The sequence below is a fragment of the Cavia porcellus genome, unplaced genomic scaffold (genome assembly GCF_034190915.1).
Source record: "Cavia porcellus strain 051 isolate PalLab524CR breed Dunkin Hartley unplaced genomic scaffold, mCavPor4.1 scaffold_28, whole genome shotgun sequence".
Lineage (NCBI taxonomy): Eukaryota > Metazoa > Chordata > Mammalia > Rodentia > Caviidae > Cavia > Cavia porcellus.
Window position 1 is genome coordinate 51470302 of NW_026947511.1, and position 249648 is coordinate 51719949.

The following is a 249648-nucleotide window of genomic DNA, read 5'->3' on the forward strand; positions in this document are numbered from 1 at the left end:
CAAACATGTTCAACTTTATTTCTTGAGAACAGGCCCCAAAACATCCCTCCTGGCACTAGAATATCCATTCATCTCTCGCCTTCCCTTTCTGTGTTAGGGCTCGAGACACCAGACCCCCTGACTAACCCTTTTTCAGGAACTGGTAACATTTTCCCCATCGGCCGGCCGTGGGTGCAGCCAAGAGCCGACTCTCAGTCATCTTCTGCATTCGCGGTGCTGAGCGCAGCCTCCACCTCCTCCGCCTCCCTCCCACTCGCTCCCCCACCTGTGCAGAGCGGCTTCTGCGCCTCTGTTACACGGAAACGGTTTTCTCAAAATTTGTAATCGTCTTGTTTTTAAACTGAAAGGTCCTTTCCAACCTTCACCTCTCAGACCTTTTTTTTTTCACTACTGGGAAATGGAACCCAGAGAGGGCCCAGTTACTGTGCTAGCTTCTCCCTCCTTTTTGAGCCAGAGTCTCCTTAAGTTGGCCAGGTGGGCTTCAGGCTTGCAGTCTCCTGCCTCAGCCTCCCGAGGAGCTGGGCTGAGAGCCTGCTGAGCTCCAGTGGTGCTGGCTGAAAACTTCCCTGTGTCGGGCTCCACCTCCAGCTCAGCAGGCCGCCCTGAACCACTCTCCCAGGTGCAAGGTGCAGCTCCTCCGCTGTGGACCGTCGTTACTCAGATTTGTTTTGGTTGTGTGTGTGTGCACGTACGTGCGTGTGCGAGCTCTAAGACGGGCCCCCTCATTTATGCCTGCCGTCTCTCGGGGCGCTGCTCCTCACAGGTGCTTAGTCACCGTGCACCCCTCTCCTCAGGCCTCCCCTCTTAGTTCAGGCCTCACGCTCTGTCCAGCTCCCAAGTGTTTAGGAGGCATCTGAGATTCCTCTTGCTCTGTCCCAGTGTTTCAGGCAGCTGAGTTGGTGAGAAATATTATAGACAGTGAGACAGTTAACCATAGTGATACAGGGGAGTGAAACTCCCAGCCCCCTGTGTGTCCAGTGCGAGTTTGTGTTCTCTAAAATGGAAGAACGAATTTTAGGGACAACAGAGGTTAAGAGCAGGATATAAATATTGAGAAAAAGAAAGCTTCGGTCTGAGGGACAGCAGGGGTCCCGAGCGGGTTAGTCTTGGTCTCTTCCCCTGGGGGGTTGGGATGGTGACTCCTGACTTCCTCGGGGTGACAGGGACCTATTTAGAGTATCAGTCCTTAGGATGTAGGTGCATTTGTCTATTGTCCTGAGACCTGGCCCTCAGAGTTGCAAGGTGTCTGGGCTTCTGCTCCGGCTCCTTGGAGGACCCAGCACTGGCTCACTGCCTACAGTATTTCTAACTAACTCCGTTGCCTGCTACATCCTGCCTCTGAAGAAGTTCCCTGGATTGCTGTGACCCATCTGGCTCTTTCAGGCTGAAGGGGGAAGTAGTTGTTAAAAGGCAGTCAGAGCTAACTTCTGCAGAGATTTTATCTAGGGGCCTCACAGATGTCGGGCATCTTTATCTTTTTTTTTTTTTTTTTTTTTTTTGATACCAAGGCTGGAAGTCATGATCTTGCGCCTGCCAGGCAGGTGCTTATGCTGCTAAGCGAAACCCCTGGCCCTGGGCATCTTTAAATCTTGGGTAGATACACAGTTTTAAGTCTGGAGGGGAAAAAAAGCAAAGAAACAACTAAGTATGCATCGGCCAAATAGTAGAATTATTAGGATAATTGTGAGCACAAAGATTTCCACCTAGAGGAGCTAGTGATGGCTTCCCATAAGGAGTAAAAAGACAAGACCCAGGGGGATTTTAGAGTCTGATGTGTTGTTAATTTGTTGTCTAATGTTTTGAAAGCTACTGAGATATTAGCAGAAGAATCAGGAATGTATACACAGCACTCAGTTTTTACAGTTGCACAAGTGACCCCTGTGCTGCTGTCAGGATGTCTGATACCATCAGATTTTAGAGGACAGCCTGTCTCATTAATTTTATTTTTTATCTAAAAGAAAGAGATCAGTTGCAGTGTCATTTAAGACTCATTGGGTACAGTCAAGGCCTCAATATCTATATCACATAACTCTCTGGACAGCATCTGGTGATCCCAGTAGGAAGAATCTGAAAGGAATCTAGCATATTATTGGTTTCATCTACATGATGCTTTGAGGTTTGGCATCTTTCGGCAACAACAATTTTAATCAAAGCTTGTAGAATCAAAGTTAGTCTAAAAGGTATAAATAATCAAAGCATGAGCAGTAGGGCTGATAGTTAAGTTTAGAATCTGTTTCTAAGTTACAGCAATTGTAACTCATTGGTTCTTGGGTCCTTTTATTGATGGAGGCTGACATTTTGTCACAAATTCTTCTAGCTTTAGCTATAATTATCTCTAAATTTTTGATAATGTAGGATTATTTATTTTGAAAAATGAAACTCTTTTAAATTTTTATATATGAACAACAATGTGCACTATGTTCGTAAAAACCAGTCTCAGCATCATTTGATTAGTTGGTAACTTGGATATACATTGCAGCACAAAACCTCTCCAGCACTGCAGTCGGGCTTTTAGGCATAACTAAAACAGTCAGTGAAGAGAAAGTCATCCACTCACAGCTTAAGCAGCCTGTATTTTGGTGGCTGCGTTGAGGTACAGTGCCTGGAAGGAAGGCCAGAGCTGAGAAGGACAGGCCTGTGCCACGTTCAGCAACCGGCTGACTTTTTAACCTCTCGTCAGGGTTACTGGGGGCCCCTCTGGGAGGGGACAGGCAGAGATGACAAGTCTGGCCAGAGAGGAGACAAGTGCCCCGAGATCCTTAGTCCTGCTGGATCAGCTGATAGGACAGGCCAGGATGGGTCTGAACTCCGGGGCCTTGGCCTCAGAGGGCAGGCAGTCTGACCTTCAGTGGTCCCCTGTGCAGTGGGGCATGGCATGGGTGCTTTTTAAGGCAGTCCCTCCCAAAGTGGCCTGGCTTGTGGCAGCGATAGCAGGTGGGTGTCATCATCCAGTTCTTCGTGAAACCCTGAGAATCAGACTTAAGATCTGTGGGTTCTTTTTCTTTTTCTTTTTCTGTTTTTGGTCCTAGGGATTGAACTCATGACCTGGCACTTGCCCGGCAGGCACTTTACCGCTCAGCTAAACCCCGGGCCCGAGGTCCATATTTTTTAAGGCCACAATAAAGGCAGCCATTCCGTTTTCTCTCTCTGGTTTTCTCCCAGTCCTGATTACAGAGTACTAAGGAAGCTGTTTTTACTAAGTATCAAGTGAACTGTCTGGAGCAAAGGCCATCTTTCATAGCTTTTTCTAATATCTGTAGTTCACTGAGTAATAAACATATCTTTAAGCAAAATCTGTCCCTCTATGGAATCAGGATCTATTGACATACATTTTATTATTGCCTCTGATAAATGATCTAAGAAGTCAGAGGGGTTTTCACTTTTTTCCAGAGAAATAGCTGACAACCTAAAATAACCAGAAGCCTTGGTTTCTGTCCTTCTTAGACCTTCAAAAATACATACTTGAAAAAGTCTCCTGCTCCAATCTCCTGTATTGTTGTCCGGCCCCTGGGGTCTTGGGTGGGGACTGCTTGTGCCCCAGTGGGAACTGGTGGTTCCCGGCTGTCTATCTTCTAGCCTTCTAAAAGTAACAGATGATATTTAATATCCAAAGGCAATAGCAGCTTGTAAGCCTGCCTCCTTCTCACTAGAAGTAAATATCTGATTTAAGAGCAACATTATATCTTTCCAGCCTGGCTCCTAGGTCTGAGTAAATCTTTTAAAGACGTCAATGTACTTGTCTGGGTCATCTGAAAATTTTCCTAGTTCTAGCTTAATTTGCTGTAAGTCACTGGAGAGAGACCTGTGAACCGGAGTGGTCTCATAAGGATTATCATTATACCTGGAGCATAGATAAGAATTACCTTTTAACGTGAAGAAAATTTTAACATACTGCAGTTGTAACCATTTTTCCTCTTTCTTGCAATATGATTTCAGTTGTAAAAGAACATCATAACTAATACTTCCTTCTGCGTTCCTCTAGGGGGTAGGTAGGCCACACACACCTGCAGAGAAATGCTAACCGCCCTTTATGAACGTGGAAGGGTCGGACACCTTCCAGTGCTTAAGAGCCCATTCCAAAGGACTGAGGGGCTCAGGCATGGAGCTGCCCAGGGCTGTAATGTAAATAAAAGCAAGGCATACGCGTATGAAACCTTTTTTCAGGACCAGGAACCGAACTCAGGAACTTTCCTGAGCTCTGTCCCTAGCCCTGTAGTACATGAAACTTTGAAATCAAGCTATGTGACTATGCAAAAAGCAGACAAGTGGGGCGTCCCTTATTGTTCCTATTTGATAAATGTCCTCAGGCGCCCCTGGGGTTGATTCTGCTCCAGGGCAGGTGGATGTTCTCTGGAGAGAGTGGAAGATAAATTCATCCACCCTGACCTGGCGGCCTGCTGGCCCGGTGAGCAATCTTATCTTCCCAGGTAGCTTGTGAACTTTGTTTCCCTAAGAATGCTTAAAGAAGGCAGCATAACTTTTTGCTTATTGTACAAAGGTGAGGTAAAACATTTCTTGTTTTGTGAAGGAGATTCCCTGGGAAATAGAGACAACAAATAAACTTGAGGAACTCTACCCGAGGCCTTCAGGCACGTTTTTCAAGGCATCTGTGTCCTCTAATTATCTAGGGACTCTTTTCCAGTAGAGGGACATGGCTATACTTTTTAAAATTCTTATAACTTTGAAGTTCACAGATTAAACTTATAAACTATCATCTAGCAATCACATTTTATCAGTCTTCTAGGCACACAGAAAAGGCTATTTACTCAATATATATAAGGCAAAAATGCAAAGCATTCTCTGCTAGTTTCTTTTGAAATTTAAAAAGCCTCAGCCTAATTTTTGAGATAGTCGAACTGCCTGAAAAGTTTGGGGAACGCCTTTAGTTTACTAGCAGAAAGACCTAAGTGGATAGGTAAGGGGAGGTTTTTGCGGTTGGGGAGCCAAGGCCACAGAGGAAAGCTTGGGCATCTGGGCCTCAGTTGTTCTCAGTTTGCTCTGGCCCACACAACCAGAGATCAGTCTCCAGAAAGGACCGCAGCTGTCCGTCTGGTCGATACTCCGTGACTCCACTGCCCACTGGCTTCAGTGGGGCTTCACCAAACAGACGCTGGGGAATCTGTCCTCTGCTTTTAGGAGCGACAGCTGTCACAGTGATTAGCTGGCAGAGTAACCACCATGTGTCAAAGTTCTGTAAAGCGCAGCTAAAAGCCTGAGCAAGGTCCTTACTTAGTGCTTTGTGAATTTACAATAAAGGTTTAAAGTCCACAGCTTGAAAGTTTGGAGAGCCTCAGCATTCTAACTGTGTGTGGGAGCCGTCCGTGTGCTGCTTCTGCTGTCACTTGGAAGCCGGTTCTCCCCACCGTGTCTCAGCTTCCATCTCTCAAAGAGATGTTTCCCAGAACAGTAAGCCGAGACCTGGCTTTTAAGTGCGTTCTCCCAGACGGGCACAATCCCGAGGTCTCATCCGACCCACAGATGGGGTGCATGACCCTTGTTTCAGATGACTTCCCTGTCTTCAGGGTTAGCAAACGCTCACTTCTATGGGCTTAACTAAGAGGGATGTTGGGAGCCGCGTCTGTGATAGCTCGCCTTGCGCGGCGGACGTGCGGCCTGTGGTAAAGAGCAAAGCCTGAGGTAGATTACCCCTCCCATCGAATATGTTAGTTTCCTGCTTACCGCGTAAACAACCCGCTCAACAATATAGTCTGCCTGGCAACTGATGATGTTAGCCAATCAGCTTGCCTTGCTTACTTTAACATGATTGGACACTGTACCCGTATATATACCGGTGCCACCCCTGGGTGGAAGAAGAAGCCAGGTAGAAGCCCAGAAGTAAAAGCCCAAAAGGAGCCGCGGAGAGCGGACCGGTAGAGGCTTTGGGGCAGACTGAAGCACAAAAGGAGCCGCGGGGAGCGGACCAGAGGAGGCTTCAGCTGGGAGAACCCAGGGCAGGCTGTACGGAGAAGGAAAATAAAAAGAAAAGGTTGTCCACTACCAGACTTTGTCGTGTGTCCTTCCTGCCGGCCGGGAGCGGACATCGACATTTGGTGGCCCGTACGGGGACTGATCACCCCCGAGACGTGGAAGTGGACAACGCTCCAGTACAGAGCTGCGAGACAGGTGAGTTGGGGATAAGCCTGGGCTCTGGGTGGCGCGCACCTACAGGGCTTTTAGACTCCCCTCAGGCTCACGCGTAAGTGGCGGATTCCTTGGGCCTCACGCGGTGAGTAACATATTAAAAGATGGGAAACATGTTAGGTAGCAACACTAAGAGCGAGGGTGGTTGTGGAGAAAGCTCTCAAGAGCTTACAAAAGTACGCAGGGTATCTGAGCAGGCCCAGTCAGGGAGCTCCCGAGAGGGGTCCGTCAAGGGGAACAAGGATGCTAAGGAGGAGGACGGGGCTCTAGCCTCGGAGTCGTCTGACTCCGAGGACGAGGGAAAGTTGAATGGCAAGGAGGCCAAAGAGACCAGCTGTCAGGAGCCTAAATCGCTCAATAAGGAGTCGCAGGGTTCTTTTCCAGCGTTGCCCCGCGAATTGCGCTCTGCTCAACCTGGTCTGCGGAGGAGTAGAGAGCTCCTGAGCGCTCCCCGGCGCGAGAGGGAGGCGAAGCCTTCCGCCCCACCTTGGGGGCCGTTTCCGGAGGCGATTCCTCGCCACGAGGCGGCCGCCTGGGAGCTCTCTCCCCTTTCGCCAGAACAGGAAGTGATGCACGGGCCCCCATTTTCCGCCCAATCACGGCCGCTGTCTTATGCTCCGCCGCCGGCGGGTCGGTATTTTTACAGGCGGCTTTGGCAGGGGGGACGCTTGTCTCATGAGGTACATCCACCTGGGATAGATAGTGGCCCCTACGGGATATTTCCTGTACAAGTAGCTATGGGCCAGGGACGCAATGTATGGGAGCCTTTTGAGATAAAGCAGATTAGAGAACTTAAAAATGCAGTTACAACCTTTGGGCCGACTGCGCCTTACACCATTGCCATGCTGGAGAATCTGTCTTCTGGGCCCCTCACCCCCGCGGACTGGATTCAGCTGGCAAAGGCGTGTCTGCCCTCGGGTAGTTACCTGGATTGGCGAGCCTGGTACGCAGAGTTCTCTGCCGAGCAGGCTGAGAAAAACGCCGGTCGAGGAAATGGGGGCTGGGGATTTAGCTCAGCAGCATAAGCACCTGCCTTGCAAGCAGGCAGTCGTGAGTTTGATCCCCAGTACCGACAAAAAAAAAAAAAAAAAAAAAAACGAAAAAGATAAAAATAAAAAATAAAAAATAAAAAACAAAAAGGGGGAGTAAGCCAAGGCCTGCCTCCAAAGGCGCGGTTATCTATGGCATGACAATGGATGGGCCTGGATCCGGTAATCAGCTGGAACCGAGGCGCGGTTTGTGTTTTCCCACAGGAACCGGGACGAGAACCACTGTGGATACCGGAGAGACTGACACGGGCAACAAAGCCCTCGACTGAAGATCAGACCTGCCCTACTGGAGATCCATCACAGACCAACCAATAAGATGAATAGAAATAGCGGTAGCCCGAAATGGACAAGAAGATCCTCAGGCATATGCATGGCTTGCTCAATTGGCCCACGACCGAGTCTAGATATGGCGGGCATCCCTCATTCTCCTCCATAAGGTGACAATACACAGCAGGGTAGGTGAGTCAATGACGGGTAAGAGCGTGCCTCCCCAGCACGACTCGACCTAAGCCAGGCCCTACCCCATCCTGCACGTAAGCCGCTGGACTGTTAGATGCTGCCCAGGTCTAAATTTCTCTCCGAGGGGATTTCTTTACGGAGAGGAAATGAGTGCAAGCTTGTGTGCATCCAGGTTCCGTCCAGTTTGTGCCTGGCCCTAGAAAAAGGACGAGGGCCTCAGGGCCTTGGCAGACCATGGCATGGCCAACCAGGGTCTAAGCCAAGGACCTACGGTGGACCTACACATAGGGCATAAGCCTCTGCACCCAGTCCAGGAAGGGCTACGATGCGCACATTCATAAAAAATAAAATAGGGGGAGATGTTGGGAGCCGCGTCTGTGATAGCTCGCCTTGCGCGGCGGACGTGCGGCCTGTGGTAAAGAGCAAAGCCTGAGGTAGATTACCCCTCCCATCGAATATGTTAGTTTCCTGCTTACCGCGTAAACAACCCGCTCAACAATATAGTCTGCCTGGCAACTGATGATGTTAGCCAATCAGCTTGCCTTGCTTACTTTAACATGATTGGACACTGTACCCGTATATATACCGGTGCCACCCCTGGGCGGAAGAAGAAGCCAGGTAGAAGCCCAGAAGTAAAAGCCCAAAAGGAGCCGCGGAGAGCGGACCGGTAGAGGCTTTGGGGCAGACTGAAGCACAAAAGGAGCCGCGGGGAGCGGACCAGAGGAGGCTTCAGCTGGGAGAACCCAGGGCAGGCTGTACGGAGAAGGAAAATAAAAAGAAAAGGTTGTCCACTACCAGACTTTGTCGTGTGTCCTTCCTGCCGGCCGGGAGCGGACATCGACAGAGGGAGAAGATTGGAAGAATCTATTTTTTCTGAATTTTACATGCCTCTGTAAGGAAAGTACAAAGTGGGGAAATGAGTAGAAATAAAGCCAAAGAAAGAAACTGAAGCAGAACAGGCCTGACCCCGCCTCTAGAGCAGAGGCGGATCGGAGCTGCTGTCTCCGCGAAGCCTGTCCTCCAGGCCGTGAGAGTGGCCACAGCCGAGCGCTGTTCATCGGTGCAAGGAGTCCCTGTTTCACTGTAGACACATGTGTTTTCTAAGTCTCAGCTAGATTTCATTTACAAAGACCCATTTTACAGAAGTTTATATTAAAGTCTGTTAAGGATAGTCTGACATTCTCTCTCTAGTGCTATTGTCCAAATATAGTCAAGCAAGGAGTACCAGTAACTTTAGCAACTAATTTAAATTTAACATGTACAAGGACAAAATAATAAAAATGTCCCATTAAAGAAATATCATAACCTTATAATTTTCCCATGTTTTAACTTAGATTTACCATTATTTTAACAAAGCTATGTAAGAGACAAAGCAATTATAAACAATGGCAAAATACAAAGCAAAACATAAATAAATAAATAAATAAATAAATAAATAAAAGCAAAATTTGAAGCATGAAAATTTGCTGCCTAAATGAGCTCCAGGCCAGAGTCTATGGAACAAAGGCAAGCTCTCACCTCTGTCCGTCCGATAGTCTCGGTGGGAGATCTGCAAATGATACGGGAAATGAAACTCCCAGCCCACTGCATGTCAGATACCAATGTGTGTTCTCTAAAATGGAAGAATGAATTTTAGGAATTATGGAGGTTAAGAGCAGAATATACTTACTGGGAGAAAGAAAGCTTCTGTCTTAGGGACGGAAGGGATCCCAAGTGGGTTGCCAAGGGTCTGTCTTTTCTAGGGACTTTTATAGAGTAAAACCATGAGGGTGACATGGGTTCAAGATGGGGAAAAAGGGAACTCAAGAGGTGGACATAATGTAGGGCAGAACTGTGTTTAACAAAAAGATTCATTGCTCAGGTAAAATTGATCAAATCTGGAACGAATGGGGAAGCAGTCACCTAGAAAGCGGGCATTCTCAGGGAGCAGTGACTCTTCCCCTGGGGGACTGGGGTGGTGACTCCTGGCTTCCTTGGGGTGATAGGACCTATTTAGAGTATCAGTCCTTAGGATGTAGGTGTATTTGTTTGATCTTTTGTCCTGGCCATGCAGGAGGTGTCTGTGTCCCCCACAGTTGTAAGGAATCTGGGCTTCTGCACTGGCTCCTTGGAGGACCCAGCCGGGCGGGCTCACTGCCTACAGTATTTCTAACTCAGCTGCCTGTAACAATAGTTCTGTGCCACCTTATGCCCTTTTTTTTATGGGTTCCCTTTTTCTCTACCTTGAACCTGTCTTACCCATGGTTTTACTCTATAAAAATCCCTAGAAAAAACAAAGTCCTTGGCAACCTGCTCGGGACCCCTTCTGTCTCTCAGACGCTTTCTTTCTCTCAATAAATATATTCTGCTCTTAACCTCCGTTGTTCCTAAAGTTCGTTCATTCTTCTATTTTGGAGAGTGTGAACTTGGCCCTGACGTGTAGTGGGCTGAGAGCTTCATTCCCCTGTATCAGGATCTCCTATCACACGCTGTGACTTTGTGTCTCCTCCAGGTCGGTAATCTGTTTGCTTCTTGGTCAACACTGAAGTCTTGAGTAGAAAGTGTGTGAGCTGGAGTCAGATGAGTTTACGTAATGCCACTCCTTTTTTCGAGACAGGGTCTCACTACTTAGCTCAGGTTGGCCTTGAACTTACTACGTAGCTAACCCTGGACTCGTGGTGATCTTCCTGCCTGTCTCCAAAGTGCCGGGATTGCAGGCACGCACCACCACACTCAGTCTTCCAAGCCCATTTTTGTCTTTATTTTTTAAAATTTGAGACAGAGTTTTGCTACATGGCCCAGGCTGGACTTGAACACATGCCTCCTCCCTCCTTCTCCTGAGTAGCTGGAATTACAGGTGTGCACCATCATACCCAAAAGCTATTTTTATGCTTAGATGATGAAGAATGAACAGATGTGGAGATGTAATTAGAGGAAAAGGGTATCAGCTAAGGATGGACACAGCCTCGGTGGGAAAACTCAGCAAGGCCCATTTGGTGTCTTCTCGGTGTGGCACCCCTTCCCCTTGGTACAGGGCAGGACCCCCCGCAACTAGGGTTTGCTGACCTGCTTGCTGGCCAAGAATTATCTCACGGCCAGCTTTCACATGGAAAGGCAGCAGGAAAGCTAGAGTACTTCTAGGTTTTATGTCTGGCTTCGTGAAAGGATAGTTCTACTTTCCAGGGCTTTGGGGAAGAGGAGTCTGGTGTTTATGACTTGCTTGGAGGGGAATAAGGTTGAGGAAGACAGGAGGGCAGAGACGGTCAGGGAGACACTTTCTGTCGGCCCCTTTCGGCTCCTTCCTTCAGCCCTCAGCAGGCCAAGGTGCAGGGTGCACGGTCCTGAGCCCCCACAGCAGGATGCCTGAGTGCAGACAAAGGGCCACTAGCACATTGTGGGCATCTAAAGTTGACTGTGACTTCTTCCCTCTAGGACTGGACTCTCCTGTCCTTCCTCTGCAGATGTCCCCAGGGCCAATAACGCCCAAATCCCTGACCTCTGCCTTCACCTCAGGTCCTCTCACCGGGTGCCTGCCCCACCAGGGCTCAGCTTCCCAGGCATACACGGTGTTTTCTGACCTCTACCTTGGCACACAGGGCTCCTGCCTGTTGGCCCACCCTGCAGGGAGGCACCCCTGGAGCCTCCTTTTCTGTATCCAGTGAGTCTTTCTGGAAGGCTGCTGGCCGGTCCTGCAGGGCATCATGTGCTTAAAATGGAGTCTGAATCTATCCTTGGGCCGTGATGCCTCACTAACTTGCACCTAACAGAATCCCTCTTGGATCCTTTTCCGATCCTAATTGGACCTGAATGTTTCCTCACCAAGTCCCCAGACCCACCCTCTTCCCAACCCCACCTGCCTCTTCCCAATTCCATTTCTCAAACTGAACCCCAATGCACTGTCCATGGAGCCCCAGCCTTGGTCCCTGCTCAAGGGACCAGAGATTGCACACTTCCACCTCCCCAGTGCTTCACTGTGGGCCCTGAGTCAGCCCTGGGGATCCCGAGCCTGGCCCAGCCCCCACGGTGGTGGACAGGATGCCTGCTGCCTGGTACCAGAGGGTCAGAGGAAGCCAAGGCCTCTAGGGCTCAGTATTTTTATCAGCCTAGGAAACAAGAGACACAGAAGCGGAAACTGTGTGGTCAGAGAAAGTGAGCAGCCTTTATCTCAGGGGAACCCCCATCGGGGCTGGGGGCCAGACACCAGGGAGGACGTTGAGAAGACGGAGGTCTGGGGGCCCAGGCACCAAGGCCTCACTTACTTTGGTTTTATATAACTCTTGCAGAATGGGAAATTATGTAACCAAGACCTAGGAGAGCCTGGGTGGAGGAGTGAGCTGGGGACCCGTTTTCTGCCACTTACTTCTCACTCAACCCCCACCTGGCTCAGGGATCTGAACCCTAACCCCCTAGTGTGCCACGCCGGGGCTCTTTGCATGCCACTTCCGAAATCTCCCGCCTGCTAGAGGAACCGGATGGACTGGGCTGCTCACAGTGTGAAGCGTCTTCTCTGAATCACAGCAGCTTCCTCTCACAGGCCCTTTTCCCCAGCGCCCCCATGCTCCTGTCTGCCTGGTCCCCTCCTTAACTACAGGCTGCCCTTCCTGTCCCTCATCAGTTGCCCCCGCAGGGTGGCCTGCTCTGGCCCGAGCGTGGTGACTACGGGGCTCCTCTGACCTGAGGCACAGCACCTGCCCCTCAGCCTGCTCTGAGCCCTGCTGTACCCAGGGGAACAGCAGCAGGGCTATGTCTACAGTCTCCGAGCTGCTTCCAGGTCTGAGCCGCATGCTTCCTCCTCCCTTCCACGGAACCCCAGGCCTTCAGTCCCAGTTCCTGGGAAAGGCGATGTCTGTCTCAGAGCTGAGTCTGGGCTGCCCTGAGGGGAGGCCCCATTCAGGATGGCAGGGGTGGTGGAGGAGCTGGGGCCTGGCCGGTGGCACCATGGAGGTGGAGGCGGGCTGAGCAGCCCCACGAGGGTGCGGACCTCTGGTTGCCTAAGACCAGATAACCCGGGTTACATAATCTGGCCTTTTCCTCCTCCTTCCCCATGCTAATTTTAGCCACTGAAATTCTGCTCCCCGAAGGGCTCTTCCTCCATCCCTGCCACTTCTATCCTGTCCTCCGCAGCCTTATGATCCCCCCGGACACCAGCGGCCCCCCAACTTGGCTCATTCAGTGACTCAGCAAAGGGGAAGCCCTGTGTTGGGGGACCGGGTGTTAGGCGGGGAGGAGGATGTGGTTCTGCTTGGGCAGCGAGGGGTGGGCGGGAAATTGGTTCTGTTCCCCTTTTGCCTCTGTTCCCACCTCTCACTCCTGCGGCTGCAGACTGTGGGGTGGGCAGGACCCCCACCCAGCAGGGCAGAGCAGGGCAGGGCGAGGCGGAGCCCACCCAGGCCCAGGGCCCACGGGGCTGGCCCTGTGCATGACATCCCAGACCGGTGTGTAGGAGCTGCGGCTTTCGGCAGGAGGGTGGGGAAGGCGATGTCATGGGCGGTGAAAACCATAGCAGTGGAAACAGGCAGAGGAGCCGGGAGCGAGGCTGCTCCGAGCGGTCTCACTTGGAAACGGCGGAGTTGCGTGGCAGGCAGAGGCCCACGCAGCTGCACCGCCACCGCTGCAGTTCCGCCCCACCCGCGGCACTGCCTGTCCCTCTCCGGCCCCATCCCCGACCTGGCGTCCTTGCTGCACCCCCGGGGTCACTTGAGGGCCTCGGCGTGGCGATTCAGTGCCTGAGACAGCGCCGTCACGGCCCCCATCACGCGGCCCAGCTCCTGGGTCTCGATCTGGCTCCGGAATCGCTGCAGGAAGCGGTCGGGGTGCCAGCGGACCTGCTGGACCCGCAGGTACCGTCGCAGGGCGCCCCGCTCCTCCGAGGGGGGGCCCCTGGCCACCAGCGCTGCGGCCATGGCCTCCGGGTCGCCCCCGCCGGGGCAGGGCCAGGGCACGTCCCCAAAGCGCCACAGGCTGCTCCGCTGCACGCCTCCTAGCCCGGCCCGCTCCGGGCCTCGTCCTTGATCCCCGCCGGCCTCCCGCGCCCTTCTGGCCCGGCTCAGGCGCAGCTCGGCCTCCTTGGCCCGGGCCCGCTCTTGGAAAAGGCGCTGCTCCTCCTCGACCTGGCGCCAGGTGTGCCTGGCGCCCTCGGCCCGCGGGGGCCTGCAGGGCGGCGCTGCCCGCTGCTGCTGCTGCTTCCGGGCGTGTTCCCGCGCCAGGCGATCCGACCAGGCTGAGAAGGACTCAGGGTCCCGGGGGTCCCAGGAAGCATCATCTGCAGGGAGGCCGAGGTGGGGGAGGTGGGCTGTGAGCATGGGAGGCGGGACGTGCATAGGTGCCCGGCGTGGGGAGCCATGCAGTGGGCACGGGCAGGTGTCCTCACCTTCAAACCTCCCGATGACCTCCTGCCACTCGTCCTCCAGCTCGCCCTGCAACTTCTGCCTCCATTCCTGCTCCTTGGACGCTTCCTCCTCTTCCTCCTCTTCCTCAGAGTCCCAGGGAGGCCCCCAGCCCAGAAGTTGTCCAGGGGTCTCCCCATCCTTGTTCTTTATTCCCATGGCAGAGGGACAGCGACTCAGCAGTGGCAGGAAGAAGGCTGTGTAGGCTGTCGGGAGAACGGAAAGAGGTGAACTTCCTGCGACTCGGGCTTGGCGCCCGGCTGCCTGCCGTCCTGAGCTCCTTGGTCTCCCCTGACAGGGAGGGAAGCCCGGCTACTCCAGAGGATGAGCAGGGAGAGCCTGCAAGGCCTTTCGGGTAACTTAGCGAGATCTCATCTCAGAACAGAAAATAAGAAGAGATGTAGCCTTAGGTTCAATCTGCAGTATCAAAAAAGGGGGGCCCGCATAGCATAGACAATAATCCCCCGGACAAATATTTCCCAATAGTTCATGCGCACCATGAGTCTGTGGTTCTTTGAAACCTTCTGGCTCGTACCCTCAACAACTGGTATGCTCTGCGCTCTGCTGTGTAAAAGGACATTTTCTGGCCCTGACTCCAGCCACCTAGGACAATGTCAAAATCCTGTGTCTTCCACTCCTGGGTTGAAAATATTGTCACTAACATCCCTTACTGAATTTTTCACCCAAGACTATACATCAGACGAGCAAAAGATCGGAATCGTCCACCTTGTACCCATTCACGTATACAAGAATATTCCCTGTCACTTCCGATCAGTTGGGTAAGACACCTGTTTGCAGGGCAAGGTTCCTACCCCCGGCTTACACAAGGGACGCTGGGGACCAGCAGTGAGTCTGAGCCTCGGAAATGGGGCCGACAGCAGAGCAAGCTCTCTGCAAAGACTGCTCACTGAGGAGGGCTGAGGGCCGGTGGCGGCCTCTCCTGGGGGCTGGGAGCAATTAGGAATGGGAGCACCCTTCTCCCTGAACTCGGACCCTGTCCAGTGTCTGGTCAAACTGACCTAGCGTCATCGCCGAGCCCAGGCTCACCACTGTGGCCAACTGCCTCCTTCAGCCGGGGACAGAGGAGGCAGGGGAGGTGGCCCGCCTTCCTGTAGACCTACTTTCTGTCCCCGGGTGGGAGGAAATGGGCTGCAGCCGTGAAGCCTTCGGTTGGTAGTGCTGGAAAGTTTAAGGGATGGCATGGGGAAGGGCTGCTCCGTCACTGCCAGGAAGGCAGGAAGACAGAGCGCCCCAGCCTGGGCTACTGAGGTTCCCCCACCCCAGCATGGTGAGGCAAGAGCACCCCACTCCGCAGTGCTGCTGCTGCAACCAGTCACAAGTCCTCCTAACTCGTTCCACCCAGAGAGCGCCTGTCCTGTCTTCAACTGCTTAGTCCCACTGGGCTCGAGAAGGGAGGGGTGCCCAGGCTTGCAGGGGGGTCTCACTCAGGTAAGAAGGAGAAGGCTTCTGCCTAGAAAGAATGGTAAGCAAAGCATGGTACAGAACACTAAATGGCCACTACAAATGATGTGTGCGTGTGAAAAATCTGGCTGCAGGGCTGTTTATAAGATGTGATCACAACAGTCCAAGTGAAGAGATCCAGCCTGGGGTGCCCCTACAGCACAGGCTGTTCAGAAAGCTGAGGTAGGAGGGGCGATTGAGCCCAGGAGCAGAGGACCTCCTGAACAACATAGGAAAACCCATCTGAAAAACAAAAATTAAATAAAAAAGTTAAAAAAGAAAGAAAAGAAAAAGAAAAACACCAAATCCAGTGTTTGAAAAAAAACGAGAGTGGAAAAATTCTAGTTTTTAGGTGCTGGGGTGGTAGGTGTCTTTTTCATTTCAGTTTTATTTAATTGCTATTTTAATGTGACAGTGACATAACTAAGATGGGTTTCCTTTCCTTTTTAAGGAATAACTGCTCAGGATGAACAGACTGCTGCGGCCATCCCAGTCGTGTCTTGGCACACACAAACGCACACAGAAGACCAACAGACGCAGACACGCGGTCGTCCGCTGCTGCCCGCACCGCCTGGTCTCACTTTTCGTGTTCAACACCCCGTGTATATTTTCCACGAGAATATACGGCCTACTTCATTCTTCATGATGACTGTGTAGGGTTCCACTGCGCAAAACAAACAACTCTCCCCACTCCTCACTGACAAATTTTGTTTCCAAAGCCTTCGGTTTCACACATATATCTTTGTGGACTTGTTAGAGTTTTCTTTTCGTGTGGGGTAGATTTTCAGAAGCGGAATTTCTGAGTCAAACATATACCAAAAAAATAAAAGAAAAGAAAAAAGCAACAAAACAAAACAAACCCAAAACAAAACCACCCAGGGCAGCACGTGTCTGTGTCTAATCCCTGCACTCTGAGAGGTTGAGGCCAAGAGGCCAACTTGGGCAATTTAGAGCCTCAGCAAGATCCTGCCTCGGGATAAAAATAAATTCTCAAAAAAAGGGGGATTGATGGTGGCTCACGCCTGTAATCCCAGCACTGGGGAGGCTGAGGCAAGAGGATCGTTGTGAGTTTGAGACCAGCCTGGGCTACAAAGTGAGCTCAAGGCCAGCCTGAAACTGCATAGAGACCCTGTCTCAAAAAGACAAAAAAAAGTGTGTGGGGGGGATTGAGATGTAGCTCAGTGCAGAGGCCTTGGGTTCAATCCCTAGTGCTGGAAACAAATATGTAAGTCCCACCCCCTGCCAGGGGACTGAACCCCGGGCCCAGGCAGTGGGCTCCAACCTAAGTGCTGGAATGACAGGCGTGTGCCACCAAGTCCATCTGACATCACTTAAAAAAAGAAATAGAACCACCCACAGCCTTCTGGGCTCAAGTAATCCTCCTGCCCCGGCCTCCTGAGTGGCTGGCAGTACAGGGTATGTGCTGCCACACCCAGCTTTGGAAATTACATTTTGAGTCAGGCGTGAGGCAGAGCTCTTTTTTTCTCTACATGAGCCAAGTGTTCCATCATGTATTACATATCTCATCACTCTCTAGTATTTGAAATGTTAGTATCAATTTAGCAGTAAAGATCAACTTTTCTCAATGTTCATTAATTACTATATTTCATACAGGAAAAAATAAAAATGAAAAAATTTTGTGGAAGGAAGAAAAGTTTACTTTGTCTTTGTGAGGGAAGTACTGCCTTCCCCTAATGCATAAGACAGGAATTCTACTTCCAGGGCACTGGCACATTAATTGGAAAAAGGACACACTCTTCACCTTTCCTTGTAGTGCTGAGGATTGAATCTATATTCTCTTCGTGCTAGGCTAGAAACACCTCAACCCCAAACACACTTTCAAAAAGGTCAGTGTTGGAGCCGGGTGTGCTGGCGCATGCCAGTCATTCCCTCACTCAGGAAGCTGAGGCAGGAGGATCTCTGCAAGTTTGAGGCCAGCCGGGGCTACACAGCAAGACCTTGTCTCAAAAAAGCAAAAAGCTGTGCTGGGCTGGAAGGGACCCTAACACTAAGCAAAGTGAAAATCAGATAAAAGGAAGGCAAGGGGCCAGGAAGGAGTCAGCCTGCCAGGAAGGATGATGTGCCGAGGGTCATGGAAGACAGCGCCTCCTCCGGCTGCAGTCACGGGGTCCTGTGTGCAGCAGGACCCAGGGCTGGAAAGGGGAGTGGGACCCACCTGGACGCTACGGCAGCTCAAAGTGGGCAGCGGGTGGGAAATGCCTGGTACAGAACTGCAGCGCAGTGAGGGTCATGTCAGCAAAAGAAAAGCAGAACAAAACAGAATAGGCTGGCGCTGGCTTTTACTGCTTTTACCAAGAGTGTGAAAAAATGACCTCATTTTGCAATGCCAACTCTCGGTCTGTGGAGAGAACAGTTACCGCCTGCCCAGGGTGTGTTTGTTCAGGGTCTCTGCTGGCTAAGGACACTTACCAGGAGGTGCCAACTTTTAAAAAGGAGTCACCAGAAGTCCAGCAGTTGAGTGCCTTTTACTAGAGTTTTACGGGGTGTGAAATCTGGCCCGGCCTCTCCAGCGGGCCTGGCACTTCCTCTAGACCCACCAAGGGAAGCTGGGAAACCGGCTGGCAAAGACCCTGGTCACAATTCAAGGAAGGTGTTTTCATTTCACCGCGGTGGGCAGTGGAATAAAGGCGCCGGCAGCGGAGGAGGCTTCTGGACTCCGGACTTAGGAGGCCCCCTGGTGGCAGGAGTGGGGAGAGGCCGGAGAGGACAGCGGGTCCAGAGAGGGGGCCAGAGGCAAGCTTCCCTCCGGGACAAGTTCCTGAACCTGCTGGCATTCTTTCTTGGGGTGCTCTGCTTTATCCTAGCTAACATTCTGCAGCCAGTCTGATACCTGTACTCGGTAAACTTCCTCTTTGCTTTTAAGTTAAAAAAAATGCAAGTACACTGGGCATTTCACACGTCAACAGAGTAAGGAGTTGTAAGCCAGGCATGGTGGGACACACCTGTCATCCCAGCACCCAGGAGGCTGAGGCAAGAGGATCGTGGCGAGTTCCAGACCAGCCAGGCCTACAAAGTGAGCCCAAGATGAGCCTGAACTGCAGAGTGAGAGCCTGTCTCAAAAGACTAAAAAACTTCTGACCTTAGCAGGGGCGTTGCGGAGGAGGGGCTGCCTGTATACAGGTGTGGAGGGTGGACAAGCGGCAAATCAGACCGAGTCCGTGCTGCTCCTCACACCTTGGGCTGTGTCCTCGTGTCCCTCCATGAGGAGCCCTCTACTCTAGGTGGGAAAAGGCTTTCACCTTTGCGCATGTAAGAAGGGCCACACCTCTCCCCAGAGCTGCTTCCGCTGTGTTATCAGCGGTCCCACAGTCTGGGTCCCTCAAGGCAGCCCCAGGAAGCAAACTCTTGGAATAGTTTTGGTCTGAAATGCCTGAATATTGGCATCAGTAAGATAAAAACAAATCATAGAGAGTCTCACTTCAGCTCTTCAGGTCAGGTTAGGTTTCTGTCACTACATGAGTTTTTTAGAGACTTTGTTTTTTTGGTACTTGGGATCGAACTCACGACCGCACGCTTGCAAGGCAAGTACTTATGCTTCTGAGCTAAATCCCCAGCCCCTACTATGTGAATTTTGGTGTCAGACTGATGAAAACTGATTCCCAGAGTGGTTTTAAGTTTTGAAACTGTGCGTAAGGGGGTTTAGACTGCTGATAAGGACTGGAACGACAATCAATAGCCTCCATGGAGTGCTCGCTGTATTCAAGCCTTCCAATCATGTCCTGTCACCTGGTCTCAAAATATACTTGTCAGAGCAGGGGTACTTTGGACATGTGTAAATCTACAATGTTAACACAGACAATGAAGTTACAGTCTGCAGAAGGAGCACAGACACGCTTGGAGGCGAGGCTGCCTGGGACAGGGTCCCTTTCGTATCCTTAAACAGCTGGGTGACTTTAGCAGATGACTTGACTTCTCTGTGCCCAGCTCCTCCCTGGGATGGGGTCAATGTCAGTGACTCCCTCACAGGGCTGTTAGGAGGATCGGATGAGTCACTTGATAAAAAGTGCCAGGCACACAGCAAGCACTGTTGTTACATTAATCTTACACATGGGCAAAGTAAACCTCAGGAAAGTTCAACAACTTAATACACAGCTATGAAGTGTGGAACTGGGGCTGGGTGTGGTGGTGCACACCTGTGATCCCAGCACTTGAGAGGCAAGAAAGAAAAAGAGTTGGAGCTGGGATTTGAACCTGGGCAATCCAATCACCGAGCCTACCTTCTAGGATGTGTGTTGTGCTATAGGCCAGTAATGAATCAAGAAGCAAAGTAGTTATCAATGTAGCAAGAGATGAAATTTAAAGACTGTTGCCTCAGTAACATCAGACCCTGCTCTCCACTGGCGAAGGTGGTCAGGGCCCTGATGAGAAGCAGCTGCAGGCAGTTGAGTTAGGAACTAAGATACAGTCAGAGAGAGTCTGGCCTCTCAAGGAAGGCAGCACAAAAATCAAGACATCAGAAGTGAGGCTGGAGGCGCATCTCTGAGGGAGGCCAGGCCTGCACGCCTAGGAGAGGAGCAGCAGCTTGGGTTAGACTGTCACTAGCACCACTTGGTCCAGAAAATCAGGACAGGCAATGAACGCCCAGGTGGGCGAGCAAAGTGTCCGGTCTGTGTCTTGTCTCTTCCCGAAAATACCTCTGTTCTTTCCACCTATCATCACTGTGTGCCTCCTTTCCCTATTGGATCCGCTCCCCTTGTACTTATGATCCTACAGGTCGAAGGAGTCTGACCCCTGTCGTGTGCGCAGGCGCACTGCATTGTGACTTTGCTCGATAAATTACCCCGCTGAAGAGCCTCCTTTCTGGTAGCATTTGGGACCCCTTCTGGAAATCTAGGAGCTGTTCTTCCCTCCTTATTTCCGACAAACTATCCTAATTTCTCCTTTGGTTCACACTGTTCCTTTATGCGGCAGGCCCACGATCCTGGCACCTCTGACATCTCCCAGGTGGACGCTACAGTTCCCCTGTACCCCAGGCACCACGACAGCCGCAGCCGAGGGTCAGGAAGCTCCCTAGGTCCCACGACCCTCTCTGCCTTCCGACCAACCGGCCGGAGGCGCAGGACGCCGCCCCTCCCCGCGGCACTCACCGTCCGGGCCCTGGCGCGCGGCGGCATGCAGCGCGGTGTCGCCGCGCCGGTCCTGGTGGGCCGGGTCGGCCCCGAGGCGCAGCAGCAGGCACAGGGCGGGCGCGTCGTGGCGGGCGCAGGCCCGGTGCAGGGGCGGAGGCTGCCCGGCGTCCACGTCCAGGCCGGGGTGCCGCTGCAGGAGGGCCTGGGCCCGGGCCAGGCGGCCGGCGGACAAGTAGCGGCGGAAGCGGCGCTCGCGGCGGTGGCGGCGGGAGGCGGCCGAGGCCATGGCGCGCGCGGGCTGAGGAGCGGGAGAGAGGAGGCGGCGGTCAGGGCCCGGGGCCTGGGGGCCGCTCCCCTGCTTTATTCCCGCGTCTCCTGCTCGGGATCCGCATGCTGACCCTCGCCAGATGCGGGGCTTGAAGACATCTCGGGATGGCTCTGGGGTCACAGATTTGTTAGTGTGAAATTTGAGAAAAGCCTACAAAATTGCTTTAAGGCTCAAGAGCACAGGTACATTTTTAATCATGGACTTAAAGAAAAAGCCATAGGACCTAATGGAGAAAATTTGTACCCCCAGAAATTTGAATTTTAAAAAACCACCATTTCGAATAACGATCTAGAAACTGAATATGATGTACCCGCGAAACAGACGTAGAAGCTTCTTCTTCTGGGACCTGGAGGGAAGGGTTACTCATCAGACCTGCCCCCCGCCCCCGAGAGCCTCCAAAGCTGTAGGCCCAGGCTTGAGTTTAAGATGCTCGGAGGAGGGAGGCGGGGAGGGCGGAAACACTCCAGGCTGGCGGAAATGCGTACTTGTAGGGCGGAAATGAACATCGAGGCGCATGACCGGATGTTCTTCCGCCCCGACCGGTTGGTTTCTTGATTAGCCTCCGGGAGGAAACCAAGGAATCTAAAATACAGGGTCCGCCTAAGGTAGGAAGTCAGGAAGAGAGGCAGGGGAGAAAAAGGCAAGGGAGAAAGGAGGGTGTTTTCTTGTTTTTAATGTTTTTCCAGGTCCCTCCCAACTGAGAGAGGGAGGAATGGTTCAACGACGTATGGAAAGATGAACAGGGAAAGAGAAATCAGACAGATTAAAGACGGTAAAAATCACAATGGAAATGGAAAACCAAAAAACTACAGTGAGGCCAAGAATAAGGAGTGATCGAAAAAGAGCACAGAGATGGAAATATATTATGAGAACCATAGGACAAGGCAAGTGAGATAGATGTAGGCAGAGTTTTGAACTTGGAAAACATAGATTAAGAGGTAGATGAAAGAGAGGTAAGAGAGAGAGAGAGAGATGAATATTGGGAGAACCCTACTGTAAATGCCCACCCCGTGCCTAGTGCTGGAAGTTCAGAAGTGCTCCTGGCAGCAGGCTGACCCTCAGAGAGTTTACAGTCCACTGTGTGAGGCAGAGGTTTCTTAAAGGTGTCAAAAATAAGGGCCACTTTGAGAAATTCCAAGTGAAGTTTAGAAGAAGAGGAGAGGGCAAACTGATTACTATATGTATGTATATTTTGGGGAGGGGGGTCTTTTTGAGACAGACTCTCACTATGCAGCTCAGGCTGGCCTTGAGCTCACTTTGTAGCCTAGGCTGGTTTTGGACTTGCAACCATTTTCCTGCCTCAGCCTCCCAAGTGCTGGGGTTTACAGGGGTGAGCCACCACACCTGGCTTGATTACGATGTTTGGAAACACTTGGTGGTCCAGGACGAAATAAGTACAGTGTACCCAAATACAGGATGATAGTTCATGTAACTAATGAGATGTTATTTGTCATATTTTCTCATTTCTGTATAGCAGGAGATATGCACAGCATCTGTGCACACACTACCATGATACGGTGCGAAAGATGGCTTTACAACTCAGGCTGCAGCATATCCTATTGGCTTGCTGCAGGATTGCAGGCTTCTCAGAGGTTTGGCACTGACAAGATTTGTGAAGGCCAAGTGGAGGAGACAAGATGAATCCAATACGGAAAGCATTGATGGTCAGCCTGGTGCCTTTACCTGCTTTCTGGATGCTGGCCTTGCCACAACTACAACTGGCCGTAAAGTTTTTGGAGCCCTGGAGGGTGCTGTGGGTGGAGGCTTATCTGTCCCTCACAGGACCGAATGGTTCTCTGGGTATGATTCAGAAAGCAAGGAGTTAGGGGTCAGAACATTGCAGATGATATGCGTTACCTACTGGGAAAAGACCAAGATGCTTAAGGAAACAGTTCTCTCAGTACAGAAAGAACCATCTAACTGCAGACATACAGGAGGTATATAAGAAAGCTCATGCCGTGTGACACAACCAAGTCCATGAAGAGAAGCTGAAGAAGTTAAAAAGATGGAGTGGAACTGTCCAAAAGTGGCCCTTGCCTAGAAGAAAGAGGGGGTAGCTCAAAAGAAGGCAGTCTTAGGGGCTGGGGATTTAGCTCAGCGGCATAAACACCTGCCTTGCAAGCAGGCAGTCGTGGGTTTGATCCCCGGTACCAATAAAAAGGAAAAAGGCAACAACAACAACAACAACAACAAAGGCAGTCTTTCTCAGAGCTCTGCGGAGAGTTAATAAACAACAGTTCTATGACGATTTTCAGATAAACGCCAACAAACTTACTCATTAAGGTACTCATTAACGAGAGGCATGGGGAGAGCGGGAATAGTGAAACACTTCTGCAGTTTCAGCATGGGGAGGCTGAGGCAGGAAGGTCCTGAGTTTGGGGCCAGCCTGGGTTACACAGTGAGACCCTAGAGAGAGGAAGAAAGTGAGCCTGCTCAGAGTCCTCTTTTCCTAGCGCACATTGCACGACGACATTCTTAGCTTTTCACCCCATTCTCATCTCCTCTGCCTCGCATGCGACCGGCGGTCCAGTACTCCTGCTACCAAACAGACGCTCCCCTCCTCCCCCCTCCCCTCCTCGCTCTGCCCCATCCCTGGCGCTCAGCATTGGGAGGCTCCTCACCTGCCGCCAGAGCTTAGAGCCTGGTTTCTGCTGCCCCCAGGTGGCCCTTTCGGGTACTGCCTAGGTGAGAAGTGAGCGAAGAGGACCAGCATCAATGGTAGGATCAGATTGGGGGAGACACCCTTGCAGGAGGCTGAGTGAAGAGGGGAGCACTAAGACCCAGGAGTAGTGAAGGCCCGTGGCACCGAGCTGAAGGGGGAGGGGCGGGAGGAGAAATAGATGCTGCGGGCGGGGGGAGCCATCTGGTACCTCGGTCAGCCTCAGCAGCATCACCCTTAACGGCGGAAATGGCCAGCCAGTCCCAGGGCATCCAGCAGCTCCTGCAGGCCGAGAAGCGGGCAGCGGAGAAGGTGGCAGATGCCAGAAAGAGTAAGTCTCCTCTTTTCTCCTGCGGCAGCCTGGAGAGGAAACGGGCAGAGGTTAGCAAACCGGGGGTCCTTAGGAAAACCCGAGCGAGAGGGGGAGTCGGGAGGTGCTTGGGAGGAGAGGAATAGCAGGTGGTAGCATCGGGCAAGCGCGAGGTCCTGTACAAAACAAAACGAAAATCCTGTGCTGTGCCTGCTTGGCCCAGACAAGGCCGAATAGTGTCCTGGAGGGCACTGACCTGTATCACACTTTGTGGGGGCCCCCACCCTGTCTTCTGCGTTTAGGGAAGGCCCGGAGACTGAAGCAGGCAAAGGAGGAGGCGCAGATGGAGGTGGAGCAGTACCGCCGGGAGCGGGAGCAGGAATTCCAGAGCAAGCAGCAGGCGGTGAGCTGGGGATGGGGTGCCCAGCCCACTGGGGTGTGGACAAGTGACTGGACAAGAGAATGAGGTGGCGGGGGGGCTAAGGGGTCCTTCAGGGACCACAGCGTCGGTGAATCATTGTGACAACGTGTAAGGGAGGCCTGGAGGGTTTCTGTTTTGCTTTTGTTTTTGCTTTGAGGCAGGGTCTCACGGTGTAGTCCAGGCTGGCCTTGAACTTGCTTGTGTAGCCCAGACAGGGCATAAACTCACGGTCCTCCTGTCTCAGCTTCCTGAGTGCTGGTATCACAGGCTGTGTTGGCGAGGCTGGCGTCCAGCTTGTGGGGGCAGGGCAGGAGAGAGTGGGGATTTTACAGTCTGTTTTAGACAAGCGGCTGGGTATCAGGTCTTAAGAGAAGAGGGCACTGTTGACCTGTTTGGTATCTGGGTAGCACCGGGGATGGGTTGAGGACATTTCTGAAAAGGCTTTCTTCTTGCTCACACCAAGTCGGGACATTTCTTTCTCTGTCTCTGCTTTTATCTCTCCTTGTCCTCCAGGCCATGGGCTCCCAGGGGAACCTGTCCGCGGAAGTGGAGCAGGCCACGAGGCGCCAGGTACAGGGCATGCAGAGCTCCCAGCAGAGGAACCGGGAGCGTGTTCTGGCCCAGCTCCTCAGTATGGTCTGTGACGTGAGGCCCCAGCTGCACCCCAACTACCGGAGCGCTGCCTAGGCTCCACCACAGGGCCTGCTCCTCATGCAGCTTGTGCCCCTAAAGAAGTCCCCCAAGCCCAGGGGATGTCCCTCGCTTGACATGCACCCGGCCCTGGGTTCGGCTCTCACCTCCTGAAAAAGTCATCTACCGCCGTCATCTTGGTCTCCTTTCCATTCTGTGGAAGTGCTGGGAGGCAGCTCCAGCCTCCCCTGAAAAAGTTTTCAATATTCTGGGCAAACTCGAAGCTCCTCATGCTTTAGTCTTCTCTGGGACCTTCCACAGTGAGCCACCTTACCCTCACCTCGTAGCACAGAGAAGCAGAGGCGCGGAAAGCACCTGACTTCAGAGTCTGGAAGACCAGCTTCCCTGCCAACCCTGCCGCTTGCCGGCTGAGCAGCTCGGATGAGCTGCCTGACCCGGTCCTTTGTGAAACTGGACCGATTCTGCCTTGTGAGGCTGGTGCAGTGGTTAGGAATTATTCTGTAAAGCGCCTATCATGGTTCTTGGGAGTCCCATGGTTCCTTGGGGTTCAGTAAATGGGAAACCCAGATATTATTACCACCCTGCGCACCTGCCAGAGCCTAGGGACTGCGGTTTCCTGGCTTTTCCCAGAGCCTCTCCAATTTTGTTCACTTTGTGACCCTAGTTATTCCCAGGAGAATTTATTCTTCTCTCCGAGACTTTCGGTCCCTGGAAAGATGGTACGGTGACCTCTCTGTTACAGTTCCAGGCAGACACTGCATCTCTTCGCTTCTCTTTTTGTCTCTTGGAAGCCGGCCTTTATTGGGTTTTCTCCTTTTTTTTATCCTGCCACAAACTACCAGACGCTCACTGGTCCCTGAGATCTGAGGTGATGTTGTGCCCCCATCCGCATGGCCTCCTTTCTACATTCTCTGCCTACTGATTTCCCTTCGTAACAATAAAAAGCTGTCAATAAAATAACTGGGCAAATCGGTCGGTTCGTCCCAGCAGCCTCTTGCCGCCTCCTCATCTCTCGTTTTCACTCAGTGTCGCGCTCTGTTGCTGCGTTGTCTAAACATCACAGAGGACGGTCCTTGAGGTTCATTGGGGGAAACAAAAGCAAGTAATGCTTTGTTTTCCTCGAATGACAAGTGTGTGGTTGCTTGTTTGGGAACCTGAGTTACTTTCCTAACACCCAAAGTTCAAGGAGGAAAGGTTCATTGTCACTCAGTTTGTAGAGGGAGGTTTCAGTCCAGAGTTGGCGGCAGGGTGCATGGCAGGGGGCACCGCAGAGGAGAAACAGTTCATGGCAAGCAGGGCAGGCGGAAGGCAGCAAACAGCAGGCCAACAACGGTAGTGGCTCTTCTTTCCTGTATATTCCTTCTGGGCTGCCCGCCCTTAGCGTGGTAACACTCACACTCAGGCTGGGGTACCAATCCCAGCACCACATACCCTGGATCCAGCCCCTCGGAAAACTTCACCTATGACCCCATGAGGCTTTGGTGGGTGAGGCAGGGAGGCCATCTCAATACAACTACAAGTGGTAAATTGTTGGGCGCAGGCGCTCACATACTCCGCCTGGGACTAAGGACCACGCCAGCTTCCGCAATGCGCTACGTCCCTCTCTAAATTAGCCACCCCGTGCGCACCTCGTGCTCACTCCGTATTCGCCCCGTGCTGACTCTGTGGCAACCCCTGATTGGCCACAGCTGGGTATATTAGCCAGAGCCCGCGTCTCATCCCAACCCTGCCTCCTCGTAGCAGCCTGTGATTGGTCACGGCCGAATATATAAGCCAGAGCCCGCAACGATAAAGGGGCAGTTACCTGTTACCCACAAGAGCGTCCTCTGTCTCATTGGGGGGCTGTGCCAGTCAACTGGTGGCCTGTACGGGGAACGCTGAGACCCTCTCTCCGACGGAACAGAGACGTTAACAGGTAAAACCGTCAAGCACCGATAGCGGGGGCTACGCGGCGGGCGGGGGCTGACAGGTTCGAGGAACTTGTAAAGAGAGTTCCGGGGGCCGTAAAGAGGCCGGTTTTGGGGGCGCCGTAAAGGGGCGCGGGGACTAAGCTGTCCCCTAAAGAGAAAGAAAAATAAAGATAAAAATAAAAATAAAACCCCAACTGACAGGAGTTAGACCCCTTTGGGCAGTAGTGAGGAGCTGCCTCGCAGACGCCTCTTGTCGTGACCATATAAGGGCTGGCGCCATGGCGCTTGGTTACCATCAGGCAGAATCCTCTTGCGAGCAATCTCGTGAGCCCAGTGTCGCAGGCGAGGCGACCACACCCAACCCAGAAATAGAGGACTCGTCAGATAGTGAAGAGGAGGAAGAGGTACACAAAATGGTGGACGCAGCGGCCGCCGGAAAGGAGGAAGTTAGACACCCAAAGTCAGGCGAACTCAATTAACAGAATTGGTAACTATTTACACCTGATCAACCTCAATTAACAGAATTGAAGATCATTATAGAGGTCTTTAAGCAATACCCACAACCCTTTAACTTACTCTCAGACTTACATTATGTCGTCAATGCCCTGCAAATGTTAGAGATCTCGGGCCCTATCAGGGAATCCTTTTCTGTTGTTTGAAGCCACCACAAATATGACTTTTCTAAATTGCTCCACCGCAACCTGTTATATGTTACAATGTTGGGATAACAGTACACTTTCAGCTGTTGTTATGCAGGTACTCCAGTTCGTACCGATTCCAGTTATGACGGACCCAGACGAGTTTCCTGTGATCCAGCTCGGGCCAACTCTCCAATTGGCTTTCATAGAGGAATGGGCAGGAATAGGGGCTCTGGCTACCATGACTACATTTGCCGCATTCGGCAGTCTACTTCTGCTCTGTTGGATTCGCAGACAAAGGAATAGGGACAAAGTAATTATCAAACAAGCATTGCTGGCCGTAGAATCTGGTCAAAGCCCGACAGCATGGCTCGCCATGCTGTGACGCAGGTGTGGAGCAAAGCATCGCAGGGGGTGTCGTCCTTGGCCAGGAGACACCCGGGTCTCCAAGTCGATGAGCATGCGGGTTGGGCTCATAAAACAATACTCCCGCCCCCTCCAAAAGAGCACCAACGAGTAGTGAGGCACTGTCATGACTGCAGCGTGACACCTCACGAGGGGCACCGACCCCTGGAGACCCTGCGTCAGTTATAAAGAAAGGGGGAGATGTTACCCACAAGAGCGTCCTCTGTCTCATTGGGGGGCTGCGCCGGTCAGTAAAGACAAAATGTTGGAACAAGCACTCTTTATTCTTTTGTTTTGCTTTATAATACTTGAAATTTGACATTGTGTATTGTCACCCCTGTTATGTAAACTCTTAGGTTCAGAGCTGTTCACTGCTTGTCCCCAGTTCCTAGGATCCCACTTAGCACAAGTGGGCAGGTGATTAGTGCTGTGGAATAACTTACATGCAGGGCTGGGGAAACTGGTCTTTTGTGACTCCCTCTTTGGATCAGTTATTTTTCTTCACGACCCAAGAGCTTGAACCAAGGAGGTAATCCATAGTGTGTGTGCTAGTGGTAAGAAGGGAGGTAATAGAGAATTAAAGGTGTTTACACCCTGGCTGTCACACTGTTATATTGCTTTGGATACATTGTTTTACTTCTCCAAATCTATTTGCTTGTCTAAAAAATGGATACAGTGGTTAAATGATTACCCTAACAGGAAAAGGGCCAAACACCTGTCAGTTTTAAGCAGCACATCTGACTTCTGCAGCGTGTACAAAGGGGGATGTCAGATGTTTCATTTATGAAAAAATCCAGAACTGTTGTGGCGGGACTAAAGAACATGCGGTTCCAACTGACAATTTCATGGAAAGCAGTACAGTCCTCAAGCCTTACCATTTTTGTTTGCTTTCTTTTTTTGAGACAGAAGCTCGCTGTATAGTTGAGGCTGGTCTTGAACTCACTATGTAGCCTAGGCAACCTTGAGCTCGCCTAGCCTCATCCTCTGGTGTGCTTGGATTGTAGCAGTGCGCCACCACGCTGGCTTATTTAGTTTTATTTATTTTTTATTTTTTTTTTTTAGCAAATCCATCACAGGGGTAGAAAAGCACCCCTCAGTACAGACTCTCCTCAGACCAGGCAGTTGTTTGTCAGCCTGTCTGTAGGACTTAAACTTATGAGATCGATTGTGAGAGCCAATGTCTCATACAAAAAAGCTCGAGAGGCATTTCAGTCTTTAAAGCTTTGCTAGCTCCTTACAATGTATGTGGTAGAGTCAGACCCATTTGAAAACTTAACAAATGTGCCAGAAAGAAACTACCACAACTATTTAGTTTTAACACTGCAGGCCGATTTTTGTTCCTGATGCACAGTCCTTGGTCTCCTCCTAAGGGCACGAGCTGCATCAGCCCGTTTAACTTTGAGCAAAAGCCCCTGGACCATGAAGCGCGCCTCACTCCTGACAAACGCGTTCCTGACATAACGTTTACTCGGTCCTCAACTGGGGCCAGACGGTTCTCCCTGCGCATGCCCAGCGATCCTCCGGTCACCTTGACCACCGCGACAAGGACCCCGTGGGAAACGCTGGTTCCCCCGCCGCGCTGTTTGTGGCTCGCCCATAGAGGGGTTCACAGTGAGAACACATGAGGAGAAAACCCAAACAAAAAATGAAGGGCGTGGAAAAGAGTGGGGCAAGGGAACACGTTTGTCGTCGTTATGTCTTTCGTTATTGGAGGTAGCAGAGGAGTTAGGAGTGGCTTTACAATTTTTTTTCGGACAGGCATTTTCCAAAGGTAGCCCGGGCGCGCGGAACTACAGTATTTCCGAAGGTCCTCTTCCGGCACCTTGCGCCTGCGCTCTGGCAGGCGTAAAGGCGGGCGGCCGCGGTAGAGGGAAGCCTGGAACCGGAAGTGAAGGTTGATTCCCTCCTTCGTCGCTGTTTCTGCCGCCATACGCGCTTGCCCTGCTCAGGTAAGCTTTGGCCTTCACTACCATCCGCCTCCATCTGCGGTTCTCCTTGTTCATCCTGCCACGCGGGTTCCTGATATTTCTTGCTCAGGCGATGGTCTGGTCGCTGGGGCTTACTTGGGTAGTTATTTTCATTGCTTTCATTCTTTTCTAGAGTAAAGAGCTGTTTGGGGGGAGGCAGGGAAGAAAGGGGGGCCCAAAATCCAAGATGGTGGTACCGGCGCCATTGTGTTCCTTTTCTTCGCTCCTGGCTCTTCGAGTGGGTCACTCCCGACCCGAGGCTCCAGCGACTGCGAGGGGCGGCGCTCGGCGTCCCTGGCTGCGGGCTGTTTGTGGAGGGCGGGGCCCTCGTCACCTTCCCCCGGGCCTGCCCTAGGCCGAGGTGGGATGAGGAGGAGCCCGCCTGTGGGCCCGGTTGGACCTGTCTCGCCGGCCTTCTCGTCTTATCTGAAACTGTTTCGAAATGGGGATATCATTGTTTCTCGGAAGATATTTTAGCAGATTAGGAGCCCAAGCGTAACATGAGACTGCTTGGTAAACATTTTGTTAAAAGCTGGAAAGGGAATACTGTACCTTTTCATTAAGCTGCTTCGCTGCAGTGACTTAATTCTTTTATATTTTGTTGCTATTTTGCAGCGCTGGGGACTGACGCTTGACCCTCTGGCGCGCTAGGCGAGCACGCCCTGAGCTGCGCTCCCAGTGTCTTTGTGTTTTGTGTTGCCACTGAGGCATTTTTCTTTCCCTTGCTCCCCACCACTGACTGCACAGGATTTCCTGAGCATTGGAAGCCGCTGCTGAGGAGTGGGAGGTGCACGGCAGCCATATGATGTTCTGTTCTGAGACGTGAGCGCTCTGCGCAGTGCTGACCCTGATCTATCACCCTGGACTGATGGCTGCCGTGCAGGGATCGGCGCAGAGGGATGCAGGGAGAGCTCAGGATCCTCCCTAGGATGTTCCAGGACTGCTCATTTCCATTTGCACCTCTCCTAAGTGCTAGATCTTTTTCAGCTTCTCGTGATGCTTTTTTTTCAGTGTTACTATAAAGAAAATTTTTAAACATTAAAAAAACAGTTTTTTTTAAATTTTTACTTTTGAGACTGGCGTTTCACTGTGTAGGTCAGGCTGGCTTTGACCTCTGAGGGCCATCCTCCAGCCTCAGCCTCCGGAGTGCTGGGGTTACAGGTGTGTACCCCTACACTGGCTCAGAGTATTTCTAAATTGTCTTCGTATTGAGCTTGTTTGTGCTACTGTGAGCCACAGTCTTCCTGGCAGCCATGTTCGCGGAAGCTACTTTTTACATTTTTCTATTACAGCTGCTTTTCATTTGTAGGCCTTGTAGCTGTGATTTTTCTTCCCAGCTGTTGTAGTTTAGGGAAAGTAGGAAGGGCGAGGCAGTGGAAAATGGTGAAAGCCTGCTCCTGACTGATACCTTTCGCTGTTTTGTTTTGTTTTCCTAGCTCTTCTGTCAGAAGTATCTTTCTTCCCCTTTGCTTTCTGCACCCCCTGCTCTTCCCCCTGGTTTGCACCTGTTCTGGGAGACCTCACCCAGAGCCCCCTCCCCGCGCCTCTGCCGGCCCAGTGATGGCAGAGAATGATGTGGACAATGAGCTCTTGGACTATGAAGACGATGAGGTGGAGACGGCAGCTGGGGGAGATGGGGCCGAGGCCCCTGCCAAGAAGGATGTCAAGGGCTCTTACGTCTCCATCCATAGCTCTGGTTTCCGCGACTTTCTGCTCAAGCCAGAGTTGCTCCGGGCCATTGTTGACTGTGGCTTTGAGCATCCCTCAGAAGGTAAATTTTCTGTTAGCCCGAGAGTTCTCCTTGGGCACTTCAGGGGCTCCTGGACAAAGATGGTTGTTCAGATGGTGAAGATTAACATTTAGAATAGTACAGGGCACAAGTACCAAAAATTGTCTTAATAACGGAAAGGTTTGTTTAGTCTTTCCTGATGGCACTGAAGTGCCAGTAATCCAGAGCCAGCTTAGATGGCAGACTGCCAATGTGCCTGGTTTTTTCTTCTTGTCTGTTTGTTTTTTTTAACTTTGCGGTTTTGGCTATTAAGTTTTCAGAAAGGACCTAGTCAGGCCTTTAGTTTCCCCTTTTGGGCCAGGCCAGAGCTGGTCTCTGGAAACATTTTTGACTGGCCTAGAAACGGCTGGCTTTTGGGTCAGGTACCAAGTGCTTCATTTTGTTCAAGGTTGCAGGGTTACGTGACCCAAAGCATGGCAACCTAAGTAGGCGAGATGGCCTGTGGCAGGCATTGAAATGTCACGGATTGTTACAGTTTAAGAAACATAAGGACAGAGCCAGGAGCACTGAAGGTGAGCTTTTGGGAGGCGCAGGAGGTCATCAGCTCCTCTGGGAGCTGGACCTGGAGGACGGGAGCTCGGACAAGCTAGGGGGGTTTGATTTGGCATTAACGTGACCAGAGGTCAGAGAGGTGCATAGGGCCTGAAAGTTTGCAAGAAGCATTTGGAGAACTGAGTGGGAAAACACGGCTGTGGTACAAAAGGTGGTGAAGTTGTTTGGAGACAAGTCTTGATTTCTTTCTTTTCTTTCTTGTAGTCCAGCATGAGTGCATCCCTCAGGCCATTCTAGGCATGGATGTCCTGTGTCAGGCCAAATCAGGCATGGGAAAGACAGCAGTGTTTGTCTTGGCCACACTGCAGCAGCTGGAGCCAGTGACCGGGCAGGTGTGCTTGGGGAGTGGGGCAGGTGTGCTTGGGGAGTCGGGAGGGCCTTTGGGTTAGGCCCGCATGGGATGGGAGTCTGGCCCCGCTGCAGCTCTTCAAGCTATGAGCAAGCGCCTTGCCAGCTAGCAGGAATATTCTGTTAAGTGTGGATTTAATTATTCAGACCTCAGCGCTGACGTCATTTGGCCCTTACTTCCCCAGAGGGAATATCGAGGGGCATGTGCTTCCTGTGACTAGGGCTACCTGTTTTCTCCCCAGGTGTCCGTACTGGTGATGTGTCACACTAGGGAGTTGGCTTTTCAGATCAGCAAGGAGTACGAGCGCTTCTCTAAATACATGCCCAATGTCAAGGTAAGCCTGCCAGAAGAACCCAGGGAGAATGGGTGTGGGGGCATATGCCCTGGAAACTGTGGAACAGGTGCATGAAAACTCCTGCCTACTTGTAAATGGCAGGAAACTCCTGCAGACTCGAGTGTGCAAGAGATTTTACTTTTGGTTTCCATTACAAGCTCAGAGGTGCCAGCTGTAGTTTAATTTGGAGAAACTAGTTTGCATTGGCTTAACACAGTGCAGATACACCTGTGCTGCATGAGAGTGTGTGATTGCTGTGCTGATCCGTGCCACAGCAGGGGGTTCAGCCTCATTTGGGAACTTGCTGGAATTGATCAGCTGGGTGTGAAAATACCACCGCAAAGGCAATTCCCCTGCAGCTAGAGGTGACAGGCACTGGCTTATAATTTCCTGTCATGCTGGCTTCAGTGAAGAACAGCACTTTCCGTTCCAGTTGTTACAAGTTTTCTGTTAGTACTTTATAGTGTAGAGGAACTAGGAGTGTGAGAGCCATAGCCTTAAACTGAATGTTTCTTAAAAATCAAACAAGTAGTTGTTCTAATTGGCGTCTTACCGGGGAAAAGATGTGTTTTCCCAGCTGTAACCCATTTTCACTGAAGGTGATCGCTTACCCCACCCCAGTGTAGCCGCCTGGTGCCTGCTGGGCAGGTGCCCCCACCCCTCCTGGGCAGTGTTTTCTTAATTTGTCAGTTTATAGTACTTTGTGACTCCTTTCCACGGAACATTAGTTGGTTCACACTTGTCTGATGTTCTGAAAACCGCTTATTTAACCCTTGAGATGTGACTTAAGGCCAAGGAAGCTGGGCAGTGTCTGTGGTGTACTTGCTGCCTTTGCGCCGAGCAGGAAGGTGTTCACATTTGTGTTGAGTTCAGCAGCGAGCCAGAGTTGCATTCTCCCTCTGCAGCCCCAGCTTAGCCACCCTCGGGTCGCTCAAGGGACTCGGGGTGCTGCGGTCAAATGAGACTGGGCAGTCATGCAGGGCACTCTAGTGCCTGCTATGGGAGGCTCAGGCAGGAGGACCACTTGCACCTAGGGGTGAAGGCCACCCTGAGAAACACAGTGAGATTCTGTTGAAAAAACGCAAAAGCCAGTGCACATGGCGCTCCCTAACTCGCACTTAATCCTGCTCAGATCCATCCTGGGTTTGTGTGTCACTCCCTTAGTGTCTTGCTTGCTGTTCCTCCTAGTATTTCATATCGGCTACAATTTATATTTCAAAGTGTAACTGATTGAAGTTAATCATTCCTGGCAGGAATCCTTCCTGGGTGGGTGCTCCTGACCTCCTGGTGTGCTGCAAATGTCACTCATTGGCGGCCTCGGGTTTACCCTGGAAGGAAAGACTTCCCCAGAATGGGGATTTGGATGGTCTGATCCCTTGACTGTTTTTACCCTTTGAAGCTGAAAGGCAGTTTCTGGAGGTGTCCCTATTCTATGAATTAAGGCTCAGGTCTTTATCAGCTGTTCTAGTGGTTTAGTCATGGGTAATAAATACACATAGTTTAAATCAGTAACTGAGACTTTATGTGATAGTTCTTTTAGAACAGCTTGATGTTTCATGTGTTTTTGCGGGGTGTGTGTGTGAGTGAAGGTAATACAGGAGGTTAAATCTGGGGCCTTCAAATTGAGTGCATTCTCAGTATCTCCTTTTTAAATTTTACTTATTTTTTGTCTTTTTGAGACAGGGTCTCACTGTGCAGTTCAGGCTGGCCTGGAGCTCACTTTGTAGCGTAGGCTGGTCTCAGAACTTGCACAGTCCTGCGCCAGCCTCCCAAGTGCTACGATTACAGGCGTATGCAGACATGCCTGGCCCCTCAGCTCTTTTTGTGTTTTGAGACAAAGTTTTGCTAGGCTGTCCAGATGGCACTGGAACTGGTAATCCTCCTGCCTCAGCCTCCCAAGTGCTGGGATTATAGGTGTGCACTGTGCCTAGCCCATGTGCTTTTGCTTGTGTGACTGTATCAGGTTGTGTGTGTGTTTTATTGGTACATTTTAGATATACATAATGATAACATTCATCCTAAGGTATTTGTACTTGTATGTGATACATCTTTTTTTGTAATTTTTTTCATCTTGGGGCTGGGGATTTAGCTCAGTGGCATAAGCGCCTGCCTTGCAAGCAGGCATTCGTGAGTTCGATCCCTGGTACCGATAAAAACAAAAAAGACCCCCCCCCCCAAATTTTTTTTTCATCTTGCTTTTTTTCCCCATCATCCTTTCCAGCCCCTCTTCCCCTCCTTATTTACAAAAGCTTTGTTTCCATTTTTTTCTTCTGCTGTCTTTTTCTCCTCTCACCTGCACATGTTCTTCCCATTTCCCAGTATCTGTTAGATGTACTAGTCCTTGTTTATTTATTTTTATTGGTCCCGGGGATCGAACTCACAACCATGCACTTGCAAGGCACTTATGCTGCTGAGCTAAATCCCCAGCCCCACTAGTCCTCATTTATACATTGAGTTTCTCACACCAGGGAGACGGTGCAGCATTGACACATGCGTGTGCCGTTTATTTCATGGAAGTTGCATCCGTTGAGCTAGAAATGGCTCAGGCTCTCCCAAGTGCTTTTCGTGGCACTCAGTGGTGCTTTCTTGCTGTCCTTATCCTTAAACTGACCCCTTAGAGTCCTGAGAAGACTACGCTTAGGTCAGGACACAGGCACTTGATGCTTTCACATGGCTGGGAAACTCACCTTGGTTGTCACCTCAGTATTTGGGCACCCATAGGAATTCTGGTACTGGGGACTGAACTCACAACCTTGTGCTTGTGCCACTGAGCCATATCCCTGGCCGATTTCTTAAGTTGTTCATTGTGACGTGTGCTGAGTTGATTAGAGGAGTCCTCCTGACAGAATGGGAGGTGGGATTTCCTTCCTTGTGAGACTGTCCCTGGCCTGCAGGTGGCTGTGTTTTTCGGTGGTCTGTCTATCAAGAAGGATGAAGAGGTGCTGAAGAAGAACTGCCCCCACATTGTCGTGGGAACTCCTGGCCGCATTCTTGCCCTGGCTCGAAACAAGAGCCTCAACCTCAAGCACATTAAACACTTCATCCTGGATGAGTGCGACAAGATGCTTGAACAGCTCGGTGAGTGGCGGCTGGGAGGTGGCTGTCTGGGAGATGCCTCTGGTGCCAGATGATGTCCGTTGGCTGCAGGAGCACTTGGTGCGAGGACGACTGTTTACCTATCACCCATGCCTGATGGCTCAGAGCGCCCTGTCCCTAGACTGGGGGGTACGCGTTGTTTCGGTGGTGCGTGGGACTGAACCCAGGGCCTGGTCTTTGTTCATCTGGACTTTTCCTTTGTAATTTTCTGTTCTGGCAGACATGCGTCGGGATGTCCAGGAAATTTTTCGCATGACCCCGCACGAGAAGCAGGTCATGATGTTCAGTGCTACCTTGGGCAAAGAGATTCGTCCAGTCTGCCGCAAGTTCATGCAAGATGTAAATACCCTTCTACCTTCTCTCCTTCCACTCCCCGCCCGCTGAGTCCTCCCCTCCTCGCCCTCTTTCTCCAGACTCCCGTCCTCAGACCCCAGAGGAGGCAGTGCCGTCGGGAGCGATGACTCCTGGAAGAGACAGAGAGGCAGAGACAGCTAGCGCTAGGGTCTGCGCCAAGGCTAGGGAAACTCCGGAAGACTTGGTCGGGTTACAGAGAGCGGGGAGCGGGCCACCTTTTCCACCCGGCGGCAGTCCTGAACCAGTTCTCTCTTGGCGGAGGGCAGGTTGGCTGCCCTCCTGCCTCCCGTCATCTTCGCAGCCCCATGCAGCCACGCACCTCAAGGTGGCAGCGAGCATCCGGCTTCTGCTCAGACTCACAGCTCCCAGGCAGGAGAGCAGAGAGGGACAGACAGCAGGCAGGGCCCAGCCGTGAAGAAGAGCAGCTCAGAGGAGTGTCCCTCCCACCCCGGGGCGGGGGCCTCGGGCCCCCAGCCCCCACCCCTGCCCTTCCCGCCCACCCCTCCTGGCACCCACACCATCGGAGCCTCGGTCCATGGAGACGCGAGCTGGCAGCAAGAGAAGCTTCATGGCGACGCGGGAGTGCGACACACCGAGCTGTGGATGGCGGCGGCGGAGGCCGCGGGGAGCCTGACCAGGAAGCGGAGGACCAAACCAGCTCTTTTTCTGTTCCTGGTTTTTTTCCTGAACCTAACAGGAGCTGCGCCCCGAGTGCCCCCATACATGTTGGGGAGGGGTGTCCTAAGTGGGGTGGTGGATTTTTTTTCTTTAAAAAGGTTATTTTTAAATTCTCAGTGGAGAGGGTGGGGAGAGGTGCAGTGGAACGCTCTCCTGGACCGTGAGCAAGCAGCTGTGAGGGTCGGGCTGGGCGCAGCCGTGGAGCAGCGGGGCTGTTCCTCCCCGCATGCTCGTCCTTGGGGTGATGGAGTTTATAGTTCTGAGTGGGCCAGAATTGGGTGTGAGTTGCGTTTAGAGAGCCTGGCTTGCTGGCCTGCTTCTCCAGGTGTCCACTTTTTTCCTGTGAGACACAGACCCCTTCGAGTCTTGATGCCCTGTATGGTGTGAAGACACGGGGTCCTCCAAGACGCTACAGAGGCCAGGGGTGTCGGGGGCTTGGAGCCGCCCTTTGTCAGTTCCTGACTTTTTTATGCTACTCTCCTCTGCCCCCAGGGGTTGAGTTTGTTTTTATTTTTAGTTTTTAGTGGATGTGTATTTGCTGCTCTATTTGCTTTTCTGTTAGCATCAAGTACTGATAGTTTCCCTGTAAACCTGTTGATGGTTTTACCAGTAGAGAGCAGTGTCGCCCACATGAGTTGCTTGTGGTCTGGGAGCACGCTGCCACTCATCTCCAGTAATTTTTCTCTTTAAAATGCGCTTGATTACATCCACTGTAGCCCTCTGGTCTTGGAGGCATCTGCTCCCTCAAGTGCATGAGACTGTAGTTTGGAGAACTAATGAAGCCGTCGGCCTCCCCACGCTCTCGGATGGAGGTTTCTGGCCCCAGGACTGTTTCCTGTGGTCCTTGGTGTCAGGTCACGGCCTCCTCTGTGCGTCCCCTGTGAGCTGCTGTTTTCTTCCTCCTACTTCATTGGAGGTGCCGGCTTCTCGGCATGGGGTGGTTTCACTGCTCTGTTATTTTGTGAATTTTTCCCATGAGTATTCATTTGGGGGCAGTCTTAAAATTCAACTGATGGGAAGCAGATGAGGTCACATGTGAAGGACCACAGGAAAATGGGTATTTTTGGTGGTGGCGGGGTTTCCAGTCTCTCCTCCCATCCCCCCATGGGGTGTATTGGAGATCAGCTTCCTCCACCCCCCCAGGTTTAACCCCCCCACTCTGCCCTCCTCCCGTCCCCACCCTTTCCTCCCTCTCAGCCAATGGAGATCTTCGTGGACGATGAGACCAAGTTGACGCTGCACGGGTTGCAGCAGTACTACGTGAAACTGAAGGACAACGAGAAGAACCGGAAGCTCTTTGACCTTTTGGATGTTCTTGAGTTCAACCAGGTCAGTCGTTCAGGTCCAGTTGGTGAGGCTGGGCCCCTTCTCCAGCTGCGCCAGAAACCTGTGGCAGAGTAGTCTTTTTTTTTTTTTTTTTTGGTCTTTTTCGTTTTTATCGGTACCAGGGATCGAACTCGAGACTGCCTACCTGCATGGCAGGCGCTTATGCCGCTGAGCTAAATCCCCAGCCCCGGCAGAGTAGTCTTTATTGAGGGTGCATGCAGTATAAGGTTTCCTTTTTTGGGGTCAAACCCACGACTGTGCCTACTGGGAAGTCCCTAACTGAACTGTGCCCTACCTCTGAGAAATTTCCTTCTCGGTGGTGTAGACATTGATCGCAGGCCTTCACAGCAATTCACGTCCCCAGTCCTTTAGGGTTTTACCCAGGCCACCTTTGACCTATGATCCGCCTGCCTCAGCCTCCCAGGGTACTGGATGACAGACAGGGTGCAGTGCCATGTGTGACGGGGAAATCCTCTCAGAGGGAACTGAGTTGAGCAAGGTGGAAGGTGCTTTTGTTTCCTGGCTGAAGAGATAAGATAGATAAGAGAGATACTGGGTCCTCCAAGACGGTACAGAGGCCAGTACCAGTACCAGGGGGTCCGGGGGCTTGGAGATAAGAGAGCTTAAGGAAGATAACCCTCAGAGTAAAATCCCAGGGGGAGTTTATAAGTGTGTAAAAAGCGGTTGAGTTTGGAAAGGCGTGCATTCTTCAGTGGAGAGGCCAGTCTGTCCTTTTACCTGGTGTGGTCTGTCTGCACTAAAAACTGCACTCTGGAGCTAAATCGAGTTTCCTTAGATTTAGTGTTGTGCCGAGGGAGAGTCAAGAGTCTGATCTTCGCGGAGCTTTTCTTATTCCTAGCGTGTGGCCGAGAGGCAGCCTCCTGTCCTCCTAGGCCTGGCGATGTGGGTTTCTCTTCCTTGCGCCGCCTCAGGGCTGCCCGCTGAGGAAAATCCAGCCCTGGAAGGCTCTTATCTCTAGTGCAGAAGTGCAAATGCGTGATGGAAATAAGAGGACCGCGGGCCTTTTAGAGTAAAATTCCTGAAAATCCGCACCATAACTTGTCTCCCGCCGCGGCCACCGCGGGCCCGCAGGTGGTGATCTTTGTGAAGTCTGTGCAGCGCTGCATCGCCCTGGCCCAGCTGCTGGTGGAGCAGAACTTCCCGGCCATCGCCATCCACCGCGGGATGCCCCAGGAGGAGAGGTGCGCGTAGTGGGGGCGGCGGGCTCTGGGGACGAGGAGCCGGGAGAGAAGGCACTCAACCGTGTTTCTCATTTCCTCTCTCCCAAGGCTCTCTCGGTATCAGCAGTTTAAGGACTTTCAGCGGCGGATTCTCGTGGCTACCAACCTGTTCGGCCGGGGCATGGACATTGAGCGGGTCAACATCGCCTTCAACTATGACATGCCCGAGGACTCGGACACCTACCTGCATCGGGTGAGCCCCTGGCCCAGGGGCTCCTACGTCTCTCCTCCTCTCCCCTGGGTGCCTCCCCCTCCTGGGTCTTCTAGTGTTCCCTTTGTTGCCTTCAGGTGGCCAGAGCAGGCCGGTTTGGCACCAAGGGCTTGGCCATCACGTTCGTGTCGGACGAGAACGATGCCAAGATCCTCAATGACGTGCAGGACCGCTTTGAGGTCAACATCAGCGAGCTGCCGGACGAGATCGACATCTCCTCCTACAGTGAGTGTGGCGCCCTGGAAGCGGCCGCCCGCCGCTTAGTGTCCCCTTGTCCTGAGCGTATGGGTCGTGGGTCCCTTGCATAGGGAGGGGTGCCTGATGCACCTGGGACTTGCCCGCTTCCTTCCTCCTGGTCTTTGATGGCTGTTGGGAGAGTTTTTACGTCCTGTGGGACCCTTCTTCCCGCCCTCTGTCAGGTGGTTTCTCCTCCTTCTCGCCCAAGTCCACCCCTGACCCTGCCCAGTCACAGGCCTGTGCAGGTCCTCTCCTGGGTTGCCCCAGGTTTGGCCTCAGCTCACTCGCACTCATGTTCTCTGCAGTTGAACAGACTCGGTAGAGGATGCGCCCTCGCAGACTGTGCCAGGATCTCTGCAGGAGAGGACACTAGGCGTGGGGGTGAAGGAGACACTACTGCCACCTGCCCGACGGCCCCCACCCTGTCCCGAGCTTTCTCCTTTTGCATCACCACCACTCCTAAGCTCCGTTCCCAATTTATCAGCATTTTTTTTAACAAAACTAAAAATGAACACCAACGTGCGTGTGTGTGGTGTCTGTTAAGTCTGTGCCTTTGGTCCTTTATTGTGTGTCTGAGCCTGGGACAGTTCTTTGGGGCTGTGAGCCCAGCCTTGGGGTGGGGTCAGCCGGCCGACCCGTGTCTCTGCCCTCCTCCCGCCTTCCCTGTGTTCTCCTCTGGGTGGGGGCTGGGCAGGAAGGCAGGCAGGCTGTTTGTAGTGCCTAAGGGCGCTGGGGGAAGTGAGGCATCTCCCTGTTCCTGCAGCTTGTGCTCGTCAGACTCCGGGCCTGGGCCTCCAGCCCCATCCTGCCCGTGCAGGATGGGAGCAGCTCTGGCTGCTGCTCGGGACTGCAGCCGGGTGGGGGCGGGGCTGAAGCCCTCGGAAGCAGTGTTGCAGTGGACGCCCCTGCCTCCCCTAAAGCTTTCCTCTTGGGCTTGCAGATTGAACCCAGGGAACACTGAGTTTTTCTGCTTTTTAAAGTCTGAGGCAGTTTAGCTAAGCTGTCCAGGTCTGGGGGGCTCCTGCGCCTGCCTCTGCTTGAAGCTTCTGGGCTCAGCCATAGCTGGGCTGCAGGTGCCCTTGCTGCCCCAGGGGCTCCAGCTGTCTGCCCCTGTGGGGATGAGTGGGGGGAGAGAGCTGAGAGGTTTTTTTTGGGGGGGGGTGAGGGTGAAGCGCTGGAGTTGAGGTGCAGCAGGGATTCAAGGGGTTCCCATGCTGTGCCAGCACAGATGACTCACCCCTCACCCTTGTTGCCACCTACCCTGGGAGGTGACCTGTTTCTCCCAAGAGTTGAGCTCACGTGTTTTTTCATGCTGGCCTTGGGGTTCTGGACCCCTCTATGGGGTCCCTGAGGGACCAAGGGCCTAGGAGGCCTCAGCAAAGGTGACAACCACCAGTGAGCCCGGGGGAGGCCCGGGGCTTGCTGTAGGCCTGTCCTCACTTCCGGGTCACTGGCCAGGCCCTGCCCCTGCCCGGGCTGCCCCCTCCTTCCGGGCTGCTCAGGTGGAGCCTGGTCTTAAGGGTGTGAGACTCATTTCTGCGGGTTTGAAGGGAACTTCGGAATGGTAGCATCCAGCCTACTGCTGCTGTCCTTCTCCCGGCATTGCCCTGTGTCACTTCTGCCTCTCGGCCATGGGAGTCGGGCTGGCCTGGGGTGAGCCGGCTCCGCAGCTTTCACTGTCAGGCCTTGGCAGCTCTGAGGGAGTCCGCCGCGCCTGCCGCTGCACAGCTGCTGGGTGGAAGAGCAGGGCGGTCTGTGTCCACCACCACCCTGAAGGCTCCTCCGGCCTGGCCCACATGCTTTCTCTTACCTCACGGCCCCAGCACCACCTTTGTCTTCGCCAGCCCTGGAAGAGTGAGCCTGTGAAGGGGTTGCCTCCTTAGTAGGTCTGAGCACCCTGCTGGCGCTGTCACTGCGGCTTCTGGCACTGTGACCTTAGCGCAGGTGTCAGGCTTAGCTGAACCAGCAGCTAGCTCTTCCTCCACGTCTATGCAAGCGCCTTGTGCACAGGTGCTGAGCTGCCTGAGTGTGTGGTGTGTGTAGTGTCCTCTGGGGACTGGAGACTGGTGGGTAGCCCCAGGTTTGGTCATCTCAGAAAAGGAAGGTCCTTGGGTAAGCCCACCTCAGGAGCCCGGGTTTCTGGATGCTGGACAGGCTGCTAAGCAGTTCCCAGTTTGTGGGATCTGCAGGGAAGAAGGCCCCTGTTGGCAGGGAGGCGCTCCCGGGGGCCAGGGCTTCTCCCGCTGGGGCAGGAAGTGCCCTAGATGAGGCCACGTGTTCTCTACTGACTTGTTCTCACATCCCGTGGTGTAAGAACCAACAAGCCCCGTAAAAGTTATAGGGGAGAAAGGCGTTCTCTCATGTCCTCTAGTTGTAGGTGCACGTGTAGCTCCAGTCTGTGTGGCACACACGGCTTAAACTCTTAATTATAGAAGAACACGAGGCTCAGACTGCTGTGGCGGCAGGAATACTTTCCAGTCAGTGTGAGACTGAGCAACCCACCATCAACATGAAGTTAAACCAATCTCTCTTGTAATTAAAACGAAGGTTAGAGATGTTCGGCGATAACACAACAAACGAGATTTCTGCAGGACAGTCTAAATGTTACTCCAATAACAAGTCTTCCTTTTTTTGGTATCAGGAATTGAACTCATGACCTCATGCTCTCCAGGCAGGCCCTGTGCCTCTTTTTTTTATTTTTTGGTGCCAGGGATCAAAATCATGACCTTACACTTGCCAGGCAGGCGTTTATGCCACTGAGCTAAATCCCTAGCCCCTCAGTAACAATTCTTGAACAGTAGATATTTCTGTTTTTTTTTTTTTTTTTTTGTCTTTTTCCTTTTTATCGGTACCAGGGATCGAACTCACAACTGCCTGCTTGCAAGGCAGGTGCTTATGCTGCTGAGCTAAATCCCCAGCCCCAACAGTAGATATTTCAACTATCTGAATTCTTGCTCTAGGTTATAAACTTTGAGTGGACTAGCTGGCAATATTTTATACAGAGTAGATAATCTGAGCCCTCAAACCTGAATTTTGACTTTGTTCATCTGTAAGAACTGAAGGAAGTGTTGGGCTTTTTGTCAGCTGAAATTTCTTGGATTAGCTGTGACTCTCATAATCATGGGCATGAAGGAAGATAAATAAAATCAGATCCCCTAGTTTTGTGTTACTGTGCATGTTTACTTTTAGTTTTTCTGAGTTTTGATAGCGTGGAGGGATCATCCAGCTGGAAAATCTGGTCTCCTGTAGGCGGTGCCTGACTTCAATCAGAGATAATGGAATCATCCACAAGGTCGGGGGCTGCAGAGCCATCCAAAGCTGCTATTCCGATGGCCCCTGCAATGCTGCACCCTGCTTATTGGATTGGCAGGACTGGGGGTGACTCTGTGGTCTTTATGTGAAACTTAAGACGGAGATGGGACTTGGGAGAGGGCTCCTCCTCGAAACCCCAGGCTGGAGACTCAGTGGACTGACTCCAGGTGGAGGGGCCTCCAGTGCTAGAGCAACAGTGGACCATGTGACAGGGCCTCGGAGTCCAAGGTCTTGCCGAGGAGACTGAGGACTCTGTGCATGTATGGATGCACCCTGGATCTGGGTACCATCTCTGTAGGGTGGAGATTTCCCTGTCCTATGGCCACTCAGTGGACAAGGAACCTCCATGTCCACGAGGACTTGGCAATCGGGTCAGACCCTGCCTGACACCCGGAGGCCTCACCTCCCTGGTTACAGAGCCCTTTCCTTGTGCTCCCACCTGGTGAGACCTCGGTGGTCTCTGCTGAGGGGGAGGGGACAGATCTGGTCTCTTGCTCTGAGCCGCGTGGCCACGCGGGGGCGCAGTCACACCGCTCTCGGATCCCGCCGGAGCTTCAGGGGGCGGAGCCGCGAGTCCGAGACACCGCCCTGCGCAGGGCTGCCGTGGGAGCCGGAGCGGATTCTGAGCATCCCTGAAGTCCAGTGGGGCTCCACCCGGTTTCCCGTGCTCCTTCCGGAAGGAGCAGCCACCGGAGGATTTGCGACAAAACTTTTCAGGAGGCTCCGTGCTTGTCTTGGACCGGGGGCTGGGACCTGGGAAGGGCGGATATTTGCCCTGTATTCTCCGTGAAATTTGCAGGCTTTTTCAAAAAGGTTCTACCTGCCCTTTGTAGACCCTGCGTCCGCTGTGCAGTTGGCGCCGAGGTCTGACGGACTCCAGCCGCGCGGTTGTCCTGCAGCCCGGGCAGCTGTTCCCAGCTTGGGTCGGGGCATCTGCACAGCAGCCCCTGCCTGGAGCTCACCTGCCCGCCAGGCTTTGCTCACCCGTCCCCATGGGTGCCCACCTGGCCTGCCGCCTGCAGCGGTCCCTCAGCTTCCTCATCTCCCTTACCCACATCAGGAAATACTGATTTTACTGTTAATAGTCTCTGGAGGATAAGATGCATGAAGTCAAGGACGGGGAATTTGATCCTATCAGTGTATATCTATTGCCCTCGAGTGTTCCTGGTTGTTGATTAGAAATATCGGCGCACTGAATAAATGAATAAACCCTGCCTTCACAGACCAACACTCACCTGCACAGCAGTCTGCTCTAGCTTCCAGTGTCACCCAAAGATCCGCGGGGACAGGCTTGGTCTTCAGGGGCAGAAGCATGGATAGGTGCTGTGGACCTTTAGGAAGTGGCCCAGTGTGCAGCCGGCCCAGTCCACTGTCTGCTGCATCCACCTGGACTGCCCCCCTGTGTCCTTTCCCTGCCTGGCTCTGGGCTCCCAGGGTCCTTCACCCTCATCCTCACAGGCTCTGCTCACCCCCACTTGTCTCCTCTCCCGCCTCCTCCCCAGCACCTCCTCCCCAGCTCCTGGATCTTCCCTCTCTTAGGCCACTGCGGTGTGGGGATCACAGGACCTGATCTGCCACTCTCTCCCTGCCCCCTGCCTGGTGATGAGAGCTCCAAGATTCCTAACCGTGAGAGACTAGTGCAACAGCTACTATGGATCTAATTATCTTAGTGTTTTCTCACATTAGGTTTATGAATGTAAATAAATTGTATTTCTATAATTTTTGCTGAAAGATTTGAAAATCAAGGCTAATACTGACACCATCTTTCCTAAATACTTCAGTACTCATGTCTTAAAAAAGACGTTTTAAAGAATGACACTGAAGAAAATAACTATACTTATCTAATATTCATCTCAAATGTACATTTTTATAATTACTCCCTGCATATTCTTCACCGACAGGTGAGGCCAGGAGCCCTTGGTCTCTCTGAGCTTCCTCTCTCCTGGCCGCCCTGGTCCCTGGATAGCAACACCTGGGAGGTTGCAAGCAGGAACTTTCCCTTTGCTCACTGTTTCCTTGGTATGGGAAATTGGATTCTGTAAACTCCCAATTTACCCATTTCTTCAGTCCTGCTTTCTGGAGAAAAAACAGTATCTCTGTGTTGCTTCAATTTGCATTTCCCTAGTGTGGAGATGTTCCACATTTTTTTCCACATATTTATTGGTCATTTGTACTTGCCCATTTATCTGGGGGGCTCTTTTATTTTGGGGGAGTCTCATGTTTTTGAGCTTACCTATTCTAGATGTTAGCACTCTGAGGAACAACTGCAAAGACTCATGACCGTGGGCTTGTACCGCAGGCACTTATGCCTGCTGAGCTAAATTCCCCAGCCCCCCTGTTGCTTCCTTTGCTCTGTAGCTTTTAGCTGGATGTGATCCCATTTGTTTATTCTTGGTGTTACCTCTTGTGCAATTAGGGATTTGCTTATAAAGTCCTTGCCTATGCCTGCATCCTCAAGAGTGTTTCCTGTTTTATCTTCCAGCAGGTGAAGTGTCTCTGTTCTAACGTCAAGATCTTTGACCCATACTGATTTGATGTTAGTGCACGCTGAGGGACGGGTCTAGACTGAACCTTCTGCTTGCACACAGCCAGCTGTCCCAGCGCCATCTGTTAAAGAGGTGAGCTTTCCTCCAGCACAGGTTTGTGGCCCCTTTGTCAGGGGTCAGATGGCTGAATGTGCCTTGGGTTGTTTTTTCATCCTATATTTTTCTCCACTCATCCACAGTTTTGAGAGAGAGCATAGTTTACTTAACTTTTATTACAGTATATGGTTTAAATTTTTCTTTTTTATTAGTTATGGCTGTTGATTTTTTATTGTGCCTGATAATAGTAATCTTTATCATAGGTACACATGTAAAGTCAGCAGTAAACACAGGGTTGGTGCTGTGCAGAGACTCAAGCAACCACTAGGAGTCTTGGAATCTGCTCTGGAGAAGGGGAGACATACAGGTTTTGTGATGGTTTTTCTTAGTTTTGTTTTGTTTTTTGGAGACAAGGTCTTCTTTGTACTCCAGGCTGGCTTCAAACTCGCAACGATCATCTTGCCACAGCCTCCTGAGCCGTAGGATTACAGGTGTGCCACCACACCCGGGCAGACCTACAGATTTCCGGTTGTGTCTCAAACTCAGGCCTCAGAAAATAAGGTAATCTGAAAGTACGCAGACCTGGAAGCACGGATCTATCATGCGGGAAGGTAAAGCCTGGAGCTGTGCGTGGAACTGCAATGCCCTTTAGGCCTCTGCGTGTGTGCATGCAATAGCGCCCCCTCCTGGGCTCCCGGCCATGCCGGGCTGTTCCCGCGTCGCCCCCTCACCATTCAGCGGTGCTGTCTCCCTGGGAATCTCTGCGTGCTGAGGCACAGCCTGTCCAGGCTCACAGAACCCTGCGCCCCACTGAGTCTCCAGGACAGGCTCCCTGTGCCGCAGTGCTCCCCGGGCCGAGTTTCCTTCCGGGGAGTCCGGGGTGGAGGCAGTGAGGGATGGGGACGCAGCTCCGGAGAGGGATCCGGGCCGCAAGGAGGAGGCCGAGCCACGCGCTCCTCACAGCCTCTGCGCAGGATCCCGGGAGACCAAGTAACAGAGAGCGCCCAGTGCAGGAGAGGGTGGGGCGGCGTCCAAGGCCGCCAGGAGTGGCTGTCGGGACCTCAGACCCAGGGCGGCGTCATGGCGAAGACATTATTTCCCCGGGGGTTCCCTGTCTCCCCGGGTTTCACTTCTCTGCTAACTCGCGTTGGGTCCTTCGGCCTAGACACTAGTGACGCAACCGCGATTCTCACGCCCATTGGTTACGGGCTTCCAGAGCAGCCAATCACCGTCGCCGCGGTTCCGATTATGAAGTGAGGGCGTGCCGGAACTCAGGCCTCAACTCCGGCGCACCGCAGGGATGGCGCCCGGAACCCTCCTCCTGCTGCTGTCGGGGGTCCTGGTCCTGCCCGAGACGTGGGCGGGTGATGCGGGCGCAGGGAGGCGGGGAGCGGCGGGGCCGGCGCGGGAGGAGGTCGCGGTCTCACCGCCCCGCCCCGCAGGCTCGCACTCCCTGCGCTACTTCCACACCGCGGTGTCCCGGCCCGGACGCGGGGACTCGCGCTTCATCTCCGTGGGCTACGTGGACGACACGGAGTTTGTGCGCTTCGATAGCGACTCCGAGAGTCCCAGGATGGAGCCGCAGGCTCCGTGGATGGAGCGGGAGGGTCAGGAGTATTGGGACAGGAACACACAGAACGCCCAGGGCAACGCACATGCTTATCGAGTGAGCCTGCGGAACCTGCGCGGCTACTACAACCAGAGCGGGGACGGTGAGTGACCCCGGCCGGGTCAGAGGTCACGACCCCTGCCCACCCCCACGGAGGGTCGGAATGGTCCCGGGTGCCCACGTCAACCAAGGTTGACGTGGAGGCTGGGGGGGTCCATAGAGTCCCCGATCCCGGAAGCGCACAGGGCCAGCAACTAGGTTTCATTTTCAGTTTGGGAGAAAAATAATCGGGGGTGGGGGCGGGGCCGACGGCGGGGGCGGAGCTGTGAAGTGGGGCCCGACGGGAGCTTCCTCCGCGGGTACTCACAGTAGGGCTACGACAGGAAAGATTACATCGCCCTTGCCGAGGACCTGAGCTCCTGGGTGGCAGCGGACACTGCAGCTCAGATCACACAGCGCAAGTGGGTGGGGGCCCGTTTGGCAGAGCAACACGGGGCCTAAGTGGAGGGCACTTGCGTGGAGTGGCTACACAGACACCTGGAAAACGGGAAGGAGATGCTGCAGCGCGCAGGTACAGGCCCTGAGGGCCTCCCCATCTGTGCTCTGGCTGGACAGTTGTCTCTGGGGAGGAAAACGGGACCCTTCCCCACTACTGCTGCTCTCTCCTGTCCCGGGGACGAGCGCCCCTGGGATTGCACACTGATAGCACATCCCTCCCTTGAGTCTCCTTCTCTCAGGACAGGAAGAGTCTGTCCCTCATGGGAGGGGAAGATCCCTGAGATGCTGCTCACCCTGCCCTTCAGGAGGCTGTGAACCTGAGCTCCCTCAGGCTTGTGCTCTGCCCCACACCCAGGGTCTGTGGAGCTCTGACTTTGCTTATTCAGGCCTCTCAGTCTCCACCCACTCAGGGCAGAGGTCTCTTCCCTCCCCTAGAGACCTGGAGCTTCCTCCCCAGGGCCGACTCATCCCGAGTCTAGAGCTGTCTGAGAAATACATCATCCTGGATGCCTGTGTCCAGACTGGTGTCCTAGGTTTGCAGCTACCCCAACTACACTTGTCCTGTCTGTTCTCAGGATGGTCACAGGAGCGCTGCCTGGAGTGGCCCAGGAAGAATGCAAACAGCCTGAATTTTCTTCTCTTACCCTCAGACCCTCCTGAGACACACGTGACCCGCCACCCCATCTCCAAGGAACAGGTCACCCTGCAGTGCTGGGCGCTGGGCTTCTACCCTAAGGACATCTCCCTGATCTGGCAGCGGGATGGGCAGGAGCTGACCCAGGAGATGGAGCTGGTGGAGACCAGGCCTGATGGGAATGGAAACTTCTAGAAGTGGGTGGCTGTGATGGTGCCTTCTGGAGAGGAGCAGAATTATGTGTGCCATGTGCAGTATGAGGGGCTGCTTGAGCCCCGCACCCTGAGATGGGGTAAGGGGGGTGTTATGCCTTGTGTCTAGATGATGTCCCAAATCCTCATGTGCTCACAGGTGGGGTTTGTTCGAGATGGCTGGTTATGGGTGTGTGACCCTGGATGCAGGGTGTGATGCCTGGATCACTCTGCTGTTCTGGGTGTGGCTGAGTAGATTAGGGAAAACAGCAAATCCAGCCTGGGTGTGAGTGGGATCCACCGACAGCCTCACAGCCTGAATGCTGTGAGGAGGGGAAGCTGCCTGCTTGCTGCTTCCTGCCTGCCGTGCTGTGGGCTGTTTCTCCTCTGTGATGCTCCTGCCCGGCCTCCCTGCCCTGAAGTCTCCTGACTGTGGACTGAAACCTCTACAAACTGAGCTGAAATGAACCTTATCTGCTTTAACCTAAAGTTGTAGGGGTTTTTTTGGGCTCAGCAACAAGAAAGTGATTAAGACAGAGGGGAAGAGGCTCAGCTCTTGTCTTAGAAGGCAGGAGTCTTTCTGGAGACCCCCATCAGATCAGGCTTGAACCTGAGTCTTGGTCACTGCTAGGACACAATACCTGATGCTCAGAAATTAAAGGAGGAAGGGTTTATTTTGGCTCCCAGGTTTGTAGATATGTCTGTTAAAACTAAGCTTGTTGCCAGGCTGCAGTGCAGTGCAGACAGGAATCAGAGTGAGTAAGGAGGGGAGCTGAGGAAGGAGAGAAACCCTACCAAGCCACTCCCACAGTGGGCCCCTCTCCCCCAGACCCCACCTCCTAATAGCAAGTCAGCTCTGAGTCCCCCAGTGCAGTCAGCTTCCAAATGCCCACATTTGCATGAGGCTTTGGGGTCCACTTAGATACAAGCAGAGCCCCTCACCTCCTCTTTCCTTCTTTTCTCTCCCTTTCCTTCCCCTTCCCTCCCCAGAGTCTCCTCAGCCCTCCATCCCCATCCTGGGGGTCGTTGCTGCTGTGATTCTCCTTGTAGCTGTGCTCACTGGAGTGGCCTTTGTGATGTGGAGGAGGAGGAGAGCAGGTAGGGGTGGGGTCAGCGTCTTCCTGTTTCAGCCCCAGGGAGAAGTGCACTCTAACACACTGTGGAGCTCCCCATCACCACACATGTGCTTGCTTAGCCCAGAGCCCTGGACACTGAGCCTGTTGTGAAACAGGGAAAATGAGGGACAGATTGGTTGAGGTGATGGGGACCTTGATTCCCAGCAGGCAGGGTCAGAGAGGAAGGTCCCTGGTAAGACAGAGCTCCAGGAGGGCAGTTGGTGCAGGTCTTGGACATGTTCTTCCCTGGTGCTTGCTGATCCTTCCCTGGATCCCAATTCTGGACCCAGAACTGCATCCAAGTTCTGGAAACTTCCCTGGTGACTGGCAGGGCACTTGAGATTCCTGGGGAGAAGGACCATGAGGGGATGAGAATAAAAAAGAAGAGATGAGAGTTTGAGTCAGGGGGAGCCCTCTCCCTCCAAGTGGGAGGGAACTGCTCCCTCACTGTGAGGTGCTTACTTATACATTTGGCAACTTAATGTCACAAGACTACCCCCTGCCACTTACTCTAGTGACCCACTATTCAGATTGTCCTGGGGCTAGGTGTTGTCTAGGTTGAAGCAGCTTCTTCAAGGTGGGCTCCCAGGGTTCTCTTTGTTCTGGGGACAGCCAAACCCCAGCTCTTCATGTGTGATCATTTCCAACTTTACTGGCTCACTACACCCTGGACTCCAGGCCTGGGCAGTTCTTCCTGGCTGTCAAGGTCCAGCTTCCTCCCTGGCTTCTCACAGGACATTTGCTTCCCACAGGTGCAAATGGAGGGAGCTACACTCAGGCTGCCAGTAAGTATGGGGGCTGATTCCTGAGAGGCTTGGGGTTCTGTAGCAGGAGCCCTGGGATCCCCACCTCATGATCCCCCTTCCCCATGTCTGCTGGGCCTCTGACGATGTCACCTTACATTTTCCCCCCAGGAGGTGACAGTGCCCAGGGCTCTGATTCCTCTCTCATGGCTGGTAAGGGTGAGACCCCGGGGGGCCTAAAGTGGGAGAGATGGGCTGAGGCAGAGGGGACACAGCAGGGTCCCTGTCTGACTGTGAGCCCTGTGTGTGAGCAGCGGGCTCCTCTGTTAGTGTTTATCAGGACCTGGGTGCTGTGCCCGGTGTTTGTGTTCCCCCTGGGGAGCTGGTGCTCATGTGTAACTCGTCTCTGCTTTTTGCTTCTCTGTGCCCCCCGCTCCATCCCCTGCCTCCATCTCTAGATCCCCTCCTGTGTGCAGAGAGCCTCTCTCTCAGTGGGCTCCTCAGGATGGTGCCACCTGGAGCCGTGGCCCTGAATTTATAATCCTTCTGTCCCTATAGCATGAGATAGCTGCCCTGTGGATGACTGATCGACTCCATGCTTCTCCAGTCCACACTCTGTGACCCCAAGATCACCTGAGTCACCTATGCAAATGGCTTCTGAGTGTGTCCATGTTCCTGTGGGCATCGGGGAGGGCTGTGAGGAGAGCAGCCGGCCCTGGGCAGCAGGACTGCTGTCCCCACGCTGACCCGTGTTCCCTCCTGCTCAGCTCCTGTTCCAGCAGGCGTGGGCTGGGCGGCTCCAGCAGTGTCACGGTTCCTGGAACAGCAGCATGAGAACTGTCCCCAGGCCCTGGCTGGTGTAGCTCCATAGTGCAGTGGGCTGCTGGTCACCTTTCCAGGGGCCCTACCTGGACTGAAGTTCTGTGTGGACTCCAGCACAGCAAGGTCACTCACCTGGGCAGCGAGACAGGGATGCTGCACCCAGCAGGTTTCTCACAGCGATGAGATGGAGCGGAGTGCACACAGCTTCCCCCGGGGCCCATCTTACTTCTGATCCTGCCTTTATCTGAGTAACAGCCCCACAATAAATCCAGCAGCTTGCAAAGCAGGGTTTTATGTGTGGTTGTGCTGCAGCCTGCAGGTCATTTCTGCTCTTTTAGTAACAGGCGGGCCATCTGAGTCGTGCTGTGGATGTTTTTTTTTACGTCTCAGGAAATCCACATAGCACCTAGTGAATGTAAGACTGGGTATATACATTTTTTTTTAAAAATTTATGACAATACCGGTTGACCAGTTCATTAAGGAAGGCTTCCAGTATTTGAGGGCAGCACTAAATAGGCATCCTGAGAACCCTGCCTCACCTGTTTTTGTTGTGAGTTGAGTCTCCTGCAGGTGGGGACAGGAGAAGGCTGTGAGGGGCAGGGCAGGTCTCCTGTCTGTAGGAAGTCCCCAGCACACCCAGAACTGTGCTGACCCAGTGGAGCTGGGCATCTCTTACTCAAGCTGACACAGGCAGTGAATTGTACAGTTCTTTCTTTGGGAAGGACGAACAAACATACTTCCTTAAGCCATAGCAGTCTCCAGACACAAAGCCAAGTTCACAGTCACAGCTACCGGGTCACAGTCCTTGGACAGAAACGCATGCATTACCTCCCCAGAAGCCAGGGCAAGTTTTCTTCGGGTGATGCTTACCCCTAGAGTTTTATGACTCAGTGTTTTAACCGTATTTCCAAACCAGCATTAGGTCTACCAATGTCGTACTGCATAGCAAACGTATTGGGCAGAGCTGTTGAGGTGAAAATCCTCATTTCTGAGACATCATGTATTGATAACCACCTCCTTTAATTACCCACTGTGTTCCCGTGGCATCCATCACCATCTCTGCTAGTCCTGGTTCTTCTCCTTTTGGTTGTGGGCACTCTGTCACTGTGCCTGAACTGGGCTGTAGTTTTCCTCTGACTTGGTTTATTCGTGTGTTTATTTTGGTACTGAGAATAGAGCTCGGGGTCTTGTGCTGCCCGGGCAGCGCTGTGTCCCTGCACTCCATGCGCGGCCCCCTGACTTTGGTAACAGGGCACAGTGATACAGGTGGACGCCCTAAGCTGTCTCCTGCGCTCCCAAGTACTTTTTTCCCTCTACTCTGTTGTGGATTAATAGTCCAGTTTCCCCAGGACAGTCTGTGTCAATCAGCACTGCCAACACTGTGACCCTGTTTTTAGTTTGTTGAGACACAAGATGACCAGCGGAAAGTGTTCGCCTCAGAGGTATCACTGTCAGGCTGCCTGATCCAAGCCTTCCCACCCTGAGACCTTAGCTCAGCAAAACATAAAGTTCATGGAATTAGGAGGCAAAAATACTGCTAGTGGATCCCTAGGGGTAATGGTGAGTGGTGTCATTCCCGTTGCCGCCCTGATTTCTGCGGCCGTGATCCTGGGTGTGAGAGACACAGAGCCATGAAGAGGACAGTGGGTCCAGCATACACAGCGTATTGAGCAGTCCTGCTCTAGCCTTGCAAGCTGTTGTCAGTTTGCTGCAGATGTAACTGTGTCTTCACAAGGCCATTCTACATTTTTGTCAGTCCAGCTCCTGGGCTGTGAGGAGCATGTAAGACCAGTGAGTTCCATGAGCACGAGCCAGTTGCCTCATGTCTTTGACCATAAAGCGTGTTCCTGTTCAGAGGTGGTTTTGTTTGGAATGCCACGGTGGGTGTAGGTCCTCGGAGGGGAGTTTTTTGGCAGAAGTGTTACGTGTGGGCAAGGCAGATCCATACCTGGAATTCATGTCTGTGCCAGCGGGGACAAAGTGCTGTCCTCTCTGTGATGGAAGGGTCCAGTCCAACCAGCCTGCCAGCAGGTCGCAGGCTGATCGGGATGGAGCTGTCAGAAGTGGTAGCTTTCTGCTGCTGGTATGTTGGGCAATCCGTAGTTGCACAAGTCAGATCAGCCTGGTGAGGGGAGTCCCTGTTCCTCAGCCTACACAGGGCCTTCATCACGGCCACCACGGCCGCTTTGTTCATGAGCCCAGTGGGCAGTGATGGTAGCAGCAGAGCAAAATGCTGCCTGCCATCTGCAGGATGGGTCAGCCTACCCAGCTGGGCCACTTTTTGGTGAGTGTTTACATAGGATACAAATACCATTCCATGCATCGTCCCTATGGAGAGGGCTGTCCACCTCTCTCTTCCCAAATATCTTTGTGTCCAACTTTTCAGTTATGTTCCTTCCAAGGTCTCGGCCATCTGGCCAGAGCATTGGCTACAGCCCACGAATCAATACAGAGTCCCACACTGGGGCATTTCGCCTTCCAGGAAAAGCATACTTCTGTGTGCCCTGCCCAGTGTTCTGTGGGCTGTGAAGAATCTCCTTACCACCGTCCTTCAGGGATGTCCTGATGCCACAGCTGTCCAGTTGGTAGCTGCCCGATGTGCAGAACCATCCATAAGCCAGGCCCTGCCTCCTCCTCCTCTGCAGTCATACGGTGCATGGCAGGAGGCCAGAGGTGCATGCTGGGAGGCACAGAAGGCGATACGGCAGGACTAGGAGCCGTGTGCATCTGGGCATCTCCTTCATGTGATTCACCTGTGACCTCTGGCATGCTCTGGCCCTATTGTGCATGTGCCATTGCTGTTTTTTGCTCTCATTTGTATTTTGGGTCTCTACCTCTCTCTCTCTATGGTCTCACTCTATGCTTAGGGTGGACTTGAACTTTCTATGTGGCCCAGGTTGGACTCAAAGTCACAGTGATCCTCCTGCCTCAGGCTGGAGAATACAGGCATGTGCCACCATGGCTGGTGGGTTTCTCATTTTTAAATACTGTAAATGTCACTAAGCTTAAATGAAAAGGAAGTCAGTGAAGTGGAAATTAATGAAGAAAATTTGGAAGTTTTAGGGAGATCATACTGTGTGGAACTAACAATTCCTACATCTGAACAAGAGAAAGGGAAATGAAATTTACCTGGAAGCTGGGCGGGGCAGAGTGTTTCACACGTAATCTCACACCTTCTTAACAGTAATACATTCAGGATGTATTTTCTCACTCATCATTTATGAGGAGAAAGTGGAGAGTCAGAAAGGTTAATTAATAGGCTCAGCTCACACAGCCTGTGCCCCGCTCACCAGGACCCCAGGCTGGCTTCCTTTGGTTTCTGTTCTGTGCACCTTTCCCTCCATGATGCCGCCTGTGCAGCCCTGCAGCCCAGGTGAGAGCTGCACCAGCACAGCAGCCTGGGGATGGGCGTCCAGAGGAGGGGCAGCTCCTGTCCGTGGTCAGCACACTGTTCCTTCCATCCAGAAAGACACTGGAGGGAGCAGCACTGCTGGGTGACAGAAGTTACAGAAAGGAGGGACAGGCAGGGATGGGAGCCGTCTCCATGTGAGCAGGGATTGAGCCAGGTCGGAGCCTGAGCTACGCTCCAGAGCCAAGCAGGGAGCCTCGACTCTGTCTCAGGCTGATGGAGGAGAATGTACAGAGTGCGGCACCAATGGAAAGAAGCTGAATGAGAAACCGGGAGGGAGATTACAGGAGGACATTGTGAGACAGGGGACTGAGCAGGAAATTCAGGGGGAATGGGCGTCACAGTGACACCTCCCTGAGAAGCTGTGGCCTCAGAAGCTGTGACCATCTCCACAGAGTGGCCTGTCCAGGTCCTGGCGCTACCAAGTTGCCCACTGCCCCACTGAAGGTCGAAGGTATGTGGATGGTCCCTCCCCTCTCCCCCCTTCCCCTCCGCTCCTTTCCTCACCTCTCCTCTCCTGTCTTCTCCTGTCCTCTCCATTCTTTTAAGAAATCACAGTCCAAAAGTGAAGCTACAGAAAGCCATTCTTGCTGGCAAGTGTTAAAACCTGAAGGGGGTCATGACCGAAAATCATTGGGTGTTACTTGAGGGTAAATGGAGTGTTAAAGACTAGAAAGGTCAGCAAGGGGCAGATGTGGATGCAGATTCAGGGCTCCTTACCTCTCCTGCTGTGTGGTTCCCACTAAGCCACAAGCACAAGCAAAGGCTGAGAGCCCCGGGAGAGGCCTTCATTGCTGCCTGCCTCTGTGGCTCACAGGAAATGCAGGCTCGGAGGGGCCGGACAGTGAGGTCACAGGAAGCACGAGGTCTGCTGTCTCAGATGGTTCTGTCACGCAACTATGTGCAGGTACCTGACCAAAAGGAGTTAAGACATGGAGAACGGTAACGTTTTAAGACGTGGAGGTCCAGTTTCAGAGGGTTTCTGTGGTCTCTGGACAGAGTGAGCTTACGTGGGAAACCATGGCCCCAAAGCTTAGAAGCACTGGTGAATGTCAAAGCCCAAGGGCACGGGCCACTAAAAGTCTCCAAGTTTGTCCCAGCCCTGCAGAAGGCTCACTCTCCCCTCACCACATCTCAGAACTACATCACTAAAGCCTATTTACTAGTGTTCGTTTTATCTAAGAAGCATGTCACAGTTTTCCTCTGCCTTCCCACAGAAAGTTACAAGGCAGACTGAAAGACAAAAACGGCAATCAAAAATAGTTAAGGAGACAGAACCAGCACCAGAGCCAGACTGAAATACGACACCGCACACTCAGAAATAAAACACCTGTGAGTGACGTGCACTTACAATTTAAAAATGAAGCTTCAGTGAATTAAAAATGAATTCATTAAAAATGAAGCCCCAGTGTGGAGATGCTCAGAGAGGGCGCCTGGACATGTGTGTGCAGCCTGAGGGCACCAGCGCTCACGGTGGCAGCTGAAGGATTGTGGAGGGAGGGCCCATGTGGAGGTGGAGGAGGAGGGGCCCATGCCCTTTGAAGGGGCGCCTGGCACCCAGCTCCCTCCTCCGCTCTGGCCTTTTCCTTACTCTGCCTCCTGGGCACCGTGAGGTCAGCAGCTCTCTCCACCATGATGTTTCTGCATCGCTGACCACTGACTGAGACGTCACGCTGTTAAGTGGAGTAAACTTCCCTCCTTTAAATGGTTTATGGCAGGTATCCTGTCCCGGGATGGAAGCTCACGCCTGGTAAATAAGCCTGCTAATGGAAAATAATCACCACACACAAACAGGTGGGCCGTGTGAGCGCTGAGACGGGAACTGTGCGAAAGAGTGAACAGAAATGTTGGGACTGAACCTCACTGTGACACCAACAAGAAACAGCGCCCTGGGGGGGCTCTGGAGAGAGGGCACAGCTGGGACAGGAACCCTGGAGCCTGCGGACCTTTCATAGAATTACATTAGAACAAAAAGCAAAGTGATTGAAGAAAAGGGGGACCAATTATCCAAGAATTATGGGGCAGCCACAAAAGACGTAACACAGAAAGACAACGTTAGAGGTAAGAGAATAAAACCAACCGAGGCCGTGCCTGGAATCCCAGCACGCTGTGAGGTGGAGGCAGGAGGATCTCAAGTTCGCATCCAGCATGAGCAATTTAACAGGAGGAGGAGCCTCCTGAAAATAATACATATGAGGTGGGGGGAGGGCCACGGTAGGTACGTGGCCCAGTGCAAAGGCCCTGGGTTCCATCTACAATTTTTAAATTTACAGTGAGTCAGCAGACGTGGTCACCTGCCTGTGACCCCAGTAACTGGGAGAATGAGGCAGGAAGAAATCGAGTTCAGGCCAGCAGGGGCTCCAGGGATCTCATAGTTTTTTTTACCTGGGATACATTTTTGTTGTGATTCTTTTTCTCTGCTCATCTACCCCTCTCCCTGCCCTTAGCTCTGGTGTGCAAACACAGATTGGTGGATTTACAAACAGAGTCTAATTTACATCTTTATTTGGTAGGAAAATAGACCTGTTAAGTCCAGGGTCTTAATTAGTTTTCTTACTGCTGAGATGAAATACCGACACCCAAAGGTAAAGGAGGAAAGGTTTATTTAGCTCACAGTTTATAGAGGTTTCAGGCCTTAGTTGGTGGCTTCACAACATACAGAGGGGCATCTCAGAGGTGAAACTGTTCACGGAGGGCAGACCACAGGAAAACACAAAGGAACGACCACGGCTCTTCCTGTCCCTTATACCCTGTCCAGGCTGCTTAGGGCGGGCAGCATCACTCCCTTAATCCTGGCGTCCTTGAGTCCAGCACTCCACCAGGAATCAGTCCAAGTGTCACAGTCTAGAGTTGGCCACCTCTGAAGAAGCCCTACCAAGGACTGCATGAGGCTTTGGGGGACTTCTAGACACAGCCATGGCACCGGGACCCCCTTTTCTCTCAGACACGTGCTCCAGGGGACTGCTGTGGGAGGAGGGCACCGAGTGAGCAAAGCCCAGGCAGCGCTGAGCCCAGCTGGGAGGACGCGGTGCTGCAGCAGCCACAGAGCAGTGTGGAGCCCGAGACTCGAGTCGTGAGGACTCTGCAGCAGGAGCTGGGGACACGGACCACACACTGCCCGGACAGGCATCTGCTTACTGCTCTTGTGTACTTTGTGGATCACCGTGTTTATAAACTGAACCTTTGTGACACCTTCCCTTTGGAGAAGGGCCATCAGGGCCATTTTTCCAGTGCCACGTGCACATTTCATGACTCTCACTCTGTGGTGATCCTGGACATATTCCAACCGAATTTCTTTCCCAAATGCTCCACTGCAGCAGAGGCAGTCCTCATCACAGGAGAAGTGCACTATGGTGCTTGCTCCGCCTTGGACTGCCTCACCTCTTCCTGTCACCAGGTCAGCCCGGGAGGGTCACTTGAGATCCGGGCAGCCTGAAGACACAGAGTCACTGTCTCGGGCACTGCCGCCCACTCTCACAGTAGCCTCGTAGTTGTGCGTGTTTACACACTGTGCACATCAGGGGCCTCAGGCCAGGGTCAGCCTGGGTGCCATCAGCCATGCACATGGCCAAACTGACCTTGATTATGTCAGTTGCTCACACTGAGCAACTGAGAAGTGCCTGTGCCTAAATCTGGTTGGCTTAGAGCTAACGTTCTCAGGAGATCGCCTGCTACATGGCCTGAGCCCCAGCGTAACCATCTCAGCTCCATTCCCCCTACAGTCCACTGCCTTGCAGGCTGCGGGGTGAGATTTCTCAGAGGGTGTGGTGACTGCAGGCCGATTCTTGTGTCCACTCGTCACAGCAGCAACAGCAGGAGAACCCTGCTCTCGTACAGATGTGTGCACAGCGCCCGACTTCAAAGTAGTCACCCCGAGTACAAGACAGGCATGAAAATTCTCCACACAGTATTCGGTGTATGGTCAGAAGAATTAAAAGCAGGATCTCGAGTAGATAATAATATATTCGTATTCATTAGCAGTATTCACAGCAGCCACGAGGGTGAGAGCCAAGAGCCCATCCATGCAGGGGCAGAGGAAGCCCATGTGCTGCATGTACACGCAATGGGAGGTTACTAAATCTAAAAAAAGAGGGTTCCAGAAACATGCCACAGCGAGAGGGAAGCCTGAGGACATTTTCTTAAGGAATAATGAAGTCAAGAAAGCGCAAGTACTGTGTAATTCCATTTATAGGAGGAATCTAAACTAGCCAAACTCACAGGAAGTGTATGTGTCAGGAAGAGAGGAAATGAGAGATTGTACTGTGCCTTATGGTATGCGTTTTACAAGATGGAAAGTCCTGAAAATTGCTTGCACAGCAATGTAAATTCACACAAAAGTGGTAAAGGTGGCAAAGTCCATGCCACGTGACACTACCAGAATTTCTAAAAATTTAAACATATTGAGATCTTGAATCTCAGAATTATATTTCACAGTGGACAAAATCACGTGATTTAGCTCCGTGTCATAGCCTGTGTCTAGATGTCCCCCAAAGCCTCGTGTGGTCATGGGTGGGGCTTTTTCAGAGCAGCTGGATCTAGAGTGTGTGACTGATTCATGGCGCAGTGCTGGGCTCAAGGGCACTAGGACTACAGGTGTGGTGCTGCCCGCCCTGAGCAGCCTGGAAGAGACAAAAGGAGCAGAGCGGTGCCCGTGAGGCCCTGGTGGCTCTGCTGCCTGTGGGTGCCCCACGGCCACGTCACCCTGCCTGGGAGCCGCTCCATTATTATGGACTGAATCCTCTATAAACTGTGACCTAAATAAATTTATTGTCCCTTGTTTGTGGGTGTTGGGTGGTTTTTTTTAACAATGAGAAAAGTAACTAAGACAGTCCAGGAGTTTCAGGTTTCGTTAAAGTATAGAAAACATGGCCATGCTCTGTCTAGGGAAGCCCAGCGACTCCCTTCAGACCGACCGTGCCGCATGCTGCCTGCACTGGTTCCTGTCTCACCTGCATTTCATGGTGACCTCGAACCTTTAAAACCAGCGTTAAGAGAGTGTGTCCTGGAAAGGGGTGGTGTCAGGCTGCTTATCTTATTATTTTCATTCATTTTAAGACAGCCGTTGAAGGGTCTGGATATAACACAGGTGAGTGTCTGGGGAAAACAGGACCCTGCTTTGTGCTCAGAGCAAACTGTGTTCTCCAGGACTGCAGTTTCCCCCACAGCTCTTTCACCATGGATCCTCTTTAAATAGGAAGGTCTTTGCCACAGCTAACCTAACTCCTGTCTCCTGTCTCCTCACATCTCAAAACCATGGACTTTTGGGCAAAGACGTCCCCAGCTGCAGGATCACAGCTCCCATCTTTTTCCCCCGGGTCTTTCCACATTGCCTGTACCCATACATTTCTCTCCTGTTCTCCCCACTTTTTACATGTGGGAGCCCGAGGCTGAGGCATCCTCTATCCAGGTCCCCAGAGGCAGCCACTCTCAGGAGGCTGCCCAGCCTGTGGGTGAATCCCCTGTGCTGGACAGGGCCACCTCCTCAGCCCCTGTCCCCACAGTGAGGACCGTCCTGAATCCTCAGACAGCGAATGGCCCCCTCTCAGGGTCTCCAAACAGGAAGAGTAGGATATCCAGGGCTTGTGGGTGAGCAAATCCCAGCATGGGCAGCAATGTGACCTGAGTCTGGTGTGCTGGGCAGTGAGGGCTTCCCCTGGGCCAAGTGTCCTGGACATGATTATGGATGGAACATGGTGGGGAAAAGAGGAGGAGGAGGAGGAGGAGGAGGAGTAGGAAGCCGTGACATACAGAGGTGAGACCGGAAGAGTAGGTGTCACCGAGTGGGGCCGTGTCCCTGCACACAGAGCTGAGGGTGAGGAGCTGGAGGAAGAGCCCTCTCAGGAAGGAGAAATGTGGTCCACGTGCTGCTGGGTGGGGCAGGAGGCTCCGTGGTGAGCAGAGGGCTTCTCCGCTAGCCCCTGAGGAGGCTTCTGGACTCCACGCTGTGGTCAGTGAGTGTCTGTGTCTCTTGATCCCATCCTGCTGTCCACAGATCGGCAGTGCCGTGGGTTATGATGGAGGGAAGGCGACCTCACCACTGCCGGAGCTGAGTTACCTGTGAGTCCTCCTCTTCCTCCCTGGGAGACTCTCCCCTCTCCTGTGGCTTCACTGCGTGGGACACAGAGAACACTGAGACCTGGAGGAAAACCTTGTGGGCACCGAGCTCGGGTCCTCATCTGTCCCCTGTTCCTCCCCTCGCTCCCACCTCCCACCTGGCTGGGCTGCCTTAGCTGCCTGGGGCAACGGGGTGGACGCAGGAGTCTCTGTCTCCCTGCTTTGTCTCTAAAAGGAAAATCCTGATTCTCTTTATCTACAGTGCCAAGATTGTACTGTCTTTAAAGTATTTATTAAAATATATGTGTGTTCATTATTTCCTTGTAATGTCTGTGATTTGATCTGTATTGAAGACAAACATGTGGTAAGATGCCCGTGTTGTGGGATTGCAGCCGTGGCCACCGTGGTGGGTGGTGACAGTGTCCATGTGGCCTCCTTCAAGCCTTTCCCGCCTCAGAGTTGCTTCTGCCGCACTTGGAGAAGCCAGAATCTGTAAACATTTTGATGACAACCACACCTGAGGGAGCATTTCATCCTTATGCATCCTGAGACTCTAGGTATTGGGGAGAGCTGGTATGTTTTGTTTGTTTTTGAGACAGGGCCTCACCAAGTAGACCAGGCCATCATACTCATCACTGTCCTCCTGGCTCAGCCCCGAGTGCTGGGATACAGGTGTGCACCACCACACCCGACACGCTTTATTTCAACTTTGTTCCCACACCTTTTACAAGAGGTGAGGGAGCCCCATGAAGCCCGAAGCACAAGCTGGTGAAAGTCTAGGCCAGCAGATTTTGAGATACAGAAATACATCTTTACCTTGTAGTTAGCACAACACAAGTCCCTGACTTCCAAATGAGCTCTGTTCCGGAAAAGTGCTCCTAAGCCAGGTTTGTTCCTGAGTCTCACAACCCAGTCTCTCCCATCTCTCTCATCTCTGACATTCGCAGAAGCCTGCAGGAGCCAGGGAAGAAGCTGAACCATATCTCAGCCACTGACAATCTGTACACTGACCTCTGGTCATTCCTGACACACACAGTTGATCCCAGGTTTTCTTTTAGTTGGAGACATAGAGTCTGTTCATGTTACTGTGCATTACTGGGGATAAATAGGTGACCAACAGTGACCACAGAGTCACCGTTGTGTGTGTTTTTGTGGTGCTGAGGACCAAATGCAAGGCCTTTGCATGTGAGGCAAATGCTCAACCACTGAGCTGCGTCTCCCCAGAAGCCCTGTTTTAAGGACTGTGGCGTGGTGCCCGAGCCCACGCAGGTTTTCCTCACACCAGCGCTCTAGCTGAGCTGTGCAGCTTGACCATGCTGACTGGTGATGAGCTGACCTCTGGAAGCCCACACACACACCTCAGTGACTCCTTCCACAGCCAGGTTCCTGGTCTCAGCAGGCCTCGCTTGGCTTTTGTCTAGAGAGTCAGCGAGTAAATGCAAGGACAGCAGGACGTGGTCAGACTCATTAAGCTGCTTTCTCCTTTCACTGCTGAGTACTGTAGTGTGTGTCAGCTTTGCATCACTGTGACACAAAGGCTGACATGAACACTGACTGGGAGGAGAGGTGGGGTTTGACTCCCACTCTCTAGGTGAGGTCTGGGCTTCTGGGGGTTTTCCCTCCACCGTTTTGGGTCTGGGGAGGCAGAGCATCACGGCCAGGGTGGGGAGCAGAGCTATGTCCCTGTGGGGAGCCAAAGGCAGAGTCCGGCATCCCATCCAGGGCAGGCCAGGGCCTTCTGTGGGCTCAGCCCTGAAGGCTCCACACATAGCTGGATAGCATCACGGGCTGTGACCACGCCTGAAACACAGCAGCCTTTGTGAGAGCGGGGACATCCCACATCTAAGCTGGATGTGTACCTTTAAACATAAGGACTCAGGCTGGGCATGGCAGTGCACACCTGTAATCCCAGCACTCGGGAGGCTGAGGCAGGAGGATTGGCTTGAGTTAGACACCAGCCTGGGGCACAGAGACCTTGTCTCAAAAATCCTAAATAAATAAATAGACTCAAAATAACTACAAGGCCATTTTCACATCCGAAATAATTCACAGTAGTCCATAATATTAAATACCAGTTACTGTTCAAATTTCCAGCAGTAAACAGATTCTTAAAAACTGCCTTTAATAATTCTTAAGAAAAAAAAATAGAACTCTAAGTACAGAACAGGATCCTGCTAGGTTAGGCGTTTGCTGTGACAGGAGTCGGCTCTGCCAGGAATCATAGGAGCTGCCTCTGTGCCAGTGGTCCGATCCTCCTGTGTTGCTGTGAAGAGGGCTTACTGTGTACAAAGCCTTAGATCTGATTCCTGGTCAAGTGCATGGAGAATAAATATGAATGAATCTGTTTGTTTTATTGTATTAATAATTAAACGCATTACATTCCTGCTTTGTACGTGCGTATATAATCCAGGGCGGAGCACAGGGCTGGGGATGGACACCTCCCCCCCAGGCTCTCACGGAGCATGCGCGGGCCCAGGCTCCTCCCCAGCGCCCTGCAGGGGGAGCAGCAGGGAGCAGGAGCAGCTGCGGACCGAGGCGTTCCCCGCGGGGCCTGAAGGGGGCGCCCGTGTGCTCTGCTGGTGGCTCTGCGGGGTCTTGAAAACACCAGGTATATAAAGACCCCCCCCGGAGCCACCAGCAGAGTACCAGGGCGCCCCGGTGTTAAAGCCCCAGGCTTCGGGGCTGGGGATTTAGCTCAGAGGCATAAGCGCCTGCTTTGCAAGCAGGCAGTCGTGAGTTCAATCCCTAGTACCATAAAAAGGAAAAAGCCAAAAAAAAAAAAAAAAAAAAAAAAAAAAAAAAAGCCCCAGTTAGGAAACCTGGCTCTTTCCCTCTAGAGACTTCCACTCCTCTAGGGGCTTCCTGGTTACTCTTTGAAGTTTGGAACAGCGCTGGGCGTGGTTTCATCTTTCCACCAGCACCTCATTGTCTCTTTCCTGGTGAGTGAAGGCTAAAAGGGAAACTTCACCTTCTTTCTCCTTCTGTCTCTCCCAGAAAATAAGCATTTAATTTTTTTTCTTTGTGCCGGGGATCGAATTCACAACCTTGAGTTTGCCAAGCAGGCACTTATGCCACTGAGCTAAACCTCTGGCCTCATTTAATTTTTTAATTTCCCAAAACTGTATTCGATACAAAGTATTTGTTTATTTTTCCAGAGATTCTCTATGGGTATGCAAACTTGATTATTGTTTTGTTTCTGCATAGGAATAGGAATTAATAATATTGTTACACAGCCAGATGTGATTGTGTGTACCTGTATCCCAGAACTCTGGGAAGCTGAGTCAGAGTGTAGCCCAGCCTAGGCAACTTAGCAAGACCCTGTCTGAAAATTAAAAAATAAAACTCAAAAAGGGCTGGAACTGTACCAAAACACAATGGACCCGTACCACAAACACATATAGGTGTATCTATGTATACACTGTGTATGTGTGATATGGTTGTGTCTATATAATCAGTGTATTTATCATCTTCTTATGGTTAGACTCCTTAAAGACAAAACACCTGTTTTGCGTAACATGGTGGAAACCGGAATCCTAAATTACTCTGATCCAGCCACATTCAAGGCAGAGTGGACCCCGCCTGTGTTGTTGCTTGGGTGAAGTCGTTTCTGAGCAGACTGAAACTGTCAAAGGCCCAGCTGCCCCGAGGCTGAGCTGCTTCCCCCACTTCCTGCCCGGTTCACCCTTTTCCATGTGGGGTGGCAGAGCGGTTGGTCGGGGGACCCTCAGGGCCTCCTCGGAGAGTTCTAGGCACTGTGGCTGCGGCCTCAGGGACTTAATTATGTTTCAGGGAAGCCAGGTTTTCTGTTTGTTGTTGCCCCAAATAACGTAGCCTGCAGCTGGGCATTAAACACTCAATAATGAAAGTCAGATGTGATTTTCACTTACACGTTACAGTTTCGTGTCATTGTCTTACTGAATCACTTTTCTGAGTATTTTGTCACCTTAATCTCAGAGGCCACCCTAAGCTCAACTCTCTCTCTTTTTGTTTGATTTCTTTTTGTTTTTTTGAGACAGGATGTCACTATGCAGTTCAGGCTCCCTTGAGCTCACATTGTAGCCCAGGCTGATCTCGAACTCTCCAGGATCCTCCTGCCTCAGCCTCCTGAGTGCTGGGATTACAGGCATGAGCCACCACGCCCGGCTTTTTTGTCTGATTTTTTTCTTTGTTTTCTTTTTTTCAGTGTCTCTGATCAAATGCAGGGCCTCTGACATGCCAGGCAGGCGCTACCCTGGAGCTACAGCTCTACCTTAACTTGTGTATCTTCTGTATTTTTAACTGAAGGAATATTCAAAGTATCTTTATTCCTTCTTAGGCACATGGCTACAGTAGAAGCAGAATATAACAGGGCGCAAGCCTCAGGCCAATCTTTAAATGGTGATATTGCAGTTTTCTGACTTCAAGCTGTCACTTATCTTACTAAGGAACATGGTCTATCATGGATTCAGCCTAATCTATAAACTTTGCCCGACGCCGCAGTCTTTCCTCTTCCGTGAGGGACTGTGGGAGCACGACCCCGTCTGATCTCGCCTTTCCCGTCGTCTGGCTCTTAACAGCTCAGCTCACTGGTAGTAAAATGCAGACCACCGTCGCTCTCATAAAGAGACTGTTACGGCAATGCGGGGCTCACTTTGCTCTCGTTCCCCAGGAGCTGGTAGTTTTTTTCTGGAAAGGTCCAAAGAGTAACGGTTTGGAGGGCTCTGCAGACCATACAGTCTCGGTCACAGCTGCTCAGCAGTGTCACCGGGACGTAAAAGCACCCACAGAAAATAAAGATGTGGACGAGGGCAGCTGTGTTCCAGTACAGCTGCTCCTAACAGCATGAGGCACCTGAACTTGGGTTGCCGACCCCTATTGTAAAATAAACATTTTCATTATCTAATATTTGAACTGCAATGTAAATTTTACTGCTTTCCCTGTTGATGCTCTTTGTTTATTAAAGAAAGACTATGAAAGCCAAAGGCGGGTCTTCTCCCGTGGGAGCTGCGCCAGGGGCTCTGACACGTCCACCCCAGCAGAACGTGCTCCCCTCATGCTCTGTGATCCTTGTCTGCATTCCTGTCCTTTATTTGTGGTTGCTTCACCGACTTCTCCAAAATGTCTTGGTCAGATATGGTGAGTCTCCAATGGAGAACAAATTCCACTCCAGGAGAACGTTCACAAGTTGAATTTGTTTCCAGCGTCTGACACAGTGAGCCTCACACAGCGCCCCTGCGAAAGTTTCAACTCAAATGCTCGTAAACCAGAATGTCACTGTTTTCATTCAGAATTAGTCTCGGGTCTGAAGACTTCAGTCTGCAAAGGAGATTCCTCAGTTTACATTACTTTGTGACCAGTGGATTAAGTGGCTTTATGTTTTCATACTCCTTTGTTAATGTCAGAAGTTTAAAATATGTTTGAAATTATTACCCTGGCCGTCCTGTCCCTGGTGTTTTAACACTGATCAATTCTTTGTATTTGCCCTTCTGCTCAATCCAAAATTATTTTAGCATGTATGTCATTGAGTGGGTGTCTTTAAAGGAGAAAAGATTGACCTCAAAATAACTTTCAATACTACTAACCTTTGTACACAGTACTAGCACTAAGTACTTTTAGTGCTTGCATAATAATTTTTATAAAGTTTATCTGTACATTTTAGACATACACAGGGATCACATCCATCCTGGGGATTTGCACCTGTGCACGGTGCATCTTGATTCCTCCTTTATTCCCCATCCCCTGCCCTCTCTCCAGCCCTCTTCCTCTCCTGGTTTGCAAAGCAGTGCATCACTTCAGGGGTGCTTTCTGGTCTGGAAACAGTGACCCCCGGACTCAGGTCACTCTGTGTTGTTCTGGTGCTGGCGCTGCTCGCTGCTCCGGGTGTTCAGCAGCCTCTCTGTGCCCTGCAGCTGCCCCGGCGTCGTCCTCCAGACAGCGCTGAACATCCAGGGTAAGCGAATTACCCCACACTCGCCCCAGAGGCTCTGCCTTCTGCTCCTGTGGAGAACCACTGTTCTAGGATCAGAATGGAAAAAAACTCAAGTTCAAGGGAAAAGAAGAGAACGATGTAAAATTTTCACGTCTTAAATTTTATTTCTCGTATCTTAAAAGCACACAGTGGTGGGTGCCAAGTTTTTATACTGTTTAGGTTGACACCTTGAAAAATAATCATTTTCCATAGATGACCATGACCTGACAAAATCATTTCGAATGAACTTATAAAAACGGTAGTTAACTAGAAAATATGGAGAAAGCCCATAGAGTTTAACAAGTTCTTTAGGAGACACTCAGAGAAAAAGTTGTCTTTGGTTTCCTTGAGACCCGGTCTCTCTATGAAGCTCAGGCCAGGCTTGAACTCACTGTGTAGCTCAGTTGGGGCTGACACTGGAGATCTTCCTGCCTCAGCCTCCGTGGTGCTGTGCCACCCCACCCACCTCTAAAACACTTGATGATCACTGCTGTGAGCCACTGGAAAAGTGTCACCGAGTCTGCACAGAACACTCCGTGGGTCAGCACTCCCGTACCCTCTTAGGGACGGAGCCATATGTCCCTATGTGTTAACCTTGAACCCCACCAGGTACACCCTAGTCCCCATCTGGGCTGTGAACACCCCTTGACCTCTCACCTTGTTAAGAGGAAGATTTTTCTCACCGTTTACTAGGTTCACTCTGAGCCCTCATCAAAAAAAGTAACAAGAGAGAATTCTACAAATTCAAAGTTTTACTCAATGAGACGTTTTTCTTAAATTAACAGTAAAAATAAAATCAAGGAAGCTGTGTAATTTTACGCCGCCCCCTGAAAGTATGAGGAATTGCAGGGAGGCTTCCAGGTATTTTTACACTCTGCGAGAGGTGTCCAGTGAGGTTTCCACACACTGAGTTGACTTGAATCATTGTTTGGGTCTGTAAAAAGTGATCTGCAAGTTGCAACCACACAAAGCAATTTAGTAATCAATGGAAGAAACTGTGATTGTTCTGTGACATTTAACATTCATTTTCAAAATATGAAGACCTGTCAAGAGCCAGGCACGGTGGTGGATGCCTGTCATCCTAGCGTTCAGGAGGCTGAGGCAGGAGGGTTGAGTTGGAGGCCAGACTGGGCTTCATAGTGAGCCCCTGTCTCAGACAGACAGAACAAACCTCTGTGAGTACACATGTACAAGCTAATGGAAAACATGTGACACCACCACGGATTAAGGGACTGATTTTATTTTCCATTCCCCGGGAGGCCGACCTGACAGATGGCCATTATGATTAGTGGGCTTTTAAAAATAATTCAGTTGTGAGCATTCAAGTTTTTTTTTTAAACGAATATTTATATTTCTTTAGGTTTATACTCCTGAGTGGATTTGCTGGCTCATACAGTAACTGTGTATCTAACATTCAGAGAGCTGCTAAGGTGTCGGTGCCACTTTATGATCCAGCAGCTACACCCGAGGGATCCAGGTGCAATGCAACCTCATGGACACTGCTAATAATCAGGTTTTGTTTTTAGTCTCGCTGTTCTAGTGAGGTTGGAGTTCTGTCTCAGTTTTCATTTGCATAATCCTCGTGTCTAAGGATTTTATTTGCAGATTTATCACTTCTATATCTTTTTTGAAAAAGAAGTATTCAAAAATAAGTCATTTTCAATTGGAGTTTGTGTCTCTCTGTTGGTTGTAAGTGTTCTCTCTGTAGTCTCGGTGCTGGACCTTTGCTGGGTAAATGATCTGAAACACACGCTCCCACTGCGGGAACTGTCTTTCCCCTCCTGATGACATCCAGGGGCAAAAGCTTGTTAGTGTTTGTTCAGTCAGACTTTCTTGTTACATATTAGAAGATGCACAGTGATCAGGTTCATCGTGGAGAATCTGCACCTACACATGACTTTGGGTTCCCCCACATTCCCCCCCACCCTCCCCCTCCTCCCCACATTCACAGAAGCTCTGTCTCCCTTTTTCCTTCTCTCCTCACTTGTTTTTACTTTCCCTGCTTTTCTCACCCCTCTCCTGTTCCCTGCTCCCATTTCCATCTGAGCACTTTCCTCCTATGTCACAATTCCTATTTTATATTTGTTCCTTATTCACACTGTCAGTTTCTCACAGCAGAGAAGCAATGCGGTGTTTACACGTGTGTGTCTGATTTATCTCACGTAAGTGTGTGGTCCCGAGGTGCATCCGCTTACCTAGGAAGGTCTTTATGCCTGAGTAGCCTCCACTGTACTAAAAACCACATCTTCTTTATACATTCACCAGCAGGTGGGCATTTGGGCTGTTGATGAGACTCAGCTGTCACAAGCTGTGCTGCTATAAACGTGGGTGTTCATCTGTCACTATGCCATGATGCTTTTAATTCTTTAAGGAAAATACCAAGAAGGGTCATTAGAGGTCCAGTGTTACCTCCCATCCTAGATGTTGAGGAAGCTCCACACTGATCTCCACAGTGGCTGCACCAGTCTGCACTCCCACCAACAGTGGAGAAGGGCTCCTTTTCCCCACAGCCCTGCCAGCCTTCGTTATAGGCTGATTTCTTGATAATGCTGCTCTTTCTGGGGTGAGATGGAATTTCAGTGTCATTTTAATTTGCATCTCTTGAATGACCAGTGATGCTGAATACTTTTCAATATATTTGTCATTTGTACTCCTTCATCTGAGGAGTGTGCATTCACCTCAGATGCCCGTTATGAATTGGGTTTTTTCATTTGGATGGTCAACCCCCGGATCCGAATACCTCTGCAAATACCTCTGAAGAGCCTACACTGCAAGACCAAAGAGTCCACACCAGAAGGCTGAAGAGACCCAGGTGGGAACCAAACAGTCTGCACCAGAAGCCAGGTGAGGAAGACCCACCTGAAGAGGAAGACCTGGGCAAGGCCAGCCCTGAAACACAGAGGCTCAAAACAAGCCATGAAAACAAGCTGTTCCAGCACCAGGAGGGCAAGGGGCCAGGCCAGCCAGCAAACAGGTTGCCAGGCAGCAGGGTTGAAGTTGACATTCTTCTTGGGAGTGTGTGGGGTTCAGGAGTTTATAAAGAAATGTGCTGCAGTGCTTGAGGGGTTCCTTTCTGCCCATCAGGAGGACAAGGGCTCCCCCTGACCCCAGCTTTGTCTCTATTTTCTCCTTCTCTCACAGTCCTTCACCCCAATAACCTCAAGAGCTGCATGGGTTTCAGCATGTGGCACTTGAACATGGACAGGGGAAGAGATGGAGGCTGAGGGGACATTTCCCATTTGCAAACACCAATGTGAGAAGTCATTGGTATAGGTCAGGGGTCATCCCGGGAGTGTGTGATATTGGCTGCATCAGGTGTGAAGAGTGGGACACTTAAACAATCACTTATTCTCTAGAGCCAGCTATAAACAGGCTTGTGAAAAACCTTTCCCTGCAAAAAGAAACAAAGAAAAATAAAAGTGTTATATTGACTATATCAGCTGCCTCACTATGGGACAAATTCTAAACGATTGCAAATGTAAGTGGAACTGTATGTTGTATGCTTGATTCTAGAAGTTTCATTGTTTTGGTGGATCTGCATTGGACATGGTCTTAGTAATCGTAAACTTCTTGACACAACTATAATGGAATTGGTTTCAGGAACTATTTTATTTTATTTAGAGAAAAAAAACAAAAAAGGGTAGAAATAATACAGAATTTTAAAAAGCAGTAAGAAATCACTAGTTAATAAATTACATACTGTTCTCTTGGAAATAGTTGCTCAAGTCACAAAAATCAAAGCATAAAAATTGGACAATCAAAGAATGACAGTGTAAACAAATCTGATGAACTAACAAAAACTTAGTAGTACGGTTATCTGTCTTACACACTTATACATGGAATGATATCCTTTACAGCACTTTCTTTCCCTGTCATATCACAATATCTGGTATACTTTTTGGATCTTATTACTTTTTCAGTTTTTTGTTATTATTTTTATACTAGAGAGACAATACTATATTTACACATGTGAGTGTGATTTATTTCACTTATGCGGACAGACTCAAGTTGCCTCCATTTACCTATAAAAGCCTCAAGAACATCCTTTTTCATAGCTGAGTAATATTCCATTGTGAAAAAATGCCACACCTTTTTCCTCCATTCTGTGGTTGATGGGCATTTTGGTTGTTTCCAAGATTTAGCTAGTACAAATTGTGCTGCTTTATAAACCTGGGTGCACTGAGGCATGACCTTTTCAGTTTTTCTTGGAAAATAGGCAGGAGAGGAATAGATGGATTCAATGGAACTTGTAATCCTAGCTTGTTGAGGAATCTCCATACTGATTTCCATCGTAGCTGCACTGGTCTGCACTCCCGCCAATAGTGGAGCAGTGTTCCGTTTTTCCGCAGTCTTGCCAACATTTGTTATCAGTTGATTTCTTTCTTGTTTTGCTTTGATTTTGTCTTTTTTTTAAAATCAGTACCAGGGATCAAACTCTTGACCACACACTTGCAAGGCAGGCGCTTATGCCACTGAGCTAAATCCCCAGCCACTATTAGTTGATTTCTTGATGGCAGGTATTCTTTCTGGAATGAGATGAAATCTCAGTGCTGTTTTAAATTGCATTTCTTGAATGACCAGTAATGGTGAACATTTCTTCATGTATTTATTTGCCATTTGTATATCGTCCTCTGAGAACTGTGTGTTCATCTCAGATGCCCATTTTTGGAGAGGGTCTTTGAATTTGGGGGCTTGATGATTTTGAATACTTTGTATGTTCCGGATATAAGTGCTTTGACTAAAGCACTTATAGCCAGGGGTTGCTGGCTGTCTTTCCCATTCTGTGGGTTTTCATTTCATTTCATTTGTTGTTGATTTGTTTTGACACACAAAAACTCTTTAAAAGAGTAGGTCCCCAGGCACTATTTTAAAATCAAGTCCCAAGCAGGAAAAAGATGGCGGAATGACAGCCAGCTCAGTAACCTTAACTGAGCCACAATCAGCCATCTCCACCTTCTCAGCTCAGAGAAATTTTGCTGCATCACGGGTTGAAACTTTCGGCTCTAGGGAGCAGAGCGGTTTTCTCTGTCTCCCTTGCAACTGATGCTGAAAGAAGCCAGATGGGCGGGAGTGCGGAGAGGGTTTCCTCATGTCTACCCGGTTACTAAACTTCCGATCCCCGATAGTCCTGGACAAATTATAATCACTCAGGTCGTCAGGTCACAGCCTAAAGGAAAAAGAAAGAAGAAAGGTGTTTGTCTTCCCTGTGGAGGGGAGGGCACATGTTGCCGGTAGCTGTGCTGCTGCACCTGTGGGGACAGCACAGCCACCATCTGTCCCTTCAACACAACCTGCTGGCCTCCGTCCACAGTGTAGATCGTGGTCTCGTTGGGCCACTCGATGTAAATGAAAAACTGATGTGGAAGGCCCTCCTGCTCCAGAAGAAACACTTCCAGGGGGGCCTGCAGCAGCTTAGGGGTGCTCGGGCTCGGACAGCTTCCCTGCGGTGCACGGCCGGCTCCTGGTGGTGGTGGTGGTGGGGTAATGTGGTCCTGATTGGTGGTTTGCTGATTTTTATTCACAAAATATTCTCACAAAAGACAATTTCAAATAACCAATACAACAACCAGCATAAGAAACTTCTAAAAATCCAATAATCGGCTTTCACAGGCTGGCGAGAGGCTGCCTCCTGCATGTCACTGGCTCACTAAGGCTTTGCAGTGAGCCTCAGCATCTCATAGTGTAAATCCCAATAAGGGTACTTGCTTCAAATTCATGATTAATATAATTCTACATTTATTTAGGTCTTTTCTGCTTTCTTGTGTCAACTTTAATTCCCAGTGCACTGGCACCAGACAGCTTGCTAACTTTCTTGAGTTTGTTTCCAAAGGAAGGAATTCTAAGTTTACATACATGGGAGGAAACGGGAAAACGGCTTAGAGCGCGGCTGATGAGAAAATGAGCAAACGTAAGTCTCCCTGGGCCTCCACAGACTGTAAAACTATTGTTTAACAGGAGATACGGGGCTGTCTGCTCCTCTCACCACTTCTCACAGCCTCCAGGCAGGGGAGGGAACCAAAGAGCTCCAGGAGCGGGGCTTGGCCCAGACAGGGGAGGGGAGAAACAATGTTGCCTGTGTCAGCTGTAAGGGGGAAATGTAACATAATGTTGGAAGACTTAATATTGGTTCTTCAGTCTGTGCTAAGATGTTGAAGTTGTAAAATGTTAAAAATAAACATGCTAGCTACAAACTGATTGAAAGCAGTGTGTCAGGGGCAGTGTTGGCTGGCAATGGCTGATACACTGTGTCAACTCGAAGTTTGGAAGCTCGCTGAGTGACTCCTGGAGGGACCCGGTTCTTCTGCTTCCCCTCCTGAGCTCTTGCTACGTTTGCTGTCTTCCCTGCCATGACCTGTTACTCCCTCAGACACTGTTCAGCAGGCTTCTGCTTCCCCTGCCAGCTTCCAGAAAAACGCTTCTGCCTTATGCAAACAATTCCATTTAACCTACATATAGGTTCAAAATTGTTAAACTTGCTCAAAATGTACTTACAAAAACAAAAAGAGGACAGTTTTACCTAGACTTCATTAGGCAGTATGTACTGTTAAAGTTTAAATCCTGCTAAGGAGGGAACCACAGCAGCAGCAAGACAATCAGTCAGGTAAAAGAAAGAACCGGGAAGGGTCCTTCAGAGAGAGCTTCATCCTGGACAATGCGAATTTGAAGTGCAGGGTGTGCTTGTGTTTTTCCAGGAAATGCTAAATGGGTGCCAGAGCATACTGCCTGGCTGTATCATGGACCCAAACCCAGAGAAGGAGGTGATTCCACCTCTCACGAAGCTGATGCTCAGTCCTGTGGACAGTGATGCCTCAGAGACCACGCAAAAGCCCATAGAATAGCGTGAAGCTAGAACCAGCCTTAACTGACCCAGGATGCTCAGGAATGGTAACCAAAAATAAAACCAAAGGTCTAAATATATGATAGGAGTGTATGCTCAGTCCTGTATCAACAATAGATATGAATTATAGATAAGATTTTGTCCTTTCCAAATTCTTTTACAAGAGAGTCTGCTAATTAACTTACCACAAATCTGACAAGCCTATTAATAGTTACAAATTCTACAACTGTAAAAGGTTAATGTGATTCAATTTGGCTAACATATATTTGAGTACCCTGTGATTGTATAAGATGTCTGTCAGCCTGCCTGTGTATCTGTTTGTCCAGCCTGTTAAGCTGTTGTGGGGAGTCCACTGAGCTAGTGATCACTCACCTGTGCAGAGCCAAGAGCACTGTGCCCCTACAGGAGTGCCCACGGGCACAGAGTGCCTGAGAAGCACCCTGAGGGCATGGTGTGCTGGAGGACACAGGGTGTAAGAATCGAGCTATTTCAGCACTAGGGCGGGATACAAGTGTGTAACAGGCCCTCCCCGGGAACTTATTTCTCTTAAACACTGAGAAACTTGTTTCTATGTGTGTTCAAATATGTACAGATCCTCTGTTCATGTTTGTCCATTTGTCCATCATATAAACAAGCTGTTCCAGCACCAGGAACCCAATGGACCAGGCCAGCCGGGTAAACAGCTTGCTAGGCAGTGGGCTGAAACTGAGCTTCGTCTTCGGAGTTGTATGGAGGGTATAAATAAAGGTGCTGCCGTGGTTGAGCAGTTCCTTTCCGCCCATCAGGAGGATGAGGGCTCCACCTGACCCCAGCTTCCTCTCTTCTTCATGTTCTCACTCCCTGGGGTCTCCTTCCCCCCAAGAACCTCAAGAGCCCCATGGGTCGCTGCCACAATGTATCAACCATTCCAAGTGTCTATGATTAAAAGCAACTGAAGGCAGCAAGAGGGTGACATTTCAGCCAATAGAGAGGGACTGTCCCGTTCTCAGTTGCGAGGACTGAGCCAGTGTTCACATTTAGGGTCCAGGGACTGAAGAGCTGTCCACGCCTGTAGGAAGAAGGTCCCAGAGACGCTATCACAAATACCCTATGTTCGAGGAGGACTCCCTGCTCCTTTTGCAGAGGACCCCACAGCCACACACTCAGGAGACCACACTGGGAAGGAGGAATTGGCAGGATGCTGAGGGGTGGTGTGGGTGGGAGTTCACGTGGACACTCGATCCCCACCGCACGGCCCTGTCTCCCCCAACACAGTCGGCCAGGGGAGAACCTGGGAGGGGTCTGGGTCACCTTGGGACTGCACACTGACCTCGGCTCATTTCTGACATGCACAGGGGCAGTGACGACCTGGCAGGTGGGGGATACCACCGCAGACCCCCAGGGTACACAGAGAGGGCCCGGCTGTGCTGAAGGACAAAAGGAGCCTGCTGACCCCACCCTGTCCTGGCCCTGTCATAAGGGATCCTCCCCCCTGTGTCCTGGACAAGAAAAACTGCTGGGAACTGCCACCCATAACCCCTCCTTATGATAAATCTGAGAATGAAGATTTATTCACCCTTCTTAGGCTTGGCACTTATTAGAGATCTGTACCAGAACCACCCAGAAAACCCACTATTTCCTGAGAAGGTCATAGTGAATCACTGAAGCCTGTGAGTCCCAGCGTAGCTTTTCTGCATAACGGAATAAAAGCTAAGCGCGCTCCCAGCATGGGCTCCTGTGCACCTATTAGCTACACACGGTTATTTACACAGGTTTATGGCACAGATCTTCACCGCCCAGGGCACTTGCCACCTGTGCACGAGAACGGTGAGCAAGGTCCGCGTTCTGGGCGGTGGCCGGCTGGTCTGAAGCCCAAGGCAGCGCCCAGGGTGGACACAGCCCCGCCCAGCTCAGGACTCCCCTGGTTTCACTTCTCCCTCTGCCAACCCGTGTCGGGCCCTTCTGCCTGGAGGCTGGTGACGCGACGCCGCTTCTCACCCGCATTGGTTGGCGGCTCCTAACGCAGCCAATCAGCGTCGCCGCGAATCCGGTTATAAAGTCCTCACAGAGGGCCAGGAGCTCAGTCCTCCGCCCCGAGATGACAGTGATGGCGCCCCGAACCCTCCTCCTGCTGCTGTCGGGGGCCCTGGTCCTGACCGAGACCCGGGCGGGTGAGTGCGGGCGCAGGGCGGCGGGAGCGGCGGGCCGGCCGGGAGGAGGTCGCGGTCTCACCGCCCCGCCCCGCAGGCTCCCACTCCATGAGCTACTTCGAGATCGGGGTGTCCCGGCCCGGACGCGGGGAGCCCCGGTACATGGAGGTCGGCTACGTGGACGACACGCAGTTCGTGCGCTTCGACGGCGACGCCGAGAGTCCCAGGATGGAGCCGCGGGCGCCGTGGATGGAGCGGGAGGGTCAGGAGTATTGGGACGGAGAGACACAGAGAGCCAAGGGCAACGCACAGATTAACCGAGTGGACCTGCGGACCCTGCGCGGCTACTACAACCAGAGCGGGGACGGTGAGTGACCCCGGCCGGGTCAGGGGTGTGCCCGCCCCACAGAGGGTCTCAGTGGTCCCGGGTGTCCACGTCCGAGGTTCGTGCGGACACCCCGGCCTCGGGAAGCGCGGGGACCGCGACTCGGTTTCATTTTCAGTTTGGGAGGAAAATCCCGGGTGGGGGCGGGGCTGACGGCGGGGCGGGGCTGACGGCGGGGCGGGGCTGACGGCGGGGGCGGGGCTGACGGCGGGGGCGGGGCAGCTTCTCACACCCTCCAGGTGATGTACGGCTGCGAGTTGGGGCCAGACGGGCGCTTCCTCAGCGGGTACATGCAGTATGGCTACGACGGGAAAGATTACATCGCCCTGGCCGAGGACCTGAGCTCCTGGGTGGCGGCGGACACTGCGGCTCAGATCTCACAGCGGAAGTTGGTGCAGGCCGGTGCGGCAGAGCAAGTAAGGGCCTACCTGGAGGGCACCTGCGTGGAGTGGCTCCGCAGATACCTGGAGAACGGGAAGGAGACGCTGCAGCGCGCAGGTACAGGCCCTGAGGACCTCCCCATCTGCGCTCTGGCTGGGCCGGTGTCTCCCGGGGAGGAAAACGGGACCCTTCCCAGTAGTGCTGCCCTCTCCTGTCCTGGGAAGAGCACCCCTGGGATTGCACACTGATAGCAGATCTCCCCTGATGCCCCCTTCTCGCAGGAGAGGAAGAGTCTGTCCCTCTTGAGAGGGGAAGATCCCTGAGGTGCAGCTCACACCTGCCCTTCAGGAGGCTGTGAACCTGAACTCTTTGAGGCTTATTCTCTGCCCCACACCCAGAGTCTGTGGAGCTCAGACTATGCTTACTCAGGCCTCTCAGTCTCCACCTACTCAGGGCAAAGGTTCCTTCCCTCCCCCAGAGACCTAGAGCCTCCTCCCAGGGCCCACTCACCCCGATTCTAGAACTCTCTGACGAATAAATCATCCCAGCTGCCTGTGTCCAGCCTGGTGTCCAAGGTTTGCAGCCAACCCAACTACACTTGTCCTATCTATTCTCAGGATGGTCACAGGAGCGCTGCCTAGAGTGGCCCAGGAAGTATGCAAAGAGCCTGAATTTTCCTGTTTTACCCTCAGACCCTCCAGAGACACACGTGACCCGCCACCCCGTCTCCAAGGAACAGGTCACCCTGCGGTGCTGGGCCCTGGGCTTCTACCCTAAGGAGATCTCCCTGACCTGGCAGCGGGATGGGCAGGAGCTGACCCAGGAGATGGAGCTGGTGGAGCCCAGGCCTGATGGGGATGGAAACTTCCAGAAGTGGGTGGCTGTGATGGTGCCTTCTGGAGAGGAGCAGAATTACGTGTGCCGTGTGCAGCATGAGGGGCTGTCTGAGCCCCTCGCCCTGAGATGGGGTAAGGGGGGTGGTATGCCTTGTGTCTAGATAATGCCCCAAATCCTCCTGCTCATAAGTGAGGTTCATCAGAGGTGGCTGCATACAGGTGTGTGACCCTGGATGCAGGGTGTGATGCCTGGATCACTCTGCTGTTCTGGGTGTGGCTGAGTGGATTAGGGAGGACAGCAGACCCAGCCTGGGTGTGAGTGGGATCCACCGACAGCCTCACAGCCTGAGTGCAGTGAAGAGGGGGAAGCTGCCTGCTTGCTGCTTCCTGCCTGCATGCTGTGGGCTGTTTCTCCTCTGTGATGGCCCTGCCCGGCCTCCCTGCCTTGAAGTCTCCTGACTGTGGACTGAAACCTCTACACACTGAACAGAAATGAATCTTTTCTTCTTTAACATAGAGGTGTAGGGTTGTCTCAGGAACAAGAAAGGGATTAAGACATACGGGAGACGGCACAGGAGCTCTTGTGTTTGAAGGCAGGAATCTTTCTGGAGACACCCAGCAGGCTGGGCTGGAGAGCTGAGGCCAGGGTCCATGTTGGTCATTGCTAGGACACAATACCTGGTGCCCAAAAATTAAAGGAGAAAGGACTTATTTTGGCTCCCAAGTTTGTAGACATTTCAGTTAAAACTCAGCTTGTTCCCAGGCAGCACTGCAGGGCAGAGGGTCCTGGCCATGGAGAGCTGCTCAGGGCAGTGCAGACAGGAAGCAGAGAGTAATGGGGGAGCTGAGGAAGGAGAGAAACCCTACCAAGCCACTCCCACAGTGGGCCCCTCTCCCCCCAGACCCCACCTCCTAACAGCAAGTCAGCTCTGAGCCCCACACTGCAGTCAGCTTCCAAACGCCCACATTTGCATGAGGCTTTGGGGTCCACTTAGATACAAGCAGAGCCCCTCACCTCCTCTTTCCTTCTTTTCTCTCCCTTTCCTTCCCCTTCCCTCCCCAGAGTCCCCTCCTCAGCCCTCCATCCCCATCCTGGGGGTCGTTGCTGCTGTGATTCTCCTTGTAGCTGTGCTCCCTGGAGTCGCCTTTGTGGTGTGGAGGAGGAGGAGAGCAGGTAGGTTGGGGTCACCATCTTCCTTTCAGTCCCAGGGAGAAGTGCACCCCACTGCACTGTAGGCTGCCCCCCCCCCCCCGCACACACACACGCTTGCCCAGCCCGGAGCCATGGGCACAGCCTGTTGTGAAACAGGCACAATGAGGGACAGCTTGGTTACCCAGAGAGTTATGATGGGGCCCTGATTCCAGCAGGCAGAGTCAGAGGGGAAGGTCCCTGCTAGGACAGAGCCTCAGGAGGGCAGTTGGTGCAGGTCCTGACCATGTCCTCCCCTCATGACTCCTGATCCTTCCCTGGGTCTGCATCCCAGTTCTGGAAACTTCCCTGAGGTCCTGACCTGGGCAGTTCTTCCTGGCTGTCAAGGCCCCGCCTCCTCCCTGGCTTCTCACAGGACATTTGCTTCCCACAGGTGTAAAGGGAGGGAGTTACACTCAGGCTGCAAGTAAGTATGGCAGGCTGATTCCTGAGTGGCTTGAGGTTCTGTAGCAGGAGCCCTGGGATCCCCACCTCATGATCCCCTTCCCCATGTCTGCTGGGCCTCTGACGATGTCACCTTACATTTTCCCCCCAGGGGGTGACAGTGTCCAGGGCTCTGATTCCTCTCTCATGGCTGGTAAAGGTGAGACCCCGGGGGGCCTGAAGTGGGAGAGATGGGCTGAGGAGAGGGGACACAGCAGGGTCCCTGTCTGACTGTGAGCCCTGTGTGTGAGCAGCGGGCTCCTCTGTTAGTGTTTATCAGGACCTGGGTGCTGTGCCCGGTGTTTGTGTTCACCCTGGGGAGCTGGTGCTCATGTGTAATTCGTCTCTGCTTTTTGCTTCTCTGTGCCCTCAGCTCCATCCCCTGCCTCCATGTCTAGATCCCCTCCTGTGTGCAGAGAGCTTCTCTCTCAGTGGGCTTCTCAGGATGGTGCCACGTGGAGCCGTGGCCCTGAGTTTATAATCCTTTTGTCCTGTAGCATGAGATAGCTGCCTTGCAGGTGACTGAGCCACTCCACGCTTCTCCAGCCCACGCTCTGTGACCTCAAGATCACCTGAGTCACCTCCTGCAAATGGCTTCTGAGTGTATCCATGTACCTGTGGGCATCGGGGAGGGCTGTGAGGAGAGCAGCTGGCCCTGGGCAGCAGGACTCCTGTCCCCACGCTGACCCGTGTTCCCTCCTGCTCAGCTTCTGTTCCAGCAGGGGTGGGCTGGGGTGGCTTCTCACAGGGATGAGATGGAGCACAATACACACAGCTTCCCCCAAGACCCCTCTTGCCTCTGATCCTGCCTTTATTTTAACAGTCCCACAATAAATAGTAGGTTAGAAAAATAGTTTTGCTTTGTCTGTAACAAGAGAGTGTCTGAGTCGTGCCTTGGACAGCTGGTCCTTTACAGAGGTAGATGTTTCTTTACATCTTTCCAGGATATTCACTAAGACTCACAATATACATTTGGTTTATTTGAAGTTAATGACACGAGTGGTTGACCTGTTCATTAAAGAACACTTCCAATGTGTGAGGGCAGCAATAAATGGGAGCACTGAGACCTTTCCCGAGTCTGTTTTGCTCTGAGTCCTCTGCAGGGAAACAGGAGAAGGGGAGGTGAGGTCCAGGGTGGGTCTCCTGTCTGTAGTGAGTCCCTCAGCCACACCCAGAACTGTGCTGACCCAAGGCAGTCGGGCATTTCTTAATCAAGTTGACACAGCCGATTAACTGTCACATCTACCCTTGACAACTTGACCACAAACACGTTTCTTTAAACTCCGTGGGCTCTGGATACAAAGACAAGTCCACAGTCACAGCTGTCGGGGTGCAGCTCTCCTGGGTGCAGACAGACACACTGATTCCCTCCCCAGAAGCCAGGGCAAGTTCTCGGGGTGATGCTTCCTCCTAACATTTTATGACAACATTATAACACGGGTTTAACCATATATAACTAAAAACACTAAGCCTATCCCCATCATTTTACACAGGAAACCTGTTAGGTGAGCGCTGTGGAAATTCCTCATTTCTGTGAGTGCTCAGGAGGTCGGAGCTGGTGTCTATCACTACCTTCTTACACTGTGACTTCTGTATCCCCTTGGTGTCTGCAGGCCCCTCAGCATATCTCGGTCCTTTTCCTGGGACAGTGACCCACAACCTCATTCCTGAAGGTTCTGGACCATTTGTCACCCATGCTGATTGGGTTGTACTTTTCCACTGACCTTAGCAATGTCAGGGTAGTACCAGGGGATGCCCTAAGGTATCAGCTGCACTCTGAATAGTTTATTCCTTTCCTCTTATGAAGTACTGGCCCAGTTTCCCCTTGATGGTCTGATCAATCATCCCTGCCCACACTGTAACTCCTTTGCTGCTTGGTTGGACGTGAGATACACAAAACCCCCAGTGGGTGTGTCAGCTTCCAGTTCCAGGGATTCCTGTGCCTCCTGGTAGGAGCCTCCCCCCACCCCTGGGGAGCGAGACCTTCAGGCCAGCAGCACATAAAGCTGTGGGATGGGGAAGCAAAGCTGCTGCTGGTGGGTCACTAGGGTAATGAATGGTGTCATTCCCTTGCCACCCCTGATTTCTGCACCCCCATATCCTGGCTATGGGAGACGCAGTGCCATATTGCGGATGATGACTCAAAGCATATAAAGCCTTGGAAGAGCCTTGCCCCAGCCCTGCAGTCCAGGGCCACTTAGCTGGAGTTGTAACTCCATCATCAAAAGGCCGTGCACCCTCTGTGTTGAGGGGTTCTGCCAGCCTGAGCCTTAGCGACCTGTACCGTGAGGTCCTCCTGACTTGGCACCGGGCCCTGAAAAACAACAGTGAATCTCTCCAAAAGTAACTTCTGCATTCTTCTCCTTCCAGAAATAAACCTCCTGATCTCACACACCCACCAAGCTTCCTCCAGTCCCAGGACTCCACAACTACCTAAGCGCTGCGCCCCCAGCCCAAGTCCATAGAAGCCGTTCCCAGCTCCCCATTTTGGGGCTTCTTGCTATCTCCTGCACCCCTCCCACACCAGTAATAAATGCTTTTTCTTACCTCTGTCTTTGTCTCTCAACGGCCCAAAACCCTCACATCTACAGTTGAGGTGCTTCTCTATTGTGAGGAACTTGGTGAGACCCGTGCATTTCATGAGCATGAGACAATTGCCTCGTGTGTGTGGTCATAAAACGTGTTCCTTGACCACAGGCCATTCTGTCTGGAATACCACGAAAGTGGGAAAGGCCCTGTGCGCGTCCATGGATGGGAGGATTGGCAGAAGCGTTCCATGCAGGGAAGGCAAATCCAAAGCCACAATCAGTGTCCACACCAGCAAGGACAAAGTGCTGCCCTCTCCATGATGGAAGGATCCAATCTAATCGACGTGCCATCAGGTTGAAGCCTGATCACTTCAGGAAATGGAGCCGTGTCAGAACCCGCAGTTGGTCTCTGCTGCTGGTGTGTGGGGCATCGAGCACATCAGCCTTGTGAGGGGAGTTCCTGTGGCTCGGCCCATGCACAACCTTCATCACTGCTACCGTGGCTACTTTGCTCATGAGCCCATTGGACAATGACAGTGGCAGCAGAGGAAAAGAGTCTCCTGTCACCTACAGATCAGCCTGTCCTATCCAGCCGAGTCACCTTTGGTGAGTGTTCACATAGAATACACACACCACTGCATCCACTGTCCATGTGGACAGGTCCATCCACATTTCTTGTCCTCAAATACTTTTGACAACGAGTTTTCAGTCATGTTCCTTCCAGGGTCCTGATCCTCTGTCCAGAGCGTTGGCTCCAGTCCATGAATCAGTACAGAGTCCCACATCTGCCCATTTCTCCTTCCAGGGAAAATGTGCACCAGGCGCACTGCCCAACATTTCCCCCACTGGGAGGATTTCCCTTCACCACTGACCTTCAGGGATGACCTGGAAGGGACTGCAGCACTGCAGCTGTCACGTGCAGGTGTGAGATGTGTAGCACACAGAACCATCCATAACCCAGGCCCTGCCTTTCCTTCCTCTGACAGCAGATCACATGGTCCACCACATGGGGCACAGGTGCATGCTGGGAGACAGAAGGCAGCACTGCAGCATTGGGGGCCGTGGCCATCTGGGCATCTTCTTCCTGTCTATCATTAAAGGGAAGTGGTATTCATGATCGAGTCAGGGCAGGCTGGAAGGTACAAGTAAGTTACATGCGGAAGTTGCCCAGATACCTACGGCTCCTATTCCCGCTATGTTGCCTTCAGCTTCCCAGCATGCGCCTACAGCCTTGTGGGGTGTACAATCAGCTGTCAGAGGACGAGAAGGTGGGGCCTGGTTTAGGGATGGCTCTGCACTTTATGCAGGCATCACCCACAAGTGGACAGCTGCAGCATTACACCCCTTTCTGGGACATCCTTAAACCACAGTGGTGAAGAGAGATCGTCACAGCGGGCAGAACTTCGAGCAGTGCATTTGGCAGCACATTTTGCCTGGAAGAAGAAATGGCCAGACGCGAGACTAATTCATGGGCTGTAGCCAATGGTCTAGCTGGATGGTCAAGAACTTGGGAGCAACATAATTGGAAAATTGGTGACAAAGATATATGGGGAAGAGATAATGTGGATAGACCTCTCTATATGGGCAAAGAATGTAAAACTATTTGCTTCCATGTAAATGCTCACCAAAAGATAACAGCAGCAGAAGACAACTTTAATAGTCAAGTGGGCAAGATGACTCGTTCTCTGGACAGTGGCCAACCTCCTTCTTCAGCCACCCAGTCATTGCCCAATGGGCCCATGAACAGAGTGGCCATGGTGGCAGGGATGGAGGGTATGCCTGGGCTCAGCAACATGGACTCCCACTTGCCAAGGCTGACCTGGCTACCGCCATTGCTGAATGCCCAGCATGCCAGCAGCAGAGGCCAACACTGAGTCCCCGAAATGGCAGCATCTCCCGAGGTGATCAACCTGTAATTAGGTGGCAGTTTGATTATATTGGACCACTTCCATCATGGAAGGGACTGTGCTTTTTTTCCTTACTGACATAGACACATACTGTGGATATGGCTTTACCTGCACTGCACATAAAGCTTCCCTGAAAACTACCATCAGTGCACTCACAGAATGCCTTATTCACCGTCATGGAATTCCACACAGCATTGCCTCTGACCAAGGAACACATTTTACAGCTAAAGAAGGGAGACAGTGGGCTCATGGTCGTGGAATTCCCTGGTCCTGCCATGTCCCTCCCCATCCAGAAGCAGCTGGATTGATAGAAAGGTGGAATGGCCTTTTGAAGACAGTTACAACGCCAGCTAGGTGGCAACAGTTTGCACGGCTGGGGTTAGGTACTTCAACAGGGTGTATATGCTTTAAACCAACATCCATTACATGGCTCTGTGTCTCCCACAGCCAGGACTCATGGGTCCAGGAATCAAGGGGTGGAAGTAGGAATGGAGCCACTCGCCATCACCCCTAGTGATCCACTAGAAAACTTTTGCTTCCTGTCCCCATGACTTCATGTTCTACTGGCCTGGAAGTTTTAGTTTCAGAGGGAGGAAGGCTTTTACCAGGAAGCATGACAATGGTACCATTGCCACATCTATTTTAGCCCAAAAGGCTAAGACAAAACATCTTGGACACAGAAAGTATAGTATCTCTCTGCTTGGTGCCTGAAGTTGTGGCAGCCAGGTGCTGTTTCAAGAGTGACTTAAACAGAAATTCTTCTGTTTTAATCATGAATGAAACAGTAAGAACCTGGGATGGGGGATAAGACCATGGGCCCCAGAAGAAGCAGAACCTCGCTTCCTGTGAACCAGCCTCTGCCATGGGGATCGGGAAGGGACTCGGCAATGAGCAGAACCACGCCTTCCCGTGAGCAGCCAGAGTGGGCTGGGAAACCAGGAGAGCATCCCCACGCCCACCGTGAGCACCTGGTGATGCAGAGGACTCAGGAGAGATGACAGCACCTGAGGGAGGGGACAGCTGGATGCTGGCGTTGTTTGGTTGGCTCTGCAGGCTGGGGCTGGTGGTCTGGGCATCTGTTTGGAAGACAGCAGTGTGCATTGTGGGAATTTCCTTCTGTCTCACTTTGAAATCCAGTGTTTTGTTCCATTTTCCTGTTTCATTTTATTCCTGTGTCTGGTAACCTGAGCAGGTATTCTGAAGAGAACAGTGTGCAGGATCACAACCACTATCATCTTCTCTTGAAACTCTATGTAGGCGTTTTTGTTGTTGTTGTTTTGCATTTGTTATTGTTAAATTTTTAAGTTTTCTTCTAGATTTTTTTCAATTAAAGAAAAAAACATGAGCTCCAAACTGCTACCATAGTTACTTTAATCTTCATTGCAGAAAACAAACAGAAATAAAATAGCAGTAAAAAATATCCTGGTTGAAGTCCATAAAATTACTCATTTCGTCGAATCTCCAGTCCAGAGGTCACAGTTTTCACATATTTGCTGAGACTGAAAGGGAAACGCACGTGAAGCCTTCTGCTGTGCCCCGCGGTGGGGTGTTTGTGTCCGTCACCACCATGCTGGGCGCCGGCCTAACCCTTTGTACTACCACACTATTTCTCTGGAAAGTGAGCGGCAGAGAAGCCGTGATGGTTTACACTTGGGAGTTAACCAGCACCTTCTCTAATGTGACCTGCGTCTGTCTCTTCAGGATGGGTGCTGAGCATATTTTTGTCAGTCACAAAATGTGGGATTTTAATAGAATGTTAGAATTTTGGAGAACTTGTCTCCCACAGTGTAAGTTAGTCAGCTTGTGCTTATTTACAATCTTTTCTATTAAACGGTGTGGTACTGTGAAGATCTGCAATGTTTTGATAATTTGTGATGAAACGCATCAGCACTGGATGATCTTGTGACTCGGTCCATCTAATTTTTCTAAGGCTTACATTACCCAGCATCCTTCAGTGAGCCAGGCAGACCTGGGGGTGCTTGTGCAACAGAACACGGACTATGGAACGTTGCTGTTTTGTGATAAAGATCCACAATTATCTGAGGTGAATATTAAATATATTTCTCGTACACTTGTGTGAGGCTAAATTTGTTTTCATGTACTTTGATCAAAATAACTTGCTAAACGCAGAAGTAGATAAAACCCAGCACACAGTCTTCTAATGAGACAGACAAGAAAAGAATTTGTAAAAAATTGAAAGGTTCATTTTCACTACACTGTATGTTTTTGGAAAATGTTTCTCACAAAATTATATTTTTGTTATTCACAGTGAGTTACCAATAATATATTTGTTACCAATATACCAATAATACCAATGTATCAATAATACCAAACTTACCAATAATAAATATTTTTGTTCATTTTAATTTCTAAGATTTAGAGCAGTAACTCATATGAACATGTTTGCTTTTGAGATTCTCAGTAATTCCTCACAGCAGATAAACATCTTCAAAGCAAAATGTCTAAACCAGGCGTGGTGGCACAGGCCTGTGATCTGAGTACTCAGGAGGCTGAAGCAGGAGGATCGTCATAACTTCAAGGCGAGCCTGGGCTACATAGTGAGTTCAAGGTCAGGGTGAGCTACACACTGAGACTCCAAACACACACCCCCCCCCCACCCACACACACACCACACACACACACACACACACACTCACACACACACACACACACACACCGCGCACGCACGCACGCACACGCACACGAACAAGAAAGAAACCAAGACACATAACAGCAGGCGACATAGGCCCCCAAGAATAAGAGAAACTACAGAGACCAAGCTCGCGGGGTAGCAGTTGAGTGATCAGAGCACAGTTCCGGGTCCCCACAGGGCTCTCCTGGACTTGCCCAGGGCGGCCTCTGGGATAGAAAACCTCCCCGGGTCAGTCCCCACCTCCTTGGAGTTTCACTTCTCCCTATCAACCTGCATGGAGGCTTTCTCCTTGGACACTGATGACGCAAATGAAAACCTCCATCCCATTGGGTGGAGATTCCCAGAAGAGCCAATCACATTCACGGCGGATTGGGGCTGTTCAGTCCTCACCACAGGACCCGGGGAAGCTCTCCAGGCTCCGCTCCCCGCGCTCTCCCTCCCGGCGCGCGGCTCTTTTGGGGAGCTGCCCTGGCCGGGCCCGCGGTTCTGCTCCCACCCGCGCCCTGGGTCCCGGCTCCTGGGTCCTGCCCTGCTCCCCGGTGCTGACCTTGCTCCCCGGGACGCCCTGGGGGCGCAGACCGGGCCCCGGGGGCGCAGGCTTCTCCGAGCCCTCCGGAGCCCGCGCTCAGGGCGCTGACCCCACCGCTCCTCCTCTCTCACGTGGGCAGCTGCTGTGTGGCGGGGCCGCGCGTGGGCTCAGGTCCTCCTTCTCCCGCGGTGACCTCCGCAGCCCGGCTTCTCTCTCTTCCCGGCTTCTGCCTGTGTCTGTGTCTGCGACCTCAGCACGGGGACACGGGACCCGGCTGCCTGCCCTTGTTCTTTCCACTCCCCGGGGCAGGGCCGGCACCTCCATCCGGGTCTGAACTTGGTGTCCGCAGAGCGGCCCCTTTTACCGTGTTGGCAGCCAGGTGGAGCAGCAGCCGGCTCCAGCGCTCTGGGCTGTAGGCGTCCAGTGCTGAGCCCTCTGCTCCTGTCCCCAGGAACAACTTCTCTAGGTCGCCGCCACCGAGGAACATGGTGCTGTGGGTTTCTCTTCTTAAAGCAAAGTCTTTCACCTTTGCAGCTAAGGCTGCACGGGCTAGAGTCCTGCAGGTCTCCTGATGCCCTCAGGCCATCTCTGTGGTCCTCTTGTGAGGTACTTGGCTTCTTCTTGCTAACCTGTACAGTGACCAATTTCATGACTGTTGCATTTGCAGCCCACAGTTTTACTTGTGCGTCCTGCCACAACTCACGTGGCTCGTGAGGTCCCTGGAGTGAAGGATGGACCTCCAGAGGATGAGAAAATGAAGAGAGGAAAATGCGGTCAGCTGGAGCCCTTACTCCCCTCATGGGAGGGAAGGAACTGCTCAATACCACAGGACCTTTGTTTATGCACTCACAAGGCTTTGGTGGATTTCAACTTGTTTGCTGGCTGGCCTGGCCCCCTTGCCTTCCTGGAGCTGGAACAGCTTGTTTACTTGGCTTGTTTTGGGCTCAGTGTTTTCCAGCTGGCCTTGCTTTATCCCCATTCATGTGATCATTCGCTTGGGTCTCTGATGTTGATTCTCAACATAAATCTCACTACAACCCCCAACAGTAGCCATACCACTGCCTCAACATTGCACTACCTTGAAATTCCTTTTACAAGATTAGTGGGTGGTGGTGGCATCTGCCTGTAGTCCCAGCACTTGGGAGGCTGAGGCAGGAGGATCACTGTGAGTTTGAGACTCACCTTGTAGCCTGGGTTACAGTGTGAGCTCAAGGCCAGCCTGAAATGCATAGTGAGTCTCAAAAACAACAAAAAGAAAAAAAGAAAGGAAAAGAAAGACAGAAAGAAGAGATCACTTAGTACCCCACCCTTATCCTTAGTCTCAGGCAGGTGTCTCTTTGGACACAAGCAAAATGCAAGCAAACTTCCTGCCAAGCCATAACACACATTGTCTGGAGTCCAGCAGCTAGGGGGTCCTTCCCAGCAGAAACTTCTTGAGCCTGATCTGCCCAGCAGGATTTCTTGCAGCCTTCTGGCCTCTTGAACTCTGACCAGAATCTCACATTGAAAGTAGTAAAATACAACAGAACAAGATAGAATAAAGGCAACTGAGACTGTGTAGTGAAACTGGTACAGAACTTCACAGCAGGTTACCGGGATAACAGTAGTAGGTATCACAGTATATTTCGTTATCTTTACAATAGTTGTTCTTCCAAACACGTATATCAATATAAAATGAAATACAGAACATTATAGAACTTATCAAAACAGAATATTGAATATGGCAGTATCATTAATCAAAATAGAGCAAAATAGTAATAAAAATATTTGCCTTCAAAGAGATGGTAGAAGGAAATCCCCCTTATTTGCTATAGTCAACCTCCCAGGAGATGCTCAGATTTCTGGTTCCCATTTGCTAGTGGGGGGACAGGAGAAGTAGGGTAGAGGGTGGTGGGATGTTTGACCCTAGGCCGTGCACCAGTAGGCTCACTATTGCTTAGCAGGGAGGTGAGCTGGTTGCTTGCCTCCCAGAGTCCTATGTTCCAACGTGGCACGGATCTCAGGAGACACTGGTTGTTCTCCCCCTGTAAGGGCCGCAGTCTGCCACACCACTGCCACTTACCAGGGAGGGAGCTGATCAGGGTTATTTTTCTAATGCTATGTGCATATTTCATGACTCTGTCTCATGGTGCACATAGCATCAGAAAACTATTCTGGAATTATTTGAACCTCTTCATCATTATTTTACCTGGCATCTGACCTGTGGTCAGTGATCCCCGCTATTACTATTATTATTGTTATGGGGGACGGGGGTCCCAGGCTCCATCTGTATTAGAAAATTCACGTGTCCTGAGTGCTCCACTGACTGGCCTTTTCCCAGCTCTTCCTGTCTTCAGCTCTGACCTCTGCAAGGAGCAAACACACAAAACCTGAGGTTAGACCCATTAGTGACCCCACAGTGGCCTCCAAACACTCAAGAGTGGAAGAGTGGCACACCTCTCACTTCACGTCCAAAGCTAGGAGTCATGAAGCTTAGTGGGGAAGACAGGCCAAAAGCCGGGACGCGCAGGAGCCAGGCCTCTTTCACCACTCAGCCAAACTCTCAGAGCTCAGGAAAAGCCCTTCGAGAGATGAAAGCGGCTCCTCGAGTGAACACACAGCGGTAAGAGAGGAAACAGCCCCGCTGCCGATGGAGCGAGCGTTCATGGTGTGGACAGGAGGACAGGGCAGCCACCACATCCCGCCAGGCCAAACCTTACTTCAGTGTTTAGCGCTGGAGAGGTCGGGTCTGCGGGAGTCTGGTGCGGGCAGGGCTGTTTGTGGGGGGAAGGGAAGAAGCCGTCTGGTAAGCAGCACAGCCCTGATGGAGAAGCCCAGCCAGCCAGAGACTGGAAGCTGCCAGATAAAGGTGGAAGACGGCTTGTACCCAGAGAAGATGCCCCCAGAGCTCCCAACCCTGAGCAGTCAGTACCTGGCTTCAGTTTCAGGGAATAGGCGTGGCTGTGGGTGTACCCCAAGGGTGCAGTGTTTGCCTAGCATGTGTGACCTGGGTTCAGTCACCATACATATGCATTTATTTTTTTAAACAGCAGAATGTGTTTATTGGGGAAAGAAAGGTTGTGAGAGATACAAGGGGTCCCAACAGGTTGTGGAGGACTCTGCCTTTTTTAGAGGTTTTTATACAGTGAAACCACGCAGTGAGGTGCTCCAAAGTGGAGAAAAATGGGAAATGACAAGGTAGGCAGGAGGTGGGACAAAACTGTGGTGAACCAATAAGATTGTGTGAATAATCAGGTAGTACGGATTGTCAGGCTCAAACGGGAAAGCAAGTCACAGAGTAAGCACACATGACACAGAACAGGGCCTATGACTGCAGTGGAAGACCCCAGATGATACAGCAGAACTCCCTGCCTGCTAGACGTCTGATATGAATGCATGTTCTCTAAAATCAAAGAACGAAGGTTAACAGCATACATTCACTGGGGAAAGAAAGCCTCTGAGTCTCAAGCAGGATGCACACCCCCCCCCCCCCGCAGCTTTGGAGCAGACAGGCTCAGTCCTTGGCTCCTGCAGCTGTGGCTGTACCCTGAAGCCCATGCTCAGCAGTTGGCTGTGGGTCCTGGGCCCTTAGGGGTCACCCTGGAGCTGCTTTCCTGTGCTTGGTAAACACAGCAGAACCTCAGCACGGGGGTCACTGGACACTGGTCAGTGGAGACCACTGCTCAGGGAGGAGTCTTTTCCCAACACCACGGCTCAGGACATGAGGGGTCTGACAGAGATGCACAGTGAGGCTTGTTCTCACCTGCTGACTCCACATTGTGCAGTGGTGGAGTCACTGTGATTCTGGCTCTTGTTGTTTAGAGAACATGTGTCCTAGGGCTACAGCTGCCACAGCTGGTTCCTCTCACTGAGCTGGATGACCTGCACTGACCGCCTGCTGGAGAGAGCTCACTACTCCAGAAGGCATTAGAAACACGGGTTTGTGGGAGGTCAGTGAATCAGAAGGACTTGGATGCTGATTTAACGCTGCTGGATGATGCTGAGGTCCTGGAGCCATCAGTGGGGGAAGCGACTGCAGAAGGGAGCCAAGGAGGGAGCTGAGAGTTTTCTTTCTTTTTTTTTAAATTTTATTTAAGGAGAAAAAAGAAAAAAAAACAGAAAAAGGGTACAAGCGATACAGAATTTCAGAAAAAATAAACAGTAGGAAATCACTACTTTACATATTGTCATAGAAATAGTTGTTGAAGGTACAAATTTAAAGCATATAGAGGGGACTTTCAAACAGTGAGACTGCAAACAGTTTTGTTCAATGATCCAACAAAACTCAGTAATATGGTTATCTATCTTATACACTTAAATATATATGCAGTTATATCTTTTAGAGAACTTTCTTTTCCTTTCTTTTGTACAATGACAATTACACATTTTGGGTTTTATTACTCCCACATTTCTTATTACTTTTTTTTGAAGAAAGTAAAACCAAATGTGACATATCAGGACAGAGTCAGTCAAATCAAAGGATGGACATAATACATAATGTAAAAACAAAATACAAGGTGATCAACAATGGTTACCATAATGCCTCTTGTTATCTTAAAAAGAATTGCCTATATCATCAATTATAATAAAATTGAACAAAACAGTAAAGAATAAGACCAATAAAACCAAAACATTGGAGACATTAGAGGACTTCAAAAGAAGATAATAGTCAACCAGAATGGGCGTCACAATGAATCTTATTGTCTTCATAGTGGTTGCCTATACTTTCTTTTTTTTTTTTTTATTTAAGGAGAAAAGAAGAAAAAAAAAACAGTGAAAGGGTACAAGTTATACAGATTTACAGAAGAAAAAAAATGAACAGTAGGAAATCACTAGTTAATGGATTACATATTGCCATCTTAGAATTAATTGTTCAAGTCACAAAATTAAAGCTTGTAGAGTGGACATTCCAACAATGATACTGCAAACAGTTCTGTTCAATGATCCAATACAACTCTGTGATATCATTTTCTATCTTATACACTTAAATATACATGCAGTTATATAGTTTAGAGCACTTTCTTTTCCTCTCTTTTGTACAATGACTATTACACATTTTGGGTTTCATTGCTCCCACGGTTCTTATTGCTTTTTTGGAAGAGAGTAAAACCAAATGTGACATAACAGAACAGAATCGGTCAAGTCAAAAGGGTGGATATAATAGATAATGTAAAAACATAATACAAGGTGATCAACAATGGTTACCATAATGCCTCCCGCTATCTCTAATAGAGTTGCCTATATCATTAGTTATAATACAATTGAACAAAACAGTAAAGAACAAAACCGACAAAACCAAAGCATTGGAGACAATGGTCTTCAAAAGTAGATAAAAGTCAACGAGAATGGGCGTTAAAATGAATCTCATTATCTTCTCAGCTGATGCCTAAACTTTCGAACCTGATACTATCCAGCAAAACAGAATAGGGGAACATCAGACAAAAACAAGATGGTGAGAGTAATACAGGGCTTCAAATCGAGATAATAGAAAGTCAAAGTGGGTTACTATAGTATATCCTGCTATGTTTTCCCTTTAATTAAATGGATAAAAAAATAAAAAAGTAAATAATGGAGTGGAGATTGAGATAAAAGAGGGCATAACAGCGAAACGGCGCAGATCAAAACATAACCGTTTAAGCAGAATAGTGTTTCACCACCAGATAATTCCGACCTAAATGTAGTTACCATATTGACTCTTTCCTTGAAGTCCTTGAGTACAACTTCGTATACTGTAGCATTAAGTATATCAAAACAATGTAAAACCATTTAAGAGAATGACAGCATTACAGAGTATTTAGAATCTACTAACAGAAAATGAACAATGGTTGCTGTATAATCTCCTTGTCTTTAAAAGGTTTTTGCTTATACTATTGTACATAATAAAATCCAATAAGATACAACCTATTTAGACCATTGGAGACAGAAGAACAAAAGCTAGATGAGACTTCAAAACAAGATGATACTAAATCAGTATTACCTATTAAGATGTCATTTTCTCCAAAATAGCTGTTCCTATCATCCAATCTTCTCTGTCCCATTTCTGTTGAGCTCTTTTTCTGTCAGTAGCTGTCAGTTTGTCTTCTTCATTTTGTTCTCTGCTCCATTCGTTGTGGCCTCCCCGCCACTCTTTCTGGATTCTTTGTATTTTTCTTTTTTTAGAATATCCTGCAATACTTTCTGTAGAGTTGAATTGGTGGTTGCAAATTCTCCCAGTTCCTCTTTATCCTGGAAGCATCTTGTTTTTCCATCAATTTCCAGGGACAGTTGTGCAGGATATCTCAATCTTGGTTGCCTATACTTTCAAACTTGGTACTGTCAAGCATAACAGAATAGAGGAAAATCAGTCAAAACAAGATGGTGAGAGCAATACAGAGTTTCAAATCAAGTTAATAGGAAATCAAAGTGGGCTACTATAATATATCCTGCTATTTTTTATTTATTTTTCCCTTAAAAGGATAAAAATGAAAAAGTAGATAATAAAAAGGAGATTGAGATAAAAAAAGAGGGCATAACAACAAAACAGTGCAGGTCAAAACATAGCCATTTAAGCAAAATAGTGCTTCACCACAAGATAATCTCGACATAATAGTAGTTACCATAGTGTCTCTTCCCTTAAAATCTTTGGGTATAACTTCGTATACTGTAGCATCAAACATATCAAGACAATGTAAAACCGTTCAAGAGAATGACAGTATTACAGGGTATTTAGAATCAACTAACAGAAAATGAACAATGGTTTCTGTATAATCTCCTTGCCTATAAAAGTTTTTGTTTATATTATTACATGTAATAAAATCCAATAAGATTCAACACGTTAAAACCGATGGAGGCAGAAGAACAAAAGCTTGATGGGATTTCAAAACAAGAGGATGTTAAATCAGCACTAGCTATTATGATGTCTTGTTTTCTCCAGAATAGCTGTTCCTACCATCCAGCCTTCTCTGCCTCATTTCTGTTGAGCTCTTTTTCTGTCGTTAGTTGTCAGTTTGTCCTCTTCATTTCGCTTTCTGCTCCATTCATTGTGGCCTCTCTGCCACTGTTTCTGGAATCATTTTTCATTTTTAGAATATCCTGCAGTAATCTCTGTAGAGTTGAATTGGTGGTTGCAAATTCCCCTAGTTCCTCTTTATCCTGGAAACCTTGTTTTTCCATCAATTTCTAGAGACAGTTGTGCAGGATATATCAATCTTGGCTAGAGGTTATTATCTTTCAAAGCTTGAATTATTTCCCCCCATGCTCTTCGTGATTTGATGGTTTGTGCTGAGAAGTCTGCTGTAATTCTGATGGATGTTCCCTAGTAAGTGATCTGTTTCTTGTCTTTGATGGCTTTTAATATTCTGTTCTTGTATTGGAATTCTGGAATTTTGATTATTATATGCCTGGGTGTAGCTCTGTTTGGGTTGTAGGTGGCTGGAGTCCTGTATGCCTCATACATCTGAGTATCTTTACCTTTTGCTAAATTAGGGAAATTCTCCTGGATTATTTCTTTGAATAGCTTTTGTAGTTCATTTGTTTGAGTCCCTACTTCTTCTTTTATGTTCTTAATTCTTAAGTTATAGATCCTCTTATCATCTTCTAGTCTTTGTATTATTGCTGTTTGTTTTCTTGTTATTTTTAAGAAGTTTTTCATTTCATGCTCCCACCTTACAAATCTGTCCTCCAGTTCTGATAATTTATCCTCAGTTTCTTTCAAGCTGTTATGCCAGCATTCAATAGAGTTTTTAGTTTCCTGGTAATCTCTTTGAACCTGCTTCACGTATTCTATGTTTTCTCTATTTTCTCCATCAAACAATTCTCCCCCTTTTTTTCTGTTCTTCCATTCCACCATCTGTTTTTTCTTGGGTGGTGCTTAGCATTTCTCTAACTATTCTACTTATTTCTTGCTTTATTTCATTAAATACTTCATTTTTGAACTCGTCTATGAGGCTCCAGAGATACCGCTTTATGTCTATACGTGCCATGTCTGATATTGCATGTTTTCTGTCTTCATTCTCTTTTGCATTTACCTTTCCTGCATCAGTGTTCTCAAGATGGGGGACTGAGGACCGTTTCTTGTTGCTCCCTTTTCCCATACTTTTTGTTCCTTCCATACAAGCATATGTAGGAGGCCCAGTTTTTTTTTTTCTCTTTGTCTGTTACATTTGTTTGAATCCATCAGCTAGGTGTTCCCACCCAGTGCAGTGTACTAGGGAGGCACAGACCTGGGCAGCTTCTGCTAGGCCCGCCCCTCCAGGTCAACCTACTGAATGCTTCACTGCTAGGGTGCACCGCCAGGCACAGGGACCTGGTTTGGGCTAGCCTACAGGATCTTAGTCCGCAGTGTCACCAGGCCAAGCGCTCCCCACCACTCCCGCTTGAGAGGGGAATATGCGACAAAAGTCACTGCAGGGCCCTGTTCCAGGTAGGCTGCCTGGTCCCAGAATGTCCTCTGTTGGAGCCTCCTAGTCTATGAAACGGTCCCCATTTCTCTCACTCACTGCAGGTCGATGCACGGCTCTCTGCCAGTCCTGCTCTCAATGCCGTTTGGTTTGCCGATTCCAGCAGTCTCAGCATGAAACAGCTCCCCCAATGAACAGACAGCATTAAGAGAGGAAATAGCCCCGCTGCCCATTGATTGAGCATTCATGGTGTGGAGGAAGCCACTGCAGAAGGGAGCCAAGGAGAGAGCTGAGAGTTTTCAGTCCGCAGGAGAAGGTGAGAGCCGGGCTGTGCTGCTGAGGGAAATCTCCACAGAGTGACTGTGTGCATGTGGGAGGGAGCAGTGTGTGTTTGGGGCAGGGACTTCAGGGGAGGCTGACTGAGGGATTTCTGCTCTGAACACACTCCGGGAAGATCTCACACATGGTCCAGCATTGCTGGCCTCTCAGAAGAAATCATCCCTCTCTCTCTGGGTTCGCTGCAGACAAATCCAAAATGACAGACAGAAAGTCTATCAGGGTTTAAACAGGGCCACCGTTCCCGAGGGGAAGGGAGCAGGACTGCTGGAGGGGCTGGAGCCAGAACTCACAGAAGAGAACACCCCACCACTCCAGGCTGTGAGAAGCTGGTCCAGCTCGGGACCCTCATTTGTGAGTTAGAGTAGAAGGTTCAGTGCCAGCACCTGAACTTTTTTGTAGGTGAGGAACCAGCTAAGGTACCTCTCAGTCTCCTGTTCCAAGCTGGGCTGAGTCTCTCCAGGAGCAAGAGATTAAATCAGCAGGAATCAGGAGAAAGAGGTTTGTTATCATTATCCAAGCTCTTTAATGACCTAATCCTCCACCAACAGATTTGAGGCTCTACACTGCATGGGCTGCAGTGTGCGGACCACACAGGGCAGCAGTGAGGTCTGTGTGCTCCTGGCAGGCAGATCATCCAGGTCAGAATCTGGGGCTGGAATAAAGGCCATACCCACTCTGGAGAGGGCTCGAGTTGGCTCAGGGAGGTGTGCAGAGCTGAGGCTCTCCCTGTGGCACTGAGGGGAGTGTGAAGATCTGCAGGATCCCAGAGGGGAAGCTGAGTGTTCCACTGGGTGTGGGAGGGGAGTGTTGGGTTAGGGCAGACAAGTGTGTGCAGTAGTGAGCTGGGTGTGTGGGAGGCAGGTTGGTGCAGATGCTGGGGGAGGATGGGAAAGGCACACGGGGTGGAGGGGGCCCGTTTCCTGGGGGAACCCGTGTAAGTTAAGGGGAATATGAGGTAGGTTACATAAGCCACAGGAGTAGAAGCCTCCCAAGGCTGCAGAGATCCCATCTTCAGGGGATGAGAAGGGAGCTTTCCTGGAGAGAGAGGGCCTAGCTGCAGCAGAGGAGGAGCTGGTGTTTTAAAAATCTGCCACAGCTGACGAGGACAGGGCAGCGTGGGGTCCCCCAGAGTCATCCCCCATCCCCATCCCGACCATCGGGGCCCTGACAGCTCTGGAACCTCCATCCACGCCTGTCCGTGCTCTTTCTCTCTGGACCCCAGTGACCTGATAAGCAGGGAGAGGCCTCGCTGTTTCCCGCAGCACTGAGGCTGTCTGCTTTCTCTTCCTCTGCCTCAGTTCAGTTTGACAAGGGCTCAAGTGGATGTTTTAGAGAGAGGGGAAATTCTCCCTGTAGCTGAGTGTGCAGGGCCCAGCCTGCGGGGTCCTCTGCAGACTCTGCGGAGCTCAGGTGGACGCCAGGGAGGAGGAGAGCGCTGGACACCGGGAGCTGAGGGGCAGCAGCACTCCCCGCCCTGAAGGTCCTACCCAGTGTTAGGAAAGGCAGGCCGTGTTTCTCTGCCCTGATACTTCTGTGTATTTCTTTTTCTGTCTTTTAACTTTCACTTTTTCTGTATTTTTGGGGGAGCAACATAACATTTTATTTCTTAATTCTCACAATTTAATATTTAGTATTTATATCTCCTGGGAAATCTCCATTTCACTCATATTTTCAAAGTGGTCCCCATAGTTCATCAAAATAATTTGCTTAATTTTTTTTTTCTTTTCAGAAGTGATCTTGCTATGCCGTTCAGGCTGGTCTTGAACTTTCTGTGTGGCCCAGGCTGGCCTTGAACTTACAGTGATCCTCCTGCCTCAGCTTCCCAAGTTCTGGGATTGTAGGTGTTCAGCAACATGCCCGGCTGTGACTTTTTAGAAATATCTGAATAGTTTTTGTTTGCCCTTTTTTATATTTTTACTCTCATTTCTCCTACTTGCCAGCTCATTGTCTTTTTTCTATTTGTCATGAATTTTTTGTATCACCTCTACTTTTGCTATGTACCGTATTTCTAGTATATGCTATTTAAAAAATTATTCTACATATTTTGAAACTCTGAATATGACTTAATTTTTTTTTTTTTGGCACGGGGGATTGAACTCATGACCTTGTGCTTGCAAGCAGGCACTTATGTCACTGAGCTAAACCCCCAGCCCTGACTTAATATTTTATATAAGATTTGTTTAAGAAACTATATTAACCAATGATGCTTTTTTTTCTAGTAGCTATTTCTTTAGCCTCATAGTTTTTACTGTAGTAATCAGAAAAAAATATTGTATTTCTATCTTTTAGACATTTACATAATTGAGGCGTTCAGTGTTATACATTTTTGTGAAAATTACAAATATTTGAAAATAACGTATGTTTTGTTTTCTTGCAATAGGCACTGATACAACTCTAAAGCATATCAGTAAACCAAGGTTTTGTCACCCATTTTGTAATATACATGTTTTATTTTGATACTTGTTTGTGTTGTGTTACTGACTAAAAAGAGGCCAATTAAAGATTGTTTCTATGAATCAGATTTGCCTACTCTTTCTAGTTTTTTATGGATTTTCTTACTATACATATTTATTTATTTTTATTTTGTTGTTGTTATTGTTGTTGTTTTTGAGACAGGATCTCACTGTGCCATCCAGGCTAGCCTTGAACAAATTTTGTAGCTCAGGCCAGGCTTGAACTGACAACAGTCTTCCTGCCTCAGCCTCCCAGCTTCTGGGATTACAGGCATGAGCCACCAAGCCCAGCTTCTTATTATATTTTGATGGGTTTTTTTTGTATGACTTTGAGAAGAATTGTATCTTAGTTGTGTAATCTCTTAAGTAACATAAAATACCTTTTGTTGTCTTGTTCAATATTTCTGCCTTTAATTCAATTAGTTTCTGTATCTTCTCCGAGCATTTGCTAAATTTTAAATTGAACACTTTCCAGAAAGGTTACATTCAGAGCTTTCCCTGAGTTTCGTTTACCTGAAGCACCCTTAAAATGCCTTTAGAAACTGTAACCCTAGTCCCACATTGGAGGAGCTTCTGAGGAAGACAGTGCAGTTTTTAAAAATATCACTCATGAACAATACACTCATGGATGGGGATTCCTGGGGTACGGCCTCCTCCCTGTGAACTCTGTGTTCCTTTCTCTGTGACTCCGTTACTGGAGGCAGCCTCTTGGGAAACCAGTGTCTTTGGGGGACCCCAAGGATGTCTGTGTGCCCGAGTGTGTTGTCCGGTGATGCCCTGCTCTCCAGAGCTCCCACGAAGACTCCACTCTCTGGGATCCCCCCGGAGCGGGGCTGCATCGAAAAGCCGGTTGGACCTGTGATCCAAATGGAGGCAGAAGACTTTTCCAAACCCTTCTTTCTCAGAGCAAGCACTGAGCGGATTTCGTGGGAAAGCAGTGTGTGGAGGGAGGAGCTCTGGGTTTACACATCACTCCTGTGTGCCTTAGGGTTGATTCTGGTCCTGGCTTCTCAGAACTGCTTGCCTTGTGCAGGGCCCTCGTGCCAGGCAGGGTCCTGGAACAGGAAATCTGAGTCTAAACCGAAGAGTCTCTCCCTGTGACAATCTAAGAAGGTTACCTAGATTAAAATAGACTCATAGTTCATAGATGCCAGTGTTAGTTAAAAAAAAAGGATGGATTACAGCCAAAATTACAATTATAAGAAGGCTGAAGAAAAGTTTTCTTTAAATATTACAAGTAGAATTACCATGTGGTCCTTCCTGTCCATGAGCAGGGGATATTTTTCTGTGTTCTGATATCCTCCCCTGTTTTCTTCTTTTCCAGCACCGTCATTTTCAATATATAGACCTTTCACTTCCTTTGTTAGAGTGACTCTCAAGTACTTTATTTTTTTGGATGCGATTATAAAGGGTATTTTGTTGTTTGTTTGTTTTGTTTTGTCATTTTGAGACAGGGTCTCACTATGCAGCTCAGGCCAGCCTTGAACTCACTTTGTAGTCCAGGCTGCTCTCAAACTATGATCCTCCTGCCTCAGCCTCCTGGAGCCTTCCGATTTGATCATTTAGTATTACCAACATAGTGAAAGTGACCCTGCACCCAAAACTATTAAACAGATTGATGTAATCCAGATCAAAATACTATTATCAATCTTCTCAGAATTAGAGAAAACACTCCCAAAATTCATTTGGAAACAGAAGGAACCTAAAATGGCAAAAGCAATTCTGGGCAACAAAGGCAAGGCAGGAGGCCTCACAATCCTGGACTTGAAGTTATACTATAAGGCTGCTGTAATGAAATCAGCCTGGGGCTGGCGCGCACACACACACACACACACACACACACACACACACATACACACACACAGCCCTGACCTGAGGATAAGTGGAACAGAATATAAAATGCAGACACAACTCCAAACACACTCAGCCACCTATCTTTGACAAAGGAGCCCAACATCTTCATTGGAAGTCTTTTTAATAAATGATGGGAAAACTGGCTTTCCACATGCCAAAGACTAAAAATAGATCCCTGTCTATCACCATGCACTAGAATTAAGGTAGATCAAAGACCTAAATATTAAAACAGAAACACTAAATGTACTAGAAGAAAAACTAGGCAGAAATCGTGAAGACACAGGTGTAGGCAGAGACTTCGTGAACAAAACCCAGTCTGCATGAGAAGTAATATAAAGAGTCAACACCTGGGATCTCACTGTGTTAAAAAGGTTTTGCATGACAACAGGATCAACAACAAAGTGAGCAGACAAATGACAGAGTGGGAAAATTATAGCCAGTTGTACCTCACACAAGGGACTTATATCTAGAACATACAAATAATTGAAAAAAACCAGACTCCCCCAAATCAAAGACCCAATCCAAAAATGGGCATCTGAGATGAACACAGACTTCTCAAATGAAAAACTACATGTAAATAAAACAGAAATGAAAATAAATACATGTAAATAAATACATGAAAAAGTGTCCAACATCACTGGTCATTCAACAGATGCAAATTAAAACAAGCATGGGATCTATCTAACCCAGGAAGAGCAGCTGTCACCGAAAAATGAACCAGTAACAAACCCTGGAGGGGCTGTCGGGAAGGGACCCGCTGGAACCTTTCTGGGTACCTTTCCAGAAGAACTAAAGTACCACAGCACAGCAGTGTATGTGCACTCAGATTTACAGCAGCGCAGGTGGTAACTGCTGACTCCTGAAAAGAGCCCAAATGCCCATCAACAGATGAACAGATAAAAAGATGTGTTTTGATGCTGGGAATACCACTAAGCCATTTAGAAAGATAAACTATGGAGATTTCTAGGTAACTGGATGCACTTTGGGTCAGATGCCTGAGTGACATAAATTGGACACGTGTAAATATCACATTGTCTCCCTGGTGTGAGACTCTGAAAGTGTCAGTCGGGACCAAAATATGCAACAGATATTGTGAACCAAGAAGAAATTATTGAAAAGGAAACAGGAACCAGAAAGGTGGGGGGGGGGGGAGAAAAGAAGGAAGCAAACAGCCAAAAAACAAAATTTAAAAATGCAAACAAAGCTTTGTAAATAAGGAAAGGAAAAGGAGCTAAAGGGAAGGGAGAAAACTGGGACAAAAAGAGCCATCAACATGTTTCACACGCGTGTACAAACTCCTTACGTTAAAGGTGACATTAGGAATATTTACACTGTACCGATAAATAATTAAGAAAACCCTCCCAGTCCACAGCGTCAGGAGATGCACCCAGCAGCGCCCTCTGGCTCCCTCTCGGGGTGGCCCCTCTCCACACTGTGACAGGAGTCACCTGCACCTGTCACTATAAAGTAATCATTCCCTTACATCCTTCCCTCCAGTGCTGGGGACACACACAGTTTAAAATGGGCAGAACCTGATTATATTTCGTAGCGGCAGACATTTGGGTAATAAACCCATCAAAGAAACCCATACACGTGACTATTATAAGATCAGGTAGAGAGCCAGGATCAGCAGAGGGCACACAGGGGCTTGGGGGTGGCCAGAAAAGCTCTGCTGATCAGGATGTGGTTATGAAGGTGCTTGTTTTATGAGAATTTATGAAAATAAACATTTGTAAAGGTGGGAAAAAAAAGACAATATAGATGGCACCTCGTTAGAATCCTGCTTTGGGTCTTTATTTTACCCAGTGTTTACATGGTCTCTGGGCAGCAGGGTCCTGGACGGTGGCAGGTGCCGGCCTTCAGTGTGATGAGCACATGACGTCATAAAGCCCCTCAAGGACTCCTCAGCACCAATTCTGGCCACCTCCTCATACAGAAAGTCCCAGGACGTGGAAACAGGTCACATGTGGGATGCAGACTCACCACCGAAACTCAGAGGAAGACGTCACCACACCCCGACAGCAAATCCCTGGTCCCTGCAGCTCCACCCTTTAACCCGATTCCCCCTTTCCCCGTCTGCACAGTGCACCCCACACTGGGGCTCCACAGGCTGCTCCCAGGCTGTGTTCCACCCTCCCAGTGCACACAGGTGCCAAGGGGCAAGGACTTCAGATTGTTTCATTGGTTGGTTTTGGAAACCACAATTCAGGAAATATGCTCGAACACGTACCTGTGCGATCACCTGTGATGCTCTTCTGAGGACGAGTTCCTCCAGGAGAAGTGAGTCCGCTGAAATGTGGACACGGTTAGATGGCTGCAATATTTGGCAAAAGTTCCTCCCGTCTTTATTTCCCTGACGCTGTGCAGTTTGTTTCCCTACGCTCAGGCCCGGACACCCAGCTTCACTTCATCTTTACCGGCTCGATGCACTGCAAGCTTTGATTCCATTTCCAACCCACAGTCTAATCTGTGTCCACTTTTCATACTGATACCTTGCACTCCTGTCTTTCTTCTTTTCCAGGTTCTTCCTAATATTCATTATTTTCCATCTGAGGTCTTCGTACTGAAACAGTCCCTAATACCGGGCCTCACAGGCTGACACGGGTGGTGGTTGCTCCTTTTCAGTTACGGCTGTGTCCGGGGTCTGAGCTGCACCCCTCACGGGCCCAGTTACTGAGAGGCTCCCTCTCGGCACCATGTCAGGGTCTCCACAATTCCCTGCGTCTACAGCAAGCACCGAGTCCCTTAGTCCGTCCTAATGTCACCACCCTAAAGCTCCAGCCCTGAACTGTTTCTTTCCAGTCCCTTTGAACTAAGAGGGCCCGTGACTCTCCAAGGCCTCCTGCATTCTGTCCTGCTGAACTGGGGAATGAATCCAAGCGGTTTAACTGTCTTGTGTCCCTCCTGGATTCAGCTGACCAGCACTGATGCACACACCACGCTGTCTTTGGTATCTTCCATATGATTTTGAGGCTGATCACAGTCATACATTTGAAGATCATTTTTTACCTAGGTGAATTTTACTTTTCTGTGTGGATTTTCACTTCTGTTCATGCCGAGAGAACCATTCTTTAACCCACACTTGTAAAACTGAACGGATATCCTAATCTTGGATGAGACGATGAGAACACTGCAAATGAAGAGTGACAGAGATGTGTCTCTGAGTTGTGGAGAAATTAGAGGTCCAAATGGGAGATGGAGAAGAGTTCTGTATCTGTCTGTAACTTATTCCTGTTACTGTCCCAAAATACGTGAGGCAAGGAGACTTAGTACAGCAGACAGGTCCTCTTGTCTTACAGTTCTGGAGGCTCAGTGCAGATCTGAGGATCCACACCTGGAGCTGTCCCTCCTGCTGGGAGTGCTCAGTGTACACAGCATCACTACGTGCGCGATGGACTCCACCCTCAGATATGAGTGTTCTGGGGTCTGCCTGTCTGTCCTTATGCAGCCGCCAGTCTTCAGTCACAGTGGCTCCATCCTGATGACCTTATCTTACCTTAGGAGCCTCCGGAAGTCTCCCCTCTAACCTCCATCATCAGAGCGAATTTCCACCCTCTCAGTGCCCCCAGTGGGGGCAGAACTTTAACACCTGGACCATTAGGAAGATGCTCAAATCTCATGTTCAGTCCAAGCAGGTTCTAAGGTAGGGGTCTAAGGCTTCAGACCTTTGCTGATAATTTTAGAAAAATGTCTACAGGACTTACTGTCCTGTGTGTGGTCTTCAGAAAATATTAGGTCTGCAGTGAAGTGTAGAGTTACGGCCTCCTCATGGCTACCAGGTTAACAAACCTAAAATATTAAGAGCGACACAGAAATACAGACAGTAACTAGCTCATGTAAAAGGAATTTTTGATATTTTATGACCGTTTGGTGACACATCATGCTTTGGTTCATCTGTGTTAGGTCCCCGTCTGAGAGACAGCACAATCATCACGGCAGTGGTTCAAAGCTGTGCCCTGATAATGCACATCTCCTTCCTCCCAGAGGCCCCTGTGGCCTCTCTCTCCCAAGAGTTTGCCAAAGCTCAGGAATGTATGTAAAGGTTCACCCAACCCCCTGCAGTCCCACTGAATAAACCAGCTCACACCAGCCCCAGAGCCCTTCCCCATCAGAGCCTGTATCAGGCAGAGCCTGCCTGTCCTGTGTCTGCAGGGAGCCCCACAGCCTTCTTGGGGTGACCCCATGCATGCTCCCCCATTGAACTCTCTTCTTACCTACGTGCCTCCTCTCTGTAATGGTCTGCACTGCTCAAGATTGAGTACAAATCACTCAGTCAGCTGGTGCTGTGACTCCAGTGGTTGGAGGCTGGGGAGTCTGTCCCCCAGTCTGAGCCCCCCGCCCCCCACCCTATGGACCTTTCCCCTCTACTCCTCCTCTTCTCTCTCTCTTTCTGGGAATGGGGACTTCTCTGCCTTGCCATTTCTAGCCAACATCCAACACACGTCTTCATCTGGTCAGGTCTAAGGTGAGTCTCCCCTCTACTCTACTCTGGGGTTCCCGTCTATAAATCATAAATCCTGGCCACCTCTCAATACTCCTCCTCCTATTTTACTCTATGTCCTTCTGGACTTCCCCTCTGACCTCCACCGTGATGACTTCAGAATTCACTGTCAGGACTACTCTACTCTACTCCACTCCCTTAAGGGACTACTACGGGCTGTGCCTCGCTGCAGGGTGAGGGTCCTCCGTGGACTCACAGCCCTCCACCCCGCTCACCTTCCTAACTGGAGCACATGGGTGAAATCAGTCATCGCCCACAGAAGCACTCCTCAGGGCTGTGCTTAGACCCGCTGGGGCTAAAACAAACACTCAGGCCAAAGAAGCTCACATTAAGAGATCTACATAACTTTTACTACTGAAATGGCAGGTGGGGTAAATACCTCATGTTCAGGTGGGGGCCGCCCTGACCTATCCAGACCTGCAAGGCCTCCCAGATCCTTTTAACTCCCCTCACAGGTCCCCTCCTTCACCAGCTCACCACTGGGACTCTCCTCTCTTGTTTCTCAGACCTGATAGATGAAAGACCTCCACCCCACAGCCATAGCTCACCCGGAGGCCCCTCTTCTCTCCCTCCCGCCCCCACCTTCTTCCTCCTCCTCATCTCAGAGTCACTCTCAGACTACACCACTGTGAGCTCCCCGCTGTTTACCCAGCGCTGCCCCCTCCTCTCTCTCCCCCTGCCCATCATGCTTGATCCCGGGGTCCTCCTAAACTCCCATTTTATTTCCCAAGCAGCACCAAACTGTCAGACTAAATTCAAAATGTCAGACCTAGGTCCTCAATCCCCCAGGGAGACCTCTTACATGTGGCTTTCCAGGTCTTCACGTATAGAAAAAAACAACAAAAATATTATGACCTTCAAAAGGTTATATTCCAGGATGACCATAAAAAGTTTCATTCCAGGCTGAAACTCTAAGGCCAATGTACGGCCACAGCAGCTACATTGCAGTGAGCAGCACCCGGGGCTTGAGATAAAACACAGACTGGAGGAAAACAATCTAAACCCCGAGCCCCCCGCCATTATGTTTCAAGAGCGGCAGAAAAACCACACTGGACATGAACCTTCCCTGACCTGCAGCCACGACTGGGAACCGGCCCATCTACAGCCAGGAGGCCAGTGGGAGTGCGGCTGCCCTGTGCCCCAGAGAGCAGGTCAGTCACCACCTTCCCCGGCCTCACAGGATGGACACTGCCGCCTGGGACTCATCACCCCCTGATCTGCTCGGCATGGCTGCTGAAGACGATGCTGGGGCTCGGGCCACGGCCTCACCCAGGCGTCCCTCTCAGAGCCCTGGGTCTCGCTGGATGTCTCAGGTGAAACCTTGTCTTTCCTTGCTGACATGGAGGCCACCCATAGTGCTCTTCCTGAGTTTTAAGGCCGATGTTCACGCTCTGCAGTCTCTGTTGTGGGAGTTGACAGCCAAGGTACACAACCTCTGCAGACAAAGCCTCCTCCCTGCAGATTCCAAACCCTGTCGTTACACACAGCTGTCTTGTTATCCCAACCTGTCCGGTGCCTCTTTTTGATAAAAATTCTACTCCAGAAACTCAGTTTCTCTTGTACCCTCTCCTTCTCCCCACGGCTCTCACACTCCAACCCACCATCATAGTCACAGACTCAGCACCCCCTTCCCTCCTCTGTCATGGACCCTGCAGTCTGAGACACCTCCAGTCCCACTCAAGCCACCCCCATTACTGCACTGCTAATTCACCTCAGACACCCCTCAGCCTTCCCTTCTGTTCCCCAATACCTAGTGACTCCAAAATATCAGTAGAGTCTCAAACCATTATCTGCAGCTTGTTAATGAATGGGTTTCTAAAAGCCACTCACTGGCCTTATGACACCCCTATTCTCCCTATCCTCAAACCCAACAGCTCCTATCACCTAATCCAAGATCCTGCAGCTATCATCAGTACAATAACTCAGTTCACCCGGGGTACCAAACCCTTACACTACCCTGTCTCAGATTCCTCCATGGACCTCTCACTTTCCTGTGTTAGACTTAAAAATTTCATCTTTCACTGTTCCCTTACATCCACAATGTTTTCATGTTTACACGTAAAGATTTCAGTCCACTCAACTAACACAGACAGTGCTGCCCCAGGAATTCAGAGACAGCCTTCTCTTCTTTAGCCAAGCCTTAGCCAATGATCTCGCAACTATAAATCTACAACCTGGCACACTGATTCAGTACATAGATGACTTCTACTCTGCCCCCTCCTGTGCCACAACAACACAACACACAGCTGCCTCACTCAACTCTCTCCTTAGTGGAAGACACAAGGTCTGTCGCTCCAAAGCTCAAAACACCTCACCAAAGGTCAAATACTTAGGCCTGGTGCTTACACTCACCAGACGGCCCATAACCTCTGACCATAGACTCTTTGTGACTTACAGACACCAATCACAAAACAACGAGTATTATCCTTCTTAGACCTATGAAACTGTTTTCACCCCTGGAGCCCCAACTTTGCTTCCTTAGCTCAGCCACTGTACCAAGCCTCTAAGGGCCTCTTTCAGAACCCCTGGACCCCACTACGCCAATTGATACTCCCTTCACGAAGCTTAAGGAGACCCTGCTTAGAGCCCCTGCACGCACCTTCCTAACCCTCCTGTACCCTGTATTCTGTACACTACAGCAGGTAAGGACAATGCAGTGGGAGTACTGAGACAGAGTAAAGGGTCTTCATTCCAGGCCGTAGCTGACCTCCAGAAACAGCCAGACACTGCAGTTAGAGGACGGCCTCCCTGCCTTCAGGGGATAGCAGTGACAGCCCTCCTGACACAAGAAGCCAAAAAGTTCACTTTAGGACAGACAATCACATTCTACTCACCACACCAGCTAGTCAATCTGATTTCTCACAGGACACTCCCAGCTCTAATGACCCTGTCACAGCTACAACAAGCACATCTACCTCTAATACAAGACCCCACTGTCACAGTCTCACCCAGCAACACCCTCAGTCCAGCCACCCTATTGCCCCCTCCTGCAACAGATACAGAGGTACGTCCTCTGCATGACTGCTCAGAAGTCCCCCAGTGAACTCAGGCTTCCTTCCCACACACACATGGTTCTCCTCTCTCTGCTCCTCCCCAGGTCACCTACTCAGGCAAGCCCCTCTCAGCTTACGAACAGCAGACTGTTTGTCTTACAAAACTTGCCTTCACCTTCTAGTCTTCCTCCCTTAGATGACCACATACTGGTTCTCTCGTTCCTTCAACACCTTCCTCAACAACACGCAGACCTTTGCCTCCCTCAACCCTCTGAGGGACACACACCCAATCCTCCTCCATTTCCAGGAGACTTAATCTGTATTAAAATTCCTAAGCCCACAGGTTCAGCTTCAACTCTTCAACCTAAGAAATATGGACCTCACTGGTCTACCCTGGGACTCCAGCTGCAGTAAAGGTAGAGGGACTCTCATGTTGGTTTCACATCACTCAGAGGAAGAGATGTCGTCTGCTGCCCAGTGATCTTGGTCCCGAATACTTTAAAGGGACTCTGTGAACCTCACATCCAATAGCTCCCACCCAGCTCAGATTAACACAACACAGACACTAAAGCCTTGCTACCCTACCTGGTTTGGGCCTATACATAACTCTCTTCTTCTCCTCTTCCTCGCAGGTGCTCTAACACTCCACCCCCCAAAATACACCATTCTCCAAAGGCGCACAGTTACCACATTCTTCACATTAATAATCTTACTGTTTACTTTCCTCAATGGCATTAGTCAACATGACAGAGTCCCAGGAGCTGAGCGCATATAAGAGGATTTCCAACAGGCCCACAGGAAGCCTTGGAATAAGACTTGAAACATGGAAATATAGCAACATGTTAAAACAAAAGACCAAAATACAATCTCAAACATCCAGCCCATCCCAAGAAACTTTAGGAGCTATGTACATAGAAGAAAATATATGCCATACACCTGAAATATTGGAAATAATAGCAACTGAAATAAAGAAGCACCTCTGGCAAGCTTTAAAGGAATTCAAACTACAAATAATCTCCCAGGTAAAAGAAGAAATGACAAAAGAAATGAAAGAGATGCTGAATATATCTAAAGAAGACACAGTTAAAAAATTGGAAGACCTAAACAAAAAGGTAGAATACATGAACAATATAACAAATAAACAGAATCCATAAAGCAGATACAAAGAGATATACAGGACATCAAAAATTCCATTGAAAGTTGTAAAAAGCTGCCTCAGTGAAAGTGAAGATAGAATTTCAACCCTGAAGACAAGATTGCAGCTAGTGAACAGGAAAGGAAAGATCTTTTAAAAATAACAAGGAATAAGGAAATAACAATGCAACAGCTGCAAGATGATGCAAAGAAAAACAACATAAGATTGATAGGGATAAATGAAAAGAAGGGGACAACATAAAGGATGTCAAGAGGATATTTAGAGAAATAATAGCTGAAAATTACCCAAACATGAGAACTGAAACTGACAACATGATCCGTAAGCATATAGAACTCCAAATAGCCATAACTGAAATAAAACTACACCCAGACGTACAATAATCACCATACCAGAAATCCAACATAAGAATAGCATATTAAAAGCTGTTAGAGAGAAAAGACAGATCTGCTATAAAGGAAAACCAATCAGAAGCACAGCATACTTCTCAGTGCAAACAACAAAGTCAAGAAGAACATGGAGTGAAATATTTTAGATCCTAAAGGAAAATGATTTCCAACCTAGAGTGATGTACCCTGAAAAACTGTCCTCAAAACTCATGGAGAAATAACATAATTCCATGACAAAGAACAGTGGAAGAACTTCATGATCACCATGCCAATCCTGCAAACAAGAAAGACACTTTAGATACACTTAGAAAAAAACCAGTAAGCAAAGCAGACAAACAAAACAAACAGATAAAGATGCAACAGCAGAAAGATAACATGTCAACAATAGACCAGTATATAACAGTTATAGCAATAAATATAAATGGTCTCAATGCACCAATTAAAAGAAACAGACTGGCAGAATGGATCAAGAAACAACATGCAACCATATGCTGTCTACAAGAAAGCCATCTAACCCAAAAGGATACTCAGAGACTGAAAGTCCAAGGATGGAAAACAACAGTTCACACAACAGGAACACACACACACATACACACAAAAAAAGCAGGGATAGCTATTCTGTTTGCAGACAATGTGAACTTCAAACCAAGAATGATCAAAAGAGATAAAGGTCGTTACATATGGGTTAGGGGAAAACTTCAAGAGTAAGAGATAACGATCTTAAATATATATGCACCAAATTCCAGAGCACCAATTATATAAGCAAGTATTAATAGAAATGAAAAACCAAATTAGCAATAACACAATTATAACAGGAGGCCTTAACACACCATTGACACCAAGGGACAGATCAACCAGACAGAAAAACAGCAAAGACAACAGAACTGAATCACACCTGTGAGCAAATGGACTTGATAGACATATACAGAGTGTTCCATTCAACAACATCAGAATATACATTACTCTCAGCAGCACATGGGGCATTCTCTAAAACAGACCACATACTAGCTCACAGAACATATTTAAATCAATGCAAATGAATTGGAATTATCCTATGCATGTTATCAGCTCATAGTGCCATGAAACTAGAAATTAATGATAAAAGAAACTGCAAAAACCCCACAAACAGATGGAAACTGAATAACACACTCTTGAGTAATCAGTGGTTCACAGGGGAAATTAAAGAAGAAATTAAGCAATACTTACAAGCAAACAAAAATACAAATACAACTTACCAGAATCTGTGGGATACAATGAAAACTGTGCTCAGAGAAAAATTTATTGCATTGAGTTCCCACATCTGGAAAACAGAACTATACAAATAAATAACCTGATGCTGCACCTCAAACATCTAGAAAAAGAAGAGCAAGTCAAGCCCAAAGCCGAAAGAAGGGAGGAAATTATAAAAATCAGAGCAGAAATTAATGCAATAGAGACTAAGAAAACAATCCAAAGAATGAATGAAACTAAAAGTTGTTTCTTTGAAAGAATAAATACAATTGATAAACCCTAGGCACCCTCATTTAAAAAAGGGAAGAAAAAGCTCAAATTCATGCAATAAGGAATGAAAAAGGCAAAATCACTACAGACTCTGTAGAAATACAGAAGATCATCAACACCTATTTTGAAAACCTCTACTCTCAAAGGTTTGATAACACAGAGGACATTGACAGATTCCTAGAAACATCTGAAGTACCAAAGCTAGGTCAAGAAGATGTAAAACTGCTGAATAACCCAATTTCTATTAATGAAATTGATAATGTAATGAAGTCCTTACCTACAAAGAAGAGCCCAGGCCCAGATGGATTCACTGCAGAATTCTATAAAAAATACAAAGATTTAATTCCGACACTCTTCAAACTCTTCAATGAAACTGAAAGGGAAGAAATCCTTCCTAAGTCATTCCTGGAAGCAAATATTACTCTAGTACCAAAACCTGAGAAAGACCCAACTAAAAAAGAGAGCTACAGCCCAGTCTCCTTAATGAACACAGATACAAAAATCCTCAATAAAATATTGGCAAATATTATGTAGCAAATCATTAAGAAGATTATGCACTATGACCAAGTGGGATTTATCTCAGGCATGCAGGGATGATTGTTGATACATAAATCAATAAATACAATTCACTATATCAAGAAAGCCAAAAGTAAGAAACACAAGATCATTTCTATAGATGCAGAAAAAGCTTTTGATAAGGTCCAACATTCATTCATGATAAGAACTTTACAGAAAATTGGAATAGATGGTCTTTACCTCAGTATGATAAAGGCCATTTATGACAAACCAACAGCCAGTATCATACTAAATGGCCAAAAACTGAAGTCCTTTACCTTAAATTCAGGCACAAGACAAGGATGTCCCTCATCACCACAACACTCCTACTTAATATAGTACTGGGAATACTAGCCAGAGCAACTAGACAAGAGAGAGAAATAAAAGGGGCAAAGATAGGAAGAGAAGAAGTTAAACTATCATTATTTGCAGATGACATGATACTCTACATAGAAGACCCCCAAAACTCCACTGAAAGGTGCTTAGATGTGATGAATAAATTCAGCAATGTGGCTGGATACAAAATCACTACTGAAAAATCAATAGCATTCCTATACACTAACAACAAAATCACAGAGTGAAATAAGAAAAGCCATATCATTCACACTAGCAACCAAAACAGTGAAATATTTAGGAATTATTCTCATGAAATAAGTGAAAGATCTACACAGGGAAAAATATAATACACTGAAAAAAGAAATTGAAGATGATCTCAGAAAATGGAAAGACATCCTTTGCTCATGAATGAGAAGAATAAATATTGTGAAAATGGCCATTCTCCCAAAACTCTTACACAAGTTCAATGCAATCCCAATAAAAATACCATCAAGATACCTCACAGATCTAGAGAAATCACTCCTAAAAATCATATGGAACCAGAAGAGACCTAGAATAGCAAAGACACTTCTAAGTAGCAAAGGCAAGACAGGAGGCATCACAATCCCTGACTTGAAGTTATACTACAAAGCAACCGTAGTAAAAACAACATGGTACTGGAATAAAAACAGAACTGAAGATCAATTAAATAGATTACAAGATACAATTACAACTACAAACACACTCAACCATCTTATCTTTGATAAAGGAGCCAAATATGTTTACTGGAAGAATGACAGTCTCTTTAATAAATGGTGTTGGAAAAACTGGCTCCTGATATGCTGAAAACTAAAACTAGACCCAGGCTTATCACCATGTACTAAATTAAAATTTAAATGGATCAAAGATCTGAATATTAAAACAGAAACACTAAATCTATTGGAAGACAAATTGGATAAAAAACCTAGAAGACAGAGGCATACCGCACTGGAAATACTTCCCAGAATCAATAATTGGGATCACATCTCATTAAAAGGTTTCTGCATGTCAAAAGAAAGTTCCAGCATAGTGAAAAGAAAACCCACAAACTGGTAGAAAACCTTAGTGAACTGTCCCTCAGAAAAAGGACTTCTGTCTAAAACATATAAAGAATTTAAAAAATCAGACCCACAAAATTCAAAGACCCAATTCAAAAATGGGCATCTGAGATGAATACACAGTTCTCAGGTGAAGAAATACAAATGGCAAATAAATACATGAAAAAATGTTCATCATCATTACTCACTAGAGAAATGCAAATTAAAAACCACACTGAGATTCTATCTCACACCTAAAAGAATGGCCAGGATCAGGAAAACCATCAACAACAAATGCTGGAGAGGCTGTGGGGAAAAAGGAACTCTCCTGCACTGTTGGTGGGAGTGTAGACTGGTGCAGCCATTGTGGAGGTCAGTCTGGAGAGTTCTCAAAAACCTGGGGTTAGTAGTCCCATTTGTTCCAGCTATTCCACTTCTAGGCATATTCCTGGAAGAACTGAAAACATCATACCACAGTGATATATGTGCACCCATGTTTATAGCAGCACAATTTGTAATATCCAGATCTTGGAAACCAACCTAAGTGTCCATCAACTGAGGAATGTATAAAAAAGATGGGGTGTTTTTATACAATGGAGTACTACTCAGCTACAAAGAATGATCACATTGAGATATTTACAAATAAATGGACGCAGCTTGAGACCATACTCATAAGCAAAATAAATGAAACTCACATGTATAAGTACCAAATAGTTTCCCTAATTGGAATGGTTTTATTCTGGGTTGTTTGATTTTATTGTCTTTGATGTTATGAACAGCTATTTTGAAGAAAACAAGACATTATAATAGCTAGTGATGATTTAATATCATCTTGTTTTGAAGTCCCACCAAGGTTTTGTTCTTCTGTCTCCATTAGTTTTATCATGTTGCATCTTATTGGATTTTATTATATGTGATAGCATAAGGAAAAATTTTTATAGACAAGGAGATAATATAGTAACCATTGTTCATTTTCTGTTAGTTGGTTCTGAATACCCTGTAATACTTTCATTCTCTTGAATGGTTTCATACTGTCTTGTTATGTTTGATACTATAGTATATCAAGATATACTCAAATATTTCAAGGAAAGAGACACTATGGTAGCTACTGTTATGTCGGGTTGTCTTGTGGTAAAACACTATGTTGCTTAAATTGTTCTGTTCGGACCTGTGTTGTATGTCCTCTTTTATCTTAATTTTTTAAAATAAAAAAATAAAAGAAAAAATATACTTGATAGAATATAAGGAATTACGAACCAAATTGGATAACAAACATGACGTAGCCTGAGAGTTGTGGCTGTGAGGCCTTGGTGAGGTGGAGATGAGGGGGTGATAGAAAGGTTAGATTTAGGGCTGGGAGGGCACCGCTTAGCATGAGTGATGTGAAACCAGAATGGGAGTCCAGCAACTCTGACTGCTGTTGGAGTTGCCAAGAAGACCAGGTAGGGGCCACTCCACCTTGGTCGTAGTCATTGGGATGATTTCCTGTAACAGGACTTTAGTAAGTGTATCAGCAGTACAAACAAAGGTGAGAATATATTTGAGAGTTTTGTGGCAGGGCATGTGTGTAAAATCTACCTGCCAGTCCTGGCCAGGGTTGTGCCTGAGAAACTGATGAATAGGAAAGGAAGGGGTGCTGTGTGTCCCTGAGCAGAGGTTTTACTACAGATAACAGGTGTAACCTGTTGAGACCTCAGAGTGTCTGGGTCATTCTGCATAAACACCAAGGAATAAAAAAGTTATTTTAAGATCTATGATTGTAACGTGAGAGGTAGAGGGAGGGATATGAGGCAGCATGGATAAGGGTTTGGCACCACTGCCTGGATTGGGGTAAAGCACTACTGATTACCCTAAGGTCCTGTACTGGACAGTAAGACCCATCAGGCTTGAGTACCGGGAGAATGGGAGTTTTATAGGGTGAATGTGTAGGTTTAAGAAAACCATTGTCTAAAAGACATTTAAGTATAGGTTTAAGTCCTTGTAAATGTTTGGAAGCTATGGGATACTGGGGAACACAAGGAACAATTTAAGATTCCCTGAGACTAATTAAAATAAGCATGGCATGGGCAGCACAGGTGGGATTGGACGTATCTCCAACTATGGGATCGACCAGAGAAGAAGCGAGTCTGGAACCTGCATGAAATAGGTCCTGCTGCAAAGGCTGCATAGGTTCCCCATCAACACCCACTCTCCAGACTGAGGACTTAATATAGCAGCCTAAAAACTCAGAAAGAATACTATACATGGCCTCTATGTCCACAAGTACAGAAAATGTCTTACCTGAGACCTCTAGTGGCACTTGGGGCTCTGGAAAGGACAACTTAATGGGGGCTGTGGGCCCCAAGCCCTGTCAATCTTTAGCAGCAAGTCCAAGCAGATCAGTCAGTGATGAATCTGGCGGTGATAGAGTCTCCTGTGAGAGCAAGTTAGAGGATGGCAGCTCTCTGGCGGCTTGGCCAGTCGCTCCTGTGGCCCTGGGGCAAGGCCCAAAAGGAACACCAGGATCTGAATCTCCTGAGGAGAACACAAAAAAAAGCAGCACAAACACCCCCAATTTTATATTTGGAGGCATGAATATACCACCAGATCAGCAACAATGTGTCGTCTTAGTCATATGAACTTTAGTTGAGGTGTCTCCCATAAGGCTATGGAGATTATTGGGGCCTCTGATTAATGAACAAGAGCTGGTTAATGTTACCAGGTGGCCACTTTCTTGTTTATCAATTGAAGTCCTGTCCAGTGTCTCCTCACCCCAAGGGATTTTGTTTAACCAGTTTTAGCATCATTTTGACCAGCTGGAAACCTAGGTGTAAGCATGTTTTTAAATCTATAAACCAAATAAACCTTGATTAAATGATTTGAAATGCAAAAGAGGAAAAAAGATTGTTGAGCTCAAATAAAGAGGAACAGCTGTTTACAGAGCAGGCAAATGGACAAACATGGACAGATGATCTGTGTATTATAAATGGACTGAACAAACAGACAACAGATATATAGACTGACAATCATCTTATAAAATTAGGGTGCACTCAAATATATTTGGCCAATTTGAATTATAATACGTAGACTAGTGTGAACCTTTTCATAGATCAATTAATAGAGATCCCTTGAAATAATACCAGAAACGGAACCTGAGATAGCCCAGAAAGTTAAAAAAGGTACATAATCTTTTGGGGCCAGCCTGTTCCCAAAGGAGGTATAGAGATCCACCCGGCAGACATGTGTGGGCAATCAACAGGGCTGCTGGCAACCATGTGGCCTTCCAGAAGGCTGGAATGCCTGGGACCGTGTGTGGTGAGCTGGCAGAGAAAATGGCAACGCAGGGGAAGGAGACAAAGAACCCTCAGACAGGACAGATGGCTCTGGCGGGACGCATTGAGAAACTGGAGACTGGGAGAGACCCTAGGGGAAGGGTTAGAGACCCTGAGGGGTGAAGGAGGAGGACAGGATGACACAGGGATTTGGTGTGGTGCAGGATTTGGTGTGTGAGATACAGAGGAGAAGCTGTAAAGACAGGAGCTGCCTCCTAAGTTTGAGGAGGAGGACAGATCCTGGAGGAGCAGAGCGAGCCAGGCCAGTATTTGGTCATCACAGAAGACAGAGTGAGAGAAGGACACATCCCTAAAGTGAAAAAGGCCTACGGATGAAGCGTTTCTGCCCACTTGCCGCCATTGTGACAAAAGCATAAATAAAAGATCAGCTGTTTGGTTTTTGGTAGCCTTTTAGAGGCCAAGAGCACCAAGGTTATGAACCAGGTGCCCCAGAAGTGTGTTTTTGGGGGGACAGGAAGTGCTCCCCATGACCAAATTATAAGTGAGTTAAAAGAACAACTTCTTGGGAAGCAAGAGCTGTGGTTCCCCCCAAGGAACGTGGAAGCTGTGCTGGGTCAACACATAACAAAAAAGACCGTCACCTATTTTGTAAGTGTGACACGGAACATCTCCACACCCATTCTCCTCGGCCAGGTCACAGAAGAGTGCAGGGCGGGGCCCCAGCCAACAAAAATGTCAGTCTCACCTCATGCTGTGCGGCCTAAGGAGCTTGACAGCTGGTATCCCTGTTAGGAGAGGCAGGATGAGTTTCTGTCCCAAGCTTGCTAAGGAACAGAAACAAAAAAATCCCAGAGGGCAGCTCACCGGTGTGCAGTGAGGAAGGTCGCTGTTGCAGGCAGATTAGCGGCGGCAAGGAAACAGTCCTGGAGGAAGAAAAGCTGGTTTCCGCGGGGTAAAAGAGGGTTCTCAGGCAGGGGGCGCAAACCGGGAGGGTTCCAGGAGCCACCCACTCTGCCTTTCCCAGTTGGGAATAAATGACAGGATTTGGGCGCGATGAAAGAAAGAGAATATGAAGTAGAAAAGGACTTTATTCTAAGGACTCGGAGAGAAACTCCATGACTGCTGGGTCGGGCTTTCTCTGGTGTGGGAGGCAGCTTTGGTCTGGGGTGGTGAATAAAAGGGACATTGCTGATGCATGAGCTGCCCATGTAATTCTTTTTGCACCACAGGTAAGTTCCCTAAGGGGGGGGGACGACCTCAAGGTAAATGTCCCCTGGCCCCGCCTCCCACTGCTGTAGTGTCCTATCTAGGGCAAAACCCTTTCATAACTCTTATTTAGTCACCTTGTCTCTGTAATATTCCGTGCTGCTCTAGATTGAGCACATATCACTCAATCAACTTTGATTTCTCACAGCTAAGAAAAAGAAATGGATACCAGGACCAGTCACTGAAACTCAGGCATTGGGCCATTACAGAAAACCTCTCCTAACCCCTGATGACACTGAACTTCATACACAGTAAGGAAAGGGAGGAACTCAGAGCCAAGGAGCGGGGAGGCTGTCAGTAAATGAAAAATTACCCAAAAAGGTCAGAGAGGAAGCCGGCTGCCCCGACCTAACAGGATTCCTGCTGCGGTCAGGGCAGGGAGATCACGCGTCCCGGGGACAGTGGAAGATGGGGGACCAGAGTGGGCATCAAGGTGATCAGATATCCAGGGTGAGGGATCCAGGGCACTAATTTGGGAGGAAACTGAGCTGAAACTGGGCAATGGAGAGGTGAGCACAGATGTCAGAGCTGATCTGTGAGGAGAAGGCAGATTAGCCTGAGCAAAGTTTGCTGAGAAGAGAAGTGCCCACGTGCTGATTCTGCTCTTTGATATTAAAGTTCACAGCCTGTCTGAGATCTGTGGGAGTTGATGCTCTGGAATCCTCTCAGCAGTCAAAACACCTGGAGCCCCAGTAGTAAAGGTGCTCAGGTCAGTGCTTTGGCAAGGCTAGAAGCAAGGGAAGATGAGCCTAAGGCAAAACTGAGCAGTCCAGGCTGGCCTTGGGCTCACTTTGTAGTCCAGGCTGGTTTCGAACTCACAACAATCCTCTTGCCTCAGCCTCCCGAGTGCTGGGATTACAGGGGTGAGCCACCACGCTCAGCTGATATTTAGGTTTATTGTGCAATTTTGTTATGCAGTTCAGGCTAACTTTGAACTTCTTAGCAAATTTAGGGCAGTCCTCCTGCTTCAGCCTCCCAAGTGCTGAGACCAAATGTTTATTTCATACTTCTGTAACTGGAAAGTAAAATATCCAATAAAATTCTTTCTTTTCATAGTACACAATACTATTACTTTAAACAGAGGCTTCAACATCTGCAGTAAAATCATTGTTCACAATTCCTTTGGGCACAGTTTTCACAAATGAGTGGTCAAGGGTGCCTGGGGCAAAAAGAACTTCCAAGGCATGTTATCGTCCGTGCCAAGCAGGACTTTGAAGGTATGACAAAGATGAAGAACCCTGAAAGAGGCAGGTCATCCTGGACTGTCCCAGTGGGCCCAATTTTTAAGTCCTTGAACACAAGAGAACCTTTCCTGACTTTGGTCAAAAAGAAACGTGACGGTGGGAAGAAGGCTGGACAGAAGTGGTTTTGCTGACCCGAAGATGGAGGGAGCAGATGGGATGAACTGTGGGATGCAGGGAGCCTGTGGGTGGAACAGATGCTTCCCAAGACCTTCCAGAAGGAGAGCACAGCCCTGCTGACACCTTGACTTTATCTCGATGAGACCAAGCTTGGAATCATCACAGGGCTTTCAGGGGACACTGCTCATATTCTGACCACAGCAGGGGCTCTTCCAGCTGGTGCTGGGGATTGCAGTAGGTGTTATGGATTAAAAACTGGTGGTCCACTTAATGCCAGCTGGGTTAGGTCAGCATGGTGCTGAGCATAGATGTTCCACCTGAGGAAAGTTTCCAGCATTAATAGAGACTTGGAGAAGATGAGTGAGTGTCTCCAAGTGTTGCTGTTTGAACCGTTGGTTCTCTTGAAGGAGCTTGTCATGACTAGCTTCCATAGTGTGAGTCGACCCTTGTCATCAGAGCAGCTCAGGAGCTTGTTGGTGAGAGTGGCTGTGGTTCACTTTGGGGGAGCTCTGTCCTTACATGGAGCATCACTTCCTGATTCTGAGGGGAAAATGCATGCTGTTCAGTCTCCAGGATAAACTTGTGATGCTGGCTTTCTGGCATGTGCTTGGCTGTTCTTATCATCGGAGGAGCTCAGGACCTTCTTGTTGCCAAGGATGGCTGTGGTGCTTTTCAGGACAGTCCTGGTCTTTATTATGAGCGTGACTTCTCTGCTCCAGCACAGAACCCTCAACCTACCAGCACAGCTCCTTCACCCCGCTGGCATAGATGTTCTAGCTTCCACCACTGACCTTTGAGCCTTCCCAGCACAGATCTGTAAGACAGACTGGTGGGCTCTAGACTGCAAGTTGGACTTGTGGGAGGCATTGTCATAGGCTCTAGGTTTTCATCTATACTCTTGCAGGACATTGCTGTGAGATCCAGGCCCTTGGCTGAATATTCTGTCTTTAGTGTGTACACAGATTTCCTGCATTTTCTGTGTTAAACTCTGGGTGACCATCATAAATAACATTATAAATTCTGTGTACTGATTTTAGTTGTTCTCCTCACAACCCTTGACTACAACAGTAGGCCACTGCCTGTTTTATGCAGCTGGCCTCTTCTGGGCTGGGGGACATTTACTCTAATCAGTGACTTTGGTGCACATAAGCTGACTGCCACATTTCCATTGCTGCAAAGCAGGTCTGTTGTGCAGAATAATCCTGTATGGAATAGCCCGGTGACAGACAAGGCATTCTGTGAGTGTGCAAAGCTACCGCTTATGGAAGTGCGTGAGTCACAGAAGGGAAATCTACACCAGGGTGGGTTCCACCAGACAAGGCTGGCTTGGCAGGCCTGGTACTCAGACTCTGCATCACCCTCGTGGTAATGGAGTCATGAAGTGTTTTATCTAATAACAATATTTTTCATGTTGGGATATGAGGCCTAAAATTATCTGTATATTATAAAATTATTGTAAGCTTAATATTGTACGCTGTCTTAACATCTGTCAAATGGTCTGACTGCTAGTTCTGCTCCCTATCCTGCTCCTGTCAATAAAATCCTACCAACTAACACTCTTAATCAAAAAGGGCTGACACCACAGCTCTTCTTTGTCCCTGAGTCAGGGGTTTCAGTTCCCTGTCAGCCAGAGGACTTTTCTTTTTTGGTTCTGGGGATGAAACTGACCACCAGGCAGCCACTTACGCCACTGAGCTAAATCCCAGCCCTTGCCTGAGGACTTATTTAAGTAAGCAAATTGCATCCTTCTATAGGATTGGGGGGGGGGGCTCCAGCTTCATCATCCTGATGTCGTAAGATCTGCAGCCTGAAGCTCTGGTTGTTTACTGTTCCCCCCACAACATTACCCATCCCTGAGTGGTATGCAGTGCCATTCCCTCTGGGACATATGTGACTGATAGACTGTGCATGAATTCAGGTCTTTGGGTTTGAGCGTTGTACACCTGGCCATCCTGGCCCTGGGGATGAGATCCCTCCCTTGCCAACAGGCCCACTGGGAGGTTATTAAAACACGTGTCTGGGTTAGTGCTGCGCTGTACCAGTTTGCCTGGGTCACTCACACTTGCAACACGTGTGTTTCATAGTGAACACTGCTTCCTCTCTGGAGGTACACTGTGTGCCTCTATGGCTGACCTCCCATAAAAGCACTGGACCCAGGCTCAGGTGAGTTTGCTTGACTGGTGACACTCCACACATACTGTCACACGCCACTGCCACAGGACTTAAAAAGCACTGTGTGACTCTGCTGGGAGAGCACTTCAAAACCTGGCTTCCTGCTTCCTCTGGACTTTACCCAGGATACCTATTTCATTGCTGGTTTCACCTGTATCATTTTGCTCTTTATTAATGTAATATGTGTTAGGTAATAAAACATTATCATGACTGTACAACTTTTGGTTTTTATGGATCTATGAATGAACAAGCCTGCGTGTGCCTTCTGGCTTCTATCATAGCACCTAACCCTGTGACATCTGGGTGATGTACTTTCACGAACGAAAGAGCCTCATAATGGCAGCTCCTTACCTTGTGATTGGTTGGTCCCTGAGCAGTGATTCTGTGTTGGCAGCTGAGAGTTAACTTAGAGACTGAGAGCACACCAGTTGGAAGTTTGGGAATGTAGACGTCCATTTTTGAGCCATGTATAAACTCCATCTTTGCCACCAGGCTGTTTTGTACATGAGGCTGCTGATCAAGCCTCAAGGTGGTTAATACCCTCAGGAAAGACCATCATAATGTATGCTGTGAGGCTCTTCCAGAATTTTTCCATCAAAGCTGAGCACTTCTTCCTCCCAGTGCTGAATCTTGGTGACCCAGAGTTCATGTTCTTCTTCCAAAGAGTGCCCTCTTCAGAAACAGCTTCCCTGTTCAGAGCTGTGCCCCTTCCCAAGGGCAGCCTGCCTACCTGACTAGACAATAAAGCATTATAGAGCCTCATTTTATTTTGCTGTGGGATGGCTCCACAGCACCTCAGACAGTTGAGGCTTTCATTTTGAATGTATCACTGCTCAGCTTTTCTCTCTCGCTAATCCTTTGTCACTTCTTCCAGATCTAGATCCTGAAAAGTATTCCCAACAACTTCCTTCACATTAATGTCTGTCTCAGAGATTGCTACTCAGTAAACCCAATCTGGGACAAAGGCCACCAGAAAGTGGGCCCTAAAAAGGAATTTGGGAGCTACATTAACTAATTGCTGACTGTCCTCATTCCTGGTAATAGGAAGAACATCAGTAACTCCTGCACGGGTAGGAATCCAATTGTTAAAAATGGGAGGAAATGCATTGGTGGTTACAATGGATGATTCATTTGAAAATACCAAGAAATACAGGAATTTTCTTTAAAAAAATGGGATTTCATGACTGAATGTGGTAACATTCATCCAATTAGGGAAAGATAATGAAAGGCTGAGGTAATAAATCAGTAGTTAAAGATTATGCATGAAAGCCAGAGAACCTCCTCCGGACCATATGAATGACCTTTATGACCTACATCAGGAAGGTAGAAAAAGTTGAGAGGACTCACCTTAGGACTTAAGTGCAATATAAGCAGAGCACTAGAGAAAAGTTGAATTTTCAGCACGACCAATTCTTTTTTGCCAAGGTCATGCCTTATTTGGAAAAGAATGGAATTCTAAAACATGATATGAAAATGTGTAGGTCAATGCCCTAAAAATTATGACTATCTCTAGGCCTACATATGTGGCCTACTAGTCTCTGTTATAGAAGTTCTGCCTCTCTGCCTAGAACTTCCTCAATATTAGGTGGAATGATGATCCTGACTAAAATATATGTCAAAAGATCTAGCACCTCAAACCTGTGAATGTTACTTTCTTTGGAAAAACATTTTTGAAGATGTAATTAATGATCTTGAGGTGAGATCACCCTTCATTATCAGGGTGGATCCTAAATCCAGTAACAAGTGTTCTTATGGAATATACAGAAGAGCCAGAGGCAAAACAAAAGCAGAAGCAAGAGTTAGGAGATCAGGATTTTATAGAGCCAACAGGAGCTGGATTAGACAAGAAATACAGCATCCCACAGAGGCTCTGGAGAGGGTGTAGCACCAGGAAATTAATATATCCATGCTCAAAGATGATGTGGTAGCCTCTGCCTTGCCATATAATGTGTCTTTTTCTTGGGATATGAGCAGTGACATCATTAACTTGCTTTGTCCCACTGAATGACAAGCATTCCAAGGAACAGCTGACTTAGGCCACAGGCAGGACGGCAGCTTTGACCATAACACTGGCTTTCCCAGGCCCTAGTGTCCTTCGGATCAAGGATATTTATGATACACAGGCTCTCTGGCAGCCTCCAATCACGCTCAGGATGCCAGTCCTCTGTCTCTGTTACAGATATAAGTATACAAAGAGGAATGTCCCAAACAAAATTAAACTGGCCTGAAAGAGAAACAGAGCTTTCAGAAACAAATCACAATCTGCTGTTGGGAGCCTCAGGGCTAGTGATCATTGACATGTGTAGAGCCAAAAATGTAAGTGCCCATGGGCATGGAGCACCTGAGAAACGCCCTGAGGCATGGGGTGCTGGAGGTGAACAGATGTTCCAGCCCTGAGAACAGGAGGCATAAGAGGCAAGCTAGTTAAGCAAAGGGGGCCTCAAGGAGAAATGTAAAAGGATTTTGCCCTAGAATAAATTACACGATATTACTGATATTACAGTGGTGGGAGGTGAAACCAAGGAAACTCAAGGACCTTGAGGTCAGTTCCTCCTTCCCCTATGACAACTTCTTTTTCTTTTCCCAGTGGTGCCAAAAAAGTCCGGATCAGCCAGCCACCAATGCCTGCCCTAAGCGCCACCCTGGTCGGGGTTATATGTATATCCCATACCCCATGCTCCAGTCAGAGGAAGCTACGCTGCCTATAGTCGTGGATTCCTCTCCGAGTCCTTGGAATAAAGGCTACTTTTTCTTTATATTTTCTCTCTTATTGCACCGAAAAACCTAACAAAATGTATAAATAAACACATTGCAGTGATTAATCCTTCTCTTCCATCTGGAGGAAAGGCTCCACCTGACCCCTGCTTTCTGGCTCTATCTTTATATTCTTCATCGTTTCGTCATTCTTGACCCCGGGAACTTAGAGCGCACTCGTGGACACCGACGGTCTACGCTGCATGTATGTGGTTTTGACTGAAGTATAGCAGTCCCTGAAAGATGCACTGACCGGTGCTGTCAGTCACATCACCCAATACACACGCATTGTTACTGCAGAGCCTGTGTAGCGACCAAATTATATGTGTAATCACTGTAGCATTACACACCACAGTGTCTCTATTCCTACCAAGGGACACAAGGAAGGGGAGAGAGAAGAGAGACTGACAGAGACAGCCAGGGAGGCAGAGGGAGAGACGGAGGAAGAGTCAGGGAGATGGAGAGAGGGAGACAGGGAAGGAAGTAGGAAACAAAGGGATGTAAGAGACAGAAGCTGCTGGCTGTAATTTTCTAGTTGCCCAGCCATGATTAGCCAAGATTTGACAGCTCTGTGTGATTGACAGGTTATACTCACTTGCCCTCCTGGTTTGCCAGACCCTAGTCTCCTTCCTCTAGATGGACCCCCAAATATCAGTAACTGAAATAATAAAGGCATATTTTTCATTCATTTCACTCGAGATTAGCTGCAGATTTATACGTTGTGCATCCACTAGGATCTAAGATGGTAGAGCAACTAACAGTCTGGCATCTTGTTGGTTATCATGGCAGAAGGTGAGAGAGAAGATGGCTTTTGGAGCTTCTGCCCAGAAGCAATGTATACTACATCTGCTGTCATTTCATTGGCCAAAGTAACTCATGTGATGATGTGTAAATACAAAAGGGATAGTGGCAAGCCAGAAATAATTAACCAGAGTCATCATTAACCTCTGTTCTAATTATTGGTCTTTATTCTAATACCTTGTTTCCTTAAACATTACTACTAACTTGGGCCTTGAGTTCATACCTTATAAAGAGTAAAATATTCTTAGACATAATTTATAAGAAAACATATTTCTTGATTTAGAATAAGTTGTGACATACTGACTCAACATACACTTTTTCTACAATTTTAATGGTAAAATAAATCTTGACCATGTGTAACTGGTTGAGATTCAATTGGTACAGTTCAGAGGCATTAAATATATTCCCAAAGCTATGTAACCATCACCACTGTGTAAACCCAAAATATTTCCTATCTTCCCTAACAAATATCTTCCCTAACCCTCTTATTTATAATTACTTTTTCCTGCTCCCAGCTCCTGGTAATCTCCATGCTGCTTTCTGTTTCCATGACTATGCCTACTTTAGGGAATGCACATAAGCAGAGTCATGTAATATTTGACCTTTTGCACCTGGCTTATCTCCTAAGCATCGTGTGTTTAAGATTCATCATCTTGAAGCATATATCAAAATTTCTTTTTATGTTTCAATAATATTCCATTGTGGGACTGGGATAGTCGTGAGTTCCATCCCCGGTACCAATAAACATAAATAAAACATTCCATTGTTTGTATGCATATGAATGTATTTGTTTATTCATTGTTAAGGAACACTTGGGTTGTTTCCTCATGAAAGACTCCTGTGAACACTGACATACAGGTATCTTTTCAAGGCCTGCTCTTGCTTCTTTTGGAAATGAACCTAGGCCAGAATTGAATTGACAAATTATATGACAGTTGTACATTTCACTTTTTGAGGTACTACCAAAGTGCTTTCCACAATGACTACACCATTTATATCCCCACCAGCAAAGCATGAGCGTTGCAATTTCTCCAAATACTTACTGTTTTCATTTTAAAAGTATATAGCCACTTTAATGGGTGTGAAGTGATATGATTTTGATTTGCATTTCCTTAATGGCTACTGATGTAAAAATATTTCTATGTTATTATTGTTCATGTAAATCTTTGGAGAAATACCTATTCAAATCTTTTGCCCATTTTGAGATGCATTGTCTTTTTGTTGTTCAGTTGTGGGCATTTATATATTCTGCATATGATTTGCAAATATTTTCTCCAACTTGAACATTACCTTACTACTTTCTTAATGGTGTTCTTTGAGGTACAGAAGTTCTTTACTTTTTGCTGCTGGAATTTTTTTGAGGGGTACTCAAGAAATTGTTGCTAAATTACATCTGGGCTCTGTCTTCTACTTTATTGTCCTCTATATCTGTTCTTATCTTCTATTTTAGGTATTGTAGCTTTGTAATAAGTCTTGAAATCCGGAAATACAGCACTTCTCGCTTTGTTCTTTCAGATTGTTTTGATTGTCTGGAGTCCCTTAGAATTCCAAATGAATGTGAGGATCCACTTTTCTATTTCTGTGGAAAAAGGTTGTAATAAGAATCAGATTGTATTAACTCTGTAGATCATTTTGAGTGTTAATTGACATTTAAACAATGTTAAGCCTTCCTATCTGTGCACACATAGTTTTTAGTTATTTGGGTGTCTTACTTTTCTCTCACTGCTGACACAAAATATCCACAGCCACAAGAGAAGGAGACATTTGTTTAGCTCACAGTTTGTAGAGGTTTCAGCCCATAATCAGCTGACTCCAAGGCAGCATGGTGTGGCAGAGGAGCAACCATTCATGGTGGTAGAAGACAGGAAAATCAACAAGAACAAAAAAGGAGGACCAAGAGAAAGATTCTTTGTCCCTTATATTTTATGTAGGCTACCTACCCTAGAGTGGGTGTAGTACTTACACCCATAATCCTGGCATTGGATCATGAATCAAACTCTAGGAGCCTGCCCCATGACTGCCTGAGGCTTTGGGGAGATATCTAGACACAAACTTTAACATTCTGCCCTTTGCCCCCTGTCTTAGTTACTTTTTACTCGTTGCTGAGACGAAATACCTGAAGCCCAAGCTGGAAAGGAAACGTTTATTTCTTGCAGTTTTTCGAGGTTTTAGTCCACATTCAGTTGGCTCCAAAGCAGGCGGGCATGGCTGGCCCGCAGTTTATGGTGGCTGCAAACAACAAGCAGGAACCAGCAAAAGAGCAAGACACATCATTTTCCTGCCATTACATCACATCCTGGCTTCACCCCTTTGCGGGTGGAGCACTGACACCATCAATCCAAGCGCTAGACAATGCAGGAATAACAAATGCACAATTCAAACTCGTGAGGCCTGGGGCCACAGACATAAACCATGACACTCCCCAAAGACGTATGGACATTCCTTTATATAAAAGGCATTGTGAGCTGGGTGTGGTAATGTACTTTTGTGATCCCAGCACTCAGGCGGCTGAGGCAGGAGAATTGTTTTAAGTTCAAGACCAACCTGGACTGCATACTGAGAACCTGTCTTTTAAAAAACACATTTGAGTTCATCTTTAAGAGTTGCCAAAGTTTTAACAGTTTTACCATTGCTGAAAAGTTCAACTTCCAAGTCCCTTCCCAGATCTAAGGCAAACTCTCAGCAGTGAGCGAGCCTCTGTACAACTGAAAAGAAAGTTAAACACTTCCAACATACAATGGCAAAAGATAGGCATTTCCATTCCAAAAGTTACAAACAGGACACAACAGTTTGGGACAAAAGCAAGTTCAAAATTCAGCAAGGCAAACATTAAGTCCTGTGGTTCCATGTGGAACATCTGAAGCAATCTGTGGCCACTAATGAGGTCCAAATGCTTGTGTGGCTCTACCCCTAGGGCACTTCCCGTGGTTGTAGCTTTCATAACTTTTCTCTTGGACTCCCTCTATTCCCTCCTTGCAAGTTGCCTCAGAGGATCCACATTATTGGTTTCTCCAAACTTCTGTGGTCTCCACTGCACTTTGGGCTTCACACTCACAGCTTCAAATACTGTCCTCTCAGTGGTATCTTCCCAGAAGAGCTAAAAACATTATACCACAGTGATAGCAGCACCATTTGTAAAAGCTAAATCTTGGAAACAACCGGATGCCCATCAACAGAAGAATGAATAAAAAAGCCGTGAGTTTTTTAAAAAATATAATGAAACAATACTCAGCCATAAAGAAAGAAAAACTCAAGACTTTTACAGGTAAGTGGATGCAACTTGACATATACTCAAAAGTGAAATCAGATCTCCATGTGTAAACATTGTATTCTCTCATTCATGTGAGAAGCTGCTAAATGAGTAAGATCCAAGATGTACGACAGATGTTGTGAATTGAGATTTTTTTTTTTTTGGTACCAGGTATTGAATTCATGCGTGACCTTGTGGTTGCCAGGCACGTGCCATATCACTGAGCTATATCCCTGGCAATATTGTGAACTGAGAAGAAACTGTTCAAAAAAATGAGAACCTGATGGGAGAAAGAGGAAAGGAAGGAAAAAGGGATAATATATATAGTTAATATACTGCAATGGCAAGATGAAATGACATGATTTGGAGGCAGATTTCTTTACATTGATGGGCATTAATTGGGACCATTCCCAGAATATCAGGCCCCAATCTCTGGAGCTATAGAGCTTTTATATATGATTCACAATAAGGAGACACAAAGGAGGTATAAAAGCAAGCCACAACAGCCTGGAAGTTCTGATTACTTGTTGGGCGATCATTGGTCACAAGGGTAGATGAAAGATCATCAGTTTATGAAGTTTGGTACAATGGTATCATCAATTCAGTTATACTGTCACAGTCTCAGGTGTCAAGACAGTAATTACAAAACCATGAAGCAGTTACAGAGCTAGGCAGTTTCAAAAGAACAATCCTGTTAGCCTGATTAGAAATCATTTTATTTTTCTTCCTCTTATCATTAAAAAAAGTATCAGTGGTCCATCTGTCCCACTTGTGGGCATATGGCCAAGAGAATTAAAAGCAGGATCTGAAGTACATAATTCTATTTACAACAGCCAAGGGAGAGAACAACTCAACTGTCCCTTAATGCAGAGGTAGATGAAGAATATGTGCATATACATGCAATGGAAATACTTTTTTAAAATCCATTTTATTTCAAGGAAAAGAAAAGGAAGAAGAAGGAGAGGAAAAAAATTTCAAAACACGTCAGTCAAGGGGTGGAAAATTATTAAATCTAAACACAGAAGAAAACTCAGAAACATGCTACAACATGGATGGAACTTGAGGACACTTTCTCTTTTATATAGTTTTTTTATTTTAAAGATAATATAACCAATCAAACTAAAACAGAATAAAACAAAACAGTGTAAGTGTTACAGAACTTTAAAACAATAGGAAATCAACAGTAGCTGCCATGATGTCTCTTATTGTCTCTAAAATAGCTGCCCATACCATCAGACATAGTAAAATTGAACAAAACAGAATAGAATATAACCAATAAAAACAAAACAATGAGCACAATAAAGGACTTCAAGATAATAGGAAATCTAAAATGGCTACCATAATATATCTTGTCATCTCTGAGACAGCTGCCTGTGTCAATGGATATAATAAAATCAAACAAGACAAAACAGAATAAAACCAAACAAAACAATGAAAATGATACAGGACTTTAAAACAAGTTAATAGATAACTAACAGTGGCCACCACCTTCAGTGGCCACGCACAGATGCTGCATAGCACACTGTTACCTTCTGAATAGGTGATCAGATTGCCGGCTTTAGGTCTGCAGTCAGTGAAACCCTAAGCACTACAAGCACTGTAGAGAGTTATATTTTACCCCAATAGCTATCATCTCAGCCTGTGTTTCTTCGGAGCAGCCTGTTGCTTATGGGATTAGGGGCTGGGGGGACTTAGCTCTTCTTTCTCCCAGCCCAAGTGCTGGAAGGGGCGGGCATCTACTTCTCCTCCCTGGGGCCCACACACAGCACAGAGTCTCAGAAAGGGGCCGTTGTCTGGTTCTCTTCCCCACAGCCATCAAATGGTGCTGACTCACAGGAAGGGTGAGGAAATTCTCTCTCTCTCTCTCTCTCTCTCTCTCTCTCTCTCTCTCTCTCTGTCTCTCTCTCTCTCTCTCTCTTTTGGGCACGGGGGATCAAACTCACGAACTTGTGCTTACCAGGCATTTGTGACACTGAGCTAAACCTCCAGCCCACAAGGAAATTTTCTTAAGAACAATGATTCACTGATAAAAAACACAAATCCTGACTAAGTCTACTTATATGAAGTATCTAAAATAGTCAAATTCATAGGAAGTAGAATAGAAGAGGTGTCTATCACAAGATAGAAAAGTTCTAGAAACTGATTCCACAACAATGTAAATACACTCAAAAGTGTTAAAGATGGCGGCTGGGGATTTAGCTCAGCGGCATAAGCGCCTGCCTTGCAAGCAGGCGGTCGTGAGTTCGATCCCCGGTACCGATAAAACGTTTAAAAAAAAAAAAACTTTAAAAAAAAAAGTGTTAAAGATGGTGAATTTTATGTCATGCGTCCCTTAACAGAACTTTTAAACATTTAACTATGTTGAGAGTCTGAATCTCAGAATTACATTTGAGAGTGGAGAAAAATTATGTGACTTAGGTCTATGTTATGGCTTCTGTCTAGAGGCTCCCTAAAAGCCTCAAGTGTGTGCTTCTGGGAGTGGTTTCTGGTGCAATGCTAGGATCAAGGGTACTAACAACAAAGGTGTGAGTGCTACTGGCCTAAGTAGTCCAGAAAAGATAAAAGGGGATGAAGGATGCCCTTAGGGTACCTTGTTGTTTTGCTACCTTGTGGGCTCCATGAACTAACTTCTTCTCTGTGATTTCCGTCTGCCATGTACCACCCTGCCTTGGAGCCAGCTGATTACGGACTGAAACCACTAAAAACCTAGAGCTAAATAAACATCTCCTCCTTTAAACTTTTGTCTCTTATTTTGTCTCAGTCATGAGAAAAGTAACTGACACAGTGCAGGAGTTCAGGACTTCATTAAGTATAGTAAATATAGGCCTGTGCACTCATTATGGAAGCACTGAGTGCTCTGGGCATGTGCTGCTTGAGTGAGTCTCTTTACACGGCATACCTATGAGTATTTCCCACACTGATTTCTCTGTTTCATTGGCATTCTTATGAAATGCATTTCATTGCATCTCAACTTTTAAAACTATATTAGCCAGCAGCAAGAAAGTGTATCCTAGCAAGTTGTGGTGTCAGAAACACTTACCATCTTCTCCTTCATTAGTTGTAGGATATTGATGAGGGATCTGGAATATAAAACAAGTGAGTGTCTGAGAAGACAGCACACTCATCTGTGCTCAATAGAGTAAATAAACTCTGCTATCCCGAACTGCAGTTTCCCGTTCAGCTCTTTCACCATGGATCCTCTTTAAATAGGAAGGTCTTTGCCACAGCTAACCTAACTCCTTTCTCCTGTCTCCTCACATCTCAAAACCATGGACTTTTGGGCAAAGACGTCCCCAGCTGCAGGATCACAGCTCCTCTCTATCCCCCAGGTCTTTCCACATTGCCTGTACCCATACATTTCTCTCCTGTTCTCCCCACTTTTTACATGCGGGAGCCTGAGGCTGAGGCATCCTCTATCCAGTTCCACAAAGGCAGCCACTGTCAGGAGGCTGCTCACCTGTGGGCAGATCTCCTGTGCTGGATTTCATGAGGCTTTTGTAATCCACAAATGAGCCCCCCAGAGTCCAACCTCAAGTCCAAAAATGGGCAAGACATATTTTTTCTAAAAAAGCAGTGCTGATTTATTTTATTCTGGGCCCAGCGACACAGTGGAGTTGGAGTTTGCAAAAGCTGTGTGTCTCCCTCAAAACTTTCCAGACTTTTGGTAGAAAGCACAGTTTACAAAGTAAGGGGTTATGAGCATGGATCAGGAAATCTGCTAAGGACTGAGGAAGACCTTTGTTTCCCTTTGCAGAGGACAGAGAAATCTAGCAGGAATTAACAATCCTTTGTCAACTCATTCCAGCACTCAATTTTAGACAACATCTCTTATTTGTAGAGGGCAGCAATGGTTAACATATTAATTAGGTCAGATTCCCAGGGATTTACAATTCTTTACAGAGAGGAATGTTGATTAACATATCAATCAATTACGTCACCCAGGAAAAAGATGCATACAGAACAGCGTGACTGCATTACAGGTACTTTGGTCATATAACTTAGGCATGACACAAACATAACGAAGCTCTTTTTGCTAGTATACAGCAGAGGCCACATCCTCAGCCCCTGACCCCACAGTGAGGACCATCCTGAATCCTCAGACAGAAAATGGACCCCTCTCAGGGTCTCCAGACAGGAGGAGTTCAGGCCTTGTGAGTGAGCAAATCCCAGCATGGACAGCGATGTGACCTGAGCCTGGACTGCTGGGTAGTATAAACCCAATACTGTGATCCTAATGTTATTCCTTGTAATACTGTAATTGTTGTGCACTAACAAAAGTGCCACCATTCTGTTCTGTATGCATCGTTTCCCTGGTAACCTTGTACTCTCCTGTCTCAACCTTTGTCCCCCATTGTGAAGGACAGTTGTTCCTGGAATTAGCGGACCACAGATTGTCAAGTTCCCATAAAGAAGGAACTAGCTGATCACCAGCTACAAAACTTACCGTAAAGGCAACTGATTAGGCAAAGAACTCTGTCTCCAGGCCAAATAAGAGAACAAAAGCCTTCTCTACCCTTAAACCCTCCATTCCCTGCCTTATGTTTTTTTTTTCTCATTTATAAGCCTCCCAAAAATCTAACCTAGTTGCACAGTTTTGAAATTTCAATGCTACTGTGCTGCTGGTGCCAGTTTAAATAAAGTGCTTCTTTTTCTTTTAAAAGAAGTCTTGCCCCATTTTTGGACAACATTTCAGGGTCCTGTTTTGGGGGTACAACAGTAATGCTTTATCTCGTCCACCTCAGAGTCCATATAGCTTATATTTGTAATTCAATTGAAACATTACTGGAATCCTGGCAAGTTAATTCCAATCTGCCACCTCCAATGGAACCCACAGTGAGAATAAAGACACTAAGACATATTTAAAGTTACAGGCAGCCAAGGGGCCCAGTTCAGGTGAGAACACACAGAACAAATGCCCTGATCCAAAGATTCCCCTACAACTTATTATCTTGCAAAGAAGGGAGTGATTCAAGGATGACTGATGGAGAGCTTGGTGGGAACTACGTGAGCAGTGTGAACTGAGCTGGCCAGGTGGAGAGTGGGCACCTCTGCAATATGCAGGGAGAAGAGTGTTTGCATAACTCAACTGAGGTAGCATTTGAAAGATTTAGGAGGCTGGTGCTTCAGTTTCCGATATGTAAACTCTTGTGCCCGGGGAAATCATAGCCTCTTATCCTGTGGCCTGACCCCAGTTGACATTCCTGAAGACATTTGGCTCTTCCATCCCACTGTGTTCAACTGTTATGAGAACAAGCTGTGAGGAAACAGGAAACTGTCCATTGGCCTTAGAGACTGGCTTTAGAGATTACATCTCAGTACTTCAGCTAGCCTTATTTACACTGCGTAAAGTCAATTATGGGGGAAGGAAATAGCATAGTTTGCTCTGTGCACATCAGCACCTGAGACAGGGCTTGGTTTAACTAATGCTGAAGCAATTGTTCTGTGTTAGAGGGAAGCCTCCCAAATCATCTACATCTGTCCCTTCCTGGTCTCGCAGCTTGAGCAGGGTCAGTTGTACTGCATGGCCTCTAGCTGTCTCCAGGTTGTGAATCCTCTATGACAGACTTTAATGAAAACATTTATCAAGAATAGAGTGAATATACTAACTCTGATATAAAACCAAGAGTGAGCCTTGAGATACACAAATGGATTCAATTGTTTTAAAGCATCAGCAAATTTATCACCATCTTTAATTTGAGTGTCAAAAGTAGCTGTCTGTCATGACAAAGACAGTTCCAGTCTCTGAAGAGCACCTATAACTATAGCAATATTCTGAGGAATTGCTCCTTGTATGTATATATTTGATCATCCCCTAAGGGTGCAGGCTTTTGTTATATGATAATTAGGTGATACAAAAGCCAGTCATAGTATTGTGACACTTATAAACCCTGCTGTAACTGTGAACTTTCAATCTGATCCACAGGATTCCACAGGATGGAAGTTTGTAGAATCTCACTTGGGTTCCCAACCTTCTATCAATTTCTCGCTGCATTTTTCAGCTCTCATCACCATTCTTGTCCAGTATGTACACAATGAGCAGCTTGCACTGAAGGGCTGATGCCATGGAGCCAGTAGCTGTGCTAGTTATCAGAAGTACTAAGGAAGTAATTCCTGCAGTCATCAACCCAGGCATCCTCTTGGTTCCATTGCTAAATCTTTTAATTAAGGTCTCTACCAAGAGAGCAGTAGGTGAAAGATACCAAGGCTCCTTTAGATTGACTGGAAGCCAAGCTCCAGGCATGCTGCTCATGATTATTATCGTGGAGTCCCTAGAAAGAGGTTCAGGTATGAAACAATGGGTTAGATAACTTTTGTGCATGAGAACATATTTGGTTGCAAGCCTCTCTTATCAATAGTATGTGAAGATCATAACACATTTATTTATTCTTCTACACCTGGTCTTGTAACACTACTGCTTGTCCTGGGAGGTGACGGTGGATGGAATATGGTGAGTAGCAGATGAGGAGGAAGCCGAGACATACAGAGGTGAGGCTGGAAGAGTGGGTGTCACCGAGTGGGGCCGTGTCCCTGCACACAGAGCTGAGGGTGAGGAGCTGGAGGAAGAGCGGCCTCAGGAAGGAGAAATGCGGTCCACGTGCCGCCGGGTGGGGCAGGAGGCTCCGTGGTGAGCAGAGGGCTTCTCCGCTAGCCCCTGAGGAGGCTTCTGGACTCCACGCTGTGGTCAGTGAGTGTCTGTGTCCCTTGATCCCATCCTGCTGTGCACAGATCGGCAGTGCCGTGGGTTATGATGGAGGGAAGGCGACCTCACCACTGCCGGAGCTGAGTTACCTGTGAGTCCTCCTCTTCCTCCCTGGGAGACTCTCCCCTCTCCTGTGGCTTCACTGCGTGGGACACAGAGGACACTGAGACCTGGAGGGAAACCTCGTGGGCACCGAGCTCGGGTGCTCATCTGTCCCCTGTTCCTCCCCTCGCTCCCACCTCCCACCTGGCTGGGCTGCCTTAGCCGCCTGGGGCAACCGGGTAGACGCAGGAGTCTCTGTCTCCCTGCTTTGTCTCTAAAAGGAAAATCCTGATTCTCTTTATCTCCAGTGCCAAGATTGAACTTTCTTTAAAGTATTTATTAAAATATGTGTGAGTGTTTATTATTTCCTTCTTATGTCTGTGGTTTGGTCTTTGATCTGCATTGAGACAAACCCACGACAGAGACGTCTGTGTCGTGGGATTGTAGCCGTGGCCACTGGGGTGGGTGATGAGAGCATCGACGTGGACACGTGCTGGGCCTTTCCTGTCTCAGAATTGCTTCTGCCATCCTTCTAAGCAGCTGGGAATCAGTGAACATTTTGACACAAATCATACTTGATCAAGCATTTCATCCTTTCGTGTTCTGAGACTATGCATATTGATGTATTTCGTTTTGTTGGTGTTTGAGATGGGGCCTCACTGTGCAATCCTGGCCATCCTCAAACTCATAGCTGTCTTCCTGGCTCAGCCTCCTGGGTGCTGGGATTACAGATGTGTGCCACCACACCCACCATGGTTTATCTATTTCAACTTTGTGCCTGTACCTTTTACAAAACACCAAGGCAATCCAGTGAAATAAAAAGTTTGTTTCTATTTCTGGAATTGTTTTTACAGAGGGCAACCACAAGTTCTGACTTACTTGAGGTAGTACATCCATTTTGGATGTAATAATTTGTCTTAGTGGCCCTTTTTACTCTTAAAAAACATCCTGGTTTGGAAGATAAATCATATTTGTCCCCTTGATTTATACTCAGAGGCTTGAACAATTGTAAACTTGCCCGTGGACACACTTTACTTCTCTTCAGGTAGATCTGGACCACCAGAGAGCTATGTAATGGGTATATAATGGCTAAAGAAGACACCAGTAAGTCTGCTTCAGAGACAGGGCTGGCCAGAAACGCACACCAAGGGAAAGGGGGGTTGCTGTGGGTTTCCTAGCAGACAGGAATGTGGGTGCTGTGCAGGAAGAGGCCATCAGAATGGGGAAGTGCAAAAGTCATTGTGTGTGTGTGTGTGTGTGTGTGTGTGTTTTGTACACAGCTGAAGCATCAAATCTCTTTTGTATTTTAGCCTATGAGGTGGAAATCATGACTGTGTGAAATATGACAGCCTACCACACTCGCTTGCTGGCAGTGTCACAGTCAGCACAGTGCAGTTAAAACATAGTTTAATGTAAAGTTTGTCAGTGATATACTATTATCAGCATTTGTGGTATTAGTCTCCTGTTCACAGATCAAAAGATGGTTACTGTCTAGGATGAAAGATCAAGTCAGTTTAGGGAAGTGATAATTCTTTTTATATTTAATGCACAAGAATTTAGTAGTATATAAGTAGAAATATATTCTACTGGTAATTGATCTTATGAGATACGAGAGTCATCTGCACAGTAATCTCTTGTGATCTTGCTCTTTTTACATCTTTAAATATTCCTTAGTGAAATATTTATTTAAGAAATACTCAAAATGTAGATGTTCAAAAGATTTAACTTTTAACCTGAAGGCTCCACATATCGCTCAATTGCAGCACCACATGCTGTGACCAAGCCTGAAACACAGGAGCCTATGTGAGAGCGGGACATCCCAAATCTAAGCTGGATGTGTGCCTTTAAAGATAAGGAATCAAGCTGGGCATGGCGATGCATATCTGTAATCCCAGCACCGGGAGGCTGAGGCAGGAGGATTGCCTTGAGTCTGACACCATCCTGGGGCACAGAGTGAGACCTTGTCTCAAAAAACCTAAATAAATAAATAAATAAATAGACTCAAAATAACTACAAGGCCATTATCATACCCGAAGTAATTCACAGTAGTCCATAATACTAAATACCTGTTACTGTTCAAATTTCCAGCAGCAAACAGATTCTTAAAAATTGTCTTCAATAATTCTTAAAAAAGAAAGAAAAATAGAACTCTAAGTACAGAACAGGATCCTTTTGCTTTAGGATCTGAGATACCTCACTCCATGCTCTTCTTGACTTTATTGTTTGTGCTGAGAAGTCTGCTGTGATTCTGATAGGTTTTCCTTTATAAGTGATCTGTATTTCTCTCTGACAGCTTTTAATATTCTATTCTTATGTTGGATTTCTGGCGATTATTATATGTCTGGGTGTAGTTTTATTTTGGTTATGGCTATTTGAAGTTCTATATGCTTCCCTGATCCTGATGTCAGTTTCCATTCTCATGTTTGGGAGATTTTCAGCTATTGCTTCTCTAAATATCCTGTTGATATCGTTTGTGTTTTCTCCTTCTTTTTCATTTATCTCTACCAATATTATGTTGTTTTTCTTTGCGTCTGTTTTCAGCTGTTGAATTGTTATTTCCTGAGTCCTCGTTATTTTTAGAAGATCTTTCCTTTCCTGTTCTTTAGCTGCAATCTTGTCTTCGAGGTCTGAAATTCTATCTTCACTTTCATTGAGGTAGTTTTTACAACTTTCAATGGAATTTTTGATTTCCTGTATATCTCTTTGCATCTGCTCCGTGTATTCTGTTTGTTTCTTATATTGTTCATCCAGGGAGTCTATCTTTTGTTTAGTTCCTCCAATTTTTTACTGTATTTTCTTTAGAAGTGTTCAGCATCTGTTTCATTTCTTTTATCATCTCTTCTTTTACTTGTGAGATTATTTCTAGTTTGAATTCCTTTAAAGCTTCCCGTAGTTGCTTCTTTATTTCAGTTGCTATTATTTCAGGTATTTCATGTGTATGGCATGTGTTTTCTTTTATGTGCATAGCTGCTATGGTTTCTTGGGATGAGCTGGAGACTTGAGATTGTATTTTGGTTTTTTGTTTTGTCATTTTCCTGTATTTCCATGTTCCAAGTGTTAGTCCAAGGCTTCCCCTTGGCCTGTTAGAAATTCTCTTCTATGCTCTCAGGTTCTGGGACTCTGGCAGCCCAGTTCTGAGGATTGAGAGAGGATCACTCAAGATGGGGCAGGTCGGATCAAGCCTTGCTGAGCCAGTCAGTGTGGCAGGAAGCTGCAGAGTTCCCTGTCCACTGTGAGCAAGGATCTTAACTCCCTCTCGGGGCTCGGGATGATGCGGGGACACTCACCCCAGGCTACCAAGTCTCCAGAGTTGAGGGCCCAGGCAGGAAGGCCCAAATCCCCGGAGCTGGCCAAGCAAGGCTGCTGGAAAGTTGGTGCAGGCAGGCCCCGTGTATCGCTATTTTAAGGTGAAGTTCTTTCTCTTTTTGTCTCCTGGTGTTAAACACTAGATGTGTTTATGGGAGGAACACTGAGTAACTTGGTTGAGACTTTCTACTATAGTTGTACAGAACAAAGAAGTGATCTTCACATGGTTCATCCTATAAAAGTAAATTCTGCTCCCTTTGCTCCATGGGTAGAAAATTAAAAAAAAAAGTAAATTCTGCACCTTTAGATTCTCACTTAATTACAGCAGCGGGTGCGGAAGGAGGACCCTTGAGGGCTGGAGACTCGGTGCAGGGCAGGAATTTCAGTCCAGTTCATGTGAATTACAGTGGGTTCCTCACGGGGTTTTTACCACTGTGCACATTCAGAACTAAATTCATAGGATGCCCCGTCAGGTTCCAGTGAGGTCACTGAAGACAGATTAGCAGCCAGGATTTCAGATGGAACCCAGATTAATCAAATGCTTTAACTGAGTATGGTCCTGTGGTTAAGGAGAATTTTAGTGGATTTTCCCTGAGACTCAGAGTCAGTGAATGATTCCCATGCGTCAGAAGGGTCATTGTCTTCCCAGCGACTGCAGCAGGTCCACAGTGGGATGAGGATCTTTAAACCCACAGTGGTCACTGGTTTAATCCGCTCTGCCCCAGCCTCCTGCTGAGCTCTTTTGCAGTGAGAAGTGCAAATAAAAGCTTGTGAAGTGATCAAAACTCAATGATGGACACAGAATAGAAAGATCGGTACCGGCAAGGATGTCGTGAAATGCGCAGGTGTGCACAGCTGCGACAGTTTTAGAGGTCATTTGACTGAATTTATAAAAACGTGAGGATCACGGAGCAGTTCCACATCTGGGAATTTACCCTGCAGAAATAACCTCACAAATATGCAAAGATGCACATAAATCTTCATCTCTCTCCTGCTGCAGGGGACATTCGTGTGCAGGCTTTTGCAGGAAGAGACGCTCACTGTTCTGAAATGTGCGCACGTAGACGTCCAGCGCTGGCCCAGGCTGTGACTCAGTTTCACCCTCTGGGAACCCGCAGGCTGTTTCCTCTTCCCAACCCCACCCGCGCGCTGTCCAGGGTTCTGATCCCGCAGCTCCTCGCTGACCTGTCACCTCCCTCCTGGACAGAGCCCAGCTCTGCAGCCCAGGCTGCCTGGAACCAGGTGTGGGCAGCACCACGCACAGCTCAGTGCCCTTCTCTTTGTAAGTAGCCGTCCTGGGAGGGGGTAAGTAACAGCTCATGATGTTTTTCTTCCCCTCAGGGGTGAACTTTTGTTCTATTCTGCTCAGTTTCGTTTTGTTTCGTTTGTGTGTTTGAAATGTGATTTCACCATTTCGCCCCAGCTGGCATTGAAGTCTGGGGGTCAGGTCTTTCTCCTGCCTCAGCCTCCCAGCGAGCTTGGATGCCTAGGTGGGCGCCACTGTGCCTGGTCCCATAGTGGCTTTCATTTGTATCCATGATGTTTAATGATGCCAGGTGTTTTTCCACAGGGTTATTGGCCATTTGTATATCTTTTTTTAAGAAATGTCTACTTAGATCCTTTAACAGTGTTTAAATTGTGCTCTCCTTTATTAAATGTAAGCATTCAATAGTAAATTATTGTAGCAATAAATGTTTTATCAGGCTTTCCACTTACCAAAAGCACTAAAATTCGCATTTTTATCAGTTTATTTTTTTCTTTTCATGCCTGTGCATTCCATGTTTTTTCTTCTTAAGAGAAAATCTCTATGTCACCCAGACTTCTCAGACTTCCCACCCTCCAAAGATTCTTTTGTCTCACTTCGCCTCCAAGTAGCTGAGACCACAAGTACATGCATATATATATATATATCTCCAAACCCAGGTCCTCACCCGTGCTGAGCGAGGTCTCTGGCACTGGACCATGTCCACCCTCAGCCCTTTTTATTTTCTGAGACAGTCTCTAAGTTGCACAGGTTGGTGTTGGACTCCTGACCCTCTTTCTGAGCCTGCCGAGCACCTGGGATTCCATGTGCTCACCATGCTCAGGTGTACTGATCAGACATCATAGTTAAGCCATGTCCTGAGCTAAGGTCACAAAATTTTATTCGTTTATTTTGTAAAGAAGTTTTATTATTTTAGCAGTGAAATTTAGATGTTGATCTATCTTGAACAAATTTTTTAAAATACTGTGTGAAGTGCAGGTCCAGCCTTTTCCTCTCAGTGTCCTGTGTTCGGTGACCAGTTGTTAAATGTAACAAACATTCTTTGCATGTATAATTTAGAGTGAAGACAAAGATTAGAGTGATAATTTGCTAGAATAAAAAACTGAAAGTTTTTCTTGGTAGCAGGAGACTCTGGGCAGAAAAGTAAAAACCAGGCATTGACAGAAACAGCTTGAAGCTAAGTGGAGGTAGGAGCTGCTGGAGCAGGGCTTGAGGGAGGAGAAGCGGGAGATTCAAACTCAGGACAGAAGACCCTGCCTCGTGAGGCTTCAGGGCGCTGATTCCCCTGCAGGGCAAGAACAGGGAAGCACAGACGCTGCGGTGCTGGCGGGAGACGGGAGAGAGCTGAGGACACAGAAGCAGGAGTCGGGTTCTCTTTGGATAATGGGGGAGTGACCTTCCAGGGTGTCTGTATTAGAAGCCTCTCTAGGACACCTCAGTGATGCACTGGAGTTACCTGTGAAATCACATTCCCAGCAGTTTGCCTGTAAAGTTCAGAAACCCGCCACCCTGTCCCCAGGCAGAATGGCCAGGACTGTAGATTGACATAATGTACAGGTTGACTGTGTAAGGAGCTTGGTCAGAACAGGGAAGTGGATTCTTAGTACAGGCATCAAACACTGCATTTTTTCTATCAGTAAATTTCTTCCATTCTCATTTCTTATGCTCACCGAGACTGCATAAATTCACGAGAGACCCCTGCAGGGGACAGTCTGGGCAGAACAAGGTAAATCACGGGTGCCTCTGAAGGCGTCTGCGGGATGTGACACTTGGCAGACACTGAGCCCGACTGTTCGCCAGGCTCTGCAGGCACCATGGCTGGAGGTTGAGGAGACCCGGGCAGAACCCAGGGCACCTGGGGGGCGAGGGCGTGAGGAAGGCGCTGCAGAGCGGATGAGCAGCGTCAGACAGCACTGAGCACACTCTGCAGTGAAAACAGAAAAGGCGTTTAATGTGGTGGCCTGGCAGGGTCACTGGGAACATTAGGAAGAGCAGCGCTGTTGGCCTGATGAGGGTGTAGAGCTGGGTCCCAGTGGGCTCAGAGAGGAGTCTGGGAAAGTTGATGAGGGGGAAAGTTTGGGTTATAGTAAGACAGAATTGTGGGAAGAGGTTCATTTTCTGTTTTTACTGAGGGAAGAGTGAGCCCAGTTAGAGCTGAGGAGGAGCTCTGCAGAGGAGGGGGTGGTCACACCAGAGAGAGGAGGCTCCTCAGTGAGCCCTGGACCCTGAGGAGGAGGAGGGCGTGGGTCCTGGGGGAGGAGCCTCTGTCACTGGAGGGAAACCTCTGTCCACAGGGACACTGGACCAGAGGAAGCAGAAGCAGCAGGCGGCTTTAGGTGTCCGTAAGTTGTGTGGCTTCTCTGGGGAGCAGGAGCCGTCATCTTCGGAGTGGATGGGGCTCAGCGCAGAGACAGCAACAAGCGTGAGGCCGCACTGGAGGTTGGCGCTCAGAATCTGTCCTGCTTAGTGACGCGGGTGTAAGCTTGGACACAAACACTCTCTCAGGATCAAGTTCACAGTTAGGCTTTGAGCAAGAACATTGTGGAAGTGACGGAGCGCAGAGTGTAAATCAGGAAGAGCTGGTAAGATGGGAGGGAAAAGGAATTTAAAAAGGGGTGACAGTAAGATGAGACCCCAGGGCGGGCACCCTTCTCAGTGTGCACCCCATAATACCCCACTTATGGATGTCCCACCGTCATGGTCTCTGTCAGGTGATGCACGTCAGGTCATTGTCACTTTCTGAGGTTTTACCTGCTGTGCTGCTCTGAGCCTTCCTCTAACGAGCTTTTGTATGGATGTGATTCAGCTTCTGGGTGTACACCTGCAGACAGGTTTGCTAGATCATGTGCTGACTCTGTTTTAACCTTGCAGTGGGGAGCCAGGCTGTTTCTCACGGTGGCTGCACCACTTTAGATTCCCACCAGCAGTGCATCAGGGCTCCACGTCCTCACCGGCACTTATAACCATTTTAGCGGGTTCATGTGTGTCCTGTCATAAGACTTATTTTTGTTTAATCGAGTAATGTGTCGACCACTTACCAGGTTACCGTGGCATCTGTCTGCAGACCCAGCTCATCACCCGAGCCAAGCACTTGAGACCTCATCTAGGGGGAAAATCACCGAGAGAGGGACCCTCCAGTTAGCCCGCTTTCATTAGTCCACCTGCTTTCATAGAAAATTACACTGAGGTTAGTTTTTTATTGTTTTCAACTTCTAACTGTAAATGTGTCATCTTTTAAAAATTACAATACTGATCATCCTAAAAATCATAATTAAACAGCATATCAACGAAATGTCTTTAAAGTTTATTGTCCTGGGCCAGTGGGTTTGACTTTTTAAATCACAGATATGTGACGTCATGGAATGACATTAACAATGAGTGAGATTATGTTTTTGTCCTGTCCTTCGTGCCTGACTCTCTGGCTGTGAAGACTTGGTGGTGTCTCCAGTTAACCTGAGGACAGGAGAGCTGACAGGCCCGGAGGTGTCCCCAGCGGAGGAATGGCAGGGAGGCCTCCAGGTGTTCCTACACTCTGAGAGCTGTCCAGTGAGGTTTCCTCACGCTGAGATAACTTGCACCGTTGCTTGGGACTGTAAAAAGTGACCTGCAAGCTGGGACCATGCGGAGCAGTTTTAATAACCACTGGGCAAAGCTGTGGTTGGTCTGTTTCCTCCAATATTTGTTTCAACAGATGAAGAACTGTCGAGACCCAGGCACGGTGATGGATGCCTGTCATCCTAGCGCTCAGGAGGCTGAGGCAGGAGGGTTGACTTGGAGGCTACACAGTGAGCCCCTTTCTAAGACGGACAGAACATACCTCTGTGAGTACAAATGTACAAGCTGATGCAAAACATGTGACACCACCACTGATTAAGGGACTGATTTTGTCTTTCATTCCCCAGGTGGCCGACCTGACAGATGGCCGTTATGACTAGTGGGCTTTTAAAAATAATTCGGTTGTTTTAATTCTGCTGTGAACATTCAAGTTTTTTTAAATGAGTAGTTAATTTCTTTAAGTTTACACTCTCAGTGGATTTGCTGGCTCATACAGTAACTGTGTGTCTAACATTCAAAGATCTGCTAAGGTGTCCGTGACACTTTATGATCCAGCAGCAACACCCGAGGGTTCCAGGTTCACTGAAACCTTACAGACTCCAGAAATGATCAGGTTTGGTTTTTAGTGTCACTGTTCTAGTGAGGTTGGAGTTCTGTCTCATTAAGGTTCTCATTTGTGTAATCTTTGTGTGTAATCATTCTGAGCATTTTACTTAAAGATTGATCATATCTGCATCTTATTTGAAAAAGTGTTCAAAAGTAAGGCATTTTCAATTGAATGTTGTTGGTTGTAAGTGTTCTCTATGTAGTCTCTATGCTGGACCCTTGCTGGGTAAATGATCTGAAACACACGCTCCCACTGCGGGAATTGTCTTTCCCTCCTGATGACATCCAGGGGCAAAAGCTTGTTAGTTTCTTTTCAGTCAGACTTTCTTGTTACATATTACAAGATGCACAGGGGCTGGGAATTTAGCTCAGTGGCATAAGCGCCTGCCTTGCAAGCAGGCAGTCGTGAGTTCAATCCCTGGCACTGATAAAAAGGAAAAAGACAAAAAAAAAAAAGAAGATGCACAGTGATCAGGTTCATCGTGGAGAGTTTGTACCTACACATGGCAGGACTTGATTCCCCCCACATTCCCCCCCATCCTCCCCCCTCCTCCCCCACATTCACAGAAGCTCTGTCTCCCTTTTTCTTTCTCTCCTCACTTGTTTTTACTTTCCCTGCTTTTCTCACCCCTCTCCGCTTCCTTGCTCCCATTTCCATCTGAGCACTTTCTTCCTATGTCACAATTCCTATTCTACATTTGTTCCGTATTTACACTGTCAGCTTCTCACAACAGAGAAACAATGTGTGTCTGATTTGTTTAATGTTACTGTGTGATCCCGAGGTGCATCTGGTTACCTACGAAGGTCTTTATGCCTGAGTAGCCTCCACTGTACTAAAAACCACATCTTCTTTATACATTCACCAGCAGGTGGGCATTTGGGCTGTTGATGAGACTTAGCTGTCACAATCTGTGCTGCTATAAACTTGGGTGTTCATCTGTCACTATGCCGTGATGCTTTTAATTCTTTAAGGAAAATACCAAGAAGGGTCATTAGAGGTCCAGTGGGCCCTCCAATCCTAGATGTTGAGGAATCTCCACACTGATTTTCCCAGTGATGGCACCAGTCTGCACTCCCACCAACAGTGGAGAAGGGCTCCTTTTTCCCACAGCCCTGCCAGCCTTCATTATTGGCTGATTTGTTGAAAATGCCAATGTTTCTGGAGTGAGATGGAATCTCAGTGACATTTTAATTTGCATCTCTTGAATGACCAGTGATGCTGAATATTTTTTTCATATATTTGACATTTGTACTTCTTTATCTGAGAGGTGTACATTCATTTCAGATCACCATTATGAATTGGGTTTTTTAACTTGGAGGGTCAACCCCTGTTAACAACACATATTGGGGGTACTGATATTTTTGAGTTCTTTATATGTTCAAGATAGTATTTCTTTTTCTGAGAAGCAACTTGGCAAAGAATTTTCCCACACTGTGGGTTATCTGTTCACTGTGTTGCTGGTTTTTCTTGCTGTGCTAAAGCTTTTAAAAAGGTGAGATCTCACTATGGATTCCTTGTGACAGCTCCTATTTGATTGAAGTTTTGTTCATAAATACTTTACCTACACCAGTGTCTCCAAGACTTCTACCAATTCTATCTTCAGCAGCTTTAGTGTTTGTTTTTTAAAGTTTAGATCATTGATTAATTTTGATGTGAGTTTAGCGCATGGTGAAACATAAGGATCTAACTTTAATGTTTGGCATGTGGAGATCAGTTTTTCCAGCACCATAAAACAGGCTCTCTGTGTTCCAGGTTATGTGTCTACCAATTTGTCAAAGATAAACTGCCTGAGCGTGTCTGGAGTTAAACTTGTGTGTTTAGATGAAGTCTGATTAGGTGTCTAAGGAAGCATTCCCTGGTCCACATCACTAAGGTTTACACTGGTGTTTCCATCTAAGAGGTTCACAGTTTTTATAAGTGGTGCTGGGCTTGAACCTGCAGCCGTAAGCATACTGAACACACACTGCACTGCTGAGCTGCGCCTCTGGCCTGAGCCTTTCATAGCTCACACTTCTGTTCCCGTCCTTGGTGCATTTTGAGTTCATTCCTGCATGTGGCCGTGTGTGGTTGGGGTCCAGCTTCATTATGTTTATGTGACCACTGTCCCTGTCTTGGCAGTGACACCTGTCAGCTGCAGTTTAAAACAAGAAAAATATTGCAGAATAAAATGATTTGTTTCTTTTTAAAAACTTAGCAAGAATAGTTTGTCCTCAAGAGGCAGAGGCAGAAGGATCACAAGTTTGCGGGTGGCCTGGGCAACTAGGGGGACCCTGTCTCACACAGGGCTGGTGACGGAGGTCAGTGGAAGATGCGGGGTTGGCAGGCACAGGACACTGGGTTCGGTCTCCAGGGCCCCAGAAACATTCCGATGCTATTTAAATTGCACAGGAAGTAATTGTGAAAATAAACAGAAATCTCAGGATTTTATGTCAAGTTGTACATTAGAGAAATACACATCCTGCAAATATTGGCTAAAGAGAAAGCACATGTAGCTATGATTAATTGTCTATCTCATTTCTTCAAAATTGTCATTGATTTTAAATACTTTTTCATTTCTCTTGCAGTATCTAGACATATGAGACCAAAATGGGACTCAGATTTTTTCAGTAATCATCTGACAGCTCTTTCTCTTCTGCTGTTTCTTCCCTTCAGGTAGCAAATTAAGGAGCAGGAGGACAACGGGAGCCTGACTTTGACTTCTCACAGCTGAGGAAAAGGAACGGAGACCACGACCATTTGCTGAAACTCAGGCATTGCACCGTTACAGAAAAAATTTCCTAAACCCTGATGACGCTTAGCTTCACACACAGTAAGGAAAGGGAAGTACTCAGAGCCAAGGAGCGGGGAGGCCTCAGTAAATAAAAAATTACCCAAAAAGGTGAGGGAGGAAGCCGGCTGCCCCGACCTAACAGGATTCCTGCTGCGGTCAGGGCAGGGAGATCACGCATCCCGGGGACCTGGGATGGAAGATGAGGGACCTGAGTGGGCATCGAGGTGGTCAGATATCCAGGGTGGGGGATCCAGGGCACTGATTTGGGGGGAATCTTGCTGAAACTGGGCAATGGAGAGGTGAGCACAGACGTCAGGGCTGATCTGTGAGTAGAAGGCAGAGCAGCCTGAGCAGAGTTTGCTGAGAAGAGAATTGCCCACCTGCTGATTCTGCTCTTTGGTATTAAAGTTCACAGCCTGTCTGAGATCTGTGGGAATCGATGCGTTGGGATCCTCTCAGCAGTCAAAACACCTGGAGCCCCAGTAGTAAAGGTGCTCGGGTCAGTGCTTTGGCAAGGCTAGAAGCAAGTGAAGATGAGCCTGAGGCAGAACTGAGCCAAGAAAGAGACCCAGAGCCCAAGTTAGACGGTTTAGGGGGCAAAGCTAAAGCTGAGGCTGGGGCAGGGTCAGCTGGGAACCGGGCCTTTGTGGGTCACCAGCTCTGTGAGCGTTCCGCCTCAGTGTGCACTGCTGCCGTGAGCCCCATGCAGGGCACCTCAGTCTCCAGCAGGGCCATGTCTTCCTGAGTAGAGGACCAGTCTGAGAACAACCTGCACCCAGCCGGGAGACTGAGGGGACCGGTCTGCTTCTGTTGGGGCTGGGTGTGCGTGGGCAGCTGCTTCTCGTGTGATCTGGATCGGAATTTCTATCACTGTGGAGGAGAAGAAATGTAAGTTGTTCAGTGTGACAGTGTTCTTAATCTTGCAGAAACAAACCCAAGTCTTCTCTGGAGAGAAGCTGCTCCTTCTCAGCTGAACATGGGCTCATTTTTTTAAAAAGCTATTACCTGGTAATAAGGCCCTGTTGGTAAGACTGATGCAACCAGGGTATTTAAACATGTGCATGAGTTTAGATGCTGCACTAGTCAGACACAAAATGTAAATAGTAAGTGCAAATTATGTTAGGCGGAAAAGTATGGGATAAATATATCGAAGCATAAAAATACTGAGCATATTTGAAACGTAAACAAAAGAAAATTCACACGCAAAAAAACCAATTCCAAACATTTAAAATATATGGAAAAGTTAAAAACAGAAACAGATGGAGTGAATTAATGAAGCAATCACCAGACTGCATTTTGAGACAGGAAAATTAAAACACAGAAACGAATCTGGATGCAGTGGGAGGCTATGGCAGGGATCTCTTGAGCCCAGGGTTTCAGAGCAGCCTGGCAGCACAGTGAGGCTCCCTCTCTAAAGACAACAAAGCCAAACCTCAGAGGTGTGAAGGTGCTGTACTGGAGAGTAGGGAGGCCCACAGCAGCGCAGGTCTTCTGGAGTTTGTGCTGCTGGACAGGGACGCTGAGGGCAGGACTGAAAACCCTGCTCTCATTCTGCTTCATGCAGTCAGGTGGGAATGACTGTGCACCTAGATCACCTCAGTTCATCATAATTACTTACAGTGCTAACAGATGCACCACGTACTTCAATAAAGGACGTGATGTATTCCTGATATTAAAGAAGGGTAGATTCCCTGGTAGGATGCATATGCCGTGTGGTGTGGCAGCCCTTTTGGGGCTCAGTCTAAGGTCCTGGGCTCCTTTCCTGTGAAGACCTGCAGACAGCAGATTTACTGTTAAATGGGTGAGAGTTTGATGATGTGAAAGACGACACTGACAACCCTGACACGGCAGAACCCAGTTGTGATCTTTTAGCTCTTTATTGCAGAATAACTATTGATTCACAGGAAGCAACAAAATGAGCATGTGGGGAGGTCCACTCTCCCTCCCCCAGCTGCCCAGGTCAGCGCCTCTGTGACTGCAGGGCGCAGTCAAGCAGGAATTCGGTGCTGGCCGCAGGCTCATTCATATCTCAGTTGGTGCTGCGTGAAGCTCTGGGCAGTGTTTTCTGGAGTGGAGCTTTGTATAATTAGGACCCAGGGGGGCTCTGTCACTGTCACAGATTCCCCTGCAGAGCTCCTCGTGCCTTCCCCCTCCCTCCCTACTGCTGGCACCAATCTTCTCTTCTGCTGTTTTTTTTTTTAATCCACTTTACTTCAAAGAGAAAAAAATAGAAGAAAATTTCAAAACACAACAATCAGGACAGCAATGGTGTATACATTGTGCATTGTCATTCCCAAATCAGTCACCCAGAGCACAAGACTTCTGTATTCATTGTCCGAAACAACACCAGCACAAATCCTTGTCTTCAATTAACTCAGAGAAATCAGCAGTGTAACTATTTTAACTATATTTTATACACATATACAGACATGGTTTCTTTCAGCTTCTCGGACTAGTGAGACAATACAGTGTTTACACATGCACATCTGATTTATGTCACTTATGAGAACGGTCTCAAGTTGCATCCATTTATCCATAAAAGCCTCATTTGTCCTTCTTTAGAGATGATTTGGCATCCATTGCATAAAAGTACAGCTTTTTACCTATTTATCAGTCAGTGTACATATACGTAGTTTCCAGGATCTAGCAATTACACATTCTGCTGCTGTGAACATGGTGCACATACACCACTGTGGTGTGATGCTTTTAATTCTTCTGGGAAGACACCCAGAAGGGGAATAGCTGGGTTGAATGGGACCTCTCATCCTAGATTTTGAGGAATCTCCACACTGAAATGTGTGTGCAAGTCCAGATCTGAACACCTCTACAAAGGAACGCAGAAGAGCCTACACTGCAAGACTGAAGAGTCCACACCAGAAGGTTGAAGAGACCCAGGTGGGAACGAAACAGTCTGCACCAGAAGCCAGGTGACGAAGACCCACCTGAAGAGGAAGACCAGAGCACGGCCAGCCCTGAAACACAGAGGCTCAAAACAAGCCATGAAAACAAGCTGTTCCAGCACCAGGAGGGCGAGGGGCCAGGCCAGCCAGCAAACAGGTTGCCAGGCAGCAGGGTTGAAGTTGACATTCTTCTTGGGAATGTGTGGGGTACAGGAGTTTATAAAGAAATGTGCCTCAGTGGTTGAGGGGCTCCTTTCTGCCCATGAGGAGGACAAGGGCTCCCCCTGACCCCAGCTTTGTCTCTATTTTCTCCTTCTCTCACAGTCCTTCACCCAAAAACCTCAAGAGCTGCATGGGTTTCAGCATGTGGCACCTGAACATGGGCAGGGGAAGAGATGGAGGCTGAGGGGACATTTCCCATTTGCACACAACAATGTGAGAAGTCGTTGGTACAGGTCAGGGGTCATCCCGGGAGTGTGTGATATTGGCTGCATCAGGTGTGAAGAGTGGGGCATTAAACAACCTCTTATTCTCTAGGGTCAGTTATACATGGTCTTGTGAGAAACTCTTCCCTGCAAAAAGAAAAAAAAAGAAACAAAAATAAAAGCGTTATATTGACTATATCGGCTGTCTTACTATGGGACACACAAATTCTAAACAATTGCAAATGTAAGTGGAACTGTGTGATGTGTAGTTGATTCTAGAATTTTCATTTTTGTGGTGGATCTGAACTAGACATGGTCTTAATAGTCATAAAGTTCTTGAGACAACCACAGTGGAATTGGTTTCAGGAACTATTTTATTTTATTTAGAGAAAAAAAGCAAAACAAAAAAGGGTAGAAATAATACAGAATTTTAAAAAGCAGGAAAAAATCACTAGTTGATAAATTACATATTGTTACCTTGGAAGTAGTTGCTCAAGTCACAAAATCAAAGCATAAAAATTGGACAATCAAAGATTGACAGTGCAAACCACTCTGTTTGATGAACTAACAAAAACTTAGTAGTACAGTCATCTGTGTTACACACTTATACACACAGTTATATCCTTTAGAGCACTTTCTTTCCCTGTCTTTATCACAATATCTGTTATACAATTTGGATCTTATTACTCTTTCAGGTTTTTGTTATTAGTTTTTATACTAGAAAGACAATACGATATTTACACATGTGAGTCTGATTTATTTCACTTATGAGCATAGACTCAAGTGGCCTCCGTTTACCTATAAAAGCCTCAAGAACATCCTTTTTATAGCTGAGTAATATTCTATTGTATAGAAATGCAGATCTTTTTCATCCATTCTGTGGTTGATGGGCATTTTGGTTGTTTCCAACATTTAGCTAGTACAAATTGCGCTGCTTATAAACCTGGGTGCACATATATCACTGAGACATGACCTTTTCAACCTTTCTGGGAAAATACCCTGGAGGGGAATAGATAGATTGGATGGAACCTGTAATCCTAGCTTGTTGAGGAATCTCTATACTGATTTCCATAGTAGCTTCACCAGCCTGCATTCCCACCAACAGTGGAGCAGTGTTCCTTTTACCCCGAAGCCTTGTCAACATTTGTTATCAGTTGATTTCTTTTTTGTTTTTTCTTTTTTGTGAGTAGCAGGGATTGAACTCACGACCACACACTTGCAAGGCAGGCGCTTATGTTGTGGAGCTAAATCCCCAGCCCCTATCAGTTGATTTCTTGATGGCAGGCATTCTTTCTGGGAGGAGATGAAATCTCAATGCTGTTTTAATTTGCATTTCTTGAATGACCAGTAATGGTGAACATTTCTTCATGTATTTATTTGCCATTTGTATATCGTCCTCTGAGAACTCTGTGTTCATCTCAGATGCCCATTTTTGGAGAGGGTCTTTGAATTTGGGGGCCTGATGATTTTTAATACTTTGTATGTTCCAGATAAAAGTGCTTTGACTGAGGGGTTGCTGGCTAAAATTCTTTCCCACCTGTGGGTTTTCATTTCACTTTGTTGCTGATTTATTTTGACACACAAAAACTTTTTAGTAAGAGTAGGTCCCCCAGGCACTATTTTAAAATCAAGTCCCAAGCAGGAAAAAGATGGTGGAATGACAGCCAGCTCAGTAACCTTAACTGAGCCACAAATAGCCATCTCCACTTTCTCAGCTCAGAGAAATTTTGCTGCATCACGGGTTGAAACTTTCGGCTCTAGGGAGCAGAGCGGTTTTCTCTGTCTCCCTTGCAACTGATGCTGAAAGAAGCCAGATGGGCGGGAATGCGGAGAGGGTTTCCTCATGTCTACCCGGTTACTAAACTTCCGATCCCCGATAGTCCTGGACAAATTATAATCACTCAGGCCATCAGGTCACAGCCTAAAGGAAAAAGAAAGAAGAAAGGTGTTTGTCTTCCATGTGGAGGGGAGGGGACATGTTGCCAGTAGCTGTGCTGCTGCACCTGTGGGGACAGCACAGCCACCATCTGTCCCTTCAACACAACCTGCTTCCCTCCGTCCACAGTGTAGATCGTGGTCTCGTTGGGTCACTCGATGTAAATGAAATACTGATGTGGAAGGCCTTCCTGCTCCAGAAGAAACACTTCCAGGGGGGCCTGCAGCAGCTTAGGGGTGCTCGGGCTCGGACAGCTTCCCTGCGGTGCACGGCCGGCTCCTGGTGGTGGTGGTGGTGGGGTAATGTGGTCCTGATTGGTGGTTTGCTGATTTTTATTCACAAAATATTCTCACAAAAGACAATTTCAAATAACCATTACAACAACCAGCATAAGAAACTTCTAAAAATCCAAGAATCGGCTTTCACAGGCTGGCGAGAGGCTGCCTCCTGCATGTCACTGGCTCACTAAGGCTTTACAGTGAGCCTCAGCATCTCATAGTGTAAATCCCAAGAAGGGCACTTGCTTCAAATTCATGATTAATATAATTCTACATTTATTTAGGTCTTTTCTGCTCTCTTGTGTCAACTTTCATTTCCAGTGCACTGGCACCAGACAGCTTGCTAACTTTCTTGAGTTTGTTTCCAAAGGAAGGAATTCTAAGTTTACATACATGGGAGGAAACGGGAAAACGGCTTAGAGCACGGCTGATGAGAAAATGAAGGAACACAGTCTCCCTGGGCCTCTACAGACTTTAAAACTATTGTTTACAGGAGAAACCGCTGCTGTCTTCTCCTCTCACCACTTCTCACAGCCTCCAAGCAGGGGAGGGAACCAAAGAGCTCCAGGAGCCTGGGGCGTGGCCCAGACAGCAAGGGGGAGAAACAATGTTGGCTGTTTCAGCTGCAAGGTGGAAATGTTGTGGTTCTAAAGTAATATAATGTTGATAGGCTTAATGTTGGTTCTTCAATCAGGTACAGGTTCTAGGCCAGCCTGGGCCATAAAGTGAGGTCAAAGCCAGCAAGAACTGCATAATGAAACCCTGCCTCAAAACAGCAAGAAAAAAAGAAAAAGGAGGAAACATTATTGAAAAGGAAAGAGCGACGGGGGAAAGGGAAAAGCAATGAAACAAAAAACGAAAACCGAAATAAAAAACAATAAAAAGGACAAAATGGAAAGAAACCTTTGTAAATCAGGCAATGAAGAGGGGTTGAAGGGAGAGGAGAGGACTGGGGGAAAACAGGAATCACGATTTATCGTGTACATGTACAAGTTCCCTATCAAGAACAGGACCATTCTGTACACCTACCTGACACCAATTAAGAGACTTAAAACAGTCACCAGCGGGCTGAGTCAGGCTGTGACCCGGGCAGCCCTCTCTGGGCTCCCGATCTGCCTTGCGTGGCCCACCCTGCATTGCGCATGCGCCCTAACAGCACATAAGGCAGTCAGGTGACTTATTTTTTTGTGTCTTTCTGTCCAACACTGAGAACACACAGAATTTAAGATGGGCAAGGCCAGATTACAGTGTGTGGGCACACACTTGGTTACAAAACCATCTAGAGAAGGGTTTTTTATTTTTATGCCCATTTGTTGACACATCAGGCTTTGGTTCTTCTGTAAGGCTAGTTAGTAAAATGTGCGTTCACTCATCTTAGGCGTGGCATGTGTTAGAAATCCGTCCCAGAACCACACAGAAAACCCACAGTCTACTGAGAAGATCACGGTGATACACTGAAGCCTGTGAGTCCCAGCGTAGCTTTTCTGCATAACGGAATAAAAGCTAAGCGCGCTCCCAGCATGGGCTCCTGTGCACCTATTAGCTACACACGGTTATTTACACAGGTTTATGGCACAGATCTTCACCGCCTAGGGCACTTGCCACCTGTGCACGAGAACGGTGGGCAAGGTCCGCGTTCTGGGCGGTGGCCGGCTGTTCTGAATCCCAAGGCAGCGCCCAGGGTGGACACAGCCCGCCCAGCTCAGGACTCCCCTGGTTTCACTTCTCCCTCTGCCAAGCCGTGTCGGGCCCTTCTGCCTGGACACTGGTGACGCGAGGCTGCTTCTCACCCGCATTGGTTGGCGGCTCCTAACGCAGCCAATCAGAGTCGCCGAAGGTCCTTTTATAAGTCCGCACAGAGGGCCAGGAGCTCAGTCCTCTACCCCCGGATGGCGGAGGTGGCCCCCCGAACCCTCCTCCTGCTGCTGTCGGGGGTCCTGGTCCTGACCGAGACCCGGGCGGGTGAGTGCGGGCGCAGGGCGGCGGGAGCGGCGGGCCGGCCGGGAAGAGGTCGCGGTCTCACCGCCCCGCCCCGCAGGCTCGCACTCCCTGCGCTACGTCTACACCGCGGTGTCCCGGCCCGGACGCGGGGACTCGCGCTTCTTCACTGTGGGCTACGTGGACGACACGCAGTTCGTGCGCTTCGACGGTGACGCCGAGAATCCCAGGATGGAGCCGCGGGCGCCGTGGATGGAGCGGGAGGGTCAGGCGTATTGGGACAGAGAGACACAGAGAGCCAAGCACCGTGCAAAGGTTTACCGAGTGAACCTGCGGACCCTGCGCGGCTACTACAACCAGAGTGGGGACGGTGAGTGACCCCGGCCGGGTCAGAGGTCACGGCCCCTGCCCACCCCCACGGAGGGTCCCACTGGTCCCAGGGACCCCGAGTTCACAAGGTGACCCCGGCCCCGGAATCGCGGGGACCACGACTCGATTTCATTTTCAGTTTGGGAGGAAAATCCCGGGGTGGGGGGCGATGGCAGGGCTGACGGCGGGGGCGGGATCAGGTTCTCACACCCTCCAGGTGATGTACGGCTGCGAAGTGGGGCCTGACTGGCGCTTCCTCCGCGGGTACAGGCAGGACGCCTACGACGGGAAAGATTACATGGCCTTTGCAGAGGACCTGAGCTCCTGGGTGGCGGCGGACACTGCGGCTCAGGTCACACAGCGCAAGTGGGTGCAGGCCGGTGAGGCAGAGCGATACAGGGCCTACCTGCAGGGGAAGTGCGTGGAGTCGCTCCGCAGATATCTGGAGCAAGGGAAGGAGACGCTGCAGCGCGCAGGTACAGGCCCTGAGGACCTCCCCATCTGCACTCTGGCTGGACGGGTGTCTCCCAGGGAGGAAAATGGGACCCTTCCCAGTAGTGCTGCCCTCTCCTGTCCTGGGGAAGAGCGCCCCTGGGATTGCACAGCTGATAGCAGATCGTCCCCCTGAGCCCCCTTCTCTCAGGAGAGAAAGAGTCTGTCCCTCATGGGAGGGGAAGATCCCTGAGATGCCACTTACACTGCTCTTCAGGAGGCTGTGAACCTGAGCTCTCTCAGGCTTGTTCTCTGCCCCACACCCAGTGTCTGTGGAGCTCTGACTATGCTTATTCAGGCCTCTCAATCTCCACCCACTCAGGGCAGAGGTCCCTTCCCTCCCCCAGAGACCTGGAGCTTCCTCCCAGGGGCTGACTCACCAGGAGTCTGAGGAACAAATCATCCATCTGGGATGTCTTTGCCTGTGTGCAGACTGGTGTCCTAGGTTTGCAGCCACCCCAACTACACTTGTCCCATCCATTCTCAGAATGGTCACAGGAGCGCTGCCTGGAGTGACCCAGGAAGAATGCAAAGAGCCTGCATTTTACTCTCTTGCCCTCAGACCCTCCAGAGACACACGTGACCCGCCACCCCATCTCCAAGGAACAGGTCACCCTGCGGTGCTGGGCCCTGGGCTTCTACCCTAAGGACATCTCCCTGACCTGGCATCGGGATGGGCAGGAGCTGACCCAGGAGATGGAGCTGGTGGAGACCAGGCCTGACGGGACTGGAAACTTCCAGAAGTGGGTGGCTGTGATGGTGCCTTCTGGAGAGGAGCAGAATTACATATGCCATGTTCAGCATGAGGGGCTGCCTGAGCCCCTCACCCTGAGATGGGGTAAGGAGGTGTTATGCCTTGTGTCTAGATGATACCCCTAATCCTTGTGCTCAAAGGTGGGGTTTGTCAGAGGTGGCTGGATATGGGTGTGTGACCCTGGATGCAGGGTGTAATGACTGGATCACTCTGCTGTTCTGGGTGTGGCTGAGTGGATTAGGGAAGACAGCAGACCCAGCCTGGGTGTGAGTGGGATCCACCGACAGCCTCACAGCCTGAATTCGGTGAAGAGGGGGAAGCTGCCTGCTTGCTGCTTCCTGCGTGCATGCTGTGGGCTGTTTCTCCTTTGTGATGGCCCTGCCCGGCCTCCCTGCCTTGAAGTCTCCTGACTCTGGACTGAAACATCTACGAACTGAACTGAAATGAATCTTATCTCCTTTAACATATAGGTGTAGGGTTTTTTGTCTCAGTACAAGAAAGTGATTAAGACAGATGGGGGAGTGCACAGGAGCTCTTGTGTTTGAAGGCAGGAATTTCTGGAGACCTCCAGTAGGCTGGGCTCGAGAGCTGGGGCCAGGGTCCATGTTGATCATTGCTAGGACACAATACCTGGTGCCCAAAAATTAAAGGAGAAAGGATTTATTTTGGCTCCCGAGTTTTTAACATTTCAGTTAAAACTCAGCTTGTTCCCAGGCAGCACTGCAGGGCAGAGGGTCCTGGCCATGGAGAGCTGCTCAGGGCAGTGCAGACAGGAAGCAGAGAGTAATGGGGGAGCTGAGGAAGGAGAGAAACCCTACCAAGCCACTCCCACAGTGGGCCCCTCTTCCCCCCAGACCCCACCTCCTAACAGCAAGTCAGCTCTGAGCCCCACAGTGCAGTCAGCTTCCAAATGCCCACATTTGCATGAGGCTTTGGGGTCCACTTAGATACAAGCAGAGCCCCTCACCTCCTCTTTCCTTCTTTTCTCTCCCTTTCCTTCCCCTTCCCTCCCCAGAGTCCCCTCCTCAGCCCTCCATCCCCATCCTGGGGGTTGTTGCTGCTGTGATTGTCCTTGTAGCTGTGCTCACTGGAGTAGTTGGCTTTGTGATATGGAGGAGGAGTAGAGCAGGTAGGGGTGGGGTCAGCATCTTCCTGTTTCACCCCAGGAAGAAATACACCCCATCACCCTGTGGGGCACCCCCTCCCCACACACATTCTTGCCCAGCCTGGAGTCCTGGACACGGAGCCTGTTGTGAAACAGGGACAATGAGGGACAGATTGGTCACCCAGAGGGCTGTGGTGATGGGGACCTGATTCCAGCAGGCAGGTCAGAGGGGAAGGTCCCTGCTAGGACAGAGCCTCAGGAGGGCAGTTGGTGCAGGTCCTGACCATGTCCTCCCCTCGTGCCTCTGATCCTTCCCTGGGTCTGCATCCCAGTTCTGGAAACTTCCCTGAGGTCCTGACCTGGGCAGTTCTTCCTGGCTGCCAAGGCCATCCCTCCTCCCTGGCTTCTCACAGGAGGACATTTGCTTCTCACAGGTGTAAAAGGAGGAAACTACACTCAGGCTGCAAGTAAGTATGGGGGGCTGATTCCTGAGAGCCTTGGGGTTCTGTAGCAGGAGCCATGGGATCCCCACCTCATGATCCCCTTCCCCATGTCTGCTGGGCTCTGACCATGTCGTGTTACATTTTCTCCCCAGAGGGTGACAGTGCCCAGGGCTCTGATTCCTCTCTCATGGCTGGTAAAGGTGAGACCCCGGGGGCCTGAAGTGGGAGAGATGGGCTGAGGCAGAGGGGACACAGCAGGGTCCCTGTCTGACTGTGAGCCCTGTGTGTGAACAGCGGGCTCCTCTGTTAGTGTCTGTCAGGACCTGGGTGCTGTGCCCGGTGTTTGTGTTCACTCTGAGGAGCTGGTGCTCATGTGTAACTCGTCTCTGCTTTTTGCTTCTCTGTGCCCTCAGCTCCATCCCCTGCCTCCATGTCTAGATCCCCTCCTGTGTGCAGAGAGCCTCTCTCTCAGTGGGCTCCTCAGGATGGTGCCACATGGAGCCGTGGCCCTGACTTTATAACCCTTTTGTCCCGTAGCGTGAGACAGCTGCCTTGCGGGTGACTGAGCCACTCCACGCTTCTCCAGCCCATGCTCTGTGACCTCAAGATCACCGAGTCACCTCCCTGAAAATGGCTTCTGAGTGTGTCCATGTTCCTGTGGGCATCGGGGAGGGCTGTGAGGAGAGCAGCCGGCCCTGGGCAAGCAGGACTCCTGTCCCCACGCTGACCCGTGTTCCCTCCTGCTCAGCTCCTGTTCCAGCAGGCGTGGGCTGGGGCAGCTTCTCACAGGGATGAGATGGAGCAGAGTGCACACAGCTTTCCTCAGGACCCCTCTTGCTTCTGATTCTGCCTTTATTTTAACAGCCCCACAATAAATCCAGTAGCTTAGAAAAATAGTTTTGCTTTGTCTGTAACAAGAGGATGTCTGTGTCGTGCCCTGGACAGCTGGTCTTTTTCAGAGGCAGAGGTTTCTTTACATGTTTCCAGGAAATTCACATAGCACATCCTGAATGTAAGGCTCAGAATATACATTTGGGTTTTTCAAGTTAATGATACGAGTGGTTGACCTGTTCATTAAAGAACATTTCCAGTGTGTGAGGGGAGCAATAAATGGGAGCACTGAGACCTTTTCTGAGTCTGTTTTGCTGTGCTCTGTGTCCTCTGCAGGGAAACAGGAGAAGAGGAGGTGGAGCTCCAGGGTGGGTCTCCTGTCTGTAGTGAATCCCTCAGCCACACTCAGCACGGTGCTGACCCAAGGCAGTCGGGCATTTCTTACTCAAGTTGACACAACCTGTTAACTGTCACATCCACCCTGTGACAACTTGACCACAAACATGTTTCTTTAAACTCTGTGGGCTCTGGATACAAAGACAAGTCCACAGTCACAGCTGTCGGGGTGCAGCTCTCCTGGGTGCAGACTGACTCACTGATTCCCTCTCCAGAAGCCAGGGCAAGTTTTGGGGTGATGCTTCCTCCTAACATTTTATGACAACATTATAACACGGGTTTAACCATATATAACCAGTAACACTAAGCCTATCACCATCATTTTACACAGGAAGCCTGTTAGGTGAGCGCTGTGGAAATTCCTCATTTCTGTAAGTGCTCAGGAGGTCGGAGCTGGTGTCTACCTTCTTACACTGTGATTTGTGAAGCATGTTCCCCGAAGCACCCTTGCTAGTTTCAAGAGCCTGTTCAAGTACCACCACTTTACACAAATGTGGCCTGCAGTGGGTTGGGGCTCACGGCCTCACAGAGTTCCTCCTCCCGCCCAATCAGAGGTTCACACCTCACAGCTGCTCCCTGCCTGAGGACTCATTTCCCAGGGCTCACTTGCCTAGTGTGACCTCATGTTTCTACTAGGCACACTCTTGGCACCCCAATCTCCTGTGTTATCTCCCTCCACCTCCGCTTGGTTCACAGCCCTTTCCTCCTATCAGAGGAAGTATATCATTGTAAGGAGTCTTTTTCCACTTGAAGATAGGATTCTTGAGGGCAAGCACAGAAATTATGATTGTGACAGCTAGATTTCCATTGCCCTGAAGTGTTTGTGGTTATGATTTGAAATATCTGGGTTTTTTCCAAGTCCATTTTGTTTCAAGGAGAAAAAAAATGAAAACATTCAAAACACATAAATCAGGGGACAGCAATGGTACATACGTTGTGCATTGTCCTCCCCAAATCACTCACCCAGAGCACAGGACCTCTGCATTCAACTGCCCAACCACACCAACACAAACCTTTGTCTTCCGTGAACTCAGAGAAATCAGTAGTAGAACTATCTTAACTTTTTATATACATACACATATACATATGTTGTTTCTTTCAGTTTCCCACAGAGACGATTTACACAGGTGTGTCTCATCTACTTCACTGGTGAATATAGACTCAAGTTAAACCCTGAAGTATTCATACAGTGAAAAGATGAATGGACTCATGTCCTCACAGACCAACACACTCATGCACAACGCAGTCTGCTCTTGCTTCCCATGTCACCAAAGATCTTCAGGGAAAGGCTTGGTTCCTAGGGATGACAGCATGGACAGTGTTGTGGACCTTTAGGAAGTGGGGCCCAGTGGTCAGCCCCGCCAGCTACCTCATATGGCTGTGGCAAGGTCCTCAGGAGGCTGAGGATACTCAAATCTGTGTCCATTATATGGAGCTGTTCCAAGGCAGCAGTCAAAGGTTGGGAATGAGTGTGACAGCACTGTCACCACCAGTGACTCACTAGCACAACGTATGCTTCCTGTCCCTGTAACTCTATGCTCTGTGCCCTGTGGGTCTCCATTCCGGAGGGAGACATGTTCCTGCCAGGAGCACACATAGAACTAGAAGTCCACTTTGGGCTTCCCTTGCCTGAATCAACAGAGTAGCAACAGAGTCACTGAGCCAGCTGAGGCACCTGACCCTGACTATATAGCTACAGCAGACCACTATCCCACCAGCCCACTCCTATGAGTCTGCACCATTCTGCGGCTGTGGGAGAGAAGGCCGAGAAGTCAACCAGAAGCTAAGACGTCCTGTAAGTCGGTGCCACTGTGGGCTGACTGGGGGAGAGCCAGATGCTAGCACCTTCCAGTGCATGGGCAGGGAGACAAGAAGAGCCAATAATTCTGCCCCCGCTCCCCACCATAAGTGAGCGGCTTATCCAGAGAAACACAGGTAGTGATGATCCCTAATGAGGTAAAATACAGTTTAATGCTTGTGGTGTTTAGTGTTTCATTGACTTTGCAGGCCTAAAGCCAGTAGTCTGATCATCTGCTCAGAGGACAGTATTGTGCAAGTGTGGCACCTATGTGGGGTCTCCTTCTAGGCGGGGAGCCACTGTTAATTCCTTAATATCTTGTTTCAAAATTCTGTATTATTCTCATTGTTTTGTGTGGCTGCATTTTATTCTGTTTTGTTTGTTTCATTTTTTTGTGTCCGATGGCATGGGCAGCTGTTTCAAAGATAATAAGATACATTATGGTAGCCATTTTAGATTTATTACTGTCTGTTTTTGAAGTCCTGGATTGCATTCATTATTTTGTTTTTACTGCTTCTATTCTGTTCTATTTTGTTTGCTTTTACTGTGTCTGAAAGAATGTGAACCTATTTTGAAGACATAAGACGTATTATGGTAACTATTATTGATTTCCTATTATTTTGAAATTCTGTGTCACTTATACTGTCTTGTTTTAATTGGCTTTATTCTGTTTTACTTTGCTTGCTTTTATTCTCTTTAAAATAACATTTAAAAAAAGAATTCAGCTCCTGATTCCCTGGGTCTGCACCAGGCCTGAACACAGAATTTCTCCCAAGTTCCAGTGATGTCCATGCTGCTTGTCCTGGACCACACTGTGACAGCCACTGCGCTCAGCCAAACTGGCTTTATTTCTGTCAGCAGAGGGTAGGGACAGGGCTGGGAGGCAGAGGACAAACTGGGCCACATCCCCAGGAGCTGCCCCACCTTGAGGATGCACAGTTTGCTTTCCTGGGGATCCAGGGAATGGCATACTCCACAGAGGAAGCAAGCATTGGGTCAGGGTGTGACTCAAAAGCAGTCTTCCTCACAGCCCCTGGGCTCCTGCAGCTCCACAGACCCTGCTGCCCCACTGCTTCTTCCCCCTTTCATGATCCTGACTTGGCTATCATGGCCCTCTGCTGCTCTGCTGTGAGGAGGAGCTCAAGGGTCCTTCCTGTCCAAAGACAGAAGGGCATGGTGTGAGGAGTGTGCACAGACTTACTAGAGATAAAGCAATGGGCTCCTAATGAGGACCCCTGGGAGTTGGCAGCTGGCTTCAGTTTAGTGTCATGGAGGAGCACTGGTAGTTTCCTCCGTGGTATACCTGGAGCCCGCGTGACACCAGAGGATGCTCTGAGCTTGCTGAAGCCACAAAAGCGACATGAGCCCAACCAGGGTCCCTTGCTCCTAACTAGAGTTACTTCCCCAAGACTCAGCCAGAAGTTAATTGCATTTGTTAATCACGCTTGTTGTTAAAAATCCTTTAGTGAATGAAAGACAGATATCTAAGGAGAGGCAATACAATTAAAAGACAACAACATGTTGAATTAAAACAACAGTAAATGTGCACTTTTTAGGAATGTTATAATTATTAGACTTTTTACCTTAAGGAAGTAGGAGCTCCTTTTCTTAGATCCTTCCTTCTCTTTCTTTTTACCTTCCTCCTTCCTAACTGTTTATCGGTACCAGGGATCAAACTCATGACCACCTGCTTGCAAGGCAGGTGCTTATGCCGCTGAGCTAAATCCCCAGCCCCTACTTCCTCCTTTCTTTCCTTCTATGCTACCTTCCTTTCTTTTCTCTCTCCTTGCCTGCTGTCCCTCATCGTAAAGTTTTTCACTTTGCCTTTTTTGTTTTTTTTTTCTTTGAAATTTAACATTTGACCTGTTCAAAAGATCCAGAAAGGCAACAAGCCTCTTTTGTTTCTTCCATTTCCCCTACAGGGAGTCTCTGATACCTATTTCTTTCTCATTCCTCCCAAAATATTTGATATTTATGTAAACAAATATAGTTGAAACCATTTTTTCTTTTCCCCTTTTCACATACTATAGATCAAAACCATATGTTTTCCTTCACCTTGCTTTGCTTCCCCAAACAATGTGACCTGGACAAATTCCCAGTAAAGAATATCAAGAAGCTCCTCTGTGTGTGTGTGTGTGTGTGTGTGTGTGTGTGTGTGTGTTTTAAATTTCTGTGGTGTTCCACCTATATAGGCATGCAAATGTTTTTAGCCAGTACCCTGATGATAGACATTGGAATTCTTTTTCTTTTTCTTTTTTTCCCTCTTTTTAAATTTTTATTTACTTCTTTTCAGAGCTGGGATGGGACATGGCTTTTCACATACCACCCATGAGCTGCATTACTTGGCTATACCAGTATCCCTGAAGAGAGTATTTGAGCTGTCATGCATACTAGTTGAACAAAGTAAAATATTAACAAATTTTTGCTTGTATATAAATTTTTTTCAACCATACTTTATTCATTCACTCGAGAACAATTTATTCGGTTTTTCATTGGGGTGGTTCCATATGCTAAGGTTACAGTTTTGAACAAGTCCCAAGTTCTTTTGTTCAGTATCTTCCACTCTAGAGGATTCTCTGGGGAGAGCTGGAACCACTGATGTGCTTAACTGAGGAGATGACACCTGACTCCGTGGCACAAGAGTTGAGTCCTCTGTGTGGAATAGTCATGGACAGCAGATGAGAGGTCAGTGCTAGCACTGGAACTCAGGAGTGTGGGGGTGCAGGACTACAGGGAAATATGATTCTCTGGGACAAGAGAGACAGACAAAAGGACTAGAGATGCAGAAGGTGAGGAAGAGGAGAGGTCAAAAATTCTAAAGCTCTATCAAATTCCGATGATAGGTGATTGTCCTGTACACAGATGGCTGCCAGGAAGATTAAAGCAAAGAGTGCAGGTTTGATGGCAACCAAAGAAATCTCATAGGTCTTGACTTCTAAGTGAAATCTAAAGTCAAATTCATACAGAGAATAAAAAATGGTAGTTACCAGGGGTTGGAGGTGGTCACTGGTGTTGAGAGAATACTAGTCAAAGAATATAAAATTCTAGTTAAGGGAAATAATTCCAAGAGATCTACTGTATAGACATAATAACAGTATATTATATTCTTGAAAATCACTAAGATATTTTTACTGATCTTAACATCATGAAAAGATAAATATAGTAATTCATGCATTAATTAGGTCCATGGAGACAGCCTGCAAAGTGAACAGAGATCATCATGTTAGCAAGGCACGATGGCACATGCCTGTAATCCCAGGACTTGGGAGGCTGAGGCAGGAGGATTGTTGTAAGTTATCAACCAATCTGGGCTACATAGTGAGTTTAATACCACTCTGGATTACAGAGTGAGAGAGTGTCTGGAATAAGAAAGTCATATATCTTAGTTACTTTTCTTGTTGCTTAAATGAAATACTCGACACCCAGACTTCAAGGAGAAAAGGCCTATTTAGCTCAAGACTTGTAGAGGGTTGAGTCCATAATTGGCTGGCTCCAAGGCAGGGTGGCTTGGCAGAAAGGCAACAGTTCATGGTAGACAGAAGGTAGCAAATCAGCAATCGGCCGTTACAATGTCTTTCTGTTCCTTTTATTTTATCCAGATTACTGGGTGTTGGGTGGTATTAAACTGATCAGTTGATTAATTTCATAATTATATATCTTTGATCGCAGCATAGCACAATGCATCACACACTCTAAAGGTGGCTGGCCCATCTTCGACTACAGGATGTTTTGAGAGACATCTAAACACAAGCTACAACACGTGTTCTGTGAAAAACTATATATAAGTTTTGTCAATTTAAATAATAACTAAACTGTAAAAATAGAGATAAGAACCATTGTTTAAAGAAAACTAAAAATTCTTAAGCAATGGAATTTTCACTATTATATGTATTGTTTTATGGTACCTGCAGAGCCCACTAGCATATCTTTTATTTGGCATTTAATACATTAAGTGATGCTGTCTACAAATGGCATCTTTATCTTAATCAGTTTAAGAAAAGTAATATCATGTAAACATTCATAAAGGAGTCAAGGCAAAGGGTGCATTTTGACCACATTATTTTATCCAGATTGACTACTTGGACTTGTGAGCTAAGCAAAATTTGCACATTCTTTCTATATGAAAGAAACAGTAGCAAATCATGATTCATTTGTTGCGGATATAAGTTGGATTTAACAATGGGAAACTCAGGGATACACAATGAAAATAATTTTAAAATTAACATATGTATATCTATGTCTATATCTATATCTACATATATTATTTGGCTATAAAGGAAATCATCATGTTAAATGAAAAAAGCAAGACCCAAAAAGATAAATATCCCATATTTTAGCTTATACATGAAATCTAAAAACAAAAACTATGAAAACAGAAATAAGACTATTATGAGCCAAGATGAAAACAATAACAGGAAATGAGGAAGGATGGGTAATGAGGGATGGATATGACCAAAAGTTATATGCATATGTGAAAATACTACAGCGAAACCCAATGATTCACAAAGTTCTTTGTCCTAAAACTACATTTGAAAAATGCAATCAGTAGTCAGTGATATAATGTATTGAAAAACTAAACTTAGAGGAGCTTTGTGCATCCAACTGTGATACCATGGACACATCTCTATATGAAGAGGCAAAATTATCCTCGCAGACTAAATCCCTGATCAATCACTTAGAAATTACCAGGCTAGGGGCTGGGGATTTAGCTCAGCGGCATAAGCGCCTGCCTTGCAAGCAGGCAGTAGTGAGTTCAATCCCTGGTACCGATAAAAAGGAAAAAGAAAAAAGAAAGAAGTTACCAGGATCATGCTACTCAGTGTAGTTAATTAACAAAAGGAAACTGTTCTCTCTGAGCATCTCAATATGGAGCTTTCAGGCACTTTTCAGGGTTTAAAGAGACAACTGTCCTTCCTGCACTTTTCCACAGGAAGCTCATTCTCTGCCATCAAGTACCCAAAGGAGAATTTTCTTCTAGAAGAGGTGGGGGAGAAGGAATCGAAAAATGAAGGAAGAGGAGCCAGGCCAGGGGACAATAGAAATAAGAGTGGTTTGTGCAGGAGGAGAGGGGTTAGGGCAAGTACCAGGATCCCAGGACCTGGTTCTCAAGCTCAGCTCCAAGTCAAGATCTGGGATGGGGAATGATAGAGTTATTTCCAAAAGATGAAAAATATTAACAAAAGATGAGAAATATAAAATAAAAAGCGGCCTTTATTCTGAGAACACGGAGAGAGATGACCGGCAACCCCCACCGCTGGCGTCCGGCGATCTCTCCGGTGGACACGCGGCGTGGGGGCCTGTAAATAGCCTCGGTTTGGGGTGGAACCTAAGGCGGGCATTAGGGATACACAGGTAGCCCATTGGTCCTAGGTTTGGCGCCATATGTAAATTCCCAGGGGCGGGAAGATGGCGTCACAGGTAACTTCCTAGGGGCAGGGCAAGATGGGGCTTCCTGCTTCCGGTTGTGGCTTTCCTGGCTACAGTGTCCTGTCTGGGCCAAACCTTTCATATCCCGTCTTATGGTTATTATTATGAAAAGGGGCGAAGATTTCTCTCTTTAACTACTTCCTGCTGGCAAAGGGCGCTGTACTGGAGCCTAGGGGAGTCGACGGGATGAAGGTTGATGCCCAGGTAGACGCTGGTACCAGGTGTTTTGGCCAGGACAACTTCACTGGTGAATGCACGTATGTCAGACTGGAAAAACAAAGAGACAAGATGTTATGAGGAGACATGGCACTGTCATATTTAAGGACCCAGGTGAGGTAGAAGGCTGCATTTGATTTAGACATGTTCCAAGGTAAGGCAGAATTCTGAAAATTAAACGTGGGGTTAGGAGGAGTGGAGTTATGAGAGGTGATTACTCCCCCATCTGAAAGCATAAAAGTTAAGACAGTAGGTTGGTGAGGCTTGTCTCTGGTATGCATGATATTGGAGTCTGTAGGCAATACTGTTAAAGAGTCCTGCTGTAAAAATGATCATTAATAGAATGTAAGAAATTAGGAACCAAAGTGGATAACAAAACATGACTTAGCCTGTTAACTGTGGCTGCGAGGCCTTTGTGAGACGGAGACAGGTAGGCGACAGGAGATGAGATGACCACTCAGAATGATCAGATTTAGGGCTGGAAGGGCACCTCTTAGCCTGAGTGATGTGAAACCAGGATGGCAGTCTAGCAACTTTGATTTAGACATGGGTCGCTGCAACCTGGTTGTTGTCCTTGGAATGATTTGCTGTAACAGAACTTTAGCAAGTATGAGAAAGGCTCTTATGCATCCTGAAAAAGTATAAACCAAGTGAGAAGACTGGGACCTGCACAAAATAGGCCCTGTTTGTAAATGGCATAGGTTGACCATCAATACCCCATCATAGAGATTGAGGACTTAATATAGCAGCCTGAATACTCAGGAAGAACTCTGTATATATGGCCTCTATGTCCACAAATATAGAGAATGTCTTACCTGAGACTTTAGTACGACTTGGAATCCGAGACGGACACCTTAAAGGGGGCTGTTGTTGCCCTGAACCCCCTCAGCCTCCAGCAGCGATTTTCTGTCGGTGACGAATCTGGCAGTGTCGACATTTCCTGTGAGGGCTAGAACTTAGGATGGCTTACCCACTCTCTGGTGGCTAGGACAGTCCAGCGGCCCTGGAGTAAGGTCTCAAAGAATGCCAGGATGGGGCATTTTCTTGTCCAGTATCTTCTGCTGCATTTGAGCGTGGTCCATGGAGGGGGCAGGCAGCTCCACCTTGTGTAGGTTTTGCCTGTCTCAGAACTCCAAGTGTCACAAGTGTTAAAAATATGAAAAACCATATTAAGATCTCTATAAGGTTTGAAGGTCAAGTTTTGTCTTTTTGTTTGGGATTTGGACTATAGTAGAATTAAGTAAATATGCAGGAATATCACTTTTTTTTTATAGGGTGACACGTAGAATTAACAAAGCTTTAGTCTGCCAAACAAGGCTTTAATGGAAACGTTTTGCAGTAAAGGTTTAGCAATCTTATGAATAAATCAAAACTGATCTAATACTGTCAAATTCTGAACACATTTACTTTTAAAGTTGTTATTTGCAGTAGTATGAACCAAGACAAATAAAATAAAACTTTGAAGAAAACCCTTGTCTTGAAAGAGAGCTAGTGGTTCCCAGCAAAAAGGAAATTTATTACCTTAGTTGTTAAACAGGAGATTGGTGAAGGTTTTGATTGATAAACAAGGCTGGTAAAATTATCAGGTGGCCAAAAACCTTGATTAAATGGTTTGAGAATTGTAATCCCCCGGAAACGTGTAAGGTGGCAGCGGCGACGATGGCGCATGGGGGAGGGAGGGGCTGGGACGGCGCATGGGGGAGGGGCTGGGAGGCGGCCCGACACAGCGCGCGAAGCTGGAACTGCTTGCAGGGCTCGAGGATTAGAAAGCCAATTTAGGAACACAGCTGGGTTTTGATTAGCCTCCTGGACCTGTTTTAAAAGTTTGTTATAGTTAGTATGCTTGTCCCGCTCTGGCACAGCTATAGGCCTAGAGTCATTACCAGCAGTGTTTACCTCATGTCTGTGATCAGCTTTTTCTCGAACTGCTTGCCACAGCTGATTCCGTTCTTGTGAGATGAGAGAGGTATTTAGAATCCCATAAACATCCTTAAAATGTAAATCATAACAATTAGTAATGAATTTAAATTGTCTGATATAATTCTGTGGGTCAACAGAGAGGCTACCTAATTTAAGGGTAATCTGGGATAGATCAGAAAGGGAAAAAGGCACATGGATGTTAACAAGTTCCTTGGGGCCAACTTGCTCCCGAAGCGGTAGCAGAGCCTGAGGAGGTTCTGGAGCAGAGGGCTTTTGAGCAGCCATCCTTCCGATAGGCGCATGTGAGCAATCATCTGTAGAGCGGCTACAGAGCTGCTGCCGGTCACCCTGGGAAACACGAGCAGATGGCATCTCACTGTGTGCCTTGCAGCTAGAGGACTGCTGTCGGCAGCACAATGAAGCGTCATGTGCACTGCAACAGGGCGGCTGTTGTAGTTCACAAGAGGAGCCACAAGGAGACGCCTGTTGACAGTAAGGGTCCTGGAAACATGGCGGCGCCCTGTCACGTGACCCAAAACATGGCGGCGCCCTGTCACGTGGCCCGAAACATGGCGGCGCCCTGTCGCCATGTGGCCCTCCGGAACATGGCGGCGCCATGCCATGTGGCAGAGGGTTGCAACATGGCGACTGTTCCCCGCGCAAGCTGGAACAATCACGCGACCTGCTGGAAGGACATAGCAACCAAGACCTAGTATGGTGGGCAGGCGGTGAGAATGCTGTAGGGGATACAGAATTCTCAGGAGAAGTCAGAGACTGAGAGGAAGCACTAACAGAGGGTTCAGAGCCGCTGGGAGAGTTATGGGTCCCAGGAGAAGGCGGGGGAGAGGATGGAACATCGGGAGGTAACTGCGACACAGAGGGATTAGAGCTGCTGGGAGAGTTATGGGTCCTGGAAGGCGGAGAGGGAGACGATCGTACAGTGGGAGGTATCTGCAATGGAGAGGGATTAGAGCTGCTGAGAGAATCAGGCATAGGGGGAGGAGAGAGCAGTCCGGCGGGAGACAACGGCAGGGAACGAGTTTGGTGGTAGGCAGGAGGCGGCTGGGAAAACAACGGAGAGCAGGACGGAAAAGTTTGCGGCGCAGTAGACTTAGCTAAAAGTATCTCAGCTGGAGCACAAGACTTAATGAGAGATGGGCGTGTTCTCAGAATAAGAAAGGCTTGGACATAAGGGAGTTCTAATAACTTGTTGCCAGCTTGACAAAAATCATACAAGTTCCTGAGAATGCAGGGGTCAAATGTTCCTTGCCGAGGCCAAGGCTTGCCGATAAGCGGGTAGGTTGGCCAGACCTCCTGGCAGTAAAAAGTTAGTTGTTTAGTTTTTATGGTACCTTTAAGTTTTAGAGTACGTAAATTGGAAATTAGGCATTTTAAAGGCGTCTTTTGGGAGTTAGAAAATACGTTCCCCATGACTGATTCAGGCAAGAAAAAAAAACCGGAGGTCCAGAAAAAAGTCGTCACTTATTTGTGGTACCACGCGGTGGAACGGTTCCAAACCGTAAACTCCAGTCGTCACTGAGATTTACGAATGGAGTCTACGTGGGATCAGTAACAGTTTTGCCCGTGAAAGCGCAAGGCTTTAAGGGAAGTGAGGCATTCTTTCAGTGTGGGCGGTCCCAAAAATCTCTGCTTTGGGCTATCCGAACCCAAAGAACGTGAGAGATTTTGTGGGCGCAGGTTTGCCCAGAAAGAACCCTGTCCTGGGCGGTCCTAAGGACGTGAAAATGCACAGACCCACGCAGACGGGGAGAACAGTTGACTGGGGCTGCCCAGTGCCAAAAGTTCCCCGGGGAGTGCTCACCTGAAATCAGTCTGGCCGATGCGGAGTGCAGGCAGCTGGCGACAGGAACGTCTCGGGAGAGGAAAAAGCTCGGGATTAATCCAGGATGTTATCTGATTATCGGCGAGGAAACGCTGGGTATGTGGCCCAAGAGTTAGTTGCCTGCCGATCGAGTCACGGCAACAAATGATAGAGTTATTTCCAAAAGATGAAAAATATTAACAAAAGATGAGAAATATAAAATAAAAAGCGGCCTTTATTCTGAGAACACGGAGAGAGATGACCGGCAACCCCCACCGCTGGCGTCCGGCGATCTCTCCGGTGGACACGCGGCGTGGGGGCCTGTAAATAACCTCGGTTTGGGGTGGAACCTAAGGCGGGCATTAGGGATACACAGGTAGCCCATTGGTCCTAGGTTTGGCGCCATATGTAAATTCCCAGGGGCGGGAAGATGGCGTCACAGGTAACTTCCTAGGGGCAGGGCAAGATGGGGCTTCCTGCTTCCGGTTGTGGCTTTCCTGGCTACAGTGTCCTGTCTGGGCCAAACCTTTCAGGGAAGACCCATTCTGGCAATTCCTCATCTCTCCGGAGTTTCACATTTTCCTCCTCCAACTTGTATAAAGTCCTTCACTCACAAGGCAACCCAAGTTGCCACTCCTCTTAGGGATCGGATGCCTAGACAAGCCGATCAGAATCACTGTAAAATTATGGAGGGCATGGAGCCCTGAACTCTTCCCCTGGTGCTTGAGGGTCCTGGCCTTGACAGAGATCTAGGTAAGGGAGCTCAGGTCTAAAGGGGAATGGTCTCCACAGCAGGGAGCCTGGCAGTGCAAGACAAGAAAGGACATTTTTGCTACCTTCGGCTTAGAATCACACACCTGACTAGTGCACCCCTGATCTGACCTGAGGCAGATTAGGGCAGGGGAAAAAGACAGACTCATTGGGCGTAAACTGTCCATCTCAAAGGGCTGTTAAGTGTCGGCCAATCACAGCTGCGAATCCAGAATGTGATGTGTCAATCATGGCAAGCACGCAGATCAGCGGGCAGTTCAGGTGTGACTTCATAGAAAGATACAATGACCACAGCCTTTGACTTCTGTGCTACTGCCCCTTTGCTCTTGCGGTTACCCTTCCTACATGCAGAACACATCTTATCTATTTCTTCATGTTTTCATCTCCTCTGGCTTTTCTCTTTCTTTTTTTTTCTCATTTCCTCAATAAACGCTGACTTCTCCTTTGTTTCCCTTTTCCTCGATAAACGGTCCCTCTCCTTTTCTTCTTTTTCTCTCATTCCCCTCACCAGCTGGCTCCCTCCCATTCTATAGCAGGAGGCGCTGGGAGCCCTGAGCTCCACACATCCACTACAGTTTTCGACGACACCAGCCAGGAGCTGCCTGAAGAGCCGGACCCGAAGCAACCGCGGAGCCAGAAGTTCGGAGCTGACGGGGCTGTGGAGTCGGAGCCAACGGTGGTGTGGAATCCGAGGCGTCCGGCCCGCGCTAGGATGGGCCCGGGGAGCCTCCGAGGGCGGCCTAGCGCGGCGCCGGCTCCACGCACTCAGTGCTCCCTCCTGGAAGAGGCCTACAGTGAGAAGAGGCCTGAGGCGCCTGCAGCGAGGAGAGGCCCGAGGCGGCAGCAACGGGCGGCCTGCGCAGGGCGGGAAGGCTGGGGCCACTGCGGGCCTGACTGGTGGCGTGAGAGACTTCACGGGCGGGTGGGGTCGGAGTGCGGACGACCCAGCGGCTCAGGCCTCAGGGGCTGCGGATGTGGCCCGGCAGTTTCTGTCTAGAATTCCCGCGCTGAGTGAACAAGAAACAGAGTCTCTCGGGGTGGAATTCCTCCAATCAGCGCTCAGAGGGTAGGCGGGGCTGGGGGCGATTAGTTCCCGCCAAGCGGCGCTCAGGGCGTGGGCGGGGCCAGCGGCGCAGGCTGTCACATCTGGGAGGCTCCGGCCCGGGCTGACTGGATCCGCTCAGCGACGCGCTCACCTCAGCCAGGCGAAGAGCAGCGCCCGGACTAGGCGCCGCAGGCCCGTGCGGGTCGGGCCGGGAGCGCGCGGCACCCGAGCTGCAGGCCGAGGTCGGGGTCTCTGACGGCCAGCGTCCGGGGCGCGGTCCTTATTGCTTGTCTTCCTCATCGCCCTGCGCCTCTCGCCGACCCCGCGGCTCCCGCTCCGCCCCGCCCCGGCCCGGCGCCTCCTCTCGGTCCGCGGGGACGCGCGCGGCTGCGCTCTCGGTGCCGCCGGGTCCCGCCGCGTCCCAGCCGCCGCCAGCGCTCCGGCTCCCGCCCCTCTGTTACTTTCCGCCGCGCTTCCCCCGTGGCCAGCGGAGGGCGCGATGGGGCTCGCGGAGTCCCCGTCCAACACCGCAGGCCCCACCGCTGCTTTACAGCAGTTTGTGCGGCGTCTCCTCGCGGAAGGGTTTGTTTTGAGCCATCGGCGGCAGCGCCGCAGCAGTGGTACTGAGACCGGTGTGTGCACAGAGTAGAAAGACGCTCGAATCCTCCAGAATTGGAGCCAAGGGAGAACTTCTAGCTGGAGACCTCCCCCTGAGGTGGGGAAGAGTAGCGGCAGACAGACCTGACAGAGAGAGTGACTTTTCTGATGCTTCTTCCTGCTGTTATAAATAGCAGTCCTATGTTGTTAAGACGCCATTTAGCCCCGACGTCTCTATTTAGCACCCTTAATGTCTCTATTTCCAAGTACAGTCTCAACGGGAGTTGGATTTCTACTTAAGAACTTTGTGATCCATCTTTCTGGGGTGTGTGTCGGTACCCACCAGTTCGTCTTGGTTTTCTAAGCCTACAGCGGGCGCGATGCCCGTGTCCCCCAAACTTGTGGTCTTGCTCCATAAGCACGGTGGACCAGCTGCCCCTCACTCCCACAGGCCTCGGATGTGTCGTGGGTCTGGCAGGGGAACCTCTAGGTGACAGGGTCGTGGGTGGCTGCTGCCCAGAACACAGCCGTGGTGCAGCTGTAGGGTGGGAGTTTCAGGCTTGTGGATGCGTGAACTCTTTTGTCTGCATCGTGGCGGGAATAAGCTTTGCTGTCAGGCCACATAGGTCCTGAGCTAATGGTATGGCAGTCACAGCATGGGGCCTGCGTGGTTCAGTGTGAGGATTTGGGTCACCTGAGGGAAACAGGGAGACCTCAAGGCCCAGGAACTGTGAGCCAAGACAGAGCAGGGGATCCTTGGAACCTGGAAAGTGGGGAATTGGTGGCCAAGTCCTTCCCTGAACTGCTGGTCCAGTGCTCCTTTCTCAGGGCTCCTCACTCTGGCCCAGGGGCTTGAGTTATTATAGTGGAGGAAGTGAGATCAGAGGCCTGTGACAGCAGCCACCCAGTGTTAGACCCCCACATGTGTGAGAGCCTATCCTAGATTATGGGGCTCCAAAGCTTGGGAATTTTGGAGCAGGGAGGGTCCATACAAGAGTGGCATGGATGCCATCCTTTTGCTATGGCCCAGGATGCAGACCCCCTCCAACAATTCACAGGGGGCCATTCCTTCCCAGGTCACCCTCCTTCCTCGCTCTACTCATGCCCCACCTTTGAGCCACCGTCCACCATGGCCCTATTTCCTTGCTATCCACCCTTCCACAGGAGACTCTCTATGTATAGAACTCAGATCCCAGGGTTCCTCCCAGGACCCCAGGGTGAGAGACCCACTGGCTTGATTTGCATATGATGGGGCCAGGCCTAAAGGGAGCAGCTGGATCAAGTGACAAAACCTAGTTCTAGGTCCCCTCCAGGAGACTCTGCGTGTGGGTTCATGAACCTGAAAACCAGCTCCTGTGGGTTGGAGACCTCACTCTGCTCTCAGCGAACAGGAAACATGTATATCATGGCAGATTTCAGGACACAATGGTACCTTTAACCTGACTCGAGACAGTGTCATGCCAGGGTGTGCACAGTCCTGGCCTGGTGGGAATCTGGTCCCTGTGATAAGGGGACCTGGGAGCCGATTTTCTCTGCTCAGGCCTGTGGCCACACGGTGGCGCTGCTGCGCCGACCGGGAGTCCTGCCTCAGCAACTTGGGCGAGGTCCTGCTTGGAGATGTGGAGGTTCCTTGGGCTCCGTGAGGGACAAGGGAATGGACGCTGCAGAGGAACCCGCGTGCCCTCTGCAAGTATGTGATCTCCTCCCTGCATCCTCCTATCACATCCTGATGACAATGCCCAAGCATTGAGAAGCAGACACCGGCTCACTCCCTCCTTATTTCTCAGCCTAAAGTCAGTTCCTGGAAACTCTCTTTACCCGAAGGTTCTTAAACAAAACCATCTCTTACTTGGGCACGGCAACACAATGGCTACCTCATTCCTACAGTGTGAACGCTTTAGAGAAAACTCAAACAGTAACAGAAGACAGAACAATCGTGCCTGAGATTTTGATGAGAGCTTAGCGACTCCTAAAACCATCTACTTCCTTCCCATTGCATGCAGCTTTGCAGAATAGTAACCTTCACGGTGCCGTAGTAGACTGTTAAGCTGTTTTATAGGCTCATATGATCTCAAATAGGATTGTTAGTAGTTGTTCACTTTATCAGTTATGAGCCAGATTTAACCAGAGTTATAAAGTGATCATTTAAAAGATTGAAAAACAAAAACAAATTAAGACTCAATTTTCCTAAGGGATGAAGACTTCATGAAGAGGAGGCTTCAAAATGGCGGCTTGCTAGGGGATCGAGCGAAGAGTCTCTCCGGAGAATACATACTAGAAGCTAAAAATGACAACATGGAGAGGGCCAGACAAATCGATAGCGATTCTTATTAACCAAGACAGTACAGCTGGAGGATTTAAAGTCGTGCTGAGACCGTAAACGCTGATAACTGGAGGCTGCAAATCCCGCACCTTTAAATCAACAAACTGACGCGTGGACCCAGCAGGAAAAGCTGAGTTGCTTTTGGGGACTGCGGGAAACTGAGACCCGGGCCGGGACTCCAAGTAGCAGCCAGGACTGCACCGCTGTACCAGAGCGGATGTGCAAAGCTCTGGCGTTTCAAATCTAAACGGTGCACAGATATCTGACCGGTCAGCGCTGTGCCGGGAGCGCACACTGTGCACTGTTCCGCGCTGTGCCGGGAGTGCGGGAAAGGTGGGCAGCTTGGTGTGCGGTGGTCCCGGAATGAGGACCTGTACAGGACTCTGGTGAATACTGGGAACCCCGTGGTTGCTGGGGTTGGCCAGAGAACAGCTGGCCCACCACCACGAGGAAATCAATAACACAGAGTCTGGTGCAGACATTTTAGCCTGGCGGCAGAAACTGCAGCATGGTTTACATCACCAGGTCCCCCTGTAGAGAGGGCTGGTGGAAGACGTCTTCAATCCTGGCAGAGCCTGATTACTTGCTGGCTTCAGCTCCACACAGAGAACTTAGTGGGAGACATCTTGGTTTTGGGCAGATCTGCTATTCTGGTGCTCCTGTCACAGAGAGGATTGGAAGAGAACGGCTGGGATTTGGGCAGAACCCTGTGCCATAGTGACATTACTCAGCTGCTTCTGGTACAAAGAGAACTGGCAGGAGCTACTGGGGCTAAACCAAGCCTCTGCTTGGGGCTCAATAAGCGGATACAAAATAGTCACAACTCAGTGACAACCAGAAAGTACAGCCTAATTTAGGAACTAACTGACACAGAGGCTAGAGACTAGCCTGTACCGCCCCTGCATCCCAGCCTACCCCAGATAACAGTAAATTGGGGAGGACAGCAAAAACTCAAGCCAGCACGCTTCTGAAAGGCCCTAAGCAATTCGGAGAGGGCCAGAGAACTCCAGGACAGTCTGAAAGAAACCAGAAACATGACAAGAGATAAAAATAAAAAAAAATTTCCAGCTGCCCAACAGGAGAAAATAAGCCCAGGAGAACTAAACACTGAAGAGAACAAGCACAGTAACCGTCCACTACTCGACACAGCATCAGCCGAAATTAAAAAGTATCTACATGATCTCATAGAGGAATTTAAAGCTGTACTCCTGATCCAAGTGAGGCAAGATATAAAGAGATTAATTAAAGAAATGACAAGCCCCACCCAAGAGAACACAGATGGAAGAACTGAGGAAATCAGAAAAGAAAGAGAAGCATCTGAATAAGAATTTAAGCATAACTTAGAATACATGAAACAGACCCAAAGAGAATATCAGGAAACTAAAAACTCCATTGAACATTGGCAAAATGCCTTGACAGAAACTAAAGACAGCCTTCTGAAACTTGAAGAGAGATTTAGGGCATATGAACGTGAAAGAAAAAGCCTCTTAAAAATAACAAGGAACCAGAAAGAAGCAATTCTAAAACTGGAAGATGACAAAAAGATACATAACCTAAGAATAAAGAATGTGAGTGAGGAAGCAGGAACATCCAAAAATGAAATACAAAAAATATTCACAGATATATTAAAGCAAAATTTCCCATGTATAGCAAAAAGGAATGATATCCAGATAAAAGAAGCATACAGAACACCAGCTACCTACAACCAAAACAGATCTACGCCTAGACATATAATAATTGAGATCCCAGAAATCCACAAAAAAAAAACAAAAAACAGAATATTAAAAGCAGCCAGAGAAAAGATGCAGGTTACCTATAACGGGAAATCTATCAAAATAACAGCAGACTTATCAACACAAACTCTTAAGTCAAGAAGGGAGTGGGAAGAAATATTCCAAGTCCTGAAAGAAAAAAATATGCAACCAAAGTTCATATATCCATCAAAACTCTCTAAAAATTAATGAAGAAATAAGATACTTTCAAGACAAGGAGGAACTGTGGGAGTTCGTGGCCACCAATCCAACCCTACAGAGAGCGCTGAAGGACATTACAGAGAAAGAGAGGAAGAGATATCAGGATTCCAGCAACAGTGGCAGAGAGGCCTCAGTGAATGGGGCAGACAATGGAATGAGGGAATAAGGTGGACAAATTATAGCAGAAAAGTGGAGTAGCAGACATGAGGCAGAGACGGTAAGCTAGTCTTTAGTATAGACAGCTCTGAAACTATATTTTTAAAAAAGCAGAGGTCATTGCTAATGGTGTATAATGATTTAAAAGACACAGTAGTCCTAGTGCCATATTTAGATTGAATTTAATTTGTTCTGGTCTGTCCACTCATGTCAGATTTGAGGACACAGACCTCTAGAACCAAAAATAGCAGGTTATATCATGGTAACTATCCTTACTTTCCTATTGACTTAGGCTGAAATCCTGTATTACTTACATTGTCTTACTGTGACTGATCTTAATTGTATCTGAATCATAACACTATTGGTTGGCCTTGACTGATTCTATTTGAAATTGCTGTGCTTGTTAGAATCAACCCTAAAAGTAGAGGAAACTACTCTGAGCGTGACAAGATGTAAAGGATATCCATACTGGTATGAATCAGTAACAGCTCTCAAATCCTACAATGCAGTCAAAGTTAAGTTTTTATAAAAATAGGTGATAGTATGTTTAACTATAATAAGCCAGTGTTGTGGACAAATCTATTGAAAATAACAAGAGAAAACATAGTAGCTACGGAAGATCATTTGTATTGTAGTTTTATATGTCTTATCCATTGCATGTTTTTCTAGGAAATTGTTTTGCTGTCTTGCTATGATTTGGTTTTCCCTATAATACAGAGAGGATAGATATATAGGTAGAAATTCACACATGGGTTTTTTTTTCTTAAATTATTTACGGGAACAGATTATATAATGCAAGATGTAAGGAACAAATACTCTGAAGAGACGCTGAGAAACCCTAGGCTTATTTTGTAGCATTATATTATAAATTCTAGCAATCTATTGTTTGCTGATTAGAATGACATTGGACTGGTTTCTTCAGTCCAACTTCAGCATATGCAGAGATGGGGACGGCTATCACAAAGAGAATGAGAGATGCGATGGTAGTTGCTATTATCTTCCCTAATTTGGAACTTGAGGACCGAAAAAGACTTCATCATACTGTAATGATTTGATTAGTTCTATAATATGCAATAAGTATATAAAGTGGGTGAAGATAGGGACAACTATTTGTAAGAAGCTAGAGACAGTTAGATAATGAAGATCTCCAGTGGACTTGCTTTGAAATCTGTATTTCTTTAAATTGTTTTTTTTTTTAATGTTCTGTTCTGTTTTGATACGGTTAATCTTACCCTCTTTGAGATGTAAAACAAATGTGTAGGACTGATAATTATATTACTAAGCTCTTGTTCGATCATAGAGCAGAAGGGTTTGTAGGGTCACTTTTTTGAATACTTTAATACCTGAATTCTAAATACTTTAATTCTATAACCTGAACAGCTATTTCGAAGATAACAATGTGTAACTTATCAACCGGCAATTTCTTACCTTTTGTTTGTCTGTAATTTTGTATTATTTCTACCCTTTTTTAAAATCTCCATGTATTTTTTTTCGTTTCCTTTTCTTTAAATAAAAAAAAAGACTTCATGAAGATTGCAGTAAACACAAGAAATGTTCATGCTAAAGCAAAATATTTTTATTTTCAACTACTTTTTCATAAATATTACTAAGAGTTGAAAAGAATTTTAAGAACACTTTAAGACTGCTTTGAAGAGATAATGAATTTGGTTTTATATCAATGTATTTATCTTTTTAAAAGTAGAATTTAATCAAATGTAAATTTTTTTGCCACATTTTCCTTCAAAACATTTTGTGGCCATTTGGAACTTGTACAACTAGGAATCAGATAGCCCTAAGCAGTTGGGAGGGGCTGAGCCAGAGTCAGGCACAGAAACCCTGTGGCTGGGCCTCTTGTGGAGGACAAGGAAGTCTGAGAGCCTTACATGTGTGGTATTCAGGTCCAGGTGTAACCAACGACAAAGGAGAGGGGAGCGCATGGTCCCTTGTGTCCTTCCTGATATCCAGGCTCCTCTCTGCTTTCTCCTTGCATGCCCCAGATGATAGCCCCACAGAGCACTCCAGAGTGCAAGCATTTTCCTTTGCTCCCCATTTCCCAGGCTCCTCTGGATGGAGCAGTTAGGAGAACATTATCAGTCCTGCTTTTCAGGGGTGCACAAGACACTGCCGCCCACTCATCTCTGGCAGGGACCCAGGCCTGAGGAAAATTCCCCTTGGCAATCCCTGAAGCTGTGTAGTGGGCTCTTTCTAAGGCATGTTCCCTGAAACATGCTGGCTATTTTTAAGATCCTGTCCCTATACCGCCCACTTTACACAAATGTGGCCTGTGGTGGGCTAGGGCTCAAGACATCAGTGAGTTCCTCCTCAAGCCCAATAAGAGGTTCACACCTAACAACTGCTCCCTCCCTGAGGACTCATCTCCAAGCAATCAATATGCCTGGTGTCACCTCACTTTTTTATGAGGCACCTTCTTGGAATCCCCATCTCCTGTGGCACCTCCCTCCACCACTGTTTGGCTCACAGCCCTTTTTGCGTAACAGAGAAAACACTTTATTGTAAGTAGTTTCATTCCTCTGGAAGATAAGATTCCTGGTTGTTGATTTTAAATATTTATCGAGCAAATAAATGAATGGATGCATGTCCTCCAGACTAACACACTCCCATGCACAACACAGTCTGCTATTGCTTCTGGTGTCACTTATAGATCCGTAGGGACAGGCTTGGTCCTGAGGGGTGGCAGCATTGACAGGTGTTGTGGACCTTTAGGAAGTGGCCCAGTGTCCAGCCTCGCCCAGCCCACTGTCTGCTGCATCCACCAGGACTGGCCCCCTGTGTCCTTTGCCTGCCTGGCTCTGGGCTCCCAGGGTCCTGCACCCTTATCCTCACAGGCTCTGCTCACCCCCACTTGTCTCCTCTCCTGCTTCCTCCCCAGCTCCTGGATCTTCCCTCTCTTAGGCCACTGCAGTGTGGGGATCACAGGACCTGATCTGCTACTCTCTCCCTGCCCCCTGCCTGGTGATGAGAGCTCCAAGACTCCTAAGCGTGAGAGACTAGTACAACAGCTACTATGGATCTAATTATCTTAGTGTTTTCTCACATTTGGTTTATGTATATAAATAAGTTATAGTTCTCTGATTTTTGCTGTGACATTTGAAAATTGGTGTTAATATTGAGGCTAACTTTCTCAGATACTTCATTATGCATCCGTATGCACCAGTGTTTACTAGCAAAACAGACATAGTATGAGATATACAAACATATAGGAATTTACATGATTGACTTAGAGTGCTCACCAAAGGAGTCAGATGAGGAAGCGTGCGGAGCGTGTCTGCGCTGTGGAGGCCAAAGTCTTCAGTGCAAGACCTGCAGCTCACTGCAGTGTCCTGGGCAAGTCCTTAACAGGAGTCTGCAATGAAAGAGTGACCCCTCTAACCAGACAGGCCACAGGATCAGCACTAGGAGCCAGGAGATGCTGTCCAATTGAAGGTAAACACAGGAGCTCCTCTGAAAAACAGAAGCAGACCCATTTTCTTTGTTCCCCTTTGTACCATTCAGGCCCTGGGAGGGGACTCTCAACACCCTAGGTGGAGAATTGCTGAGCTGATTCAGTAAACTTTTTCTTAACTAAATTCTCAAGTTGACACAATCAACCATCACAACACCTCTTTTAAAAATAGCATTTTGTTTTAAACAGTATTGTTATGACACTGAGTCACTGTAATGCTATAATATTATTCATGGTACAGCAATATAAATTTTCATAATTACTCGCTGAATATCCTCCACCGGGCGGTGAGGACAGGAGGGAGCTTTTGGCCTCTCTGAGGTTCCATCTGTCCTGGCCGCCCTGTACTCTTGATAGCAACACCTGGGAGACCTGCAAGTAGGAACTTTCCCTCTGCTCACTGTTTCTTTGATGTGGGAAATTAGATTTCGGAAACTCCCACTTTACTCATTTCCTTAGTCCTTTTTTCTGGAGCCAGATGGCATCTCTGTTGCCTCAATTTGCATTTCTCCAGTGCAGATCTTGTAAGTTTTTTCATGTATTTTAGAGCCACTTGTACTTCTGAGAAGTGTCTGTTCATTTCGCTTACTCCTTTAACCATAGGGTCTTTTATTTGAGGGGTGTCTAATTTTTTTTTTAGCTCTTACTCCTGAGGAACAGTTACAAAACATTTTGCCATGCTGTAGGCTGTTTTCACAATGTTTGTTGCTTTCTTTGTTGTGTATGATTTTTAGTTGGATGTGATCACATTTGTTGATTCTTGGTGTTATCTCTTGTGTGTCTGGGGATCTTTTTAGAAAGTCTTTGTCTATGCCTGTGTCTCAAGAGTGTTTCCTGTTTTATCCTCCAGCAGATGAAGTGTCTCTGTGCTAACGTTGAGATCTTTGACCCATACTGATTTGATGTTAGTGCACGCTGAGGGATGAGTCTAGACTGAACCTTCTGCTTGCGCACAGCCAGCTGTCCCCATTAAAGAGGTGAACTTTCCTCCAGCACAGGTTTGTGGCCCCTTTGTCAGGGGTCAGTGGCTGAATGTGCCTCGGGATGTTTCTTCATGCTCTATTCTGCTCCATTAACCCATAGCTGTTTGTGTGTGTGTGTGTGGGGGGGGGGAGACAGAAACAAAGAAATATCATATTTCACCTTTTATTACAGTGTATGGTTCAATTTTTCTACTTTATTACTACTGTTGATTTTTTATTGTTCCCAATACATGAATTATCTTTATTATAGATATCTATGATAAACATTACATGTCAATATTCTAGAAAAACACCTAGCCACGTGCTATACGTATCGTGCTACGCGGTTTCAGGCACCCTCAGGGATCTTACAGTCTCTACTCTGTGGAAATGGGAGCCCTACTGTTTTCTGGTTATATCCTGAACACATATAGACAAATGCAGGGATAGAAAAGTAAGCTGATTTTAAAGCACACGGATCTGGAGGCACAGATCTACCATGCCAGAAGGTAAAGCCTTGAGCCCAGTGGGTAAACCCAAGAGCCTTTTAGGTCCTGGCGTGTGTGCAGGCGACAGCGCCACCTCCTGGGCTCCCGGCCACGCCGGGCCGTTCCCGCGTCGCCCCCTGCAGCTCCTCACCACTCGGTTGCCAGGTCTTCTGGGCATCTCCCCGTGCTTGTCCAGAAACCTGCGTCTCCAAGACAGGCTCCCTGTGCGCTGTGCTCCTTGGGCCGCGTTTCCTTCCGGGGAGTCCGGGGTGGGGGCAGTGAGGAAGAAGGACTCGGGAGAGCGATCCCGGCCGCGAGGAGGAGAGGAGGGGGTCGAGCCACGTGATCGTCTCACAGGCTCTGCGCAGAATCCGGGGAGACCAAGTGACGGAGAGCGCCCAGAGCTGGAGAGGGTGGGGCGACGTCCAATACAGCCAGGGGTGGCTGTTGGTGACACCCTAGGGTGTCACCATGAAGACCTTACTCCTCAAAGATTCCTCACCTCACTGAGGTTTCACTTCTTAGACTCCTACTACCTGGATACTGGTGACGCAGGTCCATTTTTCACGTCCATTTGTTGGGGGCTCCTAGAGCAGCCAATCAGCGTCGCCGCGGTTCCGGTTATAAAGTGCTCAACAGGCGCTGGAAACTCTAGAGCTCAACTCCAACGGATTGCAGGGATGGCGCCTCGAACCCTCCTCCTGCTGCTGTCGGGGGCCCTGGTCCTGACCGAGACCCGCGCGGGTGAGTGCGGGCGCAGGGAGGCGGGAGCGGCGGGGCGGGCCGGGAGGAGGTCGCGGTCTCACCGCCCCGCCCCGCAGGCTCGCACTCCCTGCGCTACTTCGAGATCGGGGTGTCCCGGCCCGGACGCGGGGACTTGCGCTTCATCTCCGTGGGCTACGTGGACGACACGCAGTTCGTGCGCTTCGTGCGCTTCGACGGCGACGCTGCGGATCCCAGGATGGAGCCGCGGGTGCGGTGGATGGAGCGGGAGGATCAGGAGTATTGGGACAGAGAGACGCAGAAAGCCAAGATCCGTGCACAGGTTTACGGAGGGAACCTGCAGACCCTGCGCGGCTACTACAACCAGAGCGAGGACGGTGAGTGACCCCGGCCGGGTCAGAGGTCACGGCCCCTTCCCGCCCCCGCCGACGGCCCCAATGTTCCCAGGTGCCCAGGTCCGAGGTTCTCGCAGAGGTTACAAAGCCCGCGGAGACCTCGGTCCTGGAAACCCGCGGGCATTGCGACCCGGGTTTAATTTAAGTTTGAGAGTCAAATTCGCGGGGTGGGGGCGGGACTGGCCAGGTTCTCACACCATCCAGGAGACTTATGGCTGTGAAGTCGGCACGGATGGGCGCTTCCTACGCGGTTTCCAGCAGTTGGCCTACGACGGGGAAGATTACATCGCCCTTTCTGAGGACCTGAGCTCCTGGTTCGCGGCAGACACAGCCGCTCAGATCACACAGAGCAAGTGGGTGGAGGCTCGTGTGGCAGAGCAATACAGGGCCTACCTGAAGGAGGAGTGCGTTGAGTGGCTCCGCAGATACCTAAAGAACGGGAAGGAGACGCTGCAGCGTGCAGGTACCGGCCCTGAGGACCTCCCCTTCTGCGCTCTGGCTGCGTGAGTATCTCCCTGAGAGGAAAACAGGACCCTTCCCCAGTATTGCTGCCCTCTCGTGTCCTAGGGAAGAGCGCCCCGGGGACTGCACAGCTGATAGCAGATCGCCCCCCTGAGTCCCCTTCTCTCAGGAGAGGAAGAGTCTGTCCCTCATGGGAGGGGAAGATCCCTGAGATGCCGCTCACCCTGCCCTTCAGGAGGCTGTGAACCTGAACTCTCTCAGGCTTGTTCTCTGCCCCACACCCAGTGTCTGTGGAGCTCTGACCCCACTTATTCCAGTCTCTAGGTCTCCACCCACTCAGGGCCCAGGTCCCTTTCCCCTCCCAGACACCTGGGGCTTACTCCTCTGGGCTGACTCACCGTGAATCTAGATCTGTCTGGGCTAAATCTAGAACTGTCTAAGGAACAGATTATCCCAGATGCCTGTGTCCAACCCGGTCTCTGGGGCTTGCAGTCTCCCCAGCTCCACCTGTCCGGTCTGTTCACAGGATGGTCACATGAGCCTTTACTGGAGTGACCCAGGAAGAATGCAAAGTGCCCGAATTTTCCCCTGTTCCCCTCAGATCCTCCAGAGACACATGTGACGCACCATCTCATCTCCAGGGAAGAGGTCATCCTGAGGTGCTGGGCCCTGGGCTTCTACCCTAAGGAGATCTCCCTGACCTGGCAGCGGGATGGGCAGGAGCTGACCCAAGACATGGAGCTGGTGGAGACCAGGCCTGATGGGAATGGAACTTTCCAGAAGTGGGTGGCTGTGGTGGTGCCTCCAGGAGAGGAGCAGAATTACATGTGCCGTGTAGAACATGAGGGGCTGCCTGAGCCCCTCACTCTGAGATAAGGTAAGGAGGGATGAAGGTCCAGGGCTTCTTCAGGGAAAGCTGGAGACTTCTTACTGGCCCAAAAGCTCAGGGCCGAGACCTGGTTATCAGGATAGTTCAGCTTCCCGTCCCTTCCCAGAGTGGCCTCGTTAGCCTACTTTCTTTATAGAGAGCACTCCTCCAACCTGTGGCAGTCCAGGAAGTTTATATCTGTAATCCCATGGAAAACTATTGGTGTTCTACTGAGTTCGTTCCAATCTACCACTTCCAGTGCAGCCCATAGGGAGAATACAAACACTAAGACCTATTTATAGTTATGGCGAGCCAGGGAGATCCTAAGTCCAGCTGAGATGAAGGTTCACCAGAACAAAGGCCTCGACTCAGGGCCGAACCCAGGTTTGATTCATTTGTGAAGAAAGGAGTGGCTCGAGGATGAATGACTGAGAAGGGCAGAAAACACATGACGACTGTGAGCTAGGCTAGATGACTGGCTTGAAATTACCTCTGAAATATGCAGAGAGACACATCTGAAGAATGTGTAATCTGCATCACACAGTTCAAGGTAGTATCTAATGTTTTGCAGTCAGTGCTTTAGCTCTGATATGTGATCATTTATGCCCTGGGAAGTCATAGCCTTTTTCTTGAGGCTCGATCCTAGCTGCCAGTGTGGAACGTGGCTCTTCTTTCTGCATGGCTCACATGTGTTTTGGAAGCTATGGAGATGGGAAAACGCTGACTTACCTTGCTTCAAAGACGGTGCATCTCACCTCAGCCAGACAGATTTGCATTACTTAAAGCCACCTGAACAGATAAGGAAAAATCCTAGCCAGCTGTTTACTTCTTAATATATGGAAATAGGGCCAGGTTTAGCCAAAATAGAGATAATGCTCTTCCAAGGCGATTTATCCAGGTGGCCCTCCACACATTCCCACTGGAGAGTCTGTCTTGGTTACTTTTCTCTCATTGCTGAGACAAAATACCTGACATCCAAAATGAAGGAAGGAAAGGTTTAGTTAGCTTATAGTTTTTGGAGGTTCCAGTAAATACTCAACTGACTCTAAGGCATGGTGCCATGGCTGCGGGACAACTGTTCATGGCAGCTGCAGAAGGTACCAGAAGTGACCAGAGCACAAGGGTGAAAGGGGAGAAGAAAGCCACTTTCCCTGTCTTGTACTGTACACAAGCCACCCACCTCAGGATGGGTGCAGCCCTCACATCAGCAGTCCATCACCATTAGACTATGAACCAGTCACAAACGCTAGATTCAGCCACCTTTGAGAGGCCTGCCCACCATGACCACATGAGGCTTGGGGGGACATCCAAACACAAACCATAACAAAGTCAAAGCCAAAGTGTCACTGCTGCCATCATCAGTTTCTTTGTGGTCACTGCTGTGGTGGCTCTCGTGACATGGAGGAGAAAGAGCACAGGTAAGAAGGGGTCAGAGTCTGAGGGCTCAGCGTTCAGGACCCAGGCAGGAGTAGGCCTGCAGTATTACGGTGAGCACCATCCGCACACACAGGTGCTTACTAAGCCTGGGGCCCCAGGACACTTACCCTATTATAAAGCACAAGGAACAGGAAGAACAGATTTGTCACTCCTGATTCCCAGCAGTCAGGGTCAGAGGTGAAGGTCCCTGCAGGACAGAGCTCCAAGAGGGCAGTTGGTGCAGCTCCTTAACATGCATTTCCCTCGTGCCTCCTGATCCTCCCTGAGTCTGCACCCCAGTTCTAGAAGCTTGCCTGGGCTCCAGGCCTGGGCAGTTCTCCTAGGCAATCAAGGCCCTGCCTCTTCCCTGGCTTCTCACAAGACATGTGCTTCCCAAATCGGTCAGGCTGCAAGTAGGTGTGGGGGCTGATTCCTGAGTCTTGGGGATGCCCCACTGCACCGTTCCTCCTTTGGCTGTGTGTCCTGTGGCCTCTGACTGCATCTTCTTATGCTTCCACTCCAGGCATGACGGTGCCCAGGGATCTGACTCAACTCACCTGACATGACAAGGTGAGACCCTGCAGGCCTGAAGTGGGAGAAGGGCGGGTGGAGGCACAGGCCTGGGTTACACACTCTCTCCAGTGACGAGGAAACAGTAGTAGACTATTCAGCACTTGGCCATTTACATCAACTATCCTGACTGCTGTGACTCTTGTGTCTTCCCAGGAGAGAGCTGCGGTGTGTGGAATTAGAGACAAGATTTGTTGATTTCGAGAACATCTGCATGCTCTGTCGCTGATGATTTCCAAGTGTGTCTCTGCTCCTGTTGGCACAGTGGGGAGCTGGGAAGATCAGCTCAGCCTGCCCCACAGTCACTGTGACCCCTCGGCACCAGCTTCCCTGTGTCAGCAGAGGCGGGCGGAGCTGCGCTTCTCATCCCTGTGCCAGCCTCGCGGGGCACTGAGCTGCTGCTTCTCACTTCCCTGCTGCACAGGAACTGTCCTCAAACCTCGCTCCAGCTAACTCTATCTCTCTGTCGTTTGTGTATTGCGACATGATCTCACTATGTGGTTGAGGATGGCCTGGAACTCAGGGAGCCTCCTGTCTCTGCATTCCAAGTGCTGACATTACAAGCATGTACCACCAGATCTGGCTGTAACTTCCTCTTCTAATGGGCTGCTTGCTACCAACAGCTAAGCTGTACTAGCCTATGGCAAACAAGTCTCACGCCCCTGTGCTTGATGTAAACCAGCAGAGTTTCCTGGTAAAGATGTAAATGGAGGGGCTGGGGATTTAGCTCAGCGGCATAAACGCCTGCCTTGCAAGCAGGCAGTCGTGGGTTCGATCCCTGGTACCGATAAAAACGAAAAAGACAAAAAAAAAAAAAAAAAATTAAAAGATGTAAATGGAATGGAGGACTTTTGCCTGCTTGGTGCTGGCCTCATTGGAACATGGCTAACTGTCCACTGCTGAGTCATGGTTATGTAACCAGGCGCAGTGTATGCCTACACTGACAACAGGGTCGTTTCCTCAGGGCTATCCAGAAGTGTTCTTACATGCTCCAGCTTTGATGCAGTCTGAGTGCTTCCCCACAAGAACATACAACTTTCATGAACGGTGTTTCCTGCTTTTGATCTGGTCATGACTGTTTTAATTAATTTGTGCTGCTCTATGGGCTCTGTGAAGACTGGAAAAACTGGCGTCTGACTTTCAGCAGGTGAACATGACTTGGCTGCCCAGGAAGATGGTGGAGAATGGAATAAGAGAACAAGAGCATAGGACACCTAGAATGGGGAGCTACTGTGAGGCCATAAGACTCACTGGGGGCCTCCGCAAGAGGCCCAGAGAGCACCCCACTCACCAGAGCATTCAAGAATGTGCTGAGGAGAGGGACCCACAGAGCTAACGGGATTGGGGTGTAGTTTTCTGAAGGCCAGTGATAAGAGTAAGAAAAGAGGCCCCAGTGTGGGACTCTGGCATTTCAATGAGGAGAATCTGGCCTTAAAGTGCTTGAGACCAAGTGGTAGTAACTAACCAGCAGAAGTCAGAGGACATCCTCACCCCAGTAACCCACAGTAACAGCTGGGTTACTGGGGTGGTGGAGTTTCATGGAGGATGGTGTCCCTGGGGTCCAGACAAATGGTTGGCTGCAAGGGAGCTGTGATAAAACACAGGGCAGCAGGCTGCAGTTGTTTGAGGCAATAAGATCTCATGATTCCATTCTTGAGTTCCATATCCATGCCTATGTTCAGATTCAGAATCCAGTGGCTGAGGAGGTGTCTGCATCTGTAGGAAGGGCCCTGCAACATCATGGCATATGCAGTGACAGTTCCTCCAGTCCTGGAAAGTACCCCACAGCCATTTCCTCAGGAGACCATATGGGGGGAAAGAATATCAGAACAGTACTGAAGAGTGATCTGAGTTAGAGTTGACACCATACACAGATCCCTGTGCGTGGTTATGCCTGCCCTGATACAGTGGACCTGCTGTGGACAGGGACAAGCCTGGACCAAATCTGTCTCACATTTGGACCACTGGGTCTGCAACACCTCCCAGGCTTCTCCTGTGGGTAAAGTCAGCATTAGTATCCTGACAGTTAGGGGAACTCACCCTGTATCCCTGGAGTATGCAGGAATTTTTTCACTGCTGTGAAGGCTAAATGGAAACACCTGAAACCACCTAATCCCAACCTAGTTAGAAATGATGCTGTGCCCAGGGGCAGCTCTTGTGGATCTGGAACCATCAGTGGGGAGGTTAATGATGTGAGGCATGCTGCTGCTACTGATTCAGTTTGCCTCGGGGCTACGTTGAGTCCTTGCCTCTGTGTTACAGTGCTTAGACACCTGGCTGCCCTCCATGTCCTAACCATACTGAGTCAGGGCACTTCACTACATCACCGTGTTGTCTGGAATGGATGCACATGAGGTAGGATGCCCTGAAGGTCATGGTGAGACATATGCCCCCAGGTGGTAGAATATAAAGCTCTCTGAGATTTAGGGGTGGCCGTTTCACTGACATTGAGGCTCTCGTGTTCAGCAGTGAGACCGAGGCAGGGTAATCTTCATAATGTAAGACCATCTGTTGCAGCGGGAACCTCTTAGTGCAAAAGAGGAAGCAGTCTGTTTGCTCAGCCTCCTTGGTTGTGATGATGCATTTTGCACTGAGAGACATTATTTGCCCATTCTCTGGGTTGCAGGTGATGATGCCAGTTTCAAGTGGGACCTGGACAGCAAAGCACACTGAAGCAGGCTGGGTGCTATCAGCCCCCGTATCACTGTCCCCATGGTGTTTAGGAGTCTAGTGGGAAAGAGGCAGGAATTAGCTGAAAAATACCAGCTGAACAACCACCAGAGGGAACCCTGGAGTACAGGCAGGTTATACCACCATGGTACAAAAAGAAGCCCCTTTCAGAGCCATCTTGGTTGTGTTCTTGGGCCCTGACCATTGGAACCAAGCAACACATGACAAGCGTCCATGAATGAGGTTCTGTGTAACCCTCTTAGTCTTAAATTGGCTCAGAACATCCAAAACAAGATGTAAATTGTACATGGGCCTAAATGACATGTTACCCACTAGAAAACATCTGGACAAGGTGGCAGACAAGGTGACATGAGCCAGCCTCCATCAGCAGTCACCCAGGACAAGCCATGATGGGCTCTTGTGTGTTGCAGCTGCAGTGGCAGAGACCAGACCCATGAGGGTCCAGCAGCACGGATTCCACTTGGCTAGCGCAGCTACTGCCTTCACTGGCCATGTGTCCAGTCAGCAGTAGGGGCCAGCACTGGGCCCTGGTGCATCACTATGTCTTCAGGTGGCCAACCAACCAGGAGCTGCTAAACTGACTGCTCTTTCCACGGGTGTGTTTTCCCTCCTGCTCCAAGACCCTCAGCAACACACCCACGCAGCACTCTGGATGCACCTGATCCGCAAGGCTGGATTTTTGGGTCTCCAGTGTGTGGACAGATCTCCTCCTTTTTTGCATTTGACTCTTTGATGAACATTATAAAATAATCCTAGAAGGGATGGGGTTTAGCTTGGCAGCGTAAACGCCTGCCTGGCAAGCACAAGGTCATGAGTTCCATCCCTGGCACCACAGAAACAAAATCCTGTAAGTCATGTGACCTGTATGAAACCTTTTCCCCTGTAAGCCCTGACCACAACGCCCTGTTTTCCATCACTTAGATTCACCCACTGGGGATCCAGCACCTCTCATCTCTACAACTCTGGGCTCTATAGGTGGGAGGGCCTAGTTTTCCAAAGGGTCCGGCCACTCTTACCAGGGGACAATCAAGGGCCCCATTGCACCACATGTTATGTTTACTGCTGGGGTGGTTTCTACCGCGGTTTCCCAGGACTAGCAGAAGGCAGGAGCAGCTCCCTCTTCGAAAGCAGGAGGGATGGGTGCAGGTCCACAGGCAGCAGCAGGGTTGCTGTAATCTACTGGGGCAAGAAGGGGAATGGGTGAAACCCAGGGATCTCCGTGGGTACCTTGGTCCACCTGTAAGTATGAACAGACGTGCAGCAAGCCCAGCCCAGCCCTCTCCTCCTAGGACACATGGGACTTCCCTAACCTTCCGTCCTGAGAGCACCTTGTTCTAGTCTTCTTAGGTTGCCTAGGTCTATGATTCATCCTACAAACATCTCTTCTGTCCATCACTCAGGGTCAGTTTTCTTTCTTTTTTATTTTGGAAAAAAACTGTGGCAAAGTTTATTTGAAATAGTGAGAGTGAAGCATGAGAGAGAAACTGACTCTGTTGCACAAGCTTGGGCAGAATAAAACATGAAAAAATGCCGTGGAGAAAGCAGAGCGGGCTGCAGCGAGGAAAGCCACAGTAGCCCAGATTGCATTTCTGCTCCTGGCTTCGTGTGCTTCCTGGCTGCTGGCCCTTGGTCTCTGACAGGTGGGTCCCCTCGTAAGAGTCTGCTGAGTTCAAGCCCAGCTTGGCAGCTGGCATCTTGGCACACTGGCATTAATGCACGTATGAAAGGTTCCTTATTCCGCCTGTGAACTCGTCTCTGTACTCCATTTTCCCACTGCCTTAGTTGCATCTTATCAGTCTTTGTGTTAATTTTATGAGCTAATGGATGATTCTTGGTTTAAAAAAAAAAAACATTTTCTTTGCAATGGGATCTCTCTGCACAGTTCGAGCTGGCCGTGAATTCACTGCACAGTCCAGGCTGGCTGCACTCACGGTGGCCTGCCTGCCTTCCTCCCGCGGTCTGGGGCTACAAGTGTGCACCCCCACACGTGGCTTAGATGGTTCTTGTTTGAAGCTGGTAAGTCTCATTGTTGTTTGTCATGCAACAGTACATAACAGGTAGTTTCTTTAAGTTTTGATTATTCAAAAGACATTACCTACATCTGTTTCCTCACATTTTGGTAATGTATGTATACAGTTGAATCTCTTAAACTTTCTATTGTCTTTTTTCTTCCCTCCTTTCTTTTCCTTTTTTCCTCCCCTTCTCCCTGCCTCCTTGTTCTGTAATCTGTCACATTTTTGATTTTTATTTGGAGGATTCCAAACACATGAACTATATCATGGAGTTACGCCGACAGGCAGCAGGACTGGGCTCCGTGCTCCCACAGTGCAATCCCGGAGTTTGTGGAGCAAAGCAGAGGAAACGAAGGTGTTGATGCATGCCTGTGATGGGGTTCTGCGCCCAAGACTGGGCTCCAGCTCTTCCATCACCCCTCCAGCCCAGCGTTTCCAGCTCAGCACCGCAGCATCATGAACTCTCGCTGGTTCTTCGTGAAGATTTAAATTGGTGCAAGCACTACGGTAGTTAGCCTTCTGTAACTGGGCGGAAGACAGGAGCTTCTAGAACAGTCCTACTTGGGAGCTTATTCTTGGGGACGTCCTTGCTTGTGTGTCCCAGGAGACGCATGTGCTGATGTTTATGGCAAATGCTGGAATCAACCACACGCACAATAGGAAAGTAGCAAGTTGTGGTAGAATCATAAACTGTAAAATGTCAGCAGTGAAACCAAATGAAGGACAGCCTCACGCAGCAGGCAAGACCCCTACAGGTTCCAGGACACACGCAGCACCCAGTAGCGCCCTGCACAGGAAGCCACGAACAGGCAGACCAAGTAAGGCTCGTGTTGGGAATGACACACTATTGTAAACATACTGGGAGAGCCAACGGTTTAGCTTAGTGGTGTAAGTGCCTGCTTGGCAAGCACAAGATCATGACTTCCATCCCCGGTACCAAAAAGAAAAACATACTGAAAGAAACAAGGGAATAAGGAACACAAGACTCAAGGGGCAGAAGTTCTGTGAGAGATGGGACTGGATCGGAGTCCAGATATTTTCATTCCCACAGCTAAGTAAGCTAAGTGGAGTGTAACTTTCTATCACCTACAATGTCTAATTATTTTGACCTTCATTTTCTAAAGGGACCCAATTACCCATAAAAGGCTGAACTGTGATATGGAAACCGATTCATTATTTTGAAAGTTTAACTTTTATTAGTACATGTTTTAGTACATAATCAGGATATATCATCTTGGGGAACTGGTGTGTGCGCATAGCACATCTAAGGTTTTTCATCCCCTTTCCCTGCCCTCCACCTTCCATCTATTGATCCTGTTCTCTTTTGCAAAGATCTCCTTCCCTGTTTCCAATGATCTAATCTTTTCTTTTTCTCTTGGATTTATTTGTATTTTGGGTTTCTCATAAAAAAGAAATCCTGCAATATTTAGGCCTGTGGATTGATTTATTTCACCTAGTGTTATAGTCTCAGGGCACATTCATCTTCCTACAAATGACTGAAATTTATGCTTCATTATGGCCAATATATGTATGTATATTTTATACATCACATTTCTTTATCATTCATCTGTTGATAGACAGGTAAGCTACTTCTAAGACTGAGCTACTATGAATTATGCTGGTAAAATCATAGCTATGTGTGTATCATTGTAACATAGTGTCTTCAATGCCTTCAGGAAGATACCTAGAAAGGGACTAGATAGGTCAAATGGAATTTCTGTTTTTAGTTTTTTGAGGAATCTCCATACTGACTTCCATACTGATTATAGTAGTGGACATGCTACTGACAATGTAGGGTTCCTCTTCCTACAGTTTGGTCATAACTTAATTTTTTTTTTTTTGTAGTATGAGGGATCAGACTCATGATCTCACACATGCCATGCAGATGCTTGTGCCTCTGAGCTAAATCCCCAGCCCTTATTATCTCATTTCTTGATGACAGCCATTATTCCTTGGGGACAGTGGAACGATGGTATTGTTTTAATTTGCATTTCTCTAATTGCCAGGAGTATCAAACATTTCTTAGCGTGTTTACTAGCTATTTATAGTACTTCTGAGAACTGCCCATTCATTGCAGTTGCTCATTTGTTGACTGGGTCTTTTATTTTGGGAATCTATTTTGAGTCCTTTATATATTCTAGATGTTAGTTCTCTTCCCCAGGAATAACTGGCTTTTTTTTTTTTTTTTTTTTGCCATTTTATAGGTTGTCTCTTTACTCAGTTGTTTCCTTTGCTATGCAGAAGCTTTTTAATGTGATGTGATCTCACTTGACTCTTGATGTTATTTCTTGCGTAACTGGAGTTCTGTTCAGAAAATCCTTGCCTATGCCTGCCTGTGTCTTCAAGTGTTTTATCAATTTTATCTTCCAGCAGATTGTGTTCTTTTCACATTTAGATATTTGATGCTTACTGATTTTAGTTTACTACACACTAAGAGATATGGATCTAGACTCTGTTCTGCATGGGGAGAGGCATTTGTCAGCCCCATTTTTGTAATTTTTATTTAAAAGGGAGTAAAACAAAACAGTAAAATGAAATGAAACAGTAACAGGACAAGAGGAAATCTACAATGGTTACTAATTACAAACTGTTATCCTCTAAATAGTTGCTCAGACCACGGGTCCCAGGCTGGCAAAGGCGATCAAGTAACATAAATAAATGCAGGCTGCTTCCCTACTTCAGTGATTATCATCCCGGCCTGTGTCCTGTCGGTTGCTCACGTAGGTTCGGGGCAGCAGGTTGGAGGCTGCTTCCCTGCTGTTTGTCCCCTGCCCACAGGGCCTCTGCTGCACAGGGAATCTGCCCGGCTTCCTCACTGCTTTTCCCAGGCTTCAGGACCCCCATCAGTGCACAGGGAGGCTGCGCGGCTTCCTTTCCACTTCTCCCTGACCAGCAGGGCCTCCACCAGTACACAGGGAGCCAGCCTCACTTTTTAGAAAGGCTCTCTTTTCTCCAGCATGTTTCTGGCACTTTTGTCAAAGAGCAGATGACTAGATGGGCCTGGAGTTGTTTCTGAATCTTCTATTCTGTTCTCTCAATCCTCTATTTTAGAAAAAAAAAAAAGAGAGGAAAATCACAGTTCATATAACTTTTATTATATTTTATAGCATAAATTGTTCTAATATTTTGTTAGTATTTATTTCTGTTGACTTTTAGAGTACCTAATTTATAAATTAATCTTTTGTATTATAATGAAACAGAACATTTTAGTCAGGGTTTGCAAGGGAATAGATTTAACACAGGACACATACATTTATAGGACTGTCATAATAATCAACCAAAAAGTCAAGAGAAGAGTGCGAGAAATTTCTCTACTAGAGACCCAAAGAATCCAGCCAAGGGATTGGATCCACTTCAGAGTTTGTAAGGGGTCCAGCTGGAGGCCAAGAACCCACAGCAATGTCTCAACAGAGTCCCTAGCAAGGATCTGCACTGGAAAGGCCCAAGGACCAGGGTGGAAGCTAGGGTAAAGAATCTGTGCCAGAGCTGAGGGATGTGCACCAGAGCCAGGCACAAGATGTTGAGCGATGCTCAAGATAAAAGCGAAGACCAGAGCTCCCACAAAGAGAACAGCAGCCATTCCCAAGACTGAGAACCAGAACTCCGATGGTGACTGAGAAAAACCAGCCTCAACAAACACCTTTTGGGAAATTAACAGCATGTAGTCTTCTTCTCCTACGCTTTATGCCATTCCAGCAACAATTATCAGGTGGATCGTCCATGCCCACAGCCACCCTCACTCAGTTCAGCTGGGCGTTCCCACTCAGGCTGATCAGCAATCAGTGCACCTACAGATAGGTTTGGCGCCCCACGTGTTGGGTTTCAGGCAATCACTTGGGGTCTTAGAATCTCCACTCCCTGAAGGGTAAAACTACAATACTGAAATTATATCCTGGACTCATACTGAAAAGCTCAGAACTGTAAAATTAAGGTGATTTTAAAGCACAACAACTGCAGGGATAGATACATTATCTAAAAGTAAACCCTGGGAGGCTGGAAATTTAGCTCAGCGGCATAAGCGCCTGCCTTGCAAGCAGGCAGTCGTGAGTTCGATCCCCGGTACCGATAAAAAGGAAAAAGACCAAAAAAAGAAAAAAAGAAAAAAAAAAAAAAAAAGAGTAAACCCTGGAACGCTGCACAGGGAACTGCAATGCCCTTTAGGCCCCAGCGTGTGTGCGACAGCGCCCCCTCCTGGACTCCCGGCCTTGCTGGCCGTTTCCGCGTCGCCCCCTGCAGCTCCTCACCACTCAGCTGTGCGGTCTCCCGGAATCTCCGCGTGCTGAGGCACAGCTTGTCCAGGCTCACAGAACCCTGCGTCCTCAGGACAGGCTCCCTGTGCGCTGTGCTCCCCGGGCCGAGTTTCCTTCCGGGAGTCCGGGGTGGAGGCAGTGAGGGATGGGGACGCAGCTCGGGAGAGGGATCCGGGCCACGAGGAGGAGGCCGAGCCACGCGCTCTTCACAGCCTCTGCGCAGGATCCCGGGAGACCAAGTGACAGAGAGCGCCCAGAGCAGGAGAGGGTGGGGCGGCGTCCAAGGCCCACAGGAGTGGCTGTCGGGATCTCAGCCCCAGGGCGGCGTCATAGTGAGGATTTTAATCCCCGGGGTTTTCCCCACCTCTCGGGGTTTCACTTTCCCTCTACCAATCGGTGTCCTATTCTTCTGCCCGGACACTGGTGAGGCAACCCCGATTCTCACGTCCATTGGTTGCCGGCTCCTAGACCAGCCAATCAACCGCCATGGGTCCAGGTGTGCGGTTATCGGGTATCAGGACTCAGAGTTTCCCAACTTCTGAAGGCGGTGAGGATGGTTCCCCGAACCCTCCTCCTGCTGCTGTCGGGGGCCCTGGCCCTGAGCAAGACATGGGCGGGTGAGTGCGGGGCAGAGAGAAACGGGGAGGAAGGAGGGCCTGCGCGGCTGCGGGAGCAGGAACCAGGAGCTGAACTTCCGCCTCAGCGGCCACACCCCAGCTCCACACCGTCCGCCGGGTCCTGACCCCGGCTCCGGCCCCCTGCCGGGCCAGCGCGGCGCCGCCTGCCGTTCCGCCGCCTCGTCCTGTTTCCAGAGCCCCCGCAGCCCGTTTACCACCCTGCCCCGACTTGCCCCGCAGGCTCCCACTTCCTGCGCTTCTTCCACACCTCCGTGTCCCGGCCTGGCCGCGCGGAGCCCCGCTTCATCGGCGTGGGCTACGTGGACGACACGCAGTTCGTGCGCTTCGACAGCGACGCCGCGGACCCGAAGGCAGAGCCTCGGGCTGCATGGGTGGAGCGGGAAGATCAGGCGTATTGGGACATGCAGACGTGGAGAGCCAAGGGCGCAGCACACAGCGACAAGGTGGACCTGCAGACCGCACTGCGCTACTACAACCAGAGCGATGAGGGTGAGTGACCCCGGCCGGGTCAAAGGTCACGACTCTGCCTGTCCCCACGGCCGGTCCGAGTGGCCCCGAGGTTCACGGAGCCCGCAAGACCCACGGAGACCCCAGTCCTGGAAGAGGACAGGGGGACTGCGACCACGCTTTACTTTCAGTTTGGGGGTGGAAATCGCCGGGTGGGGGCGGGGCTGACGACTGGGGCCTGGCCAGGTTCCCACACCTTCCAGAGGATGTATGGATGCGAAGTGGGGCCCGACGGACGCTTCCTGAGTGGGTACGTGCAACTCGCCTACGAAGGCATGGACTACATCGCTCTGAATGAGGACCTGAGCTCCTGGACCGCGCGGGACATGGCGGCTCAGATCGCACAGCGCAAGTGGGTGGAGTCCCGTTATGCAGAGCGCTACCGCGCCTACCTGGAGGGGGAGTGCGTGGAGTGGCTCCTCAGATACCTGGAGAACGGGAAGGAGACGCTGCAGCGCGCAGGTACCGGGGCCACAGGGAGCCTTCCACTATCACTTCTTAACCTAGAGAGGTATCTCCCTCCTCAGGGGAAAGGAAAATGGGACCCTCCTTGCAGTGCTCTGGCTTTCTTCTGATGGAGGGGGCGGAGTACTGCTGGGATTTCACATCTCCTAGGAGAATCTCTGGAAGGCTTGCCCTTCTCTTGGGAAAACAGGAGTCTTTGTCAGAGGAATAAGAGATCTCTGAGATGTCCTATCAGCACTTCCCCTCTGGCTGTAGATTTCTCCTGGTCTTGTTCACCACCCCACCACTGAGTGACTTTGGGGGGTTGAGTTCCAATATTCTGAGTCTCTCACCCCCAATTCTGGTCCACTCGTGATCAGAGGTCCCTTTTCAGCTACTCAGAGACCTGAAGCCTTTTCCCCTGGACCAGCTCCACTGATTCTAGAAATTATTGAGGACTAGATCATTCCAGATGCCTGTGACTAGCCTGGTCTCTGGGGTTTGCAGTCTCCCAAACTCTGCTTATCGTCTGTTTTCAGGATGGTCATATGAGCCTTTGCTGGAGTAGCTCAGAAAGAATGCAAAGTGCCTCAATTGTCCCTCTCTTCTCAGAGCCTCCAGAGGCACATGTGACCCGCCACCCCGTCTCCAAGGAACAGGTCACCCTGCGGTGCTGGGCCCTGGGCTTCTACCCTAAGGAGATCTCCCTAACCTGGCAGCGGGATGGGCAGGAGCTGATCCAGGAGATGGAGCTGGTGGAGACCAGGCCTGATGGGAATGGAACTTTCCAGAAGTGGGTGGCTGTGGTGGTGCCTTCTGGAGAGGAGCAGAATTACATGTGCCGGGTGGAACATGAAGGGCTGCCTGAGCCCCGCACCCTGAGATGGGGTAAGGAAGATGGGAGCACAGTGTCTCTTCAAAAAAGCAGGAATCTTTTTACAGCCTGAAGTAGTTCAGGGCTGACACCTGGGCATCAGGACCTTTCACCTTTTCTTCCCTTCCCAGAGCGGCCTCTTCAGCCCTCCATCCCCCCTGGAGTGGTCAGAGCCATAGGAGCCACTGCCATCACCAGTCTCCTTGTGGTCACTGCTCTGGTGGCTGTTGTGAGGTGGAGGAGAATGAGACCAGGTAAGAAGGGATTAGGGTCTCAGTATTTGGGATTCAGGCCCCAGGGAGAAGTTTGATCACCTCATTATAGGAAACACTGTCCACATACAGATGCTTACCCTGCCCAGGACCACAGGACACTTACTCTGTTGTAAAGTACAAGGAACAGGAAGGACAGATTTGTCACCCAGAGGGTGATGGTGATGGGGACCTGATTCCCAGCAGGCAGGGTCAGAGGGCAAGGTCCCTGCGAAGACAGAGCTCCAGAAGGGCAGTTGGTGCAGGTCTTGGACATACCCTGTGCTCATGCCTCCTGATGCTTCCCTGGGTCTGCGTCCCAGTTCTGGAAACTTCCCTGAGCTCCAGACTGTCATGGTCCTGGCTCTTCCCTGGCTTCTCACAGGACATTTGCTTCCCACAGGTGTACAAGGAGGGAACTACACTCAGGCTGCAAGTAAGTATGGGGGCCTGATTCCTGAGAGCCTTGGGGTCCTGTAGTCATGACCCATAGGGGTTCCCCACCCCACAGTTCCTCCTGTGGCCATGTGTGTTGTGGTCTCTGACTGCATCTTGTTATGGTTTAACTCCAGGCAGTGACCATGCCCAGTGCTCTGACTCATCTCTTGTGACTTGAAAGGGTAAGACCTGCAGGACCTGAAGAGGGAGAGGGGTGGGCAAAGGGGACAGGTCTGGGTTACACACGCTTTCTGATTTTTAACCTTTGAGGGAGCTGTAAGTTTTTCAGGATTTTGCCATTCATATCAACTACCCTAAATTTGTCTATGGCTCTTCTGTGTTGTAGCATGAGAGAGCTGCCTTTTTTGAGACGGAGACATGTTAAGACTTCAGGAATCCCTCAGTGCTTTTTCTGCAGTTGGCTTCTGAATGTGTCCACATTTCTGGTGGCGGCACACTAGGGGCATCTGACAAGATCACCTGACTTGTACCCCACAGTGACCTGTATTCCCTTCCTGGTCAACGTTCCTGTTTCAGCAGAAGCAGAGCTGAGCCTCCCACATGCCTGTGTTAGTATCATGGTACACTGAGCTACAGGGTCTTACTGCCCTGCTGTACAGGGAGTGGTCATCCAAACGTTGTACTGGGGGCCCGTCAGACTCTTGGTGGCCTTCTCAGGGGAGTATAGTGAGGGATAAAGAAAAAGAGAAATTTGCAGATTCAGGGGAGCAGGAGGTCAGTGCCTCAGACTGGGCAAAGACAGAGGCCTCTGGCTGGCCCACTTTGTTAGCCAGTGAGAAACACAGGGCGGGGAGTATTGTACTTTTCCTAGAAGAGGGACTGCAGTAAGAAGGAGGAGGTAGGATGAGGAACAGATTTGATATCACAAAGGAAACAAGTTAAGATCTTTCCCACAATGGGTATATGCTTGCTTTGTGTTGTCCTCAGCAGATGTTATCTTGCATTGGGATCCCTGGAGATTTGTCCCGCCCAGCCAGGAAGCCTACAACCTTCCACAGAAACTTTTCTACTTTTGAAGCAAGTCAAAGTCAATGTTGAGGCTTTGGGGACCGGGGCTGGAGATTTAGCCCAGCGGCATAAGCGCCTGCCTTGCAAGCAGGCAGTTGTGAGTTCAATCCCCAGTACCGATAAAAAGGAAAGAGACAAAAAAAAAAAAAAAAAAAAAAAAGAAAAGAAAGAAACTGTGGGGACCTGTAGTTTGGGCCCCCATATAGCCTGGTCCCTAACTGTTGGGAGCCACTGAGCTAGTGATCGTTCACACATGTGTGAGAGCACAGAGTACTAGAGGTAAACAGGTGTTCCAGCTCTACAACCAGAAAAACATCAGTGTAAGAAGGAAGCTAGTTAAGCAAAATGAGGTGGAATAACAATTGTATAAATAAACCCATTGCGATGACTGAGCAGCCTCCTCCCATCTGGACAGGGGCTCCACCTGACCACAGCTTTGTGTCTCTTTTTGTTTTCGTCATCCTCTCATTGTTCTTCCCCTTGGGAACTTAGAGAGCTCTTGAAACTACTGGCACCCAACACCCTTGTGCAGTGAAATTGTCCTCCAAAACTTAGCCAAAATAATGCCATCTTGATTTTTGTTTTGTTTTAGTTTGGGTTTTTTTTTGGTACTTGGAACTCAGGACCTTGCACTTGCCAGACAGATGCTTGTGCTACTGAACTATGTCCCCAGCCCAGTAATTCCATCTTTTAAGGGACCCCCCCCCATCTGTTGAGTCTGTGTGTCAACTGCAGCACAAGGTCATCCTGAACTCCACCCCTGGTGAGACAGTTGCTTAGCAATGGAGGGTAGCAGTTAGTGACTTAATAGTGCTGCCAGTCCCCAAATGGTCTCCTGTTCTGTACTTTAAAACTTCATTTACTGGCCAAACTCGACTTGCATGACCCATTCTTTGGACCACTGCCACTCTCAATTCAGAGGCACATGTTCCATTTAATATCTCTTGGAAATTCAAACACATGTTGAAAGTAAAAATCTGAATATAAATTTGTGTTTTCAACTTCATCACATAAGGTGTTGATTGATTAATTAAAGATTATTTTCTATAGCTTGAGGCAGAAATAAATGGAAGTGCTGAACACTTTCCCTTGGATAGATGGTACCTAGAACAAAGTCTAATATAAATTTACATTTGGAAAATAGGACCGGTTGTCTTGATGTTTTTTCCCTAAAAGTACAAAAGAAATTCGGGAGGGCTGGTATGGGAGAGGGGGGCAAAAGGACAGGACTCATGAGAAATGCCCACAAAGCCCTGACCCAGTGTGACAGGGTGCTATGCTGGGGTCCAGGAACCTCAGTGGAGAAAGCACTGCTGACTCGAGGCCTCAGGGGCCTAGGAACTGACCTCCAAAACAGGAAAAGGGTCACTGAGAGGCCAACATGGAAGGTGCTTGAGTAGAATTCAGTGGAGAAACCCAAAGTGTCACCAGGATTGAAAACATCAGGAGGAAGATTCCTAAAGGAAAAGCAGAGTGCAGGGTGAGTACCGGAGGGAAGAGGCAAGGAAAGCGAGGTGCAGTGTGGAGAAGAGGGTGCTAAATGCAGAGTGCTAGGATTATTTCAAAAGATGAAAAATATTTCCAAAAGATGAGAAGTATAAAATAAAAAGCGGCCTTTATTCTGAGAACACGGAGAGAGATGACCAGCACCCCCACTGCTGGCGTCCAGCGATCTCTCCGGCGGACACGTGGCGTGGGGGCCTGTAAATAGCCTCGGTTTGGGGTGGAACCTAAGGCAAGCATTAGGGATACACAGGTAGCCCATTGGTCCTAGGTTTGGCGCCATATGTAAATTTTCAGGGGCGGGAAGATGGAGTCACAGGTAACTTCCTAGGGGCCGGAGAGATAGGGCTTCCTGCTTCTGGTTTTCCTGGCTACAGTGTCCTGTCTGGGCCAAAACCCTTTCATATCCCATCTTATGATTATTATTATGAAAAGGGGCGAAGATTTCTCTCTTTAACTACTTCCTGCTGGCAAAGGGTGCTGTACTGGAGCCTAGGGGAGTCGATGGGATGAAGGTTGATGCTGATGCCAGGTGTTTTAGCCAGGACAACTTCACTGGTGAATGCATGTATGTTAGACTGGAAAAACAAAGAGACAAGATGTTATGAGGAGACATGGCACTATCATATTTAAGGACCCAGATGAGGTAGAGGGAAAGGTGCCTTTGATTTAGACATATCATTCTATCAGGACCATGTTGAGGTAGAAACATTTCCATGGTAAGACAGAATTCTGAAAATTAAACATGGGGTTAGGAGGAGTGGAGTTATGAGAGGTGATTACTCCCCCATCTGAAAGCATAAAAGTTAAGACGGTAGGTTGGTAAGGTTTGTCTCTGGTATGCATGATGTTGGAGTCTGTAGGCAATACTGTTAAAGAGTCCTGCTGTAAAAATGATCATTAATAGAATGTAAGAAATTAGGAACCAAAGTGGATAACAAAACATGACTTAGCCTGTTAACTGTGGCTGCGAGGCTTTTGTGAGACGGAGACGGGTAGGCGACAGAAGATGAGATGACCACTCAGAATGATCAGATTTAGGGCTGGAAGGGCACCTCTTAGCCTGAGTGATGTGAAACCAGGATGGGAGTCCAGCAACTTTGATTTAGGCATGGGTCACTGTAACCTGGTTGTAGTCCTTGGAATGATTTGCTGTAACAGAACTTTAGCAAGTATGAGAAAGGCTTTTATGTATCCTGAAAAAGTAGAAACCAAGTGAGAAGACAAAATGTATCTGTCTTGACCAGGGTTGTCTGACAAACTGGTGAATAAGAAAGGAAGGGAGTGGTCTATATCACTGAGGAAGGGTCCACCAGCAACAACAGGTGGAAGCTGTTGAGACCTCAGTGTGTCTAAGTCAGCCTGTATAAAAGGCATTTTAAGATTTAGGACTGGGACCTGCACAAAATAGGCCCTGTTTGTAAATGGCATAGGTTGACCATCAATACCCTGTCATAGAGATTAAGGACTTAATATAGCAGCCTGAATACTCAGGAAGAACTCTGTATATATGGCTTCTACGTCCACAAATATAGAGAATGTCTTACCTGAGAGTTTTAGTGGAACTTGGACTCTGAGACGGACACCCACAAAGGGGGCTGCTGGCCCTGAGTCTTCTCAGTCTTCAGCAGCGATTTTCTGTTGGTGACGAATCTGGCAGTGTCAACATTTCCTGTGAGGGCTAGCACTTAGGATGACTTACCCACTCTCTGGTGGCTAGGACAGTCCAGCAGCCCTGGAGTAAGGTCTCAAAGAACACCAGGATGGGGCACTTTGTTGCCCAATGTCTTCTTCTGCATTTGAGCGTGGTCCATGGAGGGGCCAGGCAGTTCCACCTTGTGTAGGTTTACCTGTCTCAGAACTCCAAGTGTCACAAGTGTTAAAAATATGAAAAAACATATTAAGATCTCTATAAGGTTTGAAGGTCAAGTTTTGCCTTTTTGTTTGGGATTTGGACTACAGTAGAATTAAGTAAGTATGCAGGAGTTTAATATTGGCATTTTAGAGAACAGGCTTTATCTGGATGGCGTATTGCTTTTTTTTTTTTATAGGGTGACATGTAGAATTAACAAAAAAAGCTTTAGTCTGCCAAACAAGGCTTTAATGGAAACATTTTGCAGTAAAGGTTTAGCAATCTTATGAATAAATCTATCAAAACTGATCTAATACTGTCAAATTCTGAACACATTTACTTTTAAAGTTGTTATTTGCAGTAGTATGAACCAAGACAAATAAAATAAAACTTTGAAGAAAACCCTTGTCTTGAAATAGAGCTAGTGGTTCCCAGCAAAAAGGAATTTATAACCTTAATTGTTAAACAGGATATTGGTGAAGGCTTTGATTGATAAACAAGGCTGGTAAAATTATCAGGTGGAGGGGCTGGGGATTTAGCTCAGTGGCATAAGCACCTGCCTTGCAAGCAGGCGGTCATGAGTTCGATCCCCGGTACCGATAAAAATGAAAAAGACAAAAAAAAAAAAATTATCAGGTGGCCAATAACCTTGATTAAATGGTTTGAGAATTGTAATAAAAAATAGCATCTCTTGAACAGAGCCAAATTGTAAAAAAAGCATGTCTGAGCAGAGCCGCTGAGCTGCTGTTTTGCGGCGCTCCAGCAGAGCACACCCAGCGGGTGGGGCAAGCGCTGGGATGTAGCACACAGGGGCGGGCTGGGACTGCCCTTGGAAACGTGTAAGATGGCAGCGACGACAACGGCGCATGGGGGAGGGAGGGGCTGGGACAGCACATGGGGGAGGGGCTGGGAGGTGGCCCGACACAGCACGCAAAGCTGGAACTGCTTTCGGGGCACAAGGATTAGAAAGCCAATTTAGGAACACAGCTGGGTTTTGATTAGCCTCCTGGACCTGTTTTAAAAGTTTGTTATAGTTAGTATGTTTGACCTGCTCTGGCACAGGTATAGGCCCAGAGTCATTATCCACGGTGTTTATCTTATGTCTATGATCAGCTTCTTTTTGAGTTGCTTGCCACAGCTGATTCCATTTTTGTGAGCTGAGAGTGGTATTAAGAATCACATAAACGTCCTTAAAATGTAAATCATAACAATTAGTAATAAATTTAAATTGCCGGATATAATTCTGTGGGTCAACAGAGAGGCTACCTAATTTAAGGGTAATCTGGAATAGATCAGAAAGGGAAAAAGGCACATGGATGTTAACAAGTCCCTCAGGGCCAGCTTCCTCCCGAAGTGGCAGCAGAGCCTGAGGAGAAGATTCCAGAGCAGAGGGCCATTGAGCAGCCATCCGTCTGGTAGGCGCATGTGAGCAATCATCTGTAGAGCGGCTACAGAGCTGCTGCTGGTCACCCTGGGAAACACAGGCAGATGGCGTCTCACTGTGTGCCTTGCAGTGAGAGGACTGCTTTCGGCAGCACAATGAAGCATCATGTGCACCGCAACAGGGCGGCTGTTGCAGTTCACAAGAGAAGCCTCAGTGAGGGACCTGGGAACATGGCAGCGCCCTGTCACATGATCCAAAACATGGCGGCACCCTGTCGCCATGTGACCCTCCTGAACATGGTGGTGCCATGCCACGTGGCAGAGGGTTGCAACATGCCGACTGTTCCCAGTGCAAGCTGGAACAATCACACGGCCTGCTGGAGTCTGTAGAATCTACAAAAAATCTGTAGAATCTACAAAAGTCAAATTCACAGAAACAAATTTTAAAAAGTGGTGGTTGAAAGGGTTTGGCCCAGACAGGACACTGTAGCCAGGAAAGCCACAACCGGAAGCAGGAAGCCCCATCTCCCCTGCCCCTAGGAAGTTACCTGTGATGCCATCTTCCCGCCCCTGGAAATTTATATATGGCCCCAAACGTAGGACCAATGGGCTACCTGTGTATCCCTAATGCCCGCCTTAGGTTCCACCCCAAACCGAGGCTATTTACAGACCCCCACGCCACGTATCCGCCCGAGAGATCGCCAGATGCCAGCGGTGGGGGTGCTGGTCATCTCTCTCCGTGTTCTCAGAATAAAGGCCGCTTTTTATTTTATACTTCTCATCTTTTGGAAATATTTTTCATCTTTTGGAAATAATCCTAGCAGTGGTTATTGGGCTGAATGTGGGCAGGGGGAGTTGGAAGGTTACCAGTCAAAGAATACAAAATTCCAGTTAGAAATAATTCCAAGAGATTTTGTATACATAGTTAACATAGTTAACAACAGTGTATTACACTCTTGAAATCACTGAGAGGGGCTTTTAAGTGATCTCAGCACCATAAAAAAGATAAGTACATCAGTAATGCACATATTAATTAGGTCCATGTAGCCAGTCTGCACAGTGAACACAATTGAAAATATCATGTTCTGTGCTAAATATATACAAGTTTGGTCAATTTAAAAAATAAAATTTTACAACACAGATAAGACACATTTTTAAAGAAAATGTTAAAACTTCTTTTTTTTTTTTTTTGTCTTTTTCATTTTTATCGGTACCGGGGATCAAACTCACGACCACCTGCTTGCAAGGCAGGTGCTTATGCCACTGCGCTAAATCCCCAGCCCCCTAAAACTTCTAAAACAGTGAAATTTTCACTATTTTATATGCTTTATAGACTTTTAATGAATGCATGTAGAGAGCCTAAGAGGATATTCTTAGCTTTTGGTATTTAGTAGGTGATGATGTCTACAAATGACCTCTGTATCTTAATCAATTTAAGAAAGTAATAATGCAAATATTCATAAGGCAGTCAGTGTAGTGAGGGGACATTCTGAGTGTATTGAACTCTTATACTTTTGAGCTGAATAGTTTGTACAGCTCTTATTTGAAAGCAACAATAAAAAACTGTGATTCGTGTATGGAGGAAATTACTTTGACTCAACAGTAGCAAAAGTTGGGGCTATGCAATGAAGGTAATCACATATAAAATTTGGCCAAAAAGAAAATTATTTCATTTGTAGAAAATGAATGAAATTTGAGTTCACCATGTTAAATAAAAAAACAAGACTCAAAAACATAAGTATCTCATATTTTCCCTAATATGTGGAATTTTTTTAAAAGCCATGAAAGTAGAAGGAAGACTTACGACCCAAATAGGGAATGATGGGAAATGGGGAGAGGTGTGTGTAACAGGGGGTAATGAGGGGTGGATAGGATCAAATGGTACATGCATGTATGAAGATACTACAATAAAACCCACTATTTTGCAAAATTATACATACTAAAATTGTATTTGAAAAATACAACCAATAATCAGTGACATATTACGTAAGAGAACAACATTTAGAGAAGTTTTGTGCATCTGACTACAACACCATTTAGACACAATTCTATGTGAAGTGGGCAAAATCATTTTCACAGCTTAAATCTCTGATCACTCAAAGCTTACCCAGTACATGCTACTTACTGTAATTAACAAAAAGGAAATTGGTCTGTATGGGGATCTTGATGTGGGACTTTCAGCACACCTTCCCCAGGTTTAAAGAAACAACTCCCAGTACTCAGGAGGCTGAGGCAGGAGGGTCATTGCAAGTTTGAGACCAACCTGGGCTATAAAGTGAGCTGAAGTCCAGCCATAGCAAGACCCCATCTCAAAAAAAAAAAAAAAAAAAAAAACCCTCTCCTTCCAGCCCCTTTCCACAGGACTCTCTGCCACTGTGCACCCAACAGGAGAGTTTTCTTCTAAAAGAGTTGTGAAGGTGGTAAGGATTGGCGCCAGGGAGTCCAGTATTGAGATAGGGAATCAAAAAAGGGAATGAAAGGAGGGGAGACAGAGGGACCTACTAGGTCTGTGTGCAGGAGGAGAGGGGTCAGCACAAAATCTGGGAAATCCAAGCTCAGTTTCAAAGGGCCTCGTCTGGGTTGGGGGAAGCCCAGTGCTGATGACTCCACATGTCCCCAGATTTTCTTTTCACTTTGCCCTCCTCCAATGCTCTTCAGGTCCTTCTGTCTGGAAGCTCAGGACTCCAGTTCTTACTCTCCTTAGGGGTTTCGTGCCTAGAGAAATCAATCAGGGTCACTAAAAACCATGGAGTCTCCTACTCTCCACAGCGGGTCATGGGGTCCAAACCCTGCTCCTGGTGCTGTCTGTAGGAGTCCTGGCCCTGACAGGCCTGAGCAGTTGAGTGTGGGTTAGAAGGGGAAAGAAAGGTCACTAGAAGAAGCAGCTAGGGGACACCCTGGCCATGACCAAGATCAGGGAATAAATATTATTTAGACACCCCCCTTTATTTATCCTCTCTCTGTCCTGACTGCAAGCAGGAGACTAGGGCTTGATAAACCAGTAGAGTAATTGGGTGTGATCTGTCAATCACGTAGAGTTGTCAAGCTTTAGCCAATTATGGCTGAGGAATTGAGTGTGGCCTGTCACTCCTAGAGAATTTGGCCAATCAGCACCAAGACGCATGCGCAGAGTTGATGAAGAGCCTGTGTGGGAACAGCCCACACGTGAATTCACAAGAAGATAAAGACAACAATCTTTTTTTTTTTTTTTTTACTTTTTGAGACAGGGTCTCTCTATGCAGTTCAGGCTGGCCTTGAGCTCACTTTGTAGCCCAGACGGTCTCAAACTCGCAAGGATCCTCCTGCCTCAACCTCCTGAGTGCTGGGATTACAGGCGTGTGCCACCATGCCCAGCTAAAGACAGCAATCTTTGATTTCTCTGCCATTGTCCCTTGTTTATGCAGAGGCAAAACGTCCTGAGTGTAGCACACATCTCTAGGTATTTTTTACTCTTTTTCTTCTATTTTGTCTCTCATTTCCTCGATAAACTCCCCCCTCTCCTTTTCTTTCTTTTTTGCTTATTCCCCTCCGTCCGCTGGGAGCCCAGTGCTCCATGCATCAACAGTTTTCAGCGACGCCAGGCGGGAGCTGCCCGTAGAGGCGACCCTGGCGCGCCTGGCCGGTTGGGATGGGCCCCGGGACGCGCCGACAGTGGCCGAGCGCGGCGCCGGCTTCGCCCCCTCAACGCTCCCGCCAGGAGGAGGCGCCTGCATGGAGGCGAGGCCTGAGGCGGCAGCAGCAGCGGGGCTGCACCGAGCGGGACGGCCGGGGCTAAGAGTCGCCCGGTTGGAGGCGTGAGAGACTTCGAGGGTAGGCAGGGTCGGAGCGAGGACGTTCTGCGCTGCGCAGGCCTCAGGGGTCGTTGGCGTGCGCCGGGCTGTTCTGTCAGAATTCCGCGCTGAGGGAGCGGTTAACAGGCTGCTTCCCTCGGTGGAGTTCGCCAATCAGCGCTCAGAGGGTAGGCGGGGCTGGGGGCGATTAGTTCCCGCCAGGCGGCGCTCAGGGCGTGGGCGGGGCCAGCGGCGCAGGCTGTCTCATCTGGGAGGCTCCGGCCCGGGCTGACTGGATCCGCTCAGCGACGCGCTCACCTCAGCCAGGCGAAGAGCAGCGCCCGGACTAGACGCCGCAGGCCCGTGCGGGTCGGGCCGGGAGCGCGCGGCACCCGAGCTGCAGGCCGAGGTCGGGGTCTCTGACGGCCAGCATCCGGGGCGCGGTCCTTATTGCTTGTCTTCCTCATCGCCCTGCGCCTCTCGCCGACCCCGCGGCTCCCGCTCCGCCCCGCCCGGGCCCGGCGCCTCCTCTCCGTCCGCGGGGACGCGCGCGGCTGCGCTCTCGGTGCCGCCGGGTCCCGCCGCGTCCCAGCCGCCGCCAGCGCTCCGGCTCCCGCCCCTCTAGAGGTTACTTTCCGCCGCGCTTCCCCCGTGGCCAGCGGAGGGCGCGATGGGGCTCGCGGAGTCCCCGTCCGACACGCCGGCCCGACCGATGCTTACAGCCGTTTGTGCGGCGTCTCCTCGCGAAGGGGTTTGTTTTGTGCCATTGGCGGCGCCGCCGCAGCAGTGGTGCTGAGACCGGTGTGTGCAGAGTAGAAAGACGCTCGAATCATCCAGAATTGGAGCCAAGGGAGACATTCTAGCTGGGTGTTACGTTTTCTTTCGTTTTTTCTCTTCCATTTGTTTTCTGTTTTGGTATGTTGGTTTCCTGTCTCCGTTGGTAGGATTGGTTGATTGATTTTTATCTTTGGAAACAGCAGCTCCAGGTGATGGTGACTTTACATACAAAAGCGTTAAAATCCCGTTTTGTAGATTCTTTTTTTCTTTTTGTGACCATTCGTGTACTCCGATTTCAGTATGGTTGTTTGCAGCATGTGGGTTTGCTTTTTTAAATCCCATAAAGAAAGACTGTTTTACAACCTTGTAAAGGAATTTTTGTAGTTCTTGCCAGACATTATCTTCTGGGATGACAAATAACATTGATCATTGAAAATGACATCCATAGTTTTATGGCCAGAGAAGAGGTTTTCGTAGATTTTTTTTTTTTTTATCGGTATCGGGGATCGAACTCACAACCGCGCGCTTGCAAGGCAGGCGCTTATGCCGCTGAGCTAAATACCCAGCCCCCGAGAAAATGTTTTTGATTTTTTGCTTTTTGCTTTTTGTTGTTTGCTTTTGTCTTTTTGAGACATGATTTCGCTAATGCAGTTCAGGCTGGCCTTGGGCTCGCTTTGCAGCCCAAGCTGGTCTCAAATTTGCAAAGGATTCTCCTGCCTCCGCCTCCCAATTGCTGAGAAGATGATCTTTTAAAGCTGTGGGTGAAACAAAAGGAATTCCTAAGAGATTCAGATGCAATCTTTTTGCATCTTTGGAAACCCTCTCTTTAGGAATGGCAGGACAGATCTTGTACAGAGGCACGCTTGTCCCACCCTTGCTCACTATGGCAATGGGGGTGAGGGTGCCTCAGAGGGATCTGTCTGCATGGGGAGTCCACATGTCTGAGTCAACAGTGCACATATCCACACCAGTTTATTTCCCATCCCAATTCCAAGTATGCTTTTTGTTTATTCCAAGTATGTAAGTTGTCCTTGCCTTCTTATCTGGCTTTTTTTTTTTTTTTCTTATTCTTGGTTTTTGGACTACAGTACATTATAAAATCACAGCAGACAGTCCCTCTTGCTGCAGTCTCTAATGTTCCCAGTCTAGGAAGAGTGAATTATGTGGTCAGCATGTTAGAGTCTAGGATAAAAATCAGTAAGGAGCAAAATATAAATGCCTTCTGCTTTCAAGATATCTCTTCCTTAATTACCAAACATGATTCTATTTTCAATGCAATATCTGAGAGGTTATAATTAAAAACCCCGAAAGCAGATTAAGTTCTCTTTCTTTAAGAAATGTTTTGCCATCACTAGATAATTTTCATTCATAGCAAGTTCTCAGTTAGATCACACTTGGGTTTTGAAGTCTTTCTGTTTAGACTTTAGAGATTATTTTACTTAAAATGTGGGAAAATACTCAAACATGGTTCACCATGTGAGAATCAAAGAAAGTTTCCTTCATCTTAACTAAACTTCAGGCAGTTTCTTTCCCTCCTGGTCCCCTAATTTAGGGAACTTGCTGTTCTAAATTTTTCTGCCCTATTGAGATGCAAATGTTCAGTTCATAAATGTCTTTTTAGATGACCTGGAGCCATCTCATTAAAATGTGATCATTAAGAATATGGTGTCCTGGGGCTGGGGATTTAGCTCAGTGGCATAAGCACCTGCCTTGCAAGTGTGTGGTCATGAGTTCACTCCCTGGTGCCCATAAAAAAAAAAATTAAGAATATGGTGTCCTGTTCTGTCAATCCCTGGGATGGTGAAAGCCTAATCTCTGCATGATGGAGGAGAATAAATATTAAAGAATCCCATAACTAAATATAAAATTACAAAAATGAAAAGTTCTATGAAGGAAAATATAAATAGGTTATAAGAGCATGAGACTGAGTAAAGGTAACCTAATCAAGGCTTCTCTGAAGAACTGAACTGACTTTTAAAAACAGTGAGCTTAAGGGAATCACAGATGTATTTAGGTCCCATTTGAAAATTTTACATAGGAAAACTGGAGGAGAGTCAGTGAGACCAGAGTTCAGACTCTTATCTGTCACTGAATAGAGATCAAGGAGCTTTCTGGAAGAAGAGATGAAGACCTCAACTAGGCCTACTGAGTAAGTTGTTGACTCTCATTACAGAAAGAAAAATTTGAGAATGCATCACTGAGAGGTATCGATCAGACAGACTAAAGAAGTATGCACTCAGAGGAAAATGTAATGTGTACCTTCAAAAAAGAGGCTTTCAGGAGCTGAGGATTTAGCTCACCAACATAAGCACCTGCCTTGCAAGCAGGCAGTCGAGAGTTCGATCCCTGGTACTGATAAAACTGAAAAAGAGAGGAAAAAAAAAGGAGGCTTTCTTTGATCAGATGTGAGCCACATTTCCATCATTAATAGAAGCTGTCACTGGGTGTGAGTGGATTACACTTGTAATTGCAAGCACTTGGGAGGCTGAGGTAAGGAGATCACTGTGACTTTGAGGCCTCTTAGGCTACAAACTGAACTCAAATCTAGCCTGAACTGCATAGTGAAACCCTGTCTCAAGAGGATCCTTGTGAGTTCGAGACCAGCTTAGGCTACAAAGTGAGCTCGAGGCCTGCCCAAACTGCATAGAAACCCTGTCTCAAAAAGACAAAAGAAAAAAAAAAAAAAAACCAGGAAGGAGGGAAGAGGAGGAGAAGGACAGGAGAAGGAGAAAAGAAACAGCTGTGTGAATAAATTTTCATATATTGAGAACAAAATGGCTGCTAGGAAGATTTTGCTCCTAATAAAAAGCATACAATATAAATAAGAACTCCCCATCTGATAACAAGATATGGTAGCCATTGTTGATTTCCTATTATCCTGCTTTGAAGTTCTATACTAGTTTCACTGCTTTGTTTGGATTGATTTTACCCTGTTTTGTTGGGTTTTACTCTTTAAAATAATAAATAAGTAAGCAGAACTCTGCATCAGGAAAAACACACAAGTCTAAAGCTGTAGAGTGAGTTTTTTTATTTTAAAGGGGATAAAATTAAACAACAAAACAGAACAAAATAGGCCATAAGAAAGCAATGTAAGAGATATAAATTTCAAAGCTAGATGACCTCATATTGTGTCTTCCAAATAGTTGTCCATGTCTTCACATACAGAAAGTTCTGACAAAACAACATAGTATAGGTCCTCCCCCAAGATGGTGGATTTAGATAAGCAGCAGAATACAGAGGCTCCCTGAGACAGACAACTCAGATGCTGGAATAAAACATCGTGGGGAGGTCCGGACAGAGAGAGATGAATCCTCTCGACCCAGGAAGAAACTAAAGGGAAAAGAACTAGTCAAAATGTAGGCCCAGGGCTACCATTGTAGCAGCTAAGATTACAGGCACGGTGCCCTCACCACAGTGCCCAACTTGCATGGCCGCAGCTCGCCAAGCTGCCCAAACTCCTGCCACTTTGACCAAGCTGACTAAACTCCCGCCACTGCAACTCGCTCTTCCTGTGACTCACTAGAACCACAGTTAGGCTGAAGTTGGAAGTCTGTGAGCCCAACGGAAAACGGAGCCAGCAAGAGACCTGCATTACCTACAGTAAGTGCTGGAATAAGACCCTTCCATGGGAAAGGGGCGACCAGCTGGATGACATGTTGGAATTGGGCAGGATGGGCAGGAACAAGCAACACCAGTGACTCCAGTCAGTCATTTCATTCCCACACCAGATTGGTGGGATGTGCTTGGCCTGAGTCATGCCTCTGGCTAGGTCCCAATAAGCTGCCCCAAACCAATTCCTTATGCTGGATGCACACCAATGCAGCAAAGCCCCCAAAGGTTGACGGACCCAGAGGGCAGGGGCCAGCATAGGCCACCCCTGCTTGCACCCCAGTGACCAATAGCAAACTGGAGAGGGCAGAAAACCCTAGCCAACATGCTTCAGAAGAACCATAACCAACAAGGAAAGGGGCTAGGACCTCCTCTATACACCTGCTTGGAGGAAACCAAAAACATGACAAGAGAAAGAAACAAGAAAAGGTCCCCAGCCCCCAGCCCTGAGAACATTGATCTGGGAGATGTAAATACAAAAGAGTCTGAGGGCAGCAAATATGCTGTCAGACAGACAGCATCAGTGGACATAAAAAGATATCTTTGGGACCTCATAGATGAGCTCAAAAGTGAAATATTTAATCAAGTAAAGCAAGATATAAGTAGATTAATAAAAGAAATGCTAAGCACCTCTTAAGACACAGATAGAAGAATGGGGGAACACAAAAAAAGGAAAGAGATGTTTGATAAAGAATATAAAGAAACCTAGAATACATGAAGCAGGTTCAAAGAGATTACCAGGAAATAAAAAACTCCATTGAAAGCTGGCAAAACTGCTTGAAAGAAACTAAGGATAGACTATCAAAACTTGAAGACAGGTTTGCAATGTGTGGTCATGAAAGGAAGAATCTCTTAAAAGTAACAAGGAAACAGACAATAACAATACAAAACCTAGAAGATGACAAGTGGATCTATAACTTAAGAATAAAGAATGTGAATGAGAAGCAGAAGTTTAAAAAAAGGAAATAAAAAGGCTATTCACAGAAATAATTAAGGAAAACTTTCCAAACATAGGAAAAGGAAATGATATTCAGATGTATGAGGCATACAGAACTCCAGCCACCTAAAACCAAAAGGGAGCTACACCCAGACATATAATAATCAAAGAAAAGAAACAGATCACCTATAAAGGAAAACCTCTCAATATCATGGCAGACTTCTCGACACAGACCATCAAATCAAGAAGAGCTTGGAGCAAAGTATGCCAAGCTCTGAAAGAAAATAAGCTCCAGCCCAGATTGATGTACCCTGAAAAACTGATTCTAGAAATTAATGGAGAAAGAAGATGCTTCCAAGACAAAGAGGAACTGGGAGAAATCACGACCACCAATCCAACCCTACAGAGAATACTGAAAGACATTTTAGAGAGAGAAAAAAGTACCAGGATTTCAGGAATAGTGGCAGAGAGGCCTCAATGAATGGAGCAGAAAGTGGAATGAAGGAGAAAAGCAGACAACTAATGGCAAAAAAATAGCACAACAGAAATGAGGCAGAGAAGGTTGGCTATAGACTCATATAGATGGCCTTGATACACTAAAAAAAAAAAAAAAAAGAAAGAAAAAAAGAAATAGGCAGGGTCCACCAATATGCTATATATAGGAAATATAATTAACCCGAAAAAGGGTTTATAGACCAAAAATCAAATGTGAGCAAACAATGCTCTATATGACAGGGAACCAGAGAGTAATAGGCATGACTCAACCAGCACCTGCAGATAGGTTGGAAAGACAGGTTTTGTAGGTAAAGGAATACAACTTGAGATCAAGTCCAAGAGGGAGAAGATTCAGAACCACTTAGGTAAATAGCAGGTTGCCCCCTCAATCTAAAAACTGATGGAGTTTGTGGGACCCAAAAATGCACAGTGCACCCTGTGTCATGGGGGAAGAATAATCTAAAAATATAAGGCAGAGGATATTATTAATAATGTATCAGGATTTAAAACCCACATTACCTCACGCTGCTCTGTTTAGATGGATTATATTCTGTCCCAGTGTGTCTACTTGCACTAGATCTGAGGGCACAGACAGCTATCCCAAAAATAGCAGGGTATGCCTGGGATTTAGTACAGCAGCATAAGCACCTGTCTTGGAAGTGTGTAGTGATGAGTTTGATCCCTGGTACCAAAAAACAAAATAGCAGGATATAGTATGGTAATCATCCTTAATTCCCTATTAGCTGAAGCTCTGTATAACTTACACTGTTTTATCATGACTGGTCTTAGTTAAATCTGGTTTGTTTGATTGCTATTTGGTATCGATGGATTTTATTCAAAACTTTTATGATTGATAGTATCAAGTCTGAGCGTATAGGCAACTACACTAAAGATGACAAGATTTACTACAGTACTGATTCTGGTTTGATTATTACTGCTTTTGAAGTTTTACACTATCTACAATGTTTTGTTTTTATTAATATTGTTGTATACTGCTATATTTAATTATACTATCCCTGATGATATAGACAATTCTATTGAAGGTAGCAAGAGACAACACAGTAACCACTGTAGAGCACCTTGTACTGTGGTTTTATATGACTTTTTCATTTCATGTGTTTATAGGAATATGTTTTGTTTTGTCTTGCTTTGTTTTGTTTCTCCCTCTAATATAGAAAGGATAGAAATACATATTAGGACTCATGCATATGTAAAATTTATAAACAGTTTATGAGAACTGATCTTATGACACATGATGAAATGAACAGATACTTTGAAGAAAAAGAGACACTAAAATACCCAGTGCTGATCCTGGAGTGTCATAATGTGAAACCCAGCAATAATATTATTCTTTGTTCAGAGTGATATTAGCCTGCTTGGGTTTATTCAATCTCAATGTAATTGAAGATACGGATAACTGCATGTATGTTTTAAGTGTATAGGATTGATAGCCATATTACTAAGTTCTTGTTGGATAGTTGCACAGAACTGTTTGCAGTCTCGCTGTTTGAATGTCTACTTTGTATGCTTCACTTCTGTAACTTGAACAACTACTTGTAAGATGACAATATGTAATCATCAACTAGCGATTTCTTACTGTTTATTTTTTCTTTGAAATTATGCATTATTTCTACCCTTTTCCTGTTTTGTTTATTCTCTTTTTAAATAAATTTTTTTAAAAAACATAGTATAAAACTGATCCGAATTGAATGAGGGAAGTGTTTTAGGTCTTTGAAACCAGGCAATAGGGAAGTCACTAATGGCTGTCATAGTCTCTTGTTCTCTTCAAAGTAGCTTTCCATACTTGCATGTATATTGAAGTTCAACGAAACAAAACAGAAAAGGGGTGGGGTTGCTTGGTTTCCCAGTGCTCCAGGTCCCAGCATGACACGGGTCCCAGTAAACACTGGTGGCTCCTGTGCTGGGCTGCCGCAGCCTGCCATACTCACAGCCACTCACCAGGTGGGCAGGGGTTGCTTCAAGCTGTTTCTTTCTAATGAATTGACCATTTCACTGCCCAAGCTCTGAAATGGCCAACAGATTATAGAAAGACATCTCTCTAGGCTCCTGCTTGAAACCAACAGTGTTAGGAAGCTGCCAGCCTTGATTCAGGGCCAGGCAAAGTGAGTTGTTACACCTTATGCTGTGGGTCCCCTGCTGAGATGAGCAGTAGAGGTAACTGTAAAAGAGTTTTTGAAATCTTCCCTTCACACTAGTCTCACTATGATAGGAATGATTCCATTAGATATGTCTGCCTCTACTGCCTTAAACAAAGTACCAAAGCACAAGGAACCAGTGGGCCACAGTTTGGAGAGTTCTAAGGCTAAAGAAAAAGTAAGAAGAAGACACCAGTGCTGCCAGACCTCTCAGCAGAGATGTCTGTCCAGTACTCAAGTGTTGTAAAGGATGCCTTGTGAACTCACACGTCTACCTTCTTCTGCAAGGGATGCCCCTTGAAGCACCCCACACCTGCTCTCCTCCCCCCAGGCCTCAAGATGTGCCACAGGAATAAAGTGATAAACTCTGCATATTGCAGCAACCTCAACATTAACCTATATCGTTTAACACTGAGAAAAGTTTGACTCTGCCAATTGGAAAAAAATAACATGTATTATTGCAATGTGATTTGGGTCCAGTACACAATGGGAAATGGCAAGAGATGGGCATAGAATGACAATTTAAATTATAATACTGTTTTGCAGTTAGTTCATTTCTTAAAAAAACATGGAAAATGTAGTGGCATCTCTTAGGTTTAGGCAGTTTTGTTTCTTTCTCTCTGGAAGAGCCCAGATACTCAGAGTGGCATGTCCTCTTTTTTTTCCTTTCCTTTTCTTTCTTCTTCTTTCCTTACCTATTGGGTCCTGACCTAGATCTTCAATCTCCCAAACTAGTGTACAGCAAACGCTTAAATAAAATGAGACAAGTGGTATGATTTTAGGGCTCCAGGGAGGGTCAAAACCCTTTAGCTGAGCTCAAAACTCTGAGGGCTAAGACAAAGACTTCTCTGGACCACCCATTTGTATTAGGTCCAACAACAAAGGATGGGGAAACTGAGGAAAGTGCAGGCAATGAGCAGGACCTTGGGTCATCTTCAAGGTCACTTCAAGGTCATCTCCAAGTAATGAATCAAGTCAACTCAGTAGCACTGTCTTATCATGAAGACATGGTAGAAGTGAGACAGTAGGAGTAATTCCTGCAGGTGCAGTCTCTATCTATTTAATTGATGTTTCAACCAAGTGCCTGCAACTGTGGCCTTATCTTGCCCTCTGAGGTATCTCTGGCCTTACAGGCCTCGGCCAGGACCAGTGCTTCTTAAGAAGTTCACATACTGGCCTCCCATTGTCAGGCAAGGGGCCTAGGCCTAGGACAGACTCACAGATAAACATAGAAATCCAATTAGTTAATTTTACATCCTGCTCAGAGCCCCTTAGTAGTGGTCTCCAACATCTCTTCCTCTTTGTTTTTGTAACAACACCTGGATAGGGTAAGGTGTGGTTGAATGTTGTCTAGGAGTTGGCTCATCTTGGCTCTTCTTCACAGACTTTGAATAGAATAAGGAGAAACACACAGATTACTCCAAGAATACCAACATAAAACCAGAAGTGTTCCTTCAGATATTTGAATGGTTTTAATTGATCTAAAGCATCAGAAAGTTTGTCCTAATCTTGAATTTGTTCATCAAATTTTTGGGTTTGTTGGGACATTGACAACACCTCCTTCTGAAGAGTGTCAATATCCACAGTAACATGTTGATGGACAGCTCCTTGTACATGTTTCTTTATATCCTCCCAAGGATGCATAGATTTGTTATAAGGCAAGGGAGTTATGCAGAAATGAGTGGCCTTGTAATGGCACTTAACTTAGAAATGATCATGTCTAGTTTATGACAAATCTCAAGTGGAGAATCTTCCCAAGTAATGAGTCTAAGCAATGGTAGATTAGGGACATAAATCCATTACTCCACTCCTGAGACAGGTGTCATATATATAGTTACTACCAGCAAGGCCATTAAGGCAACCAAAAGATTTTCAGGGATTGGTGGAATTCCCCTTCTGGTGACTGTATCTCTGGCCTCATGAATTGCTGCTTGGATGTCACTCCACTGGATCACTTGTCTTCTCTCCTGGTTTCTTGGAGGAGCTGGTGGTCGATTTTCTGGCTGATAGGCAAATCTCTCTGGGCCCAGGTTGGCTGAGTAGTCGCATAAGGCTGTCTTCAGCATTGGTTGTGTCTCCCACCAGTGCTATATATTTCTTGCGGATCTGTCACCTGATAAGACATAAGCATACCCTTGCTTCCACATTATTAGCTGTATAAGTCCTTTAAAGTTTAAGCATGGAAAAGGCAAAGTATAGTCTATCGGTGGGAAAAACAGGAATGTTTAAAAAAAAAAGCAATCTTTTAAATCAGTTATGATGCAAGGCCAGTCAGTCTCTGGGAACTGCAGCTGGATTTGGCAGTCCTGGCTGCAGCATCCCTACAGGAAGTAAGCAGGCATTTACAGCTCTTAAATCCTATAACAACCTCCACTTGCCTGACTTTTTTGGAAAAACAAAGACAAGAGTCTTCCAAGAGCTAACTGAGCTTTCTAAATGTCCTAGCTGTAATTGTTCTTCAACTAATTTGTGTAATTGAGTTAGCTTCTCCTTTTAAGGGGCCACTGATCTACCCAAACAGGCTCCTTAGTTTTCCATTGTAAAGGCAGAGCTGTTTTGGGGGGAGAAGCATCAATGGACCTTGTCAAAAAAAACCTGCTGATATCCAATACCTTGCCTGCCATCTTTAGGTATAACCTTAACAGGCTCTTCGATTCCCTGTAGGTTTTTTCCTAGTCCCTTGTCTTTCTGATATCCTATTTTAATCATCATTTTCTTAATTTTAGGATCTGAATCTATTTGTTCAGTTTCCAAATTGGAACTTGTTTGTTTAGCTTTAAAATCAGAATCACTAGTCAGCATTAATTTCCACTTTTGTAATAAATCTCTTCCCCACAAGTTAACTGGAATAGGTGCCACATAAGGTAAAAGGAAACCTTTTTGTTGGTCTGGTGCCTCATAAGGCAAAGGTGAGGCACTCTGTAAAACGTGCTGAAGGGTCCCCACTCTGATAAGGGACATAGGAGCCCTTTTTGTTGGCCAAGTGGCAGGCCATTGTTCTAATACAATTACAGACACATCTGCACCAGTGTCTATCAGACCCTCAAGGTATTTCCCATTAATCCTTATGAAACACATAGGCCTGTTTTTAGTCACTTCCTGTGTAAAATAAATTTCTCTTTTTGTAGTCCTGCTCTGAGGGTCTCCCTCCTGAGCTGTCTATACCTAACAAAAGAAGGCTTCTCTACAGGTAACAAAATCAACTGCGTCACATAGTCTCCCTGTTCAAAAACCCAGATGTCCATAGCACATGCAAGAACTTGTATTTCATCTCTACAATTACCATCAATCACACTAGGCACAATGGTTTCTCCTTTTAAATTTAGATCAGCCTTTCCCAGCACAAGACCAACTGTTCCTTCAGGTGGGGGACCCCAAATTCCTGTGGGTCCAGTAAGAGTGACTTTGCAAGCTGCAGAAAGGTCTAATCCTGCACTTCCAATGGTTTCTCTGCTGGAGAGTTAACATCTCTCCAGGGAGCCATCTCTGATGCTGTTCTTGGATTTGCTGGTGAGTTTGCACGGGGTAAAATTGACTGGCATTTGGACCCACAGGCCGTGCCTCCTCTATTGTTCTGCTGGCCTGAGGAAATGGCCCTCATCTCGTTTTTTGGCAAAGGTGTACCATCCTTATGGAATTTACAACGACAATATTTGGCCCAATGCCTCCCTTTTTGGCATCTCAGACAGAGTCCAGGTGCAGAACCTGAGCCATCCTCACAGAGCCACTTTTCTCTTGACATGCTGCAGCTTCAGCATCTGTCCTACTAGATCTAACAAGAACTCTGCATCCCATTTTTCCACAATTAAAACATTTCACATTACTCCTTTTTGCATTTGCAAGACCAGCCATAACCTGAGCCATCACAGTTGTCTCATAGGACTCAGTTCCTACGTCCTGACATACTTGAATATACATTGTTAAATTGTTAGTTGACTTTACAGGATTTAAAGCCTGTTTACAATCTGTCTTCGTTACTTTTTACTTGTTGCTAAGACAAAATACCTGACGCCCAAGTTGGGAAAGGAAAGGTTTATTTCTTACAGTTTTTAGAGGTTTCAGTCCATACTCAGTTGGCTCCAAGACAGGCTGGCATGGTGGGGCCGCAGCTCATGGCCGCTGCAAACAGCAAGGAAGAAACCGGCAAAAGAGCAAGACACACCTTCTTCCTGCCATTAGATCACATCCTGGCTCCACCCCTATGTGGGTGGAGCACTGACACCATCAATCCAAGCACTAGACAATGAACCAATCACAAATGCACAATGCAAATTCATGAGGCCTGGGGGCCACAGACACAATTCCAATTAGCATTTTCATATGCTAATTGTAAAGTTAAAATGTTTATTTGCAGCTTCTGTGTTTGATACCTGTCTGCAAACAGCTTCTTGTAATTTTGACGCAAATTGAGTAAAGGGTTCCTGGGGTCATTGTAGACTATATAAGAAGGACATCACTGGAGCGTCGTCCTCTGAAATAGTTGTCCATGCTTTTTTACTAATTCTGCCAATTTTGGAAATAGCTCTTCAGGACATCAAATCTGTTCCTAAAGTGGTGCACATATTCCTGTCCCAGAAAGCATTTCCTTATTTATTGCTGGACATGGATTGGGACCTGTCCTGTTTTTATGAGCCTGCTCCAAAACAAGAGTTTTTAGCTCTACATCAAAATTAAGGAATTGAGCAGGAGAGAGTCATGTTTGTGCCAAATGCTTGATATCATAAGGTGTCAACTGATATGTATCCAAAACATTTTGCAAGAGCCCATTGTTTTTTGGGTTTTTTTGTTTTGGTTTGGTTTTCTTTTTTTTTTTTTTTTTTTTTTTGGTCTTTTTTCTTTTTATCGGTACCAGGGATCGAACTCACGACTGCCTGCTTGCAAGGCAGGCGCTTATGCCGCTGAGCTAAATCCCCAGGCCCTGGACTCTATTGTTAACCACACTTTGTTTAAGATTTTTTAGCAGTTGTATTTCAAAAGGCATATCAACAAAATACTCATGGTCATTAGCATCTCTTGCTGTTCCAACTGGGAAGCAAATAGGAGGATGTTATTCTCTCCCATGCAGCTGCCTCTTCCTGCACTACCTGTAAGTTTTTGGATAGAGCCATATGAGATACTTTTTGTAAAGGCTCTGGCCCCTGCTGAGGTGATCCCTCTAGGGATTTTATTTTGGTTGCAGGTACCTCAGTAGGGAGCTCTTTACCCTCTTTGTGTCCCAAGCAGAGACTATTGACTTCGAGCTCTTTAATGGACTTAAAACTGAACGGACCAGATTCCAAGTTGAGACCGTCTCAGGGGAAATGATTTGTCCTGCCCTGTGTGCCTTTTAAAGAATTTTTCCAACTCTTTCCCAAATGTCAATTTCTATAGTGCCTGTTTGAGGAAACCATGTTACCTCTTTTAACGTTTTTGTTAAGTCTTTCTTTGGCACACAGCCCCTGAGCGTTTAAGCAGGCTTTGGAGCAGTTGTAAATACTTTTGCTCCTCAGCTGAAACCTTGTGCCCCATATTTTACTCCCAGATAAAAGGGCTTTCCACAGAGGGAAGACGCACTCTTTTTCTTCCCTCTCTTCTCTCTAGGCGTCGCTGGAGAAGTTTTCATCCTGTGAAGGCCTCCTCCATACCCAAACCTTTCCACTCTGGGTGGACTTTCTCGTTCAGGCTAAAATTCCTATCCAAGGATTTGAGGTCCCTGTTTCAGGTTAGATGATTATGTTTCATAGCAGTCTGTCTTCACAGGCATGTTTCTGTCATCCACTGCAAGGGACACCAGTGTGAAATGTCTGAAGTCTGCCCCCCCTTCCCTTTGCCCTCTGTGTACCCCAATGGCCGGGGACAGGCCTTCCTGGCTCCAGAGACTGGATCCTCCCTGGCAGGGAAACTGCCATTCTCCGCTCCTGAATGAGTGTGGTGAGGCCATGTGGGGCCTCCCGCTCTCCAGGCACTCCTTGGAGAATATTGCATTTTGAGAACAGGGTGGAGGACACTCTGGATTAGTTAAGGTCAGGAAGGGCAGGATCTGGACCACTGATTTACATACCCAGCATTCACAGCACATGTTGCTGCGTAAGTAACACTTTCCAGGGACTTCTGGGGTCTCACCCTAGGAGGGCTCCTTCCAGTGTGCAGCCTCTCTGTGCTGCAGCACAGGGCTGATTGCAATCACCCTCTTTGTGTTTCCGTAAACCTGCTTGCAGTTTATATCTTCAGTAGTGTGGGCTCCAAAATGTCCTGTAAATTGATGTCCTGAGTAGTGTGGACAAAGCGAATAAGTAGCTGTTAACATTGAAGATCTCTAAAGACCAGCAGCCACGGAAGAACAGCGGCTGACGAAAACCAGTGACAGTTACCTCCCACCCGGCAGAGTCAGCCTACAATGCCCAGCACAAGCTGGAATCTGATGCTGACAGCCAGCAGCAGCAGAGACCTGACACCTGCAGGGCTCTGACACCTGGCAGAGCTGACCTATGGTGTCCAGCACAACCTGGCACTGGGTGATGATGGCAGGCAGGGATAGTGACCAGCATCTGGCTGCATCAACTGTCATCATCTGGTGACATCAGGACTGCTATCAGAGCTGCAGTTTGCTGATTGACAATTTCTATCTGAACTGAGCAAATGAATCCTTATGTGATTGGCAACATTTTAGCAACCACAAAGGGACTCCTCCTTGAAGGTCCCCAGGAAGAGGACAGCACGGATCTCCATGGGTGGCAAACGGTCTCCTGAACTTTTGCTTCAGTGTCACCCACAACAGGTAAGGTCCCCAACCAGGTGTCTGTCCCCAGCTGTGTGGCCTTTTCTGCTTTAGCAACTAAAATAATAACACACTCCCCTGCCCCAGCCCTTCCAAAGTTAAATACATACATTTGAATTTTGCTTAGTGTTCAGGAAGGAGGCTCTGTGGTCTTGAGGAAGACTTGGGTTTAATCCCTGGTAATGCTGGGTGAAGGGAAGGATTGTTTCTCCCTGGTGTGCAGCTGTGCATATTGACATCACCTCAGATCTGAGCCTGCAATGTGGAAATAATTAGACTTGAAGACTGTACAAACCAGAGCTGCACATATTCCTATAAAGACAAATTAATATGTGTAAAGATACACGCTAGCCTATGTGCTGTGTTGCCCTGAAAATAAGATGTAAACACATAATAAGCGCTGGGCATTTCCATGGTGACAGCCACTGTCATGCAGAAGACTGTACTCAGTATTCTCTTGCTCAGTGACTGCTCTGTAGTGGCAGGAAAGGCATGGCGAGTGGAGCTGGTGTGTTTGACCTCTGGATTTTAAGGCTGATTGTTTTCCAGCTAGGCCTTATTTCTGGGATCCAGGCTATGCACTTGTGAGCCAGTTTGCAAACATAAATTTATACTCTTTAGTGTGCCATGCTGTACGTTACTCTGACATCGTGTCGTTAGTAAGTGCATGGGAATTCTGTCACCATTAACCAGGAACTGCAGAGAATGTCTCCTTCATCTTAAAAGATTGTGTTTCAAAAAAAAAAAAAAGATTGTGTTTCAGTCTTCTCTATCACTCTCTTGCCCAAACCTTGATTACAACCCAAATTATTTTCTGTGGCTGGAGATTTGCTTTCCTTGAATGACATGTGAATAGATTCAGATAATGTGTAACCTTTTATGGGATTTTTTTCATGTGGTAAAATGAAGTGAGTTTCATGCACGTTGTGTGGATGAGTAGCCTGTTTCTTCAGAGTTCGGGTCTCTGAGTCTTTACACTCTTCTTACATTGACTAATATCTTGAGGTACAAATATTTTTTCTGGGGTACAGAGGTCTCAGTTAATAGACAACATTCTTACAGCACTGTGTCACTGCATTGTCTCTTGACCTCTGCTTTTTTTTTTTGGTCTTTTTGAGGCAGGGTCTCACTATGGAGTTCAGGCTGGCCTTGGGCTCACTGCGTAGCCCAGGCTGGTCTCAAACTCGAAATGATCCTCCTGCCTCAGCTCCTGAGTGCTGTGATTACAGGCATGAGCCACCACGGCCGGCTCTCTGCTGCTTTTGATTATAGGTTAGCAAGTCAGATACTGTTCATTCTTCTTACTGTTCTTCTGTGCATGATCTATCCTTTTCCTCTAGTTGTTTCCAGGTTTTCTGTTTCCTTCCTTTTTTCTGACTGACTACATATGATTTCAGTTATTTACGTGCTGCTTTACATTCAAGGAATTTCCTGAATCTTTTTGTTCAAGTCTTGTATCCAAGTTTGGAAACTGTTAGTCATCAATTCTTTCTGTTTTCTTGTCTTCTTTTCTGGTGCTTGAGCCTGGACATTGGCCCTGCTAGGCAAGTGACCTACCGCTGAGCTGCATGCTCAAAACCTTTTATTTTGTGCCAGGGTCTCATAAGCTGCTTAGGCTGACCGGAACTCATAATCTTCCTGCCTCAGTCTCTCCAATCATTAGTGAGTTACCAGCTCATTATTGATTAATATATAAAATTGTCCCTTTTCATTTTTTTTGTACCAGAGATGAAACTCATGACCTTGCGCTTGCCAGGCAGGCACTTATACCTCTGAGCTAAGTCCCCGGTCCCTTGCCCCTTTGCACTTCTTGCACTGAAGTTTTACATTGTGTGATGGACTGAATATTGTCCCTCAGAGCTGAGGGAATCTTGGATAGGTGACCTGCAGAAGTATGCTGCAATGGAGGTTCTTCTCCGTCTCTTTCACACACAGGACAATAAGGCCCAGAAGATTCAGTGACCTGTGCAGGGTTACAGGCAATTAAGGGACAGAATCAGGACTTAAAAGCCAACCCTAACATAACACATCGAATTGAGTCCATTATTACGTACTGATATTACGTGGACACATAGATAAGTGATAGGAGGAAAAGGAGAAGCTGTTCTTCCCTGTAGAACCCCACTCATGTTTATAAAAGAAATAAGGGCACTCCTAATTATTGTGTTGCAACCCTGAAACACAATAATGTTTCTGCAACAAGTGATGCAGGCAAGAATCATCAGTGAATGTAACAGCCAGACAGTAAAACATGATTTGGAGACCAGGTTGTTCAGTGGTTCCAAAACATCTCCTCACACATTCCTTAAACATTGGACAGTCATAGCAAACTGCTATTTGATAGTGGACAAAACAGTCCAAGACTGCTTCCCCAGGGGACCGAGATGGCAGCGTCCACTGTGGTAAAAGGACTCATGGGCTCCTGAATTAGCACTGAACAGGACACACATCGTACCCTTCTGTCATATGCCCTTTGGACATATTCCTGTCGGAAATACATACTTGAATCTCATCACGGGTTGAAAAGATGTAAGGCCAAGTTGAAGTGCTTTCTGTAAAACAAATGGCCTGTCCAGGGCAAAAATGCTAGGACCATTAAAAGCTAAGAATACCCGAGGGACTGTTGTGTATTCCAGAGGGGGGGTGATAAAGCTGCAGGACTGAACACAAGGTGAGTCCTGGATCGTATCATGGGCTATAGAAAACGTAAGGAAAGACTTACTGTACTCTGGGAGGCTGAAGCAGGAGGGTTATTAGTTTCAGGTCAGCCTGGTCAGTTTAGTCCCAAGTAAGAAACTGAGAGAGAGGCACAGACAGACAGACGATCATATTGTGGCTGATTAGGAAATGTGAAAAGAGACAATTTCATTGAGTCAAGGTGTATGTCTGACTTTCACTGCTTTGCTCAAAACTGACAGGGTTCTGGGTGAGGTGAAGCCCGGTAGGTATAATTTATGCCGCAGCCATTGGTGTCTGTGGAAGGGAAGGAGCCGGCAGAGGAGGAAACCACTTTCTGTTCTCTCACCTGCACCGGCCACACATCCCTGCGGTGGCGCTGGCGAAGCGCGCCCCCTTGTGGGCGAGAGGAAATGATACTGCGGACACCTGCACCTCCCCTCCCTTTCCTCTGGCGGGATGTACCTGCTCTCCCTCACCGCGCCCGCCCATCCTCTTCGCCTTCCCTTCTCCAGCCTCAGCCAGATCTCAGACCTCACCCAGGCGGTTCCTAAGCGGAGAGACGCTCGTCCCTTTCCGGAGGGTACAGGAGCAGAGAGGGCAGCACCCAGGACTGGGCCCTGGTGCAGAGGAGGCAAGGTGTTGGGGGGAGGAGGATTCCAGAGGAGGTGGTCACTCCAGGGAGGACACTGCAGGGGAAATGGGAATTTGGACACTGCATTGGGACCAGGAGAAGTCCGTGGGGTGAGGGGCAGGCAGAAAGTGTCCAGAGATTGTCCATGGCCATGAGATCCCGTCTATTCCTGAACCAAAATGGGACGGGGACTGAACCCCTTGATCTTAGAGCCCCAGTTCCTCCGTTTCCCAAACGGTGCACAACAGTGTGTGGGCTGCAAGTTAGTGGGGTCCATCTGGGACAGGTCAGGCACATGGTCCTCACCAGACTGTCACAGCTGTCCCAGGCATGGAGGGCTCCGAGGTCTGGCTGAGGCTGGAGAAGGGAAGGCTAAGGGACAGGCATGGCAAGGGAGAGTGGACACGGCCACACCAGATGGAAGGGCTGGGAGGTGCAGATGTCCCATGGCCTAAGACCGGGCACACTGGAGCAAATGACCCTCGGACACCGGCTTGGAGAGAGGTCCCTGTCGGCACTCGCTGCTCGGCCAGCACATGGTCACATGTCTGGCTTCCACTCACCCCTGGACACCGACCTCAGGCTCCCACGAAGGTCTGCTCTTGCTGTGGAAATGAATAGACAGAGAACCTGGTGGGGCATGGTGGTGCTTGCCTTAATCCCAGCCCTCAGGAGGCTGAGGCAGGATTGCCATGAGTTTGAGACCAGCCTGGACTACAGAGCTAGACCCTGTCTCAAAAAACAAAAATAAGGGGGCTGGAGATTTAGCTCAGCGGCATAGGCACCTGCCTTGCAAGCAGGCGGTCATGAGTTTGATCCCCAGTACCAATTTAAAAAAAAAAGACAAGAAGTTTGGCTCTATTAATCTTGACTGTAAATTAAAAAGAAACAGAGTGGTTTGATGCCCAGTGAACTCGATCTTCTCCATCAGAGAAGACAAAATGGTCACACTGTGCCTGTGCCATCGTGTGATGATGCAAAGTGGGCACTTAGCTTCCTAAATGGCCAAAGGATACCCGTGGCCATCTCACAACACACAGTGTCTGTGGGGCTACGAGAAGCAAATTCAGCACAGAAATCCCACAGTTCTGTTGAGGTGGGCTGCAGTCAGCTTGGTGCGCAGGACCCACTGCTGGTCACTGCCCTCTGGCACCTGAGGGACACAAAGGGGAAGGGAGCTCATTCAAGGTGAGAAAACAGTGAGCTGCACTTACAGATTTTGCCATGTAGACTTCTGAATAAAATGTCTTGAACAAAAAAAAAATGGAAATCATTCACAATTATTATCTTGAAAGAATATAAAATGGTTTGTTAAGGATCTGTTTTCTCAGAGAAAGACACAGAGGAAATAAGGAACATTTACCCATGAAGCCCTTTCCACACAGACCCAGGGGACCCTGCCTTGCAAGTGTCCCTTCCAAGGAGCTGAAGGATTAGAGGGAAGGCCATGCAGAGGGCAGTGAGCAGCTCTGACCCAGCACGTGTCTCCCACAGCTCAGGGTCCCCAGGGAGAGCTGCAGAGCTGCCCACTGCTGGATAATGTTCCGCATCTAGGTTCTCACACAGTGTAACACCTACCCTGAGTTAGAGGAGCACAGGCCTATGGAGACATTTTGTTTTCAATATTTTGGATAAGCTATTTTCCAGTTAGATGTGCCATGTAAAAACTCATCTGAGCAGGGCAGCCCACCTCAGGACCTTTGCACTTGCTCTCCCTTGTACTTGGAATGCCTCTGACTTTCCTAGGCCTCATTCCTCACTTGCCTTTGTTCTTAATGGTGCCTGCCTTCTGGAAAATGCAAGGCATCACATTGTCTTAGTTACTTTTCTCTCTTGGACCTGCTGTGTTCCCTCCTTACAGTTTTCATCAGACAATCAATGCTCCTCCAAACTTCTGAGGTCTCCACTGCACCAACTGGCTTCATACACACAGCTTCACATACTGTCCTCTCAGAGATACACTGCCTGGCCTCCCAAGCCTTCTTCTGAAATCTAGTTGGAAACCTTCCTGACTCCATAGCTCTTGCTTTCTATGTGCACCTAAAACCAGCACCATGTGGATGGTGCCAATTTCTGCTGCAAGGTGGGGTGATAGCCAATCTTTCTTCTCTCTTGGCTTTCGGGGTCAAGTGCCTAAAAACAAAATCCCAAGGAACAACTTCCCAAGGCCACCGCCATTCTGGAACATGGTACTCAAAGGCTGTCTTTTCCAGATCAAATTGTTTCACTTTTGCAGTGTTGAGGCTGCACAGGGTGGAGTCCTGCTGCTTCCGGTGATGCCCTCAGGCCACCTGCTCTTTTTCCTGTTCCTTCTCTCAGCAATCAAATTCTCCTTGGCTCTATCTTTGCAGTCCACAGATTTACTGAAGCTTCCTTTCTGACCAAATTCACAATGCCTTAAATCATCCTGCTGGGCTGTTTGCTCTTGATTCTCAATGTAAATCTTACTAAAAGTCTCCAACAGTAGCTATGCCACAGTCTCAACATTAGTCTTGAATTTCTTCTATAAGATTATATATATATATATATATATATATATATATATATATATATATATACTGAGGATCGAACTCCAGACCTCGAACTTGCCAGGCAGGCACTTGTTTTGTTTTCTTTTGTTTTGTTTAATTTTATTTAAGGATAAAAAAAAAAAACAGAAAAAAGGTACAAGTTATACAGAATCTCAGAAAAAACAAACAGTAGGAAATCACTAGCTAACAGATTATATATTGTCATCTTAGAAATAGCTGTTCATCGAGTTTAAAAAGTGAGGCAAAAAAAAGATATAGCTGTTTAAGTTACAAAATCAAAGCATGCAAAGTGGACATTCAAACACTGAGACTGGGGCTGGGGATTTAGCTCAGCGGCATAAGTACCTGCCTTGTAAGCAGGCAGTGGTGAGTTCGATCCCTGGTACCGATAAAAAGGAAAAAGACAAAAAAAAAAAAAACACTGAGACTGCAAACAGTTTTGTTCAATGATCAAACAAAACTCAGTAATATGGTTATCTATCTTATACACTTAAATATACATGCAGTTATACCCTTTAGAGCACTTTCTTTTCCTCTCTTTTGTAAAATGACAATTATACATTTTGGGTTTTATTACTCCCACAGGTCTTATTACTTTTTTTGAAGAGAATAAAACCAAACATGCCATAACAAAACAGTCAAATCAAAAGAATGGACATAATGCATAATGTAAAAACAAAATACCAGGTGATCAACAATGGTTACCATAATGCCTCTTGCTATCTTAAAAAGAATTGCCTATATCATCAGTATAATAAAATTGAACAAAATAGTAAAGAACAAAACCAATAAAACCAAAACATTGGAGACATTCCAGGACTTCAAAAGAAGATAATAGTCAAACCAGAATGGACATCATAATGAATCTTATTGTCTTCACAGCAGGCAGGCACTTGTGCTGCTGAATTAAATCCCCAGCCCTTTCTATAAGATTACTTAATCCGCCACCCTTAATCTCAATCTCAGGCAAAGTCTCTGGACATGAGCAAAATGCAGACAAAGGTGTTTTAAAGCCGTAACACACATCATCTGAAATCCAATAGTCAGTGCAGTCCTGAGCCTGGCCTTCCCTGGTAACATTTTTCTGTCACCCTTCTGGTCTCTGAGCTCTGCCTAGAACCTCCCATCAAGCATACCCTAAGGATTCCACTTGTTTAGGCAAAATCTCCAGACCTTTCCAAAGTGTTCCCACAAGCCAGCCCCAAAGGCTCCTGAACACACTGTCAGGTACAGCCACAGCAACGACCAGAATGTGGCACCAAATTCGGGCTTAGTTATTTTCTGCCTTCTTGTTCTGCTAAGTTATGGGGCCATGAGTGTCTGCTCTGCAGTCCCCTCTGCTAAGCCACCCTGCCTTGGAGCCCGTCGGTTGTTATGGACTGAAGCATGCATAAAAGTGAGCTAACTAAACCTTTCCCCTTTTAACTTTGAGTGTCGGGCATTTTGTCTCAGCAATGAGAGAAAAGTACCTAAGACAGCACGCACTGCTCTCTCCAGACTCCCCTTGCCTGGCTTTTCCCTTTAGCATAAATCATGACTGGGTGCAACGTGTAATTTAGCATGTTCTTTATTCTCCATCTCCTACAACTGTAATGAGAAGTCTGCGAAAGGATGAGTTTTTGACGGAGTTTTCCTCTATTTTATCTCAGCGATTACAACATTGCTTGCCCAGTTGTGTATTTAATGTACATTTGTTGAACCAGTGACCTAAACATATTTGATTAAATTCACATCAAAAGGGACCATCCAGATAAACAGCTAAAAGTATCCACCTAAATTTGCAAAGCTGGCCCCTTTCAGTGTAAGCAACTTTTAAAAATCTTTCTTATTGCATGCATTTTTGCTTTCTTTTTTTGTCATTGTTTCTGGTGAAGACGATACAAAACCATGTTCATCGCCACAATGACTTGTGAGTCAGCTCCTGCTTCTTAGCTTCAGACACACCCCTTAGGCTCCCTTGTTTCTGTAGTGTTCTCGGCCTTTGCATTTTCTGTAGATTCTTTGCTCCTCGGAGTTTGGACCTGATCTTACCAATACCCCTCATAGTTAAGCTTCAGGTCGGAAAACCCAAATTATGTATGAGAGGAGTGTGCACAGTGGTGTGGCCAGAATCCATCAGAGGCGAATCTGGGACTGCAAACAGGGTGTTTCCCAGGGTTTAGTTTTACAGTATCTCTAACAGCTTGGCCCACTACAGTCAAGCACTGTGAGCCTCGTGACCAAAATAGTGGAAATGCTCTTATCACAGTCGTGGGAGTTCCACATGTAAGACACGACATTGGCAAATTCAGCTTCTGGTGAGGGTCCTCTTATGGCTTGCTTTGGTGGCCTTGCTGTGTCCTCTCCTGGCCTTTGTGCTTAGCGCCACAGAGACAGTGACCACAGGGAGGAGAAGAGAGAGATAAAGACAGAGAGACACAGAGAAAGAGAGAGACAGACAGACAGATAGACACAGACAGACAGATAGACAGACAAGACACCGAAAGACAGTGTAAGATACCAGAGAGAGAAAGGGACTGAGATTTCCGATGTTTCTTCCTGCTGTTATAAATAGCAGTCCTGTCATGTGAAGGCTCCACATTGGTCACCCTTAATGTCTTTGCTTTCAAGTACAGTCCCAGCGGGAGTTGGATTTCTACTTAGGAACTTTGCGGTCCACCTTTCTGGGGTGTGTGTCGGTACCCACCAGTTCGTCTTGGTTTTCTAAGCCTACAGCGGGCGCGATGCCCGTGTCCCCCCAAACTTGTGGTCTTGCTCCATAAGCACGGTGGACCAGCTGCCCCTCACTCCCACAGGCCTCCGATGTGTCGTGGGTCTGGCAGGGGAACCTCTAGGTGACAGGGTCGTGGGTGGCTGCTGCCCAGAACACAGCCGTGGTGCAGCTGTAGGGTGGGAGTTTCAGGCTTGTGGATGCCTGAACTCTTTGTCTGCATCGTGGCAGGAATAAGCTTTGCTGTCAGGCCACATAGGTCCTGCGATAATGGTATGGTAGTCACAGCATGGGGCCTGCGTGGTTCAGTGTGAGGATTTGGGTCACCTGAGGGAAACAGGGAGACCTCAAGGCCCAGGAACTGTGAGCCAAGACAGAGCAGGGGATCCTTGGAACCTGGAAAGTGGGGAATTGGTGGCCAAGTCCTTCCCTGAACTGCTGGTCCAGTGCTCCTTTCTCAGCGCTCCTCACTCTGGCCCAGGGGCTTGAGTTATTATAGTGGAGGAAGTGAGAGCAGAGGCCTGTGACAGCAGCCACCCAGTGTTGGACCCCCACATGTGTGAGAGCCTATCCTAGATTATGGGGCTCCAAAGCTTGGGAATTTGGGAGCAGGGAGGGCCCATACAAGAGTGGCATGGATGCCATCCTTTTGCTATAGGCCAGGATGCAGACCCCCTCCAACAATTCACAGAGGACCACTCCTTCCCAGGTCACCCTCCTCCCTGACTCCACCCACACCCCACCTCGGAGCCACTGCCCACCATGCCCCTATTTCCTTGCTGTTCACCCTCTTTCTAGAGCTCAGGTCCCAGAGCTGCTCCCAGGACCCCAGGATGGTAGATCCACTGGTTCACAGGTGAAGGGGACAGGCCCAAAGGGAGCAACTGGATCAAGTGGCAGGGAGGTAGGTCTAAGCTCCCCTCCAGGAGACTCTGCCTGTGGGTTCACCATAAACCTGAAAACCATGCTGTGGGTTGGAAACTTCACTCTGCCCTGTGGTCACTCAGCGAACAGGAAACATGTATATCAGTGCGGATTTCGGGAAGCAATTTGCACCTTGAATTTGATGCGTGACGGTGTCACGCCAGGGTGTGCACAGCCCTGGCCTGGTGGTGGAAATCAGGGTCCTGGTGAGGGGACCTGGGAGCCATCTTCTGCGCTCGGGCCTGCGGCCACACGGTGGCACTGCTGCGCCACCCGCGGGTCCAGCCTCCGCAGCCTGGGCGAGGTCCTGCGTGGGATGCGGAGGTTCCTGAACCTCCCTGGACTGTGTGCCAGCCAGGAGGGGGACGCGGCTGAGGCCGGAGACCGAGCGGCTCGCGAGCCCGTGTGCCCTCCCCGAGGATGTGGTCTGCTCCCTGCACCCTCCTGCCAGCGCCTGACCACAACTCGAGGGCCAGCTGAGAAGCAGACAGCGGCTCAGCCCTCCTTATTCCTCAGCCTAAAGTCAGTTCCTGGAAACTCCTTACACGAAGGTTTTCGAATAAAACCATCTCTTACTTGGGAGCCGCAACACAACGGCCATCTAATTCCGAAAGTGCGAACCCTTTAGAGAAGACTCGAACACTGGGTGACGGGAGCCACAACCACTGTGGCTGAGATTTTGGTGAGAGTTTAGCAACCCCAAAACCACTACCTCCTCCCCCTGCCGGCAGCACTGCAGGATTGTAACCCTGACAGCGCTGTTGGGGAGCCATGGAGTTCTCACCGATTTTATAGTCTTTTGATCTTAAGTATGATTTTCAGGAGTTGCCCATTTTATCAGTTACAAGCCAGATTTAACCAGAATTATAAAGTGACCATGTGAAAGACTGACAAACAAATAGAAGCCTAAACAAACCCCATTGTTTGAGACTTGATTTTCCTTACTAATCAAAACCTGGTGAAGGGGTAAATGCAAGGAATTTTCATAATAGGACACGAAATGGTTTTTATTTTAAGCTAGTTCTTCATAAATATTACTAAAGTTGAAAAGTATTTTAAAAATACTTCCTTGCTTTGAGTAGAGATACTGAATTTGGCTTTATATCAATGTATTAAAACTTGATTTTTAGAAAAAAAAAAAAAAGCTACTGAGAACTGTCACTCAAAGATCCGCAGGGACAGGCTTGGTCCCCAGGGGCGGCAGCATTGACAGGTGTTGTGGACCTTTAGGAAGTGGCCCAGTGTCTAGCCTCGCCCAGCCCACTGTTGGCTGCATCCACCAGGACTGGTCCCCTGTGTCCTTTCCCTGCCTGGCTCTGGGCCCCCAGGGTCCTGCACCCTCATCCTCACAGGCTCTGCTCACCCGGGCTCTGTCTCCTCTCCTGCCTCCTCCCCAGCTCCTGGATCTTCCCTCTCTTAGGCCACTGCAGTGTGGGGATCACAGGACCTGATCTGCCAGTCTCTCCCTGCCCCCTGCCTGGTGATGAGAGCTCCAAGACTCCTAAGCGTGAGAGACTAGTGCAACAGCTACTATGGATCTAATTATCTTAGAGTTTTCTCACATTTGGTTTATGTATATAAATAAGTTATAGTTCTCTAATTTTTGCTGTGGCATTTGAAAATTGGTGTTAATATTGAGGCTAATTTTCTCAGATGTTTCACTATGCATCTGTATCTGTCAGTGTTTACTACAGAAACAGACATAATGCGAGATATACAAACGTATAGGAATTTACATGATTGATTTAGAGTGCTCACCAACAGAGTCAGATGAGGAAGCGTGCAGAGCGCGTCTGTGCTGTGGAGACCAAAGGCTTCAGTGCAAGGCCTGCAGCTCACTGCAGTGTTTGTTTGAGTCTGAATCAGGAGTCTGATGGGTCAGCGATGCAGGCTAAAGCATCAACCCTAGAAGCGAAAGGATCTTCCTCTTGAGCCAGAAGAGGACCTCCAGGGTGAAGGAGAAGTTCCTCCGAAGAAACAGAAGCAGAGCTGTTTCTCCTCATTCCCCTTTGTACCATTCAGGCCGTAGGAGGACCCCAGGGTGGAGAATTGCTGAGCTGATTCAGTAAACCTTCTTAACTAAAATTCTCAAAGCTAACACTATCAACCATCACAATATCACTTTTTTTTTTGTCTTTTTTGTTTTTATCGGTACCAAGGATCGACTGCCTGCTTGCAAGGCAGGTTTCTTATGCCGCTGAGCTAAATCCCCAGCCCCTCACAATATCACTTTTAAAAATAGCATTTTAAGAAATATCATAAGATGCTGCAGAAAATCACTGTAATTCTGTAATATTATTCATGTCAAAGCAATATAAATTTTCAAATTATTCCCCCATACCTTCGCTGAGAGGTGAGGCCAGCGGCACGACCTCTCTGAGCTCCATCTCTCCTGACCTCCTTGGTCTAGGCAGCACCCAGGAGAGCTGCACGCAGGGGCTTTCCCTCTGCTCACTGTCTCTTTGATGTGGGAAATTCCATCTTGCCAACTCCCAACTTACCCCTCTCCTTAGCCCTTCTTTCTGGAGGAAGACAGCATCTCTGTGTTGTTGCAACTGGCGTTTCTGCAGTGCAGAGATGCTGAACATTTTTTCTCATATTTTTCAGCCATTTGTACTTCTGAGAGGTGCCTGTTCATTTCACTTGTCCATTTACCTAAAAGGTCTTTTATTTGAGGGGGTCTAATTTTTTTTTTTTTTTTTTTTTTTTTTTTTTTTTTTTTTTTTTTAGCTCTTCACACACTGCAGAACATTTCCCGTCCTGGCTGTCTCTTCACTATGGTGGCTGCTTTCTTTGCTGTGCACTTTTTAATCTGATGTGATCCTGTTTGTTGATTTTCAGTATTATCTCTTCCCCAACTGGGGTCCTGTTTAAAGAATCCTTCCCTGCCAGGGTTTTAGCTCAGCGACATAAGCCCCTGTCTGGCAAGTGCTAGGTTGGGAGCTAGATCCCCAATACAAAATAATAATAATAATAATAATAATAATAATTTAAAATATAAAAAGTCCTTGCCTATGCCGGCATCCTCAAGAGTGTTTTATCTTTCAGCAGATGAAGTGTCTCTGTTCTAACGTCGAGATCTTTGACCCATACTGATTTGACGTTAGTGCACGCTGAGGGACGGGTCTAGACTGAACCTTCTTCTGCTTGTGCACAGCCAGCTGTCCCAGTGACCCCTGGGGAGTCTGAGGAGAGGAGGAGCCCCACAATTTTCAGTTGTGCCCTGGACCCACACTGTAAGGCTCAGAGCTAGAAAAATGAAGGTGATTTTAAAGCACACAGATCTGGAGGCACAGATCTACCGTGCCAGAAGGTAAAGCCTTGAGCTCAGTGTGTAAACCCTAGAGCCCTTTAGGCCCCAGCGTGTGTGCAGGCGACAGCGCCACCTCCTGAGCTCCCGGCCATGCCGGGCTGTTCCCACGTTGCCCCCTGCAGCTCCTCACCACTCAGCGACGCGGTCTCCCTGGGCATCTCCGCGTGCTGAGACAGAGAACCTTGCGTCCCCACTGCGCCCCGAGGACAGGCTCCCTGTGCGCTGTGCTTCCCGGGCCGAGTTTCCTTCCAGGGTCGGGGCAGTGAGGGAGGAGGACGCACCTCGGGAGAGGGTTCCGGGCCGAGCTGCGCGCTCCTCACAGACTCTGCTCAGGATCCAGGGAGACCAAGTGACAGAGAGCGAGACGGGGCGGCGTCCGTATCGCCAAGGGTGGCTGTCGGTGACACCCCAGGGCGGTGTCACCATGAAGACCTTAATCTTTGGAGGTTCCCCACCTCACTGGGGTTTCACTGCTTAGTCTCCTACTACCTAGATACTGGTGACGCAAGACCATTTCTCACGTCCATTTGTCAGGGCTCCTAGAGCAGCCAATCAGCGCCGCCGCGGTTCCCGTTATAAAGTCCTCACAGAGGGAAAGGAGCTCAGTCCTCCACCCCGAGATGACAGTGATGGCGCCCCGAACCCTCCTCCTGCTGCTGTCGGGGGTCCTGGTCCTGACCGAGACCTGGGCGGGTGAGTGCGGACGCAGGGCGGCGGGAGCGGCGGGCCGGCCGGGAGGAGGTCGCGGGCTCACCGCCCCGCCCCGCAGGCTCGCACTCCCTGCGCTACTTCGACACCGCGGTGTCCCGGCCCGGACGCGGGGACTCGCGCTTCTTCACTGTGGGCTACGTGGACGACACGGAGTTCATGCGCTTCGACGGCGACGCCGAGAGTCCCCGATATGAGCCGCGGGCGCCGTGGATGGAGCGGGAGGGTCAGGAGTATTGGGACCGACAGACACAGAGAGCCAAGGACAGCGCACAGACTTATCGAGTGGGCCTGCGGACCCTGCTCGGCTACTACAACCAGAGTGGGGACGGTGAGTGACCCCGGCCGGGTCAGAGGTCACGACTCCTGCCCGCCCCCACGGAGCGCCCGAAATAGGTTCAGGGGCCCAGGTCCGACCCGCGGAGACCCCGTTGCCTGAAGCACGCAGGGATGGCGACCCGGGTTCATTTTCTTTCTTTTCTTTTTTTTTTTTTTTTTTTTTTTTTTATCGGTACCAGGGATCGAACTCACGACTGCCTGCTTGCAAGGCAGGTGCTTATGCCGCTGAGCTAAATCCCCAGCCCTTGGGTTCATTTTCAGTCTGGGAGAAAAATCCCTGGGTAAGAGTGGGGGCGGGGCCAGGTTCTCACACCCTCCAGAGGATGTGCGGCTGCGAAGTGGGGTCCGACCTGCGATTCCTCCGCGGATACTGGCAGGACGTCGCAGATTACATCGCTCTTGGTGAGGACCTGAGCTCCTGGGTGGTGGCGGACACTGCGGCTCAGATCACACAGCGCAAGTGGGTGGAGGCCCTGGAGGCAGAGCAGGAAGGGGCCTACCTGGAGGGCACCTGCGTGGAGTGGCTCCGCAGATACCTGGAGAAGGAAAGGAGACGCTGCAACGCGCAGGTACCGGCCCTGAGGGCCTCCCCATCTGTGCTCTGGCTGGACAGTTGTCTCTGGGGAGGAAAACGGAACCCTTCCCCAGTAGTGCTGCCCTCTCCTGTCCTGGGGAAGAGCGCCCCTGGGATTGCACAGCTGATAGCAGATCGCTCCCCTGAGCCCTCTTCTCTCAGGACAGGAAGAGTCTGTCCCTCATGGGAAGGGAGACCCCTGAGATGGCGCTCACCCTGCCCTTCAGGAGGCTGTGAACCTGAGCTCTCTCGGGCTTGATCTCTGCCCCACACCCAGTGTCTGTGGAGCTCTGACTATGCTTATTCTGGCCTCTCAGTCTCCTCCCACTCAGGACAGAGGTCCCTTTCCCTCCCCCAGGGACCTAGAGCCTCCTGCCTGGGACTGACTCACCCTGAGTCTAGACCTGTCCGAGGAATAGATTATTCCAGATGCCTGTGTCCAGCCTGGTCTCTGGGTTTGCAGTCTCCCTGTTCCATTTGTGCTGTCCATTGTCAGGATGATCACAGGAGCGCTGCTGGAGTGGCTCAGGAAGAATGCAAAGAGCCTGAATTTCCCCCTCTTCCCCTTAGAGGCCCCGGAGACACATGTGACCTGACACCTCGTCTCCAAGGAAGCAGTCACCCTAAAGTGCTGGGCCCTGGGCCTCTACCCTAAGGACATCTCCCTGACCTGGCAGCCGGATGGGCGGGAGTTGGCCCAGGACATGATGCTGGTGGAGACCAGGCCTGATGGGAATGGAACTTTCCAGAAGTGGGTGGCTGTGGTGGTGCCTTCTGGAGAGGAGCAGAATTACATGTGCCGGGTGGAACATGAAGGGCTGCCTGAGCCCCGCACCCTGAGATGGGGTAAGGAAGATGGGAGCACAGTGTCTCTTCAAAAAAGCAGGAATCTTTTTACAGCCTGAAGTAGTTCAGGGCTGACACCTGGGCATCAGGACCTTTCACCTTTTCTTCCCTTCCCAGAGCGGCCTCTTCAGCCCTCCATCCCCCCTGGAGTGGTCAGAGCCAAAGGAGCCACTGCCATCCCCAGTCTCCTTGTGGTCACTGCTCTGGTGGCTGTTGTGAGGTGGAGGAGACTGAGACCAGGAAGAAGGGGTCAGGGTCTCAGTGTTTGGGGTTCAGGTCCCAGGGAGAAGTGCGCCTACCTCATTATAGTAAACATCGTCCACACGCAGTGCTTACCCTCCCCAGGGCCCCAGGACACTTACTCTGTTGTAAAGAACAGGGAACTGAAAGGATAGATTTGTCACCCAGAGGGGGTTGTGATGGGGACCTGATTCCAGCAGGCAGGGTCAGAGGGGAAGGTACCTGTGAGGACAGAGCTCCAGGAGGGCAGTTGGTGCAGGTCCTGACCATGTCCTTCCCTCGTGCCTCCTGATCCTTCCCTGGGTCTGCACGCCTGTTCTGGAAGCTTCCCTGGGCTCCAGGCCTGGGCAGTTCTTCCTGGCTGTCAAGACCCTGCCTCCTCCATTTGCTTCCCAACAGGTGTAAGTGGAGGGAGCTACACTCAGGCTGCAAGTAAGAATGGGGGGCTGAATCTTGAGAGCCTTAAGGTTGTATAGTCAGGAGCCTTGAGGATCCCCTGCCCACAGTTCCTTTCTCCACGTGTCCTGTGGCCTCTGACTGAATCCTGTTTTGCTTCCACCCCAGGCATGACGGTGCCCAGATCTGACTCACCTCAGGTGACCTGAAAAGGTGAGATCCTCCCCGCAGGCCTGAAGGGGGGGGGGTGCGGAGGGCACAGGCCTGGATTACACACTCTCCCCAATGACGAGGAAGCAGTAGTAGACTATTCAGCACTTGGCCCTTTACATCAACTACCCTGTTGCTGTGACTCTTGTGTTGTCGCAGGAGAGAGCTGCAGTGTGTGCGGTTAGAGACAAGATTTGTTGACTTCGAGAACACCTAGATGACTTCCCACTGTGTCTCTGCTCCTATTGGCACAGTGGGGAGCTGGGAAGATCAGCTCAGCCCTGCCCCACAGTCACTGTGACCCCTCCGCACCAGCTTCCCTGTGTCTGCAGAGGCGGGCAGGGCTGCGCTTCTCATCCCTGTGCCAGCCTCACGGGGCACTGAGCTGCTGCTTCTCACTTCCCTGCTGCACAGGAACTGTCCTCAAACCTCGCTCCAGCTAACTCTCTCTATTTGTCATTTGTTTATTGAGACAGGATCTCACTATGTCGTTGAGAGGGGCCTTGAAATGAGTATGCAGCAAAACTGGCCTTGATCTCTCTGGGATCCTCCTGTCTCAGCCTTCTGAGTGCTGGGGTTGCAGGCATGCATAACCACACCTGGCTGTAACTCCCTCTTCTAATGGGCTCCTACCAACAGCTGAGGCTGTGCCAGCCGACAGCACAAGTGCCCTGCCCACGGTGCTTCATGAAAACCAGCAGAGTTTCCTGATGAAGATGCAGGTGGAGAACACACAGCTTTTCTTAGCAGTGTTTCCTGCTTTCGACCGGACATTACTGTTTTAATTAACACCCTAAAACCATTTGCTTAGCCGTGGGGTTGATGAGTTTAGCTATAGGTCCATATCCCCTGCTCTGTCAGTAACCCTAAGGAACTCATTTACTGGCCACGCCGGACCTGTCTGAGGCATTCTAGGACCATTGACCCTCTCTCAAGTCAGCTACAGACGTTTCTGTTAGTGTCTCCTGGAAATTCCGTAACATATTGAAAATAAAAGGGGGCCAGGCATTTAGCTCAGCAGTACAGTGCCTGCCTGGCAAGGGAGAGGTCCTGAGTTCTGTTCCCAGCACCCCGCCGGAAAAAGAAAGTAAGAAGCAGAGTGAAACTTTTTAAATTCCTGACAGAGGAATTTCCCTGCCTCTGCTGACACAGGGAAGTTGGTGCGGAAGGGTCACAGTGACTGTGGGGCAGGGCTGAGCTGATCTTCCCAGCTCCCCACTGTGCCAACAGGAGCAGAGACACAGTGGGAAGTCATCTAGGTGTTCTCGAAGTCAACAAATCTTGTCTCTAATCGCACACACTGCAGCTCTCTCCTGCGACAACACAAGAGTCACAGCAACAGGGTAGTTGATGTAAAGGGCCAACTTTTTAACTTCCTGACAGAGGAATAGTTCAAGATGCCGCCTAGAGTTTGAGGGGGAAGCACTGAGCACCTCCCCTTCGCCTTGTGCCGGCCCAAGTCTGCTGCAGGCGCTGTCAGGAGAAGGCTGGGAGAGCCCAGAGTGGACAGAGCTGTGCCCAGTGGCCCAGCAGTGCTTGCCTCGCTTTGACTGGATCATCAGTGGGTCACCTCTGCTATGTCCTAGTCTACGTGACCCGCAAGGCTCTTGGGGTGAAGGACCGTAGGAGTGCAAAGAATAAAGAGACAGAGCTGGGGCCAGGGGGAGCCCCTCCTCCCCTGAGGGAGAAACAACTGTCCCCTCACTGCAGGGTGTTTATTTACAATTTTAGCAGCTCATGTCATGTGACACTGGTTGTCCTAGCAGGCCACTGTTCAGATTGCCTTGGGCCTTGGGGTTCTCTGGAAAAAAAACAAGTGTCTCCTCTACCCCAGGTTAGCACTGGACGGGGTGCTTTCATTGTCCAGCATGAAGATCCTTCCAAAGGACTCTTTTTCCTTTCTGTGATTGCATCTTCTGCTGTGGTGGTTCCATCTTTATTAGAATTTCAAGTTTTAAATGGTACATCTATTATGAGGTGAACTCACACTTTTGTTTTATAATTTAAATTGTGAGCATGTTTAACAATTTTTAGACCTGAGGATCATAAAAACTTTCTATGGTAAGACCCTAAGGGGGGGAGGGGGACTGTGTTTTGTATTCAGGCACCCAGAGCTCTGCTTGTCATTTGTCACCCCCTGAAGGTGGTGGGTGTGGCTGGCTGGTGTGCAGGCAGCCCTGGGGCTCAGTGGACAGCACTGAAATCCCAGGCCCCACAGGGATGTCCCTGTGGCCAGTGTCACCCGCCAGCTGACCCCAGGCTCTGGGTGCACAGGTTGCTCCCGCCCTGAACTGGAGACCCCTCTGCTGTTGGGGTCCAAGCACAGGCAGAGCAGCACCCTGTAAACTTTTGTGCAGATGACGCACTGGCACCTGAGCCCTACCCACTTCCCCGCAGCCATGTCCTGCCTTCCCAGCCCGGGCTGAGTGCGGCGAGGCACTGGCGGGCTGACCATCTGAAGGCTTGGCAGGCACGGTGGAGTGGAGTTCGCTTCTCAGCACCAGAAGGCAGGGCTGCAAACCCCAACTCTGCAGCTCAGGTCCCGCCTCACCACACCAGGCTGGACTGGGCCAGGCCACCACAGGGAAAGTTCTCTGAACTTACACCATTTATGCGCATTCTTTTTTTTTTTTTTTTTACAGAGTTTCACTATATAGTTCAGGCTGGCCTCGAACTCATTTTGCCCCCTAAACTGACCTTGAACTCTGGGTGATCCTCCTGCCTCAGCATCCTGAGTGCTGGGATTACAGGTGTGCACCATCACGCTGGCTCCGTACCGTCATTTTTACCTTCAGCAGTTACTTTTCTTTTCTTTTTTTTTTCCTTTTTCTGATACTGAGGATCAAACTCACAACCTCATGCTTACAGGCAGGTGCTTATGCCATTGAGCTAATCCCCATGTTAGTTTTCATTTGGTGGGAGGACATCAGGACTGAGAAGTCACTAAGGAGCATGCTGCTAGGCATTTGCGTATCCTCCAGGACTTGTCATGCTCTTCAATTCATTGTTCGTCCACTTATGGGAACAAAAGCTTCTTTTTCCTTTATTACCAATTTCTTGATGTTTCCATTTACATTTGTGGTACTGGGGAATAGACTCAAACATTCACAGTGAGCTACACCCCAGCCTTTCTCTTCATTATCCACTTTTTATTTTGATGAGGGTATGGCTGAGAGCTCTGACTGGGTTGGAATTTGCCATCGTCCTGCCTCAGCCCAGCATGCTAGGGTGACACCTCACTCAACATCTTTGAAGACACCAGATGCATAAAGTGTACATCTTAACGTGTGTAGACTGTTCTTCTTTCTGTTTTTCCTTTTGAAGGTTTTCCTGCTTCTTCCTAAGTTTTCCTGTGAATTTGTCATCAATCTCAGGAGCCTGAGAAGAAGCTGCTGGGATCCCACTGTGCTGTGTCTTACCACAAATCTACTCTTCCAGCCAGGCGAGGTGAGGCGAGCACCCAGGGTTTGGGCCCAGCCCGGGCAACTCAGCAACTTGGAGTGATGCTGCCTCAAAATGGCACCAGAGGCGCTCGGAGGGCCCTTTGGCTGGCAGGTGAAGGTCACAGTCTGAGCTCTGCGGGCAAACTTCTCAGCGCAAGGGCAGCCTCCTCAGGAGGCCACAGGGGCAGCTCAGATGTGGAACCCACTAACCACGAGAGGGCGCCCTGCGCTGGCCAAACCTGCAAGCGCCTGTGGTCCCTGGAATCCCCGCAGACCAGGCTGTCCCTAGCTTTGGTGGAAATTTCCATCCACGGCTGGGTGTGCACACCTAAACTCCCCGCACTCAGGAAGATGAGGCAGGAGGGTCATTGCGAGTTCAAGGCCAGCCTGGGCTACACACTGAGACCCTGTCTAAAAACAAAACAAAGCTTACACAAGCACCTACAAGCTACAAACTGACCAACACATGGCTTCACAAAGCTTTTTGGTATCGCTCTCTGTTCTTTGCTCCTTGGTAGAACTCCCTTGTACAGTTTGTTCGGTGGCAGACCCATGAGAACAGAGCAATTAAATAAACTGGGTGTGGTGGCCAGTGCTTGTAATCCCAGCCCTCTGGGAGGCCGAGGCAGGAGGATGGCAAGTTTCAGGTCAGCCTGCCCTACCCAGTGAAACCCTTTCTCAAAAAACAGAACAACAAAGAGCTAGCAGGTGACTCACACAGGAGGCTGAGATAGGAGGATCGCCTCAAGGTCAAGGTCAGCCTGGGCTACAGAGCAAGACTGTCTCAAAATAAAAATAAAAATAGTAATAGTGGTAATAATTGTGGGAGGAAAGTGAACTGGAGCCAGAACCATGAACCAGGTTACAGTGTGGGTTCAGGGGTCACCAGGCCTGGGTGGAAAAGCGGGGGGCGGGGCGGGGCCGGGCCCTGGCCCTGAGCAGTTTATTTTGCTTCAGGACTTCTGCTTCTCCAGCTCTTTCCTCAGTCTTCAGGGAAATCTGCTGATTTACGATTTACAGACTAAGAGTCCTAGCAGTCTGGGGCCTTCTGGGAACGAAGCCCCAGTGTGGTGTCTGCTCTGGGGACTGCAAAGTCCCAGGGCCCAGCAACAGGGGCTGGGAAGGAGCCACAGGACCTGGTGCCCCTGCTGCCTGCTGCTGCTCCCTAGGTGGCTAGAGGAGAGGAAGGGGCTGGCGTGGCAGCTGGGTCCTGAGGCACACAGACCTGTCCTGCCATTCCCTGAGCTGCACCCTGGGCCCTGGCCTTGCATCTTCTAATAAAGTTAAACCACCCACACCATGATACACGGAGTGCGACTACTGGGTTCACTGAAGCTAAGGGTCACGAGTTTGAGGCCAGCTGAGCCAGGCACAGTAGAACACAGAGAGACATAGACACACACACACACACACACACACACACACACACACACACTAAATAAATAACCATCTCCATTCCTAAGTGTTTGGTCAAGAGAAATAAAAATATGTCTATAAAGTCATGGTCAAGAATGGCCATATCACTAGGCGTGGCAGCACACGCCTGTAATCCCAGCACTCCAGAGGCTGAGGCTGGAGTATCGCTGCATTTTCAAGGTCAGTTCATGCTACACAGTCAGTTCAAACCCAGCCTGAAATCCACGGTGACACACCCGCTGTGATCCCAGCGTCCGGAGGCTGAGGCAGTCAGGAGGAGACTGAAGCCCAAAGGGAAAGATGGGGGACACTGCACAAACCCCTGTGCCAGTGGGTCTGCAGCCTGGGACAGAGAAGCACCCAAAGAAGCTCCGAGAAGGACAAGCAGAGGCACCCGTGCAGCCCTTCACCCCTGGGGTTGCAGGGAAAACAGTAAACACTGCAGACAGCAGGAGCAGGTGATAAGATCCGGGTACTGCCAGGCGGGACTGGGCCTGCCCCTCTCCGCGCCTCCGCTGTTCCCCTCACCTGCCCCCCACCCCAGCTCTAGGGGGAAGCCTTTCCAGCTCAAACTGGGTCTGCCCTGAAGCAGTGGGGAGCTCCTCTGTCCCCCACCCTCCTCAGGAGTCAGTCCCCCACACAGGCCAGAGCTGCAGCAGTGCAGTGCTGGAGAACTTGAGCTTTGAGGCCTGAAACTCGATCCCCAGCCTAGCAAAGGAAGAAAAAGTGGGGGCAGGGGACGAGCTGGGGATGGAGCTCAGTGGTAGAGAGCTTGCCTAGCATGAGCCAGGTCTTAAATTCAATCCCAGTACTGCCCCCTCCCCCCAACTCAAGTCAGGCTTTGTGAGACACACCTGTGATCCCAGCACTCTGGGAGGCTGAGTCAGGGGGAGTGCTAGTTTAAGTCCAGGCTAGACTATTTAATGACTGAGCCAGACACTCTCAAAACTAAAATAAATGAATTAATTAATTAATAGGGCTGGAGATGTAGCTCAGTGTGAAGGCCCCAGGATCAATCCCAAGGATCACTAACATAAATAAATAAAAATCAAAGAATTATCCCATCTGGAGCTGAGGATTTAGCTCAGAGGCATAAGTGCCTGCCTGGCAAGCTCGCGGTCATGAGTTCGAGCCCTTGTACTAAAAAAAAAAAAAGAATTGTCTCATCTGATCTCCACAGTACCCTGCCCTCTCCCTTCTCCTCTTGCCAGAGCTGGAGAATAGCAAACAGCAGAGGAGGAAGCTTTGGGTCACTGCAGAACTGCAGAGACCTTTGGAACCTAGGAGCAGGAGTGGAGGAAGGGGGACCGACGCAGGATCTCAGGGGCTGAGCCCCCTTCCTGCTGTGCTGTGGCCACAGCGCCTTTCCCCCGGTCCCTGGCCCAGCTCAGGCCCACAGCAGCAGAACCAGCCAAGCACTGGCTGGGGCCCAAATAAAGTCTTCCTCCTTTTTTTTTCCTGTGCTGGCTGGCTTCAAACTCCTAGCTCTCCACCGGGGTATCGAACCCATCCCCCCACCCCCACCCTGTGCCTTGGTCCCTAGGGAAAGAGGCCCTGGCAGAGCTTGGAGGGTGCTACTGCTGCTGCTAGAGGCAGGACACAGCCATGCCTTTATCACCGAATCCTTTTCCTTTGTCCTGAGGGATGGGGAAGCTCCTTTCAGAACAGGGAAGGCACTGGGGTGAAGAAGACCGGTCCCCAAGGCTCCTGGCCCATGGGCCGCCCTGGATCAGGGCTCCTTCTGCATCCCACCCCTGGCCACACTGCAGCCAGCCACGCACAGAGATCACCTCCGGAAATAGATGGCCGAGGCTAAGAATATGGAGAAATGTTGGTGTAATTTGTAGGCTGTTAAGTTCACATTTGCTTGGTGTTTGCTGGTTAGTTGGCTCTGTGGTGCTGGAGATAGAATCCAGGGCCCGGTGTGCATCCCACAAGTCCAGCAGCCCTCTACCAGTGAGCTGTACTCCCAGCCCTACTCAGAGTGTTAAGCTGAAAAGAAAAAGTGTTCACCCATAGTGCAAAGATTGGGTAAATTGAGATACATCTAGGGGCTGGGGATTTAGCTCAGCGGCATAAGCGCCTGTCTTGCAAGCAGGCAGTCGTGAGTTCGATCCCTGGTACTGATAAAAACGAAAAAGACAAAAAAAAAAAAAAAAGATACATCTGTTCTATGAAATACTATTCAGTTATGAAAATGTAGGGGGAGCCAGGTGTAATGCCAGTATGCTAGGAGGCTGAGGCAGGAGAATTGCTATTTCAAGCTTCACCTGGACAATTTAGTGACCTAGCAAGACCTCACCTCAAAATAAAACATAAGAAGCTGGGTGTGGTGGCGCATGACTATGCTCTCAACACTCTGGAGGCTGAGACAGGAGGATTGTTGTGAGTTTGAGACCAGCCTGGGCTACAAAATGAGCTTGAGCACGACCTGAACTGCATAACAAGACCCTGTCTCAAAAAGACCAAGTCGGGGGGAGGGCTGGGGATATAACTGTGAAGGCCTGGGTTCAATCACTAGTACACAGAGGAAGAGAGGGAGAGACAGAGAGAGAGGAAAGAAAGAGAAACAGAAAGGAGAAAAAGGAAAAAAGAGCCCACAGAGAAGGGGTGGGGTGAATCCATGGAGAGCCCTCCCTTCCAGCACTGTAAAAAACAGTGGTTTTCAGCCAAGGTTAGCCCTGGCTCCTCGAGGAGCTGAGGCAAGATCTCTTGAGTCCAAGAGTTCCAGGTCAAGCTGGCAACAAAGGGAAAGCCTGTCTCAAAACTAAATTAAAACTGGCCATGGGCACATCTGTAATCCCAGCACTCCAGGAGGCTGAAGCAGAAAGATTAGCCCAGCCCCGGCAGTTTATCAATTTAGGGAGAATCTGTATTAAAAAAAAAAAAAAAAAAAAGAAGAAGAAGAAGAGGAGATGAGGATACAGCTCTGTGAGAAGGCCCTGCGTCCAATTCCCAGTGCAAAAAAAGTAACTTTAAAATGTAATAAGCAGAGACTTCTGATGCATCTTCAAGTGACTCTATGGCTGGATTGGGAATTGGAACCAGACAGACCCCCGGAAATCAGACATAAAGACAGGTCCCCCGCACCCGAAAAGGGAGCTCTGCTGCATCACACACGTTGGTCTTGTGGTTTGGCATAACTGACACCATCTTGAGCCTTACATTTAACTAGTGCCTTGTATTTGACTCAGCAAAATGGAAAATTACTCAGGGTACAAGTCCCATGAGAAAAACAGAATGGACTGTAGTACCTACAGAATGAGAAAAATAAAAACCTGATCAACAAAAGAAGCAGGATAGAGGTGTCAGTCAACTGCAAATTAATGAAAGATTCGAGCTAAATTGTTTCCAACAGGATGCCTTTTATGGTTCTTTTAAAAACTCTGTGACTTTCCAGTTCCGGGCCACTTGTTTGGGCCCTGAGGGGGGGGGGGTGTCTGTGTACGAGTGGTCCAGAGGTCAGATATTAAATTCCAAATTTATCAGTCTGGCTGCTTGGATTCCTATACTGTTGTTCATGAACCCATCTCAGGTCTCTGGCTCCGGACTCCAGCGCATTCTCACCTCAGGCTCCAGGGCTGGGGACTACAGGAGCGGCCGCGAAGGAAAACCCTGAAAGTGTTTTTTTTTTTTTTTTTTTTTTGGCTGTTTCCTTTTTATCGGTACCGGGGATCAAACTCACGACTGCTTGCTTGCAAGGCATGCGCTTATGCCGCTGAGCTAAATCCCCAGCTCCCTGAAAGTGAATTTTAAAGATGCCAATAATAGAATAATAATCTGGGGCTGGGGTGCAGTTCAGTGGCAGAGCGGTGGCCTAAGATGAATGAAGCCCGAGTTACAGTCCTCAGCCCCCCAAAACAAAACAAAAACCGCAGCATATTTAATGTTGAGGTGGGGCTTGAAAATCAAAACGCACCTCCCGCCAAAACCCCTCAGCCCAAATCGCTCGCATCAAAGCTGGCAGAGGAGCGCGATTCTGCCAAAATTTAGACCAATAGGATTTAAGGAAAAGAGAAAGCCCCGCCTCCCTAGCGCTACCGGCCAATGAGAGCCCCCCAGGAGCACGCCCTCCGCTCGCCCGCGTGCTTGTTCTCCGCGGCGCCCTCAGGGCTGCGGAGGGCGGGGAGGAGTGCGTGGGGGCCCTACGGTGTCCCCGTTCCTCCCGCGCGCCCCGCACCCATGGCAGGGCCCTCCCTGGGAAGCCGACGCAGGCGAACCCTCAACACCACTACCGCCACCGAGAGCCTGGCTGTGCCCCACGCACACGCGGGCGGTAGGGCCGTGTGGGTCCTGAGTTGCAGCCATGCGCGGCCAGGGGCCTGGGGTGAGCGCTGCCCGGAACCCGGACCGGACCGGGGTGAAGGGCTGCGTGATCTGCCTGCCGACGCAGGGTCCTGGGAGTGTACTCGCACCCCAGCTTCCCCTGCCGCCGCCGTTCAGGCGCGTGTGGAGCCCGCCTTGCACGCCTCGCTGACCCGCCGGGGCGGGGCTGGCCGGACCGCGGGGTTCGCAGAGTGGGGCGGGGCGGGGTGGGGCTCCTGGAGCTGGGCCCCCTGTAGGCCGCGGAGGAGTTTGGGACCGAGCCTGACCTGGGGGTGGGTCGTGACCGTGACCCCTCTCCAGATCTGGGAGACAGCTGCCAGGCAGGGTGGGGGGGAGGGGAGCGGAGGGGGAAGCAGCGACTGTAAACCCCACCGAGCCACCCAGATCGCTGGAGGCTGAGGCGAGGGGGCGGCTCCAGAGCAGGATTTATATGCTGACCAAAGAGGCTGACTGCAGAGGAGTCACGTCCAGCCCAGCCTCCTGTAATCCCTGCTCTCTGGAAGGCTGAGGCAGGAACACAAATTCAAGCCCTGTCTGGGTAACTGAGGGGACTCATTTATGACTTAAGGGAAGGAGATCCTGTCTCAAAATAAAAATTCAGGGCGTGGAGGCTGGAAATAGAGCTCAGGGTGAGGCCTCAGGTTCAGTCCTCAGCACTCGGGAGCAAGAAGAAAATCTGACAGGTTGGGAAGTGGTGGAGGCTTTGGCTGTGAGGAAGTGGCCGGGGATAAGCACAGCTCTGAGGTGGGGACAAAGGCAAGATCTGGTGAGCACTGCGTCCCCTGGGTGCTTACAGCAGGTCTTTGGTATGGGAGGTGAACCTGGGGGCACTAAGCTGAGTCCTGCATTCATCTTTTGATTTGAGACTGGGTTTCACTAAGTTGCCCAGGCTGGCCTCGAAATCCTGCCTCAGTTTCCAAAGTAGTTGGGATTACAGATTTGCCCAGCTTCGTGTTACTTTTATCGTAAGAAGTCAGTTAAGTAGGATAAGTCCCGGTGTGGTGGGGCACTCCAGTGATCCTCAGTGAAGCTGAGGCTCACTGAGGATTGCCTGAATTGAAAGCCAGCCTGGGCTAAATAGGATGTTCAGGGCCAGCCTAAACTACAAAACAAGACCCTATCTCAACCCCCAAAAAGTGAGTGGGACTGGGCATGGTGACACATGCCTGTAATCCCAGATCACTGGAGGCTGAAGCAGAAAAGTCTCAACTTCTAGTCTACCTAGCAAGACCTTGTCTCAGCCTGATACAGTGGCACATACTTGGAAGGCTGATGCAGGAGGACTGCTGCAAGTTTGAGACCAACCTTGGCTACAAAGTGAGTGCAAGGCCAGCCTGAATTGCATAGTGAGGGCCTGTCTCAAAAAGACCAAAAAAAAAAAAAAAAAAAAAAAAAGCCTTTGTCTGAAGGGGTGAGAGGATATGGAGATATTTCCCAAACAGAGTCAGTGATAGCAACTGTTTGTTCAAAATATGCCTTAGTGTTCTTACTGAGATTCCTATTACGGAGTATTCACTCTAATACTCAGAAGCATTATTCTAGGTTTCTCTTTTTGCAGTACCTGACAACCAAACCTGGGAATGCTCCACCACTGAGCTACAAACCCAAACCTTTTCTTTCTTTATTTAGTGGTACTAGGCATTGAACCCAGGACCTTTGCACTAAGCTACATCCCAAGCCCATTTGTTTGTTTGTTTGTTTGTTTAAATTTTCGAACAGGGTTTGCTAAGTCACTAAGTTACCTTGGCTGGACTTGAACCTGTGATCCTCCTGCCTCAGCCTCCCAGAGTGCTGGGATTATAGATGTCTGTCTGGTTTGCTTTGGTTTCTTTTGAGACAAGGTCTTGATATGTAGTTCAGGCTGGCTCTGAACTCACTTTGAGCCCAGGCTGGCCTCAAACTTGCAGTATCCTCTTGTCTCGGCCTCCTGAGTGCTGGGGTCACAGGCACAGACCACAGACCACTGTGCATGGCCACTTTTTTGAGATGCGGTCTTGCTAAATTGCAGGGTTGGCTTGCAGTCCTCTGTGTCAGCTCCTGGGCAGCTGGGGATCTAGCTGTGAACCACCGCACACTGCTGCTCCCTCTTCTCCTTATGAGCCCTCCCCCATACTGGGGATCCAGCCAGGGCTCCCATGAGCCCGGGGGACCTTCTGTCTCATTGTATGTTCAACAGCCTTGAGGCTGAGAGCCACTGCACTCTGCCCAAGGTTCAGGGTGGCACTGCTCTGCTGGCTGTTGGCACGGGCTCCGCTGTGCTGTGTAAAATCCAGGTGTCATGGGGCATTCGGTCAGGAAGCAGGCAGGTGACTGGCTTTACTGATGTGCAGTGCAGAGATACGGCGGTCTAGACAGCGCTATAGTCCACAGCAATGGGCCTGGGCCAGCACTTGGGAGGCTGAGGCAGGAAGATTGCCAGGAGTTGGAGGCCGCCTGGACTGCATAGCCAGACCCTGTCTAAAAAAAACCCAAATAGGGGGCTGAGGATTTAGCTCAGTGGCATAAGCAAGCAGGCAGTCATGGGTTCGATCCCTGGTACCAATAAAAAGGAAAAAGACAAAAAAGACCAAAAAAAAAAAAAAAAAACCCAAACAAAACTTTGTATGGGGCCCTGTGGGGAGAGCCCTTCTTCCTCCCTTTGGAGCCCTGACAGCCGTGTGGCCTCACCTTCTCTCAGGACCTGGTGCCCATGTCCTGGGCAGCCCCCTCCCTACACTGCCTCCCCACCACTCACCCCTTCCTCAGCCTGAGCAGGGCCCTAGACACTGAGCTCACCCCTTCCCCTGCCCTTTTTAAGTTTTGTATTTGGAATCCAGGCCTCTCTAAATCAGGCTGGACCTAAATTTCGGTGCTCCTGACTCAGTCCCAGAGTGCTGGGGCCACAGTGTGCACCCCCATGCCAAGCTTCCGGCTCTGTCCTGAACTGTGACTGCTATCTCTGCATTAACCCTTGCTTGTGTCATCCCAGGTAATTTTTTTTTCCCTGTTCCAGGAATTCTAACTGGGGAAGACTGAGCTGTCCCCCAGCTCTTTTTATTTTATCTGGGGCAGGGTCTCACTAGGAGTGCAGTCCTGTTGCAGCTTCCCAAGCAGCTGGGATCCGGAGACCCCTTTAACCCTCACGTGTGATGTGAGGACTCTTACTTCCGGCTGCTGGGTGAATCCAGTGAGGTCCGAGAGCTTCCGAACTGGTCACAGATACACAGCCACAGGTGGGTGGGTGGTGTTCACTCTGCTTGTTTCCTCTTTGACGGTACTGAGGTGAACTTAGTCCAGGCCTTTGCAGCGAGCTGCATCCCCAGCCCTCTTAGTTTTTTGAGACAAAGGCTCCCTAAGTTGTCGAGGCTGGGTTTGAACTTGTGATCC

General features: G+C 48.5%; 8 protein-coding genes, 4 long non-coding RNA genes, 4 other non-coding genes and 3 pseudogenes across 32 annotated transcripts; 14 read left to right on the forward strand and 5 right to left on the reverse strand.

Moving 5' to 3' along the window:
• Positions 1-1496: 1496 nt before the first annotated feature.
• LOC134473761 (uncharacterized) lies at positions 1497-8444 on the forward strand. Its single transcript, XR_010044184.1, has 2 exons — positions 1497-6123; positions 7395-8444. It is a non-coding gene; the product is annotated as an uncharacterized LOC134473761 (long non-coding RNA).
• A 3317-nt stretch (positions 8445-11761) lies between these two features.
• Nfkbil1 (NFKB inhibitor like 1) lies at positions 11762-23628 on the reverse strand. Of its 3 annotated transcripts, XM_063239214.1 has the most exons (5): positions 23515-23628; positions 23169-23299; positions 20584-20863; positions 13999-14220; positions 11762-13890 (listed from the first exon to the last, which is right to left on the reverse strand). In XM_063239214.1, the coding sequence occupies exons 3-5, from the start codon at positions 20849-20851 to the stop codon at positions 13322-13324; spliced, it is 1059 nt and encodes a 352-aa protein (XP_063095284.1). In that variant the 5' UTR covers positions 20852-20863; positions 23169-23299; positions 23515-23628; the 3' UTR covers positions 11762-13321. The 3 variants fall into 3 exon arrangements, with proteins under 3 accessions (XP_063095284.1, XP_013012338.2, XP_003474032.2); XM_013156884.3 differs by lacking the exon at positions 23515-23628 and having other exon boundaries at positions 23169-23338; XM_003473984.5 differs by lacking the exons at positions 23169-23299; positions 23515-23628 and adding an exon at positions 21204-21382.
• On the forward strand, positions 14182-17123 carry LOC106028532 (uncharacterized). The gene is made up of 3 exons (XR_002792182.2): positions 14182-14369; positions 14703-14793; positions 15927-17123. It is a non-coding gene; the product is annotated as an uncharacterized LOC106028532 (long non-coding RNA).
• LOC111757971 (large ribosomal subunit protein uL18-like) lies at positions 20888-23175 on the forward strand (annotated as a pseudogene).
• A 92-nt stretch (positions 23629-23720) lies between the features above and the next one.
• Positions 23721-25907, forward strand: Atp6v1g2 (ATPase H+ transporting V1 subunit G2). Its single transcript, XM_003473986.5, has 3 exons — positions 23721-23883; positions 24165-24265; positions 24797-25907. Exons 1-3 carry the CDS (start codon positions 23802-23804, stop codon positions 24968-24970), a joined length of 357 nt encoding a protein of 118 aa, XP_003474034.1. The 5' UTR covers positions 23721-23801; the 3' UTR covers positions 24971-25907.
• A 3143-nt stretch (positions 25908-29050) lies between these two features.
• On the reverse strand, positions 29051-29193 carry LOC111757987 (small nucleolar RNA SNORA12). Its single transcript, XR_002792239.1, has one exon. It is a non-coding gene; the product is annotated as a small nucleolar RNA SNORA12 (small nucleolar RNA).
• Positions 29194-29645: 452 nt separating this feature from the next.
• Positions 29646-40539, forward strand: Ddx39b (DExD-box helicase 39B). Of its 3 annotated transcripts, none has more exons than XM_063239204.1 (11): positions 29646-29836; positions 31291-31625; positions 32400-32527; positions 32786-32878; positions 35773-35956; positions 36195-36313; positions 38204-38335; positions 39425-39534; positions 39622-39766; positions 39862-40009; positions 40327-40539. In XM_063239204.1, exons 2-11 carry the CDS (start codon positions 31415-31417, stop codon positions 40341-40343), a joined length of 1287 nt encoding a protein of 428 aa, XP_063095274.1. In that variant the 5' UTR covers positions 29646-29836; positions 31291-31414; the 3' UTR covers positions 40344-40539. The 3 variants fall into 3 exon arrangements, with proteins under 3 accessions (XP_063095274.1, XP_063095275.1, XP_063095273.1); XM_063239205.1 differs by having other exon boundaries at positions 29800-29954; XM_063239203.1 differs by lacking the exon at positions 29646-29836 and adding an exon at positions 32032-32155 and having other exon boundaries at positions 31460-31625.
• On the forward strand, positions 30652-30728 carry LOC111758029 (small nucleolar RNA SNORD83). The gene has a single exon (XR_002792270.2). It is a non-coding gene; the product is annotated as a small nucleolar RNA SNORD83 (small nucleolar RNA).
• LOC111758030 (small nucleolar RNA SNORD83) lies at positions 36001-36076 on the forward strand. Its single transcript, XR_002792271.2, has one exon. It is a non-coding gene; the product is annotated as a small nucleolar RNA SNORD83 (small nucleolar RNA).
• Positions 40540-46193: 5654 nt separating the features above from the next.
• On the forward strand, positions 46194-51810 carry LOC100733617 (class I histocompatibility antigen, Gogo-OKO alpha chain-like; annotated as a pseudogene).
• An 18717-nt stretch (positions 51811-70527) lies between these two features.
• On the reverse strand, positions 70528-75883 carry LOC134473759 (uncharacterized). The gene is made up of 2 exons (XR_010044182.1): positions 75753-75883; positions 70528-72104 (listed from the first exon to the last, which is right to left on the reverse strand). It is a non-coding gene; the product is annotated as an uncharacterized LOC134473759 (long non-coding RNA).
• On the forward strand, positions 75847-156895 carry LOC100724118 (saoe class I histocompatibility antigen, A alpha chain-like; annotated as a pseudogene).
• Positions 152708-156895, forward strand: LOC100724396 (class I histocompatibility antigen, Gogo-C*0203 alpha chain-like). 8 transcript variants are annotated; one of them, XM_063239206.1, is made up of 8 exons: positions 152708-152862; positions 152939-153208; positions 153408-153683; positions 154262-154537; positions 155469-155582; positions 155993-156025; positions 156154-156201; positions 156415-156895. In XM_063239206.1, the coding sequence occupies exons 1-8, from the start codon at positions 152790-152792 to the stop codon at positions 156561-156563; spliced, it is 1239 nt and encodes a 412-aa protein (XP_063095276.1). In that variant the 5' UTR covers positions 152708-152789; the 3' UTR covers positions 156564-156895. The 8 variants fall into 8 exon arrangements, with proteins under 8 accessions (XP_063095276.1, XP_063095277.1, XP_063095278.1 ...); XM_063239208.1 differs by having other exon boundaries at positions 152709-152862; positions 156539-156895; XM_063239209.1 differs by having other exon boundaries at positions 152709-152862; positions 156154-156195; positions 156539-156895.
• Positions 156896-161445: 4550 nt separating this feature from the next.
• On the reverse strand, positions 161446-170796 carry LOC134473760 (uncharacterized). The gene is made up of 2 exons (XR_010044183.1): positions 168412-170796; positions 161446-161678 (listed from the first exon to the last, which is right to left on the reverse strand). It is a non-coding gene; the product is annotated as an uncharacterized LOC134473760 (long non-coding RNA).
• A 9742-nt stretch (positions 170797-180538) lies between these two features.
• LOC134470342 (class I histocompatibility antigen, Gogo-C*0203 alpha chain-like) lies at positions 180539-185684 on the forward strand. Of its 6 annotated transcripts, none has more exons than XM_063239235.1 (6): positions 180539-180933; positions 181011-181289; positions 181495-181770; positions 182371-182646; positions 184577-184623; positions 184780-185684. In XM_063239235.1, exons 1-4 carry the CDS (start codon positions 180870-180872, stop codon positions 182643-182645), a joined length of 894 nt encoding a protein of 297 aa, XP_063095305.1. In that variant the 5' UTR covers positions 180539-180869; the 3' UTR covers position 182646; positions 184577-184623; positions 184780-185684. The 6 variants fall into 6 exon arrangements, with proteins under 6 accessions (XP_063095305.1, XP_063095302.1, XP_063095301.1 ...); XM_063239230.1 differs by having other exon boundaries at positions 180690-180933; positions 181495-181810; positions 182411-182646; XM_063239232.1 differs by lacking the exons at positions 184577-184623; positions 184780-185684 and adding an exon at positions 181851-182030 and having other exon boundaries at positions 180687-180933; positions 182371-182449.
• An 8380-nt stretch (positions 185685-194064) lies between these two features.
• LOC100733898 (class I histocompatibility antigen, Gogo-B*0102 alpha chain-like) lies at positions 194065-198900 on the forward strand. Its single transcript, XM_003473761.5, has 8 exons — positions 194065-194193; positions 194434-194703; positions 194908-195183; positions 195778-196053; positions 196171-196293; positions 196694-196726; positions 196863-196910; positions 197075-198900. The coding sequence occupies exons 1-7, from the start codon at positions 194130-194132 to the stop codon at positions 196904-196906; spliced, it is 1086 nt and encodes a 361-aa protein (XP_003473809.2). The 5' UTR covers positions 194065-194129; the 3' UTR covers positions 196907-196910; positions 197075-198900.
• Positions 198901-214064: 15164 nt separating this feature from the next.
• Positions 214065-214201, reverse strand: LOC111758040 (small nucleolar RNA SNORA2/SNORA34 family). The gene has a single exon (XR_002792281.2). It is a non-coding gene; the product is annotated as a small nucleolar RNA SNORA2/SNORA34 family (small nucleolar RNA).
• Positions 214202-234368: 20167 nt separating this feature from the next.
• On the forward strand, positions 234369-234846 carry LOC134470304 (saoe class I histocompatibility antigen, A alpha chain-like). The gene is made up of 2 exons (XM_063239241.1): positions 234369-234477; positions 234554-234846. The coding sequence occupies exons 1-2, from the start codon at positions 234405-234407 to the stop codon at positions 234829-234831; spliced, it is 351 nt and encodes a 116-aa protein (XP_063095311.1). The 5' UTR covers positions 234369-234404; the 3' UTR covers positions 234832-234846.
• Positions 234847-235154: 308 nt separating this feature from the next.
• On the forward strand, positions 235155-236661 carry LOC100734176 (class I histocompatibility antigen, Gogo-A*0401 alpha chain-like). The gene is made up of 3 exons (XM_063239303.1): positions 235155-235400; positions 236017-236251; positions 236369-236661. The coding sequence occupies exons 1-3, from the start codon at positions 235155-235157 to the stop codon at positions 236644-236646; spliced, it is 759 nt and encodes a 252-aa protein (XP_063095373.1). The 3' UTR covers positions 236647-236661.
• Positions 236662-249648: the final 12987 nt, after the last annotated feature.

Excerpts from the sequence above, each read along its gene's own strand:
- Nfkbil1 (XM_003473984.5), bottom strand. The coding sequence starts at position 21,260 with ATGAGTAACCCTTCCCTCCAGGTCCCAGAAGAAGAAGCTTCTACGTCT. Across the intron at positions 14,221-20,583 it reads CGCGCGCCAGGGCCCGGACG|CCTACACAGCCTTCTTCCTG; the intron begins GTGAGTGCCGCG and ends TTCTCCCGACAG. Across the intron at positions 13,891-13,998 it reads GGTCATCGGGAGGTTTGAAG|ATGATGCTTCCTGGGACCCC; the intron begins GTGAGGACACCT and ends GCCTCCCTGCAG.
- Atp6v1g2 (XM_003473986.5), top strand. The coding sequence starts at position 23,802 with ATGGCCAGCCAGTCCCAGGGCATCCAGCAGCTCCTGCAGGCCGAGAAG. Across the intron at positions 23,884-24,164 it reads GGTGGCAGATGCCAGAAAGA|GGAAGGCCCGGAGACTGAAG; the intron begins GTAAGTCTCCTC and ends TTCTGCGTTTAG. Across the intron at positions 24,266-24,796 it reads TCCAGAGCAAGCAGCAGGCG|GCCATGGGCTCCCAGGGGAA; the intron begins GTGAGCTGGGGA and ends CTTGTCCTCCAG.
- Ddx39b (XM_063239203.1), top strand. The coding sequence starts at position 31,461 with ATGAGGTGGAGACGGCAGCTGGGGGAGATGGGGCCGAGGCCCCTGCCA. Across the intron at positions 32,528-32,785 it reads TGGAGCCAGTGACCGGGCAG|GTGTCCGTACTGGTGATGTG; the intron begins GTGTGCTTGGGG and ends TTTTCTCCCCAG. Across the intron at positions 36,314-38,203 it reads GCCGCAAGTTCATGCAAGAT|CCAATGGAGATCTTCGTGGA; the intron begins GTAAATACCCTT and ends CCTCCCTCTCAG.
- LOC100724396 (XM_063239206.1), top strand. The coding sequence starts at position 152,790 with ATGGCGGAGGTGGCCCCCCGAACCCTCCTCCTGCTGCTGTCGGGGGTC. Across the intron at positions 153,209-153,407 it reads CTACAACCAGAGTGGGGACG|GTTCTCACACCCTCCAGGTG; the intron begins GTGAGTGACCCC and ends GGGCGGGATCAG. Across the intron at positions 153,684-154,261 it reads GGAGACGCTGCAGCGCGCAG|ACCCTCCAGAGACACACGTG; the intron begins GTACAGGCCCTG and ends TCTTGCCCTCAG.
- LOC134470342 (XM_063239235.1), top strand. The coding sequence starts at position 180,870 with ATGGCGCCTCGAACCCTCCTCCTGCTGCTGTCGGGGGCCCTGGTCCTG. Across the intron at positions 180,934-181,010 it reads CCTGACCGAGACCCGCGCGG|GCTCGCACTCCCTGCGCTAC; the intron begins GTGAGTGCGGGC and ends CCCGCCCCGCAG. Across the intron at positions 181,771-182,370 it reads GGAGACGCTGCAGCGTGCAG|ATCCTCCAGAGACACATGTG; the intron begins GTACCGGCCCTG and ends TGTTCCCCTCAG.
- LOC100733898 (XM_003473761.5), top strand. The coding sequence starts at position 194,130 with ATGGTTCCCCGAACCCTCCTCCTGCTGCTGTCGGGGGCCCTGGCCCTG. Across the intron at positions 196,294-196,693 it reads GTGGAGGAGAATGAGACCAG|GTGTACAAGGAGGGAACTAC; the intron begins GTAAGAAGGGAT and ends TGCTTCCCACAG. Across the intron at positions 196,727-196,862 it reads GAACTACACTCAGGCTGCAA|GCAGTGACCATGCCCAGTGC; the intron begins GTAAGTATGGGG and ends GTTTAACTCCAG.
- LOC134470304 (XM_063239241.1), top strand. The coding sequence starts at position 234,405 with ATGACAGTGATGGCGCCCCGAACCCTCCTCCTGCTGCTGTCGGGGGTC. Across the intron at positions 234,478-234,553 it reads CCTGACCGAGACCTGGGCGG|GCTCGCACTCCCTGCGCTAC; the intron begins GTGAGTGCGGAC and ends CCCGCCCCGCAG.
- LOC100734176 (XM_063239303.1), top strand. The coding sequence starts at position 235,155 with ATGTGCGGCTGCGAAGTGGGGTCCGACCTGCGATTCCTCCGCGGATAC. Across the intron at positions 235,401-236,016 it reads GGAGACGCTGCAACGCGCAG|GAAGCAGTCACCCTAAAGTG; the intron begins GTACCGGCCCTG and ends CTCGTCTCCAAG. Across the intron at positions 236,252-236,368 it reads GCCCCGCACCCTGAGATGGG|AGCGGCCTCTTCAGCCCTCC; the intron begins GTAAGGAAGATG and ends TTCCCTTCCCAG.